At 44.2% G+C, this 288,358-nt stretch overlaps 3 protein-coding genes, 1 non-coding gene and 1 pseudogene across 7 annotated transcripts in view; 2 read left to right on the top strand and 3 right to left on the bottom strand.

Moving 5' to 3' along the window:
* Nucleotides 1–71,485, bottom strand: part of ift172 (intraflagellar transport 172) — a 159,311-nt gene extending 87,826 nt beyond the window's left edge. For 2 of the 3 annotated variants that reach the window (XM_070885161.1, XM_070885162.1), the window contains exons 1-20: nucleotides 71,375–71,485; nucleotides 69,238–69,381; nucleotides 68,146–68,258; nucleotides 61,041–61,080; nucleotides 56,680–56,745; nucleotides 54,159–54,238; nucleotides 53,569–53,656; nucleotides 43,069–43,283; nucleotides 40,749–40,872; nucleotides 40,383–40,478; nucleotides 38,048–38,209; nucleotides 35,805–35,858; nucleotides 33,357–33,460; nucleotides 32,776–32,861; nucleotides 27,223–27,335; nucleotides 26,469–26,636; nucleotides 21,069–21,205; nucleotides 19,244–19,351; nucleotides 10,798–10,882; nucleotides 8,990–9,082 (exon numbers count right to left, since the gene is read on the bottom strand). In XM_070885161.1, coding sequence (XP_070741262.1) covers nucleotides 8,990–9,082; nucleotides 10,798–10,882; nucleotides 19,244–19,351; nucleotides 21,069–21,205; nucleotides 26,469–26,636; nucleotides 27,223–27,335; nucleotides 32,776–32,861; nucleotides 33,357–33,460; nucleotides 35,805–35,858; nucleotides 38,048–38,209; nucleotides 40,383–40,478; nucleotides 40,749–40,872; nucleotides 43,069–43,283; nucleotides 53,569–53,656; nucleotides 54,159–54,238; nucleotides 56,680–56,745; nucleotides 61,041–61,080; nucleotides 68,146–68,258; nucleotides 69,238–69,381; nucleotides 71,375–71,413 — 2,115 coding nt within the window. In that variant the 5' untranslated portion in view covers nucleotides 71,414–71,485. The remainder of the gene's footprint in view (nucleotides 1–8,989; nucleotides 9,083–10,797; nucleotides 10,883–19,243; nucleotides 19,352–21,068; nucleotides 21,206–26,468; nucleotides 26,637–27,222; nucleotides 27,336–32,775; nucleotides 32,862–33,356; nucleotides 33,461–35,804; nucleotides 35,859–38,047; nucleotides 38,210–40,382; nucleotides 40,479–40,748; nucleotides 40,873–43,068; nucleotides 43,284–53,568; nucleotides 53,657–54,158; nucleotides 54,239–56,679; nucleotides 56,746–61,040; nucleotides 61,081–68,145; nucleotides 68,259–69,237; nucleotides 69,382–71,374) is intronic. The other variant, XM_070885163.1, reaches the window with a different exon arrangement.
* A 476-nt stretch (nucleotides 71,486–71,961) lies between these two features.
* Nucleotides 71,962–72,033, bottom strand: trnaa-ugc (transfer RNA alanine (anticodon UGC)). Its single transcript has one exon. It is a non-coding gene; the product is annotated as a tRNA-Ala (tRNA).
* An 18,135-nt stretch (nucleotides 72,034–90,168) lies between these two features.
* On the bottom strand, nucleotides 90,169–90,288 carry LOC139267555 (5S ribosomal RNA; annotated as a pseudogene).
* Nucleotides 90,289–139,342: 49,054 nt separating this feature from the next.
* Nucleotides 139,343–256,131, top strand: cad (carbamoyl-phosphate synthetase 2, aspartate transcarbamylase, and dihydroorotase). Of its 2 annotated transcripts, XM_070885158.1 has the most exons (45): nucleotides 139,343–139,759; nucleotides 155,751–155,890; nucleotides 156,489–156,618; nucleotides 160,818–160,960; nucleotides 163,666–163,807; nucleotides 164,745–164,916; nucleotides 168,897–169,082; nucleotides 173,849–173,961; nucleotides 182,455–182,609; nucleotides 182,963–183,094; nucleotides 185,018–185,251; nucleotides 185,590–185,811; nucleotides 185,921–186,109; nucleotides 187,004–187,128; nucleotides 190,360–190,493; nucleotides 192,606–192,718; nucleotides 194,779–195,023; nucleotides 195,544–195,790; nucleotides 199,062–199,160; nucleotides 201,851–202,075; nucleotides 202,306–202,488; nucleotides 203,303–203,521; nucleotides 204,989–205,156; nucleotides 206,861–207,043; nucleotides 207,962–208,066; nucleotides 208,861–209,106; nucleotides 209,245–209,326; nucleotides 209,568–209,734; nucleotides 210,103–210,267; nucleotides 211,479–211,610; nucleotides 213,039–213,240; nucleotides 213,899–214,089; nucleotides 222,933–223,073; nucleotides 228,623–228,706; nucleotides 230,005–230,155; nucleotides 231,791–231,838; nucleotides 232,834–232,994; nucleotides 235,684–235,758; nucleotides 237,387–237,599; nucleotides 238,927–239,052; nucleotides 246,870–247,025; nucleotides 247,260–247,361; nucleotides 249,212–249,306; nucleotides 254,117–254,208; nucleotides 255,420–256,131. In XM_070885158.1, exons 1-45 carry the CDS (start codon nucleotides 139,651–139,653, stop codon nucleotides 255,446–255,448), a joined length of 6,771 nt encoding a protein of 2,256 aa, XP_070741259.1. In that variant the 5' UTR covers nucleotides 139,343–139,650; the 3' UTR covers nucleotides 255,449–256,131. The 2 variants fall into 2 exon arrangements, with proteins under 2 accessions (XP_070741259.1, XP_070741261.1); XM_070885160.1 differs by lacking the exon at nucleotides 231,791–231,838 and having other exon boundaries at nucleotides 255,420–256,130.
* Nucleotides 256,132–278,678: 22,547 nt separating this feature from the next.
* dnajc5ga (DnaJ (Hsp40) homolog, subfamily C, member 5 gamma a) overlaps nucleotides 278,679–288,358 on the top strand; it is a 76,855-nt gene continuing 67,175 nt past the window's right edge. The window contains exon 1 of the mRNA XM_070885156.1: nucleotides 278,679–278,873. The gene's annotated coding sequence lies outside the window, so the exon portion shown is untranslated. The remainder of the gene's footprint in view (nucleotides 278,874–288,358) is intronic.

Genomic DNA, 288,358 nt, shown 5'->3' with positions numbered 1-288,358 from the left:
CCAGCAAAGAATGACTAAAAAAAATGATTAAGAAAGGGAAGATAGACTGTGAAAGTAAACTAGCACAAAATATAAAAACAGATAACAAAAGTTTCTATAGGTATATAAAAAGGAAAAGAGTAGCTAAAGTAAATATTGGTCCCTTCGAGGACGAGACCGGGGAATTAATAATGGGGAACATGGAGATGGCAGAAACTCTGAACAAATACTTTGTATCAGTCTTTACGGAGTAGGACACGAACAATATTCCAACAGTGGATAGTCTAGGGGCTATGGGGGGGAGGAATTTAACACAATCGCAATCACCAAGGAGGTGCTACTCAGTAAGATAATGGGACTAAAGGCAGATAAATCTCCTGGACCTGATGGCTTGCATCCTAGGGTCTTAAGGAGAAGTAGCGGCAGGGATTGTGGATGCATTGGTTGTAATTTACCAAAATTCCCTGGATTCTGGAGAGGTCCTAGCAGATTGGAAAGCTGCAAATGTAACACCCCTATTTAAAAAAGGAGGCAGACAAAAAGCAGGAAACTATAGACCAGTTAGCCTAACATCTGTGGTTGGGAAAATGTTGGAGTCCATTATTAAAGAAGCAGCAACAGGACATTTGAAAAAAGCAAAATTCGGTCAGGCAGAGTCAGCATGCATTTATGAAGGGGAAGTCACGTTTGACAAATTTGCTGGAATTCTTTGAGGATGTAACGGACAGGGTGGATAAAGGGGAACCAGTGAATGTGGTGTATTTGGACTTCCAGAAGGCATTTGACAAGGTGCCACATAAAAAGTTACGGCACAAGATAAAAGTTCACGGGGTTGGGGGTAATATATTAGAATGGCAGAGGATTGGTTAACTAACAGAAAAGAGAGTCGGGATAAATGGTTCTGTTGTGTATCTGTAAAACATGCACTCCCATGTTCTGCCACCAGGGAGCTCATCCCCTAAAGTCCCAAGGGATGCTGGGATCCCTTAGGAGCACTGTATATAAGCCAGCCCCCAAGGCCTGTTCCTCACTCTGGAGTGTCTTAATAAAGACTAAGGTCACTGTTATTTTAACCTCCCTGTGTGCAGTCTCATCTGTGTTCGGAACACAATAACTGGCGACGAGAATACGAATCCAACGCAAAGATGCAGCAAACGGTGGGCATCCTGGAGAAGTTCTCGGAGGGTGAGGACTGGGAAGCCTATGTCGAACGGCTAGACAAGTACTTTGTAGCCAACGAGCTGGACGGAGAAGGAAGCGCTGCAAAAAGGAGAGCAGTCCTCCTCACAGCGACCTACAGCCTCATGAAGAATCTTCTGGCTCCGGTGAAACCCACAGATAAGTCGTATGAGGAGCTGTGTACACTGGTCCGGGAGCATCTTAACCCGAGGGAGAGTGTGCTGATGGCGAGGTATCTACATGTGCCAGCGACCTGAAGGTTAGGAAGTGGCGAGCTACGTCGCTGAGCTAAGACGACTTGCAGGACAATGTGAGTTTGATGGCTACCTGAAGCAAATGCTTGGAGACTTTTTTGTACTGGGCATTGGCCACGAGACCATTCTACGAAAACTTTTGACTGTAGACACACTGACCCTCAGAAAGGCCATTGCGATAGCACAGGCGTTTATGTCCACCAGTGATAACACCAAACAAACCTCTCAGCACACAAGTGCTAGCAATGTTCATAAATTAACTGGAACTGTGTTTGCGAGCAGAAATGTACAGGGCAGAACCCACGAGTCTGCAACTGCCAGCAGGCCTCAGGTGACCCAGATAACTCAGAGTCCCCAACAAAGGATGAATGCAAGGCAATTCACACCTTGTTGGTGTTGTGGAGGCTTCCATTCAGCCTATTCATGCCGCTTCAAAGGGTATGTTTGCAAGAGCTGTGGAATAATGGGGCACCTTCAACGAGCTTGCAAACGAGCTGCAAGCTCTGCAAAACCTGCTAACCACCACGTGGCAGAGGAAGATTGGTCCATGGTGGATCAAAGCAATTTCGAGCCTCAGGGAGAGGAGGCGGATGCTGAAGTACACGGGGTGCACACATTTGAGACAAAATGTCCACCTATAATGCTAAACATAAAATTGAATGGCTTACCTGTAGCCATGGAACTGGACACTGGCGCTAGCCAATCCATCACGAGTAAAAAGATGTTTGAGACACTGTGGTGCAACAAAGCATTCAGACCAACCCTGAGCCCCATCGACATGAAACTGAGAACATACAGCAAAGAGCTTATTACTGTCCTGGGCAGCGCCATGGTCAAAGTCCCCTAAGAGGGCACGGTGCACAAACTGCCACTCTGGATTGCCCTGGGCGATGGCCCCACACTGCTTGGAAGGAGCTGGCTGGGCAAAATCCGCTGGAACTGGGATGACATCCGAGCGCTCTCACATGTCGATGAGGCCTCATGTACCCAGGTTCTCAACAAATTTCCTTCCCTTTTTGAGCCAGGCCTCGGAATCTTTTCCGGGGCGAAGGTGCAGATTCACGGTCCCAGAGACACGACCCATTCACCACAAGGTGCGAGCGGTACCTCACATGATGAGGGAGAGAGTGGAAATCAAGCTAGACAGGCTGCAACGCGAGGGCATCATCTCCCCAGTGGAATTCAGCGAGTGGGCCAGCCCGATTGTTCCAGTACTCAAAAGTGATGGCACGGTCAGGATTTGCGGCGATTATAAAGTAACTATTAATCGTTTCTCGCTACAGGACCAATACCCGCTACCGAAGGCAGACGACCTATTTGCGATGCTGGCAGGAGGCAAGACGTTCACCAAGCTCGACCTGACTTCGGCCTGCATGACGCAGGAGCTGGAGGAGTCTTCGAAGGGCCTCACCTGCATCAACACGCACAAGGCACTGTTCATCTACAACAGATGCCCGTTTGGAATTCGGTCGGCTGCAGCGATCTTCCAGAGAAACATGGAAAGCCGACTCAAGTCGGTACCACACACTGTGGTCTTTCAGGACGACATATTGGTCACGGGTCGGGACACCGCCAAGCATCTACAAAACCTGGAGGAGATCCTCCAGCGACTGGATCGCGTAGGGCTGCGGCTGAAGAGATCGAAATACGTCTTCATGGCAACAGAAGTGGAGTTTTTGGGAGAAAGATTGCGGCAGACGGCATTCGGCCCACAGACGCCAAGATAGAGGCTATCAGGAATGCACCCAGGCCACAGAACGTCACGGAGCTGCGGTCATTCCTGGGACTCCTCAACTATTTTGGTAACTTCCGACCGGGGTTAAGCACCCTTTTAGAGCCCCTACATGTGTTATTGAGCAAAGGTGAGAATTAGGTATGGGGAAAAAACCAAGTAATTGCTTTTGAGAAAGCCAGAAACATTTTATAGTCGCGTGCGTATCACAACAAGCTAACGTTGCGGGGAAGTTGCAACTTGTCGCCTATGTTTCCAGGAGCTTGTCTAAGGCCGAGGGCCTGCAGCATGATTGAGAAAGAGGCATTAGCGTGTGTGTTCGGGTAAAGAAAATGCATCAACATGTGTTTGGCCTCAAATTTGAGCTGGAAACCAATCACAGGCCCCTCATATCCCTGTTCGCTGATAACAAGGGAATAAATGCTAATGCCTCAGCCTGCATACAAAGGTGGGCACTCACGCTATCAGCGTATAACTATACCATCCGCCACAGGCCAGGCACAGAGAACTGTGTGGATGCTCTCAGTCGGCTACCATTGCCCACCACGGGGGTGGAAATGGCGCAGCCTGCAAACTTGTTGATGGTAGCGCAGCCCGCAGACTTGTTGATGGTCATGGAAGCTTTTGAAAATGATAAATCATCTGTCACTGCCCGCCAAATTAGGACTTGGACCAGCCAAGATCCTCTGCTGTCCCGAGTAAAAAACTGTGTACTCTGCATGGGAGTTGGGCCAGCATCCCCGTTGAAATGCAAGAGCCAATCAAGCCGTTCCAGCAACGAAAGGACGAGCTGTCCATTCAGGCAGGCTGCCTGTTGTGGGGTAACCGCGTAGTGCTACCAAAAAAGAGCAGGGAGACGTTCATCTCGGATCTCCACAGCACACACCCGGGTACAGTAATGATGAAAGCGATAGCCAGATCCCATGTGTGGTGGCCCGGTATCGACTCTGACTTAGAGTCCTGTGAACGGCAATGCAGCGTATGTGCTCAGTTGAGCAATGCGCCCAGAGAGCCACCACTAAGCTTGTGGTCCTGGCCCTCCAGACCATGGTCGAGGATCCATGTCGACGATGCTGGCCCGTTTCTCAGTAAAATGTTCCTGGTGGTGGTAGATGCTTTTTCAAACTGGATTGAATGTGAAATAATGTCGGGAAGCACCGCCACCGCCACCATTGAAAGCCTGAGGGCCATGTTTGCCACCCACGGCCTGCCTGACATACTGGTCAGTGACAATGGGCCATCTTTCACCAGTGCCGAATATAAAGAATTCACGACCTGCAATGGGATCAAATATGTCACCTCGGCCCCGTTTAAACCAGCCTCCAATGGGCAGGCAGAGCGGGCAGTACAAACAATCAAACAGAGCCTTAAACGAGTCACAGAAGGCTCACTCCAAACTCGCCTGTCCCGAGTACTGCTCAGCTACCGCACGAGACCCCACTCGCTCACAGGGGTGCCCCCGACTGAGCTAATCATGAAAAGGATACTTAAAACCAGATTCTCACTAGTTCACCCCAACCTGCATGATCAGGTAGAGAGCAGGCGGCAGCAACAAAATGTAAACGATGGTCGCGCCACCGTGTCACGGGAAATTGATCTGAATGACCCTGTTTATGTGCTAAACTATGGACATGGTCCCAAGTGGATCGCGGGCACAGTGATAGCTAAAGAAGGGAATAGGGTGTTTGTATTCAAAATAGACAATGGACAAATTTGCAGAAAGCACCTGGACCAAACGAGGCTGTGGCTCACAGACTGCCCTGAATAACCCACAGCAGACACCACCTTTTTCGAGCCCACAACACACACCCAAAGGATCAATGTTACCACGCCGGACCAGGAAATCGAACCCATTACGCCCAACAGCCCAGCAAGGCCAGGCTCACCTAGCAGCCCTGCAAGGCCAACAACACGCCAGCCCAGCGAGGGCACAGCCAACACACCAGAACAGACATTTGTACTGAGGTGGTTCACCAGGGAAAGAAAGGCTCCCGACCGCCTCACCTTGTAATTAGTTTTCACTTTGACTTTGGGGGGGGGGGGGGTGCGGGGAGAAAGTGATGTTGTGTATCTGTAAAGCATGCACTCCCATGTTCCGCCACCAGGGAGCTCATCCCCTGAAGTCCCAAGGGATCCCAGCATCCCTTGGGAGCACTGTATATAAGTCAGCCCCTAAGGCCTGTTCCTCACTCTGGAGTGCCTTATTGAAGACTGAGGTTACTGTTACTTTAAGCTCCCCATGTGCAGCCTCATCTGTGTTAAGAACACAATAGGTTCATTCCCTGGTTGGCAACCAGTAACTAGTGGAGTGCCGCAGAGATCAGTGCTGGGACCCCAACTATTTACAATCTATATTTACGACTTGGAAGAAGGGACTGAATGTAACATAACCAAGTTTGCTGACAATGCAAAGTTGGGAGGAAAAGCAATATGTGAGGAGGACACAAAAAAAATCGGCAAAAGGACATAGACAGGCTAATTGAGTGGGCAAAAATTTGGCAGATGGAGTATAATGTTGGAAAGTGCAAGGTCATGCACTTTGGCAGAAAAAAAATCTAAGAGCAAGTTATTATTTAAATGGAGAAAGATTGCGAAGTGCTGCAGTACAGCGGGACCTGGGGGTACTTGTGCATGAAACACAAAAGGATAGTATGCAAGTACAGCAAGTGATCAGGAAGGCCAATGGAATCTTGGCCTTTATTACAAAAGGGATGGAGTATAAAAGCAGGGAAGTCTTGCTACAGCTATACAGGGTATTGGTGAGGCCACACCTGGAATACTGCATGGAGTTTTGGTTTCCATTTTTATGAAAGAATATACTTACTTTGGAGGCTGTTCAGAGAAGGTTCACTAAGGTTGATTCCGGAGATGAGGGGGTTGACTTGAAGAAAGATTGAGTAGGTTGGGCTTCTACTCATTGGAATTCAGAAGAATGAGAGGTGATCTTATCGAAATGTGTAAGATTATGAGGAGACTTGACAAGATGGATGCAGAGAGAGTCTTTCCACTGATAGGGGAAACTAGAACTAGAGGGCATGATCTTAGAATAAGGGGCCGCCTATTTAAAAACAGACAAATTTCTTCTCTCAGAGGGTTGTAAATCTGTGGAAGCTGGGACATTGAATAAATTTAAGACAGAAATAAAGAGTTTCTTAAACGATAAGGGGATGAGGGTTTATGGGGAGCAGATAGGAAGGTGGAGCTGAGTCCATGGTCAGATCAGCCATGATCTTATTGAATGGCGGAGCAGGCTCGAGGGGCCGTATGGCCTACTCCTGTTCCTATTTCTTATGACTGCACTTGGGGGAAGTGGAGCAACTTGAGCAGTAGGAGCAAGTCAAGGAACCTCAAGGAGCTGAAGTTGGTGCTCTCAGGAAATCACACATGAATAGGGCTGCTCGCAGGCATCCTTGCTCTGCCGATAGGATCTATTGGCCTCCAAGTTACCTCCAATTTTATGAGAAGTAGTGCAACAGGAGGTTAAGCTTCTTCAGAGGCCATCAAAACCTGCAATCAACTCTCCCAGCTGGCTGTGCATTTCCTGTAGCAAAATGACTGAGGCCCTTAATTATTTTTATTTTGTGCTCTTTTCTGGCTGCAGCAGAAGACATCAGTCACATTAATCAGTCTGTAGTCCATGCCTGCATCAAGATGCCCTCTTTTCCCAAGACCAGCAATGTTATTGCTTTCCCATAGACACCAGCAGTCAGCAGCTTCACACAAGTTCAGGCTGTGATTCACTGCGTCCATATAGCCATCAAGGTGCTCCCCAAGGAGTTAGCAGCCTTCTTGAACAGGCAATTCTACCACTCCATCAATCGCCACTCGTGAATCATGCAAGTCCATGTTCCTGAAAGCTATCATGATGCTTATGTACTGTTCCAGTCCACCATCCCCCCACTGTTTGACCCAGCTGGCTGCTTGAGGACAAGGGCTATTTCTCTGTACACATGGTTCATGACACCTCTACTTAAGCCATGCTCTCCCACTGAATGGCGATACAACCAGAGCCATGATAAAACAACACTTTTGCTGCCTGGGCATGTCTGGTGCTTTCTACAGTACATATCACAGACAGACGCAGTTTGTTGTCTGCTGCATTCTGCAAAACTTTGCTGTGCAATGGGGACAGTACATGGAGTCTGCAAATCAAGACGACCTGACCATGGCAAGGATGGAGCAGAAGTGGGGGGGGGGGGGGGGAAGACAGCAACAGCCTACAGCCAAAGCTATGATCCAGCTGCTGATTGCCTTACACTTCAGCTGATCCATTCCTCTCCCTAACCCTACCATCCACTGCCATATTAACACTCCTAAATGCCACCTCCAACAGTCCTTCCACTCTGCAATAAAGAACTTCTAACCTTTGATCAAATTTCATATACATAACCAGCATCATGTATTTCCAGCATATAAAGTTCATATACCTGACACCTGACCTTGTAGGCTCAGTGGCTACTATGGAACCACACTGCAGACAAAGTTGCAAAGTCAAAAGCTGTGATATTTTAAAGTCTGCCACAAGTGCCATCAACATGATATTTTTGCCCACGTATTAAACCTTAGTGCTTTTCTTAAGTGACCTCTTGCCTATTCTACCACTCCTATGAGGTGCTTCCCCAGTGGCTTCAGCTTGGGTGATGGAACACTGCTGATGCTCATTTGAGGTTCTTTGAGATGTTCATGGTTGTTGACCTCGAGGAGCTCAAGCCAGGGAAGGACCAGCTGCAGACTGCAGCATTTCAGCTGCTGCTGGGCTCTGTCTTTCTGAAATCATGCTGGGCATTGGTCAAGGGGGTGATGAGAGAGCAGATGCACTGTCATCTTGAGAGAGGGAAACATGTGCCACTCACATGCCGCTGCCACTCCTATGGGGCTGCGGCTCATCACTCCGACTGATCTATGGGAGTGTGGACTGCAGGAGATCAATGACATGATTGGATGCTGGGGGCACTGACATTATCAGCCACCTCATTCCAGGCCTACTGCAGTATCTCTTTGGGCACTTTCCGACCATTAGAGGAGAAAAGGACCGACTTGCATAACCTCGCCTACTCCAGAAGCACCTCCACTGCTGTATCAAAGAGACATGTTGCTCTCCAGAAACCTCCCAGTAGCATCACAGGTTTGCACTAAGTTGAATGACACCATGTGTTAAGAAGTGTATTTACTCTTTAAATGGACAGTGGGTTTGCCGGAAATCCCACCCCTAAATTGAGAGGGCTGCCTGTTACTACTAGAATGTAAATGAGGTTCAACCATCAAAATGATGCTAGCCTCAGACTTGTGTGGCATTCTGTCGCAAGGCCCGCCCAAAAAACAGGCACAGTATAAATTGGCCCGATAAAGTTCAATAGCTGAAACCCTTCCCCTATACAAGATGACATTAAATTATGCTTTTGTGACTCATTTACTGTGCCACTGTGGGCTGTGAGTTACCCACACTGCAATATTGCAGAATATAGTCACTAAATCACAACATGAAAGAATAAAATCTATTCACAAAAGATTGAAATATGCCACTGTGTATAACAATTAGGACGATACAATACAATTCAGACATACACATTTCCTCATTTAATGATCCATTTGATCAATTATTAACCAATGAATCTATGCAATAAAGAAACAATTACCTTAGATATTTGAAAAGATGGAGGAAATTTCGGTTCTACTTGAAAACCATGTAATAAAACTGAGTACCGATTCCAGTGAAGAAAACTATACTCAGCAACATTAAAATTGTCCATGTGTACAAGTTTAATTGTGCATATAAAGTTCAGTGGAGCTGCACAATACTATTCTAGTAAAGGTTTTAAATTATTTAATAATTTTGAAATTATACCTGTTCCAGATAATAACTTTCTGCTAATTTGTAGTTTTTTTCCAACATAGCCAATCGTGCACGAACAAGGTAATAGTCTGTGCCATCACCTCCCTAGAAAAAAAGATAAAATGAAAATCTGCTGTTTCATTATTTTATTAAGAGAACAATTCAATGGTATGCTGATATCTGAACAAAGGTGTACAATTAAACACTGACAAAAGAACACATGTAAATTATCAAAATCATTGTTCGAGTGGTGCAATAGCCAGTTTACAAAAAATAACTGCATTTGTATCTGAACTATTTCCTCGATAGTTCATTTGCATAAATGTGTGCTGGGACTAATCTTCATCTCCCAGTGTACAATTGTGGGTGTAGCACACGAGTTGCATTTTGAGACAGCATGCCATTTCCTATTGAGCGCTATGATCATGGACTTCGGGTGTTGGTCGTGGCCCTTATTTAGGTACAGTAGTGGAACTGAGAGAAATTCCCAGCACTATATGGGCTTTAATGGCTGCAGCAAAGTTAAATGGGCAGGTGAAATGAAATAATCTGGATAAATCACAGCCCCATTGGAAGGAGGAAAGGGAGAATAATTATTTACTAAAACAATTAGAAGAAGCACACAGCTCTGCCAATGCAACTCCCTTTCCAAGTAACACACAAGAGGCCGTAAATCTGGGTTAAAACATCAATGTTCTCACTCTGGGAACATCCTGCTGTGTAAGGAGGGAAAAGGAAAGAACAAATCAAACAATTCATGACAAATAAAGTCTGCCATCTGGTGGTGTAAATATGAAATTCATTCAATTTTGCATTTTATTGTGTGCAATAATTTCCATTTAATATGATAAATAGGAACAGGAGTAGGCCATTCAGCCTCTCAAGTGTGTTCCGCTTTTCAATTAGATCATGGCTGTTTTGAATCTCAACTCTATTTACTCGTCTTAGCTCCATATCCCTTGATACCCTTACCTAACAAAAATCTATTGATCTCAGTCTTGAAAGCTCCATTGTCCGAGTATCCACAGCCTTTTGGGGGAGAGAATTTCAGATTTCTACTACCCTTTGTGTGAAAAAGTGCTTCCTAATTGGTCTCGATATAATTTTAAGATTATATTCCCTCGTTCTTGATTCCCCCATCAGAGGAAATAGATTCTCTGTATCTACCCTATTCAATCCTTTTAACATTTTAGTTCATCCCTCAATCTTATATACTCAAGGGAATACAAGCCAAGCTTGTGCAAAATGTCCTCATAATTTAACCCTCTCATGCCCAGTGTCAACCTGGTGAATCTGCACTGCACCACCTCCAAGCCAATATCCTTCCTGAGGTACAAAGCTGAACACAGTACTCCAGATGGGATCTGGCCAAGGCTCTATATAACTGTCTACAAACTGAAATTGCATATTTTTATTCATACTTCACTTTTTTCCCTCCCCAGATATGTGGTGTGCCTGTGGAGTATGATCCATCATTCTGCCCAGTGGCCATTAATTGTATGAAAATATTTTATCTGTGAGGTGGAAAGTGTTTCTCTGGATAACTGTAGCTACATGGCTATTGAAATTCATCATGTGACCACTGCACTGAATCTGAATCATCTTGAATTTGTTATGAGGTATATTGATCAGTGCTTCTTAATGGACATGTACAATCACTCTATAACACATTGTTTTTACTTATATAAAAAAACAAATTGATGAAACATTTTAGAATTTTTCAAACCTAGAAAACAAATGCATTGAGATAAAGATTTACATCGATTGATTGGCAGTGTATTTGTTTGTGTCTGTTGCTAGTAGTTGCACTAACTACTTACATATTCTTTTGCTGCTTGGTCTGCAATCCGGTTAGTCTCACAAAGAAATTGAGCTTTAGCCACATCCCCAAGAGCAGCAAAACACCTAAAAATAGGAATACATGAGTTAAAACTGTCAGATTAAGAACTTAATTCTCTAATTTTTGTTTCCTTTTATTTGTTTGAGTCATTTCTAACACTTCAGATTATTTTGGCTCTTGTATCTTAGATCGCTCATTGTGACATTAAGCACACTGGACACAGTAAAGACTATGGGCACTGACAACATGCTGAGTATAGTGCTGAAGATCTGCATAGCAGAACTAACTACACGGAACAGGCTCAACGGGCCGAATGGCCTACCCCTGCTCCTATTACTTATTTCTTATGTTCACCCCTCGTCAAGCTGTTCCAGTAAAGCTACAACATTGGCATCTACCTGACAAGGTGGAAAATTGCCCAGGTGTGTCCTATCCACTAAAAGCAATGTAATCCACCCAATTACTGCCCTATCACAACCTCCTTGAAATCTTCAGCAAAGTGATTGAAAGAATCTTCAATAGGACCATTAAACCACATTTATTCACCTGTAACCTGCTCACTGACATTCAGTTTGGGTTCAGCCAAAACTACTTGGGACTAAAGTTTGTCAGAGCCTTGATTCAGATTGACACAAAAGCTAACAGCTAATGCAGAGAGGTAACAGCAATTGCCCTCGACATTAAAGCAGCTTTTGGGGGATTGGGTGAAAATCATCCATTGGCTGGAATCATAACTGGTGCAAAGGACGAATATGGTTATGGTTGCTGAAACCTAATCATCACGGCCCCATGACATCATTGGAAGAGTTCCTTAGGGCCGCTTTGCCTGACTAACTTCAGCTGCTTCATCAACGACCTTTCCTATGTCAAAGTCAGGAGTGCGATTGTTTGTTGATGATTCCACAGCATTCGAACTCCGTTCACAAATCCTCCAATAATGAGGCAGCCAAATTTAGCCAATAGCAGGACCTGGACAACATTTGGCTTGGACTGACAAGTAGCAGATAACATTTATGCTACACAAGTGCCCGGTAATCATAATGCCCCACAAGAAAAGGTCTCCCCTTCACTTTCAACCGCACCACCATCACAGAGTCTCCCCATCATCAAAATCCTGTGGATCATAATTGACCAGAAGCTTAACTGGACCAGCCATATCAAAACTCTGACTACAAGAGCAGAGCAGAGACTGGGTACTTTGTGACAAGTGGCTCATCTCCTGACCCCTTAATGCCTACCCACCAACTACAAGGCTCATGTCAGGAGTCTGATGGAATATCCATCACTCACCTGGATGAGTGCACCTGCAACTCTTAAGGAGCTCACCATGATTCAGACAAAGCAGGCCACTTGATTGTCACTCCTCCACTAAATTCCCTCCACCTCTAGCATACTGTGTCTGCCGTATGTATTTACAAGATAGACTGTAGTAACTTACTAAACTTGTTGCGACAGCATCTCCTAACCACATGACCTTTGCTATCAAGAAGGACAAGAGCAGCAACGTCATCAGACTACCATCACTTCCAAGACATACACCATCCTGACTTGGACATATATTGCTGTACCTTCATTGTGGGGTCAAAATCCTATAATTCCCTAGCTTATTATTATTGTGGGAACACCATCACCACAAGGACTGCAGCAGTTCAAAGAGGAGGCCCATCACCGCCACCTCTGAGCAACAAGGATTGGGCAATAAACATGGCCTTACCAATACCGCCCTCATCCAGAGAAAAAATGTAAAATAATAGCCTGCACTTTGCAGTCAGCAGCGAAGGAACAGCGCTCACTGTTCACCTCACTGACAGCTACCCACAAAGTTTTCGTGGGCTTCCCAACGTAGATTTCCTCTAATCCAGCATATTTTCCAGCGCGACGCCCTCTACAGAGGATCTGTGGCATCTGTGAGCAGGAAAAGAAACAGCGTGGCTCTTCAACCAATCAGATTTAAGAATCTTCACTTAGCCACGCAGAGTCCAACCAGGAAGTATAAAACAGGAAATACAAATTAGATTCAAATGATGTACACAATGCAAAATGAAAATTGGGAAATACAAATGGGATTAAGGGAGAGAGTTAAGAGACATATAGAAAAAGTAAAAAAATATGTATTTTTACAACAATAATTTGTATTTATATAGTGCCTTTAACACAGTGAAACATCCCAAGGCGCTTCACAGGAGTATTGTGCAATAAAAATGTGACACTGAGCCGCATAAATAGAAATTACATAGAAACATAGAAAATAGGTACAGGAATAGGTCATTCGACCCTTCGAGCCTATACCACCATTCAATATGATCATGGCTGATCATGCAACTTTAGTATCCCATTCCTGCTTTCTTTCCATACCCCTTGATCCCTTTAGCCGTATGGGTCACATCTAACTCACTTTTGAATATATCAACAACTTTCTGTGGTAGAGAATTCCACAGGTTCACAATTCTCGGAGTGAAGAAGTTTCTCCTCATTTCGGTCCTAAATGGCTTACCCCTTATCCTAAGACTGTGACCCCCTGGTTCTGGACTTCCCCAACATCGAGAATATTCTTCCTGCATCTAACCTGTCCAATCCCGTCAGAATTTTATATGTTTCTATGAGATCCCCTCTCATTCTTCTAAATTCCAGCGAATATAAGCCAAGTCGATCCAGTCTTTCTTCATATGTCAGTCCTGCCATCCCTGGAATCAGCCTGGTGAACCTTCGCTGCACTCCCTTAATAGCAAGAATGTCCTTTCTCAGATTAAGAGACCAAAACTGTACACAATATTCAAGGTGTGGCCTCACCAAGGCCCTGTACAACTGCAGTAAGACCTCCCTGCTCCTATACTCAAATCCTCTCGCTATGAAGGCCAACATGCCATTTGCTTTCTTCACGCCTGTTGTACCTCCATGCCAACTTTCAATGACTGATGTACCATGACACCCAGGTCTCGTTGCACCTCCCCTTTTCCTAATCTGCCACCATTCAGATAATATTCTGCCTTCCTGTTTTTGCCACCAAAGTGGATAACCTCACATTTATCTACATTATACAGTATCTGCCATGCATTTGGCCACTCACCTAACCTGTCCAAGTCACCCTGCAGCCTCTTAGCATCCTCCTCACAGCTCACACTGCCACCTAGCTTCGTGTCATCTGCAAACTTGGAGATATTACATTCAATTCCTTCGTCTAAATTATTAATGTATATTGTAAATAGTTGGGGTCCCAGCACTGAACCTTGCGGTACACCACTAGTCACTGCCTGCCATTCTGAAAAGGACCCGTTTATTCCTACTCTTTGCTTCCTGTCTGCCAATGTGTTCTCTATCCACGTCAATACATTACCCCCAATATCATGTGCTTTAATTTTGCACACTAATCTCTTGTGTGGGACCTTGTCAAAAGCCTTTTGAAAGTCCAAATACACCACATCCACTGGTTCTCCTTTATCCACTCTACTAGTTACATCCTCAAAAAACTCTAGATTTGTCAAGCATGATTTCCCTTTCATAAGTCCATGCTGTCTTGGACCGATCCTGCCACTGCTTTCCAAATGCGCTGCTATTACATCTTTAATAATTGATTCCAACATTTTCCCCACTGCCGATGTCAGGCTAACCGGTCTATAATTCTCTGTTTTCTCTCTTCCTCCTTTTTTAAAAAGTGGGGTTACATTAGCTACCCTCCAGTCCATAGGAACTGATCCAGAGTCTATAGAATGTTGGAAAATGACCACCATTGCATCCACTATTTCTAGGGCCACTTCCTTAAGTACTCTGGGATGCAGACGATCAGGCTCTGGGGATTTATCGGCCTTCAATCCCATCAATTTCCCTAACACCATTTCCTGACTGATAAGGATTTCCTTCAGTTCCTCCTTCTCGCTAGACCCTCGGTCCCCTATTATTTTCGGGAGGTTATTTGTGTTTTTCTTAGTGAAGACAGAACCAAAGTATCTGTTCAATTGGTCTGCCATTTCTTTGTTCCCCATTATGAATTCACCTGATTCTGACTGCAAGGGACTGACATTAGTCTTCACTAATCTTTTTCTCTTCACATATCTATAGAAGCTTTTACAGTTAGTTTTTATGTTCCCTGCAAGCTTACTCTTGTACTCTATTTTCCCCCTCCTAGTTAAACCCTTAGTCTTCCTCTGCTGGATTCTAATTTCTCTCAGTCCTCAGGTTTGCTGCTTTTTCTAGCCAATTTATATGCGTCTTCCTTGGATTTAACACTATCCTTAATTTCCCTCGTTAGCCCTGGTTGAGCTGCCTTCCCCTTTTTATTTTTACGCCAGACAGGGATGTACAATTATTGTAGTTCATCCATGTGATCTTTAAATGTCTGCCATTGCCTATCCACCGTCAACCCTTTAAGTATCAGTCGCCAGGCCTTTCCTAGCCAATTCACGTCTCATACCATCGAAGTTACCTTTCTTTAAGTTCAGGACCCTAGTCTCTGAATTAATTGTGTCATTCTCCATCTTAATGAAGAATTCTACCATATTATGATCACTCTTCCCCAAGGGGCCTCGCACAACCAGATTGCTAATTAATCCTCACTCATTACACAAGACCCAGTCTAGGATGGCCTGCTCTCTAGTTGTTTCCTTGACATATTGGTCTAGAAAACCATCCATTATAAACTCCAGCAAATCATCCTTCACAGTATTGCTACCAGTTTGGTTAGCCCAATCTTTCTGTAGATTAAAGTCACCTATGATAAATGCTGTACCCTTATTGCACGCGTCCCTAATTTCATGTTTGATGCCATCCCCAACCTTCCTACTACTGTTTGGTGGTCTGTACACAACTCCCACTAACGTTTTCTGCCCTTTGGTGTTTCGCAGCCTGACCCACATAGATTCCACATCATCCAAGCTAATCTCCTCTTTAACCAGTAACGCTTCCCCATCTCCTTTTCCTTCCCGTCTATCCTTCCTGAATATTGAATACCTTTGAATGTTGAGTTCCCAGCCTTGGTTACCCTGGAGCCATGTCTCCGTAATCCCAATTACATCATATCCGTTAACAGCTATCTGTGCAGTTAATTCATCCACCTTATTACGAATTCTCCTCGCATTGAGACTCAGAGCCTTCAAGTTTGGTGAGCATAGGTGACCAAAAGCTTGGTCAAAGAGGTATGTTTTAAGGAACGTCTTGAAGGAGGAAAGAGAGGTAAAGAGGTTTCGACAGGGAGTTCCACTGATTGGGGCCCAGGCAACAGAAAGCATGCCCACCAAATGTTGAGTGATTACAATCAGGTATGCTCAGGTGGGCAGAATTAGAGGATCGCAGACATCTCGAGGGGGGCAGGGGGGGTTGTGGGGCTGGAGGAGATTACAGAGGTAGGGAGGGGCGAGGCCATGGAGAGATTTGGAAATAAGGACGAGAACCTTGAAATCGAAGTGTTGCTTAACCGGAAGCCAATGTAGTTCAGTGAGCGCAGGGGTGATGGGTGAGCAGGACTTGGTGCGAGTTCGAACACGGGAAGCAGAGTTTTGGATCACCTCTAGTTTACGTAGGGTCGAATGTGGGAGGCCAGCCAGGAGTGCATTGGAATATGTCTGTAATGTATATACATAAGGTCTGCCCACCACCAGGGGGCACTACCATCAGAGGTCTTAGGATCAAAGGTACACTCAAGCTGGGCCCAGTATATAACCTGAACTTCACCTTTGTATCTTCACTTCTGGAAGCCATTAAAGACGGACCAGGTTACACCTAATCACTGGCTCACAGTACAGAGTTCATTGTATCATTTCATACACTACAATGTCAAGTAGTAACAAAGGCAAGGATGAGGGCTTCAGCAGCAGATGAGCTGAGGCAAGGAAATCAGCAGTCTGGTAATTGCTGTTAGCTACTGGACTTTTCCTATTCCAGCCACAACTGAGTAAAGCGAACAGAAGTCTTACTTTACAACATGGATTGAGTTGAATTTTCAAATGTTTTCATTTTCAATGACATGAGTTTTCCCAATAAATTATAGGAATACTATATAGTTTGATTATTTTGACGTGAGATACAGTAATTCCTACTGTGCCTTGTATATTGTATTGAGGACATTTTATGCATTTCAATTTGTTATTTAGATATGGAGTTCAGAACACATTTGAATGCAGATAATTTGTATCTATTTAATAGATAAATTGCATTATGAGCTGATTGCAAACAGTCCACGTACATCATTCACTTGGATTTTATACTCAATTTATTCACATTACGGTAGTGAAGGAGCAGCAGTGTAACACAGGCTAGAGAATATTAAGCTTCCCACATAGCTCAATTGAGGAGCTGAGCTATATAGACCAAATAAACTCAAATCTGCTCTCATCATCTAATCCCAGCAGGGAAAGCACCATAATTCAACTTAGCACCAGTTTGGGGCAGGAGGAAATCGGCAGGGTTTTGCATTTTTGATCGCTATCAAGTGGTCCCTGATTGAAATGCACATGTGTGCAAGTTTGAAGACAGGATTGGATTCTCCCCTACCAAGGTCAAACAGCCTGCAAATACTCAGCATCTCGGCTCACAAGTAAAGAATGGCTGCTTAGGCAAGGTACCCGAGGGACTGGGGCATCATTCTCATTCACTCTTATTGTATATACTAGTTAGCCACATTATAGTTTTCTTTTATTCATTCACGGGATGTGGGCATCGAAGGAAAGGCCAGCATTTATTATGAATAATGTATTCTAGTAAAGGAGCAGCAGTATCACATAGTCATGAGAATGTAATTCTTAATGGGCCCAAGTTTCGGCCTCAGTTGCTCCAGTTCTAGTCAGTTAGAACAGTTTCACTTTGGAACAGAATTTTTTTTTCAAAAGGCGGCGTGACCGGCCACTTACGCCTGTTTTCAAAGTTTCGGCAGTGAAAACTTACTCCAAACTAACTTAGAATGGAGTAAGTGAAGATTTTTGTACCCTCGAAAAAACCTTGTCTACACTTTAGAAAATCTGGCGTAGGTTACAAATCAGGCGTAGGGAATGGGGGGAGGGGGGTTTAAAGGGAAGTTTACAAACATTAAACACCAGTTTTACAAATAAAGAGCCATCATCAATAATAAATGATAAAAACATCAATAAATCAACCAATAAACCAATCCAAAAAATTAATAAGAAATAATTATTTTTTTTTTAAATCAATAAATAAAACATTTTCTACTTACCGACTGCAGCACCGGGAGCCCTCCAACAGCGTGCTGGGATCCCCCCCCCCCCCCCCCCCCCCCCCCCCACCCCGCCGCCCAGTGTGTCTCTGTCAGTGTCTCTATCTCTCTGTCTGTCTGTGTGTCTCACTCTGTCTGTCACTGTCTGTGTTTCTGACAGTGAGGGGTGGAGGGGAGGGGGAGGATGGGTGGAGGGGAGGAGGGGTGGTGACAAGTGAGGGAGGGGAGGGGAGGGGGGGTGAGGGGAGGGGGTTGAGAAGGGAGGGAGGGGAGGGGGGGTGAGAGAGAAGGGGGGGTAAGAAGGCAGGGAGGGGGGGGTGAGAAAGGAGGGAGGAGAGGTGGGGGGGGAAGAGAAGGGAGGGAGGGAGGAGGGGGGTGAGAGAAGGGAGGGAGGGAGGGGAAGGGGGGAGAGAAGGGAGGGGAAGGGGGGAGAGAAGGGAGGGAGGGGAAGGGGGGAGAGAAGGGAGGGAGGGGAAGGGGGGAGAGAAGGGAGGGAGGAGAAGGGAGGGAGGGGAAGGGGGGAGAGAAGGGGGGAAGAGAGAGAGGGAGAGAGAAGGGAGAGAAAGAAAGGAGAGGGAGGCTGAACGGGCCGGGTTCGGCCAGGCCCAAGACTTTGAGCTTAGACTTACCGGATTGACAGGTAGCTGGCGTCGGGGCCGGGGTCCGGGGGGAGCGCGGGTCGGGGCGGAGGGGAGTCGGTCGGGGGGTGGGGGGTAGATTGGTCGGGAGCGGGGGAAGCGGAGGTCGGGTCGGGGGGAGGGGGGGTGCGGTCTGGTGGGGAGGGTGGGAGCGGGAGTCAAGTCGGGTCCGGTCCGGAGGAAGCAGGAGCTGAGCGTGGGAGGAGCCTTATGCACGCAGCCCCAGTGAGGCCATTCGGCCAGGGCTAGGAGCTGCGTGCTTCGGGCCCCTCTCACAGTTTTGGGCGTCTGGAGCTACTGCACTTTCGCGCCCACTGTAACGCGCATGTGCAGAGATCCCGGCACTGTTTTCAGCGCAGGGACCTAGCTCCGCCCCCTGCAGCTCGTGCTGCGCTGCGCCGAGGGCCAGTGGACCAGCAGGGAGCCGGAGAATCTGGAATTTTTTTTCAGGCGCACTTTGTGGCGCGAAAAATGAGTGTCCAGGTCGGGGCTGCGCCGTTCTCGGCGCGGCCCGAAACTTGGGCCCAATGAGTGTCGTGGATTAGACCAGCCCATCTATTTCATTGTACTATATGTTAAAAAAACTGTTCCTCTTTGCTTCTCCCAATAGTACAACAAACTATTATTACCTCTCTGCAATATGTAACTGCTGGGCTTCCAATGAAAGTTTGCTTAATGTTTTCCACATGGCTTCGGTCTCTGATGACATCTCCAATGTTTCCAGGAAAGCAGTAGCCCTGGAAAACATATCAATACTTAGACTCATTATGTTGAAAGAAAAGTAGTGAAATATTTCCCAAACCATTGGCTTTTTATCTCCAATTTGAACCCATGGAGCTGATCAGTAAGATACACACTAGGCGTTCAGTGGTTCTTTCATTTCTTAGCCAGCTGCTGAAAGGGACATTCTTAAATATCAGAAATCTGACAGGTGTTTATCTCACCCCCTCTACTCCCTACCTGGGTTCTGGAGTACAATTGATGTCAAAAACATTAATTTTTTTGGAGAGAACAATTCAAGTTTGGCATATGGGAGGGGGAGGGGGGCTTGCATTTCTGTGTTTGGGGTGGTTGCTATCGTCTTCTATATATTAGAATACTGAAGAGTACATTACAGGACTAGTATTCTTTTTCTTTCTTTCAACTAGTTATATCAATTTGTTCAGCAGAGATGTCCAATTTCTTGGAGCAGGAGACCGCTCCAAATGCCACATTCCATCCATATGCCACAACCAACGAGTTGGCTGCATACGATTACAACAAAAGTAGGGGCAGCATAAACTAAAATGCAAGCACCTTCCCCATTCACCAAAAAATCAGAAGCACCTCATACACAAAAATGCGAGACCGCTCGTGTGCAAAAATGTTAAGCCTTCCCCAAACACATTATCCAAGCCTCCCTGCATTAAGAATCTCTACCTTACTTAGCCTTTTGCTATTCACTTAACAGTCTGGTTCACCACTGCCCATGATGCTTCCTACTGCTCACTCTGCTGCTTTTTTCGTTCATGTCTACTACCACCACTATTGTTGCAACCACCATTGCCTGTGTCTTCTGTCAAGGTCTCCAACACTATCCAGAAGACAGTTGCATGGTAGAAGCGTCAACCTCAGCTCTCGAAACTTCCTGGCCCAAAAACACTTGATTCCTGATTCATGTTAAAAGGTTGCTCCTTCATTGGTCTAAATCCACAAATCAGGGAGCAGCCTTTTCTCATCCTCCAAGCTTGGGAATTTTAAAAAGCTCAGGCTTAAAATCTGTGTTGTGCACAAGTGTGCAAAGAAGAAAGGAACCACAGACTAAGTGAAAGGAGCTTGCGTCTTGATCTCCACTGCTCAAGAGGAAAGCTGCTTCTGGACCAGAGGAGTAGACTCAGCCAATGTGCATCATAGAATCAGTACTTCACATAATGTAAGCAGCACAGATCTGGCATTTATACTAGTTCTTCACAAATTACAAACCATACTTAATGTAGAAAATTTAAGCCAAAGGAACAATACAATTGAGCAACCAATGGGAAGATGAGCTAAATTTTTGGTTATGCTTACAATTATGCCCTTTGATTTTCTTTCTTTGAGGGCCTTTCTTAGAAAAGGAACCCCAGACCAAAGTTTTTTTAATGCAATGTTTTAATAATTTCCCGTACCTTCAAAAGAATTTCTATTATACAAGGTATTGTGTGCATAAACAAATTGCGCATTTTGTCTACATAATATAAATTCTTGTGCGCTGCACCTGAAAATATTAAAATAGCTTGGTGCAAAAGACGCGATTCAAAGCAGAATTTTGTTGCTGCAGAAAGCTGTGCAAACTCAAATACCATATGGAATATCAATTCATTTCGATCTGAATATAATCCGAGGGAGTTGAGGTTACACCTTTAAAAAAAAAAAAAAATTCAGAAAGCCTACTTCCAATATCAAAGAACTGAAATGTTAATGCTCAGTACCAACCTGTTGTAATCTCCATCATCGATTGCTGTGCCAAATTCAATCAGTCCTTCATCCAAAGTGTAAGAAATAGTATTCACTCCCTCAGTGACTACAACTTCTGTTTTACCATTATTCCGCTCCAGATCTACAATATCACCCTGTAGAGAAAAGAAAAATAAAATAAAGCAGTCAATCAGCCACGCATTTTAAAATCTAGTAAGGTAATATATCAAACAAAGCATTTATGGTTAATTTATTTGATCTCTCCCCAACCCCATCCCAATTCATGTTTTTTTTTTAAACTGTAGCTCAATTTATTTGAGTTCAAAACAAACTATCTGAAATGTCAACTCCTTCAAGAATAAATGCAACCTCCAGAGGTTGCCACAATATATTGCTCAAGAACAATGATGATAAATACATTATACTATGTTTCTGATATGCCAAAGATTTTGGCAATTCAAAAAGAAGTTCGTCAATAAATTGCACCAGTCTAGTTATGCACATTAAGATCTTTGTATGTTAGGTGACATAATATTATGAGCCAGAAATGTAACGAGGACAATGAAGACAAACAATTGGAATAGGGTATCAACAGGCAGATCAAATATTTCTCATCCATATTTCCTCAGCAAAAAGTACCCTTTGTCATCAATCATTCCTCATCATATACAACATGGACTGAATATAGAGTATTCTATTGTAAGCCAGCATTGTGCTTGTCAGGGGGTAAAAGGTATACTTAAAACCGAAATAAGGTATGGCATGAAATCAGGTTGAAGGCTCGTGCTTTAAAAACTGCCGATCAAACTGGAAAAGCCAGAGCAAGGTTAAAACTGCAGAACACCACATTCCAATGGACTAAGGTCAGCTCCTCATGCGATGGGGAGATGGAGATGCTGTGAAACCACTCAGCAGCCAGTCTGATAGGGTTAACGAATCAATGTAGCTCCGCTGATATGCTGTAGGCCAACCGGTGGTTGTAGATGATTGTGCATGAGGACCTCACGCCTCGGAAACTGTCTAACTGTGTGTGAAACCATCACTTGGTGAAGGTCTTTTCTTAGCTGCCTAAGACTGTGATGCTTCCCCTGCATATGCTTGAATAAAGATCGTAAAGTGAATCCAAGGTTTCGTCTGATTGATTCCATAGTGGTTATAAGGGCTGGTGTCGATTCCTTATTTCAGAGAATCTACCCTGAAGAAGAGAAGCCTTCTTTTTACCCCAACATGCTAAACCCCAAACAAACAAAATGCAGCACAATTCTATTTACCACAGAATTAATTCTTTCACTTTGCAACTAGCCATCCTTGTGGTTTCTCTGAACAAGACTGCCAATTTAGTGATCCAATCATTGTCAAATTAGGAGCAGTTTTTGTCACGGACACATGCTCACTTGAAGGTAGGTTGGCATTGCCTAAACATATTCCCCTTACAGGTCGAAGAATGCTAGAGCAAACAGAAAAGTGGTATTTTCATCCAATCAATTAGTCTTGGCTGGATTGAATTTCAAGTCACACAAGTATTACATATATATGATGCATATCTGATACCTAACTTGCCAAACAATACTGTACAAGATACTGGATCGAACAATGGGTTAATACATTTCCTTTCCATCTTTGAGACCTGGAGCATAATTTTCACTTTCGGCAGTGCTGGAAAACTAGCAGTAATTGGAAAAGAAAATTGGGCAGTGTGTGTAATGGCTGGCCAATCTGCTACCGCCAATGGTCTGCCACCAGTGAAAGTGAAAGTTACCCCTCTGGTTTTCAAGCCTGCTCAAAATGATGGAATTTAGCCTCTCTTTCTGCAAGCGTTGTTTGTGAAATGAGCATAACCCAATTCCTTGTGGATATGGGGTCACCACACAAAAATAGCCAAAACATAGAAAAATTGTAGTCTCACTTATAGATGCCAAAGGAATGGTTAAAGTAGAAAAGTATGTTTAAAAAATAATTTTGGGATGTGTTTTTCTGAAGTTTGATATTAAAGGAGCAAGAATGCTGGAGTACTTATAGTGCAAAGCCATCCACCATTTATCCAATTGAAAAAAAAATTGAAATATTTCTAGTTTCCACTCATACCATGTAATTATGTAAGCTATGGGGGTGGTCCACATGTTTATTGGAGAAGATGTATTAATTTCTACTGCATTCAGTGCTAGGCTGGGGATTCATCCAGAGGTGACCAAGCCAAATGATCTTAATGCACAACAGTAATCAGCCAGTGCAAAACTGTCCTTGTTGGATGAGGTTCAAGGTGCAATTACAGACCTGAAATAGCAGAATTCTATGGGCCCAGGTTTCGGGCCGCACCTAAAACGGCGCAGCCCGGACCTGGACGCCTATTTTTCGCGCTACAAAGTGCGCCTAAAAAAAACTCACCTGTTCTCCGGCTCCCTGTATGTCCTCTAGAGCTGGGCGCGGCGCAGCACAAGCTGTGGGGGACGGAGCCAGGTCCCTGCGCTGAAAACAGTGCCGGGACCTCTGCGCATGTGCAGTAGCAACAGGCGGCCAAAACTGTGGGAGGGGCCCGAAGCACGCAGCCCCTAGCCCTGGCCGAACTCCGCCACCCCCCCCCCGCGACCTCCGCGACTCCCCCCCTCCCCCGACCTCCGCGACTCCTCCCCCCCGACCTCCGCGGCTCCTCCCCCGACCTCCGCGGCTCCTCCCCCCCCCCCCGACCTCCGCGGCTCCTCCCCCCGACCTCCGCAGCTCCTCTCCCCCCCCCCCGACCTCCGCGGCTCCTCCCCCCCCGACCTCCGCGACTCCTCACCCCCCGACCTCCGCGACTCCTCCCACCCCCGACCTCCGCGACTCCTCCCACCCCCGACCTCCGCGACTCCTCCCACCCCCGACCTCCGTGACTCCTCCCACCCCCGACCCCTCCCACCCCCGACCTCCGCGACTCCTCCCACCCCCGACCTCCGCGACTCCTCCCACCCCCCCCCCCCGACTCCTCCCACCCCGCCCGATCTCTGCGACTCCCCCACCAATCTCCGCTACTCTCCCCCACCGGACCCAAGACCCAACGCCACCTACCTGTAAATCCAGCCCGAAATCTTGGGCACGGCCGTTCAGCCTCCTTCTCTTCTTCTCCTCCTCCCCCCCTCGCCTCCCCTCCCTCCCCTCCCCTCCTCTCCTCTCCCCTCTTCTCCTCCTCCCCCCTCCACCCTTCGCTGTCAGAAACACAGACACTGACAGACAGAGTGAGGGACACACACACAGACAGACAGAGAGAGAGATAGAGACACTGACAGAGACACCGTCCCAGCACACTGTTGGAAGACTCCCGGTGCTGCAGTCAGTAAGTAGAAAATGTTTTATTTATTGATTTTTTAAATTTTTTATTAATTTTTTTTGATTTATTGGTTGATTTATTGATGTATTTTATCATTTATTATTGATGATGGCTCTTTATTTGTAAAACTGAAGTGTTTAATGTTTGTAAACTTCCCTTTAAACCCCCCCATTCCCTACACCTGATTTGTAACCTACGCCTGATTTTCTAAGTGTAGACAAGGTTTTTCTGAGCGTACAAAAATCTACATTTACTCCATTCTAAGTTAGTTTGGAGTATGTTTTCACTGCCTAAACTTTCAAAACGGGCGTAAGTGGCCGGACATGCCCCCTTTTGAAAAAAAAAAATCTGTTCCAAAGTGAAACTGTTCTAACTGACCAGAACTGGAGCAAACTAAATGCCGAGAATTGCAATTTCTAAGATACTCCATTCTCAACCAGTTGCTCCAAAAAAACAGGAGCAACTCAGGCCGAAACTTGGCCCCTATGAGAGGGAAATATCTAATTGAAATGGTGATATTGCCCAACAGGTATGAGACATGGGTAGAAACTCGGCTGAGCCCTTTTTCAGGCCCAGAGTCGGTGCAGTGAGTGCCAAAATATGTGGGGGCAACTAAGAAGTGAAATTGTTCAAGGGCCCTCACCAATGTTCCGTCCAATCTTTTTGGAGGGTGCGTGCTCCTTTTTTGGACTGCACAGCCCATTCAAATTTCCACGCATTTAAAATTTCCATTTAAAAGCCAGTGAGTCGGCTGCATGGGACCTCCAGACCGCTGCGCAGCTGAACGGGAACATTGGCCCTCACTATCATTAAATAGGCGGGCTCTAGCACTATTGATTGTCAGCTTGTCTAATGGGAGGGAACCGTGAATATCGGGCATCGCTGATGCTATTTAAGGCAGCATGCACCTCAAAGTGGAAGTGCACTTTGACTGCAGGCAACTGTTACTGAAGGTTTCTAACAATGGCAGGTGAAAGAGAAGCTGTAAGGCCCCGCTACCCAACAACTGCACACCTCCACCCCCAATTCTCAGTCGCTGCATTAGAGGTATTGGTGGAGCAGGTCAGCAGGCAGAGGGAAGTCCTCCTCCCACCAGGTACCAGGAGGGTTGCCAGACAAAGTGCTCAGCAGTAATGGGTAGAGGTGGCAAAGTGAGTCTGTGCAAGGAGCATTTTGCCAGTCCTTGACCTCAATGTTCAGAGCTGTTTGAATTTGCCAACCGTGGTCATCTCAAGTGCCTTCAGTGGATGATCAGTAATCTCAAAATTTTAAACTAATCATTACATATATCATAATACAAGATGCAACACAAAATTAAACAGGGGGTTTACAGGACTTTTAATATAATGCAGTTTTGTTCCAACTTTCTCCCAGTTCAATTCTGCAAAATGTACAAATCTATAAATTTTATTTACCATTAAAATATATAAGAAAGACTTGGACATCTCAAAGCACTTTACAGGCAATGAAGCACTTTTGGAGTGTAGTCACTGTTGTAATGTGGGAAACGTGGCAGCCAATTTGCACACAGTAAGCTCCCACAAACAGCAATGTGATAATGACCAGATAATCTGCTTTTGTTATGTTGATTGAGGGATAAGTATTAGCCCTCAAAATAGTGCCAGGGGATCTTTTATGTCCACCTGAGAGAGCAGACAGGGGCTCGATTTAACGTCTCATCCGAAAGATGGCACCTCCAACAGTGCAGCACTCCTTCAGCACTGCACTGGAGTGTGTCAGCCTAGATTTATGTGCTCAAGTCCCTGGAGTGGGACTTGAACCCACAACCTTCTGACTCAGAGTCGAGTGTGCTACCCACTGAGCCACAGCTGATACTGATATCCAGATTAAAACTAACATAATTTTTCATGGTGACAGCATGAATACAAAAAAACATAGTTGGATTTACTTCACTTCAAGTTTTGAGGGATTGGTAGATTTTTTCAAAAATGGAACAAGGCCAACTTTAAAATGGGATGTTGCAGCCAAGATTATAAATTTGGTATTTTTGTAAAGTCTACGGAGCAACCGACTACTGAATTTGTGCCATGAGCTTTATAGGTATTGTTTAGTTGTTTTGATATATTATATATTTTTTTCTCTGTTATTTTCCTTACCTTAAGTGGAAACATTGTAACTCGTTCTGGAGCATCAATATTGTACCAAACACAAAGATTGCCACGGTTCTGGGCCACAGCTACATCACTGCCAGGTACCCATTGAACATAAGTGCAATAATTCAGGACTGTTGTCTTTGTGTTCTCTTCTATATCAAACAGGTGCAACTGCAGGATAGAAGAAAATAATTGTTCCATGAGCAGAATGGTTTTTATTCCCAAAGCTATGTTTTAAAAAAACATTTAAAGCAGCAGTTTTCAAAATCTCATAGCTTTCTGTTCCGATTTAAATTAGTACGTAGTGCAGATTCAGATGGTATTTAAATTATTCTCTTTACCCACCACTTTTATTTTTAAATTAAATGAATTTCTTGAGAAGCACAAATCTAAGGAACGCCCGTAATCTTGACTCCAATAGTGATGCATCACCTGAGTCCAGTGTCAAGGCCCTCTGTCACATTGATATTCTTGGTCAGTTCTTCCCTGTGCATTACTGAAGATTCCTAAACCCCAGATTGCTGCTCTGCAAACACCACATCGATGTCAATTTCATGTAATTAATTTTCCTCATGGTAGCCCAAAATGCACTGATAATGTCAGCCCAAGCTTGACCATGCACCCAGCCACAATTCAACTGAAACTGGTTGTTCTTATAATGATTCAGAAGTTGCAAAAGTGCCTACTGTATCAATATGTGAAACTTACAGACATTATCCTATTTTGTGTATTCTACAGTAAAATAGTAAGAACTTACACCAAGTTTTTTGTCTCTGAAAAGCAGCTTGTGTCCAGTTTCATTCAGTTCTAACCAGTCAATCTTTGTATCATGACTTATGGTGCTCAAGTTATAACCAGATAATAGATCCACTGGGAAGAAAAGAAACAAAAATATGGTGATTAATTTAAAAACATAATCTTCCACCTTCCACCCTCCAAGTTATTTCTGCTGCTGATTACTTTCCGCCATGCATTTTACATTTGCAAGGATGGTAGAGCTGAAACTCTTCAACACCCCAACATATGTAACATCACTTTTTCCTCAGTGATGTAACATCTTATTTCTTTTATTACACTCTGCTCCCTCTTATACTCAACTCAGTCACTGCAGAGAATGGCCCAACCTTCTTGAAAGTTTCAGAGAAAGAAGCTAACAATTTGCAATTGAAAATTAATCAGCATCAGATTGGATCATAAACTAGGCAATCTGGACAAATTAGCTGAGCAATAATTGATATAACTTCAATGTATTTCTATCCAATCACTGTTGCACCAATACTAATAAGTCATGAAACATGAAGATAAATTTCCTTTTGTTGATAATTTTGCAAAAAAAACATAAGTACACAGCAGGATTTCTCATTTTGTACTCTGACTTTTTTTGTTAAAAATCAACAGGAGGAATTTCAACTTCATGATACTTATCACTCAATATGATGAAGTTGGAATGCCTAACTGTGATAAACTTTGAAAAATTTTAAGTTTACAAAATGCAGTTAATATTTTTGAAAAGGTCACTTTGTTTATACAGAATGGAAACACCAGTAAAAACTGTTGAATAATGTCCTTCTCCAGCCTCCCAGTGTCACAAGTATGGTGCAAAACTTGTCACAAAATAGTATTGGGATACTTCTAAGAAAAATGGTCTTAAATTATTTTTGCAATTATAAATGCAATTGCAAACCTTTTTAAACTCTCTTTTATAAATTTTGGAACCAAAGTAGTCTGTCCCATCAGCTTCGATTCAGTGATAGAAATATTGGAGAGATAGATGAAAAAGAATTTGGGTGTGATTAAAGTATTCATTGAAAGTATCCCATCACTATAGAAACATAGAAAATAGATGCAGGAGTAGGCCATTCGGCCCTTCTAGCCTGCACCACCATTCAATGAGTTCATGGCTGAACATGCAACTTCAGTACCCCATTCCTGCTTTCTCGCCATTCCCCTTGATCCCCCTAGTAGTAAGGACTTCATCTAACTCCTTTTTGAATATATTTAGTGAATTGGCCTCAACAACTTTCTGTGGTAGAGAATTCCACAGGTTCACCACTCTCTGGGTGAAGAAGTTTCTCCTCATCTCGGTACTAAATGGCTTACCCCTTATCCTTAGACTGTGACCCCTGGTTCTGGACTTCCCCAACATTGGGAACATTCTTCCTGCATCTAACCTGTCTAAACCCATCAGAATTTTAAACGTTTCTATGAGGTCCCCTCTCATTCTTCTGAACTCCAGTGAATACAAGCCCAGTTGATCCAGTCTTTCTTGATAGGTCAGTCCCGCCATCCCAGGAATCAGTCTGGTGAACCTTCGCTGCACTCCCTCAATAGCAAGAATGTCCTTCCTCAGGTTAGGAGACCAAAACTGTACACAATACTCCAGGTATGGCCTCACCAAGGCCCTGTACAACTGTAGCAATACCTCCCTGCCCCTGTACTCAAATCCCCTCGCTATGAAGGCCAACATGCCATTTGCTTTCTTAACCGCCTGCTGTACCTGCATGCCAACCTTCAATGACTGATGTATCATGACATACAGGTCTCGTTGCTCCTCCCCTTTTCCTCATCTGTCACCATTCAGATAATAATCTGTCTCTCTGTTTTTACCACCAAAGTGGATAGCCTCACATTTATCCACATTATACTTCATCTGCCATGCATTTTCCCACTCATCTAACCTATCCAAGTCGCTCTGCAGCCTCATAGCATCCTCCTCGCAGCTCACACTGCCACCCAACTTAGTGTCATCCGCAAATTTGGAGATACTACATTTAATCCCCTCGTCTAAATCATTAATGTACAGTGTAAACAGCTGGGGCCCCAGCACAGAACCTTGCGGTGCCCCACTAGTCACTGCCTGCCATTCTGAAAAGTACCCATTTACTCCTACTCTTTGCTTCCTGTCTTTCAACCAGTTCTCAATCCATGTCAGCACACTACCCCCAATCCCATGTGCTTTAACTTTGCACATTAATCTCTTGTGTGGGACCTTGTCGAAAGCCTTCTGAAAGTCCAAATATACCACATCAACTGGTTCTCCCTTGTCCACTCTACTGGAAACATCCTCAAAAAATTACAGAAGATTTATCAAGCATGATTTCCCTTTCACAAATCCATGCTGACTTGGACCTATCATGTCACCTCTTTCCAAATGTGCTGCTATGACATCCTTAATAATTGATTCCATCATTTTACCCACTACCGATGTCAGGTTGACCGGTCTATAATTCCCTGTTTTCTCTCTCCCTCCTTTTTAAAAAGTGGGGTTACATTGGCTACCCTCCACTCCATAGGAACTGATCCAGTATCAATGGAATGTTGGAAAATGACTGTCAATGCATCCGCTATTTCCAAGGCCACCTCCTTAAGTATTCTGGGATGCAGTCCATCAGGCCCTGGGGAGTTATCGGCCTTCAATCCCATCAATTTCCCCAACACAATTTCCCGACTAATAAGGATTTCCCTCAGTTCCTCCTCCTTACTAGACCTTCTGACCCCTTTTATGTCCGGAAGGTTGTTTGTGTCCTCCTTAGTGAATACCGAACCAAAGTACTTGTTCAATTGGTCCGCCATTTCTTTGTTCCCCGTTATGACTTCCCCTGATTCTGACTGCAGGGGACCTACGTTTGTCCATCAACAATGTCCATCAACAAGACTAACCATGTACTGGGATCCACCTTGAGGGCATGACACAAGTTATTTTAACACTGTACAACTCACGAACAAGACTTATTGGAATACCTTGTGCAATTATGGGCATTGTACAAAATATTGATGGAAAGCATTTACAGAAAAGCAACAATGACTCAGTTATATTGTTGGTATTGATATTGTATTGGAAACCACTTTTGGAGTGGTGTGGAATTATACAGCACCTGTCCCAGGCAGTTTCACACTGCTAGAATCAATGACTTAGTAAGATGATGCTACATTTATACTGTAATTTTGAATAGATTCAAAATGAAAAACCCCTTCACATCAATACAAGCTGTCCTCTATAATTTCACCATAAGTTTCATGGAAGGCTTATTTAATTGGTGTTCATTATAGCAAAAGGAAACTAGATCACTAGTCAATGTCTTTTAAGTGTCAGCTGCAGCTCAGTGAGTAGCACACTCGCCTCGGAGTCAGAAGGTTGTGGGTTCAAGTCCCACTCCACGGACTTCAGCAGCATAAATCTAGGCTGACACTCCAGCACAGTGCTGAGAGAGTGCTGCACTGTTGGAGGTGCCGTCTTTCGGATGAGCCGTTAAACCAAGGCCCAGTTTGCTCTCAGGTGGACGTAAAAGATCCCATGGCACTACTTCAAAGAAGAGCAGGAGAGTTCTCCCTGGTGTCCTGGCCAATATTTATCCCTCAATCAACATTATCACATTGCTGTTTGTGGGAGTTTGCTGTGCGCAAGCTGGTTGCCACGTTTCCCACATTACAACAATGACTACACTCCCAAAAGTACTTCATTGGCTGTAATGCGCTTTGAGACATCCGGTGGTCATGAAAGGCGCTATATAAATGCAATTCTTTCTTTTTAAAATTATGAGAGTTAATGGTTATTGTAGTTGTAAGCAGGTTATTTGATTCAGACTGTAATCATAGACACAAGTAGTAAATTAAGGAACATAAGAATTCGGAACAGGAGTAGGCCATCTAGCCCCTCGAGCCTGCTCCGCCATTCAATAAGATCATGGCTGATCTGGTCGTGGACTCAGCTCCACTTACCCGCCCTCTCCCCATAACCTTAATTCCCTTATTGGTTAAAAATCTATCTATCTTTGACTTGAAAACATTCAATGAGCTAGCCTCAACTGCTTCCTTGGGCAGAGAATTCCACAGATTCACAACCCTCTGGGAGAAGAAATTCTTTCTCAACTCGGTTTTAAATTGGCTCCTCCGTATTTTGAGGCTGTGCCCCCTAGTTCTAGTCTCCCCTACCAGTGGAAACAACCTCTCTGCCTCTATCTTGTCTATCCCTTTCATGATTTTAAATGTTTCTAATTAGATCACCCCTCATCCTTCTGAACTCCAACGAGTAAAGACCCAGTCTACTCAATCTATCATCATAAGGTAACCCCTTCATTTCTCGAATCAGCCTAGTGAATCGTCTCTGTACCCCTTCCAAAGCTAGTATATCCTTCCTTAAGTAAGGTGACCAAAACTGCACACAGTACTCCAGGTGCGGCCTTACCAATACCTTATACAGTTGCAGCAAGACCTCCCTGCTTTTGTACTCCATCCCTCTCGCAATGAAGGCCAACATTCCATTCGCCTTCCTGATTACCTGCTGCACCTGCAAACTAACCTTTTGGGATTCATGCACAAGGACCCCCAGGTCCCTCTGCACCACAGCATGTTGTAATTTCTCCCCATTCAAATAATATTCCCTTTTACTGTTTTTTTTCCAAGGTGGATGACCTCACATTTTCCGACATTGTATTCCATCTGCCAAATCTTAGCCCATTCGTTTAACCTCTCTAAATCTCTTTGCAGACTCTCTGCGTCCTCTACACACAACCCGCTTTCCCACTAATCTTTGTGCCATCTGCAAATTTTGTTACACTACACTCTGTCCCCTCTTCCAGGTCATCTATGTATATTGTAAACAGTTGTGGTCCTAGCACCAATCCCTGTGGCACACCACTAACCACTGATTTCCAACCCGAAAAGGACCCATTTATCCCGACTCTCTGCTTTCTGTTCGCCAGCCAATTCTCTATCCATGCTAATACATTTTCCTCTGACTCCACGTACCTTTATCTTCTGCAGTAACCTTTTGTGTGAAGAAACCAGAAGATTTTTAAAAATCTTACCAAAGCAAGTACACGATGTTGATTGGCTCCTTTTTTAAAAAAAAAAGTCAAGAATGGGCCTGAAGGTTATGAGTAAAGGTACAGGTGGTCAAATATTCCATGGAACATGGTTCCCATGCTTCTGTAAACATGGACATGTCATCAGTGGAAGTGTAACAGGCCAGAGTTGGACACTGTGGGTTGGAAGGTGAGGCCAGTTCAGTTTTATGTGATTACCTTCGGGAGTCAGGATACAGTTTGCAGAGTTTTATTTTATCAATAGTTTTACCTGCAGTTGGTTGCTTGCCTCCTTCAGAAGACTGATTTTATTGGGTAGAATCTATGATGGACCTTATGGGCCAAACAGCCAATGCTTCTTACTTTATTTCCATCATTTCAAATACGGGCCATCATTTTAGTAAAGCAGTCATGCACTAGGAGACATACATCACTAACTTTACCCATTGAAATAAAGTACAGTCGGTTAGTTACCATGCCATAAGTTCTATTTAGATTGAACCTACCTATTGCTATTGTCTTAATATCTACCAGATATGCCAGTTTCTTGTTGTCTTCCACCCCTCTTTGTTTGCGTTCATTCAGGCGAACACTGTCAAATAATGTGAAAGAGAAAAACAATTCCTCTCAGTCTAGAACCTTTTACAAAATATGGTCATCACTACCATTAATAAGTCCGTTTTACAATATGTGCATTTTCAACATTCAGTGGGATCTACACAGCCACTAACACTTCAAAGATAAAGCAGCAGCTTCAAATCTCAGAAGTCTGCTTTCCAGGGGAGACAGAAACAACAGCCTGCTAATCAATAAGCTGCCAGCTGTATCAATTCAGAGCAAGATGGTGAACAAAAAGGACAAGATCCCAGCTCGTTCATATTAGCCTTCATTGTGAGGTTTTACTTCCAATCAGCCAGTACAGCAAGTTAAAGTTCTGGCGGTTAGAAGATTCACTGAGAGAATTAAAAGATCTAATCATTTACTTTCCCAGGTAGAGATACATATTAGTACAAATAAAAGGCTTAGAAAGGCAATTTAAATGAGACAAAATACAAAACCTGGGGTTAAAAATCTATACAAGTCACACCTGATTAAGTGAGGGTTCATGAACTCTGTTCTAACAGATCCCAAAATGTCATTGTTGCCATATTCCACAAGTGTCAATTCACCAGCATTGAAGATCATGCACACCTGTAAGAAAAATGTACTTTAAACATTATTTAGAAAACATTTATTATACATCTTCCAAAGTTGGATGAAATAGTTTCCTACAACAAAATATTTTACAGTAATATATTGATGTGTGCTCGTAATTTGAATTGATTTCTTCAGAATACTGCATATATAGTTGATAAGACATTATTGTAAATGTAGAAGTCAAATTTTGAGACCACCATGGCCACGTTTGGTGGGATAAAAGCCAAAGCCCTGATTCGACAACATTAGCAGAAATGGAGTTGCGCTGGTCCATGATATCGGCTCAGCTACTCTGCCAGTTCAACCTCAGAGTGCGCCGATATTTTACCATTAACCCATCAACCCAATTTGAATTGGATGTTGGCACATGAAAAGCTTTCCCAGAGAGCTTGACCTGCAGCATACTTGACTGGAGAGCCTATAATCTAGCAAGGTAGCAGCTCAAAGGCTAGAGGTAGCAGAACAGTGGACTTATTCTTCACAATGGTAACTTGGAAGGAGGCTGCACTCCACCCTTTTGCATGTACTTCTTGTGGGCCCAGTCAAAAATGACACAAATGGGGGGGGAAAATCGCGTCAGACGAATGCCTCCGACCCGAAAGAATTTTACGAAAATACCTGGTGGTCACAAAGGAACATACGATTGCGGTCAGATGCATTCATTTACTGCGCAGCGTACGGGAAGATGACTTCCCCGTACGAATGGAAATGTGGGCCTGAACCACCAATCACTAGACAGTATTCTCAATGATAAAAATAGGAATTCCATTTTTTACGAGTTTCCATTACTATCAATGAGAAAATCTTTCTAAAACAAGAAACAGAATAAATTTTAAAAACCTCACATATTTAAAATTAATTGAAATTAAATGCAATTAAATGTTTTAGAAAAAAAAATATTTTTTGGAAAATGTTTTAATGTGTTGTCGGGTTAAAATTAAAATTATTCTTAATGGACAGGGTTTTTGAACATAAAAATGAATGATTACATTTAATTTTTATATTTTAAAACTCTTACGCTTGTAAAAGAAAGCCATATGCCTGCTTTTACCAGGTGTAAAAGTTTGAAGGACATTCGCTGGGCATGAGTTGGGCAAATAGCCCAATCTCTCCCGCGCGGATGTCCTTCTCCCAGTGATGCGGAGAATCTGTTTGGAAAAGCCGGTTTTTGACGCATGCCCATCTCTCCCCAAAAAACGGCTTTTGCGAGGCCTCGCCGGGTCCATGCGCACTTTATACGCGTCCAGTAAGGCCGGAATTTTTGGCCCAATAACAAAAGATGTAAACAAGGGTGAGAATACAAATGAAATATAATTGGATTCTTGGTAAAGTTTTTGATAAGGTAACCCATAAAAAAGTATTGCAGAAAATTAGAAGAGATGGTATTAGCAGCAGTGTGCTGAGACGGGATGAAATGTGCTGGATGATCGAAGTCAAGGCACCTGTGTGAATGGGAAGTATTCTGAATTAGAGTGACTGTGGTGACTGATGTCCCGCAGGGTTTGGTGTTAAGATTGCTATTCTTTAACATTTTCATAAATGATCTGGAAGATGATACTGGTAGCATTATCTCAATGTTTGCAGAGGACACCAAAATAGGAGTGGTTAATATAGTGGAGGAGGGGCACAAACTGCAGGTGGACCTAGTCTGTTTGGGTGGTGAGCAAACAATTAATATATATTAGGTTACTACTACAACAACAACAACGGCAACTTGCATTTATATTGCGCCTTTATTTTAGGCTACTTCAATGACAACAGCAGCAAAAAATAATGAAAAAAAGTATTGGAGGGAATAAAATTAAATAAGAAAATGGCAGACCACCCAGGAAACTCAACAATTGAAAAAACTGCTGCAAATTGTATTTGTAAACACAAAATAAAACATATTTTAAAACAATTCAAACAACCAGGTCCCCAGATTCCTGCTACAGCCATTTAATTTGGACGAGATGCTTATTGTGATTGAAGCCTTGTCTGAAGATGTGAAATTCAGCATTAGATCAAATTTAAGTATATAATCCATGCTGATGAGGTTTGCATATGCTTGTAGTGTGGCCTTATTCTGGTCCAAAAACTAAATGTCACCAAATGCAGTAAGCAGCAAATCTTTCCTCAAATTATAATTTCCCTTTTTTAAATTAACTTAATCATTTCACTGCAAGACACATGATATCAGATATTCTGCAGTAGAAATTAAACATTTCAACTCAACTTCTTCTTATTAAAATCTTACCAAGAATAGCTTGTACTCTGGTTTCATTCATGCAAAGAACAAAAATATATTTTTATGACCAAACAAACGTTTAACATAATTTCAAAATTAAGCAGAACTTACACTTTCATTATCAAAGTAAAGCTTTTCATTTCCACCAGACCCTTGCCAAGCAACCTAAAACAGAGAAGTTATGAACAATTTCACTTGAAATTAGATTACCAGTTTACTGGTGAAAAAAAATCTCGCCTTGGAATTATCATTGCAATATTTGTGTACAAACAGGCTTGTATGAAATTCCTTAAATTAAAAATGCAAATGCCTTATTTGAGAAAGTGGATAGAGGAATTTCATACCCATTAAACATTCGTATGCTAATATTGTACCACATAACTGTAAAGCCTAAATAAATATGTATTTTTAATTCTCTCTTCCTTGCCCATTACCAGTTCCAAGGCTGAGACAGTAGACAAGTGACCTGTTCCCAGATCTCAATCAATGTTAATCTGGTATTGGCCACCACAATGTACACAACGACTAAAGTTAAGTTGCCCTCCTCCCAAGCAGATGCCTCAGCTAAAATCACAAATTTAGCAATGTGTGAAAATCACAGTTATGAGCCCATTCCTATCACTCTGGCACAGTCTATTAGTACAATATCACTGAGCTGTCTCCCCAGAAACATTGAAAGAAATGTACTCCTTCTTGGAATACTACAACTAGATCTTAACACTACTCTTGCATTGCAGTTGTAAATGAGCCAAGATCCCCATTCTCCAGTTACCCAACTGGAAAAGCATCCTTGTGTGAACACTGACTGAGATGAGAATCAGGCTCAGTTGTGATATCCTTTATCGCTAAATATCCTGCCAACATCATCTAGGCTCACATAGGTGGTGTAACAAAGGGCTATTGGTCCCCCTGGAACTGCAACCCAGGAGTATCTTCAGGAGAGGAAGGCATAACATTTGAAAGATAAAATAAAAAAATTGAGCGATAAGTCAAGGCTCTCTCAGGAGCCACACAGTCACAGAAGCGCACTGCACCTAGCAAGCCTGAGAATCAACCACATGTCCTGGGTCATTAGCATTACCTTGGTGCATCCCCTGCGCAAGCCCATATCCCTTGATCGGGTGCTCAGCTGGGTACCGGGGTGGAAACTAAGAGCACAGCAGATCTCTTACATCAGCCTTGGACCCAATGGGCCCAAATTTGCCCAGGAGTTGCTCAGTTTTTTTGGAGCAACTTGATTTTTCTCGAGTATCTTAAAAATCCCCATTCTGCACATTTAATTTGCGCCAGTGTAAGCGAGTTAGTTAGGAATTTTTCCGTTTAGTTTTGTTTTGTTCAAAAGGGGGCGTTACCAGCCACCTACGCCTGGTTTTGGCCATTTAAGCCAGTTTGGACAGCTAATAGTTGCTCCAAACTAACTTAGGCCAGCATATGTGGCCACTTGTGGCCGCACAGAAAACACTTGCGGAGAGTTAAGAAATCAGCGCAGGTAGCCAGAGATGGGGTGAGGCGGGGGGCGGGGGGGTGGAGGGAAGCACAGAGGACCTTGCAAAGCACTGAACACCTTCTCAACAACATTCATGAAGCATAAAAACCATCAATAATAAATAATAAAATAATAAAACTTAAGTCCTACCTTCATAACTCGGCCCGGGCCAGCCGGTGCGTGAGGCAACTTGGCTGGGGATAAGGGCGGGAGAACTCACCGGCAGGAGAACTCACAGGCAAGCCCTTCGGCCAGGGCTAGAGACAGGAGAACGCACCGTCAGGAGAACGCACCGGCAAGCCCATTCCAGCCACGGCCGCACCAGACAGCAAGAAATGGCTGATCGAAGTTTTCCACCTGCTGGCTGGCTGCTTGCTGCTCCACTTTAAACTGGCCAAAAGGCGCTCGGCTTACTGGCCCCCTCTTCTATCCAGCAACAATGACTGGTCAGCATCGGGTCCCATGCTGCAGAGGAGCTGCTGCGCATGCGCAACATCTCCAGTGCGCATAATTTGAGCTGCCGGCACTATTTTGAGCGCAGGGCCCGAGCTTCGCCCCCCACTGTGATTGCCACGCCACGCCAAGCACTAGGACGGTCCACAACGCGGGGAGAATACGGCGAGATATTTTCCGCGCCGTTTTGAGAGCAGAAAGTCAGCACACCTCAGGTAAGTGCGCCGAAAAAACCGGAGGGCCAAATTTGGGCACAATGATCCTCAACAGAAGAAAAAGAACCTAACTTTAATAACAATCTATTTTTGGTGTGCATTACTACAAGAAAAAAGGCGAGTAATGCAGATTGAAAAAGAGGCTTTTAAAAAATTGGTAAATATAACATCCAAGGCAGACATATGAAATCACACAATACCTCACTAAGTTTGTTTGTAGCCAAGTCTCCGAGAAGTAATGTGTCAGTGCTGTGAGCCACCAGGTATCGATCTTTTCCCATGATCTTCACTTCATCGATTTCATACCCATAGTGAGACTTCAGCACTACTCTGGTACCAGTTGAAAGGTTCCTTACTATAACCTAATTGGGAAAAAATAGGCAATGATACCTGTCCTGAGTTTCTTTTATTTGTTTAATTTAATGGAGTGTTTGAAATAAACAGGTGTCTTACAGGACAAAGTAATACAATACGTTGTTTATTTTGTACAGTTTATCAAGATATTCAAAACATCAAAGTCATGGACCTAATGAGCTGGATTTTTGGCTTTCGGGGTTTTTCGGCGAAAACGGTGGCGATATGTGAAAATTTACATTTACATTGCACTACCGTTTTTACGCCGAACTTTCGCTCTTTCAGTAAAGGAGGCATTGCACGATTGTTTCGGCAACTTTAGTCCATGGTCATTTGCGCTGTGACGGAAGCCTTTGGAGGGGGAAAACAAAAAAATAAATTTGCAAAAAACATTCACAAAACCCTTAACTAGCAAATCGCTGAAAGATAACTTAATAAAAACGTTAACTTACCTTTTTTTGCAGGTTTTTATACTTACCGCTGCAGGCAGGGCTGTACCGACAGGTTTGACCTGTCGGTATTCTGGGCACGGCGTACGGGTTGGGAGAGTGCCGAAAGTACGATGGTAACGCAATCTGCATCGCTATCTGTCAGCACACCTCTCCCCGGCAGTATTTAAAAGCGCCGCCGCAAACAGGTACCCAAGGATCCCGCCCAGGCTTTGCGACCGGGTTTTCGCGGAGGGTCAAATAGCAGCGAAAACCTGGTCGCAAACCTGCCGAAAATCCAGCCCTGTTTATACCATGCGAGGCAATACATTAGGGATGCAATACTGGAATTAATCACAATCATAAAGCTATGTATCCTGACTTTGAAGTTATTGAAACAGTGGTAAATATTAGGCTGGGCATAAACAAAATCTGCATGAAAAAAAAATGTTTCAAAAATAATAACAATTTCCAAATACACTGGGCTCAAGTTTCGGCCTGAGTTGCTCCTATTTTTTTGGAGCAACTAGTTTAGAATGGAGCATCTTAGAAATTGCAATTCTCGGCATTTAGTTTGCTCCAGTTCTGGTAAGTTAGAATAGTTTCATTTTAGAACAGATTTTTTTCCCAAAAGGGGGTGTGTCCAACCACTTACGACTGTTTTGCAAGTTTAGGCAGCGAAAATTTACTCCAAAAACTAACTAAGAATGGAGTAAGTGTAGATTTTTGTACGCTCAGAAAAACCTTTCCTACCCTTATAAACCAGTGTGTGGAACGAGAGATGGGGAGGGGCGATGGGGGAGAGGGGCGATGGGGGAGAGGACGGGATGGGGGGGGGGGGTGGAGGAGGTAGAGGACGAGGGGTCGGAGAGGAGGTAGAGGACCGGGGGGGGAGGGGGGAGAAGGTAGAGGACAGGGGGGGGAGGAGAGGGAGAGGACCGGGGGGGGGGGGTAGGGAACAGAGAGGACAGGTGGGGTGGGGGAAAGAGAGGACCGGGGGGGGGGGGGGGGAGGAAAGAGAGGGGACGGGGGGGGGGGGATAGGAGAGAGGACCCGGGGGGGGGGGGGGGGGGCTGGATGTGACCTGCCGCCAACACTTCGGGCGGGGCCCAGCCCCAGCGAAATGCCGGGTGGGCAGGCCCCACCCACGGCTTGGAGAGGGGTTCGGGGGGGGGGGGCAGAGGAGGGGGAAGGGGTGGAGTTTGAACGGGAGGGGAGGGATGGAGGCTGAACGCGAGGGAGGGAGGGAGGGAGAGCTGAATGGGAGTGCCCGACTCCCAATCTTCAATGCCCGGTGAGCCCATTCGGCCAAGGCTAGGGGCGGCATTCTTCAGGCCACTTCCACGCAGCCTGCACAGATTCGGGCTGCGAGGAGCTACTGCACATGCACGCACACTCTAGTGCACATGTGCAGAGGTCCCGGCACTGTTTTCAGCGCCAGGACCTGGCTCCGCTCCCCATGCGTTCTGCTGCACTGCGCCAAGGGCCTGGATCGACCGGACGGAGGGGAGAATACCAAGGTAAATAATAGGCGCCGTTTCTGTTCTAAAAGTTCTAACCCTGGGGGCAAACTTGGGCCCAATGTGTGATGGGAGGAGGCTCGGCTGATTACATTTTGTTATAAATGTCTGGATTTTAGTGTTAAAACTAATGTATAATTATTTTTACTATTCATTTATAAATATAAATTCCAAAGCTCACTGCTTGAACTACACCATGAGTGGTAAAAGAGAAGCCAATTTTTGCTACCTACCTGACTGAGGCCAACAAACGTCATTTCAAATTTGTTCTTGTAAATAGATCTACGCAGACAGCAATCAAACTGTTCCACACCTCCACAAAGAGTGCCCTGTAAATTAAACACATGACATGGGGTGTATAATATTTTCCTCTTCAGCAATTTTTACAAAATGGAAAACAGCGCTTTACACTCATTTATCTTTTCTGCTAAAACAGAAAAATATATCCCATCGTAAATATATCCCACAGTAGGATGTTAAACATTTGCTTTAATCTATCCAGAAGGTGATATGATGAAGTCATTGCATTTAGCTTTCATGTATAAAAATGGATTTGCTGAAAATTGTATTTTCATGAAGCCGATTTTTTCAATACTAACCGCACATAGTCTAGAACCATCCTTTTTCCAGGCTAAGGCAGTAATGGTATAAAGGTTTGGGATCTCCTTTGGTCGAGACTCATCCCATGCACTTCTACGAGGACTCCAGTTTAGCACTCTGAGCCTGCAAAAAAGCACCCAATTCAGGCCTGCAAACAATGTCCAAAACACATAGCAAGCTTTTTCCTACTTTAAAATAAAACACAGCTTCACGACATACAAATGATTAACAAACCCAGTGTAATTGTCGGTACTGAATGGAATTGCTGCATCAATTAGATGCAAGACCACAACAAAGAAAATGCCCAAAATTAGATTAGTTTGAAAAAGTAAGTTGAACATTCTATCCTAACGTCAAGAGAGTTCGGTGTGGCTGGCATGATTCATCTTCTGAACTGATGTGGGAATGTAATACCAATCATACGTGGCATCCAGGGAAAATAAATGGGTCTATTGTTCGTCCTGGGCACACTATCCCTAATCACGTTGCACATAAAGTCTTGCAGCATTTGATAGCAAGTGGCAGTTTGCCTACAGGAGGTGGTTTATGTGTTGCATACAAGAAAAATGGACTGAAATTGCAGTCGAAGGCTTCCTGTGGGCAAATGCCTCTTTACCTCAAGAAAAGTATGCACCTACCTGATGCCTCCGTATCGCCGAAGACTCGCGCTCCTGGGTCTACAGGCGGACACCTGCGTAAAGGCTCACGTATCCCAAGGGCGCATGCGGCTCGAAAGCTTCCCTGGGATCATGTGGGCCAGCCCAACCAATCACAAAGGGAGATTCCCATTATGCTCATGGAGATTCCATTTACATATGAAATCCCCATAAGCATAATTAGGAATCCCCTAAAATAAGGTTCACAGCACTTAAATAAAGCATCACACGTTCAAAATTAATTTAAATACTATTTAATTAAACATTTAAAACCTAAAATGTAAACATTTTTCAAGGGGCCAAAAATAATCTAAACTAATTTCAAAGGTTTTTTGTATGGTGAAATCATTTTTTTTTTAAATTTAAACCCCTACGCTGGTAAAAGGCGGCCATACGCCTGCTTTTACCAGGCAGAGAATGTTTCATGGGCATTCGTTGGGCAGTAGTTGGGCAAATAGCCCAACTCTGCTTCAGCGAATATCCATTTCCTGCAGATTCGTACGATCTGTCAAGCTGAAACGTGACAGATCGTAAGTTCTAGGTTTTCACGCATGCACATGCACACCATAGGCCCCCGAAAATCCAGGCCAATATTACAATTACACTGCTGTATTTTACTAACAGGAAAAATTGCACACGCAGCAATATGAATCATTTTTTTGGCAAAAACAATATATTTTTTAACCTCGCTAAAATTTTTCTATTGGGAATATTTAAAGCACTTTTTACTTGAAAGTTATGGAAGACAAAAAAAATTGCTTTTTGCTACTATATTTGTTATTGCTAAAAGCACTGCTCCAGAAAGTTAGGAATTCCTGATAACCTCTAATGATTGAAGTTGACTTCCTGATTACTACTGATATTATGAAGTGGAAAAATTGACTTAAAAAGACTAGAAGTACAACATTATGAACTTAAATCAATTCAAAACATATTGGTCCAAATTTGTTGAGGCAGGCTAACGAACAACACCTGCTGAAACTTGTCCATGCCCGTTTAACGTCGACAATATATTTCGCCTCAAGTTGCTGGAAGTACAAGATGGAAACTGCACAGCGCCCTGTACAGAGCATCTGAGATCTGAGTGAACAGGCCAAGCAACTGTGTATCTCCTTAACCAATTAGATTGAAGGGCTGTGAAATTAACAGTGCAGTGACTGATTGTCAGGAAAACAGGTCAACCCTGCTTCTGATCATTATTCAGCAAATCCGATTAAAAATGCACGTGCATGGCTATCAGGAGAAAATAAGTCAATGTGGCTATGATGTTACTCCCTTGGTCAAATCTCACTGTCTAGGTTCACACATGAAGAATGCCCACTGGTCAATGCTTTCAGGAAAAAAAAAAGAGGAAAAAAAATGAGAAAGGTGATTAAAGTAAAAGAAAAGTAACATATGCTTACAATTTCACCAACCTGTTTGTACCTTACTATCTATGTGGATAGGAACTTAGGCAATTTTAATTGGGAAGCATTAAAGTATTGCACCCCTCCCCCTACCTTCTCCAATTCAACATGGGGAAAACGTTGGAAGAAATGGTTGGTATATTTTATGTAAACTCCATAGTCAGGATATATTTTTAAAATCCTTATTGGCACAATCTTGCACAACAAAATGCCAAAACATCTCATCAATAAATTTACTTTCTTTATCACCATGTTACCTGTCATAGCTGCCAATGACTACAGACTGACCACTGGGACTAGTGGCAGCTACTGTGAACTCTTTTTCTGCAGTATCTTGGCCATAATCAAACTGTTGAATAATGTGGCCCTCCTTTCCATAGGCAATGATCTTCTTATCACATCCAGCAGCTATAATGCTATTTACAGCCCAAGCTAAGGCATAAGGTGGACAACAGTGTGTAGCTAGCTTACCCTGAAACAAAAAAGATGCATTTCACAATTAAATTAGGGTGCCATTTTAATAATAGACAGCATTATTACAAAAATGATTTATTGTTTTATCTCAAGATAAATGAAATGTAGATCTTTCTATTAATATTTCCTTACCGACTGGTAAATGGAGGCATAGATTACAAATGAGTGAGGCTTCTGAACAATGGACAGCAACCACAGCATTAACTTATCAAATAAAATGTACCAGTGAGAAAATGGATTTAGAAACAGCCAAATGAATACATGACGACGGAAGTATGAGGCAAATAGCTTTACTACAGAATCATGGGATTTATTTTGTTAAAAGGATATTAACTTATACTAATTGGGTTGGAAAAGCCTCTGAAGTTAAAATTATTTTATTTTTCTTGGTTCCACTATTTTCATCACAGAAATTACAATCAATTCACACAATATATATATGTGAAAACTTAAGAAATTCGGTTACCTTACAATAAAAACAGGCAATATATTATGCGCACAGAATATGGAGTCCCTAGAAATTATTTCGAAGCAGAAATCTCATCAAGGTGTTTGGATAATGTCACAAACCATGAAAGCATAGCATGAGTTATTGAGTTATCTTCTGAACTCAAGAATGAGATAGTGTCAGCCGTGGCTCAGTTGGTAGCAGCCTTGCCTCTGAGTTGGAAAATTGTGGGTTCAAGCCCCACAAAAAGCTAGGCCGACACTCTAGTGCAGTACTGAGGGAGTGCTGTTTCTTCAATGTAAAAGCTGGTGAGCGGCCTGCTTGGGACCTCCAGACAGCCACAGCTTAGTGGGAACGATGCTCACGTGCTATTGCTTACCTTAAGCTCTGGAACTCTCTACCTCTATTTCCTCCTTCAAGACGCTCCTTTGACCAAGCCTGCGGCAATTTCTACCTATGTGGCTCGGTCTCAAATTTTTATCTCATAATACTCCTGTGAAGTGCTTTGGGACGTTTCATCAGGTTAAAGGTGCTATATAAATCCAAGTTGTTGTTGTTAAGTTGGAGGATAATCAGTTTCATTACATGTGCTTGCAATCCAGACATCAATTATCCCTTCCACTCCAAGCTATCCTGCCAACAGCAGGATTTCTCTCCCCTCCTTCCCCATCCCACTCATCCCATTGTAGCTGAATAGAGTCCCTCTCTCCCCCTGGCACAAATCGGTCTCTCTGTCCCCTTCCCTCACGTCTTCTCAATTTAATAGATTTTCTTTCTCCAATGCCAACAGGGTAGCTTCCCCTCTCTCTTTATTGCATGCACCTCAAAAGGATCACACCAACAACCTGCATTTATATAATGCCTTTAACATAATACAAGTGCTGAGCTGCTTCAGAGACACAAAGAAATGCTGAACAATAGAACAGGAATTGTTCTTACAGGTTGGGTAAGAGATGCAACAAGAAAAAGAGAGGATAGGGAGAGAGCCCAGATGGCTGAAGGAATTGTGAAGGAGGCCAAAGTTGGGAGACAAGAGGATCCGTAAAAGCACATAAAGCTGCAGAGGCTGGGGGTAGGCGACAAGGCCATGGCGGGATTTGTAAATGAGCACAATAGTTTCAATGCATTGGAGGATGGGAGCCAATGGACAGGTCAGATAAGACAGGCAGGACAAGATGCAGGTAAAATAGTTGCAGACAAGTTGGAGCTTATATCGGGATGGAGAATGGAAATCTGACAATAGGTCATTGGATAAGTTGAACCTGGAGATGATGAAGGTATGGATGAGGATTTCAGCAGCAGTGACAGACGGGAAGAGGACAATGATATTCTGATTGTGGAAAATGGTGGTCTTAGTGATGGGTAGGTGGTGTTGTATTTTAGGGTTTAGTATCACCAGTTGCACCACAAAGCAAATCTTGTGCCTCGCTGAACCAAAACGTGCCCAACATCGAGGTAAATGTAATGAGACCCAATGTTTGAACAGAGAACCTGAGCCACCTATTCCATTTTACAACAACATGTCACTTGTCCCTATGTGATCTCCTTGAATATACACTCCATCAGACGGAGGATCAAAATATAAATTAACAGACAAATTTAGTTAATAATAAACTGATAAATAAACAGCATGCAGTACAAATAGTATATTTATAGATTTTTACAAGATTTACTATTCTCCTCAAAATGGCAGAACAACAAAAACGCCATTGTCTTAGAACATAAGAAATAAGAGGCAGGAGAAGGCCATTTAGTCCCTCGATTCAATAAGATCATGGTTGATCTGATCCTGGCCTCAACTCCACTTCCCTGCCCGCTCCCCATAACTCCCTTTTCAATCAAAAATCTGTCTATCTCTGCCTTAAATATATTCAAAGACCCTGTTTCCACAGCTCTCTGGGGTAGAGAATTCCAAAGATTCACGACCCTCAGAAGAAATTCCTCCTTATTTCTGTTTTAAATGGACGAGCCCTTATTCTGAAACTATACCCCTAGTTCCAGATTGCTCCATGAGGGGAAACATCCTCTCTGCATCTACCCTGTCAAGCTCCCTCAGAATCTTACATCTTTCAATAAGATCACCTCTCATTTTTCTAAACTCCAATGAGTATAGGCCCAACTTGCGCAACCTTTCTTTATATGACAACCTCTTCATCTCAGGAATCAACTGTGTGAACCTTCTCTGAACTGCCTCCAATGCAAGTATATCCTTCCTCAAATAAGGAGACCAAAACTGTACGCAATACTCCAGGGGGTCAAGTTTCGGCCTGAGTTGCTCCTATTTTTTTGGAGCAACTGGTTTAGAATGGAGTATCTTATAAATTGCAATTCTCGGCATTTAGTTTGCTCCAGTTCTAGTCAGTTAGAACAGTTTCATTTTGGAACAGATTTTTTTTCACAAGGGGGCGTGTCCGGCCACTTACGCCTGTTTTGAAAGTTTAGGCAGCGAAAACTTACTCCAAACTAACTTAGAATGGAGTAATTGTAGATTTTTGTACGCTCAGAAAAACCTTGCCTACACTTATTCAGGCGTAGGTTACAAATCAGGCGTAGGGAAGAGAAATGGGGGGGGGGGAGGGGCAGCGGGGAGAGAAAGGGAAGTTTACAAACATGAAACACATCACTTTTACAAATAAAGAGCCATCAATAATAAATGATAAATAAATCAATAAATCAATCCAAAAAAAATTAATAACATTTTTTAAAAATCAATAAAAAATTAAGTTTTTATTCACCGACTCCAAGAACATCTGGGACGGGGCCCTTCCACTGTGTGTCTCTCTGTCTGTCAGTGTCTCTCTCTCTCTCTGTCAGTCAGTCTATGTGTTTCTGGGAGAGGGAAGAGGGGAGAGGGGAGAGGGGAGAGGGGAGAGGGGAGAGGGGAGAGGGGAGAGGGGAGAGGGGAGAGGGGAGAGGGGAGAGGGGAGAGGGGAGAGGGGAGAGGGGAGAGGGGAGAGGGGAGAGGGGAGAGGGGAGAGGGAAGGAGGGGGGAAGGAGGGGGAAAAGAGGAGAGAGAGAGGTGAAAGGAGAGAGGGGCGGTCGGGGAAGTGGGGGGGCACGGTGGGGGGAGAGGAGAGGGAGGAGGCTGAACGGGCCCGGCCAACGTGAAGAAGCCGGGCCGAAGACTTCGGGCAGGGCCCGCCCCCAGCAAGATGCCGGGCGGGCGGGCCCCACCGAAGAAAGAGGGAGCGGAGCCAGAGCTTGGGGTGGAGGTGGGGGGGGAGCGGGCAGCAGTGCGGGAGCTGGGGGGGGAGGGCTCAGGCAGCGGAGCGGGAGTTGGGGGGTGGGGGTGGGGCAGCGGAGCAAGAGCTGGGGGGGCTCAGGCAGCGGAGCGGGAGCTGGAGGGGGGGGTGGGGGGTTGAGAGAGCCAGAGGAAGCGTGAGCTGAACAGGGGAGGAAGCTGGAGCCATAGCCAGAGCAGGAGCTGGACAAGGGAGGTGCAGTCTGATTGCCGCCCCAGTGAGCCCATTCGGCCAGGGCTAGGGGCGCCGAGGACCTGGATCGACCCGAGGGAGTGGAGAATACCGAGGTAAGTTTTCGGCGCGGTTTTGAGTGCAGAAATCAGGTGTGGCTCGCGGAGCTGCGCCGTTCTAGGCGCAGCCCAAAACCTGACCCCCAGGTGTGGTCTTACATACGCCCTGTACAGGTGGAGCAGGACTTCTCTACTTTTATACTCTACCCTCCTTGCTATAAAGACCAACATGCCATTTGCCTTCCTGATTACTTGGTGTACCTGCATGCTAACTTTTTGAGTTTCATGTACAAGATCGCACATGTGCAGACATCCCGGCACCGTTTTCAGTGTCGGGATGCTGGCTCCGCCCCCAATCCACTGGCCACGCTACGCCACCACTGAGGAGAGGCTGGACAGCGGCCAAAGTCGTGAGGAAGATTTTCGGCGCGCTTGGAGTCGTGGAAAAGCGGCGCACCTCGGGTGTGTGCGCCAAAAATCGGCAGGGGCCAATTTTGAGCCCACTGAGCTGACCTATATCCCTTCATAGATTCTTCGAGTCCTCCTCACAACTTGCTTTCCCATCTATCTTTCTATCAATAAATTTGGCTATGTTACACTTGGTTCCTTCTTCCAAATCGTTAATATAGATTGTAAATAGTTGGGGTCCCAGCACTGATCCTTGCGGCACCCCACTAGTTACAGTTTTGCCAACCATTTATCCCGACTCTCTGGCTAACTAACAGAAAACAATCTTCTATCCACGCTAATATATTACCCCCAACCTCGTGAGCTCTTATCTTGTCTTGACTGTCCTGTGCTGTCAAAATAAACCTAATCCCTGGAACACTGTTGTTGACTTCTTACATTGCAAAGCACTACCATGGAGTCTCTATGGCATCCGTGCTGGCTTCAGAAATACTGCTGATTAATTTAAAATTAGTAACAGATATGTCTAGTACACTAGTCAACTTTCTGTGGGCATGGCACATGGGGAGTCAGGATGAAATATAGTTTTCAGGTGAAAGGGGATTAAAGGGGAGTGCAATGTAATTCTGTCCCTGTTTTAAAGTTACACATACTGGGCTGAAGATTCCCCCCCTTAAAAAACAGCGCATCTCACGGAGGTCTGCCGACTTCCCGGGAGAAAAATTGCGGCGAAAAGATAATCTGCAATTCTCGGGGCGTCTTCAGCCGCAGCATGGCGCAGGAGAGTGAGGGGGGGCGGAGCTAGGGACGTGCTGGCTAGAGAAAGCCGGCAGGGGGGCGGGGCTAGGGTCCAACATCGATTTCAGTGCCGGCAGCATTGCGCATGCACGATGGAGCGGTCGCGCATGCACGATGGTATATCAGATGCCAGCACCCAGCATCCCCCCACCCCGTCGCGTTGAGCATTCTTCACCCCCCCACCATCCCTTAGGATGCCGCGTTCTCCCTCCCCTATCCCCGGCCGAAGGGACTCCCGCATCGGCTGGTGCAGGCCCACAATGCATTTCACCCCCCCTTAAAATGCCGCGTTGAGCATTCTCCCTCTCCCCCAATTCCCCCGCCCGCCTATTTCAGCCTTCTCCCTCCCTCCACTTCAGATGCCGCGTTCAGCACTCAGCACCCCGTAGCACCCAGCCCCCACCCCCTGACGATTTCAGCCTTCTCCCTCTCTCTACTTCAGATGCCAGCATCCCTCCCCCGCCCCCCGCCGTGTTGAGCATTCTCCCCTCCTCCCTTAAGATGCCGCGTTCTCCCTCCCCTAAGATGCCGCGTTCTCCCTCCCCTATCCAAGAACGAAGGGACTCCAGCATGGACAGCCACTGCCGACTTTAGTTCAAGGTAAAATTTACTTCTGTTCTTTATTTTTTATTGAACACATTACTTTTTGTGCTTTCCTTGGTGCTTGGTGGCGCTTTAAATGTAGTTATTTGCGCCGATTCCTTAACTCTAGGTAAGGTTTTGCTATGCGGACAGAAGTGGCAACATACGCTGGCCTAAGTTAGTTTGGAGCAACTATTTGCTGGCCAAACGCCTAAAACAGGGGTAAGTGGCTGGGAACGCCCACTTTTGAAAAAAAAAAACTGAACTAAAAAAAAACTAACTCACTTACACTGGCACAAATTAAATGGCCAGAATTGCAACGAAAAAGATAGTCCAGAAAAATCAAGTTGCTCCAAAAAAAAAAAGGAGCAACTTCTGGGGAAACTTGGGCCCATAGTCTTCATTTTTATATTTCCACTGTAAACTCCTATGCATGTATTTATAATGGAAACAGCCAATATAAACGTGTCATGCTGGAATTATACCCTTCCGCTAGTGGTGGCACTGTAGTGCCTGCACTGGGGGGAGGGCATAATTACAGCATGACAAATTTACATTGACAATTTCAAATTATACATGTACACATAGGAATTTATAATGAAAAATAGTTAACAGGAACAGAGTGCCAATGCAAGATCTTTTATGCATGTATAGACATTAAAATCTGTAAGTGGGTCAACGCATTCCTTTTCAAAATGATTTGAAAACTCCAATGTCATCCCATCTAATAGGAGTTTGCAATGTTAAAGTGTTCTGCTTGTGATCTAATGTTAAATGACTGGCTTCCTTTATGTAGATTTAATCTACTGTTGGCTTTGTTTGAGCATAACATAGCCAGTAAAAGCTGAAAAAATCCTGGATAAAATGACCAGTGTAACATAAAAATCGGAGTCAGTAGAATTAGAATCAGCCTCTCCAGAATTAATGGCAGTAAATCTCTAAAAATTGGGATGGAATAAATCCGTAATTACTTAATTCTGAGGACAATTGGTAAGTCACCAGTAAGTATTAATAACCTTACATATACTTCAAAATAATTCATTCTTTCCTTTCATTTCTCCCTTCCAAGGTGTTCTCTTCCAAACTTTATTTTCCCCATTGAGCCTCTATCCATGTTCCCTCCTGACTCCTGCAACAATAGGGCCATTGGCCATCCACTCTCCCAAGCATCTTACTTTTCCTTTTCTTTTCACTTCCTCGATTCAGCCTAGTTTAACCTGCATCCCTTCACTTCCAAGAGCCAATCCCAAGTTACCATCTGTATAGGTTCTGATGAAAGGTCACCGACCTGAAATGTTAACTCAGTTTCCCTCTCCACAGATGCTGCCTGACCTGCTGAGTGATTCCAGCATTTTACATTTTTACTCCGAGTTGTCATCTGCTGCCTTGAATGCTTTTCCCCAAAGATCCCTGTCCCGACTTTTTCTGGCTGTCCCCAGTAAATCATTCTCAGAGCTTCTTAGACCACTCTAATCATGGATACTTGTACTCAGGTATACAAAAAAATTGGGCTAGAAATTGCGGTCAGTGGCATACCTCCGGAATACGCCTCCGACTGAAAAACAATTACGAAAGTACCTCCTGGCGCCAAGGCTACGAAAAGTTGCAGTCTCTGACCGAGGCAGAAGGCAGCGTAATGACCCACGGATCCCAGGGACGCAGGCAGTTCAGAAGCATACCCGGGATCACTTGAGCCCAGCCCACTAATGACAAAGGAGAAGTCCATTTCAATCATTTACGATGGGAATCCCCTAATGATATGCAAATGAATCCCAAAATCTAATAATTATACAATGTGCAGAATCGGAATATTATTTATAAGTTTCTTCATTGCACCAACCTTGATAAAAATTTAATCTTTTGATAACAATTTTATACATCATTAAGACTGTAATCTGGGCCATATTTGCATAAACTGATTTAATAAAAAGTGTACGTGCATAATTTAGGATATAAAAATAATTTAAGCCTTAAATATCCCCCTACGCTGATACCATAAGACTTACATGGACAATTGCTGGCCAGTCGCTGGGCAAATAGCCCAACTCTGTGCCAGCGATTGTTTTTTCCAGAGAGTACGCCGTCACAGACACCGCAATTTCAGGACCATTATCATTGCCTCTCTCTCTGACTCGGTCTCCTCTTTCCTTGTCTCTGTCTCTTCTCTCCTTCAATTCTGCTTCTCTCTTGTTCCGAACAAGCAAATATACGAGTAATATGTACGATAACTATTCCCATCAAAATTCCTATGCGGATTTTTCCAATGGGTTTTGCCGATATAAATTCATCATTTCTAATCTGCCCACCACGTTCCCACAAATCACTCAAATTGCTGTCTGAATGATTTCTTTCATCCACTGTTTTTTCTCAGCAATTGGAATCTACTGTGTCCAAAATATTGGTTAAAAAATTAAAAAATTCATAAAATTACACATTTCATAATAACATGATTACATTCATCCATTGAATAATCATGTGTCTTTTAATGCCTTCACTAAAATTTTTCAAGCCTGTCTTTACACTCAATATTTCTTCTCAGAGCTGTGATGCTGTTAGATTAATTCCGATTGTGCAGTCTGAGTACATGCAGTGTTCTCAATTGGCCAGGATACATCAGTATCACAGTCGGTTGAACTACTGGAATATTTTTCATTAGCTTCTGTTGATTTGTTTTTCAAAATTATTTCCAGAAAAGCTAGAGGACAAATTTCAAAAGGTTATTTAGATAAAGTTTATATTGAGTGTTTTTAAAAAATGTATATATAGAGTTTTTCTTTAAAACAGAGAGGGAGAATGAGATGTGTGAGAGAAACAAATGGCGGATGAAGGGAAGGAGGGCAGAGGGGGAGACAAACAGCAGAGTTTGTTTCTTCATGCTAATGTGATTTAAAATTGAATTAAAAAGCAAAAGCTGTCTGTTTAAGGGCACCAGATAGGAGGGTAGAAGATGCAAAAAATGGGCATGAAATAGGTTGAGAGTAAGGGGGCCTCTGGTTTATCGCTATCCACCCTTGCATGAGTAGTAGTGAAGGACACAGGATGGAGGGATAATGGTCAGTTGAGTGACAGCAGAGTGAGGGGGAGCGTAGGATACAAGGGTTAAGTAAATAGTTCAGAGTGGAAGACGTAGTGATAGCGATGGGAGTGAGGAGTGGTAGTGCACAACAGGACGTACGTACAGATGCAATGACCATGAATTCGCGCTCGGTACGCCATCATACCACCTTTGAAACTGACTGCAAGTTCGATGTGCTAAATTCCAAACTTGCGTTCTGTCAAGTTCCGACTGCATCGGCTTTGCTGCACATTTCACCTACCCATTGAAATCAACGTGCTAGCAAAAAGTTGGGCTAATTGCCCACCTACTGCGCATGAATTACCCTGAAATGTTTTACAGCTGATGCAAACAGGCGCAGGAGCCTGTTGCACAGCGTAAGGGGAGGGAGGGGATGAGAAAATTGTATTAATTTTGAGCTAGGTTTATGCTGAAGCCCATGAAAAGCTTCCAAATTGAGCTTTATGGTTTTAAGGACACCTTCAGTAATAAGTTTGTCAAGACTTGTTTGATTGAATTCTATTAATGTTGAAATCTTGGTTTGTGTATTAAATACTATTGCAATTATCGTAATATATTAATAAAACAGTATTTCTGGCTGCTAAAATATTTAAATGAGTTATTCTTTTCAATAGTCAGGATTTAAAAGCCGAAGCCAGACATCAAATTGTTTAATATATCAAAACAAACGCAATTCAAAGTAAAATGGTATAGCAATCTTTTGGAAAGAGCAGTGGGAACAGTAAAATAAAACAAGGTCATCTGCTTAGATGGACTTTCTGCAAAGCTTAATGCTGTGCCATCGGAGATTTCTATGTTTGCTGATTGGCTAAAAGTCAAGAAATGAAAGGAGCACTGCCCCACTTGATCCCAGGTATGCGTATGCACAATGGAGCGCCGTGGGATCCATGGACTACTACGTGTGCACAACTCTGCAGCGGCTGAAGTGGGCTTCGCACAAGATAAATGCAGATTTTGTTTGGATCTCAGCAGAGAACTCGTTAGCTACACCGTCAACTGCAAATTTAGGGTCAACATTTTTAACGTATAAAACAAGCATATGCAGATTATGGGTAGATGTATACTGTAGAGCTGGCATAGATAATTTTATTGGGCATTATAGTAGACATCGGTGGTTAGGATGCTCTGTGCAGTAGTCCCCCTCAGTAAAGGATTAACAATTGTGATGTGATTACTACATTTATTGAGTCTCAATCTACAAGTTACCCAAAGTACCAGTTAACATAGCCATTTGTAAAGAAATATTGAGGTTTTAGCCTAAACCGGATTTGTACTATTTATTTTTAACCAAAATCTTTTTCTGAAATCGATTAAATGTATCAAATGTACTTGAGTACTATTCAACTTTTTAGATCATTTAATGGATTTTAACATCCATGAATCTGTCCCTGACAGCTTTGTAAGTGACTGGAGTATCACCAGACAAAAACAGAACAGCCCATTGGAGGTTGGTCATACCTTTTACTTACTACTTATGATATCTAAACTTTATACAATACCTGTGAGTCACCCGCCCCTTCATCATCAAAATAGTAACGCACAATAGTGCCATCTGCATGACCAGACAGAATCCCTTTACCCGATGAACTGTAAAAAGAAAATAAAGTTGTAAATAATTCATAATTTAACCTGGTAACTAAGAATTCAAAGATAGGATAGAAACTAAAACTCCAAAATTCATTCATCACATTACATCTGAATGGTTGATTAAGAAGTGCATGCTAATAACGGAGGAACCAAAAGGAGTATTCATTCATTTTAGGCGGTAGTGCAAAATGGCCAATGGCTAATAGGCAGCCCAACTTGCACTTTGCCCGATTTTCCATTTGAGGACGGACGGTAATGTGGGCGGAGGGTAATGCGGGTGGCCGACTCACGATTGCTCGTTTTGTGCTACGGCCCAAGACAAATTTATAGCTCAATATGTCTAAACCTGTTGGACGGCTTATAGGGTGGATGGCAGAGGGGTGCTCTATGTGGAAAAAAATCATATTCACATTTATAAAGAGTATGTTTACAACATACAACAGAAAAGGAAACTTTCCTCCTTGAGAGAATGTCTGCCATTTACAAAGAAAAAAATACTTACTTTGAAGTCAATGAAACCACATAAGAATCTGTTCCATAAATGGTTGAGGACTTGTTTGTTTTCGTGTTAGCTAAACGAACCTATGTTAAGCAAAAACAATATTAACCGAGAACAGAAAGATACATTTAAAAATATTGATTTTAATAACACTTGACTATTTACAAGAATGTCATCACACATCTTACTCATTTACTCAGAAGTAGGATTACAAAAATAATTTTCTTCAAAACACCACTTGGTGGCACAACTTCATTAGTTTAGACTTCTTTCTCATTCAAAAATAATGCTCAAGAATAATGACCAATTACACCTGTTATTTAAAAAAATATTGTCAATGCTAATAACAATTTAAATGGCAGTTAATTTATATGTTCCTTATCCAGTCGTCTGGAAAAAATGATCATCGAAAAGAAAATGTGTTTATTCCACATGGGGCATTTTAAATTATTTCTGATTTGTATCACTTTTTCGATGGAAAGCTCACAGAAAATCTCCTACAAATACATGTTCAATTTGAACTGCATGAGCTTTAAATTGTCTCATGTAAAAAAAATACCAGAAGCTGGGACATAATTTAATGTAACTAGTTTATTTGAGGCACTCGGGATAATCGTGAAAGCCAAGTTTGAGTATTTTACAATCATGACCTGAATTCCAAAATGAAATTGCTGCCTTCTAGCAATTGCTGTACAACTGAGAGGCTTGGGGCATTCACAATCAACCATGTAGTTTGGACCAGAATTACATGTAGGCCAAACCTTGTAGAAATAGTACGTTTCTTTCACTGAACAACATGAGTAAAGCAGTTGGTTCATGACCTCTGGGTTGAGAGTTCAGTACCACAACCACGACACTACAGTGCTCACCATATTTGATGCATTTACAGCATATACTGAACATTAATCTGAACTGTTTAAATTTTTGGAAGTGCCATATATAGCCCAACACCCTTAATGCAAAATTAATCTGAGCCAACAGGACCCTTCTAGATATGCCCAACAAGAAACTCAATTGGGCAGCACAGGAAGGGACACCTCAATAAAACAACCAGAGTTGACAAATAAACACTTTAGTGAACACCTAGCAGTAAAAGACAGTTAAAACTAGTATTCCAACCTGGATCTCCTTGTTCATACTCCAATAAGCAAACATGCTTTTCTTACTTCAATGTTCATTAAGGGGCATGATGATTCTGAGGTGATAGAATATTTTAGCCACTTAGACTCAGCATCTGCATTAGACATTGGCAGGTGAAATGCAGAGTAAACCTCTCTCTATACTGCATGATAATGTGTTTGAACATAAGCAGTAAGGCTTCCCGAAATGAAATTGCCCTTATAATGTCAATTAGTGCCAAATTAGAGACAATTTTGTCCTGTAATCATGCTTACCAGGATCCACATTGAAATATTCCAAATTTATTTAACGTAGAACTTTTACACAATTAATAGAAGAGACAAATCTCATTAGCTTTCAGAAGTGAAAGACAAGTGTTCCACACAGCACTGCACTACTTAGTCCATTTCACATGAACACTTGGTTAACTGATCAGCTATTTAATTTAATATCATTTTCCATTAACTTGCAAAGTTTGGTATTATTTAGTATTGGACTTTCAATACATTTAGTTTTACATTTTGGGGAAAGACATTTTCATTAAAAATGTGAAATATAAAAAAACTGTGCAAATATGCGAAGCAGAATTCAAACATGCTCTTGAATCCAACAATCATACAATTAATCTCCTGGTCACCTAACTAGTATTGCAATTTTCTGTATCTTTCACTTTCTAACAATCAACATTTACAAAATTCCTTTCTTAAAACAAAGTAATAGAAAGGAGCTACAATTATATGGTACTACCAGTTTAGAAACATAGAAAATAGGTGCAGGAGTAGGCCATTCGATCCTTCGAGCCTGCACCACCATTCAATAAGATCATGGCTGATCATTCGTTTGAGACAGTGATTAGAGCTCCTGCGCTATAGACCTCTGTGCACTCAAACTAACACATATGTGCAGAGCTCCTCACCCAACCCAGTAATTATTTTAATGTTTTGAGAGTGCAGAAACATTTTTTTTTCCAAATAGCTTAACTTTATCAAAAGACCAGGAGACCCAATGAAACCCAGGGCACTTTTTAAACCTGGCTCAACAATGAATTAGAGTAATATCTCAAATGGTGTCAAGTTCAAGTGGCGAGACTGCCTCCTCCAGCAGATTTCAAACAACTCCATTCTAGAGACAAATCAGAATCTTACTGCAGAATTATACTATCACTTTTCACCACAACACCACGGTGACAGTACAATTGCACGCCAGTGCAATAGTGATAACTACCATTATTACATAGAATCTACAGCACAGAAATAGGCCATTCGACCCACTCACTTTATACCACCCACTCTAATTAGCTCTTCCCACCCTACCCCCTATTTCTCTCTCTCTCTCTCTCTCTCTGTATGCTGCAAGTTTTGCCATAATGTTGAAGGAACCAGTATAGTGAACTATAATAACGTACCTTTCCTTCAGCCAATCCAAAAACGATTGCTTGATCTGCTGGCCAGATTAAACAAGTAACAGCACTCTAAAATATAAAATAAAAGTATTTATAATATGAAAAGCAATAACGAATATAGTGACGGAGTCCTTCACCGCATACAGAACCAAAATGTCAACAAAGGTAACCCATTGCAACATTTTAGGATGAACTGCAATTAAAAAGATTAATAAGTTATTGGGTTTCTGTATAACCTGTTGGACACACGCTGTCTGGAGTACTGAGCTTAGTTCTGCTCACAGGTACTGAGACAAACAAATAAAATGATTTCAGACATGAGGAATATAAGTTACACAGAATTACATAGAAATCACAACACAGAAACAGGCCATTCGGCTCAGCCAGTCTATGTTAATCCTCCACAGTAGTCCTGATCCCATGTGTCCAGCCTATTCCCACATCCCTTTATTCCTCTTACCCTTCAACCATGTTTCAAACCTATTTTTAAAAAGTTGACGTAGCCTCTACTTCAATCACTAACTCATTATTGCATCACATAGCTTCACATTCCTCTATGTTAGTGTTTCTCCTGCTCCCAATCCTAAATTACTACATTTAATCTTGCATCTCTGTGCCCTCATTCTAGATTGCTCAACCAACAATCAATTTCTATTCTGTTCCATTCCTTTAGAAACATAGAAAATAGGTGCAGGAGTAGGCCATTCGGCCCTTCAAGCCTGCACCACAATTCAATAAGATCATGGCTGATCATTCACCTCAGTACCCCTTTCCTGTTTTCTCTCCAGACCCCTTGATTCCTTTAGCCGTAAGGGCCATATCTAACTCCCTCTTGAATATATCCAGTGAACTGGCATCAACATCTCTCTGCAGTAGAGAATTCCACAGGTTAACAACTCTCTGAGTGAAGAAGTTTCTCCTCATCTCAGTCCTAAATGGCTTACCCCTTATCCTTAGACTGTGTCTCCTGGTTCGGGACTTCCCCAACATCGGGAACATTCTTCCTGCATCTAACCTGTCCAGTCCCGTCAGAATTTTATAGGTTTCTATGCGATCCTTTCTCATCCTTCTAAACTCCAGTGAATACAGGCCCAGTCGATCCAGTCTCTCCTCATAGGTCAGTCCTGCCATCCCGGGAATCAGAATGGTGAAACTTCGCTGCACTCCCTCAATAGCAAGAATGTCCTTTCTCAGATTAGGAGGCCAAAACTGAACACAATATTCCAGGTGAGGCCTCACCAAGGCTCTGTACAACTGCAGTAAGACCTCCCTGCTCCTATACTCAAATCCCCCAGCTCTGAAGGCCAACATACCATTTGCCTTCTTCACCGCCTGCTGTACCTACATGCCAACTTTCAATGACTGATGTACCATGACACCCAGTCTCGTTACACCTCCCCTTTTCCTAATCTGTCACCATTCAGATAATATTCTGTCTTCCTGCTTTTGCCACCAAAGTGGATAACCTCACATTTATCCACATTATACTGCATCTGCCATGCTTTTGCCCATTCATCTAACCTGTCCAAGTCACCCTGCAGCCTCGTAGCATCCTCCTCACAGCTCATACCACCACCCAGCTTAGTGTCATTTGCAAACTTGGAGATATTACACTCAATTCCTTCATCTAAAATCACTGATGTATATTGTAAATAAACGCCCCTATCAAATCATCCATAATTCCTTCTGTTCTACCAGTCAGCATCCTATTGAATCTGTGCTCAACATCCTTCCTATAGTATGGAGCCAAAAACTGCATACTACTGTGGTCTTACTGAGGTTTTATATGGATTCACTCTTGCCTCCGAGTCAGAAGGTTGTGGGCTAAAGCCCCAATCCAGAGACTTGAATACAGAATCTAAAAAGCTATGTGCACCTTGTCGACTTCATCACATTCGTCTACCATATGTCACCTCCTCAAAGAACTCTATCAGGTTTGTCAAGCACAATCTTCCTTTCTGATATGTGTTGGCCACTTCTAAATATTTTCCCTTCCCTTTAATGTATCAATTTCATTTTTAATTAAAGATGCCAAAACTTTTCCTGCCAGAGATGTTAAACTGACTGACCTGTAATTACCAGGGTCCTCCAGCACACATCAACCCTCAATAGAACACTGAAGTACAATTTCTAGAGCTGCTGCTATTTCTTCCCATCAGTTGGGTGAATACAGCTTTTTAAAATCTCAAATTAAACTTTCTCTTCACCACAAATTTATTTGTGACTTTTAATCATGGAGGATTAGTGGGTGGCAACAGAAGTGGAATACAGCTTTGCTTTTTGACTGGAAGTTTAATAGAAAAGGGCTGAAGCAAGTCACAAAGTATCAGTAACAGCAGAGAAGCAGTAATATTTAAAAACAGGGATGTAAAGAAGCATTGGCATTATGACAAAAGATTCTGACAGATGAACTATTCTCCTTTTCAGTTCAGCAAAGCTGAAAATAAGTTATTCCTGGAAAATTTATATATTGGGGGTAATTTTGCCACTGCGGCAATAGGGGATCGGCCGTCTGTGATACATCCCACTGAATTTTGCTCAGACAGGGTGTATAGTGGGCACGACTGCCAGCCTTCTGCCCTGACAAGGTTGTAAAATTCTATGGGTTCATTTTCAACGTTATGTGCTGGTCATAGGATAGTTCGGTTGAAGTCTGGTGGACGTATTTCTTTTGTGAAAAGTATTATGTCAAAGAAGCATTTGTTTAATACAATGTGGTTCGTAAAATAGTTTTGGGCTGGGATTTATAACACAAGCTATTATTCATCAAAGATGATTAAAACAGCACACCCATCTCTGCAATCCCGCTCAATGGGTAGCACTCATGCCTGAGTCAGATGGTTGAGAGTTCAAGTCCCACTCCGGGATCTTGAGCACAAAAATCTAGGCTGACACTGCAGTGCAGTGCTGAGGGAGCGCTGCACTGTCGGAGGTGCCGTCTTTCGGATGAGACATTAAACCGAGGTCCCGTTTGCTCTCTCAAATCGATGTAAAAGATCCCATGGCACTATTTCAAAGACGAGCAGGGGAGTTATTCCCAGTGTACTGGCCAATATTTATCCCTCAATCAACATAACAAAAAGCAGATTATCTAGTCATTATAACATTGCTGTTTGTGGGAGTTTGCTTGTGCACCAATTGGCTGACGCATTTCCTACATTAAAACAGTGACTACATCCCAAAATTAAATTAATTGGCTATTTTTACATGAAAGGCATCAGATTCCAATTTGTTATAGAAACATAGAAATTTACAGCGCAGAAGGAGGCCATTTCGGCCCATCGTGTCCATGCCGGCCAACAAAGTGCCACACGGCTCTTGGTCAGCAGCCCTGAAGGTTACATATAAACCTAGAAACAATGACGGAAAGGCAAAGAGCACACAGCCAACCAGTCTGCCTCACACAACTGCGACACCCCTTATACTGAAGCATTCTACACTCCACCCCAACTGGAGCCATGTGATCTCCTGGGTGAGGCAAAAACCAGATAAAAACTCAGGCCAATTTAGGGAGAAAAAAAATCTGGGAAAATTACTCTCCGACCCATCCAGGCAATTGAAACTAGTCCCGGAGATCACCCTGGCCGTATTCGATTCCCTGCAGTACTTACCATTATATCTGCGCCGTCCAACAAAACGTCATCTAGTCTAATCCCAATTACCAGCTCGAGGTCCATAACCCTGCAGGTTACGGCACTTTAAGTGCCCATTCAACCATTTCTTAAAAGTGGTGAGGATTTCTGCATCCACCAATCTTCCAGGCACCGAGTTCCAGATCCCCACAATCCTCTGTGTAAAGACCCCCTCAAATCCCTTCTAAACCTTCCACCAACCACCTTAAAACTATGCCCCCTCGTGCAAATTTGTTAATAAAATGACTAACTCCTGAAACTATCACAAATTTGTAAAATGGTGTTCCATCACCCAATGTCTTATCACATTTACCAACTGCATTGCTGATCAATACAGGATTAGGAAAGTCCCAGGTTCAATACCCTGTTTGTGATAAGGTCACTGCTCTCAGCTGGGGTGATAATAAGGGCTGCTCACAATTGGCCTCCACAAACCTGGGTAGAAAAGGGAAATTCAACCAACATTCCCAGTCCTGAATGTTGCTATACTCACCAATAAACAATAAATGCATGTCTGTTTCTGCTGAAATGTCTTATATTGCTTAACAGAGGAATATAAGGAAAAATGTAGACAGAAACAGAATTTGATTCTACGATTGTTGTAAGTTCATACTCTCGATGAACTGAATAAATTCTCCAGCCACAAAAGAATCAGATATGCTCAAACATGTTGACACAAAATGTGGAAATCAATGAAAGCTCCACATTATCCATATTAGAAAGTTCTCTTACCGTTTGTACAAACTTGTTACAGATAACCTTCTTGTCACCCCTAGAAAAATAAATGCAAAATAATCAAGTTTGGTTGCAATTGTTTAAAGCACCAAATCCACAAGAATCTATAAAAGACTGCAGCACAATTTACTGTGCTGTTCCAATTAAATGTTATAACATGGGACTGTTTTGTAATTGCTGAAGAAGCATTCAGAGCTAAAAATACTCCTTCCGTAAACAATTACTGCCTAATAAAAGTTTCACCTACTTTGGAAACTCAAGTCACGGCAGTAACAAGCATTACTAAATTCTACCCTCTCCCACCTTCCCTAGTTTCTGCACAGATCCATCACAGACCCAATCCACATCCAGACTGGGGTCAAGCAGGGCTGGGTCATCGTGCCAACCCTCTTCTCGATCTTCCTTGCTGCAATGCTCCATCTCACAAGCTCCCCACTGCAGTGGAACTAAACTACAGAACCAGTGGGAATCTGTTCAACTTTCATCATCTCCAGGACAGATCCAAGATCATCCCAACCTCTGTCGTCGAACTACAGTACGTGGATGAAGCCTGCGTCTGCGCACAGAGACTGAACTCCAAGTCAGTCAACATCTTCACTGAGGCGTATAAAAGCATGGGCCTTGCACTAAACATCTGTAAGGCAAAGGTCCTCCACCAACCTGACCCCGTCACACAGCACTGCCCTCCAGTCATCAAGATCCACGGCGAGGCCCTGAACAACGTGGACCACTTTCCATACCTCGGGAATCCATTATCAGCAAGGGCAGACATCAACGACGAGGTTCAACACCGCCTCCAGTGCGCTAGCGCTGCCTTCGGCCGCCTGAGGAAAAGAGTGTTCGAAGATCAGGTCCTCAAAGCTGCCACCAAGCTCATGGTCTACAGGGCTGTAGCGATACTCGTCCTGTATGGCTCAGAGACATGGACCATATACAGTAGACACCTCAAATCGCTGGAGAAATACCACCAACGATGTCTCCACAAGATCCTGCAAATCCCCTGGGAGAACAGGCGCACCAATATTCGCGTCCTCGATCAGCATCGAAGCACTGACCACACTCGACCAGCTCCGTTGGGCGGGCCACATTTGTGTCAGGCATGCGAACAGACTCCCAAAGCAAGCACTCTACTCGGAACTCCTACACAGCAAGCGAGCCCAAAGTGGGCAGAGGAAATGTTTCAACGACGCCCTCAAAGCCTCCTTGATACAGTGCAACATCCCCACTGACACCAGAGAGTCCCTGGCCAAAGACCGCCCTAACTGTAGAAAGTGCATCCGGGAGGGCGCTGAGCACCTCGAGTCTCGTCGCCGAGAGCATGCAGAAAACAAGCGCAGGCAGCGGAAGGAGCGTGCGGTAAACCAGTCCCATCCACCCTTTCCTTCAACGACTGTCTGTCCCAACTGTGACAGAGACTGTAATTTCCGTATTGGACTGTTCAGTCACCTAAGAACTCACTTTTAGAGGGACTGCCTATGTTGATGAGTTTCTGCACCCTGGACAGAAGTATTCAATATGTACATCAAAGGGCTTGTGCTCTGCAAAACTGGCACTTTAAATTCCACAATTGTAAAATGCCCACAGAGGTTACAGAGCAAACTCACATTAATAGTTTCTGAAATGCAGACATAAAACCTAAAAGGTGGCTTTGTCCCATATTGCAGCATAGTAATTAAAACACTGCATCATTTTCTGCCCAATGTTCTTAGTGTAATAGAGTTAGGGTACAGATAACATCTAAAAAATAAAAATCAATGCTTGGATTTTAGAAAACATGGGAATCACAGGTTGCTTAAGTGTACATCATTTCTGCACACTGATTAAAAAACTTTTTTTGTTAAATATCATTAAGTAACATCGTAGAAAAATAGTTTAAAAATTGAACAAAATATTAACACAGCAAAATATTATGATCCTGGAGAAGAAAATTAATCTGTAATTTCAGGAATAACTCAATGATCTGCATGATCAATCATACTGCTTTCACTGATGCTCACAAGTCTTTTAAACTCACATCCCATGCGCCCTTCATGATGAAGCTGAAAGCTATGGGTTCACATAGCTAAATCTTGAATTGTAGATGGAATCTATACTCCAGCGTACGATGTGCACTCACCTGAAGATACCGCGCAAATGCTGGTTCTTGGCACGCAATGCGCATGCGCCGAGAACCGGCTTTTGACAGATCCAACACATCCCCGCAGGAAGGACATCCGTGGGGCAGATATTGGGCTATTTACACAACTCTTGCCCAGCGAATGTCCTTCAAACTCTTACGTCTTTTACCAGCGTATTTTATATTAAAAACCCTGTCCATTAAGGCAAGTTTATTTTTAACACTATTAAAACACTTTTTTTTTAAATCAAAAAAATATATTTTTTTTCTAAAACATGTAATTACATTCAATTTCAATTAATTTTAAATGTGAGGTGTTTTTTTTTTATTTATTGTGTTGTGTTTCTTTTTTTTGGGGGTATTCTCATTGATAGTAATGGGAGCTCGTACAAGCAGAGCTCCCATTACAGGTTGAGCATCCGAAATCCGGAGTTTCTAAATTTGGAATGTTCCTGAATCCGGACACCAGGCCGATCCGTGGCGGGGCTATCCGATATCCTGAAAATGCTCTGAAATCCAGACACACTGCCAAACCGATTACTGCCACGATTTGGGCCCAGGGAAATTCCAAAAAACAAAAACTCCAACCCACCTCTTCTTGCAAGTCTTCACACCCACAGGTACCACGGCTCCTGGGGGTCCGCAACGCAGAACCTCCCCCCGGGCGTCTTCCCTCGGCCAGAACACGGGCGCGCTAAAACTCCAAAGCAGGCGACCTCAGCACCCCCAGCCTTGCACACCGGCAGTCCGCCGAAAACCGCTACCGCAAGACCCCAGCGAAACTCCGCAAATGGCACTTTCCGAACGGCACAACAAAACAACTCTCTGAAAACCGGAGACACACAGCGGAGTCATCCGGGATCAGCTTGGCATTTCCGGATCCGGAAGACGTTCCAAAATCCAGAAATACCCTTCCCTCAGCTCGGGTGTTTCCAGATTTGGGACGTCGGAAAGACGTTCCGAAATCTGAAAATCCAGATATTCGGAATGGCCTTGGTCCCAAGGTTTCCAGATTTCGGAAGCTCTATCTGTATTATCACTGAGAATACCAGATGTCCATTGGTGGTCCAGGCCCACATGATTCCAGGTGACGAATATGTACCTGGAAGACATGTTCCCGTACGCTGCACAGCAAATGGAGGCTTCCAACCAGAATCCTACGTTCCTCCAGGGCCACCAGCTATTTTCGTAAAAATATTTCGGGTCGGAGGCATTCATCCGAAGGAAGCCTTCGACTGCAATTTCCCCTCCATTAGTGTTATTTTGAGTTTTTTGTAATTTTTTTACAAAATTGTATTTTGAAAGATAAGTTAAATTCAATAACCCCAAAAAAGGGCACGAGGATCGCGATGCACAATTAAGCCACGCCTGTTCAATGCAGTCCTTGCCCTGCTCTAAGGTTGCAGTTGTGGCTGCAGCAAGTGGCAGATTTCAGTGAAGACGTCCTGACTGAAGCGCAGACGTCGCATACATTTTTCCTCATGGAGGTTCAGGTAGGAGAATTTCCCGCTGAACACCCAAGGCGGATATGGTCTCCTGCCGAGAGCCTTTGTCCTCTTCCCTCTTCCCTCTTCCCTCTTCCAACAGCATCATCATGCTCTACCTGCCCTTTCTCCAAGTCATGCTGTATTTTCCAAGGTGAATTCCTATTAGTGCACCTATGTTTGCCAGCAAGTGGTTGTGCAGAAGCCTTGAACTCAGGAAAAAGTCCTTCAACGCCTGCCACAGCACTGCCTGTAGGTGTTGGCAACTTTAAACAACTATAGAAAGCACCAAACACCATTGGACGCGTACCAACAGCCAGAAGAAATCAACCAGAAACTGGCCTCTAAGTAGCTGATGATCCCTTTAAATAGCGCTGATGGTGGAGGGGGGAGGTCTTTCCTGCTGTTCAGCTGTGTGAGTTTAAGAGAGGGCGTTAGTTGGAACGTTAAGTTCCAAAATGGCAGCGCTGGCGTCAAATCAGCATTGTATGCTGATTGGCGCCATGATCAGCCTGCTCTACATTCTTCACTGCACATGAGCTAACGCCATTTTGAACCTCTAAGGGCACTCGTAGCGCCCAAAAAACATCCACTACGGATCAGAATTTTGCACCAAAATAGTTTAGGTCATCGAGAACTATCCACCTTGAATTCTATTCAATGTTTTACATAAGAACATAAGAAATAGGAGCAGGAGTAGGCCATTTGGCCCCTCGAGCATGCCCCGCCATTCAATAAGATCATGGCTGATCTGATCTTAGCTTCAACTCCACTTTCCTGCCCGCTCCCCATAACCCTTGACTCCCTTATTATTCAAAAATCTGTCCATCACCACCTTAAATATATTCAGTGACCCAGCCTCCACAGCTCTCTGGAGAAGAGAATTCTAAAGATTCACGACCCTCAGAGAAGAAATTCCTCCTTATCTCCGTTTTAAATGGGTGACCCCTTATTTTAAAATTATGCCCCCCAGTTCTAGATTCCCCACGAGGGGAAACATCCTCTCTGCATCTACCCTGTCAAGTCCCTTCAGAATCTTATATGTATCAATGATTACCTCTCATTCTTCTGAACTCCAATGAGTATAGGCCCAAACTGTTCAACCTTTCTTCATAAGCCAACCCCTTCATCTCAGGAATCAACCTCATGAATCTTCTCTGAATTGCCTGCAATGCAAGTATATCCCTCCTTAAATAAGGAGACCAAAATTGTACACAGTACTCCAGGTGTGGTCTCACCAACGTCCTGTATAGTTGTAGTAAGACTTCTCTGCTTTTATACTCTATCCCCCTTGCAATAAAGGCCAACATTCCATTTGCCTTCCTGATTATTTGCTGTACCTGCATACTAACTTTTTATGTTTCATGTACAGGGACCCCCAGGTCTCTCTGTGCCGCAGCATTTTGTAATCTCTCCCCATTTAAATAATTATTTGCTTTTTTATTTTTCCTACCAAAGTGGATAACTTCACATTTTCATCAAATGCTTGATGCCATTGTAAGAGTCAAACTCGGGTGCCTGTTGGTGGCATATCTGAAAATATTGCAGCGCTCCCTTTTACGGATGATACTGTATTCCTGGCAGACTCGCCTGGGAATCCAGTGCATTCCATGCACTGCCTTAAACAAGGGAGTTAATCAATGAGGTATGATTGTCAGTGCTCCCAAATACAGAATTATGGCATTGCACAACTAAAGATGGAATCTCAAAAGTATTGATTAGAAGAGGGTGGCGGGGGCGATCACCCTTGGTGAGTACTGCTCTTTGCTAAAGCCCCTCATATGGATACTGATAAGGTAATTGATGAACAGTAAACCTGATGTGGCAACTGATTTGGAAATCTAGATCATCAAAGTAGCTGGTACAAGGCTTCTTCCACAATATTGAAGGCAGAGGTCTGTTGCATATCTGACAAGGAAGCTTTTAACATTTAGCAATGACAGCGATCTGGAGGCTAAGAAGAACCCACACTCATATATTCAGGGCTTGAGTGCTGAGGGGCAAGCAGCTGCTGAAGCTCCACAATGTGAACTGGTGGAACCACCACTGAATGAGACATGGTGCGTGTCCCTGCTCTGGTCAGAATGATGGTAACAATATGTTTTATGGCGAGTTGTGCTGCTCAATATATCGCTCATGAAGTGCTCTTTACCTGTGCTGTCCACTTAGCAAGGATTCAAACTCACATTTGTCTAACAACCAAAAATATTATCTGCCTGGGAGGGAGGAGGGGTGAGGTGGGGATGAAGAACTCTCTGGAATCGTGGTGATGCACCAGTCAATGGAAGTTTAGAATGAACTCAACAAGTCAGATTTGATAATCCAATACCTGAACTAGGTAGGACTGCAGTACTTACAGTGCTGATCAACATGGCAGCCTAGCTCACGAATGGAACTTGGAGGCACAGACCAGTCACTGGGGACTGGGATTCTCTTAAACTCAGCTCCAAATAACCCTGCAGTGCAAATCCCTGCTGGGTAGAGAGGTTGTAGCTGGACAAGCAGAGCAAAATTTAACAATGATCTGCTCCAGTGAGCCTATTATCAGCAAGGGCAGACATCGACGACGAGGTACAACACCGCCTCCAGTGCGTCAGCGTAGCCTTCGGTTGACTGAGGAAGAGTGTGTTCGAAGATCAGGCCCTCAAATCTGGCACCAAGCTTATGGTCTACAAGGCTGTAGTGATACCCACCCTCCTGTATGGCTCAGAGACATGGACCATATGCAGTAGACACCACAAATCGCTGGAAAAATATCACCAACGATATCTCCGCAAGATTCTGCAAATCCCCTGGGAGGATAGATGCACCAACGTCCGTGTTCTCAATCAGGCCAACATCCCCAGCATCGAAGCACTGACCACACTCGACCAGCTCAGATGGGCCTGGTCACATTGTCCACGTACCCGACACAAGACTCCCAAAGCAAGCACTCTACTCGGAACTTCTACACGGCAGCCAATCCCCAGATGGGCAGAGGAAATGTTTCAAGGACACCCTCAAAGCCTCCTTGACAAAGTGCAACATCCCCACCGACACCTGGGAATCCCTGGCCAAAGACCGCCCTAAATGGAGGAAGAGCATCCGGGAGGGCACTGAGCACCTCGAATCTCGTCGTCGAGAGCATGCAGAAAGCAAGCGCAGGCAGCGGAAGGAGCGTGCGGCAAACCAGTCCCACCCACCCTTTCCTTCAACAACTGTCTGTCCCACCTGTGAGAGACTGTAATTCCCGTATTCCTGTACAGTCACCTTAGAACTCACTTTGAGTGGAAGCAAGTCTTCCTCGATTTCGAGGGACTGCCTATGATGATGAGCTGTATGCTTTTAGCTGGCTAAATTCCAGCAGTACCTTTGCACACACAGAGTATTGGCTCTGCGTGCCTTAGCTCCCTAGATTACACCAAAGGGAAACGTCACAGGTGGGTGTAGATTTCCCAGCAGCATGACTGAAACTCTTAAACATAATGCGCCCCCAAAAAATCGACATAATATTAGGACTTACCATTCTTCTCCAATTTTATAAACATATATGATACTGTCTGTCTGCCCAATGGCTATTTTGGTAGAATCTGGCGAAAAGGCCATGCCTTTGACCATATAGCTTTTCTTGCCATACTAAAAAAAAGCATATACATTTTTTAAATAATTCGTTTGCAATAATCAGTGAGACCAGAACACATAATTCTGTAAGAACTTTACAGAGATGACTGCAGATGAGCATAATTAATTTATGATTTCACAAATGAAATTAACCAGACAACAGATCAATCAGAACTTGCATTGTCACTTGCCTCTGACCTCACTTCAGAATCGACCAATCACCAGAAAAAAACCTACGTCCATTGATAATATTTTGCATGGGTTACAATCTGTGTCGAACAAGTGCTCTCCATGTCATAAATTTAACGTTAACAGCAATAATATTACAGGTAGCACAGGTTCTGAAAACAAATGAACTGGTTAACTCCTACCAGTGCACATACAGCAAGGTATTATTTATACAGTACTAACTGATTTCACAAGGTGTTGCACACACCTCCAGATATTGGATTTGGAACATGTTTGTCATATTTAACTGCTAAATGAAAACAAACTTATTAGAACTTCATTTTGAAATTATAAATGCAAGAAAAATTATTTTACTAAGCAAGGGAGATGTACAGTGACAATTTAGTAAAATAATTCTTTGCGAACTTTACAGATGAAGTAAAATAAATCCCCTGCCGTTTATCAATAATCAACTAAGCTTCAAGATTCAAAATTCACCAAAAGGTACCCAGTGTGTAAAGAACTGTGATTTGTCTTTCCCCCTTTGCAAAATAGGTTTCCTTGTCCAACGTTTTTCAATTCAAATAGCTTGTAACAGAAGTCGGTTCAATTTTCAGCTCTCATAATTCAGCTGAGAATGCATACAACACAGGACTTAAAGGAATATTAGTTTTCTGACACTGAGGTTATATTTAATGTCTAAATATAGAAAAGAAAACCACCATCCTACTGTATGACTGTCAATGGCACTTCTCTGTAAATAAATGTTAACTAACATGTCAAGTTATTACATATAATCTTTTGAAAATTAGGGATTTTTTTTAACCTTGGAATCAGCAGGTTTAGTGGAGAATTTATCTCTTCTTTCTCCATTTTCATCATAGAGAAGAACAACTCTGTCCACAGTGCAGACTGCAAACTTGCTGTTATTGGGTGCCCATGACATACATGTAACTTTTGCAGCACCATCCTTGAAAGAGGGAAAAACACCAAAGTTCATAAGTTAATATTGCATTAAAGAAACAAGGATTCATCCCATTTGACATTGTTTCTTTTCCAGAATTTCATATTATGTGTTAAATAAGACTAAGGTCCTAGTCTCAACCACCTTCTTCGGCAACCCACTGAAACTGATCACCTTCAACATAATGAAATATTTTCTGATGTCTGATGTCCTGAATTAGCCCTTCACAATCCTTAACCTGCTTTTAAATTCCACGCTCCAGGGCAATGACTGGCTTTGTTTCTTTTTAAAGATGGTTGTGACACTTACAAGTGTGACATCTGAACGGTGTCTGATGAGCAATAAGCAGGCAGCAGGTAGTGTGTAGCAGTACTCAGAAGTATCCCTACATGGTAATGGAAGGGTGGCCCTGGGATCAATAGGAGTAGTGATGGGGTCCTGCAAGAAGAGAGGAGTATTGAGGTCTGGGATAATTGAGGAGAGAAATTATTGAGAGTGGAAATAAAAAGTGGGACATTAACTTGTGGATGGGAATTCTGGGCTGTAGCTTGATGGTGGTACTGTGGTGAGAAACAGAATCACATAAAAGTGTGAGCTACCACTCAGAACTGAATAACTGATCAGCATCAATAACATGCCCAAAATGCAGATTGAACAACAGTGATCCCCTAGAAATATGAACAGATAAAATGTGTGACTGATCAGAAAATAACATACTCCAAGTGGGATGAAAAAATGCTGCAAATCTGCAACACAAATTCTGACTACATTACATTTCAAAATTATTGCATTGGCTGTAAAGTGTTTTGGGCAGTTCTAAGTTTGTGAAAGGTGCTATAGAAATGCAAGTCCTGTCAGAAGGACTGACGTTGCGAGCGATATGGATGGGCACCAACATTCATAGAATCATAGAATGGGTACAGAATAGAACGCGGCCATTTGGCCTGTCGAGCCAGTGCCGGCTCTCTGCAAGAGCAACTCAGCTATTCCCACTCACCCGTCCTTTCCCCGTAGCCTTGCAAATTTTTTCTTTCAGGTAATTATTCAACTCCTTTTTGAAAGACAAGATTGAGTCTGCCTCCACCACACTTTCAGGCAGTGCATTCCAGATCCTAACCACTCACTGCGTAAAAAAGTTTTTTCTTACATCGCCTTTGGTTATTTTGCCAATCACCTTAAATTTGTGTCTTCTGGTTCTTGACACTTCTGCCAATAGGAACAGTTTCTCTCAATCTACTCTGTCCTAACCCCTCATGATTTTGAACACCTCCATCAAATCTCTTCTCTTCTCTGCTCCAAGAAGAACAACCCCAGCTTCTCCAGTCTATCCACGTAACTGAAGTCCTTCATCCTTGGAATCATTCTCGTAAATCCTTTCAGCATCTTCTCTACATCCTGCCGAAAGTGCGGTGCCCAGAATTGGACACAATACTCCAGTTGAGGGCAACCCAGTGTTTTATACCCATTCATAATTATTTCCACGCTTTTGTACTCTACACTTCTATTCATGAAGCTCAAGATCCTGTATACTTTTTTTAAACTGCTTTCTCAACCTGCCCTGCCACATTCAACGATTTGTGCACATATAGAATCATAGAAAATTACAGCACAAGAGGAGGCCATTCGGATCATCGTCTCCATGGTCAGTCAAGAGTGACACAGCCTAATGCCACCTTCCAGCACTAGGTCCGTAGCCCTGTAGGTTACGGCTCTTTAAGTGCACATCCAAGTACTTTTTAAATGTGATGAGGGTTTCTACCTATACCACCCTTTCATGTAGGGAGTTCCAGCCCTCCACCCCGCCCCCGCTGGGTGAAACCATTGACCCCTAGGTCTCTCTGTTCATGCACCCCCTTTAGGATTGCACCCTTTAGTTTAGACGTTACAATTAAAATCGGCAGCAGAAAACCACTGACAGCTCGCACTTCCCCCAAATACTCAGGGCCTCCCCGCTGCGCCTGCTGCTCGGTGCAGTGGAAGCCCGAGTGCCTGGCCCTACCTGGGGGCTCAACAGGGTTTTCAGGTGCTTCAGCTGCATTCTGTCACCGCCGCGTTCCCTCCGCTTTGTCTCTCTGCTGTCGCCGAACCCACCCGCCGTTACCCTGGTTACCGTAACCCCGTGACCTCACGCACCCTGCGGGCCAGCCCGCGCGGCTGGTGATGACGTCACGCGGCGCGGGCTCGATCAGCCATAGGTCCACAAGGCTCAATTTATTTTCTCAATATTTCCAGCATTTTCTGTTTATATTTTAATGTATTTTCCAATATGTTTTTAATTCAACCTGCAAAACTGAAAAAAATCAAAAGAGCCATTGCTTCAAACGAAAAAGCCCCAAGAATTGAGATAGCGGTCTTTCCGGAATGGCGGCGGCCCGCTGGGGATCGGCGTCGCTCTCCCGGACAACCACGGACCGTGTGCACCGTGCTGACCTTCAAATTGCTAGCTTGTCCCACGCAGATGGGAAGTCAGATTGGACTGTAGCAATTGGGTTTGGTGTGGAATTAAACGTTTGTTTATGTGAAGAAAATGTAAACACAAAAGGTTTATTTTCCGCATCACATTAAAAAATACCGATCTTTCAAAAGTGGAGATGCCGGGGATTGAACCCGGGGCCTCATACATGCAAAGCATGCGCTCTACCACTGAGCTACATCCCCGCTGTTATGTTAGTGCCCGGCACTATATAGATGCTTTGGCGGAATGTAGAGCACGTGTTGCATGTTTTCATCCAGACAATTCACTTGTATTGTTTTCAATTTGCTGCAGATTTAAATCCGATTTACAGGAGCGCCACTCGGCGACGGGATCACCAACTTTCCTCCGACCCTGACAGCGGGAACGGGAAATATGAACCGGCGGCTCAGTGCACGTTCTGTGTTTGCAGCATTAGTTGACATTTGATATCACATAGCACCCTATTACTGGGTTTCACGCAGATACTTAAACAGAACCGAAATACTACAGATGCTGGAAATATGAAATTAAAAAAAGAAAACGGTTTGCACTTGCATAAATAAGTAGTATAGTATACTTTAACTAGTATAAACTGGTAAATGGGTTGTAAGAGGAGGCATGGAAATTATGATGAACCTGTATAACAGACTGATTCGACCCCAACTAGAGTATTGTATCCAATTCTGGGCACCACACTTTAAGAAGAATGTGAAGGCCTAACGAGTCTGGACAGAGTAGATAGAGAGAAACTGTTCCCAAGGGTCGAGAACCAAAGGACACAGATTCAAAGTGATTGGCAAAAGAACCAAAGGCGATGCAAGAAAAAACATTTTTACCCAGCAAGTGGTTAGGATCTGGAATGCACTACCCGAGAGGGTGGTGGAGGCAGGCTCAATCTTTCAAAAGAGAGTTGGATAAGTATCTGAAAGAAAAAATTGCAGGGCTGCGGGAAAGGGCAGGGGAGTAGGACTCGCTGAGAGTCAACATGGGCTGAATGGCCTTCTTTGCTGTAACCATTCTATGATTCTATGAAACTTCTATCTCTTAACATCTTCCAGTTCTGATGCAGGGTCATTGGCCTGAAACTTAAACTCTGTTTCTCCAGAGATGCTGCCTGACATGCGGAGTGTGTTATGTATGTAAACATTACCAATGTGTAAGACTTGCCACAAGGGGGCGCACCTGTGGGAGACCCAAGGGTCACCTGCACATCCTGGGCAAGCAGGTATAAAAAGCAGTCTACCATGCTGCCTCCTCACCCTGGAGTTACAATAAAGAGACCAAGCTCACAACAGTTTGAGCTTAAGATATACAGTCTTGTGGAGTTATTCTAAATGTAACAATTGGCGACGAGTAACAGATCACAAACTTTCACGCAGTTATGGCTGCCATTGGTATTCTTAAGAGATTTGTTGAGTGTGATGCTTGGGAAGCCTTCGTTGAGCGTCTTGACCAGTACTTCGTGGCCAACGAACTGGAAAAAGACGAAACCGCGATCAAGCACAGGGCGCTTCTTTCTCCTCACCGTTTACGGGTCCACGATATATAGCCTCATCAAAAATTTGCTAGCACCGACGAAACCAACAGACAAGACATATGAAGAATTGTGCACACTGATTCGGGAACACCTCAAGATGAAGGAGAGCATCTTGATGGCCAGGTATCGCTTTTATACGCACCACCGCTCCGAGGGCCAAGACGTGGCGAGCTATGTCGCCGGCCTAAGATGCCTTGCGGGACCGTGCGTACTTGCTGGAATTTTGGGGATAGTGTTGCGAGACTTTTTCATGCTTGGATTCAGCCACAAGGTCATTCTTTGCAAACTGCTGTCTGCCGAATCCCTAGATCTGAGCAAGGCCATCACGATAGCCCAGGCTTTTATGTCCACGAATGATAACACTAAACAGACATCATTGCAGCATCGGAACTCACCGGCAAGTACTGTGCATAAAATAACGCCTTCAGCAGGCAGAACTGTACATGGCAGGGCCTACATGTCCGCAGAGGCCAGACCTAGGATGGCTCAGAGTCCGCCGTGGGGCGTGAATGCAAATCCATTAGCACCATGTTGGCGCTGCGGGGGTAATCATCGAGCCCATCAATGTCGATTCAAGCACTACGTGTGTAAGGGCTGTGGAACAATGGGGCACCTACAGCGAATGTGCAGACGTGCTGCGACTCACCACGTGGCAGAGTCGGCAGAAGATGACCAATCCGGCGTGGATCATGCTGAACGAGTAAGAGAGGCAATTCAACCCGAGGCTGAAGAGGAAGCGATGGGGCAGTCAGAATCTGCGGGGACTACAAGGTAACGATCAACCGAGTCTCATTACAGGACCAGTACCCACGACCCAAAACAGATGACCTGTTTGCAACGCTAGGAGGGGGAAAGTCTTTCACCAATCTGGATCTAACCTCTGCTTACATGACACAGAAGGTGGCTGAACTTTCGAAAAAATTGACGTGCATCAATACGCACAGAGGACTGTTCATATACCACAGATGCCCCTTTGGGATGCGTTCGGCGGCGGCCATCTTCTGGAGGAACATGGAGAGTCTGCTGAAATCAGTTTGACGCACCGTGGTGTTCCAAGACGACATCCTGATCACTGGGCGCAACACCACCGAACACTTGCACAACCTGGAAGAGGTTCTCAAGTGACTGGACAGAATAGGACTCAGGTTGAAACGCTCCAAGTGTGTTTTCCTGGCACCTGTGGTCGAATTTCTGGGGTGAAAGATTGCGGCGGACAGCATCAGACCCACGGACTCCAAGACGGAAGCCATCAAGAATGCACCCAGGCCACAGAATGTGATGGAGCTGTATTCGTTCCTGGGACTCCTCAACTATTTTGGTAACTTTCTACCGGGGTTGAACACTTTGCTGGAACCATTGCATTTATTGGTATGCAAGGATGACGACTGGGTTTGGGGTAAAGCTCGAGACAGCCTTTAACAAGGCCAGAAACCTGCTATGTTCTAACAAGCTATCTGTATTGTATGACCTATGTAAACGTTTAGTACTAGCTTGTGATGCATCTTTGTACGGGGTCAGTTGTGTGTCACAGCAAGCCAATGGGTCAGGCAAACTGCAACCGGTTGCATATGCGTCCAGAAGTTTATCTAAGGCTGAAAGAGCCAACAGTATGATTGAAAAAGAAGCATTAGCATGTGTATACGGGGTTAAGAAAATGCACCGATACCTATTTGGGCTCCGGTTCGAGTTCGAAACTGACCACAAACTGCTCATTTCGTTGTTCTCAGAAAGCAAAGGTATTAACACCAATGCTTCGTCCCGCATCCAAAGATGAGCACTAACGTTATCTGCGTATGACTATGTAATCCGCCACAGACCAGGCACAGAGAACTGTGCGGATGCCCTCAGTCGGCGACCATTGCCCACCACCGGGGTGGAAATAGCACAACTTGCAGACTTGTTCCTTGTAATGGATGCTTTTGAGAGCAAGGGATCACCTATCACGGCTCACCAGATCAGGATCTGGACTAGCCAGGACCCGGTGCTACACTAGTAAAAAGCTGCATCTTCAATGGGAGCTGGTCGGCGGTCCCAGGGGAAATGCAAGACGAAATTAAGCCGTTTCACCAACGCAAGGACGAAATATCCATCCATTCGGATTGCCTCCTATGGGATAATCGTGTAATTTTACCAAAAAAAAGGCAGGGAAACATTTATACGCGACCTTCACAATACCCACCCAGGCATAGTCATGATGAAGGCTATTGCCAGGTCGCACGTTTGGTGGCCTGGCATTGACTCAGAATTGGAGTCATACGTACACCAATGCAACACTTGCTCACAGTTGAGCAATGCACCAAGGGAGGCCCCACTGAGTCTGTGGTCATGGCCCTCCAAACCGTGGTCAAGGGCCCACATAGCTTTCGCTGGCCCTTTTCTAGGAAAGATCTTCCGAGTAGCAGTGAATGCTTACTGTAATTGGATTGAATGTATAATAATGTCATCATGTATATCCACTGCCACCATTGAAAGCCTCTGAGCCATGTTCGCCACCCATGGTTTGCCCGACGTCCTTGTTAGTGACAATGGACCATGTTTCACCAGCTTGGAATTCAACGAGTTCATACCCGACTATCTCGGATTCTGCTCAGATACCGCACGCGACCCCACTCGCTTACCGGGGTTCCCCCCCACAGAACTGCTAATGAAGAGAGCACTCAAAACCAGGCTCTCCTTAGTCCACCCAGATCTCAATGATCATGTAGAAACTCGGCGTCACCGTCATAACATGTACCACGATCGCGCGGCTGTATCACGTGACATTGAGGTAATGACTCTGTGTTTGTTCTTAATTATGGTCATGGTCCCAAATGGGTTGCTGGCACTGTGTTAGCCAAGGAGGGGAATAGAGTGTTTGTTGTCAAACTTTTGAACAGGCAAACATGCAGAAAGCACTTGGGTCAGACCAAACTGTGATTCACTGACAACCAAGAACAATTTGAAGAGGACATTACCATCATTGACCCACCTACACACACCCAACCAGCAATCGACCTCGTGGTCAACCGCGAGGATGAATCCACCATGCCGACAGTCCGATCAGACCGACCACACCGCAGTGCAGCAATGATCCAATAACTCACCCATGCCAGGACTTCAACTCAGGCGATCAACCCGGGAACGCACAGCCCCGGATTGCCTCAACTTGTAAATAACTTGTACATAAGACTTTGGGGGGGGAATGATGTTATGTAAACATTACCAATGTGTAAGACTTGCCACCAGTGGAAGACCCAAAGGTCACCTGCACACCCTGGACAAGCAGGTATAAAAGGCAGTCTACCATGCTGCTTCCTCACTCTGGAGTTACAATAAAGAGACCAAGGTCACAACAGTTTGAGCTTAAGATATACAGTCTTGTGGAGTTATTCTAAATGTAACAGAACCCAAGATCTGTTGAACGTTAGTCATAGCATTCATCAACCTTGGCCAATGGGGTTCTGCTGCATAGGACCCTGGAGTAGCCATTTTCTCCTGGTGATCTGCAGCTTGGTCATGCTGCATGCACAGACTCAGGCTGTGAACGCCTCAATAGGTACCCTCAAAATCTATAGGATGCTTGCCACATTCTTGAATGATGTCATGATGTTTGACCTATCAAAGTGGCATTCTAGGTAGGACCTCTAAGATCCGAATCTGTGGGCTGAGCAGCTGAAAGAGCCTTTGAACTGGTTCTCTGGCCATGTGGTTGTGACATCATGGGCCACCCTGACCTGCGAGAGAACATCTCCGCAGGTCAGGGTTATAAAAACAGCTGGAGCGCCGGGCCCTGGGACATCGTGGGCTACCCCGACCTGCGAGAGAATACCTCTGTGTGCGCACAAATGTGCGACGGCTTCGAGGTGGGCGACTGGGTAACGTCATCAGAACCCAGGTCGCCGTTTGGCATGTGGGCAGGAGCATTGGTGGGGCCCTGGTACAGCAGAGGAGCGGGAAAATTGTGGCAGACTTGCGACGCGTGATCGGGGCGGAGGAGTGATGAGGGATCGTGGTTGAGATTTGGTGGGTGATCATGACGGAGGTTCGGCGAATATTTGGTGCGGAGGGAGATCGTGGCGAAAGTGCGGCAAGTGTTTTTGTGGTGGAGGAGTAGTGAGGTATCGTGGCTGAGGTGCGGCGAATGTTTATGGCGAAGGAGCGGTGAGAGATCATGGCGGAGCTGCTGTGAATGAGGGTACAGGGCCCAGAAGAGCCGAGGGCCCAGGGGCAGCACGGATCTAGTGCGCACACTGTGATATGTGTGCGCACTAGATCCGTGCAGCAGAGCAGGTCTCCAGGCGTCCTGGTTAACCCTTGCCACTGGATAAAGGCCTAGCTCCGTCAAGCCCGTGTGGTGGCTGATGTGCAACGGTCACCACACGTTAAAAAAATCCATGCACCGGCATCTTTCACCCCCTCAATTGGAGTTCAGGACTGGAACATCGGGTCCTTCATTGAAACATCTGTGAACTCATGTGGAAGCAAGTCATCCTTGTTCGAGGGACCGCCTATGATGATGTGTCTCCTGTAATTTCACCTATATTTGCTGTTTTTCACTTGTGCCCTGTACTCCACCAAGTGCTCTGCAACTCACTAACCCCTCTGCAGTGGATATATGTGTGATGATGCTTGCCAATCAATCATAGACAGTCCCTCGAAATTGAGGAAAACTTGCTTCCACTCTAAAAGTGAGTTCTCAGGTGGCTGTACATTCCAATGCAGGAATTACAGTCTCTGTCACAGGTGGGGCAGATAGTGATTGAAGGAAAGGGTGGGTGGGAAGCCTGGTTTGCCGCACATTAATTCCGCTGTCTGTGCTTGATTTCTGCATGCTCTTGATGATGACACTCAAGGTGTTCAGCGCCCTCCCGGATGCTCTTCCTCCAATTTGGGCGGTCTTGGACCAGGGATTCGCAGGTGCCGGTGGGGATGTGACACTTTATCAAGGAGGATTTGCGGGTGTCCTTGAAATGTTTTCTCTGCCCACCTGGGGCTCACTTGCTGTGCAGGAATTCTGAGTAGAGCGCGTGTCGGGCATGCGGACGATGTGACCTGCCCAACGGAAATGGTTGAGTGTGGTCAGTGCTTTGATGTTGGCCTGAGCGAGAACACTGACATTGGTGCATCTATCCTCCCAGTAGATTTTCAGGATCTTGCTGAGGCAGCATTGGTGGTACTTCTCCAGTGCTTTGAGATGTCTGCTGTATATGGGCCAGGGTCATGCAGGGCTGCATCATTGCACTAACGCTTTTCTCGATCTTCCTTGCTGCAATGCTCCTTGCTAGAGTGGAACTAAACGATAGAACCAATGGGAACCTGTTCAACCTTCGCCACCTCCAGGCTAGATCCAAAGTCATCCCATTCTCTGTCATCGAACTACAGTAAGCAGATGACGCTTACATCTGCTCAGAGGCCGAACTCCAAACCATCATCAACAGCTTCACCGAGGCATATGAAAGCATGGGCCTTACACTAAACATCCGTAAGACAAAGGTCCTTCACCAACCTGAGCCCGCCACACAGCACTGACCCGCGGTAATCAAAATCCACGGTGTGACCTTGGACAATGAGAACCATTTTCCATACCTTGGGAGCCTACTATCAGCAAAGGCAGACATCGATGACGAGGTCCAACACAACCTCCAGTGTGCCAGCGCAACCCTCGGTCACCTGAGGAAGAGAGTGTTTGAAGACCAGGACTTCAAATCTGGCACCAACTTATGGTCTACAGGGCTGTAGTGATACCTACCCTCCTATTTGGCTCAGAGACGTGGACCATATACAGCAGACATCTCAAAGTGCTGGAGAAGTGCTGCTTGCCATTGTAAGAGTAAATTACACCATTCCTACATCTGAAATGTACTAACATACGCATTGTTGGTAAAATGCACCTATAGATCTGCTCAATCTATATTTTAAAAACATAGAAACGTAGAAAGTAGGTGCAGGAGTAGGCCATTCGGCCCTTCAAGCCTGCACCACCATTCAATAAGATCATGGCTGATCATTCACCTCAGTACCCCTTTCCTGCTTTCTCGCTATACCCCTTGATCCCTTTAGCTGTAAGGGCCATATCTAACTCCCTCTTGAATATATCCAATGAACTGGCATCAACAACTCTCTGCAGTCGGGAATTCCACAGATTAACAACTCCCTGAGTGAAGAAGTTTCTCCTCATCTCAGTCCTGAATGGCTTAGCCCTTATCCTTAGACTGTGTCCTCTGGTTCTGGACTTCCCCAACATCAGGAACATTTTTCCTGCATCTAACCTGTCCAATCCCATCAGAATTTTATATGTTTCGATGAGATCCCCTCTTATCCTTCTGAACTCCAGTGAATAAAGGTCCATTCGATCGAGTCTCTCCTCATATGTCAGTCCAGCCATCCCGGGAATCAGTCTGGTGAATCTTCGCTGAATAGCAAGAACGTCCTTCCTCAGATTAGGAGACCAAAACTGAACACAATATTCCAGGTGAGGCCTCACCAAGGCCCTGTACAACTGCAGTAAGACCTCCCTGCTCCGATACTCAAAACCCCGAGCTATGAAGGCCAACATACCATTTGCTTTCTTCACCGCCTGCTGTACCTGCATGCCAGCTTTCAATGACTGATGCACCTTCGTTTTTCCAAATCTGTCACTATTCAGATAATATTTGGTCTTCACGTTTTTGCCCCCAAAGTGGATAACCTCACATTTATCCACATTATACTGCATCTGCCATGCATTTGCCCACTCACCTAACCTGTCAAGTCACCCTGCAGCCTCTTAGCGTCCTCCTCACAGGTCACACCGCCACCCAGTTTAGTGTCATCTGCAAACTTGGAGATATTACACTCAATTCCTTCATCCAAATCGTTAATGTATATTGTAAATAGCTGGGATCCAAGCACTGAGCCCTGCGGCACCCCACTAGTCACTGCCTGCCATTCTAAAAAGGAGCCCTTTATCCCAACTCTCTGCTTCCTGTAGCAACCAGTTCTCTATCTAAGTCAGTACATTATCCCCAATACCATGTGCTTTAATTTTGAACACCAATCTCTGTGTGGGACCTTGTCAGATGCCTTTTGAAAGTCCACATCCATTGGTTCTCCTTTGTCCACTCTACTAGTTACATCCTCAAAAAATTCCAGAAGATTTGTCACGCATGATTTCCCTTTCATAAATCCATGTTGACTTGGACCGATCCCGTCACTGCTTTCCAAATGCGCTGTTATTTCATCTTTAATAATTGATTCCAACATTTTCCTCACTACTGATGTCAGGCTAACCGGTCGATAGTTACCCGTTTTCTCTCCCTCCTTTTTTAAAAAGTGGTGTTACATTAGCTACCCTCCAGTCCATAGGAACTGATCCAGAGTCAATAGACTGTTGGAAAATGATCACCAATGCATCCACTATTTCTAGGGCCACTTTCTTAAGTACTCTGGGATGCAGACTATCAGGCCCCGGGGATTTATCGGCCTTCAATCCCATCAATTTCCCTAACACAATTTCCCGCCTAATAAGAATATCCTTCAGTTCCTCCTTCTCACTAGACCCTCGGTCCCCTAGTACTTCCGGAAGGTTATTTGTGTCTTCCTTCGTGAAGACAGTACCAAAGTATTTGTTCTGCCATTTCTTTGTTCCCCATTATAAATTCACTTGACTGACTGCAAGGGACCTACGTTTGTCTTCACTAATCATTTTCTCTTCGCATATCTATAGAAGCTTTTGCAGTCAGTTTTTATGTTCCTCTCATACTCTATTTTCCCCCTCCTAATTAAACCCTTTGTCCTCCTCTGTTGAATTCTAAATTTCTCCCAGTCTTCAGGTTTGTTTCTTTTTCTAGCCAATTTATATGCCTCTTCCTTGGATTTAACACTATCCTTAATTTCCCGTGTTAGCCACGGTTGAGCCACCTTCCCCATTTTAATTTTTACTCCAGACAGGGATGTACAATTGTTGAAGTTCATCCATGTGATCTTTAAATGTTTGCCATTGCCTATCCACCGTCAACCCTTTAAGTATCATTTTCCAGTCTATCCTAGCCAATTCACATCTCACACCATTGAAGTTACCTTTCCTTAAGTTCAGGACCCTAGTCTCTGAATTAACACAGTCACTCTCCATCTTAATAAAGAATTCTACCATATTATGGTCACTCTTCCCCAGGGGGCCTCGCACAACAAGGTTGTTAATTAGTCCTTTCTCATTACACAACACCCAATCTAGGATGGCCAGTTCTCTAGTTGGTTCCTCAACATATTGGTCTAGAAAGCCATCCCTAATACAATCCAGTAAATCCTCCTCCACCACATTGCTACCAGCTTGGTTAGCCCAATCTATATTTAGATTAAAGTCGCCCATGATAACTGCGGTACCTTTATTACACGCATCCCTAATTTCCTGTTTGATGCCATCCCCAACCTCACTACTACTGTTTGGTGGTCTGTACACAACTCCCACTAGCATTTTCTGCCCTTTGGTATTCCGCAGCTCTACCCATACAGATTCCACATCACCCAAGCTAATGTCTTTTCTTACTATTGCGTTAATTTCCTCTTTAACCAGCAACGCTACCCCACCTCCTTTTCCTTTCTGTCTATCCATCCTGAATGTTGAATATCCCTGGATGTTGAGTTCCCAGCCTTGGTCACCCTGGAGCCATGTCTTCGTAATTCCAATTATATCATAATCGTTAATAGCTACCTGCGCAGTTAATTCATCCACCTTATTACGAATACTCCTCGCATTGAGGCACAGAGCCTTCAGGCTTGTCTTTTTAGCACTCTTTGTCCCTTTAGAATTTTGCTGTAATGTGGCCCTTTTTGATTTTTGCCTTGGGTTTCTCTGCCCTCCACTTTTACTATTCTCTTTTCTATCTTTTGCTTCTGCCCCCATTTTATTTCCCTCTGTCTCCCTGCATAGGTTCCCATCCCCCTGCCATATTAGTTTAACCCCTCCCCAACAGCAGTAGCAAACACTCCCCCTAGGACATTGGTTCCGGTCCTGCCCAGGTGGAGACCAGCCGGTTTGTACTGGTCACAGCTCCCCCAGAACCGGTTCCAATGTCCCAGGAATTTGAATCCCTCCCTCTTGCACTACTCCTCAAGCCACGTATTCATCTTAGCTATCCTGCAATTCCTACTGACTAGCACGTGGCACTGGTAGCAATCCTGAGATTACTACCTTTGAGGTCCTACATTTTAATTTAACTCCTAGCTCCCTAAATGCAGCTTGTAGGACCTCATCCCGCTTTTTACCTATATCGTTGGTACCTATTTGCACCATGACAACTGGCTGTTCACCCTCCCACTCCAGAATGCCCTGCAGCTGCTCCGAGACATCCTTGACCCTTGCACCAGGGAGGCAACATACCATCCTGGAGTCCCGCAGAAATGCCTTTCTATCCCCCTTACAATAGAATCCCCCACCACTATAGCTCTCCCACTCTTTTTCCTGCCCTCTTGTGCAGCAGAGCCACCCACGGTGCCATTAACTTGGCTGCTGCTGCCTTCCCCTGGTGAGCCATCTCCCCCAACAATATCCAATATAGACCAGTTTGCCTAACATCTGTTGTTGGGAAAATGCTAGAGTCTATTATTGAGGAAGCAGTAGCGGGACATTTGGAAAAGCATGTTTCAATCAAGCAGAGTCAGCATGGTTTTATGAAAGAGAAATCATGTTTGGCAAATTTGCTGGAGTTCTTTGAGGATGTAAGGAGCAGGGTGGATAAGGGGGAACCAGTGGATGTGGTGTATTTGGATTTCAAGAAGGCATTCGATAAGGTGCCACATAAGAGGTTACTGCAAAAGATAAAAACTCACAGGGCTGGGGGTAATATATTAGCATGGATAGAGGATTGGCTAACAGAAAACAGAGAGTCAGGATAAATGGGTCATTTTCTGGTTGGCAAACAGTGATTAGTGGGATGCCGCAGGGATCGGTGCTGGGTCCTCAACTATTTACAATCTATATTAATGACTTGGATGAAAGGACCGAGTGTAATGTAGCCAAGTTTGCTGATGATACAAAGATGGGTGGGAAAACAAATTGTGAGGAGGACACAAGCAATCTGCAAAGGGATATAGTCAGGCTAAATGAGTGGGCAAAAATTTGGCAGATGGAGTATAATGTGAGAAAATGTGAGGTTATCCACTTTGGGAGAAATAATAGAATAGCAAATAATTATTTAAATGGAGAAAAATTGCAAAGTGCTGCAGTACAGAGAGACCTGGGGGTCCTTGTGCATGAAACACAAAAAGTTAGTATGCAGGTACAGCAAGTAATCAGGAAGGCAAATAGAATGTTAAAAAATAAAAACTTTCACTTACCTTTTTTGCAGGTCTTCATACCGCTGTTGCAAGGGCTGCAACGTAGGTTTTTTCCTGCCGTTTTTTGTCGTCCTATCTACGGGTGCGCTGCGAACCAAATTTTAGGCGAATGTGCTTTTTCAAGTCTTGCGCACCGGCGGTCTGCTCCCCAGTAGTACTTAAAAACTGCCAGCACAAGACTTCAGCAAATTTCATGAATCACCATTTTCCCCCAAAATCGGCGAAATAATGCCGAAAAACCGGGCGCATAGTTGGGGAATTTCCAGCCCCATGTCTTCAATCAAGCTTTTGGTCACCCTTTCTAATCTCTACTTTTTTGACCTGTTTTCCACATCTTTGATGTGTCTTGGGATATTTTTAATGTTAAAGGCACAATATAAATGTTGTTGTTGCCATCTAGCATGGGCTGACTGGATTATCATTTTATTTGACAAATAAGCTCACTGGGTAAATGCCTAGTCTTTGAACTTTAGTTTGCAAATTCTAAACATTTAAGTAGAAAATCTTTGCTAAAAGTATGATGGAACATAATATTTTGTAAAATATGTGATAAGGATAATTTACATGGATTTTTTTTTCAATTCATACATCTGTGTACTGTATTAGCAATTCATATAGATGATTCTGGCAACACTTAAGTTAAATACAAAACATCATAGGGTGCCTACAAATAATAAGGCTGACATGTTGGCCAACATCTTACAAGAGCGAGGACAAGATACTTGAACTGGTGACAACTTTGAAATGTACATAAGTACCGTAAAAATGAGACTTACCATAATTTTCAAGGTCTCTGCAGTTGGAATCTCAATGTTCTCCATCTTGAGGTGCTCTGTTACCTTCTTTGTTATATGCAATAGTGATTTTTTTGGCTACAGCATGTCATCATTTCTAATCTTTACCAGCCCTTTAATGTTAAGATATTTTCTGCTAGCCTTCTCATTTCTTTTGGTTGGAAGATGCATTGATTTTATAAATGCAAGTTTTTTGTTATAGGCATTTTCTGCTGGATAGCACAATGCTTGTTAAGTGTTGCAGCATGCTTGCACAAAGCAAATATTGCCTCACATTGTTTGATCACTTATCAGAAGAACAACCTTATATCTGTCCAAAGAGTGTTTTTTATTGCAATTTTTGAACCGTCATCAAGAGCAGAAACAAGAACAGTAACATGTCTCGTTTGGAAAGCTTCTGACTCATTTATGCATTATTAAACTGATAAATTCACGTGATTTTATCCTGGGTTTCACATGTTGAACAGATAAGCCAAACAGCCAACCAACTCCATCAACATTGCCAAGGCAAACTACATTATTGAAATAATATTAACAGATCCACGCACATTTCAGGTCAAGCTTCGCAGTTTCAGAGACATTTGAATAGCCTGAAGATTTGGGCCTTACTGCCACATGGTCTTGATGTATAATGGAGATGGTAAAGTCCTTGTTGCTGATGTGTTACATTGGGCCAAATCTTGCTGGAAAAATAACATTGTGTTAACAATGCACGCCATTATTAATGTGCAAATTGGCCAGCAAGTTCAGGAGATTAAGAGCTATGCCAGATCTTGCTGGTCTATTGTTGCCGCTCCGCCAGAAGCTTCACACACAAACTACATCTTTCCCTTAGTCTCCCTGTTATTTTTAAGAACTTGCTGGATTTGCATATTAATTATCCATCAAATCCTCCACAAAAAGTTAGAACTAGTGATTAAGCGCACCCTTTTACAACATAATAATTGTTAATGCAATGCCAATCAACCTCTTTGGTCTGGAAATGGAACAATTTAAACTGTTCAATCTTATTCCTTCAGGTGGTAAATTGTTAAAGATTTAAAAAATGTTGAATTTTTAATTTTTTTCCCTGACTTTTCCTTGCTGTTTCTTTTCTCTCTCTCTTTTAATCTAATCTTTCTTTCCCTCTCTTTAAGTACCTGATTTGACTCTAATTCACCCTCCTTCTCAGTCCTTCCTCTGTTTCTCAATCCTTAAATTTCATTGGATAAGAGGATCCACGTCGTTCACTCAGGTCCCAGATGTGCTGTTGTGCCAGATAGTAAATGGGTGACCAACAGGAAGAGCAGTGCAAGGAAGGTCGTGCAGGGGTCCCCTGCGGTCATCCCCCTGCAAAACAGATACACCGCTTTGGGTACTGTTGAGGGGGATGACTCATCAGGGGAGGGCAGCAGCAGCCAAGTTCATGGCACTATGGCTGGCTCTGCTGCACAGGAGGGCAGGAAAAAGAGTGGGAGAGCGATAGTGATAGGGGGTTCAATTGTAAGGGGAATAGATAAGCGTTTCTGCAGCCGCAACCGAGACTCCAGGATGGTATGTTGCCTCCCTGGTGCAAGGGTCAAGGATGTCTCAGAACGGGTGCAGGACATTCTGAAAAGGGAGGGTGAACAGCCAGTTGTTGTGGTGCATATAGGTACCAATGACATAGGTAAAAAACAGGACGGGGTCCTACGAGACGAATTTAGGGAGCTAGGAGTTAAATTAAAAAGTACGACCTCAAAAGTAGTAATCTCAGGATTGCTACCAGTGCCATGTGCTAGTCAGTGTAGGAATCGCAGGATAGCTCAGATGAATACGTGGCTTGAGGAGTGGTGCAGAAAGGAGGCATTCAAATTCCTGGGACATTGGAAACGGTTCTGGGGGAGGTGGGACCAGTACAAACTGGACGGTCTGCACCTGGGCAGGACCGGAACCAATGTCCTAGGGCGAGTATTTGCTAGTGCTGTTGGGGAGGAGTTAAACTAATATGGCAAGGGGATGGGAACCTATGCAGGGAGACAGAGGGAAACAAAATGGAGTCAGAAGCAAAATATAGAAAGGAGAATAGTAAAAGTGGAGGGCAGAGAAACCCAAGGCAAAAAACAAAAAGGGCCACATTACAGAAAAATTCTAAAGGGGCAAAGGATGTTAAAAAAAACAAGCCTGAAGACTCTGTGCCTCAATGCGAGGAGTATTCGGAATAAGGTGGATGAATTAACTGCGCAGATAGCAGTTAATGGATACGATGTGATTGGCATCACGGAGACATGGCTCCAGGGTGACCAAGGCTGGGAACTCAACATCCAAGGGTATTCAGCATTTAGGAAAGATAGACAGAAAGGAAAAGGAGGCGGGGTGGCGTTGCTGGTTAAAGAAGAAATCAATGCAATTGTAAGGAAGGACATTGGCCTGGATGATGTGGAATCGGTATGGTTGGAGCAGCGTAATTCCAAAGGGCAGAAAACGCTAGTGGGAGTTGTGAATAGACCACAAATAGTAGTAGTGAGGTTGGGGACAGCATCAAACAAGAAATAAGGGATGTGTGCAATAAAGGTACAGCAGTAATCATGGGTGACTTTAATCTACATATTGATTGGGCTAACCTAACTGGTAGCAATGCGGTGGAGGAGGATTTACTAGATTGTATTAGGGATGGTTTTCTAGACCAATATGTCGAGGAACCAACCAGGGAGCTGGCCATCCTCGACTGGGTGATGTGTAATGAGAAGGGACTAATTAGCAATCTTGTTGTGCGAGGCCCCTTGGGGAAAAGTGACCATAATATGGTAGAATTCCTTATCAAGATGGAGAGTGACAAAGTTAATTCGGAAACTCGGGTCCTGAACTTAAGGAGTGGTAACTTCGACGGTATGAGGCGTGAATTGGCTAGAATAGACTGGCAAAAGACACTCAAAGGGTTGACGGCGGATAAGCAGTGGCAAATATTTGAAGATCACATGGATGAACTTCAGCAATTGTTCATCCCTGTCTGGAGTAAAAATAAAATGGGGAAGGTGGCTCAACCATGGCTAACAAAGGAAATTCAGGATAGTGTTAAAGCCAAGAAAGAGGCATATAAATTGGCTAGAAAAAGCAACAAACCTGAGGACTGGGAGAAATTTAGAATTCAACAGAGAAGGACTAAGGGTTTAATTAGGAGGGGGAAGATAGAGTATGAGAGGAAGCTTGCAGGGAATATAAAAACTGACTGCAAAAGCTTCTATAAATACGTGAAGAGAAAAAGATTAGTAAAGACAAACGTAGGTCCCTTGCAGTCGGAATCAGGTGAATTTATAATGGGGAACAAAGAAATGGCAGACTAATTGAACCAATACTTCGGTTTTGTCTTCATGAAGGAAGATATAAATAACCTTCCGAAAGTACTAGGGGACAGTGGGTCGAGGGAGAAGGAGGAACTGAAGGATATCCTTATTAGGCAGGAAATTGTGTTAGGGAAATTGATGGGATTGAAGTCTGATAAATCCCCGGGGCCTGATAGTCTACATCCCAGAGTACTTAAGGAGGTGGCCATAGAAATAGTGGATGCATTGGTGATCATTTTCCAACAGTGTATCGACTCTGGATCAGTTCCTATGGACTGGAGGGTAGCTAATGTAACACCACTTTTTAAAAAAGGAGGGAGAGAGAAAATGGGTAATTATAGACCGGTTAGCCTGACAGCAGTAGTGGGGAAAATGTTGGAATCAATCATTAAGGATGAAATAGCAGCGCATTTGGAAAGCAGTGACAGGATCGGACCAAGTCAGCATGAAAGGGAAATCATGCTTAATAAATCTTCTGGAATTTTTTGAGGATGTAACTAGCAGAGTGGACAAGGGAGAACCAGTAGATGTGGTGCATTTGGACTTTCAAAAGGCTTTTGACAAGATCCCGCACAAGAGATTGGTGTACAAAATCAAAGCACATGGTATTGGGTAATATACTAACGTGGATAGGGAACTGGTTGGAAGACAGGAAGCAGAGAGTCGGGACAAACGGGTCCTTTTCAGAATGGCAGGCAGTGACTAGTGGAGTGCCACAGGGCTCAGTGCTGGGACCCCAGCTCTTTACAATGTACATTAACGATTTAGATGAAGAAATAAGTAAAATCTCCAAGTTTGCGGATGACACTAAACTGGGTGGCGAAGTGAGCTGTGAGGAGGACGCTAAGAGGCTGCAGGGTGACTTGGACAGGTTAGGTGAGTGGGCAAATATATGGCAGATGCAGTAGAATGTGGATAAATGTGAGGTTATCCATTTTCGGGGCAAAAACACGAAGGCAGAATATTATCTGAATGGCGGCAGATTAGGAAAAGGGGAGGTGCAACGAGACCTGGGTGTCATGGTTCATCAGTCACTGAAAGTGGGCACGCAGGTACAGCAGGCGGTAAAGAAGGCAAATGGTATGTTGGTCTTCATAGCTAGGGGATTTGAATATAGAAGCAGGGAGGTCTTAATGCAGCTGTACAGGGCCTTATTGAGGCCTCATCTGGAATATTGTGTTCAGTTTTGGTCTCCTAATCTGAGGAAGGACGTTCTTGCTATTGATGGAGTGCAGTGAAGGTTCACCAGACAGATTCCAGGGATGGCTGGGCTGTCATATGAGGAGAGACTGGATCGACTGGGCCTTTATTCACTGGAGTTTAGAAGGATGAGAGGGGATCTCATAGAAACGTATAAGATTCTGACAGGGCTGGACAGGATAGATGCGGGAAGAATGTTCCCGATGTTGGGGAAGTCCAGAACCAGGGGTCATTGTCTTAGGATAAGGGGTAGGCCATTTAGGACTGAGATGAGGAGAAACTTCTTCACTCAGAGAGTTGTTAACCTGGAATTCCCTGTGGAGTTGTTGATGCCAGTTCACTGGATATAGTCAAGAGGGAGTTAGATATGGCCCTTACGGTTAAGGGGATCAAGGGGTATGGAGAGAAAGCAGGAAAGGGGTACTGAAGGAATGATCAGCCATGATCTTATTGAATGGCGGTGCAGACTCAAAGGGCCGAATGGCCTACTCCTGCACGTATTTTCTATGTTTCTATGTTGCCCTCACCACACCATTATTAGCTCACACTTCCAGAAAATTACAGCGCAAAATATTTTTGAGCTGAAGGGTGCAGTTATAAGCCTCACTAATGGTGTATGGCGTAAGATGGCCCACTCTGATAAGATAAAATTTGCAGATGACACAAAGATTAGTGGGAAAGCGGGTTGTGTAGAGGACACAGAGAGGCTGCAAAGAGATTTGGATAGGTTAAGCGAATGGGCTAAGGTTTGGGAGATGGGATACAATGTCGGAAAATGTGAGGTCATCCACCTTGGAAAGAAAACAATAAAAGGGAATATTATTTTAATGGGGAGAAATTACAACATGCTGTGGTGCAGAGGGACCTGGCGGTCCTTGTGCATGAAACTCTTTTAGAGTCTACCTACAAAACATAAAACATTAAACCGTGCCACCCGACCTGGGTGACACACCAGACATTTACAAGGCCCTTTTTTTCCTTTTTTTTTGTTTTTTTGTGTTTTTCTTTTTTTTTGGGGCACTAAAATCACAATTTTCCCAGTGCCCCCTATAAAAGGGAAGGGGACACTAAAAGCACCGGCAATTAAAACAAATTAAACATTAAAACGTAAAATCAAATTAAAATTTGGTTGCCGGGCGTGATGATGCATTCCAGTCCCTCCGGTGCCCACCTCTCGCAGAAGGCCGCGAGCGTACCGGTGGACACCGCGTAAGCCTACTGCACCTGGTATTCCCAGGCAGTCTCCCATCCAAGTACTAACCAGGCCTGACTCTGCTTAAGCTTCCAAGATCAGACGAGATCGGGCATTTGCAGACTAGTGTGGCCATGAAACTCATGAAACTCTTTTAGAGTCTACCTGCAAAACATAAACATTAAACTGTGCCACCCGACCTGGGTGACACTCCAGACATTTACAAGGCCCTTTTTTTTCCCCCCTTTTTTTTTGTGTTTTTCTTTTTTTGTTTTTTTTTTTGGGTACTAAAATCACAATTTTCCCCAGTGCCCCCTATAAAAGGGAAGGGGGACACTAAAAGCACCGGCAATTAAAACAAATTCAACTTAAAAACGTAAAATCAAATTAAAATTTGGTTGCCGGGCGTGATGATGCACTCCAGTCCCTCCGGTGCCCACCTCTCGCGGAAGGCCGTGAGCGTACCGGTGGACACCGCGTGCTCCATCTCCAAGGACACCCTGGACCGGATGTAAGAGCGGAAGAGAGGCAGGCAGTCAGGTTGAACGACCCCCTCGACCGCCCGCTGCCTGGACCGGCTGATGGCACCCTTGGCCGTGCCCAGGAGCAGTCCTACGAGGAGGCCTTCGGACCTACCCGCTCCCCTCCGCACAGGGTGCCCAAAGATCAGGAGAGTGGGACTGAAGTGCAGCCAGAATTTCAGGAGCAGCCCCTTCAAATAATAAAACAGGGGCTGCAACCTTGCGCATTCCATAAAAACATGGAACACGGACTCTTCCAGACCGCAGAAATTGCAGGCGGCCTGGGAGTCCGTGAACCGGCTTAAAAATTTGTTGCACGGCACTGCTCCATGCACCACCCTCCAGGCCAAGTCCCCGATGAATAGTGGGAGGACCCCTGCGTAGAGTGCCCTCCATCGGGGACCCCCGCCTCCTCCGGACGGCAAGATGGTACGCCATGGCGTGTCCGGACGGCCGGCGAGGATGGCAAAGTTGAGGGTGTGCAGGAGCAGCCCGTACAGGAAACCCCTCCGCGCGGAACTGAAAGGCACGGAGGGGATTTCCCCGAGGCGGCTCAAGTTGTGAGGCGCCGGCCCCCGAGGGAGGTTCCGGGATTTGGCGCCGATGAGGAATTCCGTCTCCTTGTGCATGAATCCCAAAAGGTTAGTTTGCAGGTGCAGCAGGTAATCAGGAAGGCGAATGGAATGTTGGCCTTCAATGCGAGAGGGATGGAGTACAAAAGCAGGGAGGTCCTTCTGCAATAGGGTATTGGTGAGGCCGCACCTGGAATACTGCGTGCAGTTTTGGTCACCTTACTTAAGGAAGGATATACTGGCTTTGGAGGGGGTACAGAGATGATTCACTTGGCTGATTCTGGAGATGAGGGAGTTACCTTATGATGATAGATTGAGTAGACTGGGTCTTTACTCGTTGGAGTTCAGAAGGATGAGGGGTGAACTTATAGAAACATTTAAAATAATGAAAGGGATAGACAAGATAGAGGCAGAGAAGTTGTTTCCACTGGTCAGGGAGACTAGAACTAGGGGGCACAGCCTCAAAATACGGGGGAGCCAATTTAAAACCGAGTTGAGAAGGAATTTCTTCTCCCAGAGGATTGTGAATCTGTGGAATTCTCTGCCCAAGGAAGCAGTTGAGGCTAGCTCATTGAATGTATTCAAATCACAGATAGATAGATTTTTAACCAATAAGGGAATTAAGGGTTATGGGGAGCGGGCGGGTAAGTGGAGCTGACTCCACGGCCAGATCAGCCATGATCTTGTTGAATGGCGGAGCAGGCTCGAGGGGCTAGATGGCCTACTCCTGTTCCTAATTCTTATGTTCTTATGTTCTTATGTTTGCAAACTCATTGGGGGCAGAGGGTCCGATCCATTATGATGGATAATGGAGATGCCACAAATAACACCAACTTTACCCCTCCGCCATCCTAGACTCTACAACTGCTGCTGTGCTGTTTCACATCAAGTCATGGGTGAGCCAGAGCTTTCCACCTCTTGATATCAGCAAGGCTGTGTTTTGTTACCATGAGAAAATTTGCACCTCAGGTAACAATCTCACCCCCCTTCTCAGCTACTCATTCATGTTGAACCTAATGGTGCACATGATTGGTGTCCTGATGAATCTTGAGCTGAACTTCAAAACCTGGATCTTGTCAACACAAGATCACCTACTTCCATTTTGCAATGCACCTGTCTATGTCCTACCATACCCACCACTGTTATTGAAACATTCATCCATCCATGCCTTTGCCAGTGCTAAGCTTCATTTCTCCAATACTCTCCGCATCTGCCTCATAACATAAATGTCAACTTTTCCAGAACACTATCCCATACTAAATTCTGCACTTCTCATATTCCCAATGTCATCAACATCAATTGGCTCCCATCCCCAGTGCATCAAACTTAAAATCATTGTTCTCATTTTCAAACTGATCCATGGCCTTGCTCCTCACCATCTCTGCAATTTTCAACCTTACCTCTCACCACCATCATCTTTCAATTCTGCTCTACTGTGTATCCCTCTCTCCCTCTACTCCATCATCATTGTCAAGCCTTCAGCTAGTATACCCCAGCACTCTAGAATTGTTTTCCTAAACCTTCTAACCACACTTTTGAAGCTTCCTCAAAATCTACCTATCTGATTGTACCTTTGGTCACTTGCCCCAACTTCTCTCAATCCTCCTTGCTTCGGTCTCCTAACCTGCTGCAAAGCAATTTATGTTCCAAAATAATAACATAAGAACATAAGAAATAGGAACAGGAGTAGGCCATACAGCCCCTCGCGCCTGCTCCGCCATTCAATGTCATGGCTGATCTGATCATGGACTCAGCTCCACTTCCCTGCCCGCTCCCAATAACCCCTTATCCTCTTATCGATTAAGAAACCGTCTATTTCTGTCTTAAATTTATTCAATGTCCCAGCTTCCACAGCTCTCTGAGGCAGCGAATTCCACATCTCTGTTTTAAATGGGCGACCCCTTATTCTAAGATCGTGCCCTCTAGTTCGAGTCTCCCCCATCAGTGGAAACATCCTCTCTGCATCCACCCTGTCAAGCCCCCTCATAATCTTATACGTCTCGATAAGATCACCTCTCATTCTTCTGAATTCCAATGAGTAGAGGCCCAACCTACTCAACCTTTCCTCGTAAGTCAACCCCCACATCCCCGGAATCAACCTAGTGAACCTTCTCTGAACTGCCTCCAAAGCAAGTATATCCTTTTGTAAATGTGGAAACCAAAACTGCACGCAGTATTCCAGGTGTGGCCTCACCAATACCTTATATAGCCGTAGTCAGACTTCCCTGCTTTTATACTCCATCCCTTTTGCAATAAAGGCCAAGATACCATTGGCCTTCCTGATCACTTACTGTACCTGTATACTATTCTTTTGTGTTTCTTGCACAAGTACCCCCAGGTCCCGCTGTACTGTGGCACTTTGCAATCTTTCTCCATTTAAATAATAATTTGCTCTTTGAGTTTTTCTGCCATGACTTCACACTTTCCAATATTATACTCCATCTGCCAAATTTTTGCCCACTCACTTAGCCTGTCTATGTCCTTTTGCAGATTTTTTGTGTCCTCCTCACACATTACTTTTCCTTCCATCTTTGTATCTTCAGCAAACTTTGCTACATTATACTCAGTCCCTTCTTCCAAGTCGTTAATATAGATTGTAAATAGTTGGAGTCCCAGCACTGATCCCTGTGGCACCCCACTAGTTACTGGTTGCCAACCAGAGAATGAACCATTTATCCTGACTCTCTGTTTTCTGTTAGTTAGCCAATCCTCTATCCATGCTAATATATTACCCCCAACCCTGTGATCTTTTATCTTGTACAATAACCTTTTATGTAGCACCTTGTCAAATACCTTCTGGAAGTCCAAATACACCACATCCACTGGTTCCCCTTTATCCACCCTGTTCGTTACATCCTCAAAGAATTCCAGCAAATTTGTCAAACATGAATTCCCCTTCATGAATCCATGCTGACTCTGCCTGACCGAATTTTGCTTTTCCAAATGTCCTGCTCCTGCTTCTTTAATAATGGACTCTAACATTTTCCCAACCACAGATGTTAGGCTAACTGGTCTATAGTTCCCTGCTTTTTGTCTGCCTCCTTTTTTAAATAGGGGCGTTACATTTGCAGTTTCCCAATCTGCTGGGACCTCCCCAGAATCCAATGGCAGTATAAAGTACAAGTTATTGTTAAACTGTAATGTAATGTGGGACAGCTGAGCTTATTGTTGGTGATAAAATTATGGATTTGAAAATAGCAACTTTTCAGCTTGTTAGTAAATGAAGAGGGTTATTTGCTGATCAGGAAACAGTCCCACTTGATTTATTAGTTATCCATCTACTAACTAAATTTGACATACTGAATTTCAGCTGTAATAATTAATTCTTCACTTACAAGTCTCTGCATTGACTAATTGGGGCCAATTTTAGAAAGAAAAACTTGCATTTGTATAGTTCTATTCATGGCCACAGAACATCCCAAAGCGCTTTGCAACCAATTAAGTACTTTTCAAATGTATTTACTGTTGTAATGTAGGAAACGTGCCAGCCAATTTGTACGCAGCAAGCTCCCACAAACAGCAATGAAATAAATGACCAGATCATGTTTTAGGTGTTGGTTGAGCAATAAATGTTGACCAAGACACTGGGAGATCTCCCCTACTCTTCTTCAAAAAGATCTGTGGGACCTTTTACATCCACTTGAAAGAGCAGACAGGGTCTCGGTTTAACATCTCATCCAAAAGATGGCACCTCCAGCAGTGCAGCACTCCCCTCAGTATTGCACTGAAGTGTCAGTCTAGAGTATGTAGTCAAGTGTGGAGCGGGGCTTGAACTGGCAACCTTCTGATTCAGAGGTGAGAGTGGCACCACTGAGCCAAGATAGCACTCCCGTCTGTGTTATGCTCTGGAATGGGATGCAACGGAGCATGAAATTGGATGAAAATCTGGAGCAACTAATCTGTGTTCATTCTGTGAGTTGTTCCAGTTTCCGATTCGATTGAGACAGATAGTGGAAGGTCTCATCCAAAACAGGCAGGAGTTTCATTTATAAATGAAATTCGGGACAGCAACTCCTGACATTCAGGCATGCAGGAAGAACAGTACCAATAACCTTGAGAAAGCTTAACATCCAGGGTTGCTGGGTATTAAGAGATCAGGTGGCAAAGCATTTAAAGGGTAAAGGTAATTTATAGGTAAGAGGTTTTATAACAATTTTAGATGTTTCTTGGATTATTTGGTCTTTTTTCTTCCTGCACTTCGGTTCTCATGCGCCTTTGTGCTAATTGTTCTTTTTTTTGCTCCAAAACCATTATTGGCAATAATGGCTTTCCCAATTGGAATCCGCCTATCTAAGATGTTAAAACGATCAGAGCGAACAACAGGCAGGTCAGGCTACACAAGAGGTGCTCTGTGCCCTCCCACTGGTACCCACACCTGCAGAGAGACATGAGCAAATGGTCAGAATTGGAGGAGCACTGTTAGCATCAGCTCCCAAAGGATTGTTGGATATCTGGACATTGCATTTTACTATTTCTCACTGCTGGAAAAGCTGCAGCCTGTTGTGGGAGAGGCCGAGGTACTTTTCCATGTTGTACTCAAAACCCACATCTAATGGGCAGGGGTGGTCTGGGACTTTACAATGGCCAGGATAAGGCAATTCATCACAGGTAATGGGCAGAGATGGAGGATCCATTGTTAAGCAATGTGAACTGGTCTGTGATCAAGCCATTACCTGGAATGAGATAACTCCGAGAGGCGGCAAACCAGAACAATAGCAAGTCATTAAGCCCCAGACCGGTTGGAAGCAAAACCTCATCACCAGCCATCACTGGAATACACATGGGCCACTCAGACAGAAGCCTTGAAACAAGGAAAACGTTATTGGGCCAGAAGAAGCAAACAAATAGGATCCTCGAAACAAGGAAAAACTTTATTTGGCCAGAAAAGGCAAACAGACTTTGGATATAAAAGGTGGCCGCATGGCTATAGCTCTCTCTCTTTGCTCTCGCTTGCTTCACCTCTACAAAGACCGAGCACGCCATCTGGGATGGAGAGAAGAAACCATAGACAATACGGAACCAGAAGAGACATGTTTTCACCAGGAGAAGCAGCGAGTAAACCAACGAATTGGTGAGCATCATCCCTGCCCACACATCTTTAAGATCATAGCCACTGTGTGAGGGGGTGTTGTATGTTCTCCCAACCAAGCCTTAGAAGGGTTTTGGTGGGGGGGTTTTGCAGCTAGGATCATAGGGGTATGCCCAGCCAGTTGGTACAGATTCGGGGGTACACGGTGGATCCAAGAAAAGGGTTTAAACATTGGGTACTTCTCAATAGGGGCAGTTTAGAAATGCCAGGCTATTGGATTGTATTTACTTGTAGTTTTGCTGTGTTGAGGTAGCTTTAATAAAGCATTGACTGTTGAGATCGAGGTATTTGTCTGTGACTTATTCATCTGTTCAGTAATAATCACTCCCAGGTCTAGAATTATTGTAACGTGGGGGCTGCATCGAAAACACCAAAGGGAAACCACTTACAACACAGATATTTCTCTTCCTGGCTCCCCAGTTAGCTGATATTGTTACTGGTTCCCTCTCATTAGGCACTGTCCCCCTCCCCTTCAAATCTGCCATCATCACCCCTCTCAAAAAATCCAACCTTTGACCCCTCTGTCCTTGAAAACTACCACCCCATCTACACCCTCCCTATCCTCTCCAAAGTCCTTGAACCTATTGTCACTTCCCAAATCCGTGCCCATCTTTCCCGGAATTCCATGTTTGAATCCCTCCAATCAGGTTTCTGCCTCTGCCACAGTATCGAAACGGCTCTTATCAAAGTCACAAATTACAGCCTGTGTGACTGTGACAAAGGTAAACCATCCTTCCTCGTCCTTGACATGTCTGCAGCCAGTGACATGGTGGACCATTCCATCCTCCTCCATGCCTCTCCATAGTGGTCCAGCTGGTTTCCTGGTTCCATTCTTATTTATCTAATCGTAGCCAGAGAATCACCTGTAATGACTTCTCTTCCCACTCCTGCACCGTTACCTTCAGTGTCCTCTAATGATCTATCCATGGCCCTCTCCTATTTCTAATTTAAATGTATCCCCTTGGCGATACCATCCCAAAACACAACATCCATTTTCACATGTACACTGACGGGTGACGATACCCAGCTCTACCTCATCACCACTTCTCCCAACCACTCCACTGTCTCTAAATTGTCAGACTGCTTGACTGACATCTTGTACTGGATCAGCAGAAATTTCCCCCAACTAAATATTGGGAAGACTAAAGCCATGGGGCTCAATTTTCCTGGGTCATTTGCGCCGTTTTTTCTGGTGTATTTATTTTTTTCAAAACTTCCCCCTGCGATCTGCGCCGGCGTAACTGAGTTAGCTACAATTTTTCTCGGTGAGTTTTTTTTGATGTTCCCTCATGTCTGCGCCGGTTTTCATAATTTTTTGCAGTTTGGCCAAAAATGTTTCCTCCTAGGTCGACATATCTGGCCATTCAGGAAAAATCTTCTGGTGAGTTAGCAGAAAGCAGCACACCTTGACAAATTGGCGCTGAAAGACGCCATTGGTTTTAATCGAAGATTTTGGAGGAAATCAAGAACACTCTAAAAATCAATAATAAAGTTCAACTTTTTTTTAACCTGTCAACGTAGTAAATGGAAGTTTTTTGGATTTCAGAAGTTTTCATTTTTTTTCTTACTCACACGCCACCACCGAACGTCATCAAGCGGGGCTGGAGGGTCGTAGCTTTGACCGGCAGAATCGGCCCCACGCCCAGACACAGGGGCTCGGCTGGAAAACAAGCCCAGGGGGAGGATGGGGGCGAAAGAGATGGAGCTGCCAACCGATCGGAAGGAGGGTGGGGGGCGGTGGAGAGAGAAGTCATAAGACCTGGGTGTGGTCCATCCACACAGACCTTGGTGAGAGAGTACAAAGAACCTGTCCTACTTGCCTTCCTGCCATTTTGAGCTTACAAAGGTAAAATTTAACTATGGGGCAATACTGACAATGCCATACCATGTGCGAGCCTTCTGATTCAATGTCATTGCATAAGGAACATCAGAGCCCGTAGGGTGCTGGGCAGGAGGCCTTACCCACCTCGGGTATATCGAGACAAGCGTTCGTACCTGCACCTGTGTGATGAAGACTGTGTCAGAAGGCAAAGAAATTGTAACTGAGATCTGAGAGTTGGTGAAAGCAGACCTGCAACCTAAAAGCATCAGGAGGACTGCTTTTCAGTCGAAGTGAAGGTTACAGCTGCACTTTCATTCTATGCTTCCGGATTGTTTCAAGCTTCAACTGGGGATGTATGCACCATTTCTCAACGTGCAACACACGTCTGCATTTGGCAGGTGACAGCTGCACTATATGCTCGGAGGAAAGACTGCATAAAATTCCCCATGTCCACCCAGGCAATGCGTGACAGGACTCTGGGCTTCTCCAGGATTGCTGGCTTCCCAAAGGTACAGGGCTTCATTGATTGTACCCACATCGCCTTGCGAGCACCTTTGGAGGATTCCGAGATGTACAGGAACAGAAAAGGCTTCCACTCCATTAATGTACAGCTCGTGTATGACGACATGCATCACATCATGTCAGTCGATGCAAGATAGCCTGGGAGCACCCATGATGCATTCATCCTAAGCGAGTGCGTTAGATCCACCATGTTTCAGCAGCAGCCAGAAGGGCAGAGCAGGCTACTGGGAGACAAAGGGTACAGCCTCGCCAACTGGCTCATGACGCCCCTACGCGTAACATGGACGGAAGCTAACCGGGAATACATGTCGCATATTGCGACGCGCAGCATCATAGAGAGGACCATTGGCATCTTGAAACAGCATTTCTGATGCCTGGACCATTCCGGAGGCTACTTACTATACTCCCCTGAGATTGTCGGTCAGTTCACTGTTGTGTGCTGCAGGCTGCATAATTTAGCCATCATGAGGCAGCAGCAACTGATAGGAGAAGACCCACCTGCAGTGAGAGTGGCTGATGATAATGATGTGGAAGATGCAGGTAACAAGGAGGAGGAGGAGGAGGAGGAAGCCATGCAACTACCTGAACCCGAAGCATGACGGAGGAGGAGGACAGGCCGTGAACGCTTTACTGTCTGAAGGCTCAGCGGCAACTATTCCAAATGGACCATGTTTACTGTTTGGACCTGTTCCGTAATGTTGTGTTGTGTTAATGGAACAAATGATGGAAATGATTCTTGTTTATTTCAAAAGTTGTGTTAATAATCGAATAAATAATGGAAATGATTCAGTTTTAATGTAAAATATATTTTATTCAAAAGTTTAACAAACAGTTTCTTGTACTTAACTTAACTTTAATAAAATTATTCTTGTATCAAACTTTAAAGTTTACAGTTACGATCACTTACAACCTTTAAGATCACGAACTTTTAAATTTATAAATCTACATAACTTACAAAAATCTTTTAATTTGAGTACAACATTTACAACAGTAACAATAATAACAGCAGCAGTAAAGAAAGGCTGCACCCATCTCTCCTCCACCTTCTTCTCAGACCGCCCGCCGCGCTTGTTCTTGGTGACTCCACCATCTCTGCCCGCAGGCGCTGGCGCAGTGTTTCTGGGGTTGGTACCAATCTTATTCTTTCTAACATCCCGGGTAGTGCGCACCTGGGGGCGGGGGGTGGGGGGTTGCAGTGGGAGGGGCGGCAGGCGGCAATGTGGAGGGCCCGGGTTGGGGCTCTTCAGAGGCTGGTGTGGGGATTGGAGTGGGAGTGACAGTTGATTCTGTCAATGGCGTGGGGTCTGGGCATGTTCCCTTATTGTAGCAGCTAACTCCAACATGCCGTCCCTCATTCACCAGTGTCTCAACGACCTGCAACATACCCTCCCTCATGTTGAGCAAAACTGTCTCAACTACCTGTGATATTCCTTCCCTCAGGTTCAGTGATAGTGTTTGCACCTATCTGTGACATTCCCCCCCTCATGGTCACTGACATCGTTCCCATTTCTAGTGAGAGTATTGTCACTTCTCCCGACAGTCCCACTATCTCATCACCCACCCCACTGATGGTGTCCAAGAGTGATCGCGTAAGATCAATCCTCTCCCCACTCATTGCCATCATCTGAAGCACATCTGTTATATCCTGCACCTCAGGAGAGCGCGGTCCAGCTCTCCTTCCCCTCCTCTCCACCACTGGGACCCGCAGCCTGAGATGGTGGGGCCTTGGGTGTGCCTCGCTGCACCACACCACTGGGACCCGCAGCCTCAGACATTCGGAAACAATGGAATGTCCCACCACCATTCAAACCACTAGCCACGGAAGGGGCTGTCACCACAATGAGCAGCACCTCCTCCAAAGTCAGTAAAACAATGGGGGCTTCATCCAGCTTCATCCCCTCCCGCTCACCCCCATGTTCTTGGTCTGGAGGGTTGGATTCGAAGATGTTATCCTGTTCAGGCTGGTCCTCATCTGAATTTTCTTCTATATCGTCAGGGTCGGCCTCAAGTTCTGCAAAATGTAACAGAACACAGACAAATGGTTCGCAGCAGAGGAGGGGGCAGGGTGGGTGGCATGAGTAGGCTCACACAGCACAGGCCAGGCAGCAGGCTGAGTTGAAGGACCACGATGAATGATAGCTCATTTGCTGCTTCAGAGAGCTGTGGAAGCTGGGTCATTGAAAATAAATTTAAGACAGTGATAGACAGTTTCTTAACTGATAAAGGAATCAGGGCTTATGGGGAGCGGGCAGGGAAGTGGACCCGAGTCCATGATCGGATCAGGCATGATCGTATTAAATGGCAGATTAGGCTCGAGGGGCCATATGGCCTACTCCTGCTCCTATTTCTTATGTTCTTATGTTCAAATTGCATCACCTGAAGCGTAGCTGATGGGGACATCCCCAGGAACCAAAGCATAGCTAGCCCGCGCAATACTTAACATTTAGCAAAGCCAGACTGTGGAATTTGCAGGACTTACCCTCTCCCTCGAGTGTGGACCCCCCAGCTTGTGCAATGGTGATTGCTTTTCTCCAGGCAGGACCCATCAAAGCAGCGACCCTCTCTTCCAAAGGTGTCAGTGGCTGCAGATTTGCCGGGCCTTCTCCTGTTCGGGTTCTTTCTGCTTGTTGTGTGCCACTTTCCTCTGCAAAGATGAAAACATAACTTTTTAGAGAGGGTGTCTTTCTGCTGGGTAGGACATTATACAGCTGGTCACATTTACAATTGCAATTGCATTGAATAAATTAAAATATTACTTACACTAACTACTTGACCAAGGTCCTGCCACTTCTTTTTACACTGGCCTCCGGATATCATGGTGGTCACCATTGAGCAATAATCATCTGCAACTTGGTTCCAGCGTTTCTTCATTTCTTTTGGTGGAACTTTTATGTGACCTCTGCTGGTGTCCAACTCCTGCTATCTGTTCTCAACCACAGTAACTAGTGCCTCCACTTCTTCCTGAAAGAAATTCTTGGTCCTTGCACCACGTTGCATTTTGCACTGCTGCAGCTCCGATTTTTCCAATGCTCTCACGCAGCACTCATTTTCACACACACAGCTGGCTCTTTAAAAATGGTCGATTGCCAACTCGGAGCGGTACTGAGCATGTGTGTCCATTGCAACGACGTCAAAAACGTCACTTTTTTTGTCGCACATGCGCAGAAAGTAAAGCATAGTTTTTTTCGGTGCAGACAGCAGGCTCTACCCCCGCCCCCAAGACAACTGGACATGTTGCGCGGTGCCAAATTTGAATTATAGATCGGGGAAAAATATTTACGGGCGCATTTCTGGCCTAGAAAAACGGGCGGAACTCTGGCAATACGCCAGAAAATGGGCTTGGGCAAAATTGAGCCCATTATCTTAGGTCCCACCACAAACTCTGTACCCGAGCCAGTGACTCCATCCCTCTCCCCAACAACTGTCTGAGGCTGAACCATACTGTTCACAACCTGGCAGAGCCTGAAATGAGCTACCAACCACATATCCATGCCATCATTAAGCCTGCCTATTTACACATCTGGAACATTGCTCGACTCCACCCTGCCTTAACTCATATGCTGCTGAAACCTTCATCCATGCCTTTGTTACCTCTAGATTTGACTATTCCAATGCACTCCTGGCCGGCCTGCAACGCTCTACCCTCTGTAAAATTGAGGTCAACTAAAACTCGCACTAAGTCCTGTGCTCGCTGACTTACATTGGCTCACAGTTAAGCAACGCCTCAATATTAAAATTTTCAGCGTTGTTTTCATATCCCTCCATGGCCTCACTCCTCCCTATCTCTGTAATCTCCTCCAGCCTCACAACCCTCCAAGATATCTGCGCTCCTTTAATTCTGGTCTCTTGAGCATCCCCAATTTTAATTGCTCAACCATTGGTGGCTGTGCCTTCAGCTGACAAAACCCTAAGCTCTGGAACTCCCTCCCTATACCTCTCTGCTTCTCGTTCCTCCTTTAAGACGCTCCTTAAACCCACCTCTTTGACCAAGGGGGGGGAGGGGGTCGGAGGGGGCGCGGGGGTGGGGGGGAAGAGGAAGATCGAGAAAGCAATAGTATTAGGAGATTCGATAGTTAGGGGAACAAACAGGCGTTTCTGCAGCTGCAGACATGATTCCACGATGGTATGTTGCTTTCCTGGTGCCAGGATCAAGGATGTCAATCAGCAGCTGCAGAACATTCTGAGAGGGGGCGAGAGGTCATGTCCCATATCAGTATCAATGACATAGGTAGAAAGAGGAATGCGGTCTTGCAGGCAGATTTTAGGGAGCTCAGAAAGAGATTAAAAAGCAGGACCTCAAAAGGTAGTAATCTCCGGATTACTCGCAGTGCCACGAGCTAGTGAGTATAGAAATAGAAGGATAAAGCAGAAAATGGACCCAAGCTTCGGCTGTCCCACAGAACGGCGCAACTCCGAGAAGCCCGCCTATTTTATAGAATTAAAAGCGTAGCTAAAACTTATCTCGCAATTCTCGGTGTTCAGCAGTCGGTGCAACGCAGCACAAGCAGGTGGGGGCGGAGGTACAGCCCTGCGCCGAAAAGAGGGCCGGCAGCTGCGCGCGTGTGCAGTGGAGTCTGTGCGCGTGCGCAGTAGCTCCTGGCCTTCCCAGCACGTCCTGTCTCCGGGCAACCCTATCCCTGGCCAAAGGGAGGTCGTGATGTTCACCGCCCTATCCCGGGCCACGTGGCCTGCCTGCCTCCGTCCCTCGCCTCGCCGCCACTGCCCTTACCGGCTCGGTGGCGGAGCCCACCCGACCAGCAGCTCTTCGGCGGTGGGCCCCACCCGAACTCCTCCTCGGTGGTGGGCCCTGCCCGAACTCCTCCTCGGTGGTGGGCCCTGCCCGAACTCCTCCTCGGTGGTGGGCCCCGCCCGAACTCCTCCTCGGTGGTGGGCCCCGCCCGAACTCCTCCTCGGTATTGGGCCCCGCCCAAACTCCTCCTCGGTATTGGGCCCCGCCCAAACCTCCTCGGTGGTGGGCCCCGCCCAAACTCCTCCTCGGTGGTGGGCCCCGCCCAAACTCCTCCTCGGTGGTGGGCCCCGCCGAAACTCCTCCTCGGTGGTGGGCCCCGCCCGAACTCCTCCTCGGTGGTGGGCCCTGTCCGAACTCCTCCTCGGTGGTGGGCCCTGTCCGAACTCCTCCTCGGTGGTGGGCCCCGCCCGAACTCCTCCTCGGTGGTGGGCCCTGCCCAAACCTCCTCGGTGGTGGGCCCCGCCCGAACTCCTCCTCGGTGGTGGGCCCTGCCCAAACTCCTCCTCGGTGGTGGGCCCCGCCCAAACCTCCTCGGTGGTGGGCCCTGCCTGAACTCCTCCTCGGTGGTGGGCCCCGCCCAAACCTCCTCGGTGGTGGGCCCTGCCCGAACTCCTCCTCGGTGGTGGGCCCCGCCCAAACTCCTCCTCGGTGGTGGGCCCTGCCCGAACTCCTCCTCGGTGGTGGGCCCCGCCCGAACTCCTCCTCGATGGTGGGCCCCGCCCGAACTCCTCCTCGGTGGTGGGCCCCACCCAAACTACACCCCGGTGGTGGGGCCCGCCCGAACTCCTTCTCGGTGGTGGGGCCCGCCCGAACTCCTCCTCGGTGGTGGGCCCCGCCCGAACTCCTCCTCGGTGGTGGGCCCCGCCCGAACTCCTCCTCGGTGGTGGGCCCCGCCCGAACTCCTCCTCGGTGGTGGGCCCCGCCCGAACTCCTCCTCGGTGGTGGGCCCCGCCCGAACTCCTCCTCGGTGGTGGGCCCCGCCCGAACTCCTCCTCGGTGGCGGGGCCCGCCCGACCAGCAGCTCTTCGGCAGCATGGCCCATCCGAACTCCTCCCTAGTGGCAGGCCGAGCCCGAACTACTCCCCGGTGGCGGGCCCCGCTCGACCAGCAACTCTTCAGCGGCAGGGCCCACCCGAACACCTCCTCGGCAGCGGGGCCCGCCCGACCAGCTCTTCGGCAGGCTGTTGGTGGGCTCTCGGTGCTCCCGAACAGATAGGTGCTGCAGTAGGTGAGTAGAAAATTTTAATTTTGTATTTATTGATTGATTTTTTATTTTTTATTTTTTGATTGATTGATTGATTTATTGGTTGATTTATTTATCATTTATTGTTGATGATGGTTCTTTATTGGTAAAAGTGAAGTGTTCAATGCTTTGGAAAATCCCCTAACTTCCCTCTAACTTCCCTTCCCCCCACTCAATCTCTGGCTACCTGCGCCTAATTCTCAAGTGTACGCAAGGTTTTTCTGAGCGTACAAAGGTCAACACTTACCCAGTTCTAAATTAGGTTAGAGTAACTTTTCGCCGCCTAAACTTGCCAAACAGGAGTAAGTGGCTGGTAAGGCCCCCTTTTGAAAAAAAAACTGAACTAAAACGAAACTAAACTAACTCACGAGAACTGGAGCAAACTAAATGTCGAGAATTGCAATTTCAAAGATACTCCAAACTAAACTAGTTGCTCCAAAAAAACAGGAACAACTCCAGCCGAAACTTGGGCCCATAGTGGCTGGAGGGCTTTAGATTACTGGGACATTGGAACTGGTTCAGGGGGAGGTGGGACTTGTACAGGCCGGATGGGTTGCACCTCAACAGAGCTGGGACCAATGTCCTCACAGGACGAGGAGGGGGAGGAAGTTGCTGGTATTGTTGGGGAGGGTTTAACCAATTTGGCAGGGGGATGGGCACCAGAAAGGAGAAACAAGGTGCACAAATGATTGGGAGAGACAGATAGCACTAGTGTAAGAAATAGTACGGTGTTAGGTGGGGTCAAACTAAGAGAGAATACAAGAAGGTCTAAGATAGGTTTACAGTGCATGTGTGTGAATGCACGAAGTGTGGTAAATAAGGTTGGTGAGCTGCAGGTGCAAATAGACACATGGGAATATGATGTTGTGGCGATAACGGAGACCTGACTCAAAAAAGGGCAGGATTGGGTACTAAATATTCCTGGATATAAGATGTTCAGGAAAGATGGGGAAGCAAAGAAAGGAGGTGGGGTGGCAGTATCGATTAAGGAGAATATTACAGTGCTGGAGAGAGAGAATGGCCTGGAAGGGTCAAGGATAGAATACATTTGGTTAGAGTTGAGAAACAAGAGAGGTGCCATTAAACTACTAGGTGTATTCTATAGGCCACCAACTAGTGGGAAGGATATAGAAGAGCATATTTGCAGGGAAATTACAGAGAGGTGCAAGAACTATAGAGTAGTGACAATGAGGGACCTCAACTATCCTGATATAGACTGGGATAACAATAGTGTAAAGGGCAGAGAGGGGGAAGAATTTCTGAAGTGTGTTCAAGAGAACTTTCTTGATCAGTATGTTTCCGGCCCAACGAGGAAGGCGGCATTGCTGGATCTGATTTGGGGGATTGAGGTGGGTCAAATGGAGTAAGTGTCAGTAGGGGAACATTTAGGGAACAGTGATCATAGAATTATAAGGTTTAGATAACAGGGAACAATCTCAATGTAAAAATTCTTAATTGAAGGAAGGCCAATTTCAGTGGGTTGAGAATGGATCTGGCCCGGATAAAAAAGAATCAAAGATTGGCAGGCAAAACTGTAATCGAAAAAAATGGGCTGCCTTTAAAGAGGGGCTCAAGAGTAGGGAGGAGCCACAGGAACGGGAGTGGGAGTTCCAGGCCCAGATAAAGGGGCCTGAGAGTCAGGAGGAGCCAGCTGGTGCAGGGACAAAAAGTTTTTAAAAAAATCGAAATCGAAGTGTGAAGTCACAGCCAAGCGAGTAAGTGATTAGCTGGTGGATTGGTGAGTATTTTTCTTTTCAGTAGCAAACCTTTGGCATTGCTGTAAGTAGGAACTGCAAGTAAATATATGTGATCTTTATTATCTAAGGAGAGCTAGATAATTAAATCGGCTGTTTGCTGAGAAGTGGCTGGGTGTGTTGTGCTAATGTTTAGAGTTTAGTTCTACTCGATAGGTGAGAGTTTAACTAGAGGGATGGCAGGGCAGCTCAGTCCCGTGGATTGTGCATCCTGTGGCATGTGGGAAGTCCCAGATGCTTCGCGCAGCCGGGGTGACCATGTGTGCAGGAGGTGTCCCCAGCTGCACCAACTCGAGCTCCGTGTTTTGGAGTTTGAGCGACAGCTGGGGTCACTGTGGTGCATCCGTGAGACTGAGAGCAATGTGGATAGCACGTTTCTAGAGGCGGTCACCCCACAGCTTAAGAGTGTGCAGGCAGAGAGGGAGTGGGTGACCACCAGACAGAAGAGGAGGACTAGGCAGGTAGTGCAGCAGTCCCCTGAGTCCACCTCACTCTCCAACCGGTATTCTGTTCTGAGTACTGGTGGGGCAATGGTGGCTCTGGGGAATGCAGCCAGAGCCAAGTCCACGGCACCATGGATGGGAGGAGGAAGAATGGAAGAGCTGTAGTGGTAGGGAATTCAAGAGTCAGGGGAGCAGACAGGCGTTTCTGCGGCCACAAACGTGACTCCAGGATGGTATGTTGCCTCCCTGGTTCCAGGGTGAAGAATGTCACTGAGCGGCTGCAGGGCATTCTGGGGGGAGAGGGTGAACAGCCAGAGGTCATCGGTACCAATGACATAGGTAGGAAGAGGGATGAGGTCCTGCAGGCAGAGTTTAGGGAGCTAGGAGAGAGATTAAAAAACAGGACATCAAAGTAATCTCCGGATTACTCCCAGTGCCACGAGCTAGTGAGTACAGAAATAGGAGGATAGAGCCGATGAACACGTGGCTGGAGAGATGGTGCAGGCGGGAGGGCTTTAGTTTCCTGAGGCATTGGGACCGCTTCTGGGGGAGGTGGGACCTGTACAAGCCGGACCTCAACACCTCAACAGAGCCGGGACCAATATCCTCGCGGCGGGGGGGGGGGGGGTTTGCTAGTGCCGTTGGGGAGGGTTTAAACTAGCTTGGCAGGGGGATGGGAACCTGAAAATAGATTCAGTAGGAAGGGGAGTAAAGCTGGAATTAGAAAGCAAAAATAAAGAAAGTGAGATTGAAGGAGAGAGGAAACAAGCAGGAAAAAAGCGTAAAAAAATAAACTTAAAGGCACTTTGTCTAAATGCACGTAGCATTTGTCGCAAAATAGATGAGTTGACGGCACAAAATTGAGACAAATGGGTATGATCTGATAGCCATTACAGAGACGTGGTTGCAAGGTGACCAGGACTGGGAATTAAATATTCAGGGGTATTTGACAATCCAGAAGGACAGACAGAAAGGAAAAGGAGGTGGGGTAGCTCTATTGATAAAGGATGGAATCACTGCAATAGTAAGAAATTATGGCCCCAAGTTTCCGGCCGCGCCGAAAATGGCGCAGCCCCAAGCTGCACGCCTGTTCTTTGTGCCTAAAAGTGCGCATGAAAAAAACTGTGACATTCTCCGGCTCCTCGGAGCTTGATCTCTGCTTGGCGCAGCGCGCTCTTCACAGCGGGGGGCAGAGCCAAACACTCGCGCCGATTCTGTCAGCAGTGGGGGGGGGGGGTGGGTCTAATTTAAATGAGCCAACGTCATGCCGGCAACCCTGCGCGTGCGCACACGCGCAGTGTCAAACAAACATTGGCACTCGGCCATTTTTAAAGGGACTGGAGTAAAAGTGAAGATTTGTCTCTTGGACCCCTGGAAAGGCTTGTAATTTAATTTTTGTGATATTTTTGTGTGTGAGGGAGTGCTTTTAGCAGCACTGTTGAATAAATCACCTGCTGAAATCAGTAAATTCAGCTTTTCACTGCTCAACTTGCAGAACCGGTGCTGCATTGGTGCATGAAAATTAAGGACTGTGTGTTTTGAGAAATAAGAGTGCCAATTCAACTTTGCAATGGATCAACGTCCACCAAGAACAAAGAATTTCTTGCATGAGGAAGTAGATCTATTAGTCAACGTAATTGAGCAGAGATGGCAGGAGCTAGACCCAGCAACAGAGGTCGCATAAAAGTGCCACCAAAAGAAATGAAGAAACGGTGGAACTAAGTTGCAGAAGATTATTGCGCAGTGGTGCATACCATGAGATCTGGAAGCCAGGGTAAAAAGAAATGGCACGACCTTGGTCAAGTAGTTAGTGTAAGTAATATTTCCCATTTTTAATTTAATCATAATTGTAACCTGGCTATCTGTATGTCCCACCTTGCAGACTGACACACTCTGTAAAAAGTTATATTTTACTCTTTGCAGAAGAAATTGGCCCACAACAAAAGGGATGCAACTCGGACAGAAGGAGGCATGCCCAATCTGCATCCACTGACACCCTTGGAACAAAGGGTAGCTACTATGATGAGTCGTACATGGAGAAAAGCAATCAGTACAGCACAAGCTGGGCCCGAAAATGCATCGTGTTCCTTTAAATCAACCTGCTGCCTAACCTGCTATGTGTGAGAGTACTCATGCCACCCATCCGGCCCCCTCCCTTGCTGTTAAAAATTTGACTGTTCTGATGTATTTTGCAGAACCTGATGATGATGATGATGATGATGATGATGATGCCAATCCTGAGGATCCTGAGGGTACAGAACAAGAACCAGTACAACCAGCTGCGGACGAACCAGACTGGATGCTGGCAGCGATGACTGAAATGTCTGCAGGAGAGAGCTTCCAAATTAATGTTTATGAGCCCCCATCAAGGGGCATCAGAGTTTCAACCCCTAGCATAGGTCTTGGTTCCACCTTCCATGCTTTCGCTTCCGATGTTGCGGGTCCCAGTGGTGCTGCTGGTATAATGCAGCATTCTACAGTCAGTGCACTACCGTCCCAGCCTGCGCCTCCCTCTCGCATAGGTTCTGGTTCCACCTACTATGGTTTTGATTCCAATGCTGCGGGTCCCAGTGCTGCTGCTGATATCATGGAGCAGTTTACACCCATTCGTCCAACATCCCAGCCCACGGCTTGCACTCGAGTGCTGTCGTCTGGAACACCGAGCACCCCACCATCCCAGCCCGAGCCTCTCCCTCTAGTTCTGCCATCTGCAACACAGAGCATCCCACCGTTCCAGCCCGAGCCTCTCCCTCTAGTTCAGCCATCTGCAACACAGAGCATCCCACCGTTCCAGTCCGAGCCTCTCCCTCCAGTTCAGCCGTCTGGAACACAGAGCGTCCCACAGTCCCAGCCTGCGCCTCCCTGTGTAGTGGTGCCGCTTGCAACACCGAGCATCCCACCGTCCGTGCCCGCGCCTCCCAGTGTAGTGGTGCCATGAGGCAGACCCAGGCAGAGGAGAAGGAGATTGGACACACGCTCTCCTGAGATGCAGCGTGCAACAGATGCGGCTCAGGTTGTGGCATTGGGTATGGAGACCAATGAGCTTACCCGATCACTCATCGGTGGCGTCAATGCAGTAGGTGAAGAGTTGACGGTCCTGACGGGAGAAATAGCAGCAATGACATGGGAACTTAGGGAGGGAATGTCCGAGGGAGTGCAATCGACGGCTCAGGCCGTCAGGGAGGGCATGCAAGTGTCGGCACAGGCCGTCAGGGAGGGCATGCAAGTGTCGGCACAGGCCGTCAGGGAGGGCCTGGTTGAGGTAACTGCTGCAATAAGGGCACACAGCCCAGCCAATCAAATGACACCCCCATGAGGAAGTGAACATTCACTGAGATATGGATGAGACATGGTTGCAGCCTTTCTTTGCTGCTTTTGTTCTTGTTCTTGATGTAGCTGTAGTAGCGTTTTTCAAATTGAAATTGTTTTGTAAGTTTTGTAATTTTACAACTTATAAGGGATCTTATGGTTTTTAAGTGATCTTATAGTGTAAATGCTCTCACATTTTTTTGTATCTTATTTAATTTTGCACCTAAAAAGTGATCCTGAAGTTTAAGTGTTCTTCAGAGTGTAAGATTTTTCACATTGAAACTGTTTTGTAAGTTTTGTAACTTTACAACATATAAGTGATCTCAGGGTTTTCAAGTGATCTTATAGTGTAAATGCTCTCACATTCTGAAACTTATTTAATTTTGCATCTAAAAAGTGATCTTGAAGTGTAAGTGATCTTAGAGTGTAAAATTTTTCACATAGAAATTGTTTTGTAACTTTTGTAACTTTACAAGTTTATAAGTGATCTTAAAGTTTTTAAGTGATCTTCAAGAGTCATATTAAAAAGTATAGTTTGATACAACAAATATTTTATTACAGTGACGTTAACTTTTCAATAAAATATTTTTTCATTAAAACTGTTTCATGTTCCATTAACACAACACAACGTAGGAACAACTGCAAAGAATAAACATGTCCATGCGCAAAAGTGGTCGCAGAGCCCTCAGGCATCAGTAGTTGAAGCGTTCACGGATGAGCTGCTGGCGCAAGTCTCGAGCAATCGTTAAAGGGGCACGATGGACGGCCCTCTCCGACCTCGTGCTCCGGCATCAGGCACTTGCATGCTTTCCTGATCGTCGTTATCATCCACATCCTGCTCTTCCGTAATACTATTATCATGCACTGGACCCTCACGTCGGTCTTCTGGTTCCACTATCAGCTCCTGCTGCCTCATGATGGCTAAGTTATGGAGCGTGCAGCACACAGCAGTGAAGTGACCGACAATCTGAGGAGAGTATTGCAACTGTCCTTCGGAATGGTCCAGGCATCGGAATCGCTGTTTCAATATGCCAATGGTCCTCTCAATGGTGCTGCGCGTCGCAATGTGCGCCATGTTGTATTGACGGTCAGCTTCTGTCCGTGTCACGCGTAGGGGCATCATGAGCCAGGTGGTCAGGCCATACCCTTTGCCTCCCAGTAGCCAGCTCTGCCCTTCTGGCTGCTGCTGAAACATGTCAGATATAACGCTGTCGCGTAGGATGAACGCATCGTGGGTGCTGCCAAGGTATCTCGCATCGACTGACATGATGCGCTGCTTGTCGTCACACACGAGCTGCACATTGATAGAGTGGAAACCTTTCCTATTTCGGTACTGCTCAGAATCCTCCACAGGTGCTCGCAAGGCTATGTGGGTACAATCAATGCAGCCCTGTACCTTTGGGAAGCCGGCAATCCTGAAGAAGCCCACAGCCCTCTCATGGATCGCTTGTGCGGTCATTGGGAAATTGATGAAGTCATTCCTTCACGCATACAATGCAGCTGTGACCTGGTAAATGCAGGTATGTATTGCACGTTGAGAGATGGCACATCTCCAGTTGTAGCCTGAAACGATCCCGAGGCATAGAAAGAAAGTGCAGCTGTTACCTTCACTGCAACAGACAGGGCAGTTGGCGTTCTGCTTCTGGGCTGCAAATCTGCTCTCACCATATCACAGATCTCAGTGACAACTTCTCTGCGAAAACGCAGCCTTTTCACACAATCAGCCTCGCTCATGTCCAGGTACGAGCGCCTGGTTCGATATTGTCGACGTGAGTAAGGTCTCCTGCCCATCAACCTACGGGCTACGACGTTCCTGGTGCGGTGAGCTCTAATCAATTCTCTCCTATGCAGTGAATTGATGGCGAACCATTGCATAATATGTGGTGTTGACAATGCAGCACCCATTCTGCAAATTTAAATATAAAACTGTCTATGTGGCTGCCTCTCCCTGTCCAAATGGCCTCAGTCCCCCTCACAGCTCGAAGGCTGCTGCTGTAACTTCGGCTGCCGTCGAGCCACTGACGCCACCCCTAAAGCGTGGCCGAATGGCCTCAAGCACCTTAAAGGGCTGCGTGCGTCCGGTGTTGATTGTTTGGCTGCCGGCCAGCCACTGACGCCGCTGCTATCCCATGGCTGAATGGCCTCACGTCCGTCCGGTGTTGATTCTTCGTGGCCAGCCACTAAGAGAATGACGGCCTGCCTGAAGCACCGCAGCTCAGCTCGAAGGCTGCTTGTTGCCGCTGTTGGAGCTGCCGTCGAGACACTGACGCCACACCCCTGCCAGTCTCCAACATGAAAGGCTGCTGCTGTTTCACACAGGTAGGAACATGGTTTATTTAATCTTTTCTTTGCTTATAAATTTTTATTCAGGTTGGATTTATCTGTATAATATTTGTATAAGTATAACTAAGGATTGATTGTAGAATTTAATGACTTCCCTTCCTCCCCTCTCCCCCCTCCCCCACCTCGTTCCCTACGCCTAATTTGTAACCTACGCCTGATTTTCTAAAGTGTAGACAAGGTTTTTTCGAACGTACAAAAATCTTCACTTACTCCATTCCAAGTTAGTTTGGAGTAAGTTTTCACTGCCTAAACTTTGAAAATAGGTGTAAGTGGCCAGACACGCCCCCTTTTGAAAAAAAAATTCTGTTCCAAAGTGAAACTGTTCGAACTGGCTAGAATTGGAGCAAACTAAATGCCGAGAATTCAAATTTCTCAGATACTCCGTTCTAAACCAGTTGCTCCAAAAAAACAGGAGCAACCCCGGCCAAAACTTGGCCCTTATATTAGCTCAAATGATAAGGGTGTTGAAACAGTTTGGGTGGAGATAAGGAACAATAAGGGGGAAAAGTCACTGGTGGGTCTCGTCTTTAGGCCCCCTAATAGTAGCAACTCTGTGGGTTGGAGCATAAACCAGGAAATAGTGGGTGCTTGTAAAAAGGGAACAGCAATAATCATGGGTGATTTTAACCTCCATATTGATTGAACAAATCAAATTGGTCAGGGTAGCCATGAGGAGGAGTTCATAGAGTACGTTAGGGAGTGTGTTAGGGATGGGTTCCTTGAGCAGTATGTAACGGAACCAACCAGGGGGCAAGCTATCTTCGATCTGGTCCTGTGTAATGAGACAGGATTAATAAACAATCTCCTAGTAAAGGATCCCCTTGGAATGAGTGATCATAGCATGATTGAATTTCAAATTCAAATGAAAGGTGAGAAACGATAAGGAGATAAGGGGTTATGGGGAGCGGGCGGGGAAGTGGAGCTAAGTCCATGATCAGATCAGCCATGATCTTATTGAATGGCGGAGCAGGCTCGAGGGGCCTTATGGCCTACTCCTGTTCCTATTTCTTATATTCTTATGTTCTTAAATAATAGAGGTGCCATTACACTACTAGTTGTATGCTATCAGCCGCCAACTAGTTGGAAGGATATAGAGGAGCAAATTTGCAGGGAAGTTACAGAGAGGTGCAAGAACTATAGAGTTTTGATAATAGGGGACTTCAACTATCCTAATGTAGACTGTAGTAATACCTGTAGTATAAAAAAGAGAGGAGAAGAATTTCTGAAGTGTGTTCAGGAGAACTTTCTTGATCAGTATGTTTCTGGCCCAACGAGGAAGGAGGCATTGCTGGATCTGGTTCTGGGGAATAAGGTGGGTCAAGTGGAGTAAGTGTCAGTAGGGGAACATTTAGGGAACAGTGATCAGAGTATCATAAGGTTTAGATTAGCTATGGAAAAGGACCTGGGGGTCCTTGTGCATGAATCCCAAAAAGTTAGTTTGCAGGTGCAGCAGGTAATCAGGAAGGCGAATGGAATGTTGGTCTTCATTGCGAGAGGGATGGAGTACAAAAGCAGGGAGGTCCTGCTGCAACTGTACAGGGTATTGGTGAGGCCGCACCTGGAGTACTGCGTGCAGTTTTGGTCACCTTACTTAAAGAAGGATATACTAGCTTTGGAGGGGGTACAGAGACGATTCACTTGGCTGATTCCGGAGATGAGGGGGTTACCTTATGCTGATAGATTGAGTAGACTGGGTCTTTACTCGTTGGAGTTCAGAAGGATGAGGGGTGATCTTATAGAAACATTTAAAATAATGAAAGGGATAGACAAGATAGAGGCAGAGAAGTTGTTTCCACTGGTCGGGGAGACTAGAACTAGGGGGCACAGCCTCAAAATACGGGGGAGCCAATTTAAAACCAAGTTGAGAAGGGATTTCTTCTCCCAGAGGGTTGTGAATCTGTAGAATTCTCTGCCCAGGGAAGCAGTTGAGGCTAGCTCATTGAATGTATTCAAATCACAGATAGATAGATTTTTAACCAATAAGGGAATTAAGGGTTACGGGGAGCGGGCAGGTAATTGGAGCTGAGTCCACGGCCAGATCAGCCATGATCTTGTTTAGTGGCAGAGCAGGCTCGAGGGGCTAGATGGCCAACTCCTGTTCCTAATTCTTATGTTCTTATATAGGACAGGGTGCAATCTAGAGTAAAAAATACTTAATTGGAGTTCTGGGGTTTCTCTCGGCCAATTTCAGTGGTTTGAGAATGGATCTCGCCTGGGTAAATTGCAATCAAAGATTGGCAGGCAAAATTGTAATTGAACAATGGGCTGCCTGTAAAGAGAAGACGGTTTGGGTACAGTTGAGGTACATTACCACGAGAGGGAAAGGTCGGGCTACCAAAGTCACAGCTCCCTGGATGACAAAAGAGATTGAGGTTAAGATGAAGCTGGAAAAGGGGTCGTATGACAGATGTCAGGTTAACATAAGAACATAAGAACATAAGAATTAGGAACAGGAGTAGGCCATCTAGCCCCTCGAGCCTGCTCCGCCATTCAACAAGATCATGGCTGATCTGGCCATGGACTCAGCTCCACTTACCCGCCCGCTCCCTGTAACCCTTAATTCCCTTATTGGTTAAAAATCTATCTATCTGTGATTTGAATACATTCAATAGGCTAGCCTCAACTGCTTCCTTGGGCAGAGAATTCCACAGATTCACAATCCTTTGGGAGAAGAAATTCCTTCCCAACTCGGTTTTAAATTGGCTCCCCCGTATTTTGAGGCTGTGCCCCCTAGTTCTAGTCTCCGCGACTAGTGGAAACAACCTCTCTGCCTCTATCTTGTCTATCCCTTTCATTATTTTAAATGTTTCTATTAGATCACCCCTCATCCTTCTGAACTCCAACGAGTAAAGACCCAGTCTACTCAATAGGTTGAGAATAGAAGTGAGAACGAGGCTGATTACAGAAAGTTCAGAGGGAAAGTGAAAAAGGAAATAAGGGCAAAGAGAGAGTATGAAAATATATTAGCAGCTAACATAAAAGGGAACCCAAAAGTCTTCTATAGGCATATAAATAGAAAACGGGTAGTAAAAGGAGGTGTGGGCCTGATTAGGGACCAAAATGGAGACCTACACATGGAGGCAGAGGGCATGGCTGAGGTACTAAATGAGTACTTTGCATCTGTTTTTACCAAGCAAGAAGATGCTGCCAAAGTCATAGTGAAAGAGGAAGTAGTTGAGATACAGGATGGGATGAAAATTGATAAAGAGGAGGTACTAGAAAAGCTAACTGTACTTGAAATAGATAAGTCTCTCGGACCGAACGGGATGCATCCAAGGATGCTGAGGGAAGTAAAGGTGGAAATTGCGGATGCACTAGCCATAATCTTCCAATCCTCCTTGGATATGGGGGTGGTGCCAGAGGACTGGAGAATTGCAAATGTTACACCCTTGTTCAAAAAAGGTGTGAGGTTTAACCCAGCAACGACAGGCCGGTCAATTTAACTATGATAGTGGAGAAGCTTTTAGCAATGATAATCTGGGACAAAATTAACAGTCACTTGGACAAATGTGGATTAATTAAGGAAAGCTAGCAAGGATTTGTTAAAAGGAAAATTATGTTTAACTAACTTGACTGAGTTTTTTGATGAGGTAACATAGTGGATTGATGAGGGCAATGCGGTTGATGTGGTGTACATGGACTTCCAAAAGGCGTTTGATAAAGTGCCATATAATTGATGCCAGCAAAGTTGAAGCTTGTGAAATAAAAGAGACAGTGGCAGCATGGATATGAAATTGGCTAAGTAACAGGAAACAGAGAGTAGTGGTGAATCGTTGTGTATCGGACTGGAAAAGGTACACAGTGGGACTCCCCAGGGGCCGGTACCAGGGCCACTGCTTTTCTTGAAATATATATGAGAGGAGGTACTAAAAAAGCTGGCTGTACTTAAAGTAGATAAGTCACTAGGACCGGGTGCAATGCATCCTAGGATGCTGAGGGAAGTAAAGGTTGGTTAACAAAATTGAGGCTCATGGAATAGGAGGGTCAGTGTCAGCTTGGATATGAAATTGACTAAAGGACAGAAAACAGCGAGTTGTGATAAATGGTTGTTTTTCAGACTGGAGGATAGTGGACAGTGGTATTCCCCAGAGGTCAGTTCTCGGACCACTGCTTTTTTGATATATATATACATATATAAATAAATTACTTGGATATTGGAATACAGAGTAAAATTTCAAAATTTGCCAATGATAACAAACTTGGAGTGGTGGCAAACAATGAGGATGATACCTATTGACTGCAACTGGACAAAGATAGGCTGGTAGAATGGGCAGACAAGTGGCAGCTGAAATTTAATACAGAGAAGTGTGAGGTGATGCATTCTGGCAGAAGGGATAGGGAGAGACAATATAGATGTAATGGCATAGTTCTAAAGAGTTTGCAGGGACATAGGGACCTGGGGTTCATGTGCAAAGATCTTTGAAGTTGGCAGGACATATTGAGAGAGTAGCTTGCAAAGCACATGGGAAACCGAGCTTCATAAATAGAGGTATTGAGTACAAAAACAGTGAAGTTAAGCTGAATCTTTTATAAAGCTTTGGTTAGGCCACAACTGGAGTATTGCGTCCAAATCTGGTCACCACACATCAGGAAGGATGTGAAGCTCCTTGAGAGGGGGCAGAGGAGGTTCACCAGAATGGTTCCAAGGATGAGGGATTTTAGCTACAAGGTTAGGTTGTAGAATCATAGAAAATAGGTGCAGGAGTAGGCCATTCGGCCCTTCAAGCTTTCAACAAGATCATGGCTGATCATTCACCTCAGTACCTCTTTCCTGCTTTCTCTCCATACCCCTCGATCCCTTTAGCCGTAAGGGCCTGAAGAAGCTGGGGCTGTTCTCCTTGGAGCAAAGGAGGTTGAGTTGAGATTTGATAGAGGTGTACAAAATTGTGACAGGTTTAGAAACATCGAAATTTACAGCGCAGAAGGAGGCCATTTCGGCCCATTGTGCCCGCGCAGCCCTGAAGGTTACACATAAACCTATGAACAATGGCGGACAGGTAAAGGGCATCCGGCCCAACCAGTCCACCCCACACAACTGCGATACCCCATGTATTGCAACATTTTACACTAACCCCACCCGGAGCCATGCGATCTCCTGGAAGAGGCAAAAAAACAGGCCAATTGGGGAAAAAAATCTGGGAAAATTCCTCTCCAACCCATCCAGGCTATCAAAACTAGTCCAAGAGATCACTCTGGCCATATTAGATTCCATGATGTACTTACCATCGTGTCTGCGCCAGCCAACAAAAGGTTATCCAGTCTAATCCCATTTACCAGCTTTAGATCCATAACCCTGCAGGTTACGGCACTTCAAGTGCACATCCAAACACTTTTTAAATGTGGTGAGGGTTTCTGTCTCCACCACCCTTCCAGGCAGCGAGTTCCAGACCCACACAACCCTCTGCATGAAGAAGCTTCCCCTCAAATCCCCTCTGAACCTTCCAACCACCTTAAATCTATGCCCCCTTGTAATTGACCCCCTCCACCAAAGGAAATAGGCCCTTGCTATCCAGGCCCCTCAAAATTTTATACACCTCAATGAGGTCTCCGCTCAGCCTCCTCTGTTCCAAGCAGAACAAACCCAGCCTATCCAATCTGTCCTCAAAGTTAAGATTCTCCATTCCAGGCAGCATTCTCGTAAATCTCCTCTGCACCCTCTACCGTGCAGTCCTTCCTATAATACGGCGACGAGAACTGCACGCAGTATTCAGCTGTGGCCTAACCAGTGTATTATACATTTTAAGCATAACCTCCCTGCTCTTGTATTCTATGCCTCAGCCAATAAAGGTAAGCATTCCGTATGCCTTTTTAACCACCTTATCCACCTGGCCTGCTACTTTCAGGGATATGTGGACAAGCACTCCAAGGTCCCTTTGTTCATCTACACTTTGAAGGAGCCTACCATTTAATGTGTATACCCTTTCCTTATTAGCCCTCCCCAAGTGCATTACTTTTCTGAATTAAATTCCATTTGCCATTGTTCTGCTCACCTAACCAGTAGATTGATATCCTCCTGCAGTCCATGACTTTCCTCTTCATTATTAACCATGCAGCCAATTTTAGTGTCATCTGCAAATTTTTAATCATACTACATATATTCAAATCTAAATTGTTGATATATACCACAAAAAGCAAGGGACCCAGTACTGAGCCCTGCGGAACCCCACTGGAAACATCCTTCCAGTCACAAAAACATCCATCAACCATTACCCTTTGCTTCCGACCTCTAAGTTGATTTTGGATCCAACTTGCCACTTTGCCCTGGATCCCATGGGCTTTTACCTTCATGACCAGTCTGCCATGTGGGATCTTTTCAAAAGCTTTGCTGAAATCCATATATACTACATTGTATGCACTACCCTCTTCAACCCTCCTGGTTACCTCCTCGAAAAATTCAATCAAGTTAGGCAAACACGATCTTCCCTAAACAAATCCGTGCTGACTGTCCCTGATTAATCCTTGCCTTTCTATATGTAGATTAATCCTTTCCTTCAGGATTTTTTTCAATAATTTTCCCACCACTGAGGTTAGGCTGACAGGTACCACATTAGCAGTCCTCCAGTTCTCCGGCACCATGCCTGAATACAAAGAGGACGGGAAAATGATGGTCAAGGCCTCTGCTATTTCTTCTCTTGCTTCGCTCAACAGCCTGGGATGCATTTCATCCGGGCCTGGGGACTTATCCACTTTCAAAGCTGCCAAACCCCCCAATACCTCCTCTCTCACTATGTCTATTTCGTCCAGAATTCCACATTCCTCCTCGATAGCAGTATCTACATTGCCCCTTTCCTTTATGAAAACAGAGGCAAAGTATTCATTAAGAAGCATACCCACATCTTCTGCCTCCACATACAGATTACCCTTGTTGTGTTCCTAACATAGATGAGACTGCACACAGGGAGGTTAAAGTAACAGTGACCTCAGTCTTTATTAAGACACTCCAGAGTGAGGAACAGGCCTGAGGGGCCGGCTTATACACAGTGCTCCCAAGGGATGCTGGGATCCCTTGGGACTTCAGAGGATGCGCTCCCTGGTGGCAGAACATGGGAGTGCATGCTTTACAGATACACAACATCACTCACCCCAAAAGTCAAAGTGAAAACTATTTACAAGGTGAGGCGGTTGGGAGCCTTTCTTTCCCTGGTGGACCGCCTCGTACAAATGTCTGTTCTGGTGTGTTGGCTGTGCCCTCGCTGGGCTGGCGTGTTGTTGGCCCTGCAGGGCTGCTGGGTGAGCCTGGCCTTGCTGGGCTGTTGGGCGTGATGGGTTCGATTGATCCTTTGGGTTTGTGTTGTGGGCTCGAAAAAGGTGGTGTCTGCTGTGGGTTGTTCAGGGCAGTCTGTGAACCGCAGCCTCGTTTGGTCCAGGTGCTTTCTGCAAATTTGTCCATTGTCTAGTTTGACTACAAACACCCTACTCCCTTCTTTAGCTATCACCGTGCCTGCGATCCACTTGGGACCATGTCCATAGTTTAGCACATACACAGGGTCATTCAGATCAATTTCCCGTGACACAGTGGCGCGACCATCGTTTACATTTTGTTGCTTCCGCCTGCTCTCTACCTGATCATGCAGGTTGGGGTGAACCAGCGAGAGTCTGGTGTTAAGTGTCCTTTTCATGATTAGTTCAGCCGGGGGCACCCCTGTGAACGAGTGGGGTCTCGTGCGGTAGCTGAGCAGTACTCGGGACAGGCGGGTTTGGAGTGAGCCTTCTGTGACACATTTAAGGCTTGTTTGATTGTTTGTACTGCCCGCTCTGCCTGTCCATTGGAGGCTGGTTTAAACGGGGCCGAGGTGACATGTTTGATCCCATTGCAGATGATGAATTCTTTAAATTCAGCACTGGTGAAACATGGCCCGTTGTCACTGACCAGTGTGTCAGGCAGGCCGTGGGTGGCAAACATGGCCCTCAAGCTTTCAATGGTGGCGGTGGCGGTGCTTCCTGACATTATTTCACATTCAATCCATTTTGAAAAAGCATCCACCACCACCAGGAACATTTTACTGAGAAACGGGCCCGCATAGTCGACATGGATCCTCGACCATGGTCTGGAGGGCCAGGACCACAAACTTAGTGGTGCCTCTCTGGGCGGCGTTGCTCAACTGAACACACACGCTGCATTGCCGTACACAGGACTCTAAGTCAGAGTCGATACCAGGCCACCACACGTGGGATCTGGCTATCGCTTTCATCATTACTATACCCGGGTGTGTGCTGTGGAGGTCCGAGATGAATGTCTCCCTGCCCTTTTTGGGTAGCACTATGCGGTTACCCCACAACAGGCAGTCTGCTTGAATGGACAGCTCGTCCTTTCGCCACTGGAACGGCTTGATGAGCTCTTGCATTTCAACGGGGATGCTGGCCCAGCTCCCATGCAGTACACAGTTTTTTGCTAGGGACAGCAGAGGATCTTGGCTGGTCTAAGTCCTAATCTGGCGGGCCTTAGCAGGTGATTTATCATTTTCATACGCTTCCATGACCATCAACAAGTCTGCAGGCTGCGCCACCATCAACAAGTATGCAGACTGCGCCATTTCCACCCCCGTGGTGGGCAATGGTAGCCGACTGAGAACATCCGCACAGTTCTCGGTGCCTGGCCTGTGGCGGATGGTATAGTTATACGCTGATAGCGCGAGTGCCCACCCCTGTATGCGGGCTGAGGCAATAGTATTCATCCTCTTGTTTTCAGCGAACAGGGATGTGAGAAACATAGAAGCATAGAAAATAGGTGCAGGAGTAGGCCATTCGGCCCTTCGAGCCTGCACCACCATTCAATATGATCATAGCTGATCATTCACCTCAGTACCCCTTTCCCGCTTTCTCTCCATATCCCTTGATCCCTTTAGCCGTAAGGGCCATATCTAACTCCCTCTTGAATATATCCAATGAACTGGCATCAATGACTCTCTGCGGTAGGGAATTCCACAGGTTAACAACTCTGAGTGAAGAAGTTCATCCTCATCTCAGTCCTAAAAGGCCTACCGCTTATTCTAAGTCTGTGTCCCCTGGTTCTGGACTTCCCCAACATCGGGAACATTCTTCCCGCATCTAACCTGTCCCGTCCCGTCAGAATCTTATACGTTTCTATGAGATCCCCTCTCATCCTTCTAAACTCCAGTGTATAAAGGCCCAGTTGATCCAGTCTCTCCTCATATGTCAGTCCAACCATCCCTGGAATCAGTCTGGTGAACCTTCGCTGCACTCCCTCAATAGCAAGAACATCCTTCCTCAGATTAGGAGACCAAAACTGAACACAATATTCCAGGTGAGGCCTCACCCAGGCCCTGTACAATTGCAGTAAGACCTCCCTGCTCCTATACTCAAATCCCCTAGCTATGAAGGCCAACATGCCATTTGCCTTCTTCACAGCCTTGCTGCACCTGCATGCCTGTTTAACTAATTTACCTGCATGTTTAACTAATTTACTGGAATTATTTGAGGATAAAACGAGCATGGTGGATAGAGGTGTACCGATGGATGTGGTTTTTTAGAATTCCAAAAGGCATTCGATAAGGTGCCACACAAAAGGTTACTGCAGAAGATAAAGGTACGTGGAGTCAGAGGAAATGTATTAGCATGGAGAGAGAATTGGCTGGCGAACAGAAAGCAGAGAGTCGGGATAAATGGGTCCTTTTCGGGTTGGACATCCGTGGTTAGTGGTGTGCCACAGGGATCAGTGCTGGGACCACAACTGTTTACAATATACATAGATGACCTGGAAGAGGGGACAGAGTGTAGTGTAACAAAATTTGTAGATGACACAGCGGGTTGTGTAGAGGACACAGAGAGGCTGCAAAGAGATTTAGATAGGTTAAGAGAATGCGCTAAGGTTTGGCAGATGGAATACAATGTCGGAAAATGTGAGGTCATCCACCTTGGAAAAAAAAACAGTAAAAGGGAATATTATTTGAATGGGGAGAAATTACAACATGCTGTGGTGCAGAGGGACATGGAGGTCCTTGTGCATGAATCCCAAAAATTTAGTTTCAGGTAATCAGGAAGGCGAATGGAATGTTGGCCTTCATTGCGAGAGGGATGGAGTACAAAAGCAGGGAGGTCCTGCTGCAACTTTATAGGGTATTGGTGAGGCTGCACCTGGAGTACTGCGTGAAGTTTTGGTCACCTTACTTAAGGAAGGATATACTAGCTTTGGAGGGGGTACAGAGACGATTCACAAGGCTGATTCCGGAGATGAGGGGGTTAACTTATGATGATAGATTGAGTAGACTGGGTCTTTACTCGTTGGAGTTCAGAAGGATGAGGGGTGATCTTATAGAAACATTTAAAATAATGAAAGGGATAGACAAGATAGAGGCAAAGAGGTTGTTTCCACTGGTCGGGGAGACTAGAACTAGGGAGCACAGCCTCAAAATACGGGGGAGCCAATTTAAAACCGAGTTCAGAAGGAATTTCTTCTCCCAGAAGGTTGTGAATCTGTGGAATTCTCTGCGCAAGGAAGCAGTTGAGGCTAGCTCATTGAATGTATTCAAATCACAGATAGATAGATTTTTAACCAATACGGGAATTAAGGGTTTTGGGGAGCGGGCGGGTAAGTGGAGCTGAGTCCACGGCCAGATCAGCCATGATCTTGTTGAATGGCGGAGCAGGCTCGAGGGGCTAGATGGCTTACTCCTGTTCCTAATTCTTATGTTCTTATGTTCTTATGCCAACTTTCAATGACTGATGACCATGACACCCAGGTCTCGTTGCATCTCCCCTTTTCCTAATCTGCCACCATTCAGATAATACTCTGCCCTCGTGTTTCTGCCACCAAAGTGGATAACCTCACATTTATCCACATTATACTGTATCTGCCATGCATTTGCCCACTCACCCAACCTGTCCAAATCACCCTGCAGCCTCTTAGCATCCTCCTCACAGCTCACACCACCACCCAGTTTAGTGTCGTCTGCAAACTTGGAGATATTACTCTCAATTCCTTCATCCAAATCATTCATGTATATTGTAAAGAGCTGGGGTTCCAGCACTGAGCCCTGTGGCACTCCACTAGTCACTGCCTCCCATTCCAAAAAGGACACGTTTATCCCGACTCTCTGCTTCCTGTCTGCAAACCAATTCTCTATCCATGCCAGTACATTACCCCCAATACCATGTGCTTTGATTTTGCACACCAATCTCTTATGTGGGACCTTGTCAAATGCCTTTTGAAAGTCCAAATACACCACATTAACTGGTTCTCCCTTGTCCACTCTACTAGTTACATCCTCAAAAAATTCCAGAAGGTTTGTCAAGCATGATTTCCCTTTCACAAATCCATGACTTGGACCGATCCTGTCACTGCTCTCCAAATGCGCTGCTATTTCATCCTTAATAATTGACTCCAACACTTTCCCCACTACTGATGTCAAACTAACTGGTCTATAATTACCCGTTTTCTCTCTCCCTCCTTTTTTAAAAAGTGGTGTTACATTTGCTACCCTCCAGTCCATAGGAACTGATCCAGAGTCGATAGAGTGTTGGAAAATGATCACCAATGAATCCACTATTTCTAGGGCCACCTCCTTAAGTACTCTGGGATGCAGACAATCAGGCCCCGGGGATTTATCGGCCTTTAATCTCATCAATTTCCCCAACACAATTTCCCGCCTAATAAGAATATCCATCAGTTCCTCTTTCTCGCGAGACCCTCGGTGCCCTAGTACATCCGGAAGGTCATTTGTGTCTTCCTTCGTGAAGACAGAACCAAAGTATTTGTTCAATTGGTCTGCCATTTCTTTGTTCCCCATTATTATTTCACCTGAGTCCGACTGCAAGGGACCTACGTTCATCTTCACTAATCTTTTTCTCTTCACATATCTATCGAAGCATTTGCAGTCAATCCCTTAGAAGATGAGAAGGGGGATTTAATAATGGGAAATGTGGAAATGGCTGAGACCTTAAACAATTATTTTGCTTCGGTCTTCACAGTGGAAGACACAAAAACCATGCCAAAAATTGCTGGTCACGGGAATGTGGGAAGGGAGGACCTTGAGATAATCACTATCACGAGGGGGGTAGTGCTGGACAGGCGAATGGGACTCAAGGTAGACTAGTCCCTTGGTCCTGATGAAATGCATCCCAGGGTTTTAAAAGAGATGGCGGAAGTTATAGCAGATGCATTCGTTATAATCTACCAAAATTCTCTGGACTCTGGGGAGGTACCAGCGGATTGCAAAGCAGCTAATGTAACGCCTCCGTTTAAAAAAGGGGGCAGACTAAAGGCAGGTAACTATAGGCCGGTTAGTTTAACATCTGTAGTGGGGAAAATGCTTGAAGTTATCATTAAGGAAGAAATAGCGGGACATCTAGATAGGAATAGTGCAATCAAGCAGGCGCAACATGGATTCATGAAGGGGAAATCATGTTTAACTAATTTATTGGAATTCTTTGAGGATATAATGAGCATGGTGGATAGAAGTGTACCGATGGATATGGTGTATTTAGATTTCCAAAAGGCATTCGATAAGGTGCCACACAAAAGGTTACTGCAGAAGATAAAGGTACGCGGAGTCAGAGGAAATGTATTAGCATGGATAGAGAATTGGCTGGCGAACAGAAAGCAGAGAGTCGGGATAAATGGGTCCTTTTCGGGTTGGAAATCGGTGGTTAGTGGAGTGCCACAGGGATCGGTGCTGGGACCACAACTGTTTACAATATACATAGATGACCTGGAAGAGGGGACAGAGTGTGGTGTAACAAAATTTGCAGATGACACAAAGATTCGTGGGAAAGCGGGTTGTATAGAGGACACAGAAAGGCTGCAAAGAGATTTAGATAGGTTAAGCGAATGGGCTAAAGTTTGGCAGATGGAATACAATGTCGGAAAATGTGAGGTCATCCACCTTGGAAAAAAAACACAGTAAAAGGGAATATTATTTGAATGGGGAGAAATTACAACATGCTGCGGTGCAGAGGGACCTGGGGGTCCTTGTGCATGGATCCCAAAAAATTAGTTTGCAGGTGCAGTAGGTAATCAGGAAGGCGAATGGAATGTTGGCCTTCATTGTGAGAGGGATGGAGTACAAAAGCAGGGAGGTCCTGCTGCAACTGTACAGGGTATTGGTGAGGCCGCACCTGGAGTACTGCGTGCAGTTTTGGTCACCTTTCTTAAGGAAGGATATACTGGCTTTGGAGGGGGTACAGAGACGATTCACTTGGCTGATTCCGGAGATGAGGGGGTTACCTTATGATGATAGATTGAGTAGACTGGGTCTTTACTCATTGGAGTTCAGAAGGATGAGGGGTGATCTTATAGAAACATTTAAAATAATGAAAGGGATTGACAAGATAGAGGCAAAGAGGTTGTTTCCACTGGTCGGGGAGACTAGAACTAGGGGGCACAGCCTCAAAATACGGGGGAGCCAATTTAAAACCGAGTTGAGAAGGAATTTCTTCTCCCAGAGGGTTGTGAATCTGTGGAATTCTCTGCCCAAGGAGGCAGTTGAGGCTAGCTCATTGAATGTATTCAAATCACAGATGGATAGATTTTTAACCAATAAGGGAATTGATGGTTATGGGGAGTGGGTGGGTAAGTGGAGCTGAATCCACGGCCAGATCAGCCATGATCTTGTTGAATGGCAGAGCAGGCTCGAGGGGCTAGATGGCCTACTCCTGTTCCTAATTCTTATGTTCTTATTTATGTTCCCAGCAAGCTTACTCTCGTACTCTATTTTCCCCCTCCTCATTAAACCCTTTGTCCTCCTCTGCTGAATTCTAAATTTCTCCCAGTCCTCATGTTTGCTGCTTTTTCTGGCCAATTTATATGCCTCTTCCTTGGATTTAACACTATCCTTAATTTCCCTTTTTAGCCACGGTTGAGCCATCTTCCCTGTTTTATTTTTACTCCAGACAGGGATGTACAACTGTTGAAGTTCATCCATGTGATCTATAAATGTTTGCCATTGCCTATCCACCGTCAACCCTTTAAGTAACATTTGCCAGTCTGTTCTACCCAATTCACGCCTCATACCGTCGGAGTTAGCTTTCCTTAAGTTTAGGACCCTAGTTTCTGAATTAACTGTGTCACTCTCCATCTTAATAAAGAATTCTACCATATTATGGTCACTCTTCCCCATTGCTAATTAGTCCCTTCTCTAGTCCCTTACACATCACCCAGTCTCAGATGGCCAGCTCTCTAGTTGGTTCCTCGACATATTGGTCAAGAAAACCATCTCTAATACACTCCAGGAAATCCTCCTCCACCGCATTACTGCCAGTTTGGTTAGCCCAATATATATGTAAATTAAAGTCGCCCATGATAACTGCTGTACCTTTATTGCACACATCCCTTATTTCTTGTTTGATGCTGTCCCCAACCTCTCTACGACTATTTGGTGGCCTGTACACAATTCCCACCAGCGTTTTCTGCCCTTTGGTATTCTGTAGCTCCACCCATACAGATTCCACATCATCCAAGCTAATGTCCTTCTTTACTATTGCATTCATTTCCTCTTTAACCAGCAATGCCACCCCGCCTCCATTTCCTCTCTATCTATCCTTCCCAAATGCTGAATACCCCTGGATGTTGAGTTCCCTTGGTCACACTGGACCATGTGTCCATAATGCCAATTACATCATACCCGTTAACTGCTATCTGCGCAGTGAATTCGTCCACGTTATTCCGAATACTCCTCGCATTGAGGCACAGAGCCTTCAGGCTTGTCTTTTTAACACACTTTGAGTCTTTAGAATTCTGCTGTAATGTGGCCCTTCTTGTTTTTTGCCTGAGGTTTCTCTGCCCTCCACTTTTACTCTTCTCCTTTCTATTTTTTGCTTCTGTCTCCATTTTATTCCCCTCTGTCTCCCTGCACAGGTTCCCATCCCCCTGCCATATTAGCTTAACAGCACTAGGAAACACTTCCCCTCGGACATTGGTTCCAGCCCTGCCCAGGTGCAGACCGTCTGGTCTGTACTGGTCCCACCTCCCCCAGAACCAGTTCCAATGTCCCAGGAATTTGAATCCCTCCCTTCTGCACCACTTCTCAAGCCACGTATTCATCTGAGCTATCCTGCGATTCCTACTCTGACTAGCACGTGGCACTGGTAGCAATCCTGAGATTACTACTTTTGAGGTCCTACTTTTTAATTTAACTCCTAGCTCCTTAAATTCATCTCGTAAGACCTCATCCCGTTTTTTACCTATATCGTTGGTACCTATGTATACCACGACAACTGGCTGTTCATCCTCCCTTTTCAGAATGTCCTGCACCCGCTCCGAATCATCCTTGAGCCTTGCACCAGGGAGGCAACATTCCATCCGGGAGTCTCGGTTGCGGCCGCAGAAACGCCTATCTATTCCCCTTACAATCGAATCCCCTATCACTATTTCTCTCCCACTCTTTTTCCTGCCCTCCTGTGCAGCAGAGCCAACCATGGTGCCATGAACCTGGCTGCTGCTGCTCTCCCCTGATGAGTTATCCCCCCCAACAGTACTCAAAGCGGTGTATCTGTTTTGCAGGGGGATGACCGCAGGGGACCCCTGCACTACCTTCCTTGCACTGCTCTTCCTGTTGGTCTTCCATTACCTATCTAGCTGTGGACCCTTTACCTGCGGTAAGACCAACTCACTAAATGTGCTATTCACATCATTCTCAGCATCATGCATGCTCCAGAGTGAATCCACCCGCAACTCCAGTTCCGCAACGCGGTTCATCAGGAGCTGGAGGCAGATACACTTCCCACACACGTAGTCGTCAGGGACACCAGAGGCGTCCCTGATTTCCCACATGGTAAAGGAGGAACATAATACATGTCCGAGCTTGCCTGCCATGACTTAACCACTCGATTAACTTAATTTGGCAACAACAAGGCTAAAGGTTACTTCCTGAAATAGAAAAGAAAAAGAGAGGGGCTTGTGATCGGTTTCCAGCTCAGATTTGAGGCCAAACAGGTACTGATGCATTTTCTTTATCCCGAACACACACGCTAATGCCTCTTTCTCAATCATGGTGTAGGCCCTCTCGGCCTTAGACAAGCTCCTGGAAGCATAGGCGACAGGTTGCAACATCCCCTCAACGTTAGCTTGTTGTAATACACACCCGACTCCGTACGACGATGCATCACATGCTAGCACGAGTCTTTTACACGGGTTATACAATACAAGAAGCTTGTTAGAGCATAAAATGTTTCTGGCTTTCTTAAAAGCAATTACTTGGTTTTTTCCCCATATCCAGTTCTCACCTTTACACAATAACACAAGTAGGGGCTCTAAGAGGGTGCTTAACCCCGGTAGGAAGTTACCAAAATAGTTGAGGAGTCCCAGGAACGACCGCAGCTCCGTGACATTCTGTGGCCTGGGCGCGTGCCTGACAGCCTCTGTCTTGGCGTCTGTGGGCCGAATGCCGTCCGCCGCGATCTTTATCCTCAAAAACTCCACTTCTGTTTGCATGAAGACACATTTCGACCTCTTCAGCCGCAGCCCTACGCAATCCAGTCGCTGGAGGACCTCCTCCAGGTTTTGTAGGTGCTCGACGGTGTCCCGACCCATGACCAATATGTCGTCCTGAAAGACCATCGTGCATGGTACCGACTTGAGTAGGCTCTCCATGTTTCTCTGGAAGATGGCTGCAGCCGACCGAATTCCAAACGGGCATCTGTTGTAGATGAACAGTCACTTGTGTGTGTTGATGCAGGTGAGGCCCTTCGAAGACTCCTCCAGCTCCTGCGTCATGTAGGCCGAAGTCAGGTCGAGCTTGGTGAACGTCTTGCCTCCTGCCAGCGTTGCAAATAGGTTGTTTGCCTTAGGTCGCGGGTATTGGTCCTATAGCGAGAAACGATAAATAGTTACTTTATAATCGCCGCAAATCCTGACCGTGCCATCACTTTTGAGTACTGGAACAGTCGGGTTGGCCCACTCGCTGAATTCTACTGGGAAGATGATGCCCCCGCATTGCAGCCTGTCCTGCTCGATTTCCACTCTCTCCCTCATCATGTGAGGTACCGCTCGCGCCTTGTGGTGAATGGGTCGTGCCTCTGGGACCAAGTGGATCTGCACCTTCGCCCCGGAAAAGTTTTCAATGGCTGGCTCAAAAAGGGAAGGAAATTTGTTAAGAACCTGGGTACATGAGGCCTCATCAACATGTGATAGCGCTCGGATGTCATCCCAGTTCCAGCGGATTTTGCCCAGCCAGCTCCTTCCAAGCAGTGTGGGGCCATCGCCCGGGACAATCCAGAGTGGCAGTTCGTGCACCGTGCCCTCGTAGGTGACCTTGACCATGGCACTGCCCAGGACAGTGATAAGCTCTTTGGTGTATGTTCTCAGTTTCGTGTGGATGGGGCTCAGGGCTGGTCTGAGTGCCTTGTTGCACCACAGTCTCTTAAACATCTTTTTACTCAGGATGCTTTGGCTAGCGCCAGTGTCCAGTTCCATGGCTACGGGTAAGCCATTCAATTTTACGTTTAGCATTATAGGTGGACATTTCGTCGAAAAAGTGTGCACTCCGTGTACTTCAGCATCTGCCTCCTCTCTCTGAGGCTCAAAATTGCTTTGATCCACCATGGACCGATCTTCCTCTGCCACGTGGTGGTTAGCAGGTTTTGCAGAGCTTGCAGCTCATCTGCAAGCTCGTTGGAGGTGCCCCATTGTTCCACAGCTCTTGCAAACATACCCTTTGTAGCGGTATGAATAGGCTGAATGGAAGTTTCCACAACGCCAACAAGGTGTGAATTGCCTTGGATTCATCCTTTGTTGGTGACTCTGAGTCATCTGGGTCACCTGAGGCCTGCTGGCAGTTGCAGACTCGTGGTTTCTGCCATGTACATTTCTGCTCGCAAACACAGTTCCAGTTAATTTATGAACGTTGCTAGCACTTGTGTGCTGAGAGATTTGTTTGGTGTTATCACTGGTGGACATAAACGCCTGTGATATCGCAATGGCCTTACTGAGGGTCGGTGTCTCTACAGTCAAAAGTTTTCGTAGGCCAATGCCCAGTACAAAAAAGCCTCCAATCAGTTTCTCCAGGTAGCCATCAAACTCACATTGTCCTGCAAGTCGTCTTAGCTCGGCGACGTAGCTCGCCACTTCCTAACCTTCAGATCACCGGTACGCATAGAACCGATACCTCACCATCAGCACGCTCTCCCTCGGGTTAAGATGTTCCCGAACCAGTGTACACAGCTCCTCATATGACTTATCTGTGGGTTTCACCGGAGCCAGAAGATTCTTCATGAGGCTGTAGGTCGGTGCCCCGCAGACCATGAGGAGGACCGCTCTCCTTTTTGCAGCGCTTCCTTCTCTGTCCAGCTCGTTGGCTACAAAGTACTGGTCTAGCCATTCAACATAGGCTTCCCAGTCCTCACCCTCCGAGAGCTTCTCCAGGATGCCCACAGTTTGCTGCATCTTTGCGTTGGATTGGTGTACTAGTCGCCAGTTGTTGTGTTCCTAACACAGATGAGACTGCACACAGGGAGGTTAAAGTAACAGTGACCTCAGTCTTTATTAAGACACTCCAGAGTGAGTAACAGGCCTTAGGGGATCCCTTGGGACTTCAGGGGATGCGCTCTCTGGTGGCTTAACATGGGAGTGCATGCTTTACAGATACACAACAACCCTCATGGTCTCTAAAAGGCCCTATCCTTTCTTTAGTTATCCTCTTGCTTTTAATATATTTATTGAACATCTTTGGGTTTTCCTTGATTTTACTTGCCAAGAATTTTTCATGCTCTCTCTTAGCATTCCTAATATCCTTTTTCATTTCACCTCTGAATTTCCTATATTCCTCTGGTTTAGATAAGGTAGAGAAACAAAAGCTGTGCCAATTAGCTGATGGTACAAGAACTAGGGGACACAGATTTAAGGTTTTGGGTAAAAGATGTGAGGAAGAACTTTTTTTACGGAGAATGGTAATGACCTGGAACTCATTGCCTACGAGGGTGGTGGAAGCGGAAATGATCAATGATTTCAAAAGGAAATTGTGTCGGCACTTGAGGGGAATAACCTTGAGGGAAATAAACTTGCAGGGCTACAGGGATTCAACGGAGGAATGAGACTGACTGGAGTGCTCTGCAGAGAGCTGGCATGGACTCGATGGGCGGAATGGCCTCCTTCTGTGCCGTAATGATGCTACGACTCTATGACTATGACTCTATATTAATGACTTAAACTTGGATGTACAGGGCACAATTTCAAAATTTGCTGATGACACAAATCTTGGAAGCATAGTGGAGGATAAGGATAAACTTCAAGATGATAATAGACAGGCTGGTGGAATGGGTGGACACGTGGCAAATGAAATTTAATGCAGAAAAGTGTGAAGTGATACCACTTGTAGGAAGAACGAGGTGAGACAATAGAAACTAAAGGGTACAATTCTAAAGGGGGTACATGAACAGAGATACCTGGGGGTATATGTGCACAAATTGTTGAAGGTGGCAGCGCAGGTTGAGAAAGTGGTCAGAAAAAGCATACGGGAACCTGGGCTTCATAAATAGAGGTATAGAGTACAAAAGCAAGGAAGTATGATGAACTTTTATGAAACACTGGTTCGGCCTCAACTGCAGTAAAGGTGCAACGTCGAGAATCCGGAGTGTTCCGGAATCCAGACTGATCAGTGGCAGAACATAAGAACATAAGAACATAAGAATTAGGAACAGGAGTAGGCCATCTAGCCCCTTGAGCCTGCTCCGCCATTCAACAAGATCATGGCTGATCTGGCCGTGGACTCAGCTCCACTTACCCGCCCGCTCCCCATAACCCTTAATTCCGTTATTGGTTAAAAATCTATCTATCTGTGATTTGAATACATTCAATGAGCTAGCCTCAACTGCTTCCTTGGGCAGAGAATTCCACAGACTCACAACTCTCTGGGAGAAGAAATTCCTTCTCAACTCGGTTTTAAATTAGCTCCCCCGTATTTTGAGGCTGTGCCCCCGAGTTCTAGTCTCCCCGACAGTGGAAACAACCTCTCTGTCTCTATCTTGTCTATCCCTTTCATTATTTTAAATGTTTCTAAAAGATCACCCCTCATCCTTCTGAACTCCAAGGAGTAAAGACCCAGTCTACTCAATCTATCATCATAAGGTAACCTCCTCATCTCCGGAATCAGCCAAGTGAATCATCTCTGTACCCCCTCCAAAGCTAGTATATCCTTCCTTAAGGTGACCAAAACTGCACGCAGTACTCCAGGTGCGGCCTCACCAATACCCTGTACAGTTGCAGCAGGACCTCCCTGCTTTTGTACTCCATCCCTCTTGCAATGAAGGCCAACATTCCATTCGCCTTCCTGATTACCTGCTGCACCTGCAAACTAATTTTTTGGGATTCATGCACAAGGACTCCCAGGTCCCTCTGCACCGCAGCATGTTGTAATTTCTCCCCATTCAAATATTATTCCCTTTTACTGTTTTTTTTCCGAAGGTGGATGACCTCACATTTTCCAACATTGTATTCCATCTGCCAAACCTTAGCCTATTCGCTTAACCTATCTAAATCTCTTTGCAGCCTCTCTGTGTCCTCTACACAACCCGCTTTCCCACTAATCTTTGTGTCATCTGCAAATTTTGTTTCACTACACTCTGTCCCCTCTTCCAGGTCATCTATGTATATTGTAAACAGTTGTGGTCCCAGCACCGATCCCTGTGGCACACCACTAAACACCGTAAAATGTTACGGAATCCAGACCCAATGGCCCTGCTGACCTCGCGGCTCCGCTGCTGCCTGACCTCGGGCCTCGCCTCGCCCCACCGCCGCTGCCCTTACCTCGGGGCCTCCTCGCCGGCCTGCCCGACAACATCCTTGGCGGAGGGCCCTGCCCGACAACATCCTCGGCAGAGCCAGCCCGATGATGACTTCCTCGGTGGGGCCAGCTGGCCCGACGACATCCTCCTCGGCGGGGCCGGACGGCCCGAACAGCTCTTTGCCGGGAATCCCAGCCCCCGCCCCGCCACTTCCTCCTTTCTAATGTTCCAAAATCTGGAAATACCCGAATCTGGGCTCGACTGTTTCCAGATTTGTCATCAGAAAGCAAATCGAAAGTCCGGAAAAGCCCGGAATCCGGAACTGCCTCGGTCTCAAGGGTTCTGGATTTTAGGTGCTGAACCTGTGTTGTGTCCAATTCTGGGCACTGCACTTTAGGAAGGATGTGAGGGCCTTAGAGAGGGTACAGAAAGATTTACAAAAATGGTTCCAGGGATGAAGGACTTCAGTTATGTCGTTAGACTGAAGAAGCTGGGGTTGTTCTCCTTATAGCAGAGCAGGTTGAGAGGAGATTTGATGGAGGTGTTCAAAATCATGAGGGGTCGAGACAGAGTAGATAGAGAGAAACTGTTCCCATCAGCGGAAGGGTCGAGAACCAGAGGACGCATATTTAAGGTGATTGGCAGAAGAACCAAAAACGACATGATGCAAAATCTTTTGATGCAGTGAGTGGTTAGTGTTATATATGTAAACTTGTATTTACTCTGTACAGCCACCAGAGGGCTCATCCCCTGGAGTCCCAAGAGATCCCATAATCCCTTGGGAGCACAGGTATTTAAGGAGGCTCCGCAGATTGGAGAGGCATTCTGGAGACCTGCAATAAAAGACTAAGGTCAGACTTTACTTTGAGCTCATAGTGTTCAGTCTGACTCTTTCTCCATACACTACAACTGACGACGAGATACTGATAGCGAACCCAAAGATGCAGAGAACAGTGGACATCTTGGAGAAATTCTGGGAGGGAGATGATTGGGAAATTTTTGTGGAGCGACTCGACCAATACTTCGTGGCCAACGAGCGAGAAGGGGTAGAGAGCGCTGCCGAAGGAAGGGCGATTCTCCTCACTGTCTGCGGGGCACCAACATATGGTCTCATGAAGAATCTGCTCACTCCAGCGAAATCCACAGAGAAATCGTACGACGATTTGTGCACACTGGTCCGAGAGCATTTGAACCCAAAGGAAAGCGTTCTGATGGCGAGGTACCCGTTCTACACTTACAAATGGTCTGAAAGCCAGCAAGTGGCGAGTTGTGTCGCCAAGCTAAGACGCCTTGCAGGACATTGCGAATTTGAAGAACATTTGGAGCACAAGCTCAGAGACTTTTTCGTACTTGGCATTGGCCACGAATCCATACTTCGCAAACTTTTGACTGTAGAGACCGCAACCTTGAGTAAGGCCATAGTGATAGCCCAGGCGTTCAATGCCACCAGTGACAATATGAAGCAAATCTCTCAGCACACAAATGCTGCTACAAGTACTGTGAACAAAGTGATGTTGTTTTCGAATCGTAACGTACAGGGCAGGTCACACATACCTGCAGCTGCACGCCCGCAGATGTCTCAGAGTCCACCATCAAGAGTGATGAATGCAAAGCCATTAACACCTTGTTGGCGCTGCGGGGGTGATCATCGTTTCTATTCATGCCGATTCAAAGAGTACGTTTGCAAGGGCTGTGGAACAATGGGACACCTCTATCGAGTGTGCAGGCGAGCTGCAAAGCCTGTTAAACCTGCAAACCATCATGTTGCAGAGGAGGACAGATCCACGGAGGATCACGACGAACCAGAGCCTCAGATTGAGAAGGCAGAGATACATGGGGTGCACATATTCACCACGAATTGTCCCCCGATAATGCTGAATGTTGAACTAAATGGACTCCCGCTGTCAATGGAGCTGGACACGGGCGCGAGCCCGTCCATCATGGGCAAAAAGACTTTCGAAAGGTTGTGGTGCAACAAGGCCTCAAGGCCAGTCTTAACTCCAGTTCGCATAAAACTATTAACTTACACGAAAGAACTGATTCCTGAATCGGCAGTGCTACTGTCAAGGTCTCCTACGGTGGAGCGGTGCACAAGCTACCACTCTGGGTGATACCGGGTGATGGTCCCACGCTGCTCGGCAGGAGCTAGCTGGGAAAGATATGCTGGAACTGGGACAACGTCCGAGCGCTTTCGCCCGCTGACGACACTTCGTATGCCCAGGTCTTAAACAAATTTCCTTCGCTGTTCGAACTAGACATCGGGAAATTCCAAGGAGCAGAAGTGCAGATCCACCTAATTCCGGGGGCGCGACCCATCCATCACAAGGCAAGAGCAGTACCGTACATGATGTGAGAAAGGGTAGAGATTAAGCTAGACTGGCTACAAAGAGAGGGCATCATTTCCCCGATCGAGTTCAACGAGTGGGCCAGTCCTATCGTCCCAGTCCTCAAGGGCGACGGCACTGTCAGAATCTGTGGCGATTACAAAGTAACTATCAATCGTTTCTCCCTGCAGGACCAATACCTACAACCAAAGGCCGACGACTTCTTTGCAAAGCTGGCGGGAGGAAAGACATTCATGAAGCTGGATCTGACTTCAGCCTACATGACACAGGAACTGGCGGAATCATTGAAGGCCCTCACCTGCATCAACACGCACAAAGGTCTTTTTGTTTATAACAGATGCCCGTTTGGAATCCGATCGGCTGTGACGATATTCCAGAGAAACATGGAAAGTTTACTGAAGTTGGTCCCGCACACCGTGATCTTCCAGGACGACATATTGGTCACAAGTCAGAACACAGTCGAGCATCTGCAGAACCTGGAGGAGGTTCTTAGTCGACTCAACCGCATGGAGCTCAGGTTAAAACGCTTGAAGTTCATTTTCTTGGTGCCTGAAGTGGAGTTCCTGGGAAGGAGGATTGCATTGGACGGCATCAGGCCCACCAACGCGAAGATGGAGGCAATCAAGAACGCACCGAGGCCACAGAACGTGATGGAGCTGTGGTCGTTTCTGGGACTCCTGAACTACTTTGGTAACTTCTTACCGGGTCTCAGCACACTGTTCGAATCACTGCATGTCTTACTATGAAAAGGGGACGAATGGGTTTGGGGCAAAAGCCAAGAAAATGCCTTTGTAAAAGCGAGATAATTGTTATGCTCAAACAAATTGCTTGTGTTGTATGATCCATGTAAGCGTTTGGTACGAGCATGTGATGCGTCGTCATATGGCGTCAGGTGTGTATTGCAACAAGCTAATGATTTTGGGAAACTGCAACCGGTTGCTTATGCATCCAGCAGTCTGTCTAAGGCTGAGAAAGCCTACAGCATGATTGAGAAAGAAGCGTTAGCGTGTATTTATGGGGTAAAGAAAATGCACCAATACCTGTTTGGGCTAAAATTCGAATTGAAAGCTGACCATAAGCCACTTATATCCCTGTTCTCCGAAAGTAAAGGGATAAATACTAACGCATCGGCCCCCATCCAGAGATGGGCGCTCACATTGTCCGCATACAACTACGCCATCTGCCACAGGCCAGGCAGAGAAAACTGCGCCGATGCTCTCAGTAGGCTGCCATTGCCCACCACGGGGGTGGAAATGGCGCAGACCGCAGATCTAGCCATGGTTATGGAAGCATTTGAGAGTGAGCAATCACCCGTCACTGCCCAGCAGATCAAGACCTGGACAAGCCAAGATCCCTTATTATCTTTAGTCAAAAGCTGTGTGCTTCATGGGAGCTTGTCCAGTGTCCCAGTGGAAATGCATGAAGAGATAAAGTCATTCCAGCGATGCAAAGCTGAAATGTCTATCCAGGCAGACTGCCTTCTGTGGGGCAATCAAGTAGTAGTCCCCAAGAAGGACAGAGACATCTTCATCAATGACCTCCACAGTACCCACCCAGGCATCGTAAGGATGAAAGCGATAGCCAGATCCCACGTGTGGTGGCCCGGTATCGATGCAGACTTAGAGTCCTGCGTTTACAGATGTAATACATGCTCGCAGTTAAGCAATGCACCCAGGGAGGCGCTGTTAAGTTTATGGTCTTGACCCTCCAAACCGTGGTCTAGGGTACATGTCGACTATGCAGGCCCGTTCTTGGGTAAAATGTTCCTTGTGGTTGTCGACGCATACTCCAAGTGGATTGAATGTGATATAATGTCGGCTAGCACGTCCGCTGCCAATACTGAAAGCCTGCGGGCCATGTTTGCCACACATGGCTTACCCGATGTCCTGGTGAGCGACAACGGGCCATGTTTTACCAGTGCTGAGTTCAAAGAATTCATGACCCGTAACGGGATCAAACATGTCATATCTGCCCTATTTAAATCAGTGTCCAATGGTCAGGCAGAGAGAGCAGTGCAAACCATCAAGCAAGGCTTGAAGACGGTAACTGAAGGCTCACTGCAGACTCGCCTATCCCGAATCCTGCTTAGCTACTGCACGAGACCCCACTCACTCACTGGGATCCCACCTGCTGAACTGCTCATGAAAAGAGCACTTAAGATAAGGCTCTCGTTAGTTCAACCTGATCTACATGAACAGGTAGAGAGCAGGCGGCTTCAACAAAGTGCATACCATGATAGTGCAAATGTGTCACGCGAGATTGAAATCAATGATTCTGTATTTGTATTAAATTATGGACAAGGTCCCAAGTGGCTTCCCGGCACTGTCGTGGCCAAAGAGGGGAGCAGGGTGTTTCGGGTCAAACTTTCAGATACTCATTCACCGGAAACACTTGGACCAAATCAAACTCAGATTCACGGACTATCCTGAGCAACCCACCTTGGACCCTACCTTTTTTGATCCCCCAACATCCACACCAGTGGCAAGCGGCACCACGGTTGATCACGAAGCAGAACGCAATATCCACAGCAGCCCAGCAGGACCAGCTGCATAGCAGCCCAGCGAGGGCCAAACAAATGATTCAACACCAGCTTTCACACAGAGACGATCAACCAGGGCAAGAAGGGCCACAGATCGATTCACATTGTAAATAGTTACACTATTGATTTTGGCGGGGAGTGTTGTTATATATGTAAACTTGTATTTACTCTGTACAGCCACCAGAGGGCTTATCCCTTGGAGTCCCAAGGCATCCCATAATCCCTTGGGAGCACAGGTATTTAAGGCGGCTTCACAGGTTGGAGAGGCACTCTGGAGACCTGCAATAAAAGACTATGGTCACACTTTACTTTGGGCTCACAGTGTTCAGTCTGACTCTTTCTTCATACACTCCAGTTAGGATCTGGAATTCACTGCTTGAGGCAGATTCAATCGTTGATTTCAAAGGGAATTGGCTTAGTATTTAAAGGAAAAACATTTGCAGGGTTACTGGGAAAGGGCATGGGAGTGGGACTAACTGAAGTGTTCTGACAGAGCCGGCACAGGCTCGATGGGCAATATGGCCTTTTTCTGTGCTGTAACCATTCTATACTGTAGCTTTCGAGTGTCTTGGGACGTTTTACTACGTTAAAGGCGCTACATAAATACAAGTTGTTGTTCATACATAAGGGCGCCATGAATGAAGACACAATGAAGGCTTGAAACTTGCAGGTTGTCCAGTGTTTATAATGACACTTTGGTAAGAAAATATTTCTGTAGTTTTACACCCAGGAAAATATACTTCAACATAACTGTCAAGTCTCTCATTACCTGACAAGCCTTAATTTTCATGTGATGCGTTGCACCTGATAACTTTTATTTATATAGTGCCTTTAATGTCGTAAAACGTCCCAAGGCGCTTCACAAGTGTTACAAGACAAAATAGATAAATTTTACACCAAGTCACAAAAGAAATTAAGGCAGATGACCAAAAGCTTGTTTAATGAGGCAGATTTTAAGGAGCGTCTTAAAGGAAGAGGTTTAGGGAGGGAGTTCCAGAGCTCAAGGTCCAGGCGGCTGAAGGCACAGCCATCGATGGTTGAGCAGTTAAAATGAGGGATGTTCAAGAGGCCAGAATTTGAGGAGCGCGGAGTTGTACTGTATAACACCACCATCCTCAAATTAAACCTCACCGAAATGTTAGCCCCGGCCTTAATTTGCATGTACACGATACTATTACACCACGTTTTATGTAACTCCCGTTTTGCACTGATGATGTCTGGTGCACATCTTCACCTTCTCCATCGATGGTTCTAATGTTAGGCACGTCACTTCCTTCGCTCGGCGGCATGGGAGAGCCTGCATGAGTAGAGCTGTACCTGTTTCGGCGCGGATGGGTTGGAGGAGTGCGGTCTGTACATTTTCCTCAGCAAGTGTGCTCGGGTTGTTGGGAGTTCATTACAGTCCGGAGCGGGCGATCAAAGGGCCACTCTTGCTTTGATTGACAGCCGCGTGGAACTCCCTTTGTCCCGGACAGAAGCTGGTGTTGCAGTGTGTGCCTGCGGTGTGGGGCTCACGTGTTAGGCCCAGTGCGAGCTGCAGTCAGCGAGACACCGGCAGGTAGGCTGCAGCACATCGGATGCCGGAGAAGGTTGTCTCTGAGGAAATGGCTACGCTTTTCTTGAATGACGGCTCTTTTTTCAAAGGCAGACTCTTCGGCGCAAGTGCCACCGTCTCTGGCGAACTGGGTAAGTTGACTCGGTTTTGAACCTTATATGTGTAATACCGCAGTTCTTCCACCAGATAAAACTTTATAACGATGCCAACGTGGAGGACTAAGTCAACATTGTAGAGACGGTCCGCGCACATAACAGATCAAACCACGAATAACGTTCCATTCGTTTCTCGGGTAGCCGTGAGATTTTAGGTCACAGATTTTATAAAGGTTTTGAATCTTTAAATGGTGATTTATTCTGTAGGGCCAAACGATTATTTGATATTTTGGTTGCAGTGCTTCAGGGATGTCCATGTGTTTGCATCATTGTGGGTTGTGCAGATAAGCGCCATGATATGATGGGGATGGGGGGGGGGGGGCAACATATATGAAGTTCAAATCCATGATCTCATTAGTTTGCATATCTCTCAAGTTGCTGATATAACAGGCATCAGTGTTCTGATTTAGGATTTATTCACTGAGGCAATAATGCGAAACACATTTCTTTGCAAACCCACAAGATTGGAAGAGGACAAACTAACATGTTAACATACATGTTTAGTATATAAACTAACATGTTAACGTGTTTGGTTATTCTTGCTGTAGACATACATTGAACGTTTTGTATTAAAATGGCGAATGGAAGTCTGAATCCCTGTATATGAATCAAAGCCTTTTTAAAAAAAAAATATGTTTGTATGTCTATATTTTTTTTAAATATTCAAAATTGTTCAGTGGTGGTGAATTAAGTGAAATCATGTATTTAGACTTGCAAATTAATATTTATGTGTCCTGCCATATATTATCATTTGTTTTATTATGGTTTATTTATGCAGTGCAAGTTTATTTTTTGAATACTGAAGTGTTCTGTTAGGGGATTCTAATGTTGATTTCCGTTAATATAATTAAATAGGTCAAGGGAATTTGTTCTTGCTGTGTCCTGTTTTGGGTATCACAAAAGAAACCTGTTTGTTGAAAGAATAGATATCCATACTTGATCTATTATTAAAAAGGCTGCAAAAAATTGTTTGTCGCAATGATGTTGGTGACATGTGGCATGTACACCACGGAGGTCTCAAGTTTGTTCTCTGGACTCTGCTGACTTAGGTAATCTCGGGTGGGGAGGTAGCAGGACCACTACCCTTGCTTGGTAACAGTTTTCTGGATGAGTTAAGGGAGCCATCATCCAGGGTTCCTTTTTCTGGTCCTGGGAAGTACACATGTGGTCTTCATGTGAAGACAAGGATTGGGATCAGTTGCGATGCTAACGATGGGCAAAAGGCCAAACAACATTTGCAATCTGGGGCTTGGTGTTTGCTCTGCATTTGGGTCCAGTGAAACTCTGAACCTGGATGCAAAACAATTGCACTGTTTTTAAAAAAAAATGGAATATTGGGCATAAGTGACTTATGTGGGTAAAGGTATTACAGCCCAGTCTCCTTCAATCTTTTGCATCTGTCCATTTGAAATTGATTTTCTTTTTTTAAAGTAACTTTTTGTTACCAATTTTGTCCCAGTTGCATGATTACAACAGTTATCAATTTTTGGTTTAGGTGGCCTCATCACCTAACATTATGTCAGGTAACTTTATTGTGCAGTCCTGTTAAAATGTTGGCACAACATGTTTTAATATATATAATAGATACTGCGCAATGATTCTTTAATTAACCACATTGCTATGTGATGATATCTTAACTGTAATTTACTAGGAACTTGTAACAAAATGTAGTTGGCTAAGTAAACTAGCATCAAATAATTGGAAGCAGGCTTTCCATAGTCAAGCTGAAATCTTACAAAGTAGTACCTGTATAATTAATTTGAGTTCGCAAAGAGATTCTCTGGGTTCTGGCATTCACCGATAAAATACAGCATTCACAATTGTAACTGTTTAATAATTAAATGGCTCTATTGAGACGATTAATTCTCATAATATTGATGACTGTGAATAAATGGTAATGGAGAAAAACAACAACTTGTATTTATATCGCACCTTTAACGGAGTAAAACGTCCCAAGTCTCTCCACTGGAGCATTATCGAACAAAATTTGACACCGAGCCACATAATGGGGCAGATGACAGCTTTTAAGGAGGATCTTAAAGGAAGAATGAGAAGTGAAGAGATTTAAGGAGGGAATTCCAGAGCTCAGGGCCTTGGCAGGTGAAGGCATGGCCACCAATAGTGGAGCGATTTTAAAATCGAGGATGCTCAAAAGGCAATTGGAGGAACGCAGATATTTTAGAGGGTTGTGGTGCTGGAGGAAATTAGAGGTAGGGAGGGATGAGTCAATGAAGCGATTTGAAAACAAGCCAGAATTAAAAAATCGAGGCGTTGCTTAACCAGGAGCCAGTGTAGGTCAGCGAACAATGGGGTGATGCTGCCTTCAGCAAGCTCTCTGCTGGAGTGGAACTACATTACAGGACAAACTGGAATCTGTTCAATCTCCGCTGCCTCCAGGCCAGATCCAATGCCATCCCATCCTCCATCATCGAACTACAGTACGCAGACGGCGCTTGCGTCTGCGCACACTTAGAGGCTGACACCTCCAAGCCATTGTCAACACCTTTACCAAGGCGTACGAGAGCATAAGCTTTGCACTAAACATCCGTAAGACAAAGGTCCTCTACCAACCTGCCCCCGCCACACAGCACTGCACCCTGGTTATCAAACTCCACCAAGAGGCCTTGGACAACGTGGACCATTTTCCATACCTCGGGAGCCTACTGTCAACAAGGGCAGACATTGACGACTCGGTCCAACACCGCCCCCAGTGTGCCAGTGCAGCCTTTGACCGCCTGAGGAAGAGAGTGTTTGAAGACCAGGACCTCAAACGTGGCACCAAGCTCATGGTCTACAGACCAATTGTGATACCCGCCCTCCTATATGGCTCAGAGACATTGACCATGTACAGCAGGCACCTCAAAGCACTGGAGAAGTACCACCAAAGCTGTCTCCGCAAGATCCTGCAAATCCATTGGCAGGACAGGCGCACCAACGTCAGTGTCCTCGCTCAGACCAACATCCCCAGCATGGAAGCACTGACCACGCTCGATCAGCTCTGCTGGATGGGCCACATTGCCCGCATGCCTGAAACGTGACTCCCCAAAACAAGTGCTCTACTCGGAGCTCCGACACGGCAAGCGAACCCCAGGTGGGCAGAGGAAATGCTTCAAAGACACCCTCAAAGCGTTCTTTTTTAAAAAAAAATGTAACATCCCCACCGACACCTGGGAATCCCTGGCCCAAGGCCACTCAAAGTGGAGGAAAAGCATCTGGGAAGGCACTGAACACTTTGAATCTCTTCGCAGGGAGCAAGCTGAAGCCAAGCGTCGACAGCGGAAGGAGCGTGTGGCAACCCACGTACCCCACCCACCCGTCCCTCCAACCACCAACCGTGACAGGGACTGTAGGTCCTGCAATTGGTCTGTTCAGTCACCAGAGAACTCATTTCTAGTATGGAAGCAAGTCATCCTCAACTCCGAGGAACTGCCTATGATGATGGGTGAACAAAACTTGGTGCGAATTCGGACCAATTTTGGATGACTTCAAGTTTATGGAGGGTGGTTGTCGTCTTAGGCAGTCCCTCGTAGTCGAGGATGACTTGCTTCCACACTAAAATGAGTTCTAAGGTGATTGATGAGACCAATGCGGGATCTGCAGTCTCTGTCACAGGTGGTGCAAATGGTGGTTGGAGGGACGGGTGGGTGGAGTGCTTGATTTGTCGTACGCTCCTTTTGCTATTTGTACTTGGCTTCTGCGTGCTCCCGGCGAAGAGACTCGAAGTGTTCGGCTCCTTCTCGGATGCTGCTACTCCACTTTGAGCGGTCTTGAGCCAGGGATTCCCAAGAGTCGGTGGGGATGTTGCATTGTTTTAAGGAGGCTTTGAGGGTGTCCTTGAAGGGTTTTCTCTGCCCTCCTGGGACTCGCCTGCCGTGACATAGCTCGGAGTAGAGTGCTTGTTTCGGGAGTCTAGTATCGAGCATACGGACAATATGGCCCGTCCATCAGAGCTGATCAAGTGTGGTCAATGCCTCGATGCTGGGAATGTTGATCTGAGAGAACGCTGATGTTGGTGCGCCTATCCTGCCAACTAATTTGGAGGATTTTGCAGAGGCAGCGGTGGTACTTCTCCAGTGCTTTGAGGTGCCTGCTGTACATAGGCATGGGCACAGTGAGTCACATACCGATGCCGCAGAGTGTTCATATTGCTTGGTCTGCCCTCAAGTCCACCATAATTAGCACCTACGAAGAGACTCTTGATTACTCTCCACAGATGCTGCCTGACCTGCTGAGATTTCCAGCATTTTCTGTTTTTATTCTTGGTTACTCTACCAGAAAACATTAAGACTGGTTCGATGAGACCGACCAGGAGATCCAGGAGCTAATAAACTGCAAACGCAAAGCATTTCTGAATTGGAAACAACACCTCAACTCGAGTGAAAGAAAGCTGATCTACAGACAACTGAAGGCTGAGGTCCAACAAACAACTCGTGACCTAAAGAACAGATGGTGGGTGGAAAGAACGCAGAAGATGCAGCAACTCGCTGAGAATCACTGTGCGTGGATTTTTTAGCGCAGTCAAAACCGCCTACGGCCCAAGCTCTCGAGATCCTATTCCACTGAGTCAAGAATGGAGACGTGCTCATCAAGGACAGAGAGGCAGTCAGTGCCCGCTGGAAGGAGCACTTCGAGGATCTCCTTAACCAAGACTCTGTCTTTGATGTGAGTGTCCTTGACTCCATATCGCAGCATGCAACCAGTCACCACCTCAGCACAATCCCAGCCATGGCCGACAACTGAAAATCAAGGCCTCCAGAGTACTCTTGGCACGAATCCATGATCTCATCTCTTATCTGGAATGCCTGGAGCGAGGGTGTTGCCAGGAGGCCTTGTACTTGTCTTTCTGACGAAACAAGGTGTTGGTTATGACAAGACCATGTTCTAAGCATTTTGTCAAGAGGAGGATACAATTGGAGTTGGTTTTCCCTACTCCTTCCCTGTGTCCTTTCTAATTCTGGCATTAAAGTTGCCAAGGAGAATCAGCTTGTCGCCCGTTGGGACAATTTATCCGGTGCGTATGAAGGTTAGAATGTGGGAGTCAGACCATGAATGCATTCGAATAGTCAATGTAGAATTAACAAAGGCATGGATGAGGGTTTCAGCAGCAGATGAGTTGAGGCAGTGGTGGACTCAAGCGATGTTACAGAGGTGAAAATAGGCACTTAGTGATGGCATGGATATGTGGTAGGAAGCTCACCTCGGGTCAAATATGACACTAAGGTTGCGAACTGTGTGGTTCAGCCTCAGAGTTGCCAAGGAGAGGGATGAAGTCAGTGGCTAGAGAACGGAGTTCGTGTTTGGGACTGAAAACAATGGCTTTGGTTTTCCCAATATTGGGAGGTAATCTCTGCTCATTTAGTACTGGATGTTGGACAAGCAGTCTGACAATTTAGACAGCGAAGATTTGAGAGAAGTGGTGAGAGAATGTTCCATAACATCAGGAGCGGAACTAATGAAGTACACGGTGAACTTGTACAAAGGGAGCAGGTTCCTTAAGAACATAAGAAATAGGAACAGGAGTCGGCCATACGGCCCCTCGAGCCTGCTCCGCCATTCAATAAGATCATGGTTGATCTGATCATGGACTCAGCTCCACTTCCCCGCCAGCTCCCCATAAACCCTTATCGCCTTATCGCTCAAGAAACTGTCTATTTCTGTCTTAAATTTATTCAGTGTCCCAGCTTCCACAGTTCTCTGAGGCAGCGAATTCCATAGATTTACAATCCTCTGAAAGAAGACATTTTTCCTCATCTCTGTTTTAAATGGGCTCGAAGATAATGCCCTCGAGTTCTAGTCTCCCCCATCAGTGGAAACATCCTCCCTGCATCCACTTTGTCAAGCCCCCTCATAATCTTATACGTTTCGCCAAGATCACCTCTCATTCTTAAGAATTCCAATGAGTAGAGGCCCAACCTACTCAACCTTTCCTCATAAGTCAACCCCCTAATCCCTGGAATCAAACTAGTGAACCTTCTCTGATCTGCCTCCAAAGCAAGTATATCCTTTTGTAAATATGGATACCAAAACCGCACGCAGTATTCCAGGTGTGGCCTCACCAATACCCTGTATAGCTGTAGTCAGACTTCCCTGCTTTTATACTCCATCCCCTTTGCAATCAAGGCCCAGATACCATTGGCCTTCCTGATCACTTGCTGATCACTTCCAATTTGCATTCACCATTGTTCTTCTGCTTAATAGGAAAAGGATAGCTTTGTCAACTACAATTATACCTGTTTATTTTCAACTCGCTCAGTTGTATTTCCAGTTTTAACAACCATTTCCAAAGTCCCATTTTTTTTTTAACCCCACCCCCAATTGTGAAAAGTTTGTTTTATTGCAATTTGATATATTGGAATTCCTGTTCATATGCAACTATGGCGCTCAGAAATTCAGCTATAAAGAGATTTGTAACCTTTGAACCCAAGGCTTTCACCTCTCAATCCGAGTGGTTTGATGGTCATTGTGCCTAAAAACTTAGTTTTCACCTTTTTTTTGGTGTGTGCGTGAAGGAAAAATGGAAGTTGATTTTCCAGATGGTTAAACAAAGAAAAGCACCATGACGTGTCGCTGTGGGAGCATGTGGATATTTTGAACAGTTTGAAGAAATTGAAAAAGGGAGTAAGACCTACCTTTTCTCTCTCTCTCTCTCTCTCTCTCTCTCTCTCTCTCTCTCTCAACCTCTGGATGTCCCAAAGCACTTTACAGCCAATGAAGTACCTTTTGAAGTGTAGTCACTGTTCTAATTTGGGGGAACTTTTTTTTTGAATTGAGGATTCAAAAGCTAATTGCACAGAAGCATTTCTGAATCTGGTTTCTAGAATTCTAAAAGAAAAGCGAACATCTTGCAGCATTGGGGAAGACATGGGATGGGAAATGGAAGCATGAAAGTAATTTGTCCGATGTTGATTGAAGCACTTCTAACGTAGTTTAATCGGAAATCCCTTTTGATGACTGCCTATTGAAAGCTAAATTTTTTGAGCATGGCAAAGTAATCACTTTGGAAAAATTTTGAAGCATCTAATGGATTCCAGTGCTGCTGGAAAGTGAAATGCCGTCTTGTTTATAAAAAGTTAACGGGTGACGAACCTGTTGCTGCTGTGTGGACTGAGGCAGTGCTGCCGGGTTTGTTAACATCTGCAGAGAAAGGACTGAAGCAGAAATAGTTCCTTCTCTGAACGACCAACTTGCCAACAGGATGTATTCGAGCTGCAAATTCCCAAAGTTAGAGGGGTAGATTCTGCACAGTGTGTTCTGTGCCCGTTCATCGAGTCAAAATATGGAAGAGCAAAGTTTGGAAGTTGATATCTGATCTCCACCAAGGAAAAAAATCTCAGAATTCTAAGCAGCATTAAAATAGGCTTTTGGGATGTGAACGCGTCACAACAACTTGTATTTATACGCACCTTTAACGTAACGTTAAAAACGTCCCAAGGTGCTTCACAGCAGTGTTTTAAGTCAAAACAAATAAATTTGACACCAAGCCATATAAGAAATTACGGCAGATGACCAAAGCTTGGTCAGAGGTAGGTTGATGAACAGTGGCGTACATTTAAGGAGATATTTCACAACTCAAGAAAATTATATTCCAGTGAGGAGGAAAGGCTGTAGGAGAAAAGAAAGCCAACCGTGGCTAAGTAAAGAAATAAAGGATGATATCCAATTAAAAACAAGGGCATACAGGGCTCAAGTTTCGGACTCCCACTAGAATGGCGCACATCGGAAAGGCCCGCCTAATTTGTAGAACAGAAATTGCGCCGAATACTTGCCTCACGATTCTCCGATATCTGTAGACCCGTTTCCAGCTCGACGTGGTGCAGCAGGAGCTGCTGGGGGCAGAGCTACAACCCTGCGCCAAAAACAGTGCCGGCAGCTGCGCGCGTGCGTGCACAGTAGTTCCTGGCCCTCCCAGCACGTCCTGTCTCCGGGCGACAACCCGATCCCTGGCCGAAGGGACGTCGCCTCTATCCCGGGCCGAGTAGCCTGACAGCCCTTACCTCGGCGGTGGTGGGGCCCACTTGCCTGGCATTTTCTGGGTGCAAGCCCTGCCCGAAGTGGCGTCGGCGGGGCCCGCCCGCTCAGCATCTCGCTGGGGCCGGGCCCCGCCCGAAGTCCTCGGCAGCGGCGATCATCGCTGGGTGCGGACCCCGTCTGAAGTGGCAGCGGCAACGGGGCCCGCCCGAAGTCCTCGGCGGCGGCGATCATCGCTGGGTGCTGGCCCCGCCTGAAGCCCTGGACGGCGGCGGGGCTCACCTGACCGGCATCTCCTGAGGGGGGGGGGCCCCGTCCCAGCACGATGTTGGAGGGCTCCCATTGCTGCAGTAGGTGAGTAGAAACGTAATTTTTATTTATTGATTTAAAAAAATTTTTTAAAATTTTTTTAATGTTTGAGTTATTGGTTGATTTATCATTTATTATTGATGATGGCTCTTTATTTGTAAAAGTGAAGTATTTAATGCTTGTTAAACCGCCCCCCCCCCCCCCCAGCAAATTTCTCGATCCTTACGCCTGATTTATAAGTGTAGGCAAGGTTTTTCCGAGCGTACAAAAATCTACACTTACTCCATTCTAAGTTGGTTTGGAGTAAATTGTCGCTGCCTAAACTTGCAAAACGGGCGTAAGTGGCTGGACACCCCCCCCCTTTTGGAAAAAAAAATCTCTTGTAAAATGAAACTATTCTAACTCACTAGAACTGGAGCAAACTAAATGCTGAGAATTTCAATTTCTAAGATGCTCCATTCTAAACAAGTTGCTCCAAAAAATAGGAGCAACTCAGGCCGAAGCTTGAGCCCACAAAGTGGCCAAAACTAGTGGGAGGACAGAAGACTGGGAAGCTTTTAAAAGCCAGCAAAGAACGACTAAAAAAAATGATTAAGAAAGGAAAGATAGACTATGAAAGTAAACTAGCACAAAATATAAAAACAGATATCAAGAGTTTCTATAGGTATATAAAAAGGAAAAGAGAGACTAAAGTAAATGTTGGTCCCTTAGAGGACAAGTCCGGGGACTTAGTAATGGGGAACATGGAGATTGCAAGAAACTCTGAACAAATATTTTGTATCAGTCTTTACGGTAGAGGACACGAACAATATTCCGACAGTGGATAGTCAAGGGGCTAAGGGGGGGAGGAACTTATCACAATCATCACTAAGGAGGCTGTACTCAGTAAGATAATGGGACTAAAGGCAGATAAATCCCCTGGACCTGATGGCTTGCATCCTAGGGTCTGAAGAGAAGTAGCGGCAGGAATTGTGGATGCATTGGTTGTAATTTACCAAAATTCCCTGGATTCTGGGGAGGTCCCAGCAGATTGGAAAACTGCAAATGTAACGCCCCTATTTAAAAAAGGAGGCAGACAAAAAGCAGGAAACTATAGACCAGTTAGCCTAACATCTGTGGTTGAGAAAATGCTGGAGTCTCTTATTAAAGAAACAGTAGCAGGACATTTGAAAAAAGCAAAATTTGGTCAGGCAGAGTCAGCATAGGTTTATGAAGGGGAAGTCATGTTTGACAAATTTGCTGGAATTCTTTGAGGATGTAACGAACAGGGTAGATAAAGGGGAACCAGTGGGTGTGGTGTATTTGGACTTCCAGAAAGCATTTGACAAGATGCCACATAAAAGGTTACTGCACAAGATAAAAGTTCACAGGGTTGGGGGTAATGTATTAGCATGGATAGAAGATTGGCTAAATAAGAGTTGGGATAAATGGTTCATTCTCTGGTTGGCAACCAGTAACTAGTGGGGTGCCGCAGGGATCAGTGCTGGAATCCCAACTATTTACAATCTATATTAACAACTTGGAAGAAGGGGCTGAGTGTAACGTAGCCAAGTTTGCTGACGATACAAGATGGGAGGAAAAGCAATGTGTGAGGAGGACACAAATACACAGGTGAAGTGAGTGGGCAAAAATTTGGCAGATGGAGTATAATGTTGGAAAGTGTGAGGTCATGCACTTTGGCAGAAAAAAAAATCAAAGAGCAAGTTATTATTTAAATGGAGAAAGATTGCAAAGTGCCGCAGTACAGTGGGACCTGGGAGTACTTGTACATGAAACACAAAAGGATAGTTTGTAGGTGCAGCAAGTGATCAGGAAGGCCAATGGTATTCTTGGCCTTTATTGCAAAGAGGATGGAGTATAAAAGCAGGGAAGTCTTGCTACAGCTATATAAGGTATTGGTGAGGCTACACCTGGAATACTGCGTGCTGTTTTGGTTTCCATATTTACGAAAGGATATACTTGCTTTGGAGGCAGTTCAGAGAAGGTTCACTAGTTTGATTCCGGGGATGAGGGGACTGACTTTTGAGGAAAGTTTGAGTAGGTTGGGCTTCTACTCATTGGAATTCAGACGAATGAGAGGTGACCTTATCGAAACGTATAAGATTATGAGGGGGCTTGTCAGGGTGGATGCAGAGAGGATGTTTCCACTGATAGGGGAGACTAGAACTAGAGGGCATGATTTTAGAATAAGGGGCTGCCCATTTAAAACTGAGATGAGGAGAAATTTCTTTGAGGGTTGTGAATCTGGAATTCGCTGCCTCAGAGAGCTGTGGAAGCTGGGACATTGAATAAATTTAAGACAGAAATAGACAGTTTCTTAAACGATAAGGGAATAAGCGGTTATGGGGAGCGAGCAGGGAAGTGAGTCCATGATCGAATCAACCATGATCGTATTAAATGGTGGAGCAGACTGGCTGTATGGCCTACTCCTGTTCCTATTTCTTATGTTATGTTTTAAGGAGTGTCTTAAAGGAGGAAAGAGAGGTTTCGGGAGGGAGTTGCAGAGAATATGAGAGGCCAGCCAAGATGTTAGTTATACCGTATCCACCATTTCAAGATGTTGTAAAAGATGAATTGCAGCAGGCACAGAAATAGCCACTGGGCATCATTATCACGAGATGGGGGAAGGGGTGAATACAATGGTCAACCGGGTGGGTTAATGACTGTGCATAAGAACAGAATAATGGAAGTAATCAAGGGCAAGAATGCCGTATTACAAGGATCACATTACCCAGGCAACCAGACAAATGTTTGGGGGCAGGTAAGGACCAAAATGAAATGTACATGTGTGAATGCAAGAAGCATTCAAAATAAATTGGTTAAATTAGAGCCACTGGTAATAACTGGTAACTAATATACCAGTTAGACATGTGACTAATCCTGGAATTGAATGGAATTTGCATTGATATTACTATGGGATACAAACGGGACATGATCTTCAATGCAGGGAACAGCATCAATCCTTGTACATGGCCTTCCTTGACCTCACAAAGGCCTTTGACACTGTCAACCGTGAGGAACTACGGAGCATACTCCTCCGTTCGGCTGCTCTCCAATTTGTAACCATCCTCCGCCAGCTCCACGATGACATGCAAGCCATGATCCTGACCAACAGATCCACCACAGACCCAATCCACATCCGGACCGGGGTCAAGCAGGGTTGCGTCATCGCACCAATGCTTTTCTCAGTTATCCTTGCTGCAATGCTTCATGGAACTATAGAACCAATGGGAACCAGTTCAACCTTCGTCGCCTCCAGGCCAGATCCAAGACCATCCCATCCTCTGTCATCGAATTACAGTATGTGGATGACACTTGCGTCTGCCTACACTCAGAGGCTGAACTCCAAGCCATCATCAACACCTTCACCGAGGCTTACGAAAGCATAAGCCTTACACTAAATCCGTAAGGGACAAAGGTCCTCCACAAACCTGACCCGGCCACACAGCACTTCCCCCCCCCCCCCCCCCCCCCAGGTCATCAAAATCCACAGTGCGGCCTTGGACAACGTGTTCCATTTTCCATACCTTGGGAGCCTACTATCAGCAAGAGCAGACATCGATGATGAGATGCAACACTGTCTCCGGTGTACCAACGCAGCCTTTGGTCAACTGAGGAAGAGAGTGTTGAAGATCAGGCCTTCAAATCTGACACCAAGCTTATGGTCTACGGGACAGTAGTGATACCCGTCCTCCTATATGGCTCAGAGACGTGGACAATATACAGCAGACTTCTTAAAGAGCTGGAGAGGTATCACCAGCGCTGCCTCCACAAGATCCTGCAAATCCACTGGGAGGATAGATGCACTAACGCAGTGCTCTCAATCAGGCCAACATCCTCAGTATCGAAGCACTGACCACGCTCGACCAGCTCCATTGGGCGGGCCACATGCCTGACACGAGACTCCCTAAGTAAGCACTCGACTCTGAACTCTGTCATGGCAAGTGAGCCCCAGGTGGGAAGAGGAAACATTTCAAGGACGCCATCAAAGCCTCCTCGATAAAGTGCAACATCCCCACCGGCACCTGGGAATCCCTGGCCCAAGACCGCCCAAACTGGAGGCAGAGCCTCCGAGAGGGTGCTGTGAGCATCTCTTGTCTCGTCGCCGAGTATGCAGAAATGAAGCGCGGACAAAGGAAGGAGCATGTGGCAAACTAGGCTCTCCACCCACCCTTTCCTTCAACCACTGTCTCTCCCACCTGTGACAGAGACTGTAATTCCCGCATTGGACTGTAGAGAACTCGCTTTTGAGTGGAAGCAAGTCTTCCTCGATTCTGAGGGAATGCCTATTATGATGACGCATGGGTATTCAGGAAGGGTGGGGGCAGGGGAAGAACAGGAAAAGTGCTGTGCTGAGCACACGATCATAGAGAAGCAGTTTGAGATGTTAACTGTCCCAAGAGAACTGGAAAAGGACATGGTAATAGGTTTTAAACATTTCACGCCAAAATGTTCTTCCAATACTATAACAGCAATATGTTAGGCAGAGAAGATTAAACCCCTGACTAAATCAAGTGAAGGTGAAAATGATAATGAACAGGAGATAGTAAAAAAAAACAGAAAACGCTGGAAATACTCAACAGGGCAGGCAGCATCTGTGGAAAGAGAAAACCAAGTTAACGTTTCAGGATGATGACCTTTTGTCAGATTATAAACGTGCACAGACTACTTCTTGGAGAGTTTGAACAACCTGTTCACTGCTTCTGTTAAGTGCCTTGGGATCTTTTACTACGTTAAAGGTGCTATTTAAATGCAAGTTCTTACAAAAGCAAAATAATGCGGATGCTGGAAATTTGAAATAAAAATAGAAAATGCTGGATTCACTCAGCAGACGAAATACATCTTTTGTTCCTTTACTTGTCCCATCACCACCCCCTTTTGCCTTGCATGATCGTCCCTTTTTATCCTTTCATCTCTCCTACTTTCCACCTTATCACAGACCTTCCCTTTTGTTCTTTCCTTCCCAGCCTCTGTACTTGCTTAAAACCTGTTAGTTTCCAGTTGAAAGGCCACCACTAACCTGAAACGTTAACTCTGTTTCTCTCTCCACTGATGTTGCCTGACTGCTGAGTATTTTCTGTTTTTATTATTATTCTTGTTGGTGAGTTTAACCAACCTGTACAATGACTCAATGACTACTTCTTGAAGAGTTTAATCAGGGAGGATGCTTGAAACCATACACTGTTAAAATGCATCCTACATATGCTCTGTGGCTTGAACAGTAGCAAAGCCGATATTCTAGAGGACGCGTTTATTTGTAACACCTAAAGCTCTGATTGGGCCCCTTGATGACCAGTCCTGATTGGCGCACTTGCAGGATAAGACACCCAGCAGTTTCTCTTTGCAAACTGTAATTCGAGTCATTCTGACTGACTCCAGTCAGGCAGAGCTCACTCTCGGGGGGGGGGGGGGGGTGTAAGACCACCTTTCACCCCTCAAACATGTTCCTGCCTCCAACGCACAAGTTTCTGACCTTCTCCCCCCGCCCATGTGCCTGACCTTTCTCCATCGCCATGTTCCTCCTCCACGGATTCATGACCTTTACTTTCCCCCCCCACCCCCTTTAAAACCAGTTCCTGACCTCTCTTTCTTCCCACCCCCCTGCCACAGCCATATATGGGCCATTGTATATGGGTCACGGATTGTTAACAGGATTATTGGATGTATAGTGACAGTGTCGTGACTTCAGATTTTGTCCAGGCTTGCCATCTGGATCACGTTCTTGCTCCCACTCCGTACCAACCCCCCACCCTTTTTTTTAGACATGGATCATGTTCTTCCGCCATCAATGCTCCCTTTACACTTAACAACTCCCTCCCACCCCCCCTCCTCTCCGTCTCCTCCCCCCCCCCCTCTCCGTCTCCTCCCTCCCCTCCGTCTCCTTCCCCCCCCCCCGTCTCCTCCTCCCCCCCCTCTCCGTCTCCCACCCCCACCCTCCGTCTCCTTCCCCCTCCTCTCCGTCTCCTCCACCCCCCCCCCCCCGTCTCCCCCCACCTCCGTCTCCACCCTTCCCCCTCCTGTCTTGCTCTCTTTCCCCCCCCCATCTCTCTCTACCCCCCCCGCCCGTCTCTCTCTACCACCCTCTCCGTCTCTCCCCCCCACCCCCCGTCTCTCTCTCTCTCTCTCTCTCTCTCTCTCTCTCTCTCTCTCTCTCTCTCTCTCTCTCTCTCTCTCTCTCTCTCTTTCCCCTCCCTCCTCCTCTCTGTCTCTCGCCCGCCCCCCCCCCTCCGTCTCTCGCCGCCCGCCCCCCTTCTCCGTCTCTCGCCCACTCCCCCCTCTCCGTCTCCTCCCCCCCCGCACTGTGGGGGAACTGTGCATGTGTGGCCGGACTCCTAAAGAAGGATATACTTGCCATAGAGAAAGTGCAACGAATGTTCACCAGACTGATTCCTGTGATGGGGTATTGTGCTATGAGGAGAGATTGAGCAGACCAGGCTTATATACTCTAGAGTTTAGAAGAATGAGAGGTGATCTCATTGAAATTCTTACAGGGCTTGACAGGTTATGCAGGGAGGATGTTTCTTCTGACTGGGAAGTCTTGACCAGGAGTCACAGTCTCAGAATAAGGAGTCGGCCATTTAGGACTGAGATGAGGAGAAATCTCTTCATTCAGAGGATGGTGAATCTTTGGAATTCTCTGCCCCAGACAGCTGTGGAGGCTCAGGCTTTGAGTATGTTCAAGACAGAGGTCGATAGATTTTTGGATATTAAGGGAATCAAGGGATTATGGAGACAATGCAGGAAAGTGGTTTAGGTAGAAAATCAGTCATGGACTTATTGAATGGCAAGAGCAGGCTCGAGGGGCCGAATGGCCGACTACTGCTTCTATTTCTTGTGTTCTTATGACCTCTGTGCCAGCATGCATGCGCAAAAAGGGGCGGGTCTGACTGCGCAGAAGGACACTAAAATATTTGTGCAGATAACCACTTTGTATTCTAGATTGGCTTGTGTATTCCAAAAATGATTTTAAAAGCCGCATTTAAACGGCCTAAACATTGTAACCATACATGCAATGTAAACTAATGGACCGTAGGAGACTTCTAATTTATAGATGTAGAAACTATTGAATCTTCATCATTAATGATATTGGAGACTGGCTTAGATTGGAGGTTATTGTAACCCGGATGAGAGTCGAGTAAAAATCTAATACCTGTGAACCTATGGAAGGATAAGGTCGGCATGTTTTACTCGTTCAGCATAACCATGCTTAAACTTCTTTTCAAATAATTCTTCTACTCTGATAATAAATGAAGTTTTTAAACCTTCTGGAACAAAGAGTATTAAAATACACCAAGATTTGAGCCATGGCAGCTGAGGTTAATGTTTTTGTGTATTACCGTACAGTATTGTGGAGGGAGTTGTTGATTTCTGCTTCAGCTGGCAAGTTTCTTATCTTGGTTAGTTTATCAGGTACAGGTAGTAAGTTCAGGCCAGGTACATCCTTCCTTCCAGCACAAGTGAAAATTCAGAAGTTGTCACAGGAAATTTTCATACACAACTTGGTTGACAGTTGCAGGGCGGCTGTGCAATTTAAAGGAAGGATTGGAGCAAAAAGTACTTCTGGAGAAAGTATAACTATCAGCCTTTATTCAATAAATATGATGTCTAAAGAGACACTGCTGTATTTGTAACCGTTTATAAATGTACAGTTGTCATTGTAAATGGCTTAAGTAATGTATTTTCTTTTCAGTTTTCCAGACTGGTATGGTGGGTTATCCAGAGGCCTTGACTGATCCATCATATTTGTCCCAAATACTTGTCCTTACCTATCCATTAATCGGGAACTATGGCATACCAGAGGATAAAGATGATGACCATGGACTCAGCAAGGTACATAGCATGCAATAAACTATTGCGTATATTGATAATGCTTGAATTATAACCAATTGAATCTAAGTAAACCAGTGTCCTTGAATATAGGTAATCTGCTTTAATCTGGGTCAACTTTCGGCAAGATGCAGTTATAAATGGCATTGGCCTGGCAGGAAGTTGTCTGTTTTTCCTCTGACCAGGAAATTATGCCTAATCTATAGACTAAGAAAAAAGTATCTTCTCTACCAAATTCAGTAAAAGCATAGCATTTTTTCCTGCAAATATTGCATCCAGTAATCATGCCTAAAAAGGGGAAGGCTCCAGTATTTCTCATGTTTGGGACATTAATCCTTTTTATTTGCAAGGCTTCTTTCTTGTTCATAGAAATTGAAAGTGCATTTTAGACCTCCTTATTGCTGCTGAAGTATGTGGATAGAGATGGACAGCCCTTCAATTTAATTGTTCTCAATATTGAGGTTGGCATGTTTTACCTGTTCACGTTGGACCAAGAGATTGGGTCAAGTTCCTTTTTATATGAGTAGGATACACTGTATGGGAACGAGGCTCTTCATTTTGAAGTTGGAGAGTGGGTTTAATTGCCATCTTTTACTTTTAGTGGTTTGAATCTGACAAAATTCATGCTGCAGCACTGGTGATTGGTGAACATTCGCATAATCCAAGTCACTGGAGCTCGGTTCGCTCATTAGACCAGTGGCTGAAAGAACATGGAATTCCTGCATTGGAGGGTAAGAATCTTCTTTACTCTGTATTCCTGATGTGCTTAATTTTAAAATATCAATCAAATTCTGTGGCATTACACACCGGACCACAACCAAATGTAATATTCGGGTAAAGAAGGGTTGGAGTGCAGATGGGTTGATTGGACTGAAGAGGGAGGAGGGAAGGAGCAGAAGTGTGTGGAGGAGACGGGGATTAGGTGGTAAACTCTCAGCGGATGGGGGGTAAACTGACTTGCAGCCTTGTGAGGAAGAAACTTCTTCACGGTAGAAGTGGGACAAAGGTGGAAAACTGCTTTGGGAAACATCCAAACTACCTCCCTGGAGAGGTAAGTTGTCAACACCGTATTGTCAAGAGAGAGTGGGGAGGGTGGTAAAAATAATTGAGAGCCGTGGAATATAGAGAAATTAGGACTGCTTTAAACAAATACTTGCTCAATGACTCTAGATCTCAGGGCATCCTGAATTGGGCTGAGGTAGCTGCACCAAACAATTGGGCCATGACCTGAAGGCAGTGGGGCTAAATCAGAGCTGATGCATCGGTTCAGGAGAGCACCACCAATGGCACGATGCAGCATTGGGTGACTGCCAAGGTAACTTTACACGGGTGGGTCCACAAAAACATAACATAAACAAAACATAACTGTATAAAACACTAGTTGGGCCACAGCTGGTGAACTGTGTACACTTCTGGTCACCGTATTACAGGAAAGATGCGATTGCACTAAAAAGGGTAGAGAGGAGATTTATGAGCCTGGAGTGGAAAATTTTAGCGATGAGGAAAGATTGGAGATGCTGGGATTGTTTTCTTTATAACACAGGAAGCTGAGGGGAGACTTAATTGAGGTGTATAAAATTATGAGGGTCCTAGATAGAATGGAAAGGAGGGACCTATTTCCTTTGGAGAGGTCAACAACCAGGGGGCATCGATTTGAAGTAATTGGTAGAAGGATTAGATGTGAGTTAAGAACTTTTTTCATCCAGCGAGTGGTGGGGGTCTGGAACTCACTGCCTGAAAGGGTGATGGAGGCAGAGACCCTCATTACATTTAAAAAGTACTTGAATATGCACCCAGAGGATTAGGGACCAAGCTGGAAAGGGGGGTTCGGCTGGATAGTTCTTTTTCGGTCAGCGTAGACATAATGGGTCAAATGGCCGCCTCTTGTGCCGTAAATTTCCATGATTCTATGAACTGTGATCCAAGATGTGGGTCTGGCACCAACAGTTCGTTGGAAAATTGAGTGAGGCAATGTTTGCTGTCATTTATTTTGTACGTGTGAGATCGTTCTATTGAAAAGCCAGCTGCGTATGACCCCTGGAGCTCTGCGCACCTAACAGGGAACGTTGATGAGAGGATGAACAAACTTAGCATCAGGGCAAGTCTGTTTAGGTAAGAAATAACACAATTTAAAAAATATATATCCATGTAGCCAAAGGGTGGTGGGGAGTTATCAATTCATGTCCTTTTAAAATTATATAATTTCCTGTGAACGGAAATTTACCTGCAGCTTATAAACTTCTGCGACCCAATAGAAGCATTGCTGTGGAGCCTCTTGGTGATTAGGGACAGAACACAATGCAAACTGCCACGGAAAATTGACCACTACATGTGTTTTTACAACATGTAACGTTATAGCCTACTTTAACCTTGAGATGCCCAATCCTAGCTACATACCTGCAAAACGGATACTACATGGAATGTTGTGACCTGTTTTGCATTTTTAATATATAATACATTCACACGAAACACAAATGTTGGAACAATTGGATTAACTCTTAAGGTCAGTCGCACATTATCAGTGAGGCAATTGCAGCTAAGTAGTTTGTTCTACGTTGACTCATTCACACTTGGCTGTATGGCTGGATCCAAAGAAGTGTTTGGTTTTAGGGACCAAAGCAATGAACATTTTAGTTAGAGAGCAGTTGCTGACACGGCTTTGGTAGCTAAATTGCTTGCTTTACATAACCTGCTGTCCAATTCCCAATCTTTGTGCTGGAGTAGGTCTGTTACTGAAATCGACTGCAGTTGCAGCTGAGATTTCCTACATAAACTAAATTGGTGACTGTTTAGAAATCCAAACTCGGCTGGACAACACCAACGGATGCAGTGGACCTCAAATAGTTAGTTTTACTTTTCGCACCATTTAGATGATATAAATTCATAATTATCACTTGACGTGTAGAAGTTCAGCATCCATAGACTTCTAAAATGAATTGCTCTGGAAAGGGTGCAGAGGAGATTTACAAGAATGTTGCCTGGACTTGGAGAATTTTGAAGATTGGAAATGCTGGGTCTGTTTTGTTTGGAACAGAGGAGGCTGAGGGGAGACCTGATTGAGGTGTATAAAATTATGAAAAGCCTGGATAGAGTGGATAGAAAGGACCTGTTTCCCTTGGCAGAGGGGTCAACAACCAGGGACATAGATTTAAAATAATTGGGGGGAGGTATAGAGGAGATATGAGGGGAAATTTCTTTACGCAGAGGGTGATGGCAGTCCGGAACTCACTATCTGAAAGGGTGGTCGAGGCAGAAAGCCTCACCACATTAAAAAAAATACTTGGATGTGCACTTAAAGTGCCGTAACCTACAGGGCTATGTACCAAGAGCTGGAAAGTGGGATTAAGCTGGATAGCTCTTGGTCGGCCAGTGCGGACACGATGGGCCGAAATGGCCTCCTTCCGTGCTGTAAATTTCTATGATTCTATGAATCCAGCCCTGCTACCATGCATGTTGTCAATATCCCAGACGTATCCCAACTTCTGACCTAGTCATTAGTCAAATCAACTGGAAATGATTTTCTAGCTTGGTCATGAGGGGATAAGGCACACAAGGATTTATTTGTTTAATACTATTGTGCTGTTCCTATTATTTAGTTAAATCATTGACTTGCCTCATTTCTTTTCAACCTTGGTGATCTTGTGCACTCTTATCTCATGGCCCTTCAAATAGGTTGCTCAATTTAAAAAAAAAATCTAGACAGGACTTGTGGCAGCTAAATTTTTCTGTATTGTCTACGGTCCACTTTCTAATGGCATTGCAGCAAAAGCCAAGTTGGTCTGATCTCCTCCGTTGACTTATATTAAGCAGAGAACAATGTTAACATTGGCCCAGAAATTCCGTTTTCTCCTTCCCGCAGGCGTTCAACTAGACTTTAGAGAAAAAATACACACCTGCTTGAAGCTGCTGCCCCCGCTCGACTTTCCGATGCACAGGCCTCCTCTTGCTGCGCATCGCAGCGCGTGCACGTCAGGATGTGCGCAGGCCTGGAGCTGGAGTCACATATAGTATATTCTCATTCATAGTAATAGGAGTTTCGTAAGTCCGAAGCTCCTATTACTATGAATGAGAAACCCCCCCCAAACACCCAAAACACTAAAAAAAATAGAAAATATACACGACCTATTTAAGATTCATTTCAATTGAATTTATTAATGTCTTACAAAAAAAATATTTTCCCGATTTTTAAAAAAAAGTTTTTAAAAATTATGCTTTAAAATAAACTTACCGTTGTAGGAAGGTTTTTTTTTAAACAATAAAATGTTTTCATAACTTTATTTTTATGTTTTTGTGTGTTTTTAAAAAACTTGCACCTGTAAAAGTAGGCTATGCGCCTGCTTTTTCAGGCGCAAGATTTTTGAGGACATTTGTGTGCGTAAATATCGCAAATTTGCACGTACAACTGTCCTCGCTCCCAATATGCGCGAGATCTGTCAAGCCAGAAACTTGACCGATCGGAAAAGCCCATTTTCAGCGCATGGGCAATGCGTGCTGAGAACCGGCTTTTCCGATGCGTTCCCGGGTCTGTAGAAACTATGTACGGGTCCAGCAATGTCGGAATTTCAGACTCATTATTTTGTTTGAGCAGTTGGAGGGGATTAATTGGACCCTGAACCTGCATTTTGTTACACTAACTCGCTTCCCACACAATATTTTTATATCTGTAAATTTAAAATCAGAAATAATTACTTTGAGCAATTGGTTATGATGAAGCAAGGTCTTCATTAATGGATTTTTTTTGTGGAAAATGTTTCTAAAGATAAATTCAATAGTGAAGTCAGCATTTTCTCCACATTTAGAACATTAGCACCTGTAGGGTCTAACTAAAAGTGTTGCCTTAACATTAATTATAGAAGTAGAGATGTAACCAATGCAAAGCATCCTTATGATTGAATATGAAATAACAATATTACTTTCTTAAACTTATTAGGAATAGATACCAGAAACCTCACAAAGAAGATTCGGGAGAAAGGCACGCTGCTGGGAAAGCTTGTGATGGATGGGACAGATGTGGACAGTCTTCCTTATCATGATCCAAACAAAAGACATCTGGTGAAGGAGGTTTCCATTAAGGTAAACATTAGGAGTACAAAAAGACCATTCAAGACTTGTACTCACTGTTTTTCATCTCCTTACCATTCAGACCTGAGTCCTTCCCATTCCTGCTAAATCAGTAATTTATCCACTTTCATTTTGACTGCCTAACTGAGTAAGCATTTATAGCAGTAACAACTTAGATTTATATACCACCTTGAACATGAAAAAACGTGGCATGGCAGAGGTGTAATCAAATGACATTTTTCATTGTTATATTTAAGTTTATAATCACATCCCCTTTTTCTTGACTTCCATCATATATTCTTGAAATGTTTAATCTTCTACCTATCTGAATGCAGCCAGTGCATTTCTAGACTTGGCTTCTCTTCCTGCCCCTGCATCATCACCACAGGAATCCCACAAGGATCTATCCTTCTTCATTTGCAAACTGCCTCTCGATGATCTCATTCACAAGCACGGGGTCAGCTTTGATATGTATGCTGGTGTCACCCAGATCTACCTCTTGTACTCTTCAGCCCCATGACCACCTCCATGCTGTCAGACTGCCAATTCAAGCCATGAATCTCTTATCAAGACATCAGAGCTACAGAAGCTATAACCTTCATTTCCTTGCCGCTGACCTTATCACCCTTCCTGGCTACTTGCTTGGGCTGGAACGGACCATGCAAAATCTTGGCATCCTGCTTGACCCACAACTGAGCTTCAAATCTCGCATCCTTTCTATAGCCAAGACTGTTTACTTTCACCTCTGCAATGTTGCCTGTCTCCGTTCCTACCTCGCTCCCAATATTGCGGAAACCCATATCCATGCTTTTGACATCTCTAGACTCAATTATTCCAGTGCCCTTTTTGCTGGCCTCCCATTCTCCTCCCTCTATAAACTCCCAACTTGTTCAAAATTTTGCCGCTCATGTCCTGTCCCACACTAAATCTCATTTCCTCATCTCGCTGACCATCACTGGCTTCCCATTCCCAAATGTAAAATCCTCGTCTTTCTCTGACAAACCCTCTCGGCCCTTGCCCACCCTACCTCTGCAAGCTTCTCCAACCTTTTGATTTCTGGTATCTCTCACTCCGCCATTGGTTTTAGAGCTTTTGCCCTCTGAAACTTTCCTTAGACTCCCTCTGCACCTCTCTCTACCGTTAAAACTTTCTCAAAATGTTCCTGTTTTTAGGCAAACTTTTGCCACATTCTTTAATCTGTCTCTTCCTGGCTTGACCTCCATTCCAACTCCCTCGGTTTGAAATGCCTCAGGGTTTGTTATGTTGAAGTTGATTTATAAATTCAAGTTGTCGTGGTGAAGGAGAATCTGGATTCTGTGCGGTCTCTACCCACAGCTCCCCGGGAATTGGAGGTGGTGCAGTATGTTGGAGTTTTAAATTATTACAGAATCACGATGCTAACTTGCCAGTTTTGTTAATTGTTTATGACTCTTGGCCTGAGTAAATTGTATTTGGTCCAGGAAATTTTAGCTTAATCTTGTAAATGGTTGTACTTAAAGCTGCAGTGTTCCATAGCAAATACTTTAAGCAGATTTTATTTACCTTGTTGAATATTTTCACATTGGAATTAAAAAAAAAATTAAATGTATATATTATGATGGACCGCAGCAAGAGTGGGAAAGAAAACGCATGGATGGGAAAACTGATCTGTAACTAAAGGGATTGGCAGCTGACTCTCCAATATCAGTGGGTTTCAGGCAAGGTGGTGTGCTGCTGTGCCATATAGGTTAGGAAGGTTAGCTGATTTGTCAGAGCAGTGGGGTGCTGCAATTAGCTTTCGTGTTCTAGGATTCATGCCAGCATCAGTATTCCTATTCTGCTGAATCGCATTTGTGAGAGCAACATCAGGCTTGCTGCTGCAGATAGACTGTATCAGAGGGCTGCTGATGCTGCGCTGCAGTAGTTATATAAACACAAGTCACCTTCAGGAGATGAGATTAAAAAATTGGGCACTGGGAGGGAATATAATAGGTAGCATTCAGGATACAGAGTGTTCGGAATGTGTGTGCTTTTGAATTTGTACCCTTTTTAGAAGTGCTGTTGCTGTATTTTGATCAGATACGCGTGCTTCATTAACAAGACGGTCATTCGATGTAAACTTACTAAAACATCAATAGGAATGTGTCCAAAAATAGAAGTTTTGTTTTTGCCTGACTGTCCGAAATGTCCCACTCATCTCTTAACAGTCACAACCTTTTGCTGCTATGTAGTGGTTTTATTTGCATGCACCTATAAAACTTAAGTTTCACCCATGTACTTCATCTAAAGGCTGAATATGGGCCCAGGGGCAGCACGGGTCAGCCCACACTGCGATTGTATGCGCACTAGGTCCGTGCACGCAGAGCTGGTCTCCAGTCGTCTTGGTTAATCCTTGTCACTGGACCAAGACCTGGCTCTATCAAGCCCGTGTGGTGGCTGATGTGCAACGGCCAGCACACGTTTTTTTTTAAAAATCCATGCGCAGGCATCTTCCACCCTTCAGGATGTAGTTTGAGACCAGGAATATTAGGTCCTTCATTGAAACACCTGTGAACTCACCCCTTTTTGGCGTGGAAGCAAGTCATCCTTGATATGATGATGATGAATATTTTTAATCATTTTATTCGGTGAAAATTCCTTTGAACTGCTAAACTGAGCTGGTCAACTGACACTAGATTGTGTTTTTGCGTCTTAAGTTACAAAGGTGATTTGCAAAGGCTATTTTCTTTGCTTCTCAGGAACCCAAAGTATACAATCCCTCAGGAAATGTGAAAATTATGGCAGTGGACTGTGGGATGAAGTACAACCAGATCAGATCCCTGTGCAAGAGAGGAGCCTCTGTGACTGTGGTACCATGGGATTATCCTTTTGATAATAATGGTGAGCAGAAATATTCTTTATGCCATTGCATTAATAGAAATATTAACATTGAGGACTGTGTTAAAGAGTACATCAGGAGATAGTAATCTAATCCTTATTGGTCCATCTAAAATATTTATACAGAAGAGAATATTAAGTTGCTTTGCTCGCTTTCTCCCCCTCCCCCATGGGCAGTGTGACATGACACTGACTGCTGTGTTTTACCTTGCGTAAAAGGTTAAGCAAACTCGGGTGCAAGTATGTTACATGCATAATTACACTACGCCTGAATTTCCTCAATCTTTTATGACCGTCTATCGATCTCTGTGCCTGAACACATCATGGTTCATTGTTATGGCTCCACCCCCAGGCTAAAGACTCCTACATGTTAATTTCCTACAATTATGCTGATTCAAAACTGGTGTAAAATTAAGTACAGAAATTAGTTGCAGCAGGAATCTGTTATTTTTCTAATATTTTATTGTGATTTTATGAAGTATTTTTTTTATAAATTTATCTTCAGAAAACCTTATTACCAATCTGAAATACTGATTTTTTTGGGGGGGGGCAATTGGCTATTTCTAGTATTGTAAGCACATTTGGATAAAATGTTGGGATTTGATTGATTTCAAATGCAATTTTTACAGATTTCTAAGTTGACTACTGGAAACTTTGCAATGAATACTGAAGCTGAACTTAAAAGTTCATTGCATGTAAATTTATTCTACTTAACCTTTTTATGAGAATTCCAAACCATCAAAGCAAAGATAAGCACATTAAGATGATAATTGCAGAGTGGAAGAGAGTTGTGACCTCCTGCACTCAATAAATAATATCTTGAATTTAAAAAAAATTAAGGCTATGAATGCCTCCGACTACTCCGATTTTTGGAAAAGTTCAGGGAAAGGATTGCTAATTATTTGAAATTCCCACTAATAATTGGTTTTCTGTTTAACAGAGTTTGACGGGCTATTTATCAGTAATGGACCAGGAGATCCTGAGTATTGTCAACAAACAATTAACAATGTCAGAAAGGTTATTTCTGAAGAACAGCCCAAGCCATTATTTGGAATTTGTTTAGGTCACCAGATCCTTTCATTGGCAATTGGAGGCAAGACATATAAAATGAAGTAAGTGAACTACTTATTAGACGTGCACAGGAATTTGGTTTTTCTTCTTGTGGCATTGTTCTATTGTGAGGATTGAAGATTCATAAGTATCTCCTTCAATGACCTAGTTGGTAAAGACACTGCCTGCTGCCGCACTTTGATCAGAAGGTCCCAGGTTTGATTCCCAATCTGAGTTGAGTTAGCTGATCTCAGTTAGGTGTAAAGTTAGCCTCAGCACTGTTGGGCTCGGAAGAGATGGTGGCAATGTTCCCTCTAATTTTTTCCCCTCTGCCAAACCCTTTAAATTTGCTGCGCGGCCACAATTGCGCCATATCTCTTCCAGCAGAACAGCTGATGAGCGGCCAGTGTTGGACCTTGTGATCGGTGTGCGACTGCGCACCTTAGGGGAAACATTGGATTGGGTGGGGTGGGGTGGGGGGGGAAGAGGGGGGTTGGAGATATCAGGCAGGGTTCTCATTCTTAACCAGTGAGTTGTGCTGTGTGTAGATACCGAGGACAAAATTGGTCTTGGCTGTGTACCTTTCACAGTTAGAAAGAATGCTGACCCTAGTTATCCAGGCTAATAGTGAAGAATTGGGCTCAGCACTTGAGAGCTACCTGTGCTGGTGAAACGTTCCCCAGTAAGAGTTTGTACCTAAAGTGAGAAAGGAGGTGATAAAAGTATCAAAAAAGGTGTTCTGAGTGATGTTTCATTAGATTGAAACTCCAGTGTACTATCTAGATGTATCATGCTATTATCTATGTTTGTCGACTTTTAAGTGAGCACATTCAGTATGAACAAAAAGCAAAATACTGCAGATGCTGGAAATCTGAAACCAAAACGGGCGTTAATGCCCAGAGTTAATAGTTACCAATTTTTGGCCAATAGAAGCGACTGCCTGATTTAAAAGTAGAAATTGTAAGTGGTGGGGACAGTATATTTGAACACAAAAGCAAAATACTGCAGATGCTGGGATCTGAAATAAAAACACAAAATGCTGGAAATACTCAGCAGGTCAGACAGCATCTGTGGAGAGAGAAATAGTTAACGTTTCAGATCAATGACACTTCATCAGAATTGGAAAAGTTAGAGATGTAACAGGTTTTTAAGTAAGTATCGGGGCAGGGAAAGCCGGGAGAGGAGGAAAGAACAAAAAGAAAGGTCTGTGATAGGATGGAAGGCAGAAGAGATTAAGAGACAAAAGTGATGATGGTGCAAGGCAAAAGGAGATGGTAACGGGACAAGTTAAGAAACAAAAGATGAGTCTAGATAGGGTGTAAATGAAGATGGCAGAATCATCAACAGCTGCCATGGGAAAGAGAGAAAAAAAAGGGGGGCAGAAATTATCGTTTGAAATTGTTGAACTCGATGTTGAGTCTAGAAGTCTGTTAAGTGCCAAAGTGAAAGATGAGGTGCTGTTCCTTGAGCTCGCGTTGAGTTTCATTGGAACAGTGGAAGAGGCCGAAGACGGGGCGGTCAGAGTGGGAGAGGAGCGGGGAATTAAAGTGACAGCCAACCGGAAGCTCGGGGTTACGATTATGGACTGAATGGAGGTGTTCTGAAAAGCGATCACTCAGTTTGCGTTTGATCTCCCCAACGTAGAGGAGGCCACATCATGAGCAGCGAATACAGTATACTAAATTGAGAGAAGTCCAAGTAAATTGATGTTTCACCTGGAAGGAGTGCATGGGGCCCTGGACAGTGGGAAGGGTGGATGTAAAAGGACAGGTGTTGCATCCCCTGCGCTTGAACGGGAAGATGCCGTGGAAAGGGGAGAGGATGCATGGGGTGATTGAGGAGTGGACCATGGTGTCGTAAAGGGAGTGGTCCCTTCTGAATGCTGGGAGGGGAAGATGTGTTTGGTGGTGGGATCACGCTGAAGGTAACATGGAGGATGATCCGTTGAACATGGAGGCTGGTGGGGTGAAAGGTGAGGACAAGACGAACCATATCGTGATTCTGGGAGGGAGGGGAAGGGATGAGAGCAGAAATGAGGGAAATAGAATGGACACGGTCGAGGGGCATGTTAACCACAGCGGAGGGGAATCGTCGCTTCAGGAAAAGGGATGACCTGTAGGAAGCACTAGTGTGGAAGATGGCATTGTCTGAACAGATGCGACAGAGATGGAGAAACTGGGAGAATGGAATGGATTCCTGCAGGAAGCCGGGTGGGAGGAAGTGTAGTCGAGGTAGTTGTGGGAGTCGGTAGGCTTATGGGGCACAGATGTTTTTGATTTACTTGAATGTTAATCACCCTTGTAACATGTTCAACTATTTTGTTAGCATCAGTATTTTCATTAGATTTTGCTATTTACTTAATTAAGACACTTAACAAAAATATAGGAGAGTAAATTCATAGGTTCTTTAAGGCAGAAGTATAGGTGGAAAAGACTGTTAAAAAGGCAAAAGTGAATTTTGGGATTTGTACATAAATTGTTGAATATAAAAGCAAGAGAGTGAGACTGACTTTGTGCACGCCATTTAATTAGGCCACAATTAGAGCATCGATTGCAGTTTTGTGCCCCAATTATAGGAATGATCATAGAGCCATAGGAAGGATACAATAATATTAGTCTCCAGAATCAAAGGTTATAGTTATGAAGAAAGTTTGGAAAAATTGGGACATTTTTTACTGGAATAGGGAAAGTAGAGAGGTGTTGAATGGAGGTTTTCAAAATTATGAAAGGATTTCAGAAGGGAAGTGGTAAAAGATTGTTTCACTGGTTGGTGAATCGCTAACAAGGAATCACAGATTTATGATTATCACTAAAAGAACAAAGGGGAAGTTAGAAAATATTTTTCACACTGGATTATTAGAACAGTGGTTGCTTCAGTACAAGTAGCTCTTGAGGCAGAGGCTTTAAGATTATTTAAAAGAAAATTGGATAAATATTTGAAAAGGAAGAAGATATAAAAATATATAGGAAGGGCAGGGGAATGGGTTCAGATAGCTCCAGCTAGCACTGGGACAACCTTGGTCCAAATGGCCTCTTGTGTTGTAATTACTGTGATTCTGGCTAATAGTGACTTTCAGCTGCCCAAACTTGGGTGTTCTTTTGGAATTTCAAGAATTTTGTTTTTAACCTTGAAGTCAGATTTTAATTGCAAATTATTGTTCCGATAGATGTTCTCCGCAAGCATTTATTTTGATTTTAATGTAAAATTGTATTGACTAGTCTCATGCAAAAGAGTGAAAAAGAGACTTGGCTCACAAAGATGATTGCTATATATAAAAATGGAAGTTAATTTATACAGTGTTGAACAGTATTATTTAATCTGCATAAACAGTTTAACTACATTGTTGCAGCTTTCCCACAGTATTGGTGTTTTGGGAATGTAATGTTTATGAGAAAGGGTGTTTTTAGTCTGCTCAGGATTTGATTGCAATTTACATTGGTAAATAGATACTGAAACTTTCTCACAAAAGGTATGTAATTAAACACAATTTTGTAAAGTAAAACCATTTCACTTTCCTCCTCAATTTCTAGTAAAGATCTGAATAAACCATTTTCAGTTGCCTTTTTATTCTAGATTAAACCAGAGATAATGGATATTTGGGGATTGTGGGCATGACATCACTTCCTAGCACTTTGGGGACTAAATATCAACTTTTTCACTTTACATAGTCCAGTGCAGTTCTCAAAGGGTCTCCTTTAAAATTGGTATTTTGAAATCCGATGCTTAAATGTCTTGATAGCTTTGGAATTGCTGGGAATCCGAATAGGGATTGTGTGTCACTCTTGTCCAATTAATGATCTTCAGACCATTCAAGACCAAAAATAGTACTATCCAATCTGGTGATGTGTGTTTAAAAATGTTGGTTTGTACACATGACTTGAAGAATGACTGGGCAGAAACCTTTGCCTACCATGTAATGTTTTAATGAAGCAGATCGTTTGGTAATTCGTGAATATGTTAGGCCATTGAGCAGTAGGATTTTTATTTTCCTTTGCATGCTGCACTTTTTCTGAAAAAAATACATTTGTTTTTTTATATATAGGTATGGAAATCGTGGGCATAACCAGCCTTGTATTCATGAAGATACACAACGTTGCTTCATCACTTCCCAGAATCACGGCTTTGCTGTTGAGCCAAGTTCTCTACCACAGGATTGGTCTGTTTTGTTCACCAATGCTAATGACCAGTCTAATGAAGGAATAATTCACAACACTAAACCATTATTCAGGTGAGCATTTGAAAAGCAAAATGTACTTCTCCTCTCTTCATAATTTTTCAGTTCCTACAACAACATGCATTTATATTGCACTTTTAACATAGCAAGATGTTCCAAGATGCTTCACCGAGGCATAATCAGACAATTCGTTGAAATCATTGAGCCAGGAAGTGACAAAAGCATGAATGAAAGTTTCGGCAGCAGATGGGTCTTGTTACAGAGGTAGAAGAAGGTAGTCTTTGTGCTGGAGAGGGTATGGGGTTGGAAGCTTAGCTCCAGGTTAAATTATTGCAATAGTTCTAAGTTTTATGATAGTAGCTTGCATCATTTAAATTATTTTTGTTAAATGATAAGATTTTGTATAAGTTTTATATAGGGCGGTTATATTGGATTCCTTTGGCTAAAGTAGCAACAGTTTTCATGAGAACAGAAAAAATTCAGAGTATTTTTAACGGTCCGAAAATTGCAGTCGGAGGCTTCCTGCGGGCGGACACCTCCGACTGAATTTTTTTAACGAAAATACCTGGCCCAGAGTAATGTAGAATTGTGCTCCGAGGCCTAGCTGCGCAGTCCAGCGTACGGGCCCATGTCTTCCAGGAGCGTATGCGTATCCTGGGATCACACGGGCCTGGACCACCAATCACAATGTAGTATTCTCATTCATAGTAATAGGAGCTCCGGACTCCCATTGCTATCAAGGAGAATACCCCTAAAATCAAATAAAACACCAACATAAATTTTTTTTTAAACAGCACTTTTTAAAAATTAATAGAAATTGCATTAAATTAAATGTTTTAGAGAAAAATTTATTTTTTTGAAATTTAAAAAAAAATGTTTTAATGTTAAAAATAAACTTATCTTCGTAGACAGAGTTTTTAAGATTAAAAATAAGTACAGGTTGAACCTCCAAAATCCAGACTCCAGACCGATTGGTGGCAGGATCGTCCGGAATCTGTAAAATGTTCCGGAATCCAGACACCCTGTCAAACCGTTTCCACTGCTAGCTGGGCTTAGTGAAAAGTCAAAAAATTAAATCCAACTACTGTACAGTTAATAAAATTGCAAGAATAAAAACGCCAATCCTACCTGTTCCAGGTCAGGTCTTCACAATAACCGCACCGCTGCTCCTGGGTCTGCAGCAACTCTGCACAACACACAAGTCCCTTCGGTCAGAATCAACTCTGCACAGCACACAAGCCTCTTCGGCTAGAATCCGCCAAGCTCCCGCACGCAGGTCCCACCACCAATTGCCCACGCACAGGTCCTCCGCCCGCGTGCAGGTCCCCCCCCACCCCCCACCCCGCCAGAATCGACCAAGCTCCCACGCACAAGTCCCCAGCCAGAATCAAACTCTGCACAGCACACAAGCCCCTTTGGCCAGAATCAACTCTGCACAGCACACAAGCCTCTTCGGCTAGAATCAGCAAGCTCCCACGTGCAGGTCCCACCCCCCCTGCCAGAATCGACCAAGCTCCCGCGCACAAGTCCCCAGCCAGAATCAAACTGCACAGCACACTGCGGCTCCGTACCGAAATACGGAATTACCCGAACCTGGGCTTGGGCTTTTGCGGACTTCGTACATCAGAAACACGTTCCGAAGTCCGGAAAAACACACAAAACAGCTCGACCTCGGTCCCGAGGTTGCCAGATTCGGGAGGTTCAACCTGTAATAACATTTATTTTTTCTATCTATTAAAACTCTTACACTGGTAAAAGCAGGCGTTTTTATCAGGCATAATAGTTTGAAGGATATTCACTGGGCAAGAGTTGGGCAAATAGCCCAAATCTCTGTCCGCGAAGGTCCTTCTCCCGGGGATGCGTCAAAAGGCATCGCGTGCCTCGAACCGGCACTTCTGGGACCTCTACGGGTGTGTATGAATCCGGAGAGGCCGCAATTTTCAGCCCAACTCGTTTTAAATACAGTGCATTACAAATTAAAGGGATTTTTGTGCAATTCAAAATTGCAAATTTGGTGGAAAACTTCCATTAGTAAGATTTCACAATACACGACTAAGCTAATTTATTGATCCCACTGCTTCACATCTCTGATCTATTTACTTCATGGGTTCTTTGCTTATGAATTCATAGCAACACAATGCTATTAAGAACTAGTAGCTTTAACAATCAAACTACACATTACCAGTTCATCCACTAGGCTCACAACTGCATACCTCATCATGGATGATCTAGACCCAACTGACTGGAGTTTATTGAGTCTTGTGAACATCATGTGACTGGCTTAAGCCACTCGCAGTGCATTACAAACCTGTGAGCATACTCACAGGTGCATACATTACAACATCCACGGCCGGTTCTCTTTCTCTGCCTCTGACTGTATCCTGGCTGCACTTCTCGCCACAGTTTCCTTCTGCAGTCAGGAAACCTTAAGTTAGATTACATTTAGACATTGGATAGGACTGATGTGGAGTGGGTGGGCGGGAGAGAAAATCTAATACAGATATAGGCCTCTGCTGTCTTAGTATTTATGTTATAGCTATCCAACTAGCTGGTTGCAGGTTTGAGATTGGATTGTATCTTTTATAAGTTACCCTGAGGATCTCGAATCATCTGTGACAGGGCAATGGAGCATTGTGGTAGGGAGATTTACCCGTAGTGTTGGGAGTTGAGAAGCAGTGCAGTCATAGCATAGTAAAAGGCTGTTCAACCCATCAAGTCTGCCAGTTTTTCTCCGCATAGGTCATCTCGTCTCAACACACTGTCCTGATCATTCACCATATTTTTTTTTAACAATTTAAGCAGATAACTGAGTTCCTTTTATAAAAATTATTTATGGTTTCTGCTGATTTGTCACAGAGCATTCCACACTCTTAACCAACCTCCCCTGTAAAGAAGTTTATTTCTGCCCCCACATCCCCAGTTTTGAATCATTCAATTGTGGACTCTCATTACCACCTTGCCGATCAGTGAAAGCAATCAGATACTATTCACCTTATCACAAGATCTTGAAGATCCCTATCAGGTCACCCTTAACTGTCTAAACGTTAATGAAAACAGCCCTAACTTCTTAAATCTCTATATAACTATAACCCCTCAACATCAGCACAGGTGATTGAGCATCATCACGATTGGATTGGGAGACTTGTAAGGTGTCCCATTTGAGATGAATTCTTGAATCATCTGCTAAGCTACTGAAGTGTGCTTGTTTTTTTGCCCATTCTATATATATAAGCATACTTGTTCAGTTGGTCAAGAAGTGGTGATCGTTGCCGAGGTCTTTATCAGTTGCACGTGTGTTCATTGTCTGAAGTTGAAGACCACTGAAGTGAGAACTTCAAAATAATGTATTCTGATTTGTGGCCTTGTACCCAGGTATGCAACAGAATTCCAAGAAACATAACATACTAAATCTGAGCAGGAGTAGGCCATTTGGCCCCTTGAGCCTGCTCTGCCATTCAATAAGATCATGGCTGATCTGATCTTGGCCTCAACTCCACTTCCCTGCTCGCATACCTTATCATTCAAAAATCGGTCTTATCTCCACCATAAATATATTCAATGACCCAGCCTCCACTGCTCTCTGGGGTAGAGAATTCCAAAAATTCATGACCCTCAGAAAAGTTTTTCCTCCTCATTTCCATTTTAAATGGACGGCCCCTTATTCTGAAACTATGCCCCCTTATTCTAGATTCCCCCACGAGGGGACACATCTTCTCTGCATCTACCCTGTCAAGCCCCCTCAGAAACTTATACGTTTCAATAAGATCACCTCTCATTCTTCTAAACTCCAATGAGTATAGGCTCAACCTTTCTTCATAAGACAACCCCTTCATCTTGGGAATCAACCTAGTGAACCTTCTCTCAACTGCCTCTAATGCAAGTATATCCTTCCTTAAATGAGGAGCCCAAAACTACGCAGTACTCTAGGTATGGTCTTACCAACTCCCTGTACTCCATCCCCCTTGCAATGAAGGCCAACATTCTATTTGCCTTCCTAATTACTTGCTGTACCTGCATGCTAACTTTTTGTGTTTCATGTACAAGGACCCCCAGGTCCCTCTGAACTGCAGCACTTTTGTAATCTCGCCCCGTTTAAATAATTTTCTTTACTATTCTTCCTGTCAAAGTGGATAACCTCGCATTTTCCCACATTATACTCCATCTGCCAAATTTATGCCCATTCTCAGCCTATCTATAATTCCTTTGTAGATTCTTTGCGTCCTCCTCACAACTTGCTTTCCCACCTATCTTTGTATCATCAGCTACATTGCACACGGTCCCTTCATCCGTCATTTAATATAGATTGTAAATAAGGCAACTCGTGATTATCCGCACACGGATCCAACAGGAAACCGTTGTAACGGGATGTAACATTTTGGCCCTGGAAGGCATCGGGTTTTAACTTTATAATGTTAATCGCTCTAACGAAAAAATTGTATACCCGTCATAGCCCAATCCCCAAGGGACCCGGATAATCGAGAGTTGCCTGTAGCTGATCCCTGTGGCACCCCACTAGTTACAGTTTGCCAACCTGAAAATGACCCATTTATCCTGACTCTCTGTTTTCTGTTAGTTAGCCAATCCTCTATCCATGTTCATATATAAACCCCGTGAGCTTTTATCTTGTGCAGTCACAAACATAAACACGAATAAACTTTTAAAATCCGTAGTACACTGGTTTCTAGTGTATTTCCCCAAGAATCAATGACATTGAGCTTGCTGAAAGGGACCTAGGATATCCAAATAGCCAATGTATTTATGAAACTAATATAATTTGTCATCTATTGATGATCTAACTTTGTTTATTTTCTTATATTCAGTGTCCAGTTTCACCCAGAGCATAAAGCCGGACCAACAGATCTGGTGGATCTTTTTGACATCTTTTTAGAGTGTGTACGTGACATGAAGCTGGGAGTTAATTTAGACAAAACAGGTAAGAACTGAGACATGAGCTAGATGTGGACTTGTAGCACTTCACAATGACATTTTACAAATTGCGATGGATCTGAAAACAAAACAGGAGCATAAACACGAATAAATGTTTTAAATCCGCAGTACATTGGTTTCTAGTGTATTTCCCCAAGAATCAACGACATTGTGCTTGCTGAAAAGGACCTAATATCCAAATAGACAACGTATTTATGACCTTTACCTTTTTATGACCTTATTTTGCATTTTGAACACCAGCAGGGTGTAAGAGGACTACGTGTCATATAAAAAGCTTTTAAACATAATCTTTCAAATCAGTTAATCATAATACAGGTTGAACCTCCCTTATCCGGAATCACCCCTCGTTCAGAACCATTCCCGGCCACCGGGTGGCGCATGCGCACAACGCGGCTGGTCAAATTTCTCTAAAAATCTCAATGAAAGAAAATATATGTCCATTTACACTTGCAGACCCACAATAAATTTACCCAAAACTCTTGAAAAATATCAATGTAAAATAAATTTACCCAACTTTGGAGCTGACAACTCGGGGCCTGCTGGCCCACCAACACCAGACTGACAGTCATTCCAGCCAATCAGTGCGCGCACACACACTGAAAACACATGACCTTCCCTTATTCGGAACAGGTCAGGTCTCGAGGTTTCCAGATAAGGGAGATTCAGCCTGTATTTGGATAACATTATCTCTCTCCTGCTAATTCCTATTTTTGATCATTCTGTATTTAGCAGCCACGGGGCCGGATTTTCAGCAGGTTTGCAACCAGGTTTTCGCCGCGATTTGACCCTCCATGGCGAAAACCCGGTTGCTAAGCCCGGGCGGGACCCTCGGGTACCTGTTTGTGGCAGCGCTTTCAAGTACTGCCGGGGAAAGGTGCGCTGATGTGCAATGACGCGGATTACTTTCGGCACTCTACCGACCCCGTATGCCGCGCCCAGAATAGTCAAACCTGCCGGTGCAGCCCTGACAGCAGCGTTAAGTATGAAAACCTGCAAAAAAGGTAAGTTAAAGTTTTTATTTTTAATTCTTTTTCAGCGATTTGCTAGCTTAGGGTTTTGTGAATGTTTTTTGCAATTTATATAAAAAAAAAAGATGTCTTTCTCCCAAGACCTCTCTTGCAGTGCTCCTGGCCCCGGACAAAATTTGGTGAAACTCACGTTTTTGTGCAGCGAATCCTCGTGCAACACCATCCTTACCTGGCGCAGATGTAAAACCTGAAAGCTCAGCCTAAAAACAATAAGTTTTATGTATCACTACCGTTTTTGCAGGAAAAACCCAAAAGCTGAAAATCCGACCCAAGGTGTTTAAAGATTTGAATATGATCTATTAAAGGTTAGTTACAAAGGGCTCCATTTTCCCCAGTGGGCTGCGCTGTTTTTTTTGGCGCGCGTTGCTTTTTTTGGTTTAAATTAAAATATCTCAAGTTTCCCCAAAGATTGTGCGCCAGCATAACTCCGTTAGGATTTTTTTAGCTTCGTTTTTTTTCTGTGTAACCACATTTATGTAAGTTTGGCCAACTTACATTTTTCCTGGGACAGTGTATGTGACTACTCCCAAAAAACCTTCTGGGCACTTGAGAAAAACCAGCGCACATCAAAAAATTGGTGCAAAACGACGCCATTGTTTTTTGGCGAAGTTTTGGAGGGAGTGAAGAACACATTAAATATGCATTATCAAGCTTAATTTTTCCAAATTGCAGAAATTGGAAGTTTAATGCAATTCTTTAATTTTGGATTTTTTTCAAAGTGCCACACCACCACCGAACGTCTGCAAACCAGGCTCGATGCTCGGAGCGTCGGCCGGTAGAATTGCTCCCTCGCCCGGACACTGGCTCGGCTTCAAAAGAAGCCCGGGGAGGGGGGGTGGAAGCCGAACTGTAGGGATGAGAACCCTTACACTATGCAGCAGCATCAAAAGAAGCGCGGGTAGGAGTGGATGTTTGCCGAGCCCCTGTGTCCGGGCGAGGGAGCGATTCTGCCGACTGCTCCTCGAGCCCGGTGAGGAGATGTTCATTCTGCGGTGGGGTGGTACTTAGAAAAAAATCTAAAATTCAAGAATTGCATTAGACTTTGTTGCCCCAAATATCCTCATTTGAATGCCTAGCGACCGGTTCTAAGCAAGCCTATTGCGCATCCGCAATGGGTGTGGTCCATACTAGGACATCGAGCTTGGGGAGAGAGACAACAAAAAGGCTTGTCCTGTTTTGAGCTTCTTGCTAAGGTACAATTTAATCATGGGAGCAATATTGACAACGCCATACCTCGTGCAAGCCTTCTGCATGATGGTGCTGCGGAGGAAACGATTGATTCGACGTCATTGCATGAGGAACCTCAGAGCAAGTAGGATGATGGGCAGGAGGCCTTACCCACGTCCGGTATATCAAGACAGGCATTCGTACCTGCACCTGAGTGATGCAGACTGTGAGAAGGCTGCGTTTTCGCAGAGAAGTTGTAACCAAGATCTGTGAGTTAGTAAAAGTAGACCTGCAACTAAGAGCGTCAGGAGGACTGCTTTGCCAGTTGAAGTGAAGGTTACAGCTGCACTTTCATTCTATGCATCTGGATCATTCGAGGCCACAACTGGGGATGTGTGCGCCATTTCTCAACATGCAACACATATCTGCATTCGGCAGGTGACTGCTGCATTATATGCCCGAAGGAAAGACTACATAAAGTTCCCCATGACTGCCCAGGCAATGCGTGAAAGGGCTGTGGGCTTCTCCAGGATTGCTGGCTTCCCAAAGATACAGGGCTTAATTGATTGTACCCACATCGCCTTGCGAACACCTTTTGGAGGATTCCGTGATTACAGGAACAGAAATGGCTTCCACTCCGTTAATGTGCAGCTCGCATGTGACGACATGCATTGCATCATATCAGTTAATGCAAGATACCCTGGGAGCACCCATGATGCGTTCATCCTACGCAAGAGCGCTATATTTGCCATGTTTCAGCAGCAGCCAGAAGGGGCTCATGATGCCCCTACGTGTAACCCAGATGGAAGCTGACAGGGAATACAATATGTCGCACATTGTGATGCGCAGCATAATAGAGAGTACCATTGGCATCTTGCAACAGCGTTTCCGATGCCTGGACCATTCCGGAGGCTACTTGCAATACTCCCCTGAGATTGTCGGTCAGTTCACTGTTGTGTGCTGCATGCTGCATAACTTGGGCCATCATGAGGCAGCAGCAACTGGTAGTAGAAGACCCACCTGAGGTGACGGTGGCTGATGATGATGATGATGAGGAAGATGCAGATGACGAGGAGGAGGACGAGGAAGCCATGCAACTACTTGAACCCAGAGCACGACGGCAGAGGAGGGTGGACCGTTGTGCCCCTTTAATGATTGCTCGAACGTTGTGCCAGCAGCTTATCCGTGAACGCTTTGCTGCCTGAAGGCTCAGAGGCAACTATTCCACATGGACCATGTTGACTGTTTGGACCTGTTCCGTAATGCTGTGTTGCGTTAATGGAACAAATGATGGAAATGATTAATCTTCAAAAAGTTGTGTTAATAATGGAAATGATTGTTGTAATTTAAAATATATTTTATTCAAAGGTTTAACAAACACTTGTTTGTAATTAAATAAAAATATTCTTGTATCAAACTTTAAAGTTTTTAGTTAAGATCACTTACAAACTTTTAAACTTGTAATTTTACATAACTTACAAAAAACTTTTTATTTGAGAACAGTTACAACAGTAACAACAACAATAATAAAAGCAGCAGTGGCTGCACCTTATTCGAAGACCACCCGCTGTGCTTGGTCTTGTTGACTCCACCCCTGCCTGCAGGCGGTGACGCATCATTTCTCTGGTTGGTACCAAGCTTATTCTTTCGAACATCTTGGGTAATGCGCACTTCTTGATGCGGGACGGGCGGGGGGGCAGGCAGTAATGTGGAAGGCCCTGCTTGGCCCCTTCAGAGGCTGGTCTGAGGATCGGAGTGAGAGTGGCAGTTGATTCTGTCAATGTTCCCTTATTGCAACAGTTAACTCCAACATTCCCTTGCTCATGTTCACTGACAGTGTTTCAACTACCTGCAGCATTCCCTCCCTCATGTTCACGGACAGCGCATCAGCTACCTGCTACAATCCCTCCTTCATGTGCACCGACATTGTATCAGCTGCCTGCGACATTCCCTCCCTCATGTTTGCGGACGGTCTTCCCATTTCTCGTGGGAGTGTTGTTACTTCTCCCGACAGTCCCGATACCTCATCACCCACCCCACTGATGGTGTCCAGGAGTCATCGTGTAAGGTCACTGGTCTCCGCACTCATTGCCTTCATCTGAACCACATTTGTTAGTTACTGCACTTCAGGAGAGTGCTGTCGAGCTCTCCTTCCCCTCCTCACCCTGAGTGTGGCTCGCAGCATCCCAGTGAGACCCGCAGCCTCGGACAGTGGAGCCCTGGGTGTGCCTTGCTGCACCCCACTGGAATCCCCAACCTCGGACTGTGAGAAGCCATGGAATGTCCCACCAACACTCATAACACTCAGGAAAGGGCCTGACACCTCAATGGGCGACACCTGCACCTCCTCCAGAGTGAGTACAGTGGTGTCGGCTTAATCCCTCATGCTCTTTGTCTGGAAGGTGGGATTGGAAGATGTTCTCCTCTTCAGGCGCGTCCGCCTCTGAATCATCATCTGCGTCGGCTTCAGCCTAGTCGGGGTTGGCCTCAAGTTCTGCAAAATATAACAGAACAGACAAATGGTTAGCAGCAGAGGAGGGGGCAGGGTGGGTGGTATGAGTAGGCTCACATAGCGCAGGCAGCAGGCAGATTTGAAGGACCATGATAAATGATAGCACATTGCAAGAACCGAAGCGTAGCTGACGGAGACATCCCCATGAACCGAAGCATGGCTAGTCCGCGCAGTACTTAACATTTAGCAAAGCTAGACTGGAATTTGCAGGACTTGCCCTCTTTCTCGAGTGTGGGCCCAGCTTGTGCAGTGATGGTTGCTTTTCTCCAGGACCCATCAAAGCAGCGACCTTCTCTTCCAAGGGTGTCAGTGGTGCAGATTTGCCGGGCCTCCTCCTGTTCGAGTTCTTTCCCTTTTGTTGTGTGACACCTTCCTCTGCAAAGATGAAAATGCAACTTTTTTTAAAGAGGGTGTCTTTCTGCTGGGTGAGTCATACAGATGGTCACATTTACAATTACAATTCCAGTGAATAAATGAAAATATTACTTACACTAACTACTTGACCAAGGTCCTTCCACCTCTTTTTGCACTGACCTCCAGACCTCAGGGTGGTCACCATTGCACAGTATTCTTCTGCAAGTTGGTTCCAGTGATTCTTCACTTCTTTTGATGAAACTTTTATGTGACCTTTGCTGGTGTCCTGCTCGTGTCATCTGCACTCAATCACAGTAACCAGTACCTCCACTTCATCCTGTGAGAAAGTCTTGGTCCTTGAGCCGTGTTGCAGCTTGTATTGCAGCTCCGATTTTTCCAATGGGAATTTAAGTTCTCACATGCAACTGGCTCATTAAAAATGGCCGAATACAAAGCGGGAGCTCTACTGGGGGAGAGCATCGTTTTTTCGGTGGAGACGTTGGGTTCCACCTCTGAAGCTAAAAGCCAGGTTGCGCGGCGCCAATTTCAAAAAATAGAACGGGGAAACTTGCTAGTTATTTTTTTGGAGTAGTCGGGCCAAAAAAATAGGTGTACTCTGCAATATGCCAAAAAAAGGCATTGGAGAAAATTAAGCCCAAAGGGTATTGTACATTTTAGAACTTTTTCAAATCAGATTTCACTTATTTGAAATTTTATATTTTTTCGCAATGCAGCCAGAATTTTTTTTTTTAAAGCAAACAGTAGCCAGGATGTAAACCAGTCGGTCTTTCTCTGGTTATGTCCTATTAGATCTACGTCCGGTTCACACATGCTTGTTGTAATAAAGCAATTGCAGCTTCTTGTTCCTCCTTATTACTAGTTATTTCAGATTCTCCACATTGTGAATTTTTTTAAAAAGTTACTTCAATAAATCTTCTGCAATATATAGAATAAAAATTCTTCATGTTCTTGATACTCATTGTGTGCTCCTAATCTGTTGCCCTGTACATTTAAAACTTGGGAGATACTATTACATTATGTTTTTGTTGATTTTAAAATAAGAATATACATGGCCATAAGAATTCTTCTGCAGTCCAAATTTGAAAGATACAGGTAGTACTTGTATTAGAGGAAGAAAATTATACTGGGATAGTAATCTGATTACTGCAAATCTCGATTTGCTTTTGTGCATTATTGGTAACCTCGGTCTTTAATTATAAAGCCAATTCTTTGCATCTTTAACAATATTTTCTGATTTATTTTCTGATTGTTTAATAGTTAGGAACAAAGAAATGTTTCAAGTTAATATTCTTTATATTTTCTGCAAATAAATGTAGATCATTCAAGCAATTTTTTCAAAAAAAATGTTCATCAAAGTAAAAGCTGGCCATGCACTGCTGATGGATGGAACACTTTCAACAATGTGCCTTAACCTCATCTTGGAAAAAGCATCTTTTGATGTGCCAATACGAATTATAGAATTATATAGCACAGAAGAAGGCCATTTGGCCCATTGTGCCTGCGCCGGCTCTTTGAAAGAGCGATCCAATTAGTACCACTCCCCAACGCTTTCTCCAGAGCCCTGTATTTTTTCCCTTCCCGTATTTATCCTCATTATCTATCCAATTCCCTTTAAAAGTTACGATTGATTCTGCTTTCATCACCGTTTCAGCCAATGGATTCCAGTTCATAGCAACTCTATGTTTATATGGATTTTTTTCTTCCTCCTTCTGGTTCTTTTGCCAGTTATCTTAAATCTCTGGCTGCTAACCTTTCTGCCACTGGAAACAGTTTCTCCTCATTATCTATCAAAATCATTCATGATTTTGAACATCTCTATCAAGTCTCCTCTTAACCGTCTCTGCTCTAATAGAACGACCACAGCTTCTCCAGTCTCTCCACATAACTAAAACCCCTCATCCCTGGTACAATTGTAGTAATTCTCTTTTGCACCCTCTCTAAGGCCTTGACATCCTTCCTAAAGTGTAATGCCCAGAATGGGACACAATTCTCCAGCTGAGGCCGAACTAGTGTTTTCTAAAGGGTTAGCATAACTTCCTAGTTTTTGTGCTCTTATGCCTCTATTAATAAAGCCAATGATCCTGTATGCTTTTTAACAGCCTTTTCCACGTCCTGCTATTTTCAAAGATATTTGTACATATACCTGTAGGTCTCTGTTCCTGAACCCCCTTTAAAATTGTACCATTTAGTTTATATTGCCTCACCTCATTCTCCCTATCAAAATGTACACTTCACACTACTCTGTTTTAAAGTTTATCTGCCATGTGTCTGCCCATTTCACCAGACTGTCTCTGTCCTCCTGAAGCCTGTTACTATCCTCATTGTTTACTATGTTTGAGTTTTGTGTTATCTGCAAACTTTGAAATGTTGCAAATCTCAGCAGGTCAGACAGCATCTGTGGAGAGAAAAACAGAGTTAATGTTTCAGGTCGACGACTTCGTCAGAACTGACGAATGTTCGAAAAGAGCACATATTGGTCAAAAGAGCGGAATGTGCTCTTTTCAAACATTTGCTAGAGATTTCCAGCATTTTCTGTTTTTATTTCAGATTCCAGCATCCGTAGTATTTTGCTTTTGTCCAGGTTACTAATGTATATCAAAAAGTACAGTGATCCTGATACCGACTCCTGAGGAACATGACTGTATACTTCCCTCCGGTCTGAAAAACAACCGTTCACAACTAATCTCTGCTTTCTGTCCGTTATCCAGTTTTGTATCCATGCTGGCACTGCCCCTTTAATCCCATGGGCTTTCATTTTGCTATCCAGTCTATTATGTGGTGCTTTGTCAAACACCTTTTACACAACCTCAACCTCATAACCCTCATCAACCCTCTCTGTTTCTTCCTCAAAGGACTCAATCAAGTTAGTCAAACACGATTTTCCAGTGTGTATATATAATATATCTCCCATGTGTCTCTCTGACCAACTTGTGCTGTGCTCTGCTCTGCTGTGAGCCCTCATCCACTGAATTGTTGAAGCTGTCCAAACTAATTTCATGCAGAAGCCAATGGAGAGAGGACATTTTTTATGCATCTGTCGAGGCTGGATTTGAGCCTATCTATGAAGGGAGATGTATGCTGTTCAGTCTCTCTCTCTAGTTTAATCTAAAATGTTCCAGTCTCTTAAAGGATCTTATTTAGACAGAACAATTTACAACAGACTAGAAATTTTCATTTTTACCTGTTTTCAAAATGATTGGGGAAATAAATTTAAGACTTGTATTGTTCAGTAGCTAATTTATTTTCTGATAATGTAATTGGAATTGGTATATTGGTAAGAGCAACTATTAAAAGCACAAGTACTTAAAGATTATTCTTTCTCCTAATAACTGATGAATGCATAAAGTGACTGCTAAATGCAGCGATGACACAGGTTAAATCTTGTCTTGTTCTTTAGTTAAACAACGAGTGACTTCACATTATACCTTCAAAAATGGAACTGAACAAAGTAAAACCCCATCTGGAAGGATACGGCCTCACAAGGTCCTTATTCTTGGATCAGGTGGACTGTCTATTGGCCAAGCAGGGGAATTTGATTACTCAGGTTCTCAGGTGAGTTGAGGAAAAATGGATCATGAATAATTTGTTAATGGTGAAGTTTGAAAGATTTGAACAGGGATCGCATTCAACTGGAAACAATTTAAGACTGCTACAGGAATGTCTGCAGACAAGGTGACTTTGTATTTACAAACTCAATTTTTGGGTTGAGTGTAAGGATTCATGAAAGATTTCAGGGAAGTTAGTCACGCTGCAATACATTACTGTGTGATTTGAGCTTTGTTATGCCACTTTATTTATCTTTCTGGTTTAGATTTGATTAAAATTGTCTCGTCTCAGTAATTGTTTTGATTTCACCAGTTATGTATTTTCTTCTGTTTCATATCTAAATTGTGATTCTATTTCAGGCTATTAAAGCGCTGAAAGAGGAGAATGTTCAGTCAGTGCTAATTAATCCAAATATTGCAACGGTACAGACATCCAAAGGACTCGCGGACAAAGTCTACTTTCTACCTATTACTCCCGAATATGTAACGCAGGTATAGTCCCTTTCACTGTTAATATAAGAATTCTTATTGAGCACCTGTTTATGCCTGAGCAAAGTGACCTGTTGCTGATCACCGCTGCAAAAAAGCTTTGTGTGTGTGTGTTATACTTATTGAGGTGAGGTTTGTGAAGGAAGTTGAAGGTTATTTTTTAAGTTGGAAACTACTGAGACTTTGGTATGCACCAGTGGCATAGGTCAAGAGACATTTTATTAAACTCTGTTATTTCATCAAGCTGTGGCTCTGCTGTAAGTTGAAAGACTGTTGAAAAGCAGTCGCTCAGCTTAAGCAATGAATTTCAAACAGTTTATTTTACCCACTCCAGTACACAGTTGAAGTAAGTGAGGTTTCTGGAACTTGGTTGTGATGCTGTCCCTTTGCTGGCTGGCTCAGATGGAACAGTCCAATCCCTGGCATCAAATGCTCATCTTCAGTGCTGAACTTTGGATGACGAACATACAAACCATTAAATAAATACAATTGTACAGATTTGTATGACTTAAGTTATCAAAAACTAGTTAATTACCATCTTAAATCTTTGACTTTATTTTAATATTTTGACGCTACTTCTTTTGACCTTGTTGTCAAAATATTTGGCTCTTACCAAATTTATAACCTAGCTGCCTGCGGTTCCCCCAGTGACTGAGGAAGTTTATCCGATGTGTCTCGAGCCACACAGGCTAGGAAGATGTCTGGTTTATGTGGATTTGGCTAATCTTAGCTGGAGTAATAGTAGGGTCACTTGCAGGTGGCTTCAACACCTCTGGTTTAGGGAGAAGAAAATTCGGTAGAGTTTATGTTGCTAATCACGAATCAGCAACCCTTCCTATAGAAGGCTTGTGTGATCACCCACAATGACTAAGCTGTGACACCCTTGCAGAAGGACATTAAGCACCTTGATGAGATTCTGCAGGTATCCACTACCCATGGAGCTGTAACCCAGCAAGTAGTTGACATCTTCAGAAGCTGGGGGCAGGTAGGGAGGGGTGGGGGGCTGGGAAGGGAAGCAGGGAAAATAATTTAAAAACACAGACTGGCCATATCTATATTAAGTTAATCTTGTGTAGAAATTTGAAAAATATGACTTAAAAATGGTAAAGAAAAAAAGGACCTGTATTTTTATTGTAGCTTTCAGGTCTTCCCAAAATGCTTTTTGGAAAGTGAATTACTATGGTTTTGCAGGTACAAGGGGCAGCCAATGTGTGCACAACATGGTCCCACAATCAACAATAAGAAGAATGATGAGTTAGTCTGATTTTGGTAGTGTTGGTTGAGGAATAAATGTTAGCCAAGACACCTGGAGAACTGCCCTGCTCTTCGACTAAAACAGTGGATCTTTTATGTGTAGATGGGGGTCTCGGTTTAATGTCTCAACCGAAAGACAGCACCCATAGAGCGCTGCCTTATTACTGGACTGATGTGCTCAAGTGCTGAAATGGATGTTGAACCCATGGTCTTCTTGGATCAGAGAGTGCTACCACTGAACGAAGGCTACAAAAATGGCAGCTTGTACATTGTTTCTACAGTTAATATGGTGATTGGTGTAACTAAGTCTTGAGTTCCATGTGTTATACATGGATATAGATAATACAATATTTTGGATAAAAGCAAACTACTGCAGAACCTGGAAATCTGAAATAAAAACAGAAAATGCTGAAATACTCTGTAGGTCAGGCAGCATCTGTGGAGAGAGAAACAGAGTTAACGTTTCAGGTCAGTGACCGTTTGTCAGAACTGGAAAAAGCTAGAGATATCACCGGTTTTAAGCCGGTGCAGAGGCAGGGAAAGGGGGAAGGGAGAAAGAACAAAAGGGAAGGCCTGTGATGGGGTGAAATGCAGAAGAGATTAACAGTGTGATTGTACAAGGCAAAAGTAGATGGTAACAATACTTTGGGTATTTTTTAATTTTGTATTCAGGTCATTATGAATGAACGACCAGATGGAATCCTCCTGACATTCGGAGGACAGACGGCACTAAACTGTGGAGTGGAGCTTCAAAAAAGAGGAGTTTTAGAAAAATACAATGTCAGAGTTTTGGGAACTCCAGTCTCTTCTATAGAGATGACAGAAGATAGGAAGATATTTGTTGAGAAAATGGCAGAAATTAATGAATATGTTGTACCCAGCGAAGCTGCTTTCTCTTTAGAACAGGTAAAAATCCTGATTTATTAAGAGCTCTGTTTTAACTGTTGCATTCTGTTTGTTACCTCCTAGCAATGAATGCGCATGCTCCTGGGCAGGTTTTCGCAACACTTTCAAGTAACATCCACAGCATATGCAGTAGTGTGACTCAAGTTTATGAATTAAAAACATTTTGACTGCTTTCACTTTACACTAGTTGGCTCGGACCAGAGGCTAATAAAGTCACTTGCATGCATTCTACTTGTACTATAAAAGGATCTGTGTAATAATCTTGCACATATCTGGGTACTTTTGGATATTTGTACTATAACTTAGATAATAATTCAACCTCCTCTTCTGTTTATTAGGCTCTAGGTGCAGCAGAACGTCTGGGTTATCCTGTTTTGGTACGGGCTGCCTTTGCTCTGGGTGGACTGGGCTCAGGATTTGCTCAGAACAAAGAGGAGTTGGTGACCTTGGTGACACAGGCATTTGCACATACATCTCAGATTCTGATTGACAAGTCTTTGAAAGGCTGGAAGGAAATAGAATATGAAGTTGTCAGAGATGCCTATGATAATTGTATCACAGTAAGTATGGAGAATGTGATCCAAATGATTCCCTCTTTCGATTTTTTAAATCTTTGTCAAGGCCTTTCTGTGTGTGATTTGCTAAGTTATGTATTATATGTGTCTACAGGTTTGCAATATGGAAAATGTGGACCCACTAGGAATCCACACAGGGGAATCAATAGTTGTTGCACCGAGCCAGACTCTGAATGATGAGGAGTATAACATGCTGAGAACTACTGCAATCAAAGTGATACGACATTTGGGTGTTGTGGGAGAGTGTAATATTCAGTACGCCCTGAGCCCTGAATCTGAACAGGTACTTGGCATGATCCTCCTGGTTTTCTTACTCATCAATTGAAATGAAATTTGAAGAATTATGTTTTTGCTATTTGATCATGCAATTAACGTAATATGATACTGGAGAAGAAAATGTGCAGTCTTCAACATGTATGTGAATCCCTCCACATTCAGATTACTAAGTTTATACAATGCCATCTCCTTTCCATGTTTGGAAGCTATTAATTTTTTAGTAAATTTTATTAGCATAAATACAAATTACATTTAAGTACACCTGCCTTTTGGGTATCTGTCAGTGGTTCTAGACTTAAGTGTCATGATTAAAAAAACATATATTCAGTGCATAAATTCTATATCTAGTGTTGCAGATTATATAAACCTGCATAAAGAGGTGACATGCACTGGATTTTGCAGCAGTTTAAGAGTTGATGGATAACTCATTTCTTCGCAGTAAAATTTTTATTCGCAGCAACATGGGATTAGTTGTTTACGAATAGAAAAAAAGTTTGAAACCCATCTAAGGTTATGTTACAAAGTCGAGCTTGTGTGTCATTTCCCTATCCAAGAGTTGTCATTTTAAGAATTTTTTGTGACTGATCTATAAATCGCTTCCCTCCAGAAAATAAAGAACATGCATGATGGTGCAACTTGCAATTGTATGGAACATATGTTTTGTTAACTAAAATAGAGTAGCATGTTTTAGGATATTATTTTGTTACTGGGACAAAACTGGTTTAACTTCAAATTATAGATCATCAATAAATTTCAGTTCTTTTTGATATTCTAAAGGTGTGATCTGAGATTACTTGTATGGTCAAATTTTTGAATGTTTGATAACTTGGCTTCCATCGTAATTTTTAGATGCATTCCATTGTACTTTTATGACAACATTACTATCACATCTGTCTTCCAGTATTTTATCATTGAGGTGAATGCTCGTCTTTCCAGAAGTTCAGCTTTGGCCAGTAAAGCAACTGGTTATCCATTGGCTTATGTTGCAGCTAAACTAGCCCTTGGCATCCCCTTGCCTGTCCTAAGGTAATTCTTGCTTTAAGAATTAAACTGTCTTGCGCATAACTCTTTCAGACTACAATAGAACGTTATCCTTCAACCCCTGGAGTGTGGGCTTTATCAGATGGGTACACAACCTTTATTTCTTGTGGTTGGACAACTGCAGCTGACATATGTTTTACAGTCTAATATGCAGCAGCTTAATATTGCCCATATAAAATCCATTATTCACGTAGCCAGTGGCATGTGATTGATTTACGATGCAAAAGTGTTATACAATCTAATTTCCACAAGTTGGCAAGCGCAGAAAGAGGTTTCTTGTGTGCTATTCATTATGAAATTATAAATCCATTTCTGAAGAATTGGTTTATATTTGTGTTGCCCATGATGCACAGAGGAAATCTTCGCCTATGGTGTCGGTATTCGAAGTAATTTTTATTTTGCTGGTATATTTGCTACTTTTACAATTAAAGATGATTTGGTGCATCTATCTGTTTAACAACTTAATATTTTGAAATTCACACAACCACTACCCCCTACACTGCCCCTCCCCAGAAATACTTGCCTCCATTTGGAAAGTGTTGGAGAAACCATTGACCTCTGCGATCTCGGATGCAGATGGTTAGAATATGCTGCTGCATGGTGCATAACATAAGAAATAGGAGCAGCAGTAGGCCAGAGGGCCCCTCAAGCCTGCTCTGCCATTCAATAAGATCATGGTGGATCTTCTACCTCAACTCCACTTTCCCGTTCTATCCTCATATCCCTTGATTCCCTGAGTGCCCAAAAATCTATCAATCTCAGTCTTGAATATACTCAACGACACAGTCTCCATAGCCCTCTGGGGCAGAGAATTCCAAAGAAAGAAGGTATTTTTTTTTTCCATTGGATCTCAGTAGGCATAGGCAACTGTCAAAACATGCAAATGATCCATCAGAAGGTAGCTATAACTATAATATGGTCAAGTCTTCTGAGTCCCTGTTGTAGCCAGAGAAACACCTGCACTTGCTTCACTTCCTGCTCCCGTACAGTTATCTCTGGAGTCCCCCAAGGATCTATCCTTGGCCGTCTCCTACTTTTCATCTACATGCTGCCCTTCAGCGACAACATCCAAAAACTCAAAGCCAGGTTCTACATGTATGCTGATGGCACCAAGCTCTACCTCGCCACCACCTCCTTCGACCCCTCCATTGCCTGATTTGTCATGCTGCTCATGAGCAGAAACTTTCTCCAACTAAATATTGGGAGGACTGAAGCCATTGTTGTCGGTCCCCGCCACAACCTCCATTCCCTAGCCACTGCAACCCTCCAAGATCTCTGCTTCTCCAATTCTGGCCTGTTGCACACCCCTGATTTTAATCGCTCCACCATTGTTGGTAGTGCCTTCAGCTGCCTAGGCCCTAAGCTCTGGAATTCCTTCCATAAACCCCTCTGCTTCTCTACCTCTCCTTCTTTCATTCTCTCTCCCTCTCTCACATCTCTCCATCACTCGCTCTCCGCAGTCTTTTTCCCACTATCTCTCAGTTTCTTTCTCTCATCTCTCTCCTTCTCCCCCCCCACCTTCCTGTTTTCTCTATCAATATCTTTTGCCATCAGTGTCTATTCCTCTACCTGCCCAGGCTCTCTCTCTCTCTCGCTCCCTTCTTCAATCTCTCCCACACACCTCTCTGGCTCATCAATCTCTTTCTTTCGTGTCTCCGTCCCTCTTTCTCCCCCTCCACTAGTCTCAAATCTTTTTTCCCCCTCCCTTCTCCCTTTTCTCCCTTCTCACTTCTCCATCTCTATTCTCCCTCTCTCTATTCCATTCCTCTCTGTTACCCCAACTCCCTATCACTCTCCACCATCTCTCCTCCCACCCAAGTCTCACTCTCTCCTTCACCAGATCGCACTCGCTGACTCTGACAAACCGCTCGAGCAGTCCCGCTGCACCACCGGCGGCAGCTTCCCCACAAAGAGCTTCACCATCCTCACTGGGGGAGAGTGATCAGTACCATCACAACGCAGCTCGACCTGGGGAAAGGAGAAACGCAGAGTCGCAGCCTGACTCCAACCGCCCTCGATTCACAAAATGGTGGCCGCACCACCGCCTTCCTTGCTCTTCCATTGGCTGCTCCCTGTCATTTTGCTTTGTGATTGGTTTCCTCTTCTATTAATGAACTGTCATACCTGTGAACAGTTGTCAAAGAATCTTGCAGCTGATTGACTGTCAATTGAAGAATCTTACCACCATCGGCGCCATGGCAACCTTTCACTGCCCCGTCAAGAAACGCCCGGCCGCTCCATAACTGATTTGTTTTTGTAGACCCCTTGGGAAGTCTCTCTGGACCCTCAGGCATCCGAGGACCCCAGTTTGAGAACCACTGTTTTAAATCACTTCTACTTTCCGGCCCTATCCTCATATCCATTGATGCCCCTCGTGCCCAAAAATGTATCGATCCCAGTCTTGAATATACTTGACGGCCAAGCACCCGCAGCTCTCGGGTTGCTGTTATTAAAGTAAAACTGCTGGAAATATTGGCCACCAACATACCAACATATTCAAACTTACCGAGTACATAAACTGTTTTTCCTTTCCACTGAGAGGGTGATGTATGAAAGGAGAAGACGACATGTCCAATAATGAAAAGATGTCCAATTGTTTTTATTGTTGGAAAAACAAGTACATTGTTAATGAAGTAAACCGAAAAATAGTGTAATAATTTAAGGAAGTTTTGGGTGTAAATTTCCATTACACTTGCCAATTAGGGTCCCTAATTTTATGCTGATGAAATGGCCTTATGCTCTGACTTGACCGCTGTGATGTGACTATTTCAGATAGATGAAAAACATTTGGCAAGGGGGTGGAAGTGGAAAGAGAAAAATTGTCATCAAACTTTGAACAACTCAGTTTCCCATCCTTAAAACACTGAAAGGTTCAAAGCTGATGAGGCATCCTTCTCCACTGAAGAAAATAAGCAGTTGGAAAATATAGATTACAAGAGAGGATTCACCAGGCTATATTATTGACTGTCACTCTGAATGTCAGGCAGGACATATGGGTGCTGATGTCTCTTCCAATGCAAAAGCAAACTGTTCAAATATATCATGGTAATGCAACATTCCTCCATTCTTCAGTCAAAATGAGTAACCTTTGTCTTAGTCCCTTATATTTTTTTATAGAATTAGAATTCTGTAGAACAGTGAAATTTAAGTTCAACTTGCAAGGGAACTATTTAGCTTAACTTACAGAAATCCATTTCTTTTGCATATTTGGTGCAGAAATTCCGTGACAAATTCAACAACTGCAAACTATGAGCCCAGTCTGGATTACTGTGTCGTGAAGGTTCCCCGTTGGGATCTCAGCAAATTTTTGCGTGTAAGCACCAAAATTGGAAGTTCCATGAAGAGTGTTGGTAAGTACAGTTTATTGCTGAGCCTGCAGTGCAGCAGTTGCCCAAATAACTAAGATTGGCTGTTTTGACACTTCCATAGGCTGAAAGACATTTTAGTTTCTATTTTTTTTTCTGTCACTAACTTAATGTTGTTTAAAAAGTTATAGCACTGAAAATTCTCAGAGTGGAGTGTTATTGAAGCCCAAGACTGATTTCTCTCTTTTCCCCCCCCCCCCCCCCCCGCCAAATTTTCTCATTTATATTCATGTGTGTATTATGAAGTGGCTGTTTTTTTTCATTGCACAGTTCTTCTGTGAGCACCAAAGTTTATTGGCATAGTGTGTTTCTGTTGGGAAGCAATGAGAGTCTAAGAATTGAAGCAATTTGCCTTTATCTTTGGGGTTCATTTGAGTCACTAGCAACAGATCCTGCCCACAATTATGTGGAAACTATTTTTTTATTGCAAATTTTAACATGATTAAAAAGTCTTGCCAATTGTTTTTGCTCAAAGTTTACATTGGTGCCAATATTGGTTTTAAGTTATTTAACCTGAGACCACTAATGTTGAATTAATACTGGCAGACAAAAGAGAGGGGGAAAATATTTTTACAGAGAGCTTTTTGTTCTTTCTGCTTTCTCACAATATCTGGTTTATTAGCTCTTCCTTCTAGCCGATTTACGTGAAGGTCAATACTCAATTTGTTTAAACATTTTTATTTTATCTCAAAATTGGAAAAAATATCTTTCCTGTAATTTTAATTCTTAAAGGATTGTCATGTAACAGCCAGTTTCCAAATCAAGACACTCATCTTCGTCCTATTTTGGGGATTGGGTACAGAAGCTTATTTTGGTGCTCAGAGTTGCTTTCAACCATTCAATGACCCAGCCTCCACAGCTCTCTGGGATAGAGAATTCTAAAGATTCACGACCCTCGGAGAAGAAATTCCTTCTCATTTCGGTTTTAAATGAGACCCCTTATTCTGAAACTATGCCCCTCGTTCTAGATTTCCCCCTCTGCATCTACCCAATCAAGTCACCTCAAAATCTTATACATTTCAATAAGTCTTCTCAATTCCAATGATTATAGGCCCAACCTGCTCAACCTTTCTTCAGAGGACAACCCCTTCATCTCAGGAATCAACCTAGTGAACCGTCTCTGAACTGCCTCCAGTGCAAATATATCCTTTCTTAAATAAGGAGACCAAAACTGTATGCAGTACTCCAGGTGTGGTCTTACCAACGCTCTGTACAGTTGTAGCAGGACTTCCCTACTTTTCCATCCTCCTTTCAATAAAGGGCAACATTCCATTTTCATTCCTAATTACTTGCTGTACCTGCATGCTAACATTTTGTGTTTCATGTACAAGGATCCCCAGATCCCTCTACAACCCATTTTGTAATCTCTCCCCATTTAAATAATAATTAGCTTTTTTATTTTTCCTACCAAAGTGGATAACCTCACATTTTCCCACATTATACTCCATCTGCCAAATTTTTGCCCACTCATTTAGCTTATCTATATCTCTTTGTAGATTCTTTGCATCCTCCTCACAACTTGCTTTCCCACCTATATTGTATCATCTTAATTGTGGGCTGCAGAGCATTAGAACATTAATGTTTGAAAGACGTGGAGTGAGAATTTAGCACAGGTTTGATTCTTGCGTATTTCCCAAGCTTAGCTGTGCTGAGCAAAGGTGTGCTGCAGCGACTCCCTGTGGTGGGAGAGCAGAAGTAGAATCTGAGGCAAAATTCATACCTGATAGCAACTTACAAGGGGCATTAATGGAGGGCTTGGAGTAAGCTTGACATCTTGCCCTCAGCAGCAGATGTGGGTTGGCCAGATGGGCTGAAAATGAGCGATTAATTTAGAAGCAAAAAGAAAATTTATACTTAAGTGGGGGGGTTTTCTTGCATTAATATTTAAAGATAACTTCAATGTAAAGCTTGGAGTGTTCCTTTTTAAGGATTATTATCCATTGATATGTTGTGTTAAATAATCCACTATTCAAATTATACAGTATGATAAAAAAACAGTAAATGTTGAAAATATATATCCGGTCAGTCAACATTTATTGGTGGCGGTGTTCTCCATCAGAACTGTGTATTCTATTTGTAAAATCTGTTTCAAAACAGGTGAAGTGATGGCCATTGGTCGTAATTTTGAAGAAGCTTTCCAGAAAGCCCTGAGAATGGTTGACGAAAACTGTGTTGGGTTTGATCATACATTGAAGCCGGCTTCTGATCAAGTATGTGAGGAGCTATTTCACCTCGGTTAGCGATTAGTTCAACGACCCAAAAGTTTGGCATACCCCAGAAAATAAATCCAAAATATTATAGAGATTTGCATTAGGGGTTTTTCACTCTGCACAGACACATGGGGGGGGAAATTGTTACTGGGAGTGGGGATGGTGGTCTGGTACTGCGCGGGAATCCTGGGTCTCACCGCATGCTGTGGAAAATTAATTCCACATCGTGCGTCTTTCATCATTGACAGATTCCTTGCTCGAAAGTCAGCCTGATTGACCGGCTTGGCTTCCAATTGGACGGAAAGCACTGCAGAGGAGGCTGCAGGATCAGATAGATCCGATCTCCGACCCCAGAGTGGGTGGGGTTAGTCTGATTCCTGAACCCAGAGGGAAGTGGTGGGGAGGGGGGGTAGGGGTCCAATCCCTGACCTAGGGGTGATGGTGGGGGAGCTCCACAAGAAGTGCTCCCCGAGGCTGTCCTCGCCTTGCTGAAACCCGGCCGGCCACAGTAAAACCTGCCTAGCAGGTTAAATCTGAGGCTTTCCGCCTCCTGGAAACGGGTTGACTGCCCGCCTCTTGCCTTGGCTCGGGTAAAACCCTGAAATCGGTGGGTTGGAGCTGGCTTCCCGACATGCCTCGAATTTTTGACCATTTAACCCCCCTCCCCTACCTGCAGCCGCTCCCACCATAAAATTCCCCTCGTTTTTTTTAAATTGCATTGCTGTATCAGTCATTCCAAAAAAAGATTTATTTTTCAAGCTTCTGACAGCTTATTCTTGTTTAGTCCTTAGCTTGTATTCTTATGTCTGAAATTGAACTTAGTCTTTCTGTACATTAGTGACATTAAAGTTGCTAACCAAAGTGAGCATTAACGAGGATCTGGGTGGGAAAAGGTAGATGTCTTTTCTCATTTCTGGTGATGATTGTGAAAAGTGAAACGCCTGAGATTGCTTGAGACTTAGACAAAACATGAGAATGGTGGGAGTTGCCTGCCATTGCATATCACACGAGATGCTGCAATCATGTACTTTTTCATAAATAGGGACATGTTTTTTTTTAATTTTCTTCCCAAGTTATATGATAGAAAACATTCCAAAAATATGATGCTGTGCATGATGCCATAATTTTACTGTTTTTATGTATTTACAGTTTGACCCGATACAGTCACAAATGCAATAGTTAAAGTAATCCAGTGCATTTACTGTAATAACATTACAATTTATTGCAACTTTAAAAATCAATCCCTGATGTACTCCCTGGTGAAATTGCTTCAATTCCTGATTTGGTCAATTAATCTGTCATGTATTCAAATCATATAGGCCGATCTGTCCCTGCCGATTACAACATTGTTTACCTCCCAACTCTATTAGTTTAGTTGGCTTTCTCGAACATGGCAACATTCCTATTTGGGGATGGGGGGGGGGAATAAATCTTGTGCTGAGTTCTGATCTTCTTGGAACAATAGCAAGTTTTCTTGCCTGTTCTGATGTACACCCTGAAGTGGTCACATTTGAAGCAAAAAGGGCTCCTGCTATCTAACACGATGTAATATTGTGCCTGATGAGCTTTAAATGACTGCTGATAACATTGTCGTTTAAGAATGTTGAAAACTTCTTGCATCTTTTTGTGATTTTTTTAATCCTTAATTTTTAATCTTTCTTTCCTCCTATCTCTGCACACAATTCTCCTGTGGGGGCTGAGAAACAATGTTCCCCTGAGTCTGACTGTGATGTGTTGGTGTTACGTAAATTAAAGCAGCCCAAGTTAATATTGCTCTCCCAATCAGGGAGAACTTGCCGTAATGCTGAGTGTGATCAGGACATTGCAGTGTGATGGGAATCATAAGGGCAAACTCTTTCCACTGTTGCATGTTCGACCACCAAATGTCGTTTTGCCTACATTTGTACATATCTAATTACCATAGAAAAATTGTAGCTTGTTACCAATTTTAGAACATTCCTCCAAAAGATCCAACATCCAAGTTTTTTTTTAAAATTGTTCCAATATTAATTTTAAATTGATTGCTTGTTAATGTACCACTTTGTTGCATTGTTTCTTAGGAACTTGAAACTCCAACAGATAAGAGAATCTTTGTCCTTGCTGCAGCCTTGAGGGCAGGTTACAAAATTGACCGTCTGTATGAATTGACTAGAATTGACAAGTGGTTTCTTCACAAGATGAAGAACATTGTAGAATATTCACGGAAGCTCGAGTTGTATATGAAGGATGAAATGCCTTTTCGTGATCTCCTGAAAGCTAAACGTCTTGGTTTCTCTGATAAGCAGATTGCAATGGCCATACAGAGGTAAACCACTGGGGCAATTCACATTGACTTTCTAGTGCAAATTGTTTTCCAAAGCAGGCATTCTAAAAGCAATCAGATTTGACGAAGATATTAACTATTTGAATGTGACCATTCATTATTCCTACACAACTACAATGTTACTAGGTAGACTGTCAACTAGACCATTGCTGTTTCTGATGGTCACCTCCAGTTCCTTGGAGTACTTCAGATCCTCGGGAAAAATCAAATCACTGTGGCCCTGCATTGTTTGAAAGCTGACCACTTATGTTTTTGATTCTCGGGTATGCTATTTTTTAGACTTGTAGTTGCAGGTTGCTTTTGGCTTACATTATGTGTACTAGTGTTCTAGCCTGCACCAAACTTGATCAAGGGATGTCACTGGGTTTCGAGTGGCAAACAATAAATTAGATTCAAAGTTCAGATTTGGATATTAACTCTTGCTCCTTGGGTAGATACATGTTCAACATCTTTGTATCCAAGGGGTGATGACCTATAAATTGTTTTGGTTGTCTTTCCTTAGTACAGAGCTGGCAGTGAGGCGATTGAGACAGGAATGGAAAATCCTTCCGGTGGTGAAACAGATTGATACAGTAGCAGCTGAATGGCCTGCTCAAACCAACTATCTCTATTTGACGTATAACGGTATCGAACATGACCTCGACTTTACCAAGCCTCACGTGATGGTGATCGGTTCCGGTGTATACAGAATAGGGAGCAGCGTCGAGTTTGATTGGTGTGCTGTTCGATGTATCCAACAGTTACGCAAGGTTAGTCTTCAAAATTGCTTTATTGGTATATTTTATATAGGCCCAATTCGGTGCAGCGACCCCGACTTGCAAGGACCATCAGCAGATCGGAACCTTAAAAAGAGCATACCATTTCAAGGTGCAGCATGAGCTGGTTCAGGAAGGCGACGGCTGGGAAGAGGGCAACTGGATTGGACATTACCATAACGGTGATTGGAGCGTGAGCAGATACAGCAGGAGCAGCGAGGTCGTGGACGAAGGAGCGGCGAGAGATTGCAGAGCGACGTGATCAGGTCCCAGGAGAGGCGAAGGCCCAGGGGCAGCACGGGCCAGCCCACAGTGCAATATGTGTGTACACTAGGTCCGTGCAGCAGAGCTGGTCTCCAGTCGTCTTAGTTAATCCCTAATCTTTGCCACTGGTGGACCAAGACCTTGCTCTGTCAAGCCCGTGTGGTGGCTGATGTGCAGCGGCCAACACATGTTTTTAAAAAAAATCCACGCACAGGTCTCTTCCACCCATCAACATGTAGTTCGGGTCCTGGAATATTAGGTCCTTCATTGAAACACCTGTGAACTCGCCCCTTTTTGGCGTGGAAGCAAGTCATCCTTGATACGAGGGACCACCAAAATGATATTCTTTAAAGGACTACTTGAAAAATGTGGCTTCAGTTTATAATGTTCCAGATAATGGAACCGTGGTTCTCGTATGGGATTGTTCATAGAAACATAGAAAATAGGTGCAGGAGTAGGCTATTCGGCCTTTCGAGCCTGCACCGCCATTCAATAAGATCATGGCTGATCATTCCCTCAGTACTCCTTTCCTGCTTTCTCTCCATACCCCTTGATCCCCTTAGCCGTAAGGGCCATATCTAACTCCCTCTTGAATATATCCAATGGACTGGCATCAACAACTCTGCGGCAGGGAATTCCATAGGTTAACAACTCTGAGTGAAGAAGTTTCTCCTCATCTCAATGGCTTACCCCTTATCCGAAGACCATGTCCCCTGGTTCTGGACTTCCCCAACATCGGGAACATACTTCCCGCATCTAACCTGTCCAGTCCCGTCAGAATCTTATACGTTTCTATGAGATCCCCTCTCATCCTTCTAAACTCCAGTGAATAAAGGCCCAGTTGATCCAGCCTCTCCTCATATGACATCCCAGCCATCCCTGGAATCAGTCAGGTGAACATTGGCTGCACTCCCTCAATAGCAAGAACGTCCTTCCTCAGGTTAGGAGACCAAAATTGAACACAATATTCCAGGTGAGGCCTCACTAAGGCCCTGTACAACTGCAGTAAGACCTCCCTGCTCCTATACTCAAATCCCCTAGCTATGAAGGCCAACATACCATTTGCCTTCTTCACCGCTTGCTCTACCTGTATGCCAACTTTCAATGACTGATGTACCATGACACCCAGGTCTCGTTGCACCTCCTGTTTTCCTAATCTGCTGCCATTCTGATCATCTGTCTTCCTGTTTTTACCACCACAGTGGATAACCTCACATTTATCCACATTATACTGCATCTGCCATGCATTTGCCCACTCACCTAACCTGTCCAAGTCACCCTGCAGCCTCTTAGCATCCTCCTCACAGCTCACACCGCCACCTAGTTTAGTGTCATCTGCAAACTTGGAGATATTACACTCAATTCCTTCATCTAAATCGTTAATGTATATTGTAAAGAGCTGAGGTCCCAGCACTGAGCCCTGCGGCACTCCACTAGTCACTGCCTGCCATTCTGAAAAGGACCCATTTATCCCGACTCTCTGCTTCCTGTCTGCCAACCAGTTCTCTATCCACGTCAGTACATTACCCCCAATACCATGCGCTTTGATTTTGCACACCAATCTCTTGTGTGGGACCTTGTCAAAAGCCTTTTGAAAGTCCAAATACACCACATCCACTGGTTCTCCCTTGTCCACTCTGCTAGTTACATCCTCAAAAAATTCCAGAAGATTCGTCAAGCATGATTTCCCTTTCATAAATCCATGCTGACTTGGTCCAATCCTGTCACTGCTGTCCAAATGCGCTGCTATTTCATCCTTAATAATTGATCCCAACATTTTCCCCACTACTGATGTCAGGCTAACCGATCTATAATTACCCGTTTTCTCTCCTTCCTTTTTTAAAATGTTACATTAGCTACCCTCCAGTCTATAGGAACTGATCTAGAGTCAATAGACTGTTGGAAAATGATCACCAATGCATCCACTATTTCTCGGGCTACTTCCTTGAGTACTCTGGGATGCAGACCATCAGGCCCCGGGGATTTATCGGCCTTCAATCCCATCAATTTCCCGAACACAATTTCCCGCCTGATAAGGATATCCTTCAGTTCCTCCTTCTCACTAGACCGACTGTCCCCTAGTACATTCGGAAGGTTATTTGTGTCTTCCTTCGTGAAGATAGAACCGAAGTATTTGTTCAATTGGTCTGCCATTTCTTTGTTCCCCATTATAAATTCACCTGAGTCTGACTGCAAGGGACCTACGTTTGTCTTCAGCCACCTAAGGACTCATTTTAAGAGTGGAAGCAAGCCTTCCTCGATTCTGAGGGACTGCCTATGATGATGAGGATTCACTAAATGCTCTACTCACTGCCACAAGAATGCATTTCAACAGGTTCTCTGATCATTTCAAAGTTGGTCGGTATGCAGTGCTGATCTCAACAGAGATTACCAAAGAGATTGATTGCTGGATGTGAGCACATACTGCCTTCAGCACTCCCTCTCCAGCTGGGCCTGTGGTTGCCTACCGAAACTCTTGGATTTGATGGGAGTCATAGACAAGTACATGGAATGCTTTGTTTGCAGATTAACCGATGGATCAACTTTGCCAGCACCAATTTATGTTGCCATAATGGAGGTGAATGAAAATCCTAGCAACCGAAACTCCTGGCCATTATCCATGGATAATGAGTATGGAAGGTTTGAGGTGTTAATGTTTGAATTTAGCATTTTTCAATCAGTAACATTAAGTATTTGTAATTTAAGATTAAGTTTATTACTGTAGTACTGTTCCTGTAACAACAAATTGCTGACTAATAGTTTGTCATTTTAAAAATTTGCCCAATACATAGATGTTTTTTTTAAACTAGTCCTGAACTATTAATGTAAAGACTGATATTTGGACTTGTGTATGTAGTGTAAATCTTTATATTGTCTCCCCACCACCCAATGAGTGGATATAAATTCAGCATTTGATCAACCAGCAGATGTGTAGCATGCTGCATTTCATTTTCTTGAAAGCTTGAATGCCTTTAAATTATTGGTGCTTTATTCCATACAGATGGGCTACAAAACCATAATGTTGAATTATAATCCTGAAACTGTCAGTACAGATTATGATATGTGTGACAGGCTTTACTTTGATGAAATATCATTTGAGGTAAGTTACTTTTTTAAAGTTAATATCTGGCCGATTATTCTCACTGTTGTCCCTATGTTACAAATACAAACAATTGACAGTTCAGAAATTTATGATCGCATTTAATATTTGGAAGAGAATTTTTATTCAAATGAAAACTTAAAATGTCTAATATTTGTACTTTGCAGGATTGTCATTTTTTTCAGCGGTTCATATTCTGGGTTTGCTAGAATGTTCATTTCATAAAGTAGTCATGTCAATTTTGGAAAATGTGCATCTGATATATAATGTGTGTACACAAAAATATTTAAGACTTTTAATTATGCCTACATCACTTTTTTGATTGGAACTTAATAAACAAAACACACCCTCAATGAGATTTCATGCTATAAACATTACAATCTCTATCACTGATGATGTGGAGCAGATATTGTGATAGAAATTGCTTCCTCCACCATACCATTCCATTGTATCTGCTGCACTAAAACAGCAAGGCTCCCTGTGATACTATAGAGAAAGTGTGTTGTGAGTTGGGACTGAATTATCTGATTCTGTGAGACAATAAGTACTCTCATTTCTTGAATTGAACTCGCCTGTCCCCCTTTTTAAATGCGCGGCAGGATAGAGCCTCTCCAAAAGATTCAGATGATAAATACACTATTATGTGGTGTTGAGCCATATAGAAAAAAGAGATTAATATTTCAGCTTGGAAGTTGTGGGGGTGCAACAATTGGATTCAGCATATCATGCTAGGAAGTCGAAAATTCAAGCTACTAATCATTATCCATTGACCCATGTTGCAAAGTATGCATGTTTGGTTATTTGTTGAAGAAAAGCTTGAATAGAAAGTGAACCTCGCTGATTGTTTAGGTTCACAGATAAAGAATGGGAGGTCTGGTAGTTTTCATGAAATTATATTTCATCGCGTGAGTTACCTTCAGGAGGGCGAGAATATTGAGGTTGGGATTGTCAATTGATAGTGCCATTCTTGTTCTCCTGAACAAATGCTAGCAGTACAGGTTGGATTAACTCTTTACATTGCTCAAGTACTCACTGGATTGAATTATGGCACATGTGGAGATGCCCAAAAGCTAGATTGTTTTGTTCAAGTTTTTTTATTCATGATAAACTTAACATGCGTGGAAACCAATGCCTAAAAGTCTTCCAACTGGACTACGAAGGTATCCATATAAGTTGAGTTTCGCTTTACATGTTGTGGAGTAGACTCTTTCTCCATGCCCAGCTAGGTCAGATACCTATTAAACCATTGGATTGCAAGGGTTTGTGGAGCCAAGTGGGAAGAATCTCACTGACTGTTTTAACACTCCACGTACCACTGATGCAGTAGTCTGGTTGGTCTAATCATCAACAGCACCTTGGATTACTGTGATCTGATTACATCAGATCACAGTAATGGTGTTGCATCATTAAATTTCTCGGGTGGTTTAATCTTACTTGTCCACTCTATCGATTAAATAGAGTTCTGCCACTGGAGTCGCTAGAGAGTTTTATTCACCTACTGAAACATAAATATTACTAATAATCACAAGCAATACACTGAAACATAAATGTAACATACATGGGTATAAACACTACAACCTCAATATCTGAGCCCAGAACGCAATGGTGATGAATTTTCCTCTTATCAATATCACAAATCGCCGCGAGAGCTCTACCTAACTGGGGGCTCGACTTTCCTTTTATTGGGTTTTTCTGCAAGCCTTATGGTCATCTCCAGCACCATTTTATCCTAGAAAGACGTTTGTCCTAATTCTTACCATATCTCAGACATTCTATGTACTAGGTCTGATGACTTCACCCACCAGGACACGGGATGCTTACAGTCCCAAGGCCTTTGCAAGATGTTTTAACTTATTGAACAGACCTTGAAGCAGATCACACACTAAACCATCCTTTTTCCCTTTATGTTGCAGCTTTCCAGCTGTTGTGCTGGTACTTTTTAGTTGTCAACACCCCCACGAGCTTTGATGTCCAGTTTGACCTATTTTCCCAAAGCGTGCTGGATGAAGGTACTGGATACTTTCTTGCAGTCTCCCATGGAGGATTGACTGTCCCATTCTCCTTATGATTTTGCATATCACCTTGAAATCCACAGAGGCGACCTTGTTTCCCCCTTCAATGCTCCCCCAGGTTGGTCGTGTCGAGTCATTTATTGAACAACTGAGATGGGTGGATTTGCACCCATCGTAGGCAGACAGTAAATACCAGACACTTCCTTCCAATTGGTATGATGAGCAACAAGGCTCATGATAACAGTTGGAATACCAGAGTTATCCTGGGAATGTGCCATATCCAATCAAGTGATGTTTCTGCCAGTTGCAGGTGCATATGCAATGGCTTGTCTCTCTACAGTTGAATTAAGGTTGGTATCAGACCCTAACTTTTTGTATTCCTGGCCTCCTGGTAATACTTCAAGCAGCTGCTATCCCAAACTCCGATTTTCCATCTCTTTTGTTTGCCTCGGTATCTGCTTTTTAGTGTAATGGGAGGACCCACATGTGAAAGTTGGCCACAGGCTAGATGCTCAGTCATCAACTACTTAATCCAGGCAATCTGTAAGGGGCTTTGGCAATGGGCTGTCCAAGTAAATTATGAGGGGGGAAAAGACAATATTTCGGAAATGTTGATTTTGCTAAAATAGAAGTACCCTTGAGAGTGAAATATCTTCAGTGTTTTTATTGTCTTTTCAGGTTGTGATGGATATTTACGAACTGGAAAACCCAGAGGGTATAATCTTGTCTATGGGTGGGCAGTTGCCAAACAATATTGCCATGGATCTGCATCGTCAGCAGTGCAGAATCCTGGGCACTTCACCAGAATCCATTGATACAGCTGAAAATCGCTTCAAATTCTCACGAATGCTGGATACGATTGGTATTAGCCAGCCACGGTGGAAGGAACTGTCTGACACAGAGGTGTGTGTGCATTTATTGTAAGCAGTTAAACTATCCACAGTTTGCAAGTTAATTTGGTTTATACAATGTTTTTCATTTTAATCTGTTTTGCAGCTAAATATTAATTATTATTGCCACATTAATTATTGCTGAGTTCAACACTTGAAGGATTATATCATGTTTTCTTGTTCTATAACTTAACATTAAAGCAGAACGTGTTCCTTTACTTAACAGTCTTCTTTTTTTTACAGTCCTCCAAGCAGTTTTGCACAAAAGTTGGTTATCCGTGTCTCATTCGCCCATCGTACGTGCTGAGTGGGGTTGCTATGAATGTGGCTTATTCTGACAGTGACCTGGAGAAGTTTCTCAGTAGTGCAGTAGCTGTTTCGAAGGAGTACCCAGTTGTCATTTCCAAATTCATTCAAGAGGCAAAGGTTAAAAAAATAGATTTTCTCAAAGTTTTAAATTTTTTTCCAATGCTATTTTCGTCAGCCTAGAAACACTGTCGCTGCTTTCTGACCGACCCTGCTTTATTTTCAAGCATGTATTTTAAGATTAAAAGAAGGGTAAAGTTCTTTTCCCCCCCGCCCCCATTTTACCGATATCTATCAGTCAGGTATCATGTACTTCAGCGTTTCGATTACATTTATTTGCTTGTGTCCATTCCTGCCAAAAGATATTTACAGTGAGTGAGATTTCTTTTTTAATCACACAAATTTGTGGAAATCTTAAGTTTTTAAGGTGTGATTTCTTTCAGAAGAATTTTAGCACCCAGACTAGCTAATGACCCCCCGAGTATGTTTTGAGAGTATCTTATGTTTTTTCATTGTATATTGCATCTGTGTGAACCAGCTGTCTGAGCTGGTCACTTAGGTTTAAAATTTGTATTAAGCTGAATTTTGACTTAAATCTTGCATTTTTGGAATCAGACTTGTCTTTTGAACTAAAGGCAATAATGAATGTGAAGCCACATATCTGGGGGAGATGGGAATTCTTGTAATTAATTTAGTCTCTTGTATTAAAGCTGGTGGTGTGGTGAAACATTTTGTGATGTGCACAATTTTTCTTCATTATTGCCTAATTAAGTCTAACTTTAATATAAAGTCCAACATTATGTATTCGGTGAAAGTGTGTGTACTTATTTTAACAATTTTTGGCAAAAGGTTAGTGTTTTAAACGCCATTTGGTTAACTTGTATGTACTATTAACTGTTGTAATGAAACAAGCTACCACATTTATGGTATACAGGAAATTGATGTGGATGCAGTCGCCTGTGATGGAGTAGTGATAGCAGTAGCTATATCCGAGCATGTAGAAAATGCGGGGGTCCACTCTGGAGATGCTACACTGGTAACTCCACCTCAAGACCTCAACCAGAAAACAACAGAGAGAATCAAAGCTATAGTCCATGCTATTGGACAGGAGCTACAAGCCACTGGACCTTTCAACCTTCAGCTCATTGCAAAGGTTAAATCCTTGTTTGATCAATTATTAATTGCCCTGTGTTGTTTGAATTGCAATAGAAACATAGAAAATAGGTGCAGGAGTAGGCCACTCGGCCCTTCGAGCCTGCACCGCCATTCAATGAGTTCATGGCTGAACATGTGCTTGGAGAAATGGAAGAAAGCCTTTTTTTCAGTATTCTACTTTGTCCTATTATTCCAGACAGATGGCGAATTGAATTTATTTTCTGTGTTCTATACCAACAGAAAAGCCTAGGCTGCAAGCTTTTGGGTAGTTTTCCTTAATTTTTGTTCATTGTAGTGAAAGATCTTTACGCTGGGAACTCTCTATTTTAAGCACTCATTGTTCGTGTTAATTATTCCAGGTCATATCACTGTTGGATCCATCTCTAACATGCTTCGACCCCAATTTCACAAAAGTAGCCTGTACTGCATCAGTATAATAATTTTCCATTTCTCATTCCGGCCAACCTGTGACCCCTTGGAGATTGCCAACTTAGTGCTGAATTGGGGACAGTTTTGTGCTGTGAACCATGCCCACAAAAACTGGATTGAGACTGCTCAAACTCATTTCACATTTGGATCCTTACAGGTAGAGAACCCTTACACCTAGATAATGACTAGTCCCTGTTCCATTGCACCACCCCATCCCCAGATGTTTTTGGATTCCTATAATTAAACTACCCATTTCTATTAATTATGTACAAGTTTTATCGTTTAGTTTTGCAGTGTATGAAAATATTGCAGCAATACTCAAATCTCAGACAAAATTAAAAACAGTGACTAACTTTGAAGTCACATTTGTGCTGGACAGAATAAGGACATGGATTCTGGACTCTCCTAATATCTTGCTGTTTAAATGCATTGTCCAGTGTGCAACTAAGCTATATGGCAAGATCCCAGGTTTGATTTTTCTGGTCCTGCTGAATTTGCTGATGTACTTGATATCATCGATATCTCTCATATTGTATACCTCCTTTTCAAGGCAGAAAAGTCTGGGGTAATTTTAACTTGGCAGTAGTGTAAAACGGGTGGTCTTCGATTGGCTGCATGTTCTACACCTTGCCTGATTTTTCCTTTTCATTATCAGTCGAAAGGAAATTCATGTGAGGTGTACAACGGGCATCCAATCCAATATCACCCCTTTAACACCATCGGCAACAGTTAACATTATCCCCTCTGAGATTCTCCAGCCTAACTTGGTCCTGTGACACAAGGGATCAGTCTTGCAGTGCCTTCAGGGCTTGGATGTTTCCCATGTGCTTTTGATGACCAGAATTAAACAGCACACTAAAAGTGCAACCTCCAGAACATTATACAGCTTCGGTATGTCAGCTCAGACTCTGTTAACACGTTTCTCGCAGCCATTCATTAAGTGTGTCTTCTATTTTATTTTCACTATGTCTGGTGATTGTTGGTAAATTGAATCAATGAAATGGATATTTTATATTCTTTGTTTTCTCCTCTACAGGATGACCAACTCAAAGTGATAGAATGCAATGTAAGAGTTTCACGTTCTTTCCCATTTGTGTCAAAAACACTTGGAGTGGATATGATAGCCCTAGCTACGCAAGTTATTATGGGTGAAGAGGTTGAGCCTGTGGGACTAATGACTGGTACAGGAGTTGTAGGAGTAAAGGTAAACTGATCTTAACAAAGATAATTGAATTACAGAATAGTAATATTGCTTCTTCTATGCCTACTGCCTTTCACCATACTTTTGACTTTCCTTTAAAAATACCACGTGAAACTAAATTGCAAGTGGACATAAGCTAATGGGGAAACCAAATCTGACCGGAAAGTTATGTCGTTTTTGTATCTTTGTGTATAGTTATTTCTAAGTATTTCTGCTTTGTTCGTAAATGTTGTTGACATTTACAATAAGAACATAACGTAAGAAATAGGAGCAGGTGTAGGCCATCTGGCTCCTCGAGCCTGCTCCGCCATTCAATAAGATCATGACTGATCTGATCATGGACTTAGCTCCACTTCCCTGCCTGCTCCTCATAATCTCTAATCCCCTTATCGTTTAAGAAACTGTCTATTTCTGTCTTAAATTTATTCAATGTCCCAGCTTCCACAGTTCGCTGAGGCAGCGAATTCCACAGATTCACAACCCTCAGAGAAGAAATTTCTCCTCATCTCAGTTTTAAATGGCCTGTCCCTTATTCTAACATCATACCCTCTACTTCTAGTCTCCCCCATCAGTGGAAACATCCTCTCTGCATCCACCTTGTCAAGCCCCCTCATAATCTTACACGTTTCGATAAGATCACCTCTAATTCTTCTGAATTCCAATGAGTATAGGCCCAACCTACTCAACCTTTCCTCGTAAGTCAACCCCCTCATCTCTGGAATCAACCTAGTGAACCTTCTCTGAACTGCTTCCAAAGCAAGTATATCCTTTCGTAAATATGGAAGCCAAAACTGCACGCAGTATTCCAGGTGTGGCCTCACCAATACCTTATATAGCTGTAGCAAGACTTCCCTGCTTTTATACTCCATTCCCTTTGCAATAAAGGCCAAGATACCATTGGCCTTCCTGATCACTTGCTGTACCTGCATACTATCCTTTTGTGTTTCATGCACAAGTACCCCCAGGTCCCGCTGTACTGCGGCACTTTGCAATCTTTCTCCATTTAAATAATAACTTGCTCTTTGATTTTTTTCTGCCAAAGTGCATGACCTCACACTTTCTAACATTATACTCCATCTGCCAAATTTTTGCACACTCACTTAGTCTGTCTCTGTCCTTTTGCAGATTTTCTGTGTCCTCCTCACACATTGCTTTTCCTCCCATCTTTGTATCGTCAGCAAACTTGGCTATGTTACACATAGTAGTTTTGCTTGTAATGCTGCAGTATTTAAATGCATGCTCCCATTCATATTTTATGGATTGGCCTTGGAGCAACCAATATTAGGGAAATTGTAATCATCAGCTTTAATTTATTAGAAAATAAAGCTGTTAGAAGACTTTACTATATATTTAATCTGGATCAAAAGCAAAATACATGCTGATGCTGGAAATCTGAACTAATAAAAACAGAAAATGCTGGAAACACTCAGCAGATCTGATTTGATAAAAGGTCATCGACCTGAAACGTTGACTTTGTTTCTCTCTCCACAGATGCTGCCTGACTTGCTGAGTATTTCCAGCATATTCTGTTTTTATTTAAACCGGATATCTGGTAAATAATGTTAAGAAACAGACTATTTGTTAAGATAGGATGGTAGCCTTTTGCAAACTTATGCCATGTTCTTGAAAATGTGGGAAACCTTTTCAATGAGTTGTCAAACCAGCTCTCAGGAAATATTATTTTGTTGTGTGTAATCTCCTTTGTAGGTGCCTCAGTTTTCATTTTCCCGTCTTGCTGGGGCAGATGTGGTCCTGGGGGTGGAGATGACAAGTACTGGAGAAGTGGCCTGCTTTGGAGAAAATAGGTATGAGGCGTACCTCAAGGCCATGTTGAGCACTGGCTTTAAAATACCTAAAAAGAACATACTGCTTTCAATTGGCAGCTACAAGGTAAATGTCAGTTTACAAAAGGTTCGGGTATGTTTTTTGTGTTACCAGAATAGCATATATACTGCAGGGGTTAAAGTTGTACTGGTGCAGTATTTGTCTAAGTTTTGAAAACCACAACAATGCCTTTTTTGTTTGAAAAGGAGCTTGCCCCAAGGGAGGGGCAATACCACGAGATCCCAGAAAATTCCTGTCTGCCTGGGTCAACTGGCTTTGTCAATTTGTACCTCGAGCACTGTGATAAGAAAAATACAAGTATTACAGAAATAAGATAACTCAAACCTCAGCCTTGGCTGAGCAGTATCACTCCAGCCCCCGAGTTAGAAGGTCGTGGGTTCAAGCCCCACTCCAGAGATATGAGCACATAATCTCGGTTGACACTTCAGTGCAGCACTGAGGGTGTGATACACTTTTTGGGTCGCTGCCTTTCAGATGTGACAAACTGATGCCCTGTCTGCCCCATTGGGTGGACATCCTTTGCGAAGAAGAGCAGCGGAGTCCCACAACCAACGCCACCAAAGTAGATTATCTGATCATCTGTTTTTTTAAAATCTAGGTTCTGTTTGTGGGATCTTGCTGTGTAAATTGGCTGCTACAGTTTCCTACATTACAACAGTTACTGCACTTCAAAAATATTTCATTGGCTGTTAAGCACTTTGCGACGTCCTGAGGTTGTGAAAGTTCCGATATAAATGCACCTTCATTTGAAGAATAGCTTTATGTAGCAGTAATCGTCTTTTTCAATCTCTGCCTTGTCCTTTTTTTAAAAATTTAAACCTTTTTTGGTAATTATCTTGCCTAATGGCTTTCAATAGAATGGTGAAATAGAATATTCTTAATGGTTATCTATATTGGGTTTTTAATTATTTTCCAACAAATATTGTAATGTGAAGTTTTGAGAATATTTTCTTCAAATTCCAGAACAAGAGTGAGCTGCTATCCACAGTTCAATCTTTGGAGCAACTTGGGTATAGTCTGTATGCAAGTTTGGGTACAGCAGATTTTTACACTGAGCATGGGATTAAGGTAAGGATATGTACACGTTTGGGTAAAATTTGGAATGGCTTCTATGAGCCAAATTAATTAATGCAAAGAGATAAAATTCACCAGCAAAATTAGTGACTTGGAAACTCTGAAAAATGACATAATGGAACTCGTTGATAATGTTAGCAACATGCTGCACAGATTAGTGCAATTGATTAATTCTACTTCATTCAGTTGGCAATAGAGGAAGTCCTGCACAAATTGCTCGTTTCTCTGATGCAAAGTGTAACTTCAAGCTGATTTAAAATTCAGTTTTTTAATATCAAACTAAGTTGAAACAATGGTGGGGCTACAGTTTTCTTATACAAATAGCTGTCAAAATATATTTGAATCTTCACATTTGCGTTAAGTAGGAGGATGTCAGGACTGGATCTTTTCTCTTGTCATTGGAAATAATTCCACGGTCAAATGCAACATGGTCAGGTGCAGTGCTCCCACCAATGTGCTTTTTCTGCAATCTCAAGACTAAATGCTTCTGAAACAGTGACATTTTTTAATGGTACCTGCAGAAAACTGGTGCTGAATTGTGGACAGATTTGTGCCCCGGAGTAATGCCCACCCCTGACTCGTTTGAGACCTGCCAATCTCATTTCATAAATCGAACTTGCAGCTGGCAGAAGAAAGGATTCTAGCTTTATTCTTCTAGGCTGAATTTGAGTTCAGGCCCTAATGCTGAAATCCCCCTTGAACATTTTTATTAACTCAACCAATGCTTGAATTTTTTCTGGCTAACTTCCAGTAATTTTTTTTTTGTCTTCTGGTTCTTTTCTCTGCAGATTAAGGCAGTGGACTGGCCATTTGAAGATTCTGATAATGGTTATCCTTTGAAAGAGAGGCATAGAAGTATTGTGGACTACCTAGAAGAAAATCACTTTGACTTGGTTATAAATCTCTCCATGAGGAACTCTGGAGGAAGACGTCTTTCTTCGTTTGTTACCAAGGGTTACCGTACTAGACGTTTGGCTGTAGATTACTCTGTTCCATTAATCATTGATATCAAATGCACCAAACTCTTTGTGGAGGCAAGTTCCCTGATAAAGTTTGACTTGTGAGAATGGGGTCTTATATATATATATATATATATATATATATAATATAAATGATAAAAGAAAAATATGACCTAATTTTAATCTGTTAATCGGTGTATCTTCCCTTTCTAGGCTTTGCGGCTGGTAGGTGGTGCTCCTCCCGTAAAGACTCATGTAGATTCTATGACTTCTCACAAATTGATTCGCTTACCAGGTAATGTCAGCTGTAATCTTGTTCTGTCACTTTTTAGTAAGTATTTGAGTTCTGAGCAATATGTCTAAGCGGCTAGTGACATTTGATTAGTAATTAAATGTCAGAGCAAACCTTGCATTTTGTAAAACAGGTGTGAACAGTAAAGACAAAATGTTTGCATGCACAGCAGCATTCCTTGTAATGCAGTATATGTTTAAAAGTAAAGGTTTATGTCTCTTGTCTGTACGTTTTGTATCTTTAGGTTTGATTGATGTCCACGTACATCTTCGTGAGCCAGGTGGAACCCATAAGGAGGATTTTGCTTCTGGCACCGCCGCAGCTTTGGCAGGAGGAGTTACCATGGTGTGTGCTATGCCCAACACAAACCCACCAATCACAGACCAGACCTCATTTGCCCTCGTACAGAAGGTAAATAGTATATTGAATTGTCACTTCTTTAAAGTGGAAGTTCAGGTGTATTGAGTATTTTTGAATTCCAGTCCAATTTTAGGGCAAGCGTTATTGATGTTTAAAATCTGCCAAACTAGTCTAGTGCACACGACAGTCAAATTGCACACTTGAGTTCTGCCTAGTATCAAGAGAATTAGTAAATCCTCCATGCTTTTTGGAGGAACTTGAATGAAATAAATGCTTTTAGTCTTGTGATGAATAATCTTGCTTTTACTTTGTTAAAATTAGATGTGTCTTTTGCTTTTAACAGTTAGAGTTATAGGTCACAGTTAATTTTGTTTTCTTAATTGTAAAAATTTAATGTCTTGGCAATTTTTCCCCCCCAGTTGGCAACTGCTGGTGCTCGGTGTGACTTTGCATTATTTCTGGGAGCGTCTTCAGACAATGCTGACGTTTTGCCATTGATGAGCAATTCAGCTGCTGGTTTGAAGATGTATTTAAATGATACTTTTTCAACACTCAAAATGGACAATGTATCCTTATGGATGGAGGTATAGTGGATTTTTAAAAATTTTGTAAAGATCAGATTCTGGTCTTGGTACATAATTTTTTTAATGTCTTATACCATAGCTGAATAACATAAAGAGTACAATAGTCCCTTTATGGAGCAGTGTTGTAAGTGCTCAAAATCTGATTGTTTAAATTACACTGCAAAAGTGGGCAGTTAGTCATTTTGTTCATGGTGGGAAGGACACTTTTTCAGTCCCTATTGGCTTATATTATTTTTCTCGTTAATTTAAATTTTTTTCCTCCTTGAAGTCTGAACAACATCTGAAATCCAGAATCCTCGGGAGGGAGTCCGTGCCGGTCTTTGTTTTTTTTCCCCCCGGATTTCAGATAAGAAAATCAATAGTTTGGAACCGAATCTTCGGGTTTTGCTGGATTTCGGACCTCACGCAGCCCGAATCCGTGCTGGATTTCGGGTTTTGCCGGATTCAGACCCCTCTGCTCCTCGCCGCTCACTTAAATGTACGGTTTTCGAACAATTACGGTTTTCGGAGTTCCGGATTCGGGACGTTGCATCTGTACTAACTTTATGCTGGGGTGCAGTGCCCTACCCACATGACCAATGTTTATGCAACATTTTTGTTTCTATCTCTTCTCCATCCCCACCCTGCACACACACACTCACACGGCTTGGGGGAGGGAGCGAGGAGCAGGACAAGTATTTCAGTTGTGCTAATTATTCAATATTATTGTGCTGCCCTTGCAACTTTCCGCTTGTGATCTCTGAAAGAACACTCCAAGCTTTCAGTGACATACCATAATCCTTGTGGTGGTTTCAATTTGTAGTAATATGAAATTCCCAAAGGTCTCCATCTTGTCTTCACACCCCACCTTACCCAGTGATCATTAGATTGCATGAAATTATTTGCTACAATCCTAACTTAAATTGTCTTTTTTTTTTTCTTTTCTATTTTGTAAAACTTTTCAGTGTGAGAAAGAAGTGCTCCAGACAGCTCTATAAGCATTTTCTCAAAAACACTCCAAAAGCAGACTAGCATAGTTTGCGTTTGTCACATTTCATCCCAGGCGAGGCACCTACCCTCTGTTTAGATCAGAGCTTCGGCATATTTATTGTTCTTAATGAAATACCTCACTAAACCCAAGTTATATGTTTTGAAAATAGTAGGTGTTCCTTTTTGTGTGCATTTTTACTGTTTAATTATGAATTTTAAATGCAATTACTTCTCATTTTCAGCACTTTGAGAAGTGGCCAAAGCATTTGCCCATAGTGGTGCATGCTGAGAGACAGACTGTGGCAGCCATTTTAATGGTTGCTCAGTTGTACCAGAGACCAGTTCATATTTGCCATGTAGCTCGAAAGGAGGAGGTAAGAAAACAGACTTTCTTTGACCGCTTACCAAATTTAAAAATTCTCTCCAATATATTCAATTACATATGTATTTATTTTTACAAAGCCTTAGCTTTAAAGTTACAAATCTGCATTTTGGAAGATTTTTAAAACTAATACTTCAGTTGTTATAAATTTCCTAGTTGGAAATAACTTTCAGTTGATTATCTACTTCAAAGTAATATATATCCCTTTTCAGGTTCTAGGAACAAAAATTCCACTAAAGTGGCTTTTGGAAAGTTTCCTAGTGGACAATAAGAAGGGAACTGTAGTAAATGTCAACCTGTTGTTTAGACTATAAACCCTTAAATTTTGTTTTTAGCAGCTATGCAAAGCAAAGTCAGTATAAATTTTGTAAAGCCAAAGTTATGGCCATCCTTTGGCCAGTCCAAAACTGGATGAGGTGGGGCTTTGGGCTGTGAGAGCCATGGAAGCCAGACAACGAGAAAATGTTGCAGTCCCTCCCCATATAAATTAAACATGCAGGGGTCGAGTTTCTGCTTTGGGCGCAATCGACAATCTGGGCGCAAATTGCGCTGGTTTTCCAAAGTGAAGTTATGGTTCAAGTTTCTGCACGAGCTCATTTGCATAATCAGATGTAAAATCTTCCATGAACCAGCGTAATAGAATGTAATTGTTTAATTTTTTCATCTTGTATTAAAAAAGATTAATTGATGTATTTAAGAGTGGTAACCTGGTACAGTTTTATTAATACAGCTGAAAATGGGTTTATTACAAAAATAACATTTTTAATAAGTGTCTAGCTTGCCACCTGTGAGTAACCTGATTTTAAATCGCTGTTAATGACTTAAAACTATACTGAACCATTTACTAGTTTCGTTGGTGTACACGAGTCAGTTTCTTAATAAATTAAATATTTTTTAATATTTAAAAACTTTTTTAAAAAATGTGCCTATTTGTGCCTTTTTTTAAAAAAAAGCCGAATCCCTCCTCGAACGGACGTAATTGGCAGGAACTCGCCATGCTCTGTATTTTGATCTGGGGTGTGGCCTGTTGCGTGCGCATGGCTGGCTTCCAGCGCGATGTTTTAAATCCGCGTTAAAGATTATGGAAACGTGATTTCTGTTCGATCTAACTTGAGCTTAAAATTCCCCAATCTTTTACGCTGGTTTGGCCAATTTCAGGCGAATTGCCAGTCCAAATTCTCGACCTTAGTGTCATTTCTATCAGCATGAGGCTAAATTCAATAAAATTGCATTATACTGAAATCTGTAAAATAGTATTTATAAGATTTCTGTATTTCATTCGTGGAATACATTCAGCCCCTCAAGCCTATTAAGCCAGAAAAAAAATAGGGGTCATTTCAAATCTAAAAGTGACTGAGAAAGCAACATGGCTTTTATTGGACACACAATTATATAACCCTTTATTTGTTATGTCCAACAGATCCAGATTATTCGAGCTGCAAAACAGAAAGGTGTACAAGTAACCTGTGAAGTGGCTCCTCACCACTTGTTCTTGAGTGAGGAAGACCTTGAAAGTATAGGCCATGGCAAAGGCCAGGTCAGACCAATGCTCAGTACCAAAGAGGATGTGAATGCTCTTTGGGAAAATTTGGATATCATCGACTGTTTTGCAACTGATCATGGTATGTAATTGAGTCGGCACATTCGTTTTAGTTCTTAAATCACTTTGAATTTTTGGGTCACTAGAAGAACCAATAAGGAAGTAGTACATGTTTTCAGAAAAATCTTAATCTTTGTACATCTTGATGACTTGATGAAATACATTCTTTTTATTTGCAAACAACAGTTTTATTTACTATAATCTTTGCAGTTCCCAGTCCCGGGAGATTCCTGTGGCTGTAGCTGTACAGAGTGGGTTCAAGCTTAAAGCAAGTAACCATGCAAATGGCAATATGAAGTAAATGAGCTGAAATGTTTTTTTGCTGCCAGATCAGTGTTTTCCATGAAGTTGTCTTTCCCCACAGCATAACTAAAAAGTATGTAATTTTTTTTGTTAAGTTTGCCTCTTAAAATACTAAATCATGCTCACTAACAATTGCTTATTCAATAACAGCAATAGTTTAAAATTATTTTATATTGCTACATTTAGTTAGAACTGTATTTTATGTGTGGTTTGACAATTAATTGAATGTGGTGCTGTGGTTATTTGTATTTCATAAAAATCTTAAAATCAAAATTGTTTCAACTAAAGGGTTAAAAATTAAACAAGCCCTGCAAAGGTACTGGACAGGGTAATTGTGTTTTATTATTATTATTAACATTTCATCTTCACTTCTTTAGCCCCGCATTCTGTTGAAGAAAAGAATAGTGATTCGCCACCACCAGGTTACCCTGGCTTGGAGACCATGCTGCCACTACTACTCACAGCCGTCAGTGAGGGAAGACTCACTATTGATGATCTAGTTAAACGACTGTATGAAAATCCTCGTAAGATCTTTTCATTGCCAGTTCAAGAAAACACCTATGTGGAGGTAGGGTTTGAGTTTTGAGAAATCCTGTCTTTGATGTTGTATTGCAGAATAGACTTTTTTTTTTAGTGTATGTGGCATGTTCATTCAAAATCAATCTATCTTTATAGTTTTGTGTTTATAAGAGGATAGGAATGTCTGGGCCCTGAAATTGCGGTGTCTTCAACGACATACTCTGAGTACACCGTCATATTCTCTTTTGAGAGGCCCCGGAAGTTTGGGATTTTCACATGCACATGCTTGAAATCCGGAACTTGTGATTTGTCAAGGTGTACTCCTTGACAGATCATCCGAACCCACTGAAAAATGAGTATTGGCGGCGTCGAGTTGGGCTATTTGCCCAACAACTACCTAGCAATTGCCCACTCAACTCTTGTGGCTGGTAAAAGCAGGCTTCTATTTCCATTGACTTCTATTTCCACTTCCTTCTCTTGCTTTTTTTCTCTCTCCCTCCCTGGTCAGTCTCTCCTATCATCTCTCCTCTCTCGTTTACTTTGTCCTCCAAAATCCCTACGCCAACCCTTCATTACTCTACAACCTTCCTACTCCCAGACTTGACTCCCTTTTAGATAAGCCTGCAGCTTCCCTCTGCCTCTCTTCACATTCTCTGAAGGCCCACCATGGCGCTCGTTGCTATCTCCTCACAAGCAGCAACCCCAACTGTCCCATCCTACTTTCTCACTGCCCAGCTTGCCCAGGCAGAGCTAACCTTGCCAATCTCCTCCCCATCCAACTCATCTCTCCAAGCTCTGACCCTATGTATGCTGGCAGTGGATCAACCATCACCGATCCTCTCCAGATATCCTTGCAAAATGTCCGTTCACTTGCGACAAAGGCCCTTGCCATCCATGACCTTATCGTGGATGATTGCATCAACATCATGGCACTAACGGAAACTTGGCTGAAGGATAATGCCGCATTACCTTCAATCAAAGCCTCCCCTCCCGGCTATACCTTCCACCACTTGCCCCGCCCAGACTGCTGTGGTGGCGGTGTCGTTCCATCACCAACTCATACCTTGGTCTGTTCCCCTACTCCTCCGGCACTTTCTCCTTTGAACATCTCACCTTATTCCACCTCTCTCACCGCTCATTTAAAATTCTCATTCTCTACCATCCACCCAAGTATGCTAAAAATTTTGTCACGGATATATCCTCACTGCTTTCCTCCCTCAGCCTATGCACCAAGTGAGTTCTCATCCTCGGTGACTTCAACCTCTATCTCAAATCATCGTGCACTCTCTCCTCTGAGTGCATTTCCCTTAATCTCTCCCTCCATCTAAATTCCTCAACCCATATTCATGGTCACCCTCTTGACTTTGCCATCTCTCGTGGCCTCACGATACCAACCGTGTCAATTAAAGGTAAAGCCATCTGTGATCATTTCCTTGTATTGCTCTCGACCCACATCCCCCTTCCCCAATCCAAACCTACTTTCTTCTGCATCTGCCCCTGGAAAAAAACTCTCCAAACTCTCTTACAACTGCACTTATCAACCCCAAACTGTCCAACCATTGGCCCTCCATTCACCATGACATTTCTGCAGCTACCGATCTGCTCAACCACACCCTCACCACCACCTTTGATGTCCAAGTTCCTATTAAAAGCATTAATCTTTCCCACTCTGGCCTTTCCCCCTGGTATGGGCCTCATCTTCGCTCCCTCAAGTCCAAAGGGCGCAGACTAGAACGGATGTGGCGGACAACTGGTTTCGTCATTCACCATCAGATACATAAGAACATAAGAATTAGGAACAGGTGTCGGCCATCTAGCCCCTCGAGCCTGCTCCGCCATTCAACAAGATCATGGCTGATCTGGCCGTGGACTCAGCTCCACTTACCCGCCCGCTCCCCATAACCCTTAATTCCCTTATTGGTTAAAAATCTATCTATCTGTGACTTGAATACATTCAATGAGCTAGCCTCAACTGCTTCCTTGGGCAGAGAATTCCACAGATTCACAACCCTCTGGGAGAAGAAATTCCTTCTCAACTCGGTTTTAAATTGGCTCCCCCGTATTTTGAGGCTGTGCCCCCTAGTTCTAGTCTCCCCGACCAGTGGAAACAACCTCTCTGCCTCTATCTTGTCTATCCCTTTCATTATTTTAAATGTTTCCATAAGATCACCCCTCATCCTTCTGAACTCCAACGAGTAAAGACCCAGTCTACTCAAACTATCATCATAAGGTAACCCCCTCATCTCAGGAATCAGCCTAGTGAATCGTCTCTGTACCCCCTCCAAGGCTAGTATATCCTTCCTTAAGTAAGGTGACCAAAACTGCACGCAGTACTCCAGGTGCAGCCTCACCAATACCCTGTACAGTTGCAGCAGGACCTCCCTGCTTTTGTACTCCATCCCTCTCGCAATGAAGACCAACATTCCATTCGCCTTCCTGATTACCTGCAAACTAACTTTTTGGGATTCATGGACAAGGACCCCCAGGTCCCTCTGCACCGCAGCATGTTGTAATTTCTCCCCATTCAAATAATATTCCCTTTTACTGTGTTTTTTTCCAAGGTGGATGACCTCACATTTTCTGACATTGTATTCCACTGCCAAACCTTAGCCCATTCGCTTAATCTATCCAAATCTCTTTTCAGTCTCTCTGTGTCCTCTACACAACCCGCTTCCCCACTAATCTTTGTGTCATCTGCAAATTTTGTGACACTACACTCTGTCCCCTCTTCCAGGTCATCTATGTATATTGTAAACAGTTGTGGTCCCAGCACCGATCCCTGTGGCACACCACTAACCACCGATTTCCACCCCGAAAAGGACCCATTTATCCCGACTCTCTGCTTTCTGTTAGCCAGCCAATTCTCGATCCGTGCTAATACATTTCCTCTGACTCCGCATACCTTTATCTTCTGCAGTAACCTTTTGTGTGGCACCTTATCGAATGCCTTTTGGAAATCTAAATACACCACATCCATCGGTACACCTCTATCCACCATGCTCGTTATATCCTCAAAGAATTCCAGTCCCGCTATTTCTTCCTCAATGATAGCTTCAAGCATTTTCCCCACTACAGATGTTAAACTAACCGGCCTTTTGTCTGCCCCTTTTTTAAACAGAGGCGTTACATTAGCTGCTTTCCAATCCGCTGGTACCTCCCCAGAGCCCAGGGAATTTGGTAGATTATAACGAATGCATCTGCTATAACCCGCCATCTCTTTTAATACCCTAGAGGATGCATTTCATTCGGACCAGGGGACTTGTCTACCTTGAGTCCCATTAACCTGTCCAGCACTACCCCCCCAGTGATAGTGATTATCTCAAGGTCCTCCCTTCCCACATTCCCGTGACCAGCAATTTTTGGCATGGTTTTTGTGTCTTCCACTGTGAAGACCGAAGCAAAATAATTGTTTAAGGTCTCAGCAGTTTCCACATTTCCCATTATTAAATCCCCCTTCTCATCTTCTAAGGGACCAACATTTACTTTAGTCACTCTCTTCCGTTTTATATATGGGTAAAAGGTTTTACTATCTGTTTTTATGTTTTGCGCAAGTTTATTTTCGTAATCTATCTTTCCTTTCTTTATTGCTTTCTTAGTCATTCTTTGCTGTCGTTTAAAATTTTCCCTATCTTCTAGTTTCTCCCTAACCTTGGCCACCTTATATGCATTGGTTTTTAATTTGATACTCTCCTTTATTTCCTTGGTTATCCACGGCTGGTTATCCCTTCTCTTACCGCCCTTCTTTTTCACTGGAATATATTTTTGTTGAGCACTATGAAAGAGCTCCTTAAAAGTCCTCCACTGTTCCTCAATTGTGCCACCGTTTAGTCTGTGTTCCCAGTCTACTTTAGCCAACTCTGCCCTCATCCCACTAAAGTCCCCTTTGTTTAAGCATAGTACGCTCGTTTGAGACACTACTTCCTCACCCTCAATCTGTATTACAAATTCAACCATACTGTGACCACTCATTCCGAGAGGATCTTTTACTAGGAGATCGTTTATTATTCCTGTCTCATTACACAGGACCAGATCTAAGATAGCTTGCTCCCTTGTAGGTTCTGTAACATACTGTTCTAAGAAACAATCCCGTATGCATTCTATGAATTCCTCCTCAAGGCTACTCCGTGCGATTTGATTTGACCAATCGATATGTAGGTTAAAATCCCCCATGGTTTCTGCCGTTCCTTTTTCACATGCCTCCATTATTCCCTTGATTATTGTCCGCCCCACCGTGAAGTTATTATTTGGGGGCCTACAAACTATGCCCACCAGTGACTTTTTCCCATTACTATCTCTAATCTCCACCCACAATGATTCAACATTTTGTTCATTAGAGCCAATATCGTCTCTCACAACTGCCCTGATATCATCCTTTATTAACAGAGCTACCCCACCTCCTTTCCCTTCTTGTCTATCTTTCCGAATTGTCAGATACCCCTGTATGTTTAATTCCCAGTCTTGGCCACCCAGCAACCACGTTTCTGTAATGGCCACCAAATCATACCCATTTGTAATGATTTGTGCCGTCAACTCATTTACTTTATTTTGAATGCTGCGTGCGTTTAGGTAGAGTGTTTTAATACTAGTTTTTAAACCATGATTTTTAGTTTTGACCCCTCCTACAGCCCCTTTATATTCATACATATTGTCCCTTCCTATCACCTTGTGGTTTACACTTACCCCAGTGCTACTCTGATCTGTTGCCTCCTGCCTTTTGCATTCTTTCTTGGGGTCCTGTTCATCTGAGCTCTCACCCACTCTAACAGAGACCTCTCCTGGGTTCCGAATACTCCTTGCCCTGAGGCACCGAGCTTTCATGCTTGCCTTTTTATTACACTTTGACCCTTTAGAATTTTGCTGCACAGTGGCCCTTTTTGTTTTTTGCCTTGGGTTTCTCTGCCCTCCACTTTTACTCATCTCCTTTTTGTCTTTTGCTTTTGTCTCCATTTTGTTTCCCTCTGTCTCCCTGCATTGGTTCCCATCCCTCTGCCATATTAGTTTAACTCCTCCCCAACAGCACTGGCAAACACTCCCCCTGGGACATTGGTTCCGGTCCTGCCCAGGTGCAGACCGTCCGATTTGTATTGGTCCCACCTTCCCCAGAACCTGATCCAATGCCCCAGGAATTTGAATCACTCCCTACTGCACCACTGCTTAAGCCACATATTCATCTGAGCTATTCTGCGATTCCTACTCTGACTAGCACGTGGCACTGGTAGCAATCCTGAGATTACTACTTTTGAGGTCCTACGTTTTAATTAAGCTCCTAGCTCCTTAAATTTGTCTCAGAGGACCTCATCCCTTTTTTTTAACCTATATCGTTGGTACCAATGTGCACCACGACAACTGGCTGTTCACCCTCCCTTTTCAGAATGTCCTGCACCTGCTCTGAGACATCCTTGACCCTTGCACCAGGGAGGCAACATACCATCCTGGAGTCTTGGTTGCGGCCGCAGAAACACCTATCTATTCCCCTTACAATTGAATCCCCTATCATTATCGCTCTCCCACTCTTTTTCCTGCCCTCCTGTGCAGCAGAGCCAGCCACGGTGCCATGAACTTGGCTGCTGCTGCCCTCCCCTGATGAGTCATCCCCCTCAACAGTACTCAAAGCTGATCACGATCACCCATCACCCTTGTGCTTGCTGACCTGGCTCACATAAAGCAGTATCGGGTCCTACTCTTGTCTGTCAAAACCGCTCACTATTCCAGGATCATTCTGGAATGCAAAGACAACCCTCGACTACTATTCGCTACTGCTAACCATCTTCTTAAACCCCTCTCCCTTGTCTTGCCCACACTCACCTCCAACAAGTGTGAGGAGCTCATGGACTACTTTGTCTCAAAGATTGAGACCATCCGATCAGCTGCCTCTGCCAGTTCCCTTCCTTACCCTAGCCCACCGGGCCAAACTTCATCTGACGCTCCCACCTGCCCTCGCCCTAAACTCACATCTTTCTCCAGTTTTTCTTTGATCTCCCCTCTTGACCCCTCCAAGCTTATCTTGCCCTTGAGATCCACTTCCTGCTCCTTTGACCCTATTCCCACTAAACTGCTGACCACCCAACTTCCTTTTCTGGCTCCCATGTTCGCTGACATTGTTAAGGTTCTCTCTCCTCAGGTACTGTTCGTCTCTCCTTCAAATCTGCTGTAATCATCCCTCCTCAAAAAACCAACCCTTGACCCCACTGTGCTTGCTAGCTATCGCTCCATCTCCAACCTCCCTTTCCTGTCCAAAGTACTTGAACGTGTTGTCGCCTCCCAAATCCGTTATCATCTTTCCCGGAATTCAATGTTTGAATCCCTTCAATCTGTTTTTCGTCCCTGCCACAGTACCGAAATGGCTCTCATGACATCTTTTGTGACTGTGACAAAGGTAAACTATCCTTTCTCGTCCTCCTGGACCTGTCTGTAGCCTTTGACACAGTTGACCACTCCATCCTCCTCCAACACCTCACCACCATCATCATCCAGCTAGGTGGGATCTATCCTTGGCCCCCTCCTATTTCTCATCTATATGCTGACCCCTTGGCGATATCATCCGAAAACACAGTCAGTTTCCACATATACACTGACGACACCCAGCTCTCCCTCTCCACCACTTCTCACGACCTCTCCTTGGTCTCTAAATTGTCAGACTGCTTCTCCGATATCCAGTACTGGATGGACAGAAATTTTCTCCAATTAAATATTAGGAAGCCCGAAGCTATTGTCTTTGGTCCCTGCCACAAACTGCGTTCCCTAATCACTGATTCCATCCCTCTCCCTAGCATCTATGTGAGGCTAAACCAGACTGTTCACAACCTGAGCGTCATATTTGACCCTGAAATGAGTTTCCAGCCACATATCCGCAGCATAACTAAAACCGCCTTTTTCCACCTCCGTAACATTGCGCGCCTCCTCCCCTGCCTTAGCTCTTCTGCTGAACCTCTCATCCATGCCTTTGTTACCTCTAGATTTGACTACTCCAACTCACTCCTGGCTGGCCTCCCACATTCTACACTACGTAAACTTGAGGTCATCCAAAATTCGGCAGCCTGTGTCCTAACACGCACCAAGTCACGATCACCCATCACCCCTGTGCTTGCTAACCTGCATTAGCTCCCAGTTAAACAACGCCTCAATTTCAAAATTCTCATCCTTGTTTACAAGTCCCTCCATGACCTTGCCCCTCCCTTACTCTCTCATTTATTTCAGTCTCTCAACCCCACAAGATGTGTGCGCTCCTCAAATTCTGTCCTCGAGCATTCCTCATTTCAACTGCTCAACCATCGGTGGCTGTGCCTTCAACTGTTTGGGCCCTAAGCTATACAACTCCCTCCCTAAACCTCTCCGCCTCTCTACCTCTCTTCCTTCCTTTAAGACGCTCCTTAAAACCTACCTCTTTAATCAAGCTTTCGGTCATCTGCCATAATTTTTTCTTGCGTGGCTTGGTATCAGATGTATCTGTTTTGTCTTGTAACACTGCTGTGAAGTGCCTTGGGACGTTTTACTATGTTAAAGGTGCTATATAAATAAAAGTTGTTGTTGTTCAAGACCAAGCAGTCAAGTGAGATGGGAACTTGAAGTGGTAAATGAAAGGCATCGTGCTTACGGATAGAATGGAATGTTAGTCAAAGCAGTTGCCTAATCTACACTTGATCGTCTCTGTAAAGGACCATGAGCAGCAAAGGCCATGGAGAGAATGTTTGGAGCCCTGGACAGTGGTGCATCTCCGGCATTTGCAGGAGAAGAGCAGGTGGTGGAAGAGTGAACCAGGGTATTCCGTAGGGAATGCTTTCTTCAGAAATGGCGAAGGAAGGGAGGGGAATATGTGTTTGGTGATGGGATCATGGTGGAAGACGATCTGTTGAATGCAGAAGCTGGTGGGGTGTAAAGGTGAGGACAAGGGGCAACTTATGATAGTTTTAAGCAGGAAATGGGACAGAGTCTCGTCTGCCATGGTGGGGTGCGAATCCTCAGCTGAGGAGAAAGGAGAACATTTTGGAAGTTCAAGTCTGGAAGTTCACATTGTTGGCGTAGATGTGACAGACAACGAGAAAGGAATGACTTCCTTACATGAAATGGGACGGGAAGAAATCTTAATTGAGGAAGGAGTCCGTGGGCTCGTGATAGATGTCTATGCAAAGTCCGTCCCCAGAGTTAGAAAGAAGTTCAGGAAGGGAAAAGTCAGAAATGGACCATGTAATTGAAATGGTGGGTTGAAATTTGAAGCAGAATTAATGAAGCTCTAGATGTCAATGGAAGCCTTCTGAAATTGTATACTGGAAGTCCATAATTCAATGTTTAAAGAAAATCTATTTGAGTTAGGGGCAATGAGTGAAGAGTACTAAATCTGTTCTCCCAGTTATTGGTCTTAATAAAAGCAAATACAGAGCACAGGAAATTCGGCAGATTGTGCTGTGAGGTCCTGATTTGTAGAATGGCCATCTATCTCCACCTCGGTAACGTTATGTTTGATCCTGTCTCAGATCCTGGTGGATAATAGGGAAGCTGGTGAGTTGCAATTCCTGGTAATTGAGTTCCCACTGCCGTTCAAGTTTTTCTGTTCTCTCAGCAACTATTCGATTCAATGTACAAAATATTTTAATCAGAACCTTACATTGGACTCCATTGGCAGTATGAGAAATTGTTTAAATGCAGGGGGCAGGGAAGGCCAAAAGAGCATGAATTGTTACAACTGCAGAATGGTTCCGTAGAAGGCCACAGAGCTGCTTAAAAATACATGACTGAATAGTAAGTCGGAACGTGTTTAAAAAATCCAAGATTTTGGTCATGTTTTACATAAGGAGAAAATTGCAAGTAGGAAAACAAGTTTACAACTTAACTATTGGAGCTCCTGATGGCTCAATTTTGATTCAATGCAGTTTTAATGTTTTGGATGCATTACAGGTTGACCTGGAGCAAGAATGGATTATCCCAAGCCACATGCAGTTCACAAAGTCCAAGTGGACACCATTTGAAGGAAAGAAGGTGAAGGGAAGAATCAGGCGGGTTGTCTTGAGAGGTGAAGTGGCCTACATTGATGGACAGGTAATGCTACTGTAAAAGGTTGTCGAAAAGCAATGTGAGGTGGACACACAAAATCTGCAAAAGGACATAGTCAGGCTAAGTGAATGGGCAAAAATTTGGCAGATGGAGTATAATGTTGGAAAGTGTGAGGTCATGCACTTTGGCAGAAAAAAAAATCAAAGAGCAAGTTATTATTTAAATGGAGAAAGATTGCAAAGTGCCGCAGTACAGCGGGACCTGGGGGTACTTGTGCATGAAACACACAAGGTTAGTATGCAGGTACAGCAAGTGATCAGGAAGGCCAATGGTATCTTGGCCTTTATTGCAAAGGGAATGGAGGATAAAAGCAGGGAAGTCTTGCTGCAACAATCCAGGGTATTGGTGAGGCCACACCTGGAATACTGCGTGCAGTTTTGATTTCCATATTTACGAAAGGATATACTTGCTTTGGAGGCAATTTGGGGAAGGGTTCACAAGGTTGATTCCGGAGATGAAGGGGTTGACTTATGAGGAAAGGTTGAGTAGGTTGGGCCTCTACTCATTGGAATTCAGAAGAATGAGAGGTGATCTTATCGAAACGTATAAGATTATGAGGGGGCTTGACAAGGTGGATGCAGAGAGGATGTTTCCACTGATGGGGGAGACTAGAACTAGAGGGCATGATCTTAGAATAAGGGGTCGTCCACTTAAAACTGAGATGAGGAGAAATTTCTTCTGAGGGTTGTAAATCTGTGGAATTCACTGCCTCAGAAAGCTGTGGAAGCTGGGACATTGAATAAAATTAAGACAGAAATAGACAGTTTCTTAAACAATAAGGGGTTATGGGGAGCGGGCAGGGAATTGGAGCTGAGTCCATGATCAGATCAGCCATGATCTTCTTGAATGGCGGAGCAGGCTCGAGGGGCCATATGGTGTACTCCTGTTCCTATTTCTTATGTTCTTATAAAATAGGTAGCCTGTATTCTGGTAGTATTTGCTATGTTATCACATGACGACGTGGCAGTTTGTGTTTTTATGCCCAGCTTTATCTTGACATGCAGAATGATGCATTCAGTGAAAATGCTGCTAGAAAATGCTTATGCCTTTTTTTTTTAACCTCTTTAGTCCAAGAGGTTGGAAAACCATATACCTTGGCAACTTCTATCTCTTTCGTATAAGTTGTAGACCCTCATATCTCTGAAAATGTTCAGTTGTAACTGCAAAGTCTCATTTTACAAGTGGGATGTTTTAGGGACAGTTTGTAGTATTGCTGAACTGCTTCATACTTTCTTTATCTCCCGTGTTGGCACTTAGCTTGGTTCATGGATTCTGTGTTTTTAGCATTGGTGTGTGTGTTTTTTTAAAATAACAATTCAGGCCTTCTCCCTGCTGCTTTGAGCCAGGTGCATAGAGACAACTGAGGAGCGACTGCTGCTTTTTCCTTTCTTTTGTGATGTTAACTCACATTCCTATGTTTGCACATTAGTGCTATTACATTGACATTTCGAAGAACATAATAATTAGTCGGCCATAAGGCCCCTTGAGCCTGCTCCGCCATTCAACAAGATCATGGCTGATCTTTGACTTCAACTCCACTTTCCCGTCCGGTCCCCATATCAATTTCGGTCCACACAGGCTGTTCGCCAGCTTTTGAATTCAAAAGCAGCGCACCCATTAAAGGGGCCGGGCACCCAAAAGAAAATTAAGGGGAACACTGTCCCAGAACCCTTGAATTTCCCCTAGAGTACAAACATCTGTCCATCTCAGCCTTGAATATACTCAATGACCCAGCATCCACAGCTCTCTGGGGCAGTGAATTCCAAAGATTCACAACCCTCTAAGTGAAGAAATTCCTCCTCATCTCAGTCTTAAATGGCTGACCCCTTATCCTGAGACTATGGACCCTAGTTCTGGTCTCTCCAGCCAGAGGAAACAATCTCTCAGCTGTCAATCCCCATCAGAATCTTGTACGTTTCTTCTAAACTCTAGAGATTATAGGCTCAATCTCTCCTCATTGGCAACCATCTCATCCCAGGGATCCATCTAGTAAACCTTCGTTGCAACCCCTCTAAAGAGACCAAAACTGTGCACAGTACTCCAGGTGTGGTCTCACCAAAGCCCTGTATAATTGTAGCAAGACTTCCTTACTCTTGTACTCCATCCCCCTTGCAATAAAGGCCCACATAGCATTTGCCTTCCTAATTGCTTGTTGTACCTGCATGCCAGCTCTGTTTCCTGTATGAGGGCACCCAAATCTCTGAACAGCAACATTTAATAGTTTCTCACCATTTTAAAAAAATTCTGTTTTTCTATTCTTCCTACCAAAGTGAATAATCTCACATTTCCCCATATTATACTCCATCTGCCACCTTATTGTCCACTCACTTAACCTGTCTATATCCCTTTGCAGGCTCTTTATGGCCTCCTCTGAGTTACTTTCCCACCTAGCTTTGTGTCGTCGGCAAACTTGGATACATTGCTCTCGATCCCTTCATCTAAATCATGAATATAGAATGTAAATAGTTGAGGCCTAAGCACTGATCCTTGTGGAAACCCACTAGTTGCAGCCTGCCAACCTGAAAATGATCCGTTTATCCCTACTCTATTTTCTGTCTATTAACCAATCCTCTATCCATGCTGATATATTACCCCCAATCCCATGAGCCCTTACCTTGTATAACAACCTTTTATATGGCACCTCGTTGAATGCCTTTTGGAAATCTTAATATGCTACATCCATTGATTCCCCTTCATCTACCTGCTAATTATATCCTCCAAAAAGTCTAATAAATTTGTCAAACACGATTTCCCTTTCATCATAAAATGTTGACTCTGCCTAATCATATTTTGATTTTCTAAGTGCCCTGTTACCTCTTCCTGAATAACGAATTCCAGCATTTTTCCGATGACTGATGTCAGGCTACCTGTAGTTTGGTGTTTTCTCTCTACTTTCTTCCTTGAACTTTTATATTGACATTGATCTTGATGCCTCACTGTGGATTTACAAAAACCTGAAGTCTGCCAAAGGAAGAGTTAGACAGAAGTGAGTTTTTAAAAATTAGTTCATGGGATGTGGGCGTTGCAGGCAAGGCCAGCATTTATTGCCCATCCCTAATTGCCCTCGAGATGGTGGTGGTGAGCTGCCGCCTTGAACTGCTACATTATATTTCTTTGTAGTGGTTCGGTACAACTGAGTGGCTTGTTAGGCCATTTCAGAGGGCAGTTAAGAGCCAACCACATGGGTTTGATGTCACATATAAGCTAGACCAGGTAAGGACGACAAATTTCCCACCCGAAAGGGCATTCGTGAACCATGGTCACCATTACTGATGCTAGCTTTTTTAATTCCAGATTTATTCAATTAACTGAATTTAAATTCCCTAGCTGCCGTAGTGAGATTTGAACTTATTTCTCCAGATTCAGACCTCTGGATTACTATTCCATTAACATAACCGCTATGCTACCGTACCCGTTGACTGCCTAGATAACATTTACTTAAGTAAATTTTCCATCAGTTATAATTATCGGCTGCTTGGTTTGTGCTACAAAATTTGTCAAACTATATAAAGCCAATATTGCATTTAACAATGGGGAATTACCATTTTTTTTCTCCCTAAAGTGCACAATCCATCTATTGGCCTAGTTGAGATATGGCCTGAACTGCTTTCAACATGTGCAGCTGTTGTGAATGAAATGTAAGCTTTTTTAAAAAGAAAACCTTCAATTCATTGTACTAACATCTTGGTGACTGTTAATTAGTCACCAGAGATTTGGCTCGGAACTTTAATTCTAAATTTAAGGATAAGGTTCTCAGTAACAAATCAAGATGTACAGAAAAATTCATGGGAGGCAAGTTTTATTTTCTATTTAAAAATAGGTACTGAGAGCAAAGCATTGCTAAGAGAACGACAATTGCAAGCAACACTCCTGGCCTTGAGAATAGGTTGTGCAAGGGGTTGCGGGGAGGGTAGGGTTGGAGAATCAGCCTAATTGCTATCCATTTTACTTCTGCCATAAAATGTGGACATTGGATCAGAACAAAATTCTTCTTGCGTTAAGTAGCGCACCACTGGCTGTTTAAGCTCACATGTGGAGACCGGCTACTTGGATGAGATACTGGAGGGTGACCAGCGTCATTAGAACTGCACCCCAGCATGAATCATACCTTTGGAAGAGGTGTGGATGAATATAAGCTAAGTTTGAGGTGGAAGCAGCAATAGAATGGCAGAAGATAAGGTTTTGAAGAAAAATAAGTAATATAACCATAAGGACCTTGCCTGATGATGATTCTCAAGATCAGTATGTTGCAACAGCAATCAATGACTTGGATTTATATTATACCTCTTAAAGTAGTATACATACCTGGTGCTTCATCGCAAAAAAAAGATGACATTAATTATAAGAAAAATAAAGAGCAACAATCAAAAAGCTGGTGAAAGGGAGAGGTTTTGAGGATTCTCGTAAAGGCAAGGAGAAAAGGTATGTTCTATGCGTGGTGTAGGGAGGAAGTTCCAGACAATAGGGCCAAACCAGCTGAAGCCTCTGCCACTGGTGAATGGACATGAGGTGGAAGGGAGGATGCAGCAGATGCCAGAGTTGAAGGGCTAAAGGGAAAAGGTATCCGGTTGCAGAATTGGGGTTGGAGCGAGGCCATTGAAGAGTCTAGATAAAGACAAGAATTTTGAATTCGGTGCATTGAGCTATTGTGAGCGAATGGATTTTGGCAAGGAGGGGGGCAAAAGACAAGTAGGACAGTGCAGGACGGCAGGGTTAAATGTTGGCATTTTGAGGGTGAGGTAGCACTTTTGAGGAGGGCAATGCCTATGCAAAGGGTGCCATTAACAAAAGGCAGTGTGAATTAAAGCAAGGAAAGATAATTGGATGGAAGGGGATTGAGGGAGCAGGCGAAAGAGATTGGATGAGTGGTGATAGGTGCTCAGTAAGGAGCTAAAGAAATGGCTGGGAATGGGGAGGAGGAGGCAGAGGCAGTTACGAAGAAAGCTTTGAATTGAAAAAACTCCGTAAACTTTCTGGACTTGATGTTCGAGGTAAAGGTGGTGAAAGATTGTTGGAGAGGGTGGTTAGTCATTGAAGAGAGGAGTTTGGGGTTGTCTTGTTGGGTAATCCTGGAGTAATGAGGATCTGGAGATGGAGAGATGATGCAATGTTTGAGGTGGTCCAGACAGATGTGGTAATGGGAAAACAGGTCAGCCATTCACCAGGTGAGCTCAATTTGGTGTGTTTGGGTGGAGGAGGGAGAGAAAATGTGAGCATAAATAGCATCATGAAGGTAACATGTATAATCTGTAGAAGATAGGATATGGATTTCTTGGCTACAACTAGGTGTGTTTTGGATTATCTCCCCTTTCATTGAAATCAAACTTAAATAGCATTTAAAAACAAAAAAGAAGAAACCTTCCTGGCTGCTCTGGTATTTTAATACCTACTTTTAAGAACCTTTTTCTAAGTGTTATAAATCATTAAGCTTTGCCATCGTCTTGCAACTTTACATGTCTTTACATGTTACTGCTCAGTTCTGGACCATAATTCCAGAATATGAAAATGTGCTGGATTGTAATCTGTATTTACAGGTATTGGTTCCCCCGGGTTATGGACAGGATGTGAGGGCCTGGCCTTTGGGTGTCCCGTTGCCACCACCTCCAACTACAGTAAAGGTAAGGCTTCAATTTCAGCGCAAACTGTTTTGATAATTCATTCGTAAAAAAAAAAATTGTGGTCAAGTTTTAAAATGTAATTCATGGATGCAGCTTCTACTGATCTTTTGCGTTATGCTCTTTTTAGTTGACAGGTGTTGGTCAATATAACCAGAGTTGGGCAATAGACAAAAGCGTAAAGTTGCACTTGTGCGTTGACTTGGTTTCTTGACGTTCTGAAAGCACACTATGAAAAGAAAGTGAGGAAAAGCCCAAATCGTCCATCAAGCCTGTCCTAAACAGTCCATGCTATTAAGCCCCCCCCCCCCCCCCCGATTTGCAGTCATGTAATCTCATGGGAGAGGCAAAAAAAAAAGATTGTTTAAAAACTCGGGATAATTCAAGGATGAGAGAGGGGTGAGAGGAATCTGCAAATTTCTCTCCAACCCCCAAAGGCAATCAAAACTACTTCAGGGGTAACAAAGTATGTACCCAATGTCCCACCTACCCGTTAAACGCAGTGATATTAGCCACAGTAAGGAAGACGTTCACCTTTTTGAACAGTTGCAGCATATCCGCACTCACTGGACAGGCCGGTAAGGTGGTCCAAGTGTTGATAACTCTCTGCGTAAAGGGAAACCTCCTGACAGTGAAGCTAGTTCTATACTTGCATAGCTTATATGCATGACCCTCATTTTGCTGAACATGTCTACTTTATATAGTCTGTCCAAACACACATTCTGGTCCTGTAGAGAGGTCACGTGAGATGGCAGTGTCAAGGGACTGGCAATAAATATGGATAGGAGACTTTATGTGGAAACAGTTTTAGGGAAGTCAGGGGAAAGAGGCAATGCAAGATGAGATGGAGATTTAAATCACCTGAGGATGAGGAGTTGCTCAGTGCAGAGGCTGGGAGAGGAAGGGAGGGGAAATATCTTGGTGAGAAACTCTGGATACGGTTTTGTGCGACGGTCGTGAATGAGGGTTTTAAAGGACGGGTGAGCGGAGTGGAACAAAGTGAGATGCTTGAATGAGGAGAAGGTTCCAAAGGAGTCGGTTTTGATCAAGTGAGAAAAGATGACCAAGATATCAGAATTTCCTGGTCTTCAAATCGTATCGTAGGATCTCCAGGCAGGCAGTAAGGGCCTTTGTTTAACATCTTCTCCGAAGGATGGCACATTTGGCTCTTTACAGCGCTAAAACAGCAGGCATAAAAATAGTTTCCCAATGATTTTCATAGTTGGCTTTTAAGATTTCTATGATATGTAATTGATTATCTATAATGTACTTGTTCAAACGACATCTATTTTATTTTTAAGACCCCAGAACATTCAAAACCTACTCAAACTGAAATAATCCGAACTAGAACAGCAAGCCCTCGCAGGTTGGCAAGTAGTGGTCCTGCTATCGATGCCAGGTTCCACCTTCCTCCAAGAATCCATCGCTGTTCTGACCCTGGACTTACAAATGGTATTTTGTTTTCTTTAGATGTGATTTAACATGGTCTTGTGCAGTTCAACTTTCAGGTGAATTGGCCTGAAAGATCACTAGATGGCCTGGTAATTTTAGTACTTTTGAGCTGAATAATATTAAACAAACTGAATCCTAAATTTATACCACAAGAGGAATTCCATATTTATCAGAAAGGTACTGTGCTAAAGTTCATTGTCTCAGTTTGTGCATGTTCACCAAAGTTTTGCATCACATGGTTAGCCTATTTTAAACAAATATCCAAATTGATGGCTTCCACATTGCCAGTTATGTGGTCTATATTGCAAATAGCATACTTCAATACACTGTTTGCTATCTATCATTTTAGCATTCACTCCACAGTTTTAAAAATAGCATTCAGACAAACAAAATGACAATCTGATTTATGCAGATTTTAGCAAAAATTCTTAAGTTCTGAGGTGTCACTTAACAAATCCACAGAATATATGTTTTATACATTGGCCATGCCAGTATTGCCACGAAATTGAAACATTCAAGTTTGCAATTGTTTTCAGCATTTTGCCGAATTTGTTTGAAGGTGGTCCAAGTCAATTTGCACCTCCACTTTTTTGACAGTTAGTCAAATGTTTGTCTTGTATTAAACAGACTAACTGATGAGGTGTGTGGTTATGTTATAGTATTCTGACATTGAATGATGCCTTTGGGCCACAGTCTACCCAGCAAGAAGACTAGACTTGTGATAACTAATTGTATTTTGCTTATTTAACTGAAGAATTGTCATGCAGTAATCATGGTTAGTGCTTTGGCAGTGTCCATATTAATGTTTTCAGTACAATGCTAGGAAATTCTCAATTTGAGAGCTGTTTTTTTAAACATAAATCTATAAAACTTAATAAAATATAAGAGCTACAAATTTTGTGTCTCTTTTTAAACATTTTCTGATTGTTCCCGTTTTTCCTCCCCAGCGGATAGGTATGATCTCCCAATTAATGGAGCAAAAACTTCACTCTTCAGCCAATACTTTAGCCTTTGCTCTCAATCTACAACTTGAAATCTTGATTGTACAGTTTGAAATTAGCTAATTGTTTGCTGAAGTAATCATTTTTATGTGATTTATAAATTAGATTTAAAAAAATTATCCGGACACTTTGGTCTTTTGATTCAGTCAGCTGTGTATTTGACTTGCTCCCAAATAGTCAGCTATGCTCTGCTAAATGATGCATCAAGCTAGTAAAAAATACAAAGCCAATCATTTGTATCACAAATACATGAAAGCTTAAATTTTACTACAACATATGTGCTAACTATATTTAAGTCCTTCCTTTGTTTTCAGTACTTTTCGTATTTTCCTTTAGCTAAGAATCTATCTAAAATGAAAACATTTGCCATATTGGTCACATGCAGAACAAAAATACTTCCATAAGGGGCCTGGTCTTCATGCTGTTTTGAATTTAAAGATTGCATTTTGATCATGCATCTCATGGATGCTAGTGGTCCTCCTGTGCTGAAATGTAAATGTAGTGCCTGGCTCCCTCTGGCCAGCACATGGAGAAATGTATGTATAAGTTGCAGAGCATGCTTGACTCATCTGATCTGGATTGCTTGATTGAATTAATGACTCTTTGCTGCTTCTGCATGCTTTGATTAAAACAGCTGAAGGAGAATACAAGGAAAAACCAGTCAAGAAATTCATCGAACAAGGTGTGAACTGCAACTTCTGATTTTAAATTCAATACTTGGGAATGTTCACCAGTTTATTACGAGTACTAAAATTGATTATTTTTGTAATCTGTTTAATCTGATGAAGGAATCAAATAATCTCAACAATTTCCCTCAAAAAAAGAATGTTGCACGTTTCTTTCCTGAAAATGTTAAAAAGCTATGTTACTGCTCTTGTAAGTGTTTAGTAGAAAAATATTCAATCTGCTACCTGGAATGTGCTGACTCTGATACTCTGAAATGTCTGCATGTCACCACACTGCACAGCATTGAGACATTATAGAAATATGCTTGACAGGATTTTGATCAAATAATTCTGCTGTTGATGCAATAAATGTTACTGATTTAATTTGGGGTTTTAATGACTTGCTAAAGGATTGCTATTTTGGCTTGGTTCACAAAATTACATTTATATGTAGTGGTTTGTGATTTGATTTCTCCCTGCCCCCCCTACACATACATACATACACACACACACACACACACACACACACATTGCCACTGTCCCACTGATCGCTCAATAAATCAGTAATCAAATACAGGGGTTTTCAGTTCCATCCCAAATCAGGGAAATGTATAACGTAACATCTAATACAGTGCAGTAACAGAGCTTGGGGACAGGTGGCAGTGTATGGTGGCATATATAACACTTTGAATGTCTTGTTGGGCAGTTACAGCAGCAGCCACTGGCTTATTGGCTATGAACCTGACGGCACCAACATGTATGTTGGTTTGAACAGCCATCTCATTTTTAAACTCTAAAGTGAAAGTCATGTCTTTCGTAACTTTCAGTGAATAGATTGCATTTTAACCTGATGAAACTTGATCAATTTTCAGTTGATATGTTCAAAATAAAATCAATAACCATTAAGAGTTTAGTGTGACCAGCTGAATGTTTGCATGATGTCAAAAGGTGAATCATTTTAAATAATGCTAGAATAACATTTGAACATTTATTTGCTTTTAATGTGCCAAAGATACCATGAGTCAGGATGGTTATATATATCCTCCTCCAGTCTCGAGGCTTCTATCACCACAGAATCTTGCAGCACAAGCTGTCCCTCATCCATACTCTCCTTTATTGCATCCTTTCGTTGGACAGCACATTCTGTCAGTCAAACAGTTTACTAAAGACCAGGTAATCACTATCTTTATTGCTTTTAATTTTTTTAATTTCCAATTTTTTATCGTATAACGTTTCTGTCCTTGTACTAATCTCACTTGTGTCGTGAAATTGATTGCTGATTGACGTGAACCAGTTTAAAACCGGTTGAGGATTGGGGGGCTGATATTGCTGTCTTAATGACTTAAGGAATTGTGTTGCATCCCAACATTTAACCAAACTCCAGTTGCACACTGGTTTTCTTACAAAGCAGGCACATTGGGCTCTGCTCATGGGAGAAAAACCATTCTGCACCATACCAACTTTCTAGAAAATTAATTCAATTCGGCAAATGATTTCTCAACTGACAGTATTTAACACTTTTATAAAGAATAATCAGCTACTGACTCTGAATGATTCTGCTTTTAGTAACCATTCATAGTCATGCCAAACTTTTATAAGAACTGTTTCACATAGCCTAGGTTTCTTTCTTCCTTCCCTTTTATTTCAAAAAATGAAACATTATGGAACAGTTTACAGTTGAATCGGAAAAACTAGCAAAAAATTAACTGTCCACGTATAAACATTGTTTTAATTTTAAATTTTCCAAACTCATCTTTTGCAAAAGAAAACAAAATATTCTGGTTTTCACACTGGTACAGTACTGATATATATTCTCAACACCAGCATTTACACTGACTGCCTAATTGTATTTGTATAGTAATTTAACAAATTCCTTTTTTCCAGAAGTAGATGTTCACTAATGATATTTATGACGTGTTCCCACATTGCATAACGTTGTGTAGTACATAGTTGCAGCTTTCAAATATTGTCCATTGTGAACATCTGCAATGCTGTAAAGTGGTCCTAGAAGAAACAATGGTGTCATTTGATATTTTGTGTTTGTAAGTGATATGCAAGTAGAACAAGTCCTTCTGGTCAGACGAGTAGTGCAGAATATCATGGCTGTTTTTTGGAACACACTCCATAAATAGATTATAAACATTCATGTGATTGGACATGGGTGCCTTATTTCCATTGTACCTTTCAGGCTTGCTCAGGTTGCATTTAAATGGGCATCGGAAAGAGGGGAGCCTTAAGTACTACACAGTTAGATCTACTTCCACGAATCTGTGTGTTAATCTAAGGACCTTTCAAGGCCCTAGTTGAATCCATAGTCATTAGCAACAGTAGAAGATCTTGTATGCCACATTGCTGTTCTTAATCACTCTATATCCAATCTTCATTATTAGTTTTGATTGTGAATGATGCATCTACATTAGCGTCAACCTGTCTGTACATGTGTCGATAGATGTATGCTTTCACCAATCAGTTCAGCTGTACCAGGCAGAGCATGATAAAGGACCACTACATCTACATGGCCTGTGCCGAATCTAAGTCTCAGCTTTCTGTATTATTGAAAGCTTTATGGGCCCAAGTTTCCACACGATAAAAAACGGGCACCCCTCCGAGCTGAGTGCCCGTTTTTCGCGCCTAAAACGGCAATTCTGGAGCGTTCTGCAGCTCCTTGTCTGCCTGGCGCGGCGCCCGGGGGGCGGAGACTACACTCGTGCCGATTTTGTAAGTGGGATGGGGCGAGTACTATTTAAATTAGTTTCTTTCCTGCCGGCAACGCCGCGCGTTGGAGCGTTCACGCACGCGCAGTGTGAAGGAAACATTGGCACTCGGCCATTTTTGTAGTTCTTTGTAGCTGTTTAATTTTTGAACATTTTTTAATAAAAGCACATTGACATCAGCACTTGCAGCCTTCTCACTGTCTCCTCCCCCCCCCGCGGGAAGAACGGGCACCTCCTCCCCCCCCCCCTCCCTCCCCCCCCCCCCCCCCTCCGCGGGGAAGAACGGGCGCCTCAGGCTGACTGCAGCATTCTCCGTGCCTGAAGCACTTTCACACAGGTAGGAAGATGGTTTATTTAATCTTTTCTTTGCTTATAAATGTTTATTCAGGTTGGATTTATTTGTAGAAGTATAAATAAGGATTTATTGTAGAATTTAATGACTTCCCTTCCCCCCCCCCCCCCCCCCACCTCGTTCTGGACGCCTAATTTGTAACCTGCGCCTGATTTTTTTTAATGTGTAGACAAGGTTTTTTCTTCCTAGCCCCCCTCCCTGCCTGTCTCCATTACCTGGAGTGCTGCCTAGAGTGCTGTGCTTTGTTACCTCTGTTATTGTACCAATTTAGTCTCTGTCTCCTCCATCAAAAGAATTGAGTTGAGAACCCAGAAAATGGCTTTGAGTATTGGGCTGGAAATTTGAGGTACCATAAGAAAGTTTTAAAAGTATTAACACGATTTAATTAGGATATTTCATAATTTAAATTGTATATAAGAGAATAAATTTACAGAATGAAACATATAACTGTGGTACATGATCGAACATTTAGTCATTGTTAGCAACTTCGACTGTATCCGAATAATATAACATTAAAGCTGTTAACAAGTTAGCTGAATCCCTCTGCTGTTAAGAGAGCTAAAAATGTTAGTCCCGCAACAGTTAAAAGCTTACGACATATTGATTTGTATACTATAATAGAGTTGTAGAGGTAGCTGGTTTCCCCGATCTATCAACTATATTGAAAGTTGCATTCTGAAGAGTCCAGGTAATAATGTAATTGTAAATATTAATTGCTAATGTGTGTATGCAGTCTGTGTGATGTAAGAATTTATTTGTATACATCATATTTCTGACCAGTGTTTCTTGTTTGTAGTTGTCCCATTTGTTCAATGTTGCTCATAACCTACGTTTAACAGTGCAGAAGGATCGTAGCTTGGACATTCTAAAGGTTTGTTTTAAAGTAATTTTAATTGATTTATGACATTTATCCCAGAGGCTGAACATTTTCACATAGTGTGCTTCAATCGTCTAATTTTAATTATATTTGTGATTTTGCTCGGGCTGGTTCCTCTTAAAGTGACTTTGCATTTGTTCAGGATGATGTACTTATCCCAGATTGTGTCTCTTCTGGTGTACCCCAGGGATCCATCCTTGACTCCCTCATTTCACAATTTACATGCTACCGATTAGCGATATCCATGCTGACAACACTCAACTCTATCCATCTACCTCTCTGTTGATCCAAAGGCTGTTTGAGAAGCTCAGCGTACTTCTGAACCCTGAACTGAGCTTCATCACGCACATCCACTCTTACAAAGACAGCTTTCTTCCACCATGCAACACTTTCCATCTCTGCTCCGACCCTACTTCATCATCGCTCCTGTGGCCCTGCTTCAAGTTATAATTCAATCAAAACCGCACAGCCTGCCTTCACAATGACACACAAGTTCTAAACTCCCATCCTCTCCAAGCTCCACTGGATCCCCATGCTCACATCTTGTATCCACATATACATCTTCCACTTTGCTTACTCCTTGTCCTCCATTCCATCATTGGTGGCCACACATTCAGTCACTTTGTTTCTATCTTCAGGTACTCCATGAAGTTCCCTCTGCCACATCCTGCTTTCAAAGCCCCCTTCTCTATGACGGCATTCCTTATTTTTTTTTTCTTTTTCTCTCCTCAACGTTCATGTTTTATCATCAATGTAACATGCTTTGTGATATCTACCATTACATGAGAAATGCTATAGAAATCCACCTTATTATAGTTCTTCCTGTAATTTTTGAAAACCTTTCCCACTAGCCAAAAAATAAGATCCATGTAATGTTGGGAGTAAGAAAATCTATTCTTGGAGATTCAACTGAAGTCCAATCCATAGGAGAGTTAAATGTGTGTGTGTGTGTGTATATGTATACACAGTCTCATATATGTTGACATCTCGTGTGCAGAGAATAATCTGAAGGAAAAGGTTCATTTTTTAATTAACAAGATATTTTACTATTTTTAAATTAAATTCTCAGCAAAAAATAGTTGTTACTCAATTTATTAAACCAGCCAGTTGCACATTAGTATGTCTGACAGCTGATGCACAAAATATCAATTTTGAACAGACCAAAATTTAAACTGCAATTCATTGTTGTTTGCAGTACAAAATCTGAAGCTGCAGTCGGCACAAACATGTTGATAAAAGTAGAGACTGGCTTCTCAAATTCAATCATCTGGATTTGAGCTCTGACTGACTGACTGACTGATTTGGTTTGAACTAGTGTGAGATTGGTAACTCAGTTCTACTCCACACATTTCACCCAGACTTTCAAATCCTATTTTGTATTAGAGCGCTAACTGCTGCAGCAATAAAATAAACACTGGTTTGTCTTCTAGACAGAGTAATTGTCTGATTAAAATATGCAAGAACAGCAAACTAATATTCATTCAGTTTGTCTATATACACTATGTAAATCATGAAAGCTGTATTTGAGCGTGAAGACCTAACAATCTCAAATGATTTAAAAGCATCAGAATAAGTTGCCAGTAGCAGAGATCCCAACTCTAATGTTTATTTTCTCACAACAGGGGAAAGTTATGGCCTCCATGTTTTATGAAGTCAGCACAAGAACAAGTAGTTCATTTGCTGCTGCCATGCACCGGCTTGGTGGTTCAGTGATTCATTTTTCAGAAGCTACTTCATCTGTACAGAAAGGGGAGTCTCTCTTGGACTCGGTGCAGACAATGAGTTGCTATGTGGATATAGTGGTTCTTCGCCATCCTGAGCCAGGTGCAGTTGAGGTATGTATTTGAATCTCCTGGGTACAGAATATTACTTGATAGTTTAATTTTCAGGGCTTCTTCAGCAGCAGAGAATTGGTGACATTAAATGTTTGTCTTTTTGTCTGATGTAAAATTTGTAAAATTGAACAAAAATATAGGCATTGGTTTGTTAGTCATAAAGCCAAAAAATATGGACACTAAAACAATGATGCAGTTTTATTACTTTTTGATGCTTCTACTGCCTGTATTTTGTACTTTTTGTTTTGTAAATGGGAGCTAATTTTATTCAGCTACATTGTTTTGTCATCCAGCAAAAGATAATGTTACAAAAAGGAAGATACCAGTGTGCTGTTATAAGTACAGTTAGAAAAGGTTATGGTGTTTATATTTTTTTTAAATAGATTTTTTTTAAAGTTAACCAATCAGAAGCCCCAATTTGGTTGATTTTGATCATAAATTTAACATACAATTGTGTAAGGATAATTTTAAAGAAAATTTTGTTTTGTGCCTGAAGTATAAAAGCATGATATGATTCTTTCAAGGTTCCTCAGTATAAATGAGGATACTCCTAATACTTGGGTATATGCAGGAAGTTGTTGCAGAACAATGGCTTAATTTGTAAATCTTATTTCCCAGGTATTGAGGAAATATTTCCAAGTTTGATTTTTGGATTGTTTTACGTTCATAAATTTAAAGTCAAATTTTGCTTTGCTTTGTCTGCAAGAGAGTATTCTTTTGCAATTGGAAGTTTTAGCTTCAACTCTACTAGTGTCTTGTAGGAGATGGTTGCAGACTGGTACTGCTGCCATACCACAGGCTAATTTCCTACAGCATCTCTGGTAACAGCCTGGTAGAAAGTAGAAAATGATGCAAGATATACAAAATTAATGGAACAATTAAGTGCTGATTCCAATGTATAAACATGATGGGGCAGAACTGGTGAAGAGAAGAATCTACATTAATACAGAGTTATCAAGATTTTGAGTGAAAATGTCTGGCAATCAAGATGAAGGAAATTTAAGGGATTTAGCTAAGGAGAAACCGTTTCACTTTCTCATTTCTTTTACAAAGTATTGTTCAAGTTCTGCACTGTATTTTTTGAAATTTCTTGATTTGTAGAAATATAATTTGACATAAAAATGAGATTTATTTCACTTGTATTTGAAGAAACTTTAAGCAAAAATACTTTGGTTATGTGACATCAGACTGGTCTGGATTGGCTTCGATCTTGAATGTGTTGCTTACTGTAATTTTCATTCCTTGTATTTGTGATTGTGCATGTTTTTGACTTCACTTAAAGTTCAATTCCAATACTTAAGAACTTGTGTGCACCCGCTTCTTTCAGCTTGCTGCTAAACATAGCCGAAAGCCTATTATTAATGCAGGAGATGGTGTAGGTGAGCACCCCACTCAGGCTTTGCTTGATATTTTCACTATTCGTGAGGAGCTGGGGACTGTGAATGGAATGACGGTAAGATAGTTTTTTTGTGTGTAATTGCTTTATGATAGAACAATATTGATTTCAATCTCCTTTAATCCAATTAACATAGTTTGGAATATAGATTGTGGATAGCACTGGGTTCATTTTGCACCATTCGCACCTCAATCTTTTGTCCGATACTGCTAAACTGTCAATATTCCTTAACTTGTATTAAACCTATTGACTATTACAGATTATAGGGCCCAAGTTTCGAGCCGCGCCGAGAACGGAGCAGTCCCGACCTGGACGCCCGTTTTTCGCGCCACAAAGTGCGCCTAAAAAAAACCTCCGTTTTCTCCACCTCCCTGCAGGTCTTCTGGCCCTCGGCGCAGCAGGAGCTGTAGGGGGCAGAGCTAGGTCCCTGCGCTGAAAACAGTGCCGGGACCTCTGCACATGCGCGCTACAGTGGGCACGCAAGTGCAGTCGCTCCAGGCGCCCGAAACTGTGTGGGAGGGCCCGAAGCACGCAGCCCCTAGCCCTGGCCGAATGGCCTCACTGGGGCTGCGTGAATAAGGCTCCTCCCACGGCCAGCTCCTGCTTCCTCCCGACCCGGCCCGATTCCCGCTTCCCGCCTCCGGACCGGACCCGACTCCCGCTCCCCCCCGCCCCCGCCGACTGGACCCGACCCGACTCCCACTCGCTCCCGCCCCCGCCCCCGGACTGGATCCGACCTGACCTCCCTCTCCTTCCCTTCCCCCAACCCGAACCGAACCGACCTCCCTCCCACCACCCCCCCGACCCGACCCAATGCCACCTACCTGTAAATCTGGTGCTGGGGACGGGCCCTGCCCAAAGTCTTCAGCCTCCCTCCCCGTTCTCCTTTCCCCCCCACCCAATCTCCTTCCCCCCCCCCATCTCCTTCCCCGCCCCCCCATCTCCTTTCTCCCACTTCTCCCCTTTATCCCCTTCTCCCCCATCCCTCCCCCTTCCCTCCCTCTGCTCCCCCCTCTCTCCCTCTACCCCCTCCTCCCCCTCCCTTCGCTGTCAGAAACACAGACACTGACAAGACAGAGAATGAGAGACACACAGACAGATGGAGAGATAGAGACACACTGGGGGGGGGGGGGCATCCCAGCACGCTGTTGGAGGGCTCCCGGTGCTGCAATCGCTAAGTAGAAAATGTTTTATTTATTGATTTTAAAAAAAAATTATTTCTTATTAATTTTTTTGGAATGATTTATTGGTTGATTTATTGATGTATTTATCATTTATTATTGATGATGGCTCTTTATTTGTAAAACTGAAGTGTTTAATGTTTGTAAACTTCCCTTTAAACCCCCTCCCCCAACACCATTCCCTACGCCTGATTTGTAACCTACGCCTGATTTTCTAAAGTGTAGACAAGGTTTTTTCGAGCGTACAAAAATCTTCACTTGCTCCATTCTAAGTTAGTTTGGAGTAAGTTTTCACTGACGAAACTTTGAAAACAGGCGTAAGTGGCCGGACACGCCCCCTTTTGAAAAAAAAATTCTGTTCCAAAGTGAAACTGTTCTAACTGACTAGAACTGGAGCAAACTAAATGACGAGAATTCCGATTTCTAAGATACTCCGTTCTACACCAGTTGCTCCTAAAAAATCAGGAGCAAATCATGTGGAAACTTTGAACCATAGAGCCTCTACTGCCACGTTAATGTGCAACTGAGATGCTGTCTTTTTTTTTAATTGGTTTGACATAAATCCAGGGTGTTATGAATCCATTGTGTGCTAAAGTGCAATAAGTCAAAGATGCCATTACTTTGGATTCATAAAACTATAACTTTATACATTGACAAAAGTTATGAAAGCATTTGAATGCAGTGTGTAACCATATTATCTAGCATTATAGTTGCCCTAAGAATCTCCAACTACCGACTACATCTTGCAGACATTTGTTTTATCAATAATCCTGTACTAAAAGGTTTTTGTTTTACAATGAGTGAGTGTGCATCGTTATATTATCACTGGATATCGTCAGGTCACATGTTGAGACAGAAAGGAAAAGGAGGTGGGGTAGCTCAATTGATAAAGGATGGAATCACTGCAATAGTAAGAAACAATATTGGCTCAAATGATAAGGATGTTGAAACAGGTTGGGTGGAGATAAGGAACAATAAGGGGAAAAAGCCACTGGTGAACATGGTCTATAGGCTCCCTAGCAGTAGCAACTTTGTTGGTCGGAGCATAAACCAGGAAATAGTGGGGGCTTGTAAAAAGGGAACAGCAATAATCATGGGTGATTTTAACCTCTATATTGATTGGACAAATCAAATTGGTCAGGGTAGTCTTGAGGAGGAGTTCATAGAGTGTATAAGGGATGGGTTCTTTGAGCAGTATGTAACGGAACCAACCAGAGGGCTAGCTATCTTAGATCTGGTCCTGTGTAATGAGAAAGGATTAATAAACAATCTCCTAGTAAAGGATCCCCTTGGAATGAGTGATCATAGCATGATTGAATTTCAAATTCAGATGGAGGGTGAGAAAGTTGGATCTCAGGGCTCTGAGCTAGTTAGAGTGGGTGAGAGCTCAGATGAACAGGACCCCAAGAAAGAATGCAAAAGGCAGGAGGCAACAGATCAGAGTAGCACTGGGGTAAGTGTAAACCACAAGGTGATAGGAAGGGACAATATGTATGAATATAAAGGGGCTGCAGGAGGGGTCAAAACTAAATATCATGGTTTAAAAACTAGTATTAAAACACTCTACCTAAACGCACGTAACATTCGAAATAAAGTAAATGAGTTGACGGCACAAATCATTACAAATGGGTATGATTTGGTGGCCATTACAGAAACGTGGTTGCTGGGTGGCCAAGACTGGGAATTAAACATACAGGGGTATCTGACAATTCGGAAGGATAGACAAGAAGGGAAAGGAGGTGGGGTAGCTCTTTTAATAAAGGATGATATCAGGGCATTTGTGAGAGATGATATTGGCTCTAATGAACAAAATGTTGAATCATTGTGGGTAGAGATTAGAGATAGTAAGGGGGAAAAGTCATTGGTGGCCGTAGTTTATAGGCCCCCAAATAATAACTTCACGGTGGGGCGGACAATAATCAAGGGAATAATGGAGGCATGTAAAAAAGGAACGGCAGTAATCATGGGGGATTTTAACCAACATATCGATTGGTCAAATCAAATCGCACGGGGTAGCCTTGAGGAGGATTTCATAGAATGCATACGGGATTGTTTCTTAGAACAGTATGTTACAGAACCTACAAGGGAGCAAGCTATCTTAGATCTGGTCCTGTGTAATGAGACAGAAATAATAAACGATTGAGTAAAAGATCCTCTCGGAATGAGTGATCACAGTATGGTTGAATTTGTAATGCAGATTGAGGGTGAGGAAGTAGTGTCTCAAACGAGCGTACTATGCTTAAACAAAGGTGACTACAGTGGGATGAGGGCAGAGTTAGCTAAAGTAGACTGAGAACACAGACTAAACGGTGGCACAATTGAGGAACAGTGGAGGACTTTTAAGGAGCTCTTTCATAGTGCTCAACAAAAATATATTCCAGTGAAAAAGAAGGGCGGTAAGAGAAGGGATAACCAGCCGTGGATAACCAAGGAAACAAAGGAGAGTATCAAATTAAAAGCCAATGTGTATAAGGTGGCCAAGGTTAGTGGGAAGCTAGAAGATTGAGAAAATTTTAAACGACAGCAAAGAATGACTAAGAAAGCAATAAAGAAAGGAAAGATAGATTACGAGGGAAAACTTGCGCAAAACATAAAAACAGATAGTGAAAGCTTTTTACCGATATATAAAACGGAAGAGAGTGACTAAAGTAAATGTTGGTCCCTTAGAAGATGAGAAGGGGGATTTAATAATGGGAAATGTGGAAATGGCTGAGACCTTAAACAATTATTTTGCTTCGGTCTTCACAGTGGAAGACACAAAAACCATGCCAAAAATTGCTGGTCATGGGAATGTGGGAAAGGAGGATCTTGAGACAATCACTATCACTAGGGAGGTAGTGCTGGACAGGCTAATGGGACTCAAGGTAGACAAGTCCCCTGGTCCTGATAAAATGCATCCCAGGGTATTAAAAGAGATGGCGGAAGTTATAGCAGATGCATTCGTTATAATCTACCAAAATTCTCTGGACTCTGGGGAGGTACCAGCGGATTGGAAAGCAGCTAATGTAACGGCTCTGTTTAAAAAAGAGGGCAGACAAAAGGCAGGTAACTATAGGCCGGTTAGTTTAACATCTGTAGTGGGGAAAATGCTTGAAGCTATCATTAAGGAAGAAATAGCGAGACATCTAGATAGGAATAGTGCAATCAAGCAGACGCAACATGGATTCATGAAGGGGAAATCATGTTTAACTAATTTACTGGAATTCTTTGAGAATATAACGAGCATGGTGGATAAAGGTGTACCGATGGATGTGGTGTATTTAGATTTCCAAAAGGCATTCGATAAGGTGCCACACAAAAGGTTACTGCAGAAGATAAAGGTACACGGAGTCAGAGGAAATGTATTAGCATGGATAGAGAATTGGCTGGCTAACAGAAAGCAGAGAGTCGGGATAAATGGGTCCTTTTCGGGTTGGAAATCGGTGGTTAATGGTGTGCCACAGGGATCGGTGCTGGGACCACAACTGTTTACAATATCCATAGATGACCTGGAAGAGGAGACAGAGTGTAGTGTAACAAAATTTGCAGATGACACAAAGATTAGTGGGAAAGCGGATTGTGTAGAGGACACAGAGAGGCTGCATAGAGATTTAGATAGGTTAAGCGAATGGGCTAAGGTTTGGCAGATGGAATACAATGTCGGAAAATGTGAGGTCATCCACCTTGGGGGAGAAAAACAGTAAAAGGGACTATTATTTGAATGGGGAGAAATTACAACATGCTGCAGTGCAGAGGGACCTGGGGGTCCTTGTGCATGAATCCCAAAAAGTTAGTTTGCAGATGCTGCAGGTAATCAGGAAGGCGAATGTAATGTTGGCCTTCATTGCGAGAGGGATGGAGTACAAAAGCAGGGAGGTCCTGCTGCAACTGTACAGGATATTGGTGAGGCCGCACCTGGAGTACTGTGTGCAGTTTTGGTCACCTTACTTAAGGAAGGATATACTCGCCTTGGAGGGGGTACAGAGACGATTCACGAGGCTGATTCCGGAGATGAGAGGGTTACCGTATGATGATAGATTGAGTAGACTGGGTCTTTACTCGTTGGAGTTCAGAAGGATGAGGGGTGATCTTATAGAAACATTTAAAATAATGAAAGGGATAGACAAGATAGAGGCAGAGAGGTTGTTTCCACTGGTCGAGGAGACTAGAACTAGGGGGCACAGCCTCAAAATACGGGGGAGCCAATTTAAAACCGAGTTGAGAAGGAATTTCTTCTCTGAGGGTTGTGAATCTGTGGAATTCTCTGCCCAAGGAAGCAGTTGAGGCTAGCTCATTGAATGTATTCAAATCACAGATAGATAGATTTTTAACCAATAAGGGAATTAAGGGTTATGGGGAGCGGGTGGGTAAGTGGAGCTGAGTCCACGGCCAGATCAGCCATGATCTTGTTGAATGGCGGAGCAGGCTCAAGGGGCTAGATGGCCTACTCCTGTTCCTAATTCTTATGTTCTAATGTTATGTAACCAGCATGCTAAGCTTAAATAAAGGAGACCATGAAGGTGTGAGGGCAGAGTTGGCTAAAGTGGGCTGAGAAAATAGATTAAAGTGTAGGACGGTCGACGAACAGTGGTGGACATTTAAGGAGATATTTCACAACTCAAGAAAAATATATTCCTGTGAGGAGGAAAGGGTGTAAGAGAAAAGAAATACAGGATGGTATCCAATTAAAACAAGGGCATACAAAGTGGGCAAAACTAGTGGGAGGACAGAAGACTGGGAAGCTTTTAAAAGCTAGCAAAGAATGACTAAAAAATGATTAAGAAGGGGAAGATAGTCTATGAAAGTAAACTCGCACAAAATATAAAAACAGATAACAAGAGTTTCTATAGGTATATAAAAAGAAAAAGAGTGGCTGAAGTAAATGTTTGGTCCCTTAGTGGACGAGACCGGGGAAATTAGTAATGGGGAACATAGAGATGTCAGAAACTGAACAAATATTTTGTATCAGTCTTTACGGTAGAGGACACTAACACTGTTCCAACAGTGGATAGTCAAGGGGCTATTGGGGGGGAGGAACTTAACACAATCACTAAGGAGGTGGTACTCAGTAAGATAATGTACTAAAGGCAGATAAATCCCCTGGACCTGATGGCTTGCATCCTAGGGTCTTAAGGGAAGTAGCGGCAGGGATCGTGGATGCATTGGTTGTAATTTACCAAAATTCCCTGGATTCTGGGGAGGTCCCAGCAGATAGGCAAACCGCAAATGTAACGTCCCTATTTAAAAAAGGAGGCCGACAAAAAGCAGGAAACTATAGACCAGTTTGTCCAACATCTGTGGTTAGGAAAATGTTGGAGTCCATTATTAAAGATGCAGTAGCAGGACATTTGGAAAAGCAACATTCGGTCAGGCAGAGTGATAAAGGGGGAACCAGTGGATGTGGTGTATTTGGACTTCCAGAAGGCATTTGACAAGGTGCCACATAAAAGGTTACTGCACAAGATAAAAGTTCACGGGGTTGGGGGTAATGTATTAGCATGGATAGAGGATTGGCTAACTCACAGAAAACAGAGAGTCGGGATAAATGGTTCATTCTCTGGTTGGCAACCAGTAACTAGTGGGGTGCCGCAGGGATCAGTGCTGGGACCCCAACTATTTACAATCGATATTAACGCCTTGGAAGAAGTGACAGAGTGTAACGTAGCCAAGTTTTCTGACAATACAAAGATGGGAGGAAAAGCAATGTGCGAGGAGGACACGAGAAATCTGGAAAAGAACATAGACAGGCTAAGTGAGTGGGCAAAAATTTGGCAGATGGAGTACACTGTTGGAAAGTGTGAGGTCATGTACTTTGGCAGAAAAAATCAAAGAGCAAGTTATCAAATTAAGAAAGATTGCAAAGTGCTGCAGTACAGCAGGACCTGGGGGTACTTGTGCATGAAACACAAAAGGATAGTATGCAGGTACAGCAAGTGATCAGGAAGGCCAATAGAATCTTGGCCTTTATTGCAAAGGAGATGGAGTATAAAAGCAGGGAAGTCTTGCTACAGCTATACAGGGTATTTGTGAGGTCACACCTGGAATACTGCGTGCAGTTTTGGTTTCCATATTTACGAAACGATATACTTGCTTTGGAGGCAGTTCAGAGAAGGTTCACTAGGTTGATTCCAGGGATGAGGGGGAAAGTTTGAGTAGGTTGGGCCTCTACTCATTGGAATTCAGAAGAATGAGAGGTGATCTTATCGAAACATGTAAGATTATGAGGGGGCTTGACGAGGTGGATGCAGAGAGGATGTTTCCACTGATGGGGGAGACGAGAACTAGAAGGCATGATCCTAGAATAAGGGGCCGCCCGCCCATTTAAAACAGAGATGAGGAGAAATGTTTTCTTCGGGTTGTAAATTTGTGGAATTCACTGCCTCAGAGAGCTGTGGAAGCTGGGACATTGAATAAATTTAAGACAGAAATAGACAGTTTCTTAAACGATAAGGGGTTATGGGGAGCGAGCAGGGAAGTGGAGCTGAGCTCCTGATCAGATCAGCCATGATCTTATTGAATGGTGGAGCAGGCTCGAGGGGCCGTATGGCCTACTCCTGTTCCTATTTCTTATGTTCTTATGATACGGACCAATAGAATTTGGCACATGCATGGAAAATATCAGTCTGAAGCTGCACTTAAAGCACTCCTCGAAGATTTATGAGAAACATTTAAAGACATTTTTTTTCACCAATTGTAATTTTAATTTGTTAATAGATCACAATGGTTGGAGATCTGAAACATGGGCGAACGGTACATTCGCTGGCCTACCTTCTCACATTATACCGTGTTAATCTTCGATATGTTACTCCCAGAAACCTTCGGATGCCCCCAAATATCATACATTTTCTGGCTTCTAGAGGAATCAAGCAGGTGAGCAAAACTGAAAAAGAATATATTAACCTGAGTTTAATTTGAAAGTGCTTACTATAAAAAATCGTATTTAATATTAGATCTGTTGTGTGTCTTGTAAACAGGTTCTGAGAACTGGCCTCTTAACCTTATAATTTAGGATCATTCAATACCTTAGTTATGGTTTAAAATTTGTTAATACTGTTTTGCTATTTACTGCCTAACGTGTATATTAACACTCGTTTGCATGCACAGGAAGAATTTGACAGTCTGGAAGACGCTCTGCCAGATACTGATGTGTTATACATGACTAGGATTCAAAAAGAAAGATTTGCCTCTGAAGAAGAATATGAAGCGGTAACGATAAGCATATACTATATAAAATCATAGGAGTTTTTCCACCCATGCCCCATTTGATGTTCAAAGATAGAATTCTGGTTACATTTAAATTTTCTGCTTCTTGAACAAACTTATCCATTTAGAACCCAATATAATTTATAAACTTTTTTTGAAATCTCCTTGTTGAAAAGGTAGTAACTCTTGCTGTCACCGCATTCTAAAAGCCCTTTGTATATTCACAGCTTACATTTTGAATTGCTCCCTATGCCTGTTACTGCTGTTGGCGTGACCACGATTATTTTGCTTTTAGTTTAAATTTCAGTTCAAGATGCCAATAATTAATCCTAGGAATATTAATTTCAGTAATAATTGCCATGTGTGTAGATATAAGATCCCCAAAGCTGCCAGGAAAGCAGCGGAACTGTATAGGTGGAGATGGAAAATCAGGCACAGAGCCATTCTGCCCACCACCCCCAATAGAACTTCTTGGTATTTTCCATTGTGATAAAATGCTTGCCCATAAGGGTGGGCTCATTATTACAGCATGTAACTGAAGAAACTAACTTCCTGTGACTCGCTAGTGCTCAGCATTGCTTACACCTTGAAGGCGGTGGTATGGGATATAATTTAGAATCATCCTTCCTGAAAGTGTTTGCACTGTGGCATGCACTGCAGCAAAATCCGCCGTCCGTCCCCCCGCCCCCCCCCCCCCCCCCCCGAGGTGGGTGCCTCTTTAGCACTGTAAATGGTGCCCATCTGAAATATGTTAATGCCACCACCTCGGCATATGCACTGGAGACAGGGGAGTGGCCAAGGGACGAGTGTAATTTACTCCTTATCCCCAAAAGACCTCCCACAGAATTTCTAGGTTGGGATCCCCCCAAATGTTTCCTCTGCTTCTGCTGTACTCCCAATTTTTAGGTTTGATTTCTATTTTTGTCTGTGAAGATGTGGTTGGGTGTCTGGCCTCATTTTACAGTTTTATATCCTCTCACCAGGACGTTACAGGGATGTACACTCAGCAACAGTGCCCGTACTATCTTTCATACTGCATAACTCCTTGCACTGCACATGCTGTCCAGATTTTCCCAAGAAAGCTTGCCATGACTGTCGGGACATTACTGCAAGGAGAAGGAAATTGATTACTAATGATCCCTTGGGAATCCAGTTCTCATTCAAAATAAAAGTACTCCTGTTCAGATAAATGCAGGACACCATAGCTGGCTTGGACAAATGCTACCTCAAAAGCACTGACCAATTCATGCTAATATCTCTAATGGTGGGAGAAAGGTGTTGTGGGCTTATGTGACTTGTACAGCCTCTCGGTCTGGCCAAAAGTCTTGGTACTGGAGGAGAGACCCTCCAATTCGGGCATGTATGAAGTCAGTCAGCAGTTAACAAAATCTCCAACCTTCATCTTCACACATTTACTGCTTAAAGTCTAGACCAAACTCGTAGGCCAGCTTCACACTCATTTTGGCCCCAAATAAGCCATTAATTAATAAGATGAGTTTCGAGGTTTTGGCCTAAAGTTGTTTTTATCACATTTGTGTCTGATCCCTTTTGATTCTTTTGAATGTTTCATATGTTTTGAAACTTGGATTGTCTGTTTTATTTCTAGTGCTTAATGAATGGTTTAACTTTCTAACACTGAACGAATTAGATTTCTGAGGTGTTTTTTTAAAAAAATAACTTCACAACATTCTTCAAGGGGAATCAGCAACATTTTAGTCCTGCACTTTGCTGCTAAAACTGTCCACAGCAGTCAAAAGAGCTTGATGCTTTTTTTTTTAAGTGCATATGATTTGTTTTTCTCCTATAATCTTAGTAATTCATGAATTAATTGTGATACTTTTTTTTCCCTTAAGTGTTTTGGACAGTTTATTCTCACTCCTCACATTATGACCAAAGGGAAGAAGAAGATGGTGGTTATGCATCCATTGCCACGAATTAATGAAGTTAGGTAAGCCATTCTGCAGATAAACAGTATGTGTGTGTATATATATGAATGTTCACACTGATACTTTGTATATGTCAATTGGGTATTATCTGCTACAGGCATTAACCTTCAGAAATATTGTATACCTAATTTCCTTACAAAATTGAATCAGATTGGAATTTAGTTGTGAATATTTACAAGATGAGGTAAAGTGAGGGAGAGACAGAATCTTATCAGTTTCTCAATGTAATTGCAATGCTGGATATATCTGAGTTGGCGATCAAGCAGAGTCAATGCATTTCATTGTGAAAGGCAAGAAATCTGGCAGCCAGATTGCCTCAGACTGTTCTTGCACATGCTGTGTAGTTCACTCTAGAGCAGCGTACGAAGAAGTCTGAGAGCAAGTTATTCTATTTAAATTATGGATTCACTACTTCATCACATTAATCTATATGAAACTTTGTTTTAACCTAGTGTATACCCTTATCCATTTAAATTGATTTTTTTTTCACGTGTTTTTTGGAGGGAGAAAGAATCCTCTCAAAATGCACCATTTCATTACTGGCAGTCTATCTGTGGAGTTGTTTGGACAAGCATGCATCCCAGCATTACCTTCCAGTGTGACGACAGATTCCACATGTAGCTGACAGCATCCAGCCCGACCTCACCACCACCTCTCTCAACCCCTCCACTGTTGTGATAACAGCCTGTTGTCCGACATCCAATCCTGGCTGTCAGATAAGCAGTCTGACAACAAATACAGTGCAGGGGTTAGAGAGGTGATGGAGAGGTAGACCTGGGTATTGTCAGCATACATGTGGCCACTGACCCTATGTCTTTGGATGATGAGGCCAGAATGCAGCATGTAGACAAGGAAGGAGAGTTAGTAAAGGATAGATCCTGGGTGACTCCAAAGTAAACCGTGCAGGGACAGGAAGAGAAGCCATTGCTGGATTTGCTCTGGCCATGATTGGAGTAAGAGTGGAACGAAGCTAGGGCAGTCCTCTGAGCTGGACAGTGGAAGAGAGGCAAGAGAGGAGGATGGTGTAGTAGACCAACAGCTGCAAGGGAATACAAGGAAGGATAATGCAGCACAGTCACAGAGGATGTCATTTGTTACTTTGGTTGTGACAGGGGCAAACACCTGATTGGAGATATTCAAAGGAGGAGTTGTGGAAACATGGATGTGGATTTGGGAGGCAACAACATATTTGAGTGCTTTGGAGAGAAAAGTGGGGTTGGCGATGGAGGTAGTACAGAGGGGTTGAGGGTGGGTTTTTTGGGTGTGCGGCCCACCCAAAAAAAATTAGGGTACTCTCCTACATTGTAATCTACGGAGCCTGGCAAAGGCTTTCTCTTGCTGCATCTTGTTTAAAAGCAGCCGATGTCTGTGACTGTACCTATTACTCTTCGTTCACAACCTGACCACCCTGCTGATGGCCTAGGACGAGAGATTTTCCAACACTAGTTACTTAGACAGGCTAACACATTGCTCAGCATTTAGTGTTTGGAGAATCAACATCAGAGCTTAGCTTAGCTTATTAGCATTTTAACCACCTTACACTTCCAAAAGTGAACACCTTTTGGTTTTACATCCAACATTTCAAGGTAACCTTTTTTCCCAAATCATTTCTGTGGAAAAACAACCAATTCCCAAAATGTGATGAATCATATTTGATCAGTGTTAAATGTTTTTAGTAAAATGTAATCTGAATGCCTACATGTATAACGTAATCGTAAGGAAGGACATTCGCTTAGATGATGTGGAATCTGTTTGGGTAGAGCTGCGGAATACCAAAGGGCAGAAAACGCTAGTGGGAGTTGTGTACAGACCACCAAACAGTAGTAGTGAGGTTGGGGACAGCATCAAACAAGAAATTAGGGATGCGTGCAATAAAGGTACAGCAGTTATCATGGGCGACTTTAATCTACATATAGATTGGGCTAACCAAACTGGTAGCAGTACGGTGGAGGAGGATTTCCTGGAGTGTATTGGGGATGGTTTTCTCGACCAATATGTCGAGGAACCAACTAGAGGGCTGGCCATCCTCGACTGGGTGATGTGTAATGAGAAAGAACTAATTAGCAATCTTGTTGTGCGAGGTCCCTTGGGGAGAAGTGACCATAATATGGTAGAATTCTTTATTAAGGTGGAGAGTGACACAGTTAATTCAGAGACAAGGGTCCTGAACTTAAGGAAAGGTAACTTCGATGGTATGAGACGTGAATTGGCTAGAAATAGACTGGCGAATGATACTTCAAGAGTTGGCGGTAGATAGGCAATAGCAGACATTTAACGATCACATGGATGAACTTCAACAATTATACATCCCTGTCTGGGGTAAAAACAAAACTGTGAAGGTGGTTTAACAGTGGCTAACGAGGGAAATTAGGGATAGTGTTAAATCCAAGGAAGAGGCATATAAATTGGCCAGAAAAAGCAGCAAACCTGAGGACTGGGAGAAATATAGAATTCAGCAGAGGAGGACAAAGGGTTTAATTCGGAGGGGGAAAATAGAGTATGAGAGGAAGCTTGTTGGGAACATAAAAACTGACTGCAAAAAGCTTCTGCAGATTTGTGAAGAGAAAAAGATTAGTGAAGACAAACGGAGGTCCCTTGCAGTCGGACTCGGGTGAATTTATAATGGGGAACAAAGAAATGGCAGACCAATTGAACAAATACTTTGGTTCAGTCTTCATGAAGGAAGACACATATAACCTACCAGAAATACTAGGGGACCGAGGGTCTAGCGAGAACGAGGAACTGAAGGAAATTGTGTTAGGGAAATTGATGGGGTTGAAGGCCGATAAATCCCCAGGGCCTGATAGTCTGCATCCCAGAGCACTTAAGGAAGTGGCCCTAGAAATAGTGGATGCAGTGGTAATCATTTTCCAACAGTCTATCGACTCTGGATCAGTTCCTATGGACTGGAGGGTAGCTCACGTAACTCCACTTTTTAAAAAAAAAGGAGGGAGAGAAAACGGGGAATTATAGACCAGTTAGCCTGACATCAGTGGTGGGAAAAATGTTGAAATCAATTGTTAAAGATGAAATAGCAGTGCATTTGGAAAGCAGTGACAGGATCGGTCCAAGTCAGCATGGATTTATGAAAGGGAAATTGTGCTTGACAAATCTGGAATTTTTTGAGGATGTAACTAGTAGAGTGGACAAGGGAGAACCAGTGGATGTGGTGTATTTGGACTTTCAAAATGCTTTTGACAAGGTCCCACACAAGAGATTAGTGTGCAAAATTAAAGCACATGGTATTGGGTGTAATGTATTAACGTGGATAGAGAACTGGTTGGCAGACGGGAAGCAGAGAGTAGGGATAAACTGGTCCTTCTCCGGATGGCAGGCAGTGACTAGTGGGGTGCCGCAGGGCTCAGTGCTTGGACCCCAGCTATTTACAATATACATTAGTGATTTAGATGAAGGAATTGAGTGTAATATCTTCAAGTTTGCAGATGATACTAAGCTGGGTGGCGGTGTGAGCTGAGAGAAGGATGCTAAGAGGCTGCAGAGTGACTTCGATAGGTTAGGTGAGTGGGCAAATGCATGGCAGATACAATATAATGTGGATAAATGTGAGGTTATCCACTTTGGTGGTTAAAAACATGAAGACAGAATATTATCTGAATGGCAGCAGATTAGGAAAAGGGGAGGTGCAACGAGACCTGGGTGTCATGGTTCATCAGTCATTGTAAGTTGGCATGCAGGTACAGCAGGCGGTGAAGAAGGCAAATGGCATGTTGGCCTTCATAGCTAGGGGATTTGAGTATCGGAGCAGGGAGGTCTTAATGCAGTTGTACAGGGCCTTGAGGCCACACCGAGAATATTGTGTTCAGTTTTGGTCTCCTAATCTGAGGAAGGACGTTCTTGCTATTGAGGGAGTGCAGCGAAGGGTCACCAGACTGATTCCGGGATGGCGGGACTGACATATGAGGAGAGACTGGATCGACTGGGCCTGTATTCACTGGAGTTTAGAAGAATGAGAGGGGATCTCATAAAAACATATAAAATTCTGACGGGACTGGACAGGTTAGATGCAGGAAGAATGTTCCCGATGTTGGGGAAGTCCAGAACCAGGGGTCACAGTCTAAGGATAAGGGGTCAGCTATTTAGGACTAAGATGAGGAGAAACTTCTTCACTCAGAGAGTTCTTAACCTCTGGAATTCTCTACTGCAGAGGGTTGTTGATGCCAGTTTGTTAGATATATTCAAGAGGGAGTTAGATATGGCCCTTACGGCTAAAGGGATCAAGGGGTATGGAGAGAAAGCAGGAAAGGGGTACTGAGGTGAATGATCAGCCATGATCTTATTGAATGGTGGTGCAGGCACGAAGGGCTGAATGGCCTGCTCCTGCACCTATTTTCTATGCTTCTATGTACGGTATTGTACATTGGCCATACTAGCTGTCTTAAGTTAATAAAACAGTTCCACGTGTAATTGTTGTCATATTCTACTCTCCCTGCCCCCCCCCCCCCCAAAGAAATCTTTATTGCTCTGACAGATGTGTAATGTTCTCATAACTCTAACTTCTTTGCTGCCTATAATTGACGTACCACAGACACATTTGAGTAAAAGAGGACGAAATCCCTCCCCAGCCTCTCTTCGCTCCCTCTTGATCAGGTTTATTCTAACATCTAACCCCTTGGGGAAATTTGGATTGAAACCATGGTCAAGTCCTTGTTTAATTATTTTTTAAAAACACACTCACATAGTTAATCTGTGGTATACAGCTTTTTTTTTAAACACTTAGCTGAATCAAAGCAACTTCAATCCTATACTTATAAAGTTCAAATTGACAGTACTAATACTGCTCCTCCTCTTCAGTTTGGAGGTGGATTCCGACCCACGGGCAGCTTACTTCCGCCAGGCTGAAAATGGCATGTACGTGAGGATGGCTCTGCTCGCAACAGTTCTGGGCAAGTTTTGAAACCACAGATCAACTGAGGCAACAAGAAAAGGGATGGCATTTAAGAGCAAATTTAAAAATACTTGCTGCTCATAAAATTTGTAGCATTATTGGTGACCATGACTTTAAAGAGATGGCAATGGGCTATCTCGGCTATCATTTTAAAATATCAAAATTAACATGAATTTCATTCCATGGATTTGCTGCCTTAAGTTAGATCAGCAGTCATTGTTTTGCTTAGGTACTGACCTTGAAAAACACTCCCTATTCATCATCTATCCACTGAGAACAGAAGGCTTTATGTATGAATATTATTGCTGTTCTGTTGCTTGATCAACATGTTTCATTGGGCCAAGTTCATCTCAGCTTTTCCAAAAATACCCAGGTTTGTGACTGAGGTGCAAGTGCCTTAGCCTCTCAAGTAGCGGATTACTCAGGTCTTTGTGATTCTTCAAACATTCAGCAAACATTTTTTCATGTGTCTAAGCCACGATTCACAGTAACACAGAAAACTGCTATTTTCAGTGGTAAAGGCTAAAAAGCACACTTGTATTTGAAATTGCTTTATGATTGCAAGTAACATTTAAGACTGGAAAGTTGTGCTCGTATCAAATGTTTCTGTTATTTGAATGCAGGCATGTACCTGTTTATTTGTGTTGTGCTTGTTAAAATAGTGGAAATAGGAATTTGAACATCACAAATTTTCAGACCATCGTGCTTAAATCTGTCCAAACCAACACATCAATCTCCCTTTTAAAGACATCCCCTTGTATTTGATGCATTTCAAAATGAAAACCACTTCTACAAGATATTCTGTGTTATATATTAAAGTTTTAGCTAATACTTACTTGACAGCCTTTCGAAATACTTGTGTTCACAGTATAGTTACAGAAATCCTAGCAGCGTTGCCTTAGGACTGTGCAAGTTTAATTTCAAGGTGCAGGATTGATTTTAATTTTGACAGTTTTAAACTCTAGCCTAGGTGGCTCAGGAAATACCTGGGGATCCTCTTGACCTGAATAATAAATTAGCAGCTTATTGCCTATTCTGTATTAACTAGGAGGATTAAATTGTTTGGTTGTGTTAAACTGCAAATGGTGAGGTTACTGACTGTGCCCTAAAGCATCCTTTAGGTACAACTGCCTCTTATACCAGAGCTGCTGTTGGACCAAAAATAAGATTTCTCAACACCAGACAAATCAAGCTACTGTGAATTTACAGGTACAAGATTTCTGCAAGATTCCCGGTAAAGAAACAATGATGCATTTGAAGCTATTTCATCTGAACAAGACCATCTGGATATATTCAACTGTACAAAATGCCAAGCTACTGAAACATTATGTATCAGTGTATTACTGATTGCAGGACTTCACTGAATACGATTCTGTTTATATTTCTTAACTTGTTAGCTTGGTTCCAATCTCTAAGAATCACCACATTTTTCTGTTACAATTAACCATATAGGGCCTGTGACATTGTTTTTGTTTAAGTCTACCAAACAGGTTGTGAAAATACATGTTAATGGTTTATTTGAAAGTTTTCTATTAACAGCTTGCTCACTTTTTAAAAAACTGAATAATGTTCTGTTCAATAAAAAGATTCTTGGTATGCTGATCTTCAGACGTTATTAAACCTGATGTCAATTTTGATTTCCAAAACCTTTCCACTAACTAAGGCTTTGTTTTGAAAAACATGCAACCAGTTGACAGCACACCTAACCTTCAGAAAGTTGGGGCTTAAGCTTTCTGGAGAGAAAGAAAGGAGAGAGTAATAAATAGTATTGAAAAAAAGATCTGGTAGAACCTGAGTCATTTTGTCTGATCTAATACTGTTTTTGTTTCTTTATTTCCATTATAAATTGGTCTGATTCTAGTTTGTTGCACCATGTTGGATGTTAATAGCATATTGCCTTTCAAAAGAGTCTTTAAATTTGAGCCCCTACCACTTAATAATGGCCCTGAATTTGCAGTCAGTGGCATAGCTAATGATTAAGCCACCGACATCTCAGCGAAATCCGCACTTGCTTTGTGCAAAGACCCCAGCGAAAACTTGCTTTCAAACGCTGCAGAGTTGTGCGCAGTATTGTGGCCCACGGATCCCAGAGATGCATCATTGTGCTTCAGCTAACCTGGGATCATGTGGGGCGGTGTTCCTTTCCCTTCGTGACTCTTAGCCAATCAGGAAACATAGAAATCTCCAATGGGACAACATTAAGCTTTGCAGAAAGTCCATCCAAGCAACTGACCTTGTTTTAGTTTTACTATTCCCACTGCACTTTCCAAACGATTGCTTAACCATTTTTCTTCGATTCACATTTGTCTTGATATAAAATGATTTGTTGTCCAACTTCTGGTTTTAAATTGCTGACGATTTAAAAAAAAAACATTTACAATAATTTAGCAGCCAGAAATGCTATTTTATTAATAAATTATGATCATTGCAATAGTATTTAGTACACAAACCAAGATTTTAACATTTGATAGAATTCAGTCAAACACTGAAAAGTCTTGAGATACTTTATACTGAAGGTATCCTTAAAAACATAAAACTCGATTAGGATGCTTTTCATGGGCTGTAGCATAAACTTAGTTCAAAATTAACACTATTTCCACCCCACCCTGCGCTGTACAACAGGCTCTTGTGCCTGTTTGCACCAGCCCTGAAAACATTTCAGGGTAATTAATGCGCAGTACGTGGGCAATTAGCCCAACTTTTCGGCAGCATGTTGATATCAATGGGTAGGTGAAATGTGCAGTGAAGCACACGCAAAGTCGGAATGTGACATCACAAGTTTGGGGTTTAGTGCATGCGCTTGAAATCCCTAACTTGCAGTCAGTTTCAAAGGTGGTATGATGGTGTAGTCGCAAACTGACTGCAAATTTGGGACCAATCTCTCCAATTCAGCCTTTCAACCTGTTTGGAATGGAGCGAAATCTTGTATCCCATTTAGGGGCCCTTGCACTTTTCTCTCCAGAGACAGATTGTGTCTTTTTTTTATAGCTGATATCCTGGGGTATGTGGCATCATAGGCAGTTACATTTCTCTGGTTCAATGTTCAAGTGAATGTTTTTCATGTGTAAGAACAGATAGCAAATGTTAGCACACTGTTCGATTGTGGGGGCATCACAATGTAGTTCAGTTGTCTTTGCTTGTTTTCCACACATGCACTTTGCAGTAGCAGAAAACCCGGCTGTTTTTCTCCATTTCCTAATCTAGGACTGCTGAGGTCAGTTGTCATGCAACTGCTACCGTAACAACAACAACTACTTGCATTTATTTAGTAATGTTAAGGTAGTTAAACATCCCAAGGTGCTTCACAGTAGCATTAACAAATAAAATTTGAGAAATTTAAGAGCACAGTCCACCTCTCTTGTCTCTGATGCTCTTGGCCTGTGTGGCTCATTACTACCATGTGGCTCATTTGTCCATTGCATTGTCAGCTTTATTATGTACATTTTTATAAGTTTATCTTCAAAGGGGTATTTTTAATTTGGTTAGTAACAATTCCAATTAAAACATGCAACTGCTTTAAAAGATCATTTCATAAAACAATTGCTGACAATCCAACGGGTTGGATTTGAGGCTTTTCTGTTTTTGGGGAGAAAACGGAGGCGGGCCGGGAAAGTTACGGGCTGCGAATAGGTTGCACTTTATTAAAGAATTTTCACCATCTGGGCCCTGCACCAGGGTGCGCAGTGTGAAGGGAGGCATTATACAAGGAGGTCATTGTGAAGCACAATTCAAAATGTACAGGTTGGGTTTGAGTCAAAACTCGGACGGTGTCACAACGAGAGGTATTCCACACTAACAGCACCACTGCAAAACCCAACCCGAAGCTCTCGACTGGATGCAGGAGACCACCATGCCCCATTGCATGCCTCCCCGGGTGAGACCTGGAGGGCAAAGGACCGGAAAATCCAGCCCAATGCCTCCAAGACCAGTTGGAATCGTACATTCCTAATATTCAACATTTGCTGTCAATGAAAGTTTCTAATTCAATCAATTAACACCACATTCCCTATCATGCCTAATCACTAATTAGAGGATTGGGATGCCTGACCCTTCTCGATAGGATATCTTTTTGCTTCTTATTCAAGTGGGCTACATGTCTGCATAGCTGGCTCATGTGATAGCAATTTTTGTCCTGCATTTAACATTGGTCTCTTGTTTGTGGGAGATGTGAATGCTATTACGGGTGTCTTCCTGCTCTGCGGCTACACCGAGTTCAGGTTGTTTGAGCTGACAGCAGCCCTTCACAGATGGAATCCATTTGCCGAAGCTCTTCATTGCTGATGTGCTTATTCGAAAACTACAGTCCCCACTATTATGTATTTTTACAACTGAAGAACAAGTCATCAGGAGCAGCTAGAATCCCTGTCAAAGCATTAAAACATGGCAGAGAAGCACTACTGGCGCGGATACATGACCTCATCTCTTATCTGGAAGGAGGAGATCATGTCAGGAGATCTCATCGTGACCATCTTCAAGATAGGTCACCAGTCCGACTACGGTAACTACAGAGGAATCTCCCTGCTGTCGACCACCGGGAAAGTCATCACAAGAATCCTGAATCGCCTTCGTCTTGTGGCTGAACAACTCCCCCCAGCGTTGCAATGCGGACTCCGCCCACTAAGAGGCACGATGGACATGATCTTCACTACGCGGCAGATACAAGAGAAATGCAGGAAACAGCACCAACCCATTTACATGGCCTTCTTTGACCTCACAAAAACCTTCGACACTGTCAACTGTGAGAGATTATGGAGTGTCCTCGAATTCCGCTGGCCTCAAAAGTTTGTCACCATTCTCCGCCTGCTCCATGATGACATGCAAGCCGTGATCTTGACCTCCGGTTCCATCACAGACCCATTCCACATTCAGATCAGGGCCAAGCAAGGTTGTGTCATCGCACCAATGCTTTTCTCGATCTTCCTTGCAATGCTCCATCTGACCCTCAGCAAACTCCCCACAAGTGTGGAGCTAAATTACAGGACAAACTGGAATCTGTTCAACATCCGTCACCTCCAAGCTAGATCCAAGGATGTCCCATCCTCCGTCATCGAACTACAGTACGCAGACAACTCCTGCGTCTGCGCACACTCGGAAGCCAAACTCCAAGCCATTGTCAACACCTTCACCGAGGCATACGAGAGCATAAGCCTTACACTAAACATTCGTAAGACTCTACCAACAAACAAAAGGTACTCTACCAACCTGCCACACAGCACTGCTCCTTGGTTATCAAAATCCACGACGAGGCCTTGGACAACGTGGACCATTTTCCATACCTCGGGAGCCTACTGTCAACAAGGACAGACATCGACGACGAGATCCAACACCGCCTTCAGTATGCCAGTGCAGCCTTTGGTCGCCTGAGGAAGAGAGTGTTTGTTTGAAAACCAGGACCTCAAACCCAGCACCAAGCTCATGGTCTACAGTGCATTGGTGATACCCGCCCTCCGATATGGTTCAAGACACTGGAGAAGAACCACCAAAGCTGCCTCCGCAAGATCCTGCAAATCCATTGGGAGGATAGACGCACCAACGTCAGTGTCATCGTGCAGGCCAATATCCCCACCATTGAGCGTGCTTCGATCAGCTCCACTGGACAGGCCACATCGTCCGCATGCCTTACACGAGACTCCCAAAACAAGGGCCATACTCGGAGCTCCGACACGGCAAGTGAGCCCGAGGTGGGCAGAGGAAACGCTTCAAGGACACCCTCAAAGCCGCCTTGAAAAAAATGTAACATCCCTACTGACACCTGGGAATCCCTGGCCCAGGATTGCCCAAAGTGGAGGAAAAGCATCGAGAAAGCGCTAAACACCTTGAGTTTCTTCGCCGAGAGCAAATGGAAGCCAAGCGTCGACAGTGGAAGGAGCGCATGGCAACCCACCCACCTGTTCCTTCAACCACCGTTTGCTCCTGCATTGGACTCTTCAGTCACCTGAGAACTCATTTCTAGTGTGGAAGCAAGTCATTCTAAACTCCGAAGGACTGCCTATGATGTGCTTTTGTAAATTGCACAGCTGCTCTTGAATCAAGGATAGCATGTGAAATAAATTAGATTTAAAGGAAAAAATCAATCAAGCCCGCTCTTCCAACTACTTGCATTGTGCCTGACATTAATTTGACACATTTTATCATTGAAGAATTCTGCAAATGTTCTTCCTAATTCCCAAAGACATTCTAGCAAACTACCACATCAGCTGGGGCCAGTATCAACTATATTCTTGGTGGGCACAGCATTAAAGATAATTTTTAACAGACTTTTCAACTTGTCCATGCCACCTCGAAGATCTGTGTACATATACCCCCAGGTCTCTCTGTTCCTTGATCCTTTTAAAATTGTACCATTTGTTCATATTGCCCCTCATTCTTCCTACCAAAATGTATCCCTTCATACTCTCTGCATTAAATTTCATCTGCCCATTTTACCAGTTTGTAACATGTCCGTCCGAGGACCGTTACTATCCTCCTCATTGTTTACTACATTTCCAAATTTCGTATTGAGCTGCTCACATGTTCTCATGGAGATCGTTACTACCCTGCACTGTGACCTAATTAACCTGTTAGTTCAACGATGGATAATGGGAGACACTTTCGTAGCACAAGATAATAGCTGCTAGGCCAAGAAGGTCACCAGGTTTTTTTAAACGGGGGTGGGAGGGAGGATACTTGCTTGAGCTAAAAGTATTTATCTTCTGCTTTAGTTCCTGCTAGTACCTCCCTCCCTGCCACCAATCAAGAACAGCTCCCTTTCACAATCTGAAGCAATTCGGCACCATCTTAGACGCACTGCAAGATTGGAACAATTGGTTATGTATACCGATGCCACCCCTCATTCCAGCAAATTTAGATGATTTTACTGGTGATGCGATATTCAAACAGAATTGCATAAGTGTGTGAAACTGCTGTGCGGGCAAGCTAGCTACAGCGATTGAAAATCGCATACTGCTATAGTAACAGGATTGTTGTCAGCAAGCCAGTTATTGCTGTAAAATTTCTTATGCAACTGAAATTGTGTATGTATGTTGCAATTTTATGTTGAAATAAATCGCTGGTGATGCCATTAGAACTATTTTAAGTTGGTGACAGAAAAATAAAATTCAGTATTTTCCACATACAATGCTGATTGCCACAGGTGTGAGTCGCACGAGGTTAACAAGCTTACATTCCCATCTGTTTTTCGTGATCAAGATTTTGAGCCCTCTGGGATAATAACATGCACTCCTAAATTGCCATGTGATGGGTGCTTCATTCAGTGTCGCTTTTCCAGCATGGAGTGGGGAAGGGAGAGAGAAATCATGACCCAAATAAAAAATCCAATGCATTCATTAAAAGATTGATTTTCCTTTCTTTATGTTAAGGATCTGTTTGGTAAATCCTATCCACAATTGCATCACCACTTCTTAAGAAGACGGTACCTGGGACGTCTCCTAACATCGGATGGTTGAGGAGCTCGTGAAATAAGGGTCCTCACTACATCTAAACTATTCCCTATTGGTACCAAATTTAAAATGCAAATTATGAGCAGGCATGAATTGAGATATCTATCAACATGCTTTGAATTTCTTCTGTTCACTTGAGTTTTGGACCTAGCTGCCGGTTGTGCCTCCTTTGAAAGAAAGTGGTGGGAATAAACAATGTCGCATTTGATCTTTAAAATGCCATAAATGTTGTGCTGTACTTTGTTCTTTGAAGACAGCATGCCTTGCTGAGTCTTTGAAAAGACAGGCATTACAAAGTCTGAATTTTCATTTAGAATACAGTAATTTTGCGCTTACCTGAGAGTACCCAAACAGAAGAGAATCATAGAAATTTACAGCAAAAAAGGAGTCTATTCAGCCCATCGTGCATTGCGGTGATAACGTAGGATTTTAAAAGTTTTTTGCAAAGCTTTTTAAGATGCAGTAATAATTTTTGTAAAGAGCTGTGACCTAGTAGGAGATTAAATAAGCCACTAATGAAGTTTATAAACAGTCAATCTAATATGTCCTTACTATACAGTATAAATGCACACGAGGCCCATACTTGAGAGAAGGTCACTCTGTGACCAGTAACCTTTATTAGCCAGCACTGAAGTGATGAAGGTGGGTGGAGCTTCCCCTTTTCGACCTCAAAGTCCAGGTTAGGAGTGTCTCCCACAAGTTCACCACCTAGTGGTCAATGTTCTCACGGTGCACAACTTAGGTCAGTTTATACATGGGTTACAATGACAGTTGCATACATGACATCACCTCCCCCCCCCCCCCCCCCCCAAAGTCTTATTGGGATCACGGGTTAAGTCTCTGGTGGTTTACGCTCCCTTGTACAGCGCCTGAGTTGGGGCTCTGGTTGTTGGGCGCTGGCCTGAGTGTCTGCTGTTTGCGGTGCCTCAGTGACAGGGCTCTCCGCTTGGTTTCGGTGTTCGGTCACATGTGGAGGAGTGAACTCTACATTGTGTTCTTCCTCTGCTTCTTCTATGGGGTTCCTGAACCTCCTTTTTGTTTGATCCTCGTGTTTGCGGCAGATTTGCCCATTGGTAAGTTTAACTACCAGACTCCTATTCCCCTCTTTGGCAATCACAGTGCCTGCGAGCTATTTAGGCCCTGCAGCGTAGTTGAGGACAAAGACAGGGTCATTGACATCAATACATCGCGCCCTCGCATTCCCGTCAAGCTAGTCACATTGTGACTGGCACCTGCTCTCAACAATTTTTTTCATGGTGGGGTGTATAAGGGATAATCTGGTTTTGAGCGTCCTTTTCATTAGCAGCCCTGCGGGTAGGACCCCTGTGAGCGAGTGTGGTAGGGATCTATTGGCCAATAGGAGGCGTGATAAGCGGCTTTGTAGGGAACCCCCTTAAATTCTGAGCATCCCCTGTTTGATTATCTGCACTGCTCGTTCCGTCTGGCCATTTGAGGCCGGCTTGAACGGTGCCGTTCTGACATGGTTGATACCATTTCCTGCCATGAAGTCCTGGAATTCAATGCTTGTGAAGCATGGGCCATTGTCGCTGACCAAGACGTCCGGTAGACCATGGGTGGCAAACATTGCCCGTAGTCTTTCTACCGTGGCAGAGGATGTGCTTGAATTGAGAATGTCACACTCGATCCATTTGGAGTAGGCGTGTACTACAACCAAAAACATTTTTCCCATGAAAGGACCTGCCTAGTCCACATGGATGCGTGACCATGGCTTGGCGGGCCAGGACCAGTGGCTAAGTGGGGCTTCTCTGGGCGCATTGCCCAGCTGGGCACACATGTTGCACCTGCGAACACAAAGTTCCAGGTCTGCATCTATCCCTGGCCACCAAACGTGTGACCTGGCAATTGCCTTCATCATGACAATGCCCGGGTGCTCATTGTGGAGTTCTCTGATGAACATCTCTCTGCCCATCTGGGGCATGACTACTCAGTTTCCCCATAGTAGGCAATCGGCCTGAATCGAGAGTTCATCCCTGCGCCTGTGAAGTGGTTTGAATTCCTCAGGGCATGCCCCGTACGTGGCTGCCCAGTCCCCATTCAGGACACATTTCTTGACGAAAGACAGTAGCGGGTCTCGATTTGTCCAGACTTTAATCTGACGGGCTGTCACGGGTGAGCCTTCGCTTCCGAAAGCTTCAACAGCCATGACCATCTCAGCAGCATGCTCGGTTGCCCCCTCGGTGGTGGCTAGTGGGAGCCTGCTGAGTGCATCGGCGCAGTTTTCAGTGCCTGGTCTGTGCCGAATTGTATAGTCATAGTTGGCTAACGTGAGTGCCCACCTCTGTATGCGGGCCGATGCATTTGCATTTATGGCCTTGTTGTCTGCCAAAAGGGACGTTAGGGGTTTGTGATCTGTCTCCTGCTCAAATTTCCTGCCAAACAGGTGCTGGTGCATTTTTTTTTTACAGCATATACACATGCACGTGCTTCCTTTTCTACCATCCCGTAGCCCCGTTCTGCCTGGGACAGACTTCTGGAGGCATAAGCTACCGGCTGTAACTGACCGTTGGCATTAACATGCTGCAACACACGCCCAACCCCATAGGACGACGCGCCGCACGTTGAAACAAGTTTCTTACATATAGCGTAAACAGATTGTTGGAGCATAACAAATTTCGTGCTCTATCAAAAGCCCTTTCCTGGCTGTCCCCCCAGACCCATTTGTGACCTTTGCGTAGGAGCACGTGTAACGGCTCTAACAGCGTGCTCAATTTGGGAAGAAAGTTACCAAAATAGTTCAGGAGCCCCAGGAACGAATGGGGTCTGGGTGCTCTTTGGATCGCTTGTGTTTTGGACGCAGTAGGTCTGATCCCGTCTGCTCTACCCTCATCCCCAGGAATTCTACCTCGAGCTAGGAAGACGCACGTCGCCTTTTTCAGTCGCAGACCTACCCGGTTCAGTCTGCATAGCACCTCCTCCAGGTTGTGGAGGTGTTCTTCAGTATCACAACCCGTGATGAGGATGTCGTCTTGAAAAACCACTGTCCTTGGAATCGACTTGAGGAGGCTTTCCATATTTCGTTGAAAGATCGTGGCGGCCGAGCGAATCCCAAACGGACATCTTTTGTACTCAAACAACCCCTTGTGTGTCGTGATGGTGGTCAGCTTCTTCGACTCACTCGCCAGCCCCTGGTTCATGTAAGCTGAGGTCAGGTCCAACTTTGAAAAAAGTTTGCCACCGGATAGCGTCGCAAAGAGGTCCTCTGCTCTCGGTAGCGGGTACTGGTCTTGAAGTGACATCCGATTGATGGTGGCCTTGTAATCACCACATATCCTGACCGACCCATCCGCCTTGAGCACCGGCACAATTGGGCTCGCCCAGTCACTGAATTCGACTGGTGAGATGATGCCTTCCCTCAGCAGGCGGTCCAATTTGCCTTCTATCTTTTCCCGCATCACGTACGCATCGCTCTGGCCTTCTGGTGTACTAGCCTGGCGTCTGGGTTTATGTGAATCACTACCTTGGTCCCCATGAAAGTGCCAATACCGGGTTGAACTAGTGAGTCAAATTTGTCCAGGACCTGTGAGCATGATATTCGCTCCACAGAAGAAATTGCATTGACATCGCCCCATTTCCAGTTCATGACAGCCAGTCAACTCCTCCCCAGCAGTGCAGGACCGTCCCCCGGGACAATCCAGAGTGGCAACCTGTTCTCCGAATCTTTGTGGGTCACGACTACTGTGGCGCTGCCTCGCACCGGAATGATCTCCTTTGTTTATGTCCGTAGCTGTGCGTCAATTGGCAATAATTTTGGCCTCCTGGCCTTGGACGCCCACAATTTATCGAACTGTTTGATACTCATCAGGGACTGGCTGGCCCCTGTGTCTAGCTCCATTGATACTGGGATGCCATTGAGGAACACTTTCATCATTATCGGTGGTGTCCTGGTGTATGAACTGTATATGTGCTCCACATGAACTCGCTGAACTTCAGCTTCTAGCGATTTCCCGCAGTGTGCATTTGGCCTCGTAGGGCTTACATCGTCCCCGTCCTCCTCATACATGAACCTGGCTGCAACCTTCCTGCACATACGTGCCAAGTGACCGCTGACATTCCAGTTTCTGCAGGTATATTGCTGATACCTGCAAGCTCTTGCTGTGTGTTTGCCTCCACACCTCCAACATGAGCCGTTGTTGGAAACAAAAGGTCCATTACCAGTCGATCGTTTCTGACTGTCTCTGTAACTGTCCTTAAGCGCACCATTGACAGGTGTTGATGGCCCCATTACTGGCTGCATTGTCCCTTGCGATAGCATGAATCACAGTTCAGCTAGCCATTATCTCTGTTGAATTCCCCCTTTGGGTTCAACTACATGCTCGGGCATGTCCGATTGCCCCTGTCTGCCTGGAGAACTGTTTGCCACGTTAACAATGTTGACTCCCTGTCCATTTGCTGCATTTAAACCAAGATTTTTGTCAAACATCATTCTGGTCTCTTCCTCCCCTGAGATAAATGTCTGGGCCCTCAAAGCTGCCGTTTCCAGGGTCAAGTCTTTGGTCTCAATCAGTTTCCTGAAAACTCCAGCGTGCCCGATGCCCTCAATAAAAAAGTCTCGCAGCATCTCCGCTCTGCATGCATCTGGGAACTTACATAGGCTCGCCAGTCGCCGGAGGTCTGCCACAAAGTCTGGAACACTTTGCCCTTCTCGCCGCCGGTGCGTGTAAAACGTGTTTCGCTATGTGCATGCTGCTCGCCGGTTTAATGTGTTCCCCGATCAACTTACTGAGCGCTTCAAAAGTCTTGTCTGCCGGCTTCTGTGGCGCTAGAAGGTCCCTCATCAGGGAGTACGTCCTGGATCCACAAACCGTCAGGAGATGAGCCCTACGTTTGTCGGCCGAATCCTGTCCCAGCCATTCCTTAGTGACGAAACTGCTGTAGTCTCTCAATAAAACCATCCCAATCGTCACCAACACCTCTCGTCTGTGCTGCTCGTGGCCATGCTCACGTGGTTTAAATCCCAGTTTCTCGTCGCCAATAATATGTTCTGACTATACAGTATAAATGCACACGAGGCCCATACTTGAGAGAAGGTCACTCTGTGACCAGTAGCCTTTATTAGCCAGCACTGAAGTGATGAAGGTGGGTGGAGCTTCCCCTTTTATACCTGAAAGTCCAGGTTAGGAATGTCTCCCACAAGTTCAGCACCTAATGGTCAATCTTCTCACGGTGTACAACTTAGGTCAGTTTATACAAGGGTTACAATGACAGGTGAATACATGACACAATCTATATCAGTTTATGTTTGAAACCAAATCTCATGATTTTTAAGAATTTGTCTCGATTTATGAGGGGCTGGATTTGGCACTACTGATAGCCTTTATTTATATCCTATCCAGTATCATTACTGTCTCCTCCTTTCATCATTATCATAGGCGGTCCCTCGAAACGAGGATGACTTGCTTTTACACCAAAAAGGAATGAGTTTGAATGAAGGACCTAACATTCAAGGTCCCGAACTACATCTTAAAGGGTGGTAGATGCCTGTGCGTGGATTTTTAAAAAATGTGGTGGCCATTGCACATCAGCCACCACACGGGCTTGACAGAGCTAAGTCTTGGTCCAGTTGCAAGGATTAACCAAGACGATTGGCGTCCAGCTCTGCTGCATGGACCTTGTGTGCACACATATCGCAGTGTGGGCAGACCGGTACAGCTCCTGGACTCTCGCCTCTTCTGGCCTCGAACTCACACCTCTCCTGGGCCCCGGTCACTTCCCTTTACATTCTCTCGCTGCTCCTTCCCCTCAACCTTGCTGCTCCTGCTGTATCTGCCCACTCTCCAATCACCGACTTGGTCTCCTCCTTTAGTGCTACATTGGCAGCGTTCTCTTCTCTCACGAAGACAGATGCAAAGTACTCATTTAGTACCTCAGCCATACTCTCTGCCTCACAAGATACCACCTTTTTGGTCCCTAATTGGCCCCACGCTTTGAACCCTTTTACCATGTTATAATAAATGCAGTGCATTAACAGACATATCAGTCAACGCGTAATCCTCCACGCAAATTACACGCATGATAACTCATGTATGTAACCTTCATGTAACTGTAACCTTCATGTAACAACACTGCATACTATATACACCGAAGAAATGCACACCTTGACCACAGGGTGTGAACTTGTGGGAGACACTCCTAGCCTGGTCTTTCAGGTATAAAAGGGGAAGCTCCACCCACCTTCATCACTTCTTGGTCCTGTGAATAAAGGTTAAGTCACAGAATGACTTTGTCTGCAGAATATGCCTCGTGTGAATTTATAGTAGTGTGTAAGGACACAACATTTGTCGACGAGAAACGGGAATCAATGACTCACGAGAATGGCCACCGGTATCACAGAGGAACGGTACTGTGTTGGTGAGGAATGGGACGATTTAGTTGAGAGGCTCCAGCAGAGCTTTGTCACGAAGGACTGGCTGGGAGAGGCAGCGGCTGACAAGCGAAGGGCGCATCTACTGACCAGCTGTGGACCTAAGACATACGCGTTGATGAAAGACCTGCTCACACCCGAGAAGCCGGCGGACAAAACCTTCGAGGAGTTCAGCAAACTGATCAGTGAGCACCTCAAACCGACGAGCAGTATACACATGGCCCGACACCGATTCTATACACACCGATATCGGGAAGGACAGAGCATACCGGACTTTTTTGAGGACCTTCGGCGCTTGGCCAGCCTCTGTAAGTCCACAGACGCCTGCAGGGGGGAGATGTTACGGGATTTCTTCATTGAGGGCATTGGGCATGCCGGGATTTTCAGAAAACTAATTGAGACTAAGGACTTGACCTTGGAAGCAGCGGTGTTGATGGCTCACACCTTCATGGCGGGGGAGGAGGAAACCGAGATCATATACGCGTGCAACTCTTGCTACCAACGTGGCGATGGAGCAGGGAGTTAACATAGTAAACGCGACACAGAACCCCGCAGGCAGGCAAGGGGAATTCGACACCACCCAGGCAGTAACAGACTCTAGAGTGAGTCATCAACAGAGACAATGGCAGGTTGAATGGACAATTACACCATCACAAGGGACAATACGTCCCGCGATGGGGCCATTGACATCCACTAACAGAGTGCTCAAGAGTAATCAAAGAGACAATCAGAGAGGAATGCCTGGTAACAGACCTTTTGTTCACAACAATCTCAGCTCATGCTGGAGGTGCGGGGGCAGACATGCTGCAAAAACCTGCAGGTTCCAACAATTCATTTGTAGAAACTGTAACTTCAGTGGACATTTAGCCAGAATGTGCAGGAAACCCACAGTGAGACTAATTTACGAGGCAGATGAACCACAAGAGGGGTCTGCAAGGCAGGGTGATGCTTGGGACACAGCAATGGACGCTGAAGTTCAGCGGGTTCAGGTGGCAAACATCCACAGCTCGTCTACAAAAACTCCACCTATGGTGATGAAAGTCCTATTAAACGGCATCCCCGGTATGCATGAAGCTGGACACGGGCCAGCCAGTCACTTATGAGTGTCCAACAATTCAAGAAACTATGGCCACTCAGAGCTAGCAGACCCAAACTAGAATGCATTGACACGCAATTACGGATGTACACCAAAGAGATCTTCCCAGTGCTAGGCAGTGCAATGTTGGTGGTCACACATAATGGATCAGAGAACTGGCTGCCACTCTGGATTGTCCCGGGAAATGGTCCCGCGCTTTTGGGGAGGAGCTGGCTAGCCAAGATGAACTGGAAATGGGAGGATGTGTACGCCATTTCATCTGTGGAGTGAAGTTCATGCTCACAGGTCCTACAGAAATTTGAGTCACTATTTCAACCTGGTGTTGGGACTTTCAAAGGTACCAAAGTTGTGACAGGCATCACCCCGGATGCCAGACCAGTGCACCATAAAGCCAGAGCTGTGCCGTATGTGATGTGGGAGAAAATTGAGAGTGAGTTGGACAAGTTGCTAAGAGAGGGCATAATTTCGCCCGTTGAATTCAGCGACTGGGCAAACCCCATCGTCCCTGTCCTAAAAACGGATGGCTCGGTCAGGATCTGTGGCGACTACAAGGCAACCATCAACCTAGTGTCACTACAAAACCAATGCCCGCTTCCGAAAGCGGAGGATCTTTTTGCCATGCTGGCAGGCGGCAAGCTGTTCACCAAGTTGGACCTCACTTCAGCCTACATGACCCAGGAACTGGCTGAAGAATCCAAGCTACTGACCACCATCACCACGCACAAGGGGCTGTTTGTCTACAACAGGTATCTGTTTGGCATTCATTCAGCAGCCGCTATCTTTCAAAGGAACATGGAAAGCCTGCTCAAATCCATTCCTGGAACAATCGTATTTCAGGACGACATCCTTATCATGGGTTGAGACACCGAGGAACGCCTCCACAACGTGGAGGAGGAGCTACACTGACTGGACCAGGTAGGCCTGCGACTAAAGAAGTCCAAGTGTGTGTTTTTGGCCCCAGAGGTCGAGTTTTTGGGCAGGAGGGTTGCTGCAGAAGGGATCCTGCCTACCGAATCCAAAACGGAGGCGATTCATCGTGCGCCCAGGCTCGGCAACACATCGGAGTTGTGTTCATTTCTGGGACTCTTGAACTATTTCAGGAACTTTCTGCCGAACTTAAGCACATTGTTGGAGCCGCTATACGTGCTCCTGCGTAAGGGTTGCGATTGGTTTTGGGGGGATTGTCAGGAATGGGCGTTCAATCGGGCGTGGAGCCTACTTTGTTCTAATAAGCTATTGACCCTGTACAACCCCTGTAAGAAATTGGTTTTGACATGTGATGCATCATCCTATGGGGTTGGGTGCGTGTTGCAGCAGAGTAATGATGAGGGCCAACTCCAACCTGTGGCTTATGCCTCCAGGTCGCTCTCCCAAGCAGAAAGGGGATATGGGATGGTTGAAAAGGAAGCACTCGCATGTGTCGACAGGGTGAAAAAGATGCACCAGTACCTTTTTGACAGAAGGTTCGAGTTAGAAACGGACCACAAGCCATTAACATCCCTGTTGTCCGACAGCAAAGCTATCAATACCAATGCGTCAGCTCACATACAGCGATGGGCTCTCACGCTGGCTGCATATGACTACACCATACGGCAATGGCCAGGCACCGAAAATTGCGCTAACGCGCTCCACAGGCTTCTGCTGGCCATGACTGAGGGGGCAGCGGAGCAAAGCGCTGAGATGGTCATGGCTGTCGATGCTTTTGACAGTGCAGGCTCCCCCATCACAGCCCGCCAGATCAAAATCTGGACCAACAGAGATCCCCTCCTATCCTTGATTAAGAAATGTGCCCTGACTGGGGATTGGGCGCCCGCACACGGGGCATGCCCTGAGGAGGTCAGACCGTTTCACAGACGGATGGATGAGCTCTCCATCCAAGCCGACTGCCTACTATGGGGCAGCTGGGTAGTCATGCCCCAGAAGGGAAGGGAAGCATTCTTCAGGGAACTCCACAGTGAGCACCCAGGCATCGTCCTAATGAAGGTTATTGCCCGGTCACAAGTATGGTGGCCGGGAATTGACTCAGACCTGAAACACTGTGTTCGCAGGTACACGACGTGTGCCCAGCTGGGCAATGCCCCCAGGGCGGCCCCACTCAACCCGTGGCCCTGGCCCACCAGGACATGGTCACGTATTCACGTAGACTACGCGGGCCCGTTCATGGGAAAAATGTTCCTCATTGTTGTTGATGCGTACTCGAAATGGATCGAGTGCATTCAATAAGGTGCCACACAAAAGGTTACTGCAGAAGATAAAGGTACGCGGAGTCAGAGGAAATGTATTAGCATGGATCGAGAATTGACTGGCTAATAGAAAGCAGAGAGTCGGGATAAATGGGTCCTTTTCGGGTTGGAAATCGGTGGTTAGTGGTGTGCCAGAGGGATCGGTGCTGGGACTACAACTGTTTACAATATACATAGATGACCTGGAAGAGGGGACAGAGTGTAGTGTAACAAAATTTGCAGATGACACAAAGATTAGTGGGAAAGCAGGTTGTGTAGAGGACACAGAGAGGCTGCAAAGAGATTTAGATAGGTTAAGCGAATGGGCTAAGGTTTGGCAGATGGAATACAATGTCGGAAAATGTGAGGTCATCCACCTTGGAAAAAAAAACAGTAAAAGAAATTACAACATGCTGCGGTGCAGAGGGACCTCGGGGTCCTTATGCATGAATCCCAAAAAGTTAGTTTGCAGGTGCAGCAGGTAATCAGGAAGGCGAATGGAATGTTGGCCTTCATTGTGAGAGGGATGGAGCACAAAAGCAGGGAGGTCCTGCTGCAACTGTACAGGGTATTGGTGAGGCCGCACCTGGAGTACTGTGTGCAGTTTTGGTCACCTTACTTAAGGAAGGATATACTAGCTTTGGAGGGGGATGGAGACGATTCACTAGACTGATTCCGGAGATGAGAGGGTTACCGTATGATGATAGATTGAGTAGACTGGGTCTTTACTCGTTGGGAGTTCAGAAGGATGAGGGGTGATCTTATAGAAACATTTAAAATAATAATAAAAGGGATAGACAAGATGGAGGCAGAGAGGTTGTTTCCACTGGTCAGGAAGACTAGAACTCGGGAGCACAGCCTCAAAATACAGGGGAGCCAATTTAAAACCGAGTTGAGAAGGAATTTCTTCTCCCAGAGGGTTGTGAATCTGTGGAATTCTCTGCCCAAGGAAGCAGTGGAGGCTAGCTCAATGAATGTATTCAAATCACAGATAGATAGATTTTTAACCAATAAGGGAATTAAGGGTTATGGGGAGCGGGTGGGTAAGTGGAGCTGAGTCCACGGCCAGATCAGCCATGATCTTGTTGAATGGCGGAGCAGGCTCGAGGGGCTAGATGGCCTACTCCTGTTCCTAATTCTTCTGTTCTTCTGTTCTATATATTGAATTCGTGTACGACATCCACCACTGTGGAGAGTCTGCATGCGGTCTTTGCGACCCACGGCTTGCCGGACATCCTGGTTAGCGACAACAGCCTGTGTTTCACTGGCTATTAATTCCGGGAGTTCATAGAAACATAGAAACATAGAAAATAGGTGCAAGAGTAGGCCATTCGGCCCTTCTAGCCTGCACCGCCATTCAATGAGTTCATGGCTGAACATTCAACTTCAGTACCCCATTCCTGCTTTCTCGCCATACCCCTTGATCCCCCTAGTAGTAAGGACCTCATCTAACTCCTTTTTGAATGTATTTAGTGAATTGGCCTCAACAACTTTCTGTGGTAGAGAATTCCACAGGTTCACCACTCTCTGGGTGAAGAAGTTCCTCCGCATCTCGGTCCTAAATGGCTTACCCCTTATCCTTAGACTGTGACCTCTGGTTCTGGACTTCCCCAACATTGGGAACATTCTTCCTGCATCTAACCTGTCTAACCCCATCAGAATTTTATATGTTTCTATGAGGTCCCCTCTCATTCTTCTGAACTCCAGTGAATACAAGCCCAGTTGATCCAGTCTTTCTTGATAGGTCAGTCCCGCCATCCCGGGAATCAGTCTGGTGAACCTTCGCTGCACTCCCTCAATAGCAAGAATGTCCTTCCTCAGGTTAGGAGACCAAAACTGTACACAATACTCCAGGTGTGGCCTCACCAATGCTCTGTACAACTGTAGCAACACCTCCCTGCCCCTGTACTCAAATCCCCTTGCTATGAAGGCCAACATGCCATTTGCTTTCTTAACCGCCTGCTGCACCTGCATGCCAACCTCCAATGACTGATGTACCATGACACCCAGGTCTCTTTGCACCTCCCCTTTTCCTAATCTGTCACCATTCAGATAATAGTCTGTCTCTCTGTTTTTACCACCAAAGTGGATAACCTCACATTTATCCACATTATACTTCATCTGCCATGCATTTGCCCACTCACCTAACCTATCCAAGTCGCTCTGCAGCCTCACAGCATCCTCCTCGCAGCTCACACTGCCACCCAACTTAGTGTCATCTGCAAATTTGGAGATACTACATTTAATCCCCTCATCTAAATCATTAATGTACAGTGTAAACAGCTGGGGCCCCAGCACAGAACCTTGCGGTACCCCACTAGTCACTGCCTGCCATTCTGAAAAGTACCCATTTACTCCTACTCTTTGCTTCCTGTCTGACAACCAGTTCTCAATCCATGTCAGTACACTACCCCCAATCCCATGTGCTCTAACTTTGCACATCAATCTCTTGTGTGGGACCTTGTCGAACGCCTTCTGAAAGTCCAAATATACCACATCAACTGGTTCTCCCTTATCCACTCTACTGGAAACATCCTCAAAATATTCCAGAAGATTTGTCAAGCATGATTTCCCTTTCACAAATCCATGCTGACTTGGACCTATCATGTCACCTCTTTCCAAATGCACTGCTATGACATCCTTAATAATTGATTCCATCATTTTACCCACTCCCGATGTCAGGCTGACCGGTCTATAATTCCCTGTTTTCTCTCTCCCTCCTTTTTTAAAAAGTGGGGTTACATTGGCTACCCTCCACTCCATAGGAACTGATCCAGAGTCAATGGAATGTTGGAAAATGACTGTCAACGCATCCACTATTTCCAAGGCCACCTCCTTAAGTACTCTGGGATGCAGTCCATCAGGCCCTGGGGATTTATCGGCCTTCAATCCCATCAATTTCCCCAACACAATTTCCCGGCTAATAAGGATTTCCCTCAGTTCCTCCTCCTTACTAGACCCCCCGACCCCTTTTATAACCGGAAGGTTGTTCGTGTCCTCCTTCGTGAATACCGAACCAAAGTACTTGTTCAATTGGTCCGCCATTTCTTTGTTCCCCGTTATGACTTCCCCTGATTCTGACTGCAGAGGACCTACGTTTGTCTTTACTAACCTTTTTCTCTTTACATATCTATAGAAACTTTTGCAATCCGTCTTAATGTTCCCTGCAAGCTTCTTCTCATACTCCATTTTCCCTGCCCTAATCAAACCCTTTGTCCTCCTCTGCTGAGTTCTAAATTTCTCCCAGTCCCCAGGTTCGCTGCTATTTCTGGCCAATTTGTATGCCACTTCCTTGGCTTTAATACTATCCCTGATTTCCCTTGATAGCCACGGTTGAGCCACCTTCCCTTTTTTATTTTTATGGCAGACAGGAATGTACAATTGTTGTAGTTCATCCATGCGGTCTCTAAATGTCTGCCATTGCCCATCCACAGTCAACCCCTTAAGTATCATTCGCCAATCCATCCCAGCCAATTCACGCCTCATACCTTCAAAGTTAGCCTTCTTTAAGTTCTGGACCATGGTCTCTGAATTAACTGTTTCATTCTCCATCCCAATGCAGAATTCCACCATATTATGGTCACTCTTCCCCAAGGGGCCTCGCACAACGAGATTGCTAATTAATCCTCTCTCATTACATAACACCCAGTCTAAGATGGCCTCCCCCCTAGTTGGTTCCTCGACATATTGGTCTAAAAAACCATCCCTTATGCACTCCAGAAAATCCTCCTCCACCGTATTGCTTCCAGTTTGGTTAGCCCAATCTATGTGCATATTAAAGTCACCCATTATAACTGCTGCACCTTTATTGCACGCACCCCTAATTTCCTGTTTGATGCCCTCCCCAACATCACTACTACTGTTTGGAGGTCTGTACACAACTCCCACTAACGTTTTTTGCCCTTTGGTGTTCTGCAGCTCTACCCATATAGATTCCACATCATCCAAGCTAATGTCCTTCCTAACTATTGCCTTAATCTCCTCCTTAACCAGCAATGCTACCCCACCTCCTTTTCCTTTTATTCTCTCCTTCCTGAATGTTGAATACCCCTGGATGTTGAGTTCCCAGCCCTGATCATCCTGGAGCCATGTCTCCGTAATCCCAATCACATCATATTTGTTAACATCTATTTGCACAGTTAATTCATCCACCTTATTGCGGATACTCCTTGCATTAAGACACAAAGCCTTTAGGCTTGTTTTTTTAACACCCTCTGTCCTTTTAGAATTTTGCTGTACAATGGCCCTTTTTGTTCTTTGCCTTGGGTTTCTCTGCCCTCCACTTTTCCTCATCTCCTTTCTGTCTTTTGTTTTTGCCTCCTTTTTGTTTCCCTCTATCTCCCTGCATTGGTTCCCATCCCCCTGCCATATTAGTTTAACTCCTCCCCAACAGCACTAGCAAACACTCCCCCGAGGACATTGGTTCCGATTCTGCCCAGGTGCAGACCGTCCGGATTGTACTGGTCCCACCTCCCCCAGAACCGGTTCCAAATCCCCAGGAATTTGAATCCCTCCCTGCTGCACCATTGCTCAAGCCACGTATTCATCTGAGCTATCCTGCGATTCCTACTCTGACTAGCACGTGGCACTGGTAGCAATCCCGAGATTACTACTTTTGAGGTCCTACTTTTTAATTTAGCTCCTAGCTCCTTAAATTCATTTCGTAGGAACTCATCCCTTTTTTTACCTATGTCATTGGTACCAACGTGCACCACGACAACTGGCTGTTCTCCCTCCCTTTTTAGAATGTCCTGCACCCGCTCCGAGACATCCTTGACCCTTGCACCAGGGAGGCAACATACCATCCTGGATTCTCGGTTGCAGAAACGCCTATCTATTCCCCTTACAATTGAATCCCCTATCACTATCGCTCGCCCACTCTTTTTCCTGCCCTCCTGTGCAACAGAGCCAGCCACGGTGCCATTAACTTGGCTGCTGCTGCCCGCTCCTGATGAGTCATCCCCCTCAACAGCACTCAAAGCAGTGTATCTGTTTTGCAGTGGGATGACCACAGGGGACCCCTGCACTACCTTCCTTGCACTACTCTTCCTGCTGGTCTTCCATTCCCTCGCTGGCTGTGGACCCTTCTCCTGCGGTAAGACCAACTCGCTACACGTGATACTCACGTCATTCTCAGCATCGTGGATGCTCCAGAGTGAATCCACCTTCAGCTCCAACTCCGCAACGCGGACCGTCAGTAGCCGGAGGTGGACACACTTCCCGCACATGTAGTCGTCAGGGACACTGGTGTTGTCCCCGTGTTCCCACGTGGTACAGGAGGAGCATATCACGTGACCAAGCTGTCCTGCCATGACTTAACCCTTAGATACACTTAAATTGCCGACAACAATGTTAAAAGTTACTGACTAATAAAGAAAAAGAAAAACTACTCACCAATCAGCAGCCAATCACTTACCACGTTGGCTGTGACGTCACCTTTTGATTTCTTTCTACTTCTTTTTTGACTTCTCAGCTGGAGCTGCACAAGTACGCCTCTCTCGACTCCCGCCTCTCTCGACTCCCCGGACTGCTGAGCCTTTTATAGGCCGCTGCCTCTCTCGACTCCCGCCTCTCTCGACGCTCCCCGGACTGCTGAGCCTTTTATAGGCCGCTGTCTCTCTCGACTCCCGCCTCTCTCGACGCTCCCCGGACTGCTGAGCCTTTTATAGGCCGCTGCCTCTCTCGACTCCCGCCTCTCTCGACTCCCCGGACTGCTGAGCCTTTTATAGGCCGCTGCCTCTCTCGACTCCCGCCTCTCTCGACGCTCCCCGGACTGCTGAGCCTTTTATAGGCCGCTGCCTCTCTCGACTCCCGCCTCTCGGGTAATGTCGGGTAATGGCATCAAACATGTCAGGACAGCACCGTTCAAGCCGGCCTCCAATGGCCAGGCGGAACGTGCGGTCCAAATCATAAAACAAGGCATGCTCCGGATTCAAGGACCCTCCCTTCAATGCCGCCTATCGCGCCTCCTGCTGGCCTATCGGTCGAGTCCCGCCCGCGGAACTACTCATGAAACGTACACTAAAAACTCGGCTGTTCCTCATTCATCCAGTTCTGTCAGACATTGTTGACAGCAAGCACCAGTCCCAAAATGAGTGCCATGACCGTAACTCAAAAGGGAGATGTATAGAAATCGATTGTTTTTGTTCTTAATCACGCTTTGGAGCCCAAGTAGCTTGAGGTTACTGTAATTGGCAAAGAGGGGAATAGGGTCATAGTGGTCAGACTTAACAATGGACAGATATTCCGCAAGCATCTGGACCAAGTAAAAAAAAGTTCAGCATGGACACTGAGGAACCTGAGGAAGATCATGAGATGCTGTCCACACCACCTCCAGTGAATGAGCAACAAGAACTTTCAGCAGCATGCAGTCCCTGCAGCCAGCCCGGACGAGCCGGAATCACCACAGAGGACAGAGATGCATGCCAGGGCTCAACAACCAGAGCCCCAACTGCGGCGCTCCACGAGAGAGCGTCGACCGGCCGAAAGACTTAATCTTTGACGTGGGGGGTGGTGATGTCATGTATGTAACCTTCATGTAACTGTAACCTTCATGTAACAACACTGCATGCTTTATGCACCTAAGAAATGCAAACCTTGACCACAGGGTGTGAACGTGTGGGAGACACTCCTAGCCTGGTCTTTCAGGTCTAAAAGGGGAAGCTCTACCCACCTTCATCACTTCTCGGTCCTGTGAATAAAGGTTTGGTCACAGAGTGACTTTGTCTGCAGAATGTGCCTCGTGTGAATTTATAGTCGTGTCAGGACACAATAACTTTTTTTCCCCTTGAGATGTGGGTGGTGCTGGTAATCCTACATTTCTAGGTGCCTTGAGGACCAATCATATGTGTGGGGTTATAATCACATTTCGGCCAGACCAATTGTGAGCGGCAGGTTCCTTTCCCTGTAGGGCAGTTTTTTTCCAGGGCAAATCAGCAGCTATTTAAAAAAAATTGAGCTCAGGATCTCTGGACTGCTGGTCAAGTACCATATAGCACTGCTGCACTGAAATGTCATTAAAACAGAAGCTATGGTCTGGCATAAAAACAGAAAATGGTGGAAATACTCAGCAGGTCAGGCAGCACCTGTGGAAAGAGAAACAAGAGTTAACGTTTCAGCTCGATGACCTTTCATCAGAACTGGAAAAAGTTAGAGATGTTGGTGTTAAGCAAGTGCAGGGGTAAAGAATACGAGTATGTGATAGGGTGGAAGGCAGGAGAGATTGACGAACAAGGTATGATGGTGCGAGTCAGGAGCTGTTGTTCACATTGACCACCTGCCTTCGGCACTTCCGGCCTTTCTCGCCCAGCTTTCTGGGCGTCACTTCCTGTGGGCCCGCGCGTGCGCCGTGCAGCCGGCGGAGTGAGGCCGAGTGGGGAGAGTGAGTGAGTGAGGGAGGAGAGGCGGAGAGGGAGAGGGAGAGGGAGACCGAGACCGAGCGGCGCCGCCAGAACCCGCCCGTCCGCCACCCCATTCCTCTTCTCCGGACTCTGTTTTCGATTGGCACTGTCCGTTCAGCCAGAGGTAAGACGCTTGTTCCCCGGCCGGCCGGCCGGCTGGCTGAGCACCGAGCTGCGGGTAGGAAACAGTGGCAGCAGGAGATGGGGGCAGGCCGCCACTGACACAGCACAGCCACACGGCTGCGTCTCTGTCTGCGCGCATCGAAAGATGTAGCTGGATCTTGCATTTCTCACTTGCTTCCAACGTTTCAGTCTCCAGCAATTAAATCAGTGAAGGCGCCTTTAATGAAATGTGTTGAAGCTGTTCGTGGTGGGCGGGGTTTGAGGCGTGTATGTGGGGAGGGGAGAGAGGAGGTTGCGGGTGAAGTTGTTTCCGGGAGGGAGAGAGAGAGAGGAGATTGGGGGTGAAACTGTTCCCAGAGGGAGAGAGAGAGAGGAGTTTGGGAGTGAAGCTGTTCCTGGGAGAGAGGAGGTTGGGGCGAAGCTGTTCCTGGGAGGGAGGGAGAGAGGAGGTTGGGAGCGAAGCTGTTCCCGGGAAGGAGAGAGGAGGTTGGGAACGAAGCTGTTCTCGGGAAGGAGGGAGAGAGGTTGGGGGTGAAGCTGTTCCTGGAGGGAGGAAGAGAGGAGGTTGGGGGTGAATCTGTTCCTGGGAGGGATGGAGAGAGGAGGTTGGGAGCGAAGCTGTTCCCGGGAGGGAGAGAGGAAGTTGGGAGCGAAGCTGTTCCCGGGAGGCAGGGAGTGAGGAAGTTGGCGGCGAAGCTGTTTCTGGGAGGGAGGAGGTTGGGAGTGAATCTGTTCCCGGGAGAGAGGAGGTTGGAGGCGAATCTGTCCCCGGGAGGGAGGAGGTTGGGGGTGAACCTGTTCCCGGGAGAGAGGAGGTTGGGGGTGAAGCTGTTCCTGGAGGGAGGAAGAGAGGAGGTTGGGGGTGAATCTGTTCCTGGGAGGGATGGAGAGAGGAGGTTGGGAGCGAAGCTGTTCCCGGGAGGGAGAGAGGAAGTTGGGAGCGAAGCTGTTCCCGGGAGGCAGGGAGTGAGGAAGTTGGCGACGAAGCTGTTTCTGGGAGGGAGGAGGTTGGGAGTGAATCTGTTCCCGGGAGAGAGGAGGTTGGAGGCGAATCTGTCCCCGGGAGGGAGGAGGTTGGGGGTGAACCTGTTCCCGGGAGAGAGGAGGTTGGGGGTGAAGCTGTTCCTGGGAGGGAGGGAGAGAGGAGGTTGGGGGTGAAGCTGTTCCTGGGAGGGAGGGAGAGAGGAGGTTGGGGGTGAAGCTGTTCCTGGGAGGGAGGGAGAGAGGAGGTTGGGGGTGAAGCTGTTCCTGGGAGGGAGGGAGAGAGGAGGTTGGGGGTGAAGCTGTTCCTGGGAGGGAGGGAGAGAGGAGGTTGGGGGTGAAGCTGTTCCCGGAAGGGAGGGAGAGAGGAGGTTGGGGGTGAAGCTGTTCCCGGGAGGGAGGGAGAGAGGAGGTTGGGGGTGAAGCTGTTCCCGGGAGGGAGGAGGTTGGGGGTGAAGCTGTTCCCGGGAGGGAGAGAGGAGGAGTGGGTGAAGCCATTCCAGGAACAGTGGAGTGCGCTGAAGCTGACAGTTGTTGATGTGGTGTCAGTCTTGTCTGCCTCCACGTGTCAGAATCCTGGGAAGTTCTGTCCTCGTCTGATGAATGTTCTGTAGCCACAAATATTTGATTTTGAAAGACAACTTGGGTGTTGTGTTGTGTTTGTTTTGTTAACAGAGTAATGTTATACGATAAAGCTGGCCTAATAACCACCACATGTACTGCTGCTGTTCTAATCAACCAGTTAATCGTCTGTAATCTTCTTTCCTTTTTAGCTAACGTAATCAAAATTAAAAATGAATTAACTGATGTAACCTAACAAAAAGGTGTGTGTTGAATTCAGGGGTGGGTATAGAAGGAAAATATGAAGAATAAACAACAGTACAGCCCGTGGGTTAGAATTTGTTAGATTTATGTTAATGTTTCAAGTAAAAAGAAACTAAGACATTCATTTATATAGCGCCTTTCGTAACCTCAGGATGTCCCAAAGAGCTTTACAGCCACTGAAGTACTTTTGAAGTGTAGTCAATGTTGTAATGGAGGAAACGTGGCAGCCAAATTGTGCGCAGCAAGATCCCATGAACAGCAACGTGATAATGACCAGATAATCTGTTTTAGTGACGTAGGTTGAGGAAAGGCAAACCAGAAGTAGAACGCCGCCTCCATGGGGTTGGCTTTGCCGTAAAAAAAAGGAGCTAGTGGGCCGTCTCAGAGACCCCCCCCTTGCAGGATAAACGAATGCCTCATAAATCTTCGGCTCACCCTAGCCCGAAACCAGTGCACCACGGTTTTCAGTGTGTACGCCCCAACACTGGAAGCTACAGACGAGACCAAAGAGGAATTCTACTCCAGCCTCGAACAATCCCTGTCCTGAGTCCCAATGGGTGACAAACTGATCCTCTTTGCCGACTTTAAAGCCAGAGTTGGATAGGACACTGACCTCTGGGGAGGTGTGATCGACAGAGAGGGGGTAGGGAAAGCGAACTCCAATGACGCCCTCCTCATGACGAAATGCTTAGAACACGGCCTCGTCATAACCAATATCCTGTTCCGTCAGAAGGACAAATATCAAGCTTCATGGCAACACCCTCGCTCCAAGCACTGGCGTCTGCTAGACTACGTCATCGTCCGAGCGAGGGACCGCAAAGACGTGCGCATCACCCACGCCATGACAGAAGCTGACGACTGCTGGATGGACCATCTAATTCGCTCTGTCATTGTTTCTGTTGGGGCTATTTTGGGACAATGTCACAGGAAAATCAATGCCGGAGCACTCAAAATCCCACTAAGAAAGCCCTATTCAGCCAGCGTCTTACTACCAACCTGACGACTGCCAGTGACCAACCTGACGACTGCCAGTGACCCAGAGACACAGAGTGTCCACAGTGCCTGGTCTGCCCTCAAGGCTTCCATAATTTGCACCTGCTCGGTCACTCAATCAGGAAACATCAAGACTAGTTCGAGAAAAGATCCAGGAGCTAGTATGCCGCAAGTGCAAGGCATTCTTGGACTGGAAGCCTCGAGGGCAAGAAAGCAGCTCTACAGATGTTTTGAAGGCCGAGATCCAACAGAAAACCCACCACCTAAAGAAGAGATGGTGGGTGGAGAAAGCTAAAAAAAAATCCAGCAGCTAGCCAACAACCACGACGTGTGAGGATTCTTCAGTGTAGTCAAGACGATCTACGGCCCAAGGCCCTAGCCCACAGCTGCCAAGAACGGAGAGGCAGTCGGTGCCCACTGGAAGGAGCACTTTGAGGATCTCCTTAACTGAGACTCTTGTCTTCGACGTGTGTGTCCTCGACTCCATCCCATAGCATGCCACATGCCACCTGCCACCTTCTCTGCACAGCCCCAGCTGGCACGAGGTTGAAAAGGCCATCTGACAAATGAACAACAAGTCATCAGGAACAGCTGGAATCCCCGCCGAAGCACTAAAACATGGCGGAGAAGCACTACTGGCACGGATCCATGACCTCATCGCTCTTACCTGGAAGGAGGAGATTATGCCAGGAGATCTCTGACGCTATAATCGTAACCATCTTCAAGAAAGGTAACCAGTCCGACTGCGGTAACTACAGAGGAATCTCCCTGCTGGCGACTGCCGGGAAAGTCTCCGCATGAATCCTCCTCAATCGCCTTCTCCCCATGGCTGAAGAGCTCCTCCCAGAGTCGCAATCCAGATTCCGCCCACTAAGGGGTACAGTGGACATGATCTTCACCACGCGGCCGAAAGAAGAGAAATGCAGGGAAATGTACATGGATTTCCAAAAGACGTTCGACAAAGTGCCACATAATAGAGAAAGAGTGGGGCCTATTAGAGACCACAAAAGAAATCTGTGTGAAGAGGCAGAGGATGTGGGTATGATTCTTAATGAATACTTTGCATCGGTTTTCACAAAAGAGGGGCGATGCAGACTTTGCAATGAGGGAGGACGAGTGTGAAATATTAGACGAGATAAACATATTAATTATTAAGGGGCTTATCAGCTTTGACAGTGGATAAATTCCCCAGGCCCAGGTGAAATGTGTCCCAGGCTGTTAAAAGCAAAAGAGGAAATAGCAGAGGCTCTGACCATCATTTTCCAGCTTCTCTGGTTGCAGGTGTGGTGCCGGAGGACTGCTAATGTTGTACCTTTGTTTTAAAAGGGATAGACCGAGTAATTACAGGACAGTCAGTGGTGGGAAAATTATTGGAAAAAATCCTGAGGGACAGGATAAATTTTCATTTGGAAAGACATGGATTTGTCACGGGAAAGTCGTGTCTGACTAACTTGATTGAATTTTTTAAGGAGGTAACTTGGAGGGTCGATGAGGACAGTGCGTATGATGTAGTGTATATGGATTTTAGCAAAGCATTTGATGAGGTCCCATGTGGCAGACAGGTCACGAAAGCAAAAGCCCATGGGATCCAGGTCAAAGTGGCAAGTTGTATCCAAAATTGGCTCAGAGGCAGGAAACAAAGGGTAATGGTTGATGGGGTTTTTAATTAGTGGAAGGCTGTATCCAGTGGGGTTCCGCAGGGCTCAGTGCTGGGTCCCTTGCTTTTTGTGGTATATATCAATAACTTGGGCTTGAATGTTGCAGTTGTCATTAAGAAGTTTGCAGATGACACTAAAATAGGCTGTGTGGTTGCTAATGAAGAAGAAAGCTGCAGATTGCAGGAAGATATCAATGTACTGGTCAGGTGGGCAGAACACTGGCAAACGGAATTCAATCCAGATAAGTGTGAGGTAATACATTTGGGGAGGTCTAACAAGTCAAGGGAATACATAATAAATGGTACGACACTTAAAAGTGTAGAGAAACTAAAGGACCTTGGAGTGCAGGTCCACAGATCCCTGAAGGTAGCAGGCCAGGTAGATAAGGTGGTTAAGAAGGCATATGGAATACTTGCCTTTATTAGTCGAGGCATGGAATACAAGACCAAGGAGGTTATGCTTGAACTGTATAAAACACTGGTTCATTCATTCATTCATTCATAGGCAGTCCCTCAAAACGCGGATGACTTGCTTCCACGCCAAAAAAGGATGAGTTCACAGGTGGTTCAATGAACATAAGAACATAAATAAGAACAGGAGTAAGCCATACGGCCCCTCGAGCCTGCGCCACCATTCAGTAAGATCGTGGCTGATCTGATCATGGACTCAGCTCCACTTCCCTGCCCACTCCCCATAACCCCTTATTCCCTTATCGTTTAAGAAACTGTCTATTTCTGTCTTAAATTTATTCAATGTCCCAGCTTCTCTGAGGCAGCGAATTCCAGAGATTTACAAACTCGTGAGAAAACATTTCTCCTCATCTCTGTTTTAAATGGGCGGTCCCTTATTTTAAGATCATGCCCTCTAGTTCTAGTCCCCCCCCCCCCCCCCCCCCATCAGTGGAAACATCCTCTCTGCATCCACCTTGTCAAGCCCCCTCATAATCTTATATGTTTTGATAAGATCACCTCTCATTCTTCTGAATTCCAATGAGTAGAGGCCCAACCTACTCAACCTTTCCTCATAAGTGCTACCCTGATCTGTTGCCTTCTCCCCCTGCCCCCCCACTAATTAGTTTAAAGCCCTCTTTGCAGTCGAGTTATTTGATTTGCCAGGTCCCTAGTCCCAGCACGGTCTAAGTGGAGCCCGTACGAATGGAACAGCTCCCTCTTACCCCAGTACTGGTGCCAGAGTCCCACGAACCAAAACCCATTTCTCCCACATCAATCTTTGAGCCACCTGTTTAACTCTCTGATCATATTTACCCTCTGCAAATTTGCTCAAGGCTAGGGTAGTAATCCAGAGATTAATACCTTTTTGTGGTTCTGCTTTTTAATTTGGCCCCTAGCTGCTCATACTCTATCTGCCAAACCTCTTTCTTTGTCCTATCTATGTCGTTGGTACGTGGACCATGACAACTGGATCTCCCCCCACTCCCCACCCCAAGTTCCTCTGCAGCCCTGAGGAGATGTCCTTAACCCTGGCACCGGGGCAGGTAACACAGCCTTCGGGACTCAAGCTCTCGGCTGAAGAGAATTGTATCTATCCCCCGAATGATACTGTCCCCTACCACTACAATGTTTCTTTTTCATTCCCCCGCTTGAATGGCCCCCTATATCACGGTGCTGTGGTCAGCTTGCTCAACATCCCTGCATTCTTGCTCTCGTCAACACACAGAGTAAGAACTTCGAACCTGTTGGTCAAGAGCAAGGGCTGAGGCTCCTCCATCACTCCATCATGGGTCCTCATACCTGCCTCACTCGTAGTCACACCCTCCTGTCCCTGACCACGGACCAAATTTGAATTAGTTAATCTAAGGGGTGTGACTGCCTACTGTAACACAGCGTCCAGGTAACTCTCCCCCTCCCTGATGTGTCGTAGTGTCTGCAGCTCGGACTCCAGCTCATCAACATGGAGCCGAAGTTCCTTGAGCTGCAGAGACTTGCTGCAGATGTAGTCACCATGGACCTCAATGGGGTCAACCAGCTCCCACATGCAACAGCAGAAACACATCGCCTGTCCTGCCATCTCTAATGTATTTAATTAATTAGATTTAGTTTTTAGTTATTAATCCCGGCCCCTAATGTAAGGCCCTTAATTTTAAGCAAGAAGAGAGATGTTAAAGGCGCCTTCTCAACGATACTTCTTGCACCTCTACTTTCCTGGCAAATTTGCTCCTCTATATCCTTCCTACTGGTTGGTGGCCTGGAAACTATATCTAGTAGTGTAATGGCACCTCTATTGTTTCTTAACTCTAAACAAATAGATTCTGTCCTTGACCCTTCCAGGACATCCTCTCTCCAGCACTGTAATATTCACCTTAATCAATATTGCCACTCCAACTCCTTTCTTTCTTTCCCTATCTTTCCTGAACATCTTGTATCCAGGAATAGTTCGTACTCAATCCTGCCCATTTTTGAGCCAGGTCTCCGTTATCGCCACTATATCATATTCCCATGTATCTATTTGCACCTGCAGCTCACCAATCTTATTTACCATGCACCTTCTCTCCAGTTACGTGTTCATCTGCTCTATCCTCCTATTTCTATACTCACTAGTTCGTGGCACCAGGAGTAATCTGGCAAATACTACCTTTTAAGGTCCTTCTATTTAATCTCTGTCCTAGCTTCCTAAAATCTGCCTGCAGCCTCATCCCTGTTTCTACCTATGTTGTTAATGGACCACATTTTGAGGAAGAATCATACAGCACAGAAGGAAGCCATTCTGTCCATTGTGCCTGTGCAGGCCCTTTGAAAGAGATATACAATTCGTCCCACTGCCCTCCTTTTTCCCCATAGCCTTGCAAATGTTGCCGTTTCAAGTATTTTATCCAATTCCCATTTGAAAGTTACTGTTAAATCTGCTTTCACCACCCTTACAAGCAGTGCATTCCAGATCATCATAACTCACTGTAAAAAAAAAACACTATCCTTATCTCACCTCTGGTTCTTCAGCCAGTTAGCTTAAATCTGTGTCCTCTGGTTACCAACACTCCTGCCAGTGAAAACAGTTTCTCCTTATTTACTCTGTCAAAACCCTTCAAGTTTTTTTAAACAGTTCTATCAAATCTCCCCTTTACCATCTCTGCTAGAAGGAGAACGACCCCAGCTTCTCTAAACTACAGTCGTTCCAAGGCCTTGACATCCTTTCTTAAGTTTGGTGCGCAGAATTGAACACAGTACTTTAGCTGAGGCCTAACCAGTGATTTGTGAAGGTTTACCATAACTTAATTTGTTTTTGTACTCTAATCCTCTATTTATAAAGCCAGGATGCTGAATGCTTTTTTAATGTCCTTCTCAACTAGTCCTGCCACTTTCCAAGATTTGTGTTCGTAAAGGCCCAGCTCTCTCTCTCCCTGCACCACCATTAAAATTGTTTGGTTTATACTGCCTCTAATTCTTCCTTCCAAAATGCATCAAAAAGGAGAACGTTTTGGTGAGGTTCATGTGGGCTTTTTAGTTTTGCATTTAAAAAAAAATGCTCTGTATGCTTGCCTGGAAGCTCCATCGAACTTCCCCATCTCTCTTCCTTGCTACCACAAGGTGGCGATTCATTTTCATGTATGGTTCAGTCAATCTTTCATGTTACAAATCAGCTGTGTTGCTGATAGCACGTTTACGTACTAGTTGCTCCAAAGAAAATCTAAATGGCTTTGCACGCTCGGTGCTGTGAGAGATGTGGGCATTTAACACTGTTCACTTTTTTTGTCTAGAAGCATAATTGGGCACTGCAATGTGCTATATTGATGCAACTATTCTAATCTTATGCTCACTTACGTAGACTGAAATTCTTTTAACTGTTGTCGTCTAATAAAATACTTGGCGTTTCTGACTTTGATTAATTAATTAACAAATTACAGGGGAACATTAATAAACTTGCAGAATGGGTAAATCATTATTATAGGCAGTCCCTCGGAATCGAGGAAGACTTGATCCCACTCTTAGAATGAGTCCTTAGGTGGCTGAACAGTCCAATACGAGAGCCACAGTCCCTGTCACAGGTGGGACAGATAGTTGTTGAGGGTAAGGGAGGGTGGGACAGGTTTGCTGCACGCTCTTTCCGTTGCCTGTGCTTGGTTTCTGCATGCTCTCGGCGATGAGACTCTAGGTGCCCAGCGCCCTCCTGGATGCACTTCCTCCACTTAGGGCAGTCTTTGGCCAGGGACTCCCAGGTGTCAGTGGGGATGTTGCACTTTTTCGGCGAGGCTTTGAGGGTGCCCCTGTAATGTTTCCTTTGCCCACCTTTGGCTCGTTTGCTGCGAAGGAGTTCCGAGAAGAGCGCTTGCTTTGGGAGTCTCGTGTCTGGCATATAATTGGCAAATCAAATTCAACACCTATAAATGTGAGGAATTACATTTTGATAGGAAGAATAAGGGAGGTCACTTATTACTTGGAGGGTGCAAGTCTCGGTGGGGTAGATGAACAAAGGGATCTCCAAGTACAAATACACGAATATCTAAAAGTTGTGGCACAGGTTAGCAAGGCCATAAAAAAAATAAACCAAGCACTGGAGTTTATTTTTAGAGGGATAGAATTGAAAAGTAAGGAAATTATGATAAACTTGTATCGAACCTTAGTTGGACCACCCTTAGAGCACTGCGTAGAGTTCTGGTCACCATATTATAAAAAGGATATAGAGGCACTGGCGAAGATGCAGAGAAGATTTACAAGGATGATACTAGAAATGCAAGGGTACACCTATCAGGAAAAGCTGAACAGGCTGGATCTCTTTTCACTTGAAAAAAGGCTGAGGGGTGACCTGATTGGTCTTTAAATTATGAAAGGTTTTTATAGAGTAGATACAGAGAGAATGTGGGGATGAACATAACTAGAGGCCATCAATATAAGATAGTCACTAAAAAATCCAATAGGGAATTCAGAAGAAACTTCTTTACCCAAAGAGTGGTGAGAATGTGGAACTCACTATCACAGGGAGTCGTTGAAGCGAATAGTGTAGATGCATTTGAGAGAGTCGACACAAGCATATGAGGGAGAAGGGAATAGAGGGTTATGCTGATAGATTTAGATGA

Source organism: Pristiophorus japonicus, chromosome 7 (genome assembly GCF_044704955.1).
Source record: "Pristiophorus japonicus isolate sPriJap1 chromosome 7, sPriJap1.hap1, whole genome shotgun sequence".
NCBI classification, from domain to species: Eukaryota; Metazoa; Chordata; class Chondrichthyes; family Pristiophoridae; genus Pristiophorus; species Pristiophorus japonicus.
The sequence above is the reverse complement of the archived record's forward strand: the minus strand, read 5'-3'. Positions and strand labels throughout refer to the sequence as shown.

What these genes read in the sequence shown, in the direction of transcription:
- cad (XM_070885158.1), top strand. Translation starts at nt 139,651, where the DNA reads ATGCCGGAGAAGGTTGTCTCTGAGGAAATGGCTACGCTTTTCTTGAAT. An exon ending in TGGAATTCCTGCATTGGAGG is followed by an intron (nt 156,619 to 160,817) that starts GTAAGAATCTTC and finishes TAAACTTATTAG; the next exon opens with GAATAGATACCAGAAACCTC. An exon ending in TTTCAATTGGCAGCTACAAG is followed by an intron (nt 207,044 to 207,961) that starts GTAAATGTCAGT and finishes TTCAAATTCCAG; the next exon opens with AACAAGAGTGAGCTGCTATC.